At 45.9% G+C, this 281,374-nt stretch overlaps 10 protein-coding genes and 1 long non-coding RNA gene across 26 annotated transcripts in view; 6 read left to right on the top strand and 5 right to left on the bottom strand.

Moving 5' to 3' along the window:
• Positions 1–11,275: 11,275 nt before the first annotated feature.
• SPPL3 (signal peptide peptidase like 3) lies at positions 11,276–72,754 on the bottom strand. Its single transcript, XM_081122678.1, has 11 exons — positions 72,148–72,754; positions 40,078–40,155; positions 30,986–31,074; positions 26,712–26,831; positions 25,903–25,981; positions 24,449–24,561; positions 18,676–18,782; positions 18,155–18,318; positions 17,276–17,475; positions 16,177–16,286; positions 11,276–13,037 (listed from the first exon to the last, which is right to left on the bottom strand). Exons 1-11 carry the CDS (start codon positions 72,168–72,170, stop codon positions 12,966–12,968), a joined length of 1,155 nt encoding a protein of 384 aa, XP_080978804.1. The 5' UTR covers positions 72,171–72,754; the 3' UTR covers positions 11,276–12,965.
• A 23,229-nt stretch (positions 72,755–95,983) lies between these two features.
• Positions 95,984–110,589, top strand: HNF1A (HNF1 homeobox A). Its single transcript, XM_081122591.1, has 10 exons — positions 95,984–97,273; positions 103,298–103,497; positions 105,007–105,193; positions 105,367–105,608; positions 106,458–106,609; positions 106,731–106,932; positions 107,591–107,782; positions 108,070–108,185; positions 108,272–108,416; positions 109,583–110,589. Exons 1-10 carry the CDS (start codon positions 96,951–96,953, stop codon positions 109,708–109,710), a joined length of 1,887 nt encoding a protein of 628 aa, XP_080978717.1. The 5' UTR covers positions 95,984–96,950; the 3' UTR covers positions 109,711–110,589.
• Positions 110,590–111,288: 699 nt separating this feature from the next.
• LOC308549656 (protein CUSTOS) lies at positions 111,289–117,561 on the bottom strand. Of its 2 annotated transcripts, none has more exons than XM_081122592.1 (6): positions 117,385–117,561; positions 115,834–115,876; positions 115,558–115,656; positions 113,370–113,443; positions 112,692–112,782; positions 111,289–112,241 (listed from the first exon to the last, which is right to left on the bottom strand). In XM_081122592.1, the coding sequence occupies exons 1-6, from the start codon at positions 117,527–117,529 to the stop codon at positions 111,887–111,889; spliced, it is 807 nt and encodes a 268-aa protein (XP_080978718.1). In that variant the 5' UTR covers positions 117,530–117,561; the 3' UTR covers positions 111,289–111,886. The 2 variants fall into 2 exon arrangements, with proteins under 2 accessions (XP_080978718.1, XP_080978719.1); XM_081122593.1 differs by having other exon boundaries at positions 111,289–112,238; positions 117,385–117,534.
• A 1,286-nt stretch (positions 117,562–118,847) lies between these two features.
• On the bottom strand, positions 118,848–130,286 carry OASL (2'-5'-oligoadenylate synthetase like). The gene is made up of 6 exons (XM_081123024.1): positions 129,822–130,286; positions 126,378–126,660; positions 125,425–125,600; positions 121,997–122,238; positions 121,333–121,477; positions 118,848–119,950 (listed from the first exon to the last, which is right to left on the bottom strand). The coding sequence occupies exons 1-6, from the start codon at positions 130,017–130,019 to the stop codon at positions 119,450–119,452; spliced, it is 1,545 nt and encodes a 514-aa protein (XP_080979150.1). The 5' UTR covers positions 130,020–130,286; the 3' UTR covers positions 118,848–119,449.
• A 2,122-nt stretch (positions 130,287–132,408) lies between these two features.
• On the top strand, positions 132,409–135,248 carry LOC308549888 (uncharacterized protein C12orf76 homolog). Its single transcript, XM_081123018.1, has 2 exons — positions 132,409–132,590; positions 133,957–135,248. Exons 1-2 carry the CDS (start codon positions 132,455–132,457, stop codon positions 134,040–134,042), a joined length of 222 nt encoding a protein of 73 aa, XP_080979144.1. The 5' UTR covers positions 132,409–132,454; the 3' UTR covers positions 134,043–135,248.
• A 4,106-nt stretch (positions 135,249–139,354) lies between these two features.
• On the bottom strand, positions 139,355–168,481 carry ANKRD13A (ankyrin repeat domain 13A). Of its 2 annotated transcripts, XM_081123444.1 has the most exons (15): positions 168,309–168,481; positions 158,119–158,251; positions 157,154–157,278; positions 154,898–154,943; positions 153,600–153,743; positions 152,797–152,986; positions 149,607–149,673; positions 148,232–148,313; positions 147,291–147,352; positions 146,434–146,564; positions 145,784–145,941; positions 144,988–145,095; positions 143,855–144,015; positions 142,103–142,170; positions 139,355–141,419 (listed from the first exon to the last, which is right to left on the bottom strand). In XM_081123444.1, exons 1-15 carry the CDS (start codon positions 168,402–168,404, stop codon positions 141,224–141,226), a joined length of 1,767 nt encoding a protein of 588 aa, XP_080979570.1. In that variant the 5' UTR covers positions 168,405–168,481; the 3' UTR covers positions 139,355–141,223. The 2 variants fall into 2 exon arrangements, with proteins under 2 accessions (XP_080979570.1, XP_080979571.1); XM_081123445.1 differs by lacking the exons at positions 158,119–158,251; positions 168,309–168,481 and having other exon boundaries at positions 157,151–157,274.
• A 2,568-nt stretch (positions 168,482–171,049) lies between these two features.
• On the top strand, positions 171,050–213,669 carry GIT2 (GIT ArfGAP 2). 13 transcript variants are annotated; one of them, XM_081122977.1, is made up of 21 exons: positions 171,050–171,260; positions 175,104–175,237; positions 176,666–176,778; positions 177,868–177,973; positions 179,677–179,763; positions 179,889–180,019; positions 181,998–182,092; positions 186,578–186,623; positions 187,713–187,764; positions 191,073–191,145; positions 191,396–191,493; positions 192,525–192,636; positions 193,397–193,539; positions 195,468–195,617; positions 199,296–199,544; positions 201,141–201,230; positions 205,270–205,352; positions 205,893–206,081; positions 209,919–209,982; positions 210,465–210,683; positions 211,479–211,566. In XM_081122977.1, exons 1-20 carry the CDS (start codon positions 171,209–171,211, stop codon positions 210,675–210,677), a joined length of 2,280 nt encoding a protein of 759 aa, XP_080979103.1. In that variant the 5' UTR covers positions 171,050–171,208; the 3' UTR covers positions 210,678–210,683; positions 211,479–211,566. The 13 variants fall into 13 exon arrangements, with proteins under 13 accessions (XP_080979103.1, XP_080979106.1, XP_080979104.1 ...); XM_081122980.1 differs by having other exon boundaries at positions 187,716–187,764; positions 195,468–195,572; positions 210,465–213,669; XM_081122978.1 differs by having other exon boundaries at positions 187,716–187,764; positions 210,465–213,669.
• A 1,310-nt stretch (positions 213,670–214,979) lies between these two features.
• On the bottom strand, positions 214,980–225,961 carry TCHP (trichoplein keratin filament binding). Of its 2 annotated transcripts, none has more exons than XM_081122676.1 (13): positions 225,809–225,961; positions 224,350–224,543; positions 223,357–223,567; positions 222,715–222,771; positions 221,770–221,838; positions 221,346–221,519; positions 220,322–220,434; positions 220,087–220,153; positions 218,983–219,155; positions 218,112–218,193; positions 217,793–217,978; positions 217,074–217,217; positions 214,980–216,281 (listed from the first exon to the last, which is right to left on the bottom strand). In XM_081122676.1, exons 2-13 carry the CDS (start codon positions 224,541–224,543, stop codon positions 216,249–216,251), a joined length of 1,503 nt encoding a protein of 500 aa, XP_080978802.1. In that variant the 5' UTR covers positions 225,809–225,961; the 3' UTR covers positions 214,980–216,248. The 2 variants fall into 2 exon arrangements, with proteins under 2 accessions (XP_080978802.1, XP_080978803.1); XM_081122677.1 differs by lacking the exon at positions 225,809–225,961 and adding an exon at positions 225,212–225,648.
• Positions 225,962–227,027: 1,066 nt separating this feature from the next.
• LOC308549693 lies at positions 227,028–231,114 on the top strand. Its single transcript, XR_013997778.1, has 3 exons — positions 227,028–227,116; positions 227,251–227,478; positions 228,604–231,114. It is a non-coding gene; the product is annotated as an uncharacterized lncRNA (long non-coding RNA).
• Positions 231,115–233,401: 2,287 nt separating this feature from the next.
• GLTP (glycolipid transfer protein) lies at positions 233,402–252,764 on the top strand. Its single transcript, XM_081123198.1, has 5 exons — positions 233,402–233,693; positions 247,792–247,850; positions 248,787–248,920; positions 250,077–250,227; positions 251,583–252,764. The coding sequence occupies exons 1-5, from the start codon at positions 233,591–233,593 to the stop codon at positions 251,763–251,765; spliced, it is 630 nt and encodes a 209-aa protein (XP_080979324.1). The 5' UTR covers positions 233,402–233,590; the 3' UTR covers positions 251,766–252,764.
• A 21,242-nt stretch (positions 252,765–274,006) lies between these two features.
• TRPV4 (transient receptor potential cation channel subfamily V member 4) overlaps positions 274,007–281,374 on the top strand; it is a 17,702-nt gene continuing 10,334 nt past the window's right edge. Inside the window, exons 1-4 of the mRNA XM_081123345.1 lie at positions 274,007–274,401; positions 276,318–276,490; positions 280,111–280,263; positions 281,015–281,155. Of these exons, the coding sequence (XP_080979471.1) occupies positions 274,013–274,401; positions 276,318–276,490; positions 280,111–280,263; positions 281,015–281,155 (856 nt within the window). The 5' untranslated portion in view covers positions 274,007–274,012. The remainder of the gene's footprint in view (positions 274,402–276,317; positions 276,491–280,110; positions 280,264–281,014; positions 281,156–281,374) is intronic.

The following is a 281,374-nucleotide window of genomic DNA, read 5'->3' as shown; positions in this document are numbered from 1 at the left end:
CTCACTGTTCTCAGGCTGCGTGTGTTCTTTCCTTCTCTGTTTGTATTTAATTAATGAAATTAATCTACTCGTTGTTTTCTCCTGTGTAAAATCAAAATAGCAAGTCTGATTTAAAAAATAATAAAACTAGCAAGGGCAGTCACGCGACAGGTCGGGCCCGGCAGCTGGGAGGCTTCCTGGTGGTGAACGGCCGCCCGCGGGCCTCGCTCGCAACCTGCCAGTTGTCTCAGTGTCTCTCACGGCAACTTTTTTCCACGGTCCAGGATCACATGTTGTGTTTGGCCGAGAGGTCTCTGTCTCCTTCACTCGAGGACAGTTTTGGGGACTGAATTTGTCATGACACTGGAACTCCGAAGCATCAGCCCGTTGTCCCTGTAGCTGTCCCTCAGCCCAGGTTCGTCGGATGGCTTCTGCATGTCTAGGCCCGCGCAGCGTGTTTTGGGCAGCGCTAGTGTCATGAAGTCCCCGTTTCGCTTCCGACTGCAATTATTAGAATTTGACCTTTTTCTTAATCACTGTGAGGTTTGTCAATTTTTCTAAAGAACCACCTTCTGACTTGATTGACTTTCAGCATCGTGTTCTTGTTTTCTCTTGTATTTTGAAAGTGGAGGCATAACTGACGCGCTCTTGGTCTCAGGTGTTCACGGCTTGCTCGCGTGGCTGACTGTGCGGCGCGCCTGCGTGCACTGAGCCTCACAGATGTTGCGTGTTTACAAACTGGAGGCAAGACCCTCCGCGAGCAAAAGACTGCGGCTCGCTGAACTGGGACGGTGCAGTGAAATCACCGCCACGGCTAGCTGACACCCGTCACCGTGCCCAGCTACAGATTCCTACTCGTAGCAGCTTTCAGACGGGCAGGTCGAGTCGCCATGCTGCATGTCACATACCCAGTGCTGTGTCTTTAAAATTAATTTTATTTAAAAGTTGTGTTTCCTTCGACTTTTTCCCTTTAATTCAACTTGCTGTTCTTCTTCCAGCTTCCTGGGATGCATGTTCATTGATTTTTCAGTCTTTTTATCTAAGAAATGAATTTAAAGTGATACATGTCCCTCCCAGCGTGGCTTTAGCTTCATTTAATAATATATTGTATTTTTCATTATCACTCAGTTTTCGGAATTCCACTGTGCGCCTCTCCTTTGTCTTTCAGTTATTTAGAAGAGTATTATTTTATGAACATGGGGTTTCCTCAATATTTTTGGTTGAGTTTTAAAAATTGTAAAATACATATAACATAAAATTTATCATTTTAACCATTTTCAGTGTGCAGCTCAGTGACGATTCAGTACATTGTCGTCCTCTCTCTCGCCTCCCAGCTGGAACCCTCCCGGCTCCGACTCGGACCCTTGGGGGCCTCGTGTGGGGAAAGCCGACGGGGTTTCTCCTTTCGTGGGTGGCGCTCTGCACTTAGCACGGTGTCCTCAGGGTTCACCCGGGCTGTCGCATGCGTCCGAGTTTCCTTCCTTTTTAGGGCTAAATATTTCTTTATATGTATGTAATACATTTTATTAACTCATCCGTTGGATTTTTTGGATCGTTTCTGCGTTTTCGCTGCTGTGAACGTAGAGGGGCAACTGTCTGTGTGACTCGCGCTTTCGATTGCTTTGGGGCGTCGCTGGGTCACAGCGATTCTGTTTTTCACTCTTCGGGAGTCGCCGCCCCGGTTTCCATGGTGGCCGCGCCGTCCCGCGGTCCTCCCAGCACGCGCAGCCTCTCTGCGGCCCTCCCAGCGCTTGGCATTTTCTGTCTGTCTGTCTGTCTAACGGTAACCACCCTCCTGGGTGTGAGGTGGTTGCATCGGCGTCTCCCTAATGACCAAGGGTGCCGAGCACATCTCTTGTGCTTATTGGTCACGCGTGTCTCTGCTTTGGAGAAATGTCTATTCAAAGTATTTTGCTTATTTCTGAATTTGGTTGCTTGGGTTTTTTCTTTCTCAGTTGAGTTGCAGGAGTTACTTATATATTCTGGGTATTAATCCTTTATCAAATATGGGATTTGTAAATCTTTTCTTCCATTCTATGGGTTGCCATTTTGCTCTGTTGACGATTAATTTGTAAATATTTAAGTAGGATTTTTGCATATGTATTCATAAGATTGGTCTATAAAGTTTTTATTTTTTAAAATTCTGTTCTGGTGTCAGGGGCATCGTGACCAATCGTCCCTGCACACCCAGAACAAATTTTTGAATGACCTTTTTTTTTCTCACGCTCTTTTCTGCTGATTTCTTTCAGTATTAAGTATGATACTTGTTTCAGGTTTTTTTGTAGGCGCTCTTTATCCCATTAAGTTCCGTTCTATTGCTCATTTGCTTAAAGTATTTTATGATGAATGAATGTTAGATTTAGTTAAATGCTTTTTCTGCATCTGTTTTTTCTTTTTCAGTCTGTTGATGTGAATGACATTGATGTGTAAATGTTAAGCCAAACTTCTATTCATGAAATAAGTGCCATTTGGTCACGATATATTGTACTTCTTATATGTTGTTGGGTTCAAGTTGCTAAAATTAAAACAAGTTTTCTGTCTGATGTTGTGAGGGATACGGGCCTGGTAGTTTTTTTCTTGTAATGTCTTTCAAGTTTTGGGATCAGAGACATGCTGCCCCATAGAGGAAGTCGTTCCTGCTCACCATTTTTCTGGAAGAAATTTGTAGAATTAGTAATATTTCCTCCTTAAATATTTGGGAGAATTCAACATTGAAGACACCTAGGCTTGGAGTTTTCTTAGTGGGAAGGTTTTCAATTATAAATTCAGTTTAATAGATACAGGACTATTCAGGTTATTACCTCTTCGTTGAGCTTTTGTAGGTTTTGTCTTTCAAGGAATTTCTCCACTTTAATTAAATTCCCAAATTTATTGGCATAAAGCTTTTCATAATATTCTACTAATATCCTTTTAATATATATAGAATCTGTGGCGATGTTCCCACTCTAATTCCTGATATTGATTTGTGTCTTTCCCCTCCTAATCAGTTTGGTTAAATGTTTATGGATTTATTGATCTCAAAGAATCAGCTTTTGCTTTAATTTTTCTCTGTCATATTTCTACATATGATTTCATTGATATTGCTGCTTTTATATTTATTTACTCTTGTGCTTACTTTTTATTTGGTCTTTCTATTCTAGTTTATTAAGGTAGAAACTTAGGTAATTTATTTGAGACTTTTCTTCATTTCAAATGTGAGCATTTATTGTTATAAATCCCTCTAAGCGCTGTCACGATGTCAAAATGTTTTGGGTGTTTTCTTCTAATTTTTTTCTGATTCCCCCTCCCTTTTAATCCATGGGTTATTTAGAAGTCAGTTGTTTAGTTTCTAAATGCTTGAGGATTTTCTCGATCTTTGTTATTGGTTTTAAGACCCTTTCATTGCGGTAGAGGACATACTTTGTATTACCTCAGCCCTTTTTCATTTACTGACTTATTTTATGGCTCAGAATGTGGTCTATCTTGGTAAATGCTCCTTGTGCACTTAGGAATATGTATCCTGTTGCTGGAGTTTTCGATAGATATGAGGTCTGGGTGGTTGATTGTGGTGTTGAAATCTTCTATGCTCTAGCTTTTTTCTACTGACTTGATCTGAGTTAGTGAGAGGATATTGCACCCTCAACTGTAACTGTGGATTAGATGATTTACCTCTTATCAGGTTTTGCTTCATGTATTTTGAAATTTACCATTAGCTACATAAACATTTAGGATTAATATGTATTTCTGATAAATTATCCAATTTATTATTATGGAGTGATCTGTTTTATTCTTGGTAATAATCTTTGTTCTGAAATCTATTTTGATATTAACATGGCCACTCCAGTTTTCTTATGATTGGTGTTAGCATGATAGATATATTTTCCATCCTTTTACTTTTAATCTATGTCTTTATACTTACAGTTGGTTTCTCATAATTGGGCTTTCATTTTAAAATCCCATCTGAGAATCTCTGCTTTTTAATTGGGGTGTTTGGAACATTTAAATTTAATGTGATTATTTACGTTTGGTTTTAACTGTACCAATTTGTTTTCTACTTGTCTCATCTCTTCTTTTGAATTATTTTTATGATTCCAGTTTATCTCCTTCCTGACTTATTTTGTTTCTTTGGAGAAATGTCATTTATACAGTTGATTAAAGCAATACTTAGGGGCCCTGGCTGGTGTGGCTCAGTTATAGTCGTCATAATGGGAGTGAAGTGGTATCTCATTGTGATTTTCATTTACATTTCCCTGATGGCTAATGGTGTTGAGCCTCTTCTCATGTACTTATTGACCATTCACATATCTTCTTTGGAAAAATATTCAAATATTTTGCCTATTTAAATAAGTGAATTATTGAGTTGTAAGAGTTCTTTATATATTCTGGATACCAAATCCTTACCAGATACACGATTTACAAATAATTTCTCCCACTCTTTTGGGCTATCTTTTCACTTTCTTGTGTCCTTTAAATCACAAATGTTTTCAATTTTGATGACGTCTAGTTATCTATTTTTTTCTTTGGTTGCTTGTGCCTTAAGAAACTTTTGCATAATCCAAGGTTGTGAAGATTTCACACCTATGGCAATGTCTCTTATAACCTGGCCTTGGAAATCACACACTCTCACTTCATATTCTGACAGTCACACAGACCAGTCCTGATGCAGCGTGGGAGGGGACTGCATGCAGAGATTGCTGGGGCTGCTTTGAAATTACTATACTGGTTGTCTCATAACTTCCTGTAAATCTGAGTTCCCATCCGACGTCAACTCCCTTGAGCCTGAAGAACTTTTGGTAATTCTTGTCATGCGGGTCTGTGGGTGATGAATCCTCTTAATTATAGTTTATGTGAAAATGGCATCATTTCACCACTTTTCACTGGATGTAGAATTCTGGGTTGACATGTTTTACTTTCATGCCTTTGAAGGTGTCATTACATTGTCTTCTAGTCTTTCTGCTGTCTGATGAGAAGTTTCCAGTATTTCACACAATTGTATTGTCGTCCTATGTAACGTGTCATTTTTTCCTTGCTGCTTTCAAGATTCTCTATTTTTAGTTTCCAGCAGTTTGACTATGAAGTTCCCGGGTGTGTTTTTTCTTTGTATTTCTTCTGCTTGGGGTTTGCTGTGATTCTTAAACTTTTCCCAGATTTGGAAAAATGGGGCCATTACTTTTTCCAAAAAGTTTCTGCCTAATTCTTCCTCTCATCCTGGGGCTACAATTACGTGCGTTAGACTGTCTAATATTGTCCCACAAATCAGTGAGGCTCTAATCAATTTTTTCAATTGTTTTTCTCTTTCCATTCTTCACATTAGATGTCCGTTGCTCTGTCTCAGGACTTGGGGAGCTGTGGTCAGCCCCAGGCCGAATCAGCTCATCCCATGCACTTGCTGTGGCTGCTTCGGCGCTGCAATGGCGAGTCTTGACCCATAAAGCGAAAAGTATTTACTATCTGATTCTTGACAGAGAAGGTTTACACCCCCACTTTTGCAAGTTTAATCATCCATTAATCTGTCACCTTCAATGCGCTATTTACCCCATCTATTGGATTTACTTCAGGTATTTTTCAGTTCTAGAATTTTTATTTGGTTCTTTCTGTTACCATTTCTCTGCTGACAGTTCCTATTCGTTCATTCATTATAAGCATTTTTCCTTTACATTCTTGGGCAGAATATAATCGTTGCTTTAAAAATCTTGAGTGTTAATCCTAACATCCGGATCACTTCAAAGGCGGTTTCCTTTCATTGCCTTTTCTTCTGAGTATGGATCACATTTCCTCGCAAGCGGTTAATTTGACTGAACTCAGACTTAAATCGGATTCCCCGTGGCGGGCAGCAGCTGAGATTTCTCTTTGGCCCTTTCAGCTGGTTGGAGTCTGGCACCTGCATTTAGGGGTCCCAGTCTGGAGCAGCGCACACACAGGAGGGGTTCCCTGTCTCCCTCCTGGGGCTCACTCCCTCGCCTTTAGGTCTGGGGCCATTCTGAGCCCTTTCCTTTGTTACTGAAGCCAGTGCTTGCGGGTTTCTGTTGAAGTTCTCCGCGTGGTGCCAGGTGGGGCTGTGCTTGTCCTCGGGCAACTCGCCGCCTCCACTCCCTTCCAGCTGTCAACTGTGGGCTGAGTTTCTCAGGGATTCGGTTGCGCTTCGCTGCCTGAACATGTTTGTTGTATATATTTTGTTGAGAAGTTGTGGCTGCGGAAGGGTTGGTGACAGGTCCCTCCACAGTGAGCGGCAGGACCCTCTCCGTGGCTTTTCAAAAGATTTTATCCACGAAGTTATTCTTAGCAGGAGGATTTTGTGACTCACAGCCCACCTCTGCTGGAGATCAGAACAGCAGTTGTTTTCATGTTTCATTGTTTATTTTAAAAATATTTTTATCGATTTTAGAGAGAGGAAGGGAGAGAGAAACACCGATCCATTGCCTCCCGCATGTATCCCGACTGGGGGTTGAACCCGCAACCTGGACATATGCCCTGGCCGGGAACTGAACAGGCGACCTTTTGGTGCACAGGATAACACGCAAGCAACTGAGCCACACGGGCCAGGGTCGTGGGTCGTGGTTCTATGGCAGCAGCGGGGGGATTCACAATTTTAACACTGAAGTCTGGTTGCTGCGGGTACCGCGGAGGTTGCGTTTGTTGGGTCCCGGTCCCGGGTCCCTAACCGGTGCGAGGCGGCGCCTCTTGCAGCGAGTGGCACGTTGTGCGGATCGTGGCCCCTGGGCAGCCGGGTGCGCAGCTCCTGCCCCCTACAGGGTGGCGGTCCCCACCCCCACGAGAGGCCTGGACGCAGCCTCCCGGTCACAGGGGCTCCCCCCTTGTGTAAGCGTCGAGTCGAGTTTAGCAGCCCCGCAGCCCCGTGTGATTAGCTTCTGGTAACCTGGGCAGTAAGCTGGGGTCTGGAGGCAGGAAGCCCGGGCCAGTGAGCTGACCTGGAAACCTGGGCTTCTGGTCTGTCGAATGGGTCCTACAATCTGCCTCCTGCAGCACGTCACGAAGCCTCACTGAGAACCCCAGAGGACCGGCCATTTGGCCCCCAACGCGGGACACGCTGGCTCGGGGAAGACCAGGCAGCGGCTGTTGCAACAGTCATTTGCTGTGGCCAGCAGCTGGATTTGAAATGTTCTGGAGCCCTAACCGGGGTGCTGAGTGGTTAGAGCGTCGGCTTGCGGACTGCAGGGGCCCGGGTTCAGTTCCAGCCAAGGGCACGTACCCCGGCTGCAGGCTCCATCCCTGGCCCCGGTCGGGGCTTGTGCAGGAGGCGACCCATCATTGACTCTCCCACATCGATGTTTCTCTCTCCCCCTTCCACTCTCCGAAAAGCAAAGGAAAAAATATCCTCAGGTGAGGATTTTAAACAAAAACACCACCAAAAAAAGTTTCAGAGCCAATTGCGGAGTGTGTCGGGACGCGTGCTTCCTGGGGCGAGGCGGCCGGCGTGTGGAGCTTATCCTGTCGCCAGCTGATCTGCGGGCCTGGTGCGCTCTGTGAAACTGACCGCGGTGGTGGCGCCGTGCCAGGTGTTCTGATGGCCGTCACTGGCTGAGGCGCGCTCCATCCAGTGTCCCCGGGCCCGCTTGGCCCGCCCGGCCCTCCGAGCGTCCTGAGCGGGGCTCTGCTCCTCCCGCCCGCCCCGCACTCGCCCGGTGTGCGGGGCCTGGCGCTCCTGTCCTCAGCCGCGTTCTCCAGGGGGGTGTCCTGGCGGCTGTGCGCGGAGGCCAGGGCCGCCCTTCCCAGGTCCTAGCAGGCCATCCCTCTGCTCACGTGGGATGACAGGGCCATTCGGGCAGGTGTCAGTCCACTTCCTCAGTGACACCTCGGTGCTGATTTCCCCACCGTGGCCCAGAGCTGGGAGAGCCCTTGAATGCTACGCTCAAGCCGGCGCTTGCCCTCTGCCTGCCCTGGCTCCTGTCCCTCCTGTCTTGGGGACTGACCTGAGCCAAGAGGCTGGGGAACGACACTGCTCTTTATTTTGAAATAGGCTGGGAGTTCGGCCCATCGAGTCTTTTGATCCAAGGGTGTTTAAGCAAAACCTTGAGCTTGAGAGTGCAGGCCCTCAAATGGCTGGCGGGGGCTTTTCCCTCAGAACGAGCAGCCGGCCTCTGAGGTGCACTGAAGGAAAAGAGGGCAGAGGTGGCATTGATCATGGAAAAAATCAAAAGTGTCAGAAAAAAGGCCATCGTTTTGTTTGCAGAATTCGGTTAGAGGTTGGTACTGGTGTTGCGCAACCAAACTGTTAAGGACTCACAGGACCAATGGCCTGGGCCTCTGCCCTGTGCCGGGGTCACCCTGTGCTGCTGTTGTGAGCATCCTGCTCAGACCAGTTGCGACACAACCATCACTGGCCTAAGCTGACCTACGCTGACCTGTTAACAATGGTTCCAGGAAGGCCCTCAGGACTCTGGGAGGTGGCTCCTTACATCCGACCAGGGCTGCTCCTCCCTGTACGAGCAAGGCCTCGGCCTCCTTACTGAAAGCAGGTTTCTGCTTCAACTACCAACGCCAAGACTTGGTGCACGTGTTGTCCCCCAGACAACCCAGGCAGGCTGAGCAAACTCTCATGAGAAGGCTGATGGGCGACGGGTCTGTGGGCAAGGCAGAGGAGCTGGCACCCAGATCCCGAGGATGGAATGCTGGCAAGTGGCCACCTTGCTGCCCTCTCTCCACCACTTTGTCCTCTGGTCACCCACTTCCTGTCTTGCATTCCTCATGAGGCAGAGAAGCCCACGGCCCACAGCTTGGCAGATTTCCCGGCCCCCAGTCTCAAGTTTATTCCCTCTCCCTCGCTGGGTCCCACTCCTCTTTGTCTTGGGTCTAGTGAGAGTCCCAGGACTCGGTGGGGGCTGGAGCCAGCGCTGCCTCCTCTCTCTCAGGCCTCTGTCCACTTGCAAACCAGTGACAAGTGTTCCAGGTTCTACCTAACGGGAGACTTATTGGAACTTAGGGAACTGACTAGGAAGAATCCAAGTTAAAGGAACCATAAACTGAGGCTGAGCGTGCCACATGACTTTTTCACACCGCAAGTGTCTAAGACCTCAACAGCACACCGACATAACCACAGCTACAAAGTGCCTGCAAACTGCCCAGCTGGTGTGGCTCCATGGCTGAGTGTTAACCTATGAACCCGGAGGTCACGGTTTGATTTTCAGTTAGGGCACATGCCCCGGTTGTGGGCTTGATCCCCAGTAGGGAGCCAATCAGTGCCTCATCGCTGGTATTTCTCTTTCCCTTTCTCTCTGAAATAAAAACATATTAAAAAAATAAAATAAAAAAGGCGCCCACTAACTCCTGGCTCTAAGTAGTAAGAATTCCAGCCCGAGTTATGTAGAGATCAGTGTATGTTGTCCAACACTGGCTCTCAAGCTTCTCTTCATCGGGCGCACCCAGTCCTGGGAAAGAGCATTTGCGGCTCTGCTACCCAAGGCCCAGAGTCATGGGAACAAAGCTCTGGACACACTCTCAGTGTTGTGTCACCCAGTAAGCTGGTGTGTGGGGACAGCTGCCACCTCCCCCCGCACGCAGTGCTGCAGCATCCCCAGGCGCGCTGGCGGAGGGATCAGGGCGGCATTGCTGACTGGGGCACTGGTGCCCGACACAGCTTAAGCTGAAACAGGGCTGCCTGCCCTCGAGAGGATGGAGAAGGGCTTCGAACCCCAAGGGGAAGGCTGAGGAGGAAAAGGATGGCTGATCCATCAGAAGACTTGGGAGAAGTGCTGTCCTGGGAGAGGCTCCCCACTCACGGGAAGTCAAGAGTTCAGTCTCACTAAAAGAAAGCAGCCCATGAATTGCACAGAAATGGAAATGACTTATAGATCGAAAGCTCTTACCTGGCGCGTCCCCCCCCCCCCCCCAGAGGAGGGAAGCGGCCCGCGTTGCATGATTAGACTCGCATTTCAGGACCGACGCCTGCGTGAGGGGCCACTGTGCTTGAAGTGAGTTCCCTGTTGGAAGCTGCCAAAGAAACGGACTTCGTGGAGGCAGGAGGCTGTGCAGGCCAGCACGCACTGAAGGGCAGAGGCGGGCGGGCTGGTCGCCTGGGCCCGGGCCCGGCCTGCTTCTGGGAGAGCCGCGCACATCCTGGGGAGCGCGCGGCGTGTACAGACAGACTGCCACGTTCCCACCCCGACGCCAGCGGCAGCTTCACGGAGCGCAGTGGCTACGGGCAGCACTGGATCGCGAGCGCGGCTATGCAGACACAGCAGATTCTATTTTTAACACTTTATTGGCAAAACAGAACTCCCTTCCCTCCCCCTTTCAGAGAACTAGTCTTTGTTTGTGTGGTTCACCTAACTCACCTGCTTAGCCAAGGCTACGAAGGCGACTGAGAGCGCAGCCCCCCAGCGCTGCCAATCTGACCTGTTCCCACAGGTCATCCGGAGGCGGCAGTAACGGGAATGGGACATGCTAGGCTTTAGAGAAACTTGGCCGTCTTATCTGCATTAGCTCAGGTTAGAAAGAAGAGTCACTATGAGCGCGGGCAAGTTCCAACATGCAGCCTCTGGCCGAAGCACCTCAGGCTGGTGAGGGAGGGGGCCCGTCCTGGACTCTGTAAACGCGCCTTGCCTAACGCACGCTTCTGACACACAAACCCCCGACTCAGGAGTATCCGAGAAACGGGGGAAAAATAAGAGGACGTGGTTCATGGGGGGGGAGGGGGGGGCATGTAAGGAGCTACTAAAGTACGTGCTTTAACAGCACCCCCACCCCTATCCCCATCCAAAGGGTGCTACATCCAGGACGGGGGGGGGGGGGGGGGGGGAGAGTCTAGTGTCTACTGTGGTTAATTTAAAACAAAAGGAATCTGCAGTTCCTCTGCACAAGTTTTAAGGACTTTGAAGACTAGCAAATGGAATCGAAATCACATTCAGGAGTCCTGGTGTGGGTATTTCCCCCCCCCCCAAACCTGCAGAAGTGAGAACATAAAATTATGTAACTTCTGTCTGGAATTTAATTTTTGTATGAGAAGTTAGAAAAATTAAAATGACCAACTGCCAGGATATTTCTAACCGTTATTGGCACTTGCCTTTAATCAGTCATTTTGGAAGCCTCCCCTGCCCCCGCCCTGACTAGCAAGTGGCATCCCGGAGGGCCAAGGAAGTAGCGCGGACAGGCAGTGAGCACTTCAAATCCAGAGGCAGTTTCAGGTTCTGTGGACAACAGGAGCTTCAGTTCTGACATCTCTAGGACTGAACCAGAGCTGCAGGTGACCCTGTCTGGAGAGAGACGGGGTCTTCCCATTAGTCTCTGGTACAGACAGAGCAGGTAGGAGGGTGACAGGAGCTCTGGTACCAACAACCAAAGTGAAGATGAGGTGACAAAGTCTAGAAAGGAGTCATTTATTTAAAAAAAACCAAAACAACAAAACAACAAACAAAACAGCCCTCAGCAGGATTTGAAGACACACAGAGGAATGCACCACCCTGCCCGCTTCACGCTCCCGACAAGCACAAGCACTGCCTGTGCGCGCCACCCGCTGAGCTCTATCCTCCGTCCACTGTGCCTCAGGCAACAGGAACCACGTATTACACAGGTCAAGACGGGCGGGTCACCTGCTTACGGGAGAAATCACGGCCCAAGCCCTTCCCCAGCCTCCGCTGTCAGGTACGCAGGCAGCTCCAGGCCTCTCTCTGCTGCTGAGCTCTGGGCACTTACTCATCCGGCCGGCTGCTCAGGCAGAGGCGAGCGGACGCGCTCACGTTACCGCGGGAACGCGGCTCTCCAGCACAGCCCACAGCCCAGGGTCAGATCCTTCCACGATTCCTGGAATGTCGGGCGCATCTCAGAGGGGCACTTGACATTTGTCCCCACAGGTAAACCAAGACTATAATCACAACAGCAAGGACAGGATTGTGTTTTTTTCCTTTTTTTTCTTAAAGGAGTGAGGGCATGGAAAATACAGCACACCAATGAAACAAAATGCCAAAAAAAATTACAAAAAAATAGAAAATAGAAAAATGTATTTACAAGTAGTACATTACTATGATCAGAGAGCACAGACACCTGCTGCTATAATACATGCATCGGCTCCAGAAGAAAGGACTAAAACCCTGCAAGGGAGAAGCCTGGAGAAACAAAATAAAGGGCCAGAAAGGTTTGTCTTTTCATCCCTAATTTGCTACACTGATCAAAACCAAATGAGCGTCCCCTAAAGTCCATGAGTATATCAGTACAAATACTAGACTGGTTTTTTAACTGCACGTTCAGTCGTGGAGGGAAGGACAGCAGCTTATCCATATACAAGGAAGCCCGAGTCAAGGGCTCTACATGCTAACAATTACAGCAAGCCCCCGTCTGCTACACAGCATGACCTTAGCAGGTTTGGAGTTTTCTTTATTCATATATACCTATGTGCGTGTGTGTATGTATAAAAACCGTGCCCTCATTCACTGCCAACACAACATCTGGGTGGACATGAACTCTTTACAACAGTTCTTATGTGTATGTTGTAAGAAGTCACTCAATGTCTGTGGATTTAATAAGTCACTTCACACCACAGAAAATATTTAATAAATCCAAAAAAAGGAAAGAAGAATATAACGACAGAAGAGCTTCTGTCTCAGTTCTCTGAAACTGAATCCCCCACAGGAAACTGGTCCCAAAGTTCTTGAGGGTTCACTGAAGAAACTTCGGTTTGCTAACGTTTTTCATCCTTTTAGTGTTTAAAAGGTATAGAACGACTCCTTGCCGTTGTCAGTTTTAAAGAGTCACATCTCCATCCCCCACAGGTAACAGTCTAGTGCAGATCCATAAAAATGGGGAAGGAGGAGCGCTGGGGAGGGCCTGTCACTTGAGGAGGGGCTCCACCTCTACAACGGCAGGAAGAAAGGATCCGAGCAGGGCTCCAGCACCGCGCTCCTGCAAACAAGCTCCCTGCAAACGCAAAATCCAATCACACGTCAGTTCCTTAAACAGGTACGTCTCCGAGTACCAGGCCAACTCTAAGAGGAAACAAAACCACGCGTTGACAGAAAGGGACTAAGATGGCCATTCTGGTCACTCTCTGTGATCCATCATACTTCCAGGAACCGGGAGCTGCTGGACTTGGAGTGGAACGGCTCAGACCACATCCGCCGTAGGTCACCCTGGGAAAGAAGGAACTGGACTAAGTTACAGGTTTAAACACAAGGCACATATCAACACGTCTTTTCTGATTCTTGATCTCAGGCTGCTTCTGTGGAGAATCAAAGAACATTCACATTTTACTCACTGAACAGTAACCCACCATTCTTGGAAGGACTCACCAGAAGAGCTCTAAGGCCCCTTGAGCAGGGTGGGGCTTTTACCAACGCTATCCTGGTACAAGTTCTATTGCTTATGAGTCAGATGATCTAGGGAAGTTAGTTAATTTACCTCTGTGTCTGTTTCCTCATCTGTAAAATGGAGTTAAAAACAGAAGTCCTGTAAATAAGGTAATGTTCTAAGTCTAGTTTTTTATCATTTCCTATTTCCAAACTTTATTCATTCAGAGTTTTGTTTTTTTTAGATTCCATGTATGAGTGAGATTATATGGTATTTGTCTTTGTCTTATTTCACTTAACACAACACCCTCTAGGTTCATCTATGTTGTTGCAGATGGCAAGATTTCATTCTTTATTGCTTAATAATATTATGCAGACTTATGTATATTGACATACATCTTTTTTATCTATTCATCTATTGATGGGCATGTAGGTTGCTTCCATATCTTGGCTGCAATGAACACAGTGGTGCATAGATCTTTTTGATTTAGGGATTTTGTTTTCTTCAGATAAATAAATAGAAGTGGAATTACTAGATGACAGGCCTGTAGAACTATGAACTTCCTCTTAGAACTGCTTTTGGTGCATCCCAATTGAAAAGTTGTGTTTTTATTTTCATTTGTTTCTGTAGTTAATTTCTAGCTTCATGCCACTGTGGTCAGAAAAGATGCTTGCTACGATTTCAGTCTTCTTGTACTGAGGGAGGCTTGATTTGTGGCCGAATGTGTGATCTATCCTGGAGAATGTTCCATGCGCACTTGAAAGAAAGGATGAAATGTTCTATAAATGTCTATTAAGTCGAGCTCATCTACTATGACATTTAAGGTCATTATTTCACTATTTTCTGTCTGGAAGATCTGTCCATTGATGTGAATGGGACATTAAAATCACCTACTGATTATACCCTATTCTTGGATTGCTCCCGTATAATTATGAAACGTTCTTTGCCTTTTCACATTTTTTTGTTTTAAAATCTATTTAGTTTGATATAAATTGTTACTCTAGCTCCCTCTTCATTTCTATTTGCATGGAGTATCTTTTTCCATCCCTTTACTTTCAGCCTGTCTTCCAATGTGAAGGGAGTCTCTGGGAGCAGCACAGAGCTAGGTCATGGTTTTGTTACTTTTAACCCATGCAGCCGCCCTCTCCTCACTGGAGCACTTATTCCCTTTTCATTTACAGTGGTCGCCGACATGTACTCGCTGCCATTCTGTTCGCTGTTCTTACAGTTGTCCTCTCTTCCTTTCTTCGTCTCTTCTCTTCCCTCCTGTCTGGCTGGTTTTTTAATGTTCTGTTTAGGTTCCTTTCTCTTTGTTCTTCGTATCCTTTGTAGGTTTTTGGTTACCGGGACGTTCATGCGTAGCCTTCTTTACCTAGAGCAGTCTGTTTTAAACTGATAGGGGTTTAAGTGAAAATACAGGGTGGGGCAAGAGTAGGTTTACAGTTGTGAGTACATGAAGCACAGAGTTTATTCTTGTACTATTTATTAATTACTGTATTTTTTTATACGAAGAACTGTAAACCTACTTTTGCCCCACCCTGCACATTCTATAAGGAGTACGTTTTTACTCCCTCTCCATGCTTTATGTTCTTGATGTTGTATTTTAGATTTTTTTGTGTTGTGTAGCTCCAAACTACTTATTGTAGTTTAATACTTTTTCTTTTAACCTCTGTAGTAGCTTTTGTCTAACTTGCTGTATTTACTGAATATCTGGCTATGAGGCTTTGGTGTTTGGTATTTCTGGTTATGGCCTTTCCTTTTCTACTTAAAGAAGACCCTTTAACATTTCTTGTAAAGCTGGTTTAAAGAAATACTTTTGTTTTTGTTTGTCTAGGAAACTTTTATCTCCTTCAATTCTCAATAACCTTGCTGGGTAATTATTCCAGGTTCCCTTCTTGTTTTTCTCTTGCTTCCTTCAAAACTGTCTCTATAACTTTTGTCATTTTAACTACAATATGTCTTTGTGTGGGTCTCTTTGGGTTCAACTTGTTTGGAACCCTCTGTGCTTCCTGGGCCTGGATGTCTATTTCCTTTTCCGGGTTAGGAAAGTTTTCAGCCATTACTTCTTTCTAGGATCCCTATATCTTGCAAATATTTGAACATTTGATGTTATCACGGAGGTCCCTTTAAACTATCCTTAATTATTTTCTCTTTTGTCTTTTTGTTTTGTCTTTCTATGTTTGCTTCTATGAATTAGAGAAAATAGCTGTCTCTTCCAATCCTGGAGAAGTGGCTTTATGCAGCAGTACACTCTGTGGAGACTGTGGGTGCAGGGTGATTTTGGCAGGTTGGTAGGAGCTGAGCGGGTGCTTAAGGTGTCTGGGGCAGTGGCCTACTGAGCTGGAGCGGCTCCAGTGATGTGTCCAGGAATACACTGCAGAGGCCTTGCAGGCAGGCCAGAGCCCCTGCCCACCCTACGGAGGAGGAGAGGAAATGTAAATAATGGTGCTCACCAGAGAACTCATGCTGCTCTTTAGTCTTCTCTATACAGCCTATCTGGTTTGCTGTACTGAAAGTGGTCCCCTGCAGGAGAGAACTCTGTGCAGACTTTATGTGTCCAGTTTTGGAAAGCCTAGGGCACTAAGCCTGCCTGGCAGAGCAGCTCACTGGAGGAAGGTCAGGTGGGTGTGCTGACCCTGTTGTTTCTGCTTGCTCCTCCTGCCAAACTTTAACACAGAGTATTAAAAGAGCTGTTAGGGACAATGGGGTGCTGCTTTTAAGAGAAGCAGGAAGTCTCTGCCACTGAGCTCTAGGGATTTCAGTTAATTATCCATGAGCAGGTGGTGTAGTGGTCTAACTCACTAGCATTTTCTGCCAGTGGCTGCCAGAATCTGGAAGATGTTGTTAATATCAGGTTAGGAAAACAAAAGAACAAAACCCCACTGTCAAGATCAAGAGCTCAGGGGTTAAACAGAACCATTTCCAGCAAGAATACATACCCAAGTCCAGGATCAATGCCAAGTTTATAACTGCTTCTCTCACCTTTAAATAGGCCATCGTGAGGAGTGGCAATAAGGTAAATGGCACCAAATAGAGAAGGGCAGGTTGGGCTGCTCGGTGAATACGAGATGCCACAGTAGCAGTGAGCAGACCTATGAGGACAGAGAAGCATTTGTGAATAACTCCAAGGGGCCAGCCCTGAGAGAGGAGACAATCTGTTACCTGGATGTGTCTTAGCATCTCGAGACTGTGTAAATCTAATGTGACATTTCCATCCAATGGGTAGGGTATAAAATACCTACCTCGAGCAGTTAAAGAGACACAGAATAGCAGTTTAAAAAAAACCTAGAATTCCAAAGACCTGTGACTGGCCCACTCTGTGCCCTGGTTCAAGCCCTCACTTCAGCCCTCAGTGTGCCTGCTCTCCGTCTGCTGTGGTATGTGACTTTAGACTTGGAGGCAAAAGACCTGGGTTTAAGTTTCAACTCTGCTACTTACAAGGCTATGTAAAACCTTGGTTTAAGGCATTTCATCTTTTGGAGCCTCCATTTGTCTGATGGCTTAATACCATTTGCTCTGCCCCCTTGGAGTTTCTCGAATGAAACAAACTCATGTCTATGAAAGTGCAATGGAATTAGTGAGGTGCTGCTGTAGGCAAAAGAGGTGCTCCTTTCCCCTATCCTAGCCCACTTACAATGTCTCTTCCCATCTGCCCATAAGTGAGCTGGCTAGAGGAAAACTAGCCTAGGAAGCATCCGAGGTGACAGAACAAATGAAGGGAAATATGTTTAATGAAGTAGGAAGTAGGAAATACATATGACATTCATTAAACTCAAGCTGAAGACTTTAAATTAAGCATATAGACTGGCCCATGATCATTATGTGGCAGGTGTTCTTGACTTTGAGGCCAAACCATACTCTTACTACAATGCTCTTCAGACAGGGAACTGGCCTGGCCAGTACAGTCAGCATCTATCACCTCATGGGCTCGTGGGTGTTTTCCTTTGTGGTTGTCTAGTAACAGCAACCAGTTACTGCTCTCCTTCTATCCAGGGTCTGCAGCTAGAAGACCTGATTTAATTCCAGGTGGAGGAGGACAGCCAGAAAGGGGATCCAAATGCAGGTTCTGGTTCTCTCTTACCTACAAAGTATCCAATGAGGGTGCAGTGAAAGTAGGAGACCTTCTGCATGCGTCCAGAGATGTTGGCGGGTCCAGAGGCACCACAGGAGTCACCGCTGGCTTGTTTTTTGTAGTTGTCATAACGAAGGACAAAGCACAACAGGAGTCCAGGCATCACAATGTCTCCAATGCCCAACATAGAGAAATGACTGCCAGTGGAGCTGGAAGGCAGTATCACATGTCAGGGATGCCACACTGTAAAATCCTAGTCTCTTCTCCTATGCAACATCTATCAGCTCTTTAAGAAGTGAAAGAACTTATCTGAATGGTAGATGGAAATCTCTACTGGTTGCACACTAGTTTCTAAGAGTTTAGAGATTAAAAACCACAAGAGTACTGCCAATAGAGGTCTTCGACCCAGCCCCTTGTAGATGACTACAAGTGATCTGCTTAAGTACTGCCATCTCTAGAAATGTCAAGCAAGTCACTATTTGTCACACATTCACTGCTAAGACTTCAAATAAGTACCTATTACCAGACACAGGAGATTAAAGCAGCATATTAATTTTTCCAGGACTGTATTACCAGGAACTATATAATTTACCCATTGACATATTTTTACAAATGTCTTAGACATAAAAAGATCCAGAATCTCCTGTTAACAGTAGTAACATATGGTTGTTTGATAACATTAATCAATAATAAAAAGCAGCACCTGTATCACTTAGTGATAAATCTTTGCAAGTTCAAGTCAATATTCTCTTCCTCATTTGTAAGATGGAGATGCTGACTCACAAACCCTTTCCAGTCTAGGATTAGAATGTTGATGACAAAGATGCATCAAGGAAGAGGAAGGCATGTATTCACTGTCATGAGGCCCGGGATGTCTGTCAGTCCTACCTTGGGAAAACCAGTTTTCCAGGCAGAGACAGGCGAGGAACATCGCGCCCCACATTGGGCCCCAAGTGCAGCTTCCGGGAAAGAACATCAAGAGGATTGTCAGCCGGCTGGGTGGCCACCTTCACCATGACGTTGCTATTGAAGATGTAGGCGGAGAAAAACACCTGCCGAGTGGAGAGTCACCTTTAACAGAGGAGCTGGAAGTGACCTGATTTCAGCACCAGCCCTCTTTGTTCTTAAGAGCAGGGTCTCAGAACACTTCGATATCAAGCGAGCTTTGAGGCATAGCACCTTGTCTTTTTACTCCCTCTCCCACCCTAACTATCACACACAGGTTATCTATTGCAACACATCTCAAGAAACAAAGGCTCAACTAGCTGCCTCCTTACCTTTTAACACATACAGTTCAGGACTGGAGGGAGTGGTCTTAGATGGGAGGTACCCTGGCCAGCCAGACTTCAGTGCTTAAGACTCCAATCAAACGCAAAGGAGAGCAGCAGCTTCAGGAAAATGACACTTACCCAAAAGACATCGTAGATTAGGAGCCCTGAGAGAAGCAGGCAGGAGACCTTGAGGCTGGGTAGGCGGACGAAGGCGATCATGGCGACACAGAGACCCATGGCCAGGGCTGGGGAAGAGACAGCACAGTGTGCAGTACAGGCTCATCCCCTTCCCACAGCTACTCAGCTTATAAACCTTACAAAGTTGTAAATGCCCTCAGCTCCAGTCTAAGAATTTAGCTCATTTTGACCTGCTAGTAATTGGGGAAATCCTTTTTATCGCACTATAGATAGTGCTCAACTGTGTAAGGCCCAGGAGATTCTCTATCATGATAAAGTTCCAAGTTCAGTTCTGGACCTCCTGGCCTCAGTTTCCTGCCTCCCCCCATTACTGCAGATTCATCATCCTTGCTCCTTAAAGTTAACTCACCCTATGTGGCATCCCCTTTCATTCACTCTGGGACACTGTTTCAGCAATTCATTCCTCTATCCTTGCCCCTCTCAAAATCTGGTACATGATGTATCCTTTTAAAAAAATTCTCTCACAACTAAAATGTAAGGTCCTCAAGGGCATGGTTCCCATCAGTATTCCTGGAGTCTCTAACACGCCTGGCAGGTGAATGGGAACTATGACCAGAGAACAGATCAAACACATGTTGGGGTAGAAATGCTGGCTGGGGTGGTGCTGTAGGGTAGCAAGAGGTGATGTGTTCAGGAGCTTACAGGTGAGTACAAGGAGTGCAAAGCATCAAGGGAACGAAGGAAAAAAGGAAGACGTGAGGTAGATAAGAGGAGTGTGTGGGCAATGGGATCAGAGGACTGACTGATAATAACTGAAAGGGGTATGGAAACCCACTGGGCAGACAAGCAAAAGGGCGGGCTCCCAAGGTTAAATGTACATGCCTCTAACACATGCAGGTGGCCGGTCCATCCCAGAACTTTTCTATTCAATATACCATTCAATTACTTAATCCTAAACCAGCAGGAAACTTTACAGGTCTTATGGTCTAAGCATCCACTCATTGCTTTCACTCATCTTATGCTAATCCTACCCACTTAGCTTGAAGTCAAACATGGACAATACAACTGCTCAGTGACAGAATTTTTCATGACTCTAAACCAGCAATCTCAAACTTTTTCACCTCATGGCACACATAAGCTAATTACTAAGATTATGCAGCACACCAAAAACATATTTTTTGCCAATCTGCTAAGAAAAATAGGTATAATTTTGATTCACTCACACCTGACAGCTATTGTTATGTTGTTGGCTGTTGTCATTTTTTAATTTGACAATCTAAGGGAAAAGAGGTCAGTGCCCCTGACTAAACAGTCAGGTACCAGCCCAGTCGGGCGTGGCTCAGCCGTTGAACACCGACCTAGGATCCAGGAGATCACGGTTAGATTCCCGGTCAGGGCACGTGCCCGGGTTGCAGGCTCGATCCCCAGTTGGGGGTGTTTAGGAGGCAGCTGATCAATGACTCATCATTGATGTTTCTCTCTCTCTCCCTTCCTCTCTCTGAAATCAATAGATACATTTAAAAAAACAAAACAGTCAGGTACTTCATATTTTGAAAACTGCTCTAGACAATGTTATTCTATCCCTAAGCTTCCAAACATGAAACTCTGGATTCATTTTCAGTTTATCGCAGTCTTTCATTTATGTATGCTCAATTTGCAGCCACTGTGGGTGTTAATCCTTTTTGTTACTGCAAACCTTGGTCTGCTTCGCCCCACTTCCCCCCTCCCCTTACTCTTTACTGCCATCACACAATTTCCTGCTTTAGGGTCACTTGGTTCCCTACTCTGACAGGATCAAGTCTAAGATAAAGCCACACACCCTCAAGCACGACTCACACAGAACAGGGCTGGGCCACTGTCCCTCTCCCTCTCCCTTGCTCCTCCTCCCCCGTTCCCCCTCCACTCCCAATCCTCTCCCTCTTCCTCCTCTCCGAGTTAAGCAAAAAATAACCTGTTTCCATACCAACCGAGTCTCCCAACTGTACTTGAAGTCCCATGTCTGAGAGGCAGAAAGCATCCCTTTGGACCACTCAGAGAAAGTTCTTAATGTAAGTCTTTTGAATGAGTATCACTCCTACACCCAAATGAACATTGCCAAAGCTAGGTACTCACACAAGCTACATCTTATCCCCAAAACACAGTCAACTACTCATCTAGTTTGCCTCTCTTTCTTCATTCCTTCATTCAAGGAACCCTGAAAAATCTTACCTTCTCTTAAGGGCTTTTCCAAACCAAAATGAAGAACTTTCCCTTGCTCCATGACACTTGAGAAACTGCGAGACTCTCCCTAGCAGCTTTACGAACAAACTTGCCTTTTGGTTAAATGTAAATTAAGCTATGGTGTTAAGGAAGTAAATTATTAATCTTAGCTACTTAGCTATAATTACTTTCAATTTATTATTGATATAATCTCTGCATCACCTTCTCTTCCACAACCAGCAGGCCAAGGACAAAGACAGTGACACCAAACTGAGCTTAAATGTTCTTGAAAAGGATTATGTGACATGTAAGGTCTTAAGCAGTCTTGCTTCTAAGATTTCTAGATAGCTAAGCCCTATGTGGACTAGGCGCCAGAGTCTAGTATTTTAAAACAAAAAACCTAGTTGTTAGATTTCTGGCATGAAACATTTTCTTTTCTTTTTTTAAAATATATCTTTATTGATTTCAGAGAGAGGAAAGGAGAGGGAGAGAGAGAGACAGGAGTATCAATGATAAGAGAGTCATTGATCAAGCCGGCAACTCGGGCATGTGCCTTGACCGGGAATCGAACCCTGATCGCCTGGATCCCAGGTCGACGCTCAACCGCTGAGCCATGCCCGGCCGGGCTAAACATTTTCTAATCATAGCTTAGTAGCAAGTGCTGTAGAGTGAGGGGCTGGAGCAAGACAAGACTCTTCCAGTCTCTGAACTGGTCCGAGGATACAGACTGTGAAGCTGGTTGAATGATCCTTGAACACTAGGTATGTGTGCACAAGGTTCATCAGCTTTTAGCTAACATACCACACCACCTACTGGTCAAATCCTTAAAAGCTCTCCCAAATTTAAAAGGTTAACTTACCAGATGAAACAAAGTAGATAAAAAAGAGCTCTAGATTTAGTTCAAGAAGACTGAAGTTCCTTCTTAATATTAATGCTCCTTAGTATAACCCTGAAAATATACTTCATGCCTAGCCCTAAAACAACCACAAATGATGAATTCTAAATTAACTTCAAAGAATAGGCTTTAATTAAGAAACACTCATTTAAAATAACTCTACCAACAAATCACTTCCTACAAGATGACCTCTGATTCTGCAGAGAAGTCTGGAAAGATAATTTCTACGTCAGAGAAAAACATATTTCAGAATGTTAAAGACCATAGCTAGAAAGCTACATTTTCTATAATTAGCAGAAAACAAGTCAAACACACATCAATCACTAATCTGAAAAACAAAAAGCTCAAAGGCTCTCCTTTCTTTTGAGGGAAAACTCTGTACTTGTTCACAAGGGTAGTTTAACCAGTGCAAACTGGTAGGAAGAAGGTATCTTTGGACGAGTAAATATTGGGAAACAGCAATGATGATAGAAAATGATGCAAAAGGCTCCTATTTAGGGCCAGTTAGGGCCTATGGGAGCCTCATGAGCAGTCAAATTTCAATTATAAGGTGCACTTCACAGTGGCAATGGTCACTGGGCACAGTTTGTCCCTTACTGCCAGTTTTCCATCAACTCTATCGTCTAGAGGAGAACGCTGCAGCAGAATGCACCCTTCAGCGTCTTACAAAGAGCTGCTTCTCCCGTTTTTCCTTTAGCGAGTCTAATAAGCACATTCCCACTCGTACCTGCAGAAGTGCAATGGTGAAAATTTGGCTGACTTGCTCTAAAATGTTTCAGATGGTGGTGTAAATCAGTTTATCTTGAAAAGAATGTCATCTTCCATCATGCCAACCTTTTTTTATTGACACATTACTAGTAAATAGGTATTTTTCTGTTCTATGCAATGCTCAGGTAGGGTAGAGATGAGAGTATAAAGAACACACTGCTTGCTGTTTTGAGAGATCTGATCTTTTCTGGGTCAGCAGCTTAGGAAACTTAAAAAAACACCCTGTAAATAATATCGTGTGTCTGGACACATGATAAAGAGTTTCATGAAAGCAGAGCCACCAAAAGTTAGTAGTGGGATTAGAGACCCTCAGAGCACCCAGGGAACTTTAAGTACCATCTGTCATCATACGAACTCTGAGTGTGCATGGAGACTAGTCCTGCCTAGGTGATTCTTGCTTTATGTATTTACTCTAGTTGAGAAATAGCACCTGGAGTTTTCATTGCCTCATGTCACATAACATCTGTGTAGGTGGGGTTAAATGTGCTCAATTTATATCTGTGCTATTATTCGTTCCATCATTCTGCTGCAGAAACCAAGAGTTAATCTTAGGGAAAGTCAAACACACATACCTGCCACTTCATCACTCTCAACACCCAGTATGTGTAGAACAGGCATTGCCTTTCACCACAAGCTGGGAAGCAACCTGTGTGGCTTTGGATGTAATGTCTGTTTCTCAACATACTCTTTATCAAATACTAGTTCCTAAGACTACTGACAGCACTGATACTTGATTTGGAAAATTTAGCAGTTCTGTCAGCCACCTGAACATTTTAAACACTGTACTTCAGAATGCTTATATGCACAGTGGGCACTCAAGTACTGAAGCAAATGATCGCAGTAAATGTTTTTTATAAGGCAACGTATGATGCTAAAATAAGACTAAAGCTGTGCACCAGTGATTTTACGGGGCCTGCTCGTTCCTTAGATGTATAGTCCTATGAATTCTAACAGATCTGTGGAGCCACCACCACACTCTGTATGGAACAGCTGTATCACCCCACTAAAATCCCTGTTATTTCTTACAATCAAACCCTCCTCCCCACATAACCACTGATTTTTCTCCATCACTGTAATTTTATCCTAAGCAAGAAATATATTTAAAAATAAGTATATCATATGTTTTGCATGTTTTTTTAAAAAGTGCTTTTTCTGTAGTTATCACTTTTCATTAAAATAACGTCTGTGGTTTAAATATAATTTTACAGAGCTTGCAATCCACTCAATGGTTTGTTTCCTAATAATATGCAGCTTCTTAGAGTTTTTTCACTAATTTGGTATATATAAAGTTCAAATCCTTGCACTTGTTAAAGTAACTTAAAGAGAGAAAAAAATCTCTTGAAACAGAAGGATAAGATTTTAGTTTCCTTTAAGGTTTAAAATTCCTTCTTTATTAAGACTATGTTATTGATTCCAGATTACAGGGGGGAAAATACAGTTTAAAATCCTTTTTGTTAAATTCTACCAATGTGAACATGAGCAGAACATCCTTGGTTTTGAACTGTCCAGGAGAGGTAAATTCAGAGACAAAGTAGATTAGTGGGTGACCAGGCCTGGGTGGGGGGACATGACTGCTAATGGGTTTGTGTTTTAGAGGCGAGGTGATAAAAATGCATGCACTAAAACTGATGTAGTGATGTTTGTACAACTCTGAGTGTACTAAAAACCAACGAATTGTACACTTTACGTATATTGTATGTGAATTATATCTCAAAAAAAGCTCTTATTAAAAAAATCCTTAAAATGCGGGTAAAAATAAAAAACTCAATGATACATAACACCATCTTCAGATACCTAATATTCATGGTAATCAAAAGTAGTATGACTAAAACACAGCAGAGCAAGAGGGGACAAATTTAAGTATCTATAAACTATATCAGAATTTTAACCTGTCACATGGTAGTTACTCACCATCCATGAGAAGCCAATGGCCAGTGAGAACCCAGATGAGGACGAGCATGACAGACAGAGAGAACGATAGCAGCTCAGCAGCAGTGAAGCGCCCACAGCAACCAAAGGAAATCCTGGAAAACACGTGACACATTCTATTCAATAACCAAACTCTCTTTTGGTGGTTCATAATCAGAGTTCATCAGGGCCAGATTAGAGTAGTAGGCAAGTATCTAGATACCCAGATATGAAACATACCCAAACCTCTTTGGAGCAAATTACAGAGAGCTCAGAGAATTATATTTCTGAACCCAATTGATAATGTACTTTTTATACCAAATTATCAACATGGGTGTTTAGAAGTTTAAAGTGACAATATCAATCTTTGGAGATTCTAAGTACAGTGGAAATTCTATTCTTATGAGGAAAACACTGAGGAAAGTTAATAATTCAATTCATTTAGCAAAGATGAATAAATACTTATAAGATAGTAAATCTATTTGGTTATCACTAATTCCTGGGAATATCAGCTGCCCCCACGTGATGGTTTCCTAAGTGCATACACCATCTCCATTAGCAACAGACTCTTGTTTCCACGGAGCAAGAGCTTTAGGAGTTAAGGTGTTTCGAACATTGGGATTAAACCTAAGTGATTCTAGGTCACCAAAGATAAAAGGCAAAGAATGTATGAGTCAACAACTATTTTCATATTCCATTAACTCATCAGTAAAAGAAAGAAAGCATTGCTTTAAAAGGAAAATTCTCATCTTTCAATAAGCTAAGCAGGAAGCGTATTACAATGACTCTGACTTCCTAGGATTTGTTTATATTTCCTCTACTATGAAAAGGTGCAGCCCAGCCAGGCGTGGCTCAGTGGTTGAGCATCGAACTAGGATCCAGGAGATCAAGGTTCGATTCCTGGTCAGGGCACATGCCCGGGTTGCAGGTTCGATCCCCAGTCAGGAGAATGCAGGAAGCAGCCGATCAATGACGACTCTCTCATCATTGATGTTTCCCTCTCCCTTCCTCTCTCTGAAATCAATAAAGATATATTTTAAAAAATAAAATAAAATGCACAATGTCCTCCATTTCCTACTGTTTCCTCAGGGCAACTCCTTCTCTGAAATTTACTGGGGGGGAAAAAAGGTGCAAAAGAAAGTACTACTGTCTTCTAGTTTTAAAAATCAAACATCTCACTTCCCAGTTTTCTAGCATGTGTGAACTCCAGTCAGTACAAGAAATTTAGACTCAGCCCTGGCCAGGTAGTGTCGTCCCGATACGCAAAGGTTGCACGTTTGATCCCCAGTCAGGGCACATCCAAGAAGCAACCAATGATGCATAAGTGGAACAACAAATCGATCTGCCTCAAATCAACCAGTAAAAATTAAAAAAAAAAATTCAGACTCCTAATAATGCTAACAAGTGTGAAAGAAACACACAAGTTTATGCTTTTGAGGGAACTCCCAGCTCCTTACTTGTTCTGAGGCGAGCAAGGTCTTGTTAAATACTGGCACATCGGGAGCAGGAGGAAAGCAAAGGCTATCGTTGCAAGAACTGCAGAGAAAACGTAGGGTTACATTTTGTTGTGTGTGAGTTTTTCACATTATTAAAAAAAGGCATGACTTATGGAAACTTAATCATTTCCCAGAATACTTTTCTCGACAAGTGGATAGAATCAAATTAGCCAGAGAAGAAAAGTATCTTCCTTTCCCATTGCACACATAACCCATCTCTTAAAAAACAATGAACAGGACCTGCCATGCGGTGGCGGAAGCGCAGGTAGGTTTCCTCCTTATCTTCCCTCTCAACAAGGAAAGATACACAGCGGCCCAGGGGATTATCTCCTAACAAGTCTAGCATTCTGTTCATGTATTACACATTTCCATCAGTGCTCAGCTTAAAAACTCATCAGAGAGCTGTCAGTGGAATTCCCTTAATTAGACATCAATGTTTCTAGCTGTGGAATCATCAGTAAGGATTGCCAATGATGAGTCTGCCAAACTGGACTTTCTAGAAACCTACCAGACCAGGAGCCACAGCCAAAGTGATCCTGCTCCGGTGTCATAAAGCTCCCTGGCCTTTTGTTCAGATTATGTTGGTAGGTTTGAACTGATATGTGCGTCAAAAGGTTCAAGGAGGGGTGAGGGGAGGAAAAGCCAGACTGAGGAAGAAAAGCTTGATGAGTGGAATAGTCTATAAATCTTAACTTTTGAATGATAATAAAACAAGGTGAACACATTTCCTTTTAGGTTAATGCAAAGAATAGGGAGAGAAATTAATTTACCTGCTGTACATATTGTAAAAACTACTTGAACTGAGTCAAAGAAGAAGAACATAACTAGGAGAGAGACAGATGCTCCAATTGGGAGGAACAGGGCCTGGGTAGAGTCAATAGTTTGGATACCTGAAAAAGAGAAAGGGACATATTAATGTGCACTGTGCCATGTACTTTAGATACATTAACATATTAGAATGCAGACAGTCCTAGGGATTAGCAGATAAGACAGATTATCTCGACCCCCTAAATCTTTCTTTCCCAATGGGATTATGAATTCCTTGCTCTCCTCAGAGTGCCTTCATTAAAGTAGCTGCTCAAAAAATACTTGTTGAAGTGCTAACCATCTGGATGACAGGGTGCCAAGAACAAAAACAAACGAAATCAAGAACATTCAAAGGTAGTAAAAATCCAGATTTGTTAATTTGAGTACATTTGGGGTCTTGTATATAGGTTTGGTAAAAGAGGTAGTTTAAACCCACTGACTAAAATTATTTATCATCTTTGGGTTTATTGTACTCATGCTCCCTCTTCCCCACTGATGCTAATAGTTGAGGACTGACTTTGCGGGTGGGGAAACGGAGAGAACAAAACATCTGAAAACAGCAAATCAGAAAAATTATGAGAACATTTTTAAGGAACAAATAGGATTTAGCACAGTGGCTCTCTGTTCTTGACTCATCATCAGAATCACCTGGGGGAGTTTAAAAAAAATGACAATGCCCAGGCCCAGCACCAGATTAATTAAACTGAAATCTCGGGGGATTAGTAGCCCCAGCTAAAAACTCCACACAAAATTTTATTTTGCATTTAGTGTTGAGAAACATTAATAGGATATTTGGTGGAAAAGGTAAATATGACAACCACTGAGTGAAAAGAAAAAATTACTCATTTTATCTTATGTGTGATCTACTTCCAAATTAACCCTGCCGAGCTGTAAGTGCATGAGAGGAACTAAAAAAGAAATTTTCATTAGCTGTGTGTCTATTTTTTTGTCAATACCATACTGTTTTGATTACTGTAGCTTTCTAGAATAATGTGAAGTCAGCAAGTATGATACTTCTGGTTTTGTTCTTTTTTCTCTGGGTTGCTTTGGCTATTTGGGGTCTTTTGACACACAGACCAATGGAACAGAATGGACAGCCCAGAAATAAAGCCACACATACCACGGGCAACTAATTTTTGACAAAGGAGCCAAAAACATACAACGGAGAAAGGAAAGCCTCATGCAAAATAAAAAAACTAGACTGCTATCTGACACCATAACATAAAAATTAACTCAAAATGGATTAAAGACTTGAATATAAGACCCAAAATAAAATACATAGAAAACATAAGCACTAAACTTATGAACCTTAGTCTCAGAGAGGTTTTTGTGAATTTGACCCCAAAGGCAAGGGGAGTAAAGGCAAACATAAATGAATGGCACTACATCAAACTAAAAGGCTTATGCCCAGCAAAAGAAACCATCAACAAAACAAAAAGGCAACCAACCAAATGGAAGAAGATACTTGCAAATGATACCTACAATATTCAAAATATATAAAGAACTCAATAAAACAAAGCAAACTCCGATTAAAATATGTGCAGTCTGGCTGGCGTGGCTCAGGGGTTGAGCATTGACCTAGGATCCAGGAGGTCGAGGTTTGATTCCCGGTCAGGGCACATGCCCGGGTTTCGGGCTCGATCCCCAGCAGGGGGCATGCAGGAGGCAGCCAATCAATGACGAATACATCATTATGTTTCTATCTCTCTCTCCCCACCCTCCCTTCCTCTCTCTGAAATCAATAAAAATGAAAAAAAAAGTGCAGAGGACCTGGACAGGTGCTTTTCCCAAGGAAGGTATAAAGATAACCAACTGAGATATGAAAAGACGCTCAACTTCACTAGTTACAAGGGAAACACAAGTCAAAACCACAATGAGATCCCACCTCACACCTGTCAGAATGGCTGTTATCAGTAAGAGAAGAAATAGTGAGTGCTGGAGAGGATGCGGAGAAAAAGGAGCCTCCTTCATGGCTGGTGGCAATATAGACAGTGCAGCCACTATGGGAACAGTCCAGAGGCTCCTCCAAAATGAAGAACAGAGCTACCATATGCCCCAGCAACCCCTCTTCTGGGTATCTGTCTGAAGAATCTGAAAACACGTATTTCTAAAGATGTATGCATCCTACGCTCACTGGAGTATTATTATTCACAGTAGCCGATACACGGAAACGAGGATTGGATAAAGACGCGCACCAACATACAGGCGTAAGGAAGGACTAACTACTGCCATCTGCGACATGGCTAGATCCTGAGAGTACATGCCAAGTGAAGTAAGTCAGGCAGGAAAAGACAAGAACCGTATTATTTCACCCACATGTGGGACATAAAACAGAAAGCAGCAAGCTAACTCCTAGACACAGACAACAGCATGGTGGTTACCAGGGGGGAAGAGTGGAGGGGAGAGGAGAGGAAAGGGGGTCAAATACATGGTGGTGAGCGCACAATGCAATATACCGAAGATGTGTCATAGAACTGGACCCCTGAAACTCATTAGTTATTAACCAATGTTACCCTAATAAATTTAAGAAATTTTCATATGATCTTTAATAAAAAATATTAGTAAGAGCCTCTCTTAATTAAGACTGTAAATAAAATATGCGACCAGGATGAACATAAATAAACACAAAGGGTTGTAATCATCAACCAACATTTAAAAATTCCTCCTGGTAAATTTACCTGGCCCACTGTTGCTCTCCCTTACTTGCCTTTCTCTTTACACTCTTTGTACATAAATGTCAAAATGACTTCATCTCTAGTGCTTACTCTGATTTACTGATAGTAAATGCTTGTTCAGAACGATTCTGAGGCTATGCTAAGAGCCAAAAGTACTTGCTCTAGGTATAGGATGGGAAGCGGTATTTGCTAGGTCTGTCTGAGCATTTTATTAACACCTTGGAAACTATTTTGGCCTCACTGCCCATGAGACAGCTTGGGGACCAGCTCTTATACTTTTGCATCCTTCAATATATCTAACAGAATGCTGAGTGCATGGTAGGTATCCAATACCAATCTCTCAATGTTATCAAACCAATCCTCTATTTCTAATTCAATTCTTTTTACAATAAGCATTATCAGTTTTCTATAACTATACTGAGGTACAATTTATAAAATTCACCTGTTTTAAGTGTATGATTAAATAATTGTTTTGTGGTAAATGTACCAAGTGTGAAGCCATCACCATAATCTAGTTTTAGAACATTTTCACCACCTCAAAGATGCCCTCATGCCAGTTAATACTTAATTCTTCCCGTCCCTCCGCCCAGGCCACCACTGACCTACTTACTATGTCTCTGCATTTGCCTTCTGGAACTTTCATATAAATGTACTCATACAATATACAGTCTTCCCTGCCCGGCTGCTGCTTTTTTTGGTTAATCCTCACCCAAGGATATTTTTTCCGTTGATTGTTTTGGAGGGAGGAAGGGAAGGAGAGAAACAGCTATGTGAGAAAGACACAGCAACTGGCTGCCTCCTGCATAAGCCCCAACTTGGGTGGGAATCAAACCTGCAACCCAGGTATGTGCCCTTGACTGGGAATTAAATCGAAGGCCCTTTGGTGTGAGGGCCACTGCTCTAACCACTGGGAACACGGGCCCGGGCTTTTGTCTGTTTTTTTTTACTTAACACAATGTTTTGAGATTCATCTTTGTTGTAGCATGTACTTCATTCTTTTCAATGCTGAATAGCATTCCATGTATAGATAGACCACATTTTGTTTATCCATTCATTAACTTAAGGATCTTTGAGTTGTTTCTACTTTTTGGCTATTATGAATAATGCTGCCGAACATTTGCCATATAGCACACTTCTGTGTGTTTTTTAAAAACAAATATTCTTATAAAATCTTAAATATCAGAAAAGATAGTCACAGTACTTAGTTTTACAAGTACTTCAAGTAGCTGTCTCTGTCACTGAATGAATTTATGATCAACACCTACAAAATGACCAGCCTCAACAAAATATTTAAATGTAGTCATAAACAGGCAGCTATTGATCTATCTTGCTTATCTTTAAGACGATAAAGAACCTCAGCAGCCAGCTTTTAGGCATGAGTTAAAAGCAGTACACAAGAAATCAATAGTTTAGATTCAAAACATAATTTAACAAATTATTACCATACAGATTAGATTTTGTTATACCTAACATAAATCTTGAACCCAGTTAATTAAGTGGGGTTATAGAAAGAATCAAATTAAAACTGCATGTATGAAAGATAATTGACATAAATGCCTTACTATTATTGCTGCTGTTGCCATTGAAAGACCCAGAAGAACTGTTACTGTCTTTCTCTTTATCTTGATTTTCAAAGTCCATATTAAGGGACCTGTGGGAAAAAGTGTATAGGTAAGTTTTAGTTTTGCTTAAGAAAGAAGTAGGTTTAAAAAAGTCAGTAACAAAACAGTATTTTAAAATGCTAAGGTATCAGGAGAGAAAGGAAGGTCTCCTGACCAACTCTGCAAAACAGTTCTTGCCACATTTCAAAAACAATCTACATTCCTTCCCATATGTCAGAGTTCAAGAGTTTTAAAAGCATTCCACTGTGGCTGAATCTTCCAGCACATCCTTAATTACTTCCTTATGTGATAAATACCTAGAGGGAAAAATGTGGGATCAAAGGTCAAGCACAATTTTGAGACTTTTTAACATACTACACAACTACTTCCAGAATGGCTGGACCGATTTACTCTGATAGCAGCATATGACAGTACTTATTTCTCTATACTTTGTCAACTTTTATTCAACAACAGATATCTGAGTTTCTGCTATATCTGGGACTGTTCCAGGTACTGGAGGGACAATAAATAGTAAAACAGGCTTTACATTGAAAGAGGGGAGAGACTGACAATAAACAAGTTAGTTAAACATATGGTATATTAATGGTAAGAGCTAAGGGAAAGTGCAGGAAATGGAGACGTTAGGTTTGAAATTTTAAATAGGGTGGGCAGGGAAGGCCTCATTAATGTGACCTCTGAGTCAAGACCTGAAGGAAGTTTGTAAATATGAGGGACGAAAAAATGCTATCTCTGTTTTAACGCAGACTTCTTTAAACTCTGAACAACTTTATGTACATGAGTTTGCCCATTTCTTTCTTTCTTTGAAAACTACCTGATCAAGAGTTTAGCTCATTTTATATGTTCCTTTAAAGAAGGGATTTGTGGGTATTTGTGTGTCCAAAAGAACTTCCTGTGATGACGGAAATGTTCTGTATCTACACTGACCAATGTGGTAGACATCAGCCACATAAGCACTTGAAACGCGGGAGTGCAACTGAGGTACTGAATTCTGCATGTTATTTAATTTTAATAATTTGAGAGCTGAAACTATAGAAGTCTTAGATGAAAACATAGGGGGTAAATCTTTGTGACCTTGGATTTGTTCAAGCCATTTGTTCTATTACTTATTGAAGGTGGCGGTGGGGTGGGGGGTGATCTTCAACTACATTTGTGGATTTATTTCTCTTTGCAGTTCTATTAGCTTTTGCTTCATGTATTTTTTATTTTATTTTTAAAATATATCTTTATTGATTTCAGAGAGGAAGGGAGAGGCACAGGGAGAGATAGAAACATCAATGATGAGAGAGTTGTCACTGATTAGCTGCCTCCTGCAGGTGAACTGGGGATCGTGCCCAGAACCCGGGCATGTGCCCTGACCAGGATTTGAACTGCGATCTCCTGGATCCTAGGTCGATGCTCAACCGCTGAGCCACGCGGGCTGCTTCATGTATTTTAAGGTCTTTTAATAGGTTCATAAACATTTAGAATAATTATATCCTGTTGCTTAATTGATCCCTTTATCATTATTAAACCACCTTCTTTGTAGTAATATTCCTTGCTCTGAGAGTTGCTTTGTCTGATATTTATATAGCCACTCCAGCTTTCTTTTGATGAGTATAATCAAGATTGTCTTTTCCTAATCTTTCACTTTAAGTATTTTTTTCTGGCTTTATATCTAATAGCATGTAATTGGATCTTGCTTTTTAATTCAATCTGATGATTCCTACCTTTTAATTGGGGGGTGTTTAGGCCAATTTCATTTAATGTGATTATTGCTATGATTAGGTTTTCATATTATCATATTGCTATTTCTTTTCTATTTGTCCTATCTTTGGGGGGGGTCCCCTTTACCTGCCTTCTTTTGGATTAATACAGTATTTTTTATGATTGTTTTATTTTCTTTGTTGTCTTATTAGCTATAACTCTTTGTTCTTTTATTTTAGTAGCTGCTGTAAAATTTACAGTATACATTTCTGAGCCACACTGTCTACCTTCAAATTATAGTATACTACTTCATGTACAGTATATCAATCTTACAGTGGTTACATTTATTTTTCCTCTCTCAACCTTTGTACTATTACTGCCATGTATTTTGCATGTTACACTATAAATTCCACAATATATTTTTGTTTATATAGTCAATTATCTTTTAAACAATTTTAGATAAGAAAAAACCCTGTATGTTTATCAATGTAATTACCATTTCCTGATCTTCATTCCTTTGTATAGCTCCAGATTTCCAACTGATACCATTTTTAATCTGCTTCAAGTACATCCTTTAACATTTCTTGTAGTGCAAGTCAGTTGTGATGAATTCTTCCAGGTTTTGTGTGTCTGAAAACATCTTTACCTTGTCTCCACTTTTGGAAGATATTTTGCCATAGAATTGTTTTGACAGTTTTTCTTTCTGTACATTAAAGCTGATGTTCCACTGTCTTCTCGCACTATTTTCAACGAGAAATCAGATGTCCACCCTTATCTTTGTTCCTGTGTATGGAGCATATCTGCCCCTGCCCCTTCTTTCCCTGGCTGCTTTCTAGTTTTCAGTTTTATCACTGGTTTTGAGCAATTTGATTATGATGTGCTCTGGTGTAGTTTTCTTCATGTTTCTTGTGCCTGGAGGTTTTAGAGTTTCTTAGATCTATGGGTTGTCGTTTTTTTCAAGTGTGAAAAAATTTTGGCCATTCTTTCTTTTTTTAAAATGTTTTTTAATTGACCAGAGAAAGAGAGAGAGAAACATCATTTAGTTGCCTCCTGTACACACCCTGACCGGGGATGAAACCCGAAACCTAGGCATGTGCCCTGAACAGGAATCGAACCCACAACATTTTTGGTGCATGAGACGACACTCCAACCAACTGAGCCACTCAGCCAGGGCTGGGCTATTCCTTTAAGTATTTTCTGTCCCTCCCTTTCTTCTCTCTCTGAGATTACAGTTACTCATACATTAGGCCATTGGAGGTGGCTATTGGATAGCCAATGATAGCTCAAGGATATTCTTTTCATTAACAATTTTTCCCCTCTTTTCTCTATTTCATTTTGTATAGTTTTTATTGCTGTGCCTTCAACTTCACAAATCTTTTTTTCTGCGATGTCTAATTGATGTTAATCCTATCCAGTGTATTTTTGATCTCAGACATTATTTTCATCTCCAGAAGTTTGATTTGGGTAGTTTAAAATATCTACCTACCTTTTTGTACATATGTAATACAATTTATACTATCTGTTTTGATGTACTTCTCTTGTTAATTCTAACATCTGTCAGCTCTGGGTTGATTCTGATTATTCTCATCATTGGTTAGGTTTCCTTCCTCTTTGCTACCTGGTAATCTTTGCTTGTATGCCAGACACTGTGAATTTTACCTTGTCTCAATATTTTTATATTCCTATAAATCTTCTTGAGCTTTGTTCTGGGATGCTGTTAGTTACCTGAAAATAGTTTAATCTGTTCAGGTCCTGTTTTTACAATTTATGAGGCAGGTCTGAAGCAGTGCTCACTCTAGGGTAATTCCCTACCACTGAAACAGCACCTTTCTGAGGGCCTCACCCAACACCACATGAATCATACATTTTTTCCAGTCCTGCTGGTGGGAACAGGTACTTTTCCCTTTAATCCTTTCCCATTATTCTTTACTCAGCCTTAGGTCATTCCTTCCACGCATGCACTGATCCACACTCATGAATACTCAAAGGGTCTATCTGCAGATCTCTGGAGTTTTCTCTTTGTAAGCTTTCTTCTTTTTTGTATTTGGACTTATTAACTCTAGCTGCCTCAGTCTCTCTGGACCCTCAGGTCTGCCTCCTCGACTTAGGGAATCTTTCTCCTTGTACCACAACCTGGAAACTATCTTTAATTTTTGTCTAAAGTTTATTTTTGACAAAAAAATTGTATACAGATGATTTCTGAACTTATCGTGGTTCAACAGAATTTTTCTTTTCTTTTTTTTAAACATATCTTTATTGATTTCAGAGGGAGGAAGGGGGGGGAGAGAGAGAGAGAGAAACATCAATGATGAGAGAGTCATTGATCGACTGCCTAGCCCGCAACCCGGGCATGTGTCCTGACCGGGAATCGAACCCCGATCTCCTGGATCCTAGGTCGATGCTCAACCGCTGAGCCACGCCCGGCCTGGCTCAACAGAATTTTTCAACTTGACAACAGTGCAAAAGTAAAACACATTCAGTAGAAACCAGCTATTCTCCAGCCTCATGAGAAGAGAAAGATACTGATGACCCTGTTACTGTCATATCCCCATCATCCAGCAATTTAAATTATTTAATGCTACAGCCATTCTTTAGGCCTAGTGTATTTTCAACTATGTGTGTTAATGGTGAAAACCCACACAACCATTCTGTTTTCACTGTCAGTACAGTATTCAATTACATGAGATATTCAATGCTTTATTATAAAACAGGCTTTGTGTGTTAGATGATTTTGCCTAACTGTAGGCTAAGTAAGTGTTCTGAGCACATTTAAGGTAGGCTAGGTAAGCTATGATGTTTGGTAGGTTAGGTGTACTCAATTCATTTTTTACTTACAATATTTTCAACTTATGATGGGTTTATCAGGACATACCCCATCATAAGTCAAGGAGCATCTGTATATTTAAGGTATACAACACGATGTCTTTATATACGTATACACTGTGAAATAATTACCACAATCAAATTAATTAACATATCTATTAACTCCCACAGTTGTCTTTTTGTTTGTGGTCAGAACACAAGATTTCCTCTCTTGGCAAATTTCAAGTATATGATACATTATTATTAACTACAGTCACCATGATGTATGTCTCCAGAACTTATTCATCTTATCATTGAAAGTTTGTACCCTTTGATCAATCCCCCCCCCCCAGCCTTTGGTAACCACCATTCTATTTGCTGTTGTTATAAAGCTGACTTGGGGTGGGGGTGGAGGAGGCATCTTAAGACAGTGTGGAAAATTGTCCATCATTTCTCAGGATTCTGTCCTTAGTTGTCTGATGAACGGTGTCTTGAAAATCACTGTTTCAGGTGGGGTGGTAAATCTAGTTTCTGTTATTCCATCTGCCCCTCCCTCCCTCCAGAATTTAAGTGTCTTGCCAATAATAAGCTGCCTAAGAAATTCTAGCCCAGCCTCACATTGTAATTCCTGGGTCTCCCTGCTCATCAGAACAGCCCCTTTTGTGGCTTTCATATTTTGCTCCAGTTACTGTTCTCTTCCTCTCCCTCTGGATCATAAGGGAACAATAAGAACTGATGCCAACAAATGAGACAATTTAGAGGAAATAGACAAATCCTAGAAAGACACAAATTACCAAAACTGACTCAAGAGAAACGGAATATCCAGGTAGATAGTAATATTCAAGAAGTAAAGAAATAGGATTAGTAATTTAAAATCGTCCACATGTAACTATAAGAGAGCTGGAATGGCTACACTAGCATCAGATCAAGTAAGTCTTTTAAGACAAAATTGTTACTGAAGACAAAGAGGGACATTTTATCTCAGTCAATCCATCAGGAAAATATAAGTTATAAACATACAGAAAGTGAAGAGAGAAACCCACAGGCTGGAAGAAACTCTTTGCAAGCATTTATCTGATAAAGGACTTGTATCCACAACACATAAAGAACTCTCAAAAGTCAACAATAAAAAAACAACCTAATTTTAAAATGGGCAAAAGATCTGAACAGACACTTCACCAAAGAAGACACCCAGATGGTAAACAAACACACAAAAAGATGCTCAACATAATTAAGAAAATGCAAATCAAACCCACAATGAGATATCAGAATAGTAGAATAGCTATAATAAAAAGATAACAAGAGAAACTGGAACTCACATACATTGCTGGTAGGAATGTAAAATGGTATGGCTACTTGTGAAAACCAGTGACTGTTTCTCAAAATGTTAAAGAGTTACAATATGAGCCACTCCTAGGTATCTACTCAAAGGATAGGAAAACATTCATCCACACAAAACTTGTACATGAATGTTCAAAGCAGCCAAAATGTGGAAACAACCTAAATGTCTTTAAACCAGTGCACGCATAAACAAGAGAGGAAATGTAATGCTGATGGGTGTTACGATATAGGTGAACTTTTAAAAAATTATGCCAAGTGAAAGCAGCCAGTCACAAAAGGCCACATATTTTATGATTCCACTTATATGAAATGTCCAGAACAGGCAAATCTATAGAGACAGAAAGTTAAAGATTAGTGGTTACCTCAGGCAGGGGGGAGAGGGAAGGGAATGACTGCTGATGGGTACAAGGTTTCTTTGGGGATAATAAATGTCCTAAAATTGGACTATGGTGATGGTTATACCCCTTAGTACGTACACTAAAACCACTGAATTATACACTTTAGGTGGAAGAACTTGCTGGTATATACATTCTATCTCCATAAACCTATTGTTTCTTAAAAACAAAACAAAACCCTTAATACTTTTGGGGGTGGGGTGGTAAAAGCAGCTGTAAAAAACAAAACCAAACAGAATTATTTGCAAATCATATGATTGAAAGAATTTGTATCTAGAATACTTAAAGAAGTTACAATTCCATGTAAGACAAACAACCCAATTTTAAAATGGGCAAAATGGGTTTGAACAGACATTTCACCAAAGAAAAATCATGTGGCCAATAATCACATGAAAAGATGCTTAATAGTTTTCAACATCCTATTCCGTTATCAGGGAAATGCAGTCAAAGCGCCGACAAAGCATTTCACACCCGTCCCAGAATGGTTATAATAAAGACAGTTAATAACGTGTTTTAAAAAGCTCGTACCTGCTACTGAGCTGTATTCTTAAAAAGTATTAAAATGGTAAATTTCATTTTATGTATATTTTACCACAAAAAATGTACTTACCAGTAGTTATAAGAAAAAAAAAAGGGAACAAAGCATGAAAAAAACCAACAAAAAATTTTCCCATAAAGAAAAGCCAGACTTTAGAAGACTTCACTGGTGAATTCTACCATATATTTATATAAACTTGTGATATTTCTTCTTTAATTGTTTTCAGAAAACAGGCGAAAACATTTCCAAACTTATTCAATGAGGGCAATTTAAATGTATCATTTAAGTCATCACAATTTACTTTTCTGCAGAAAATGTATTAATTATTAAAGTATAAAAGACATAAGGCACTGGACCAAAGCCCTAACAACTGGGTTCCAATCCTGAATTTGTTACCAATGAGTTGTGTAATCTTTATCAGGTTACCTCATCTTGTTGAGCTTCAATTTCCTCATTTGTAAAATAAGGAAGTTCACCAGAGAAATCTTTTCCATTGACAGAATTCTATTATACATTTATAGCATAAAATTTTGTTTAAAACCTGCATGATCCTAAATTGGTATAACCTGTCTGCAAAACAACATAGCAATATGTAGTAAAAGCCAGTTCACATACTCTGGCGAAGTATTTCAAGTTCTGGATATTTAACTTGTATAATTCAACCAAAGCAAAAGAACACATAAAAAGATGGTTACTTTAAACAATCCACATGTCCAACAAGAGTGGAATACCAAATTACTAAACGTTAGTATGAAGATGATTGTGGAAAAAAAATTTTTGTTAGATGAATATAATCAGAATATAAATGATTTAAACTATGAAAATGTACACAGCATATAAATATATGCCAAACAAAAGGTCATACATACTAATTAAAGTACAAATAACGCTTTTTAGTTTTAATGTTGACAGGATGCTACAGGAACTTAACTCTTGTTTACATCATTAGCGTATGGTAAACCTGGCTTCGTTACACGTCATTTCACTTAAAGTTGCAAAACTTATTGACATTAAATGAGGACTTACTGTACTATTAGGGTTGTAGGTCTAAAGATTTTTTAAAAATTACCAAGTCTTGCCCGGCTGGGCGTGGCTCAGCAGTTGAGCATCGACCTAGGATCCGGGAGATTGGGGTTCGATTCCTGGTCAGGGCACATGCCCCGGTTGCGGGCGAGGCAGTCGATCAATGACTCTCTCATCATTGATGTTTCTCTCTCTCTCCCCCCCTCTTTTCCTCCCTCTGAAATCAATAAAGATATGTTTAAAAAAAAAAAAAATTACCAAGTCTTTGGAAATGCTAATATATAGGCAAAGAGAAAAAATTCAAAACTTGTCCAAAGGATAGCAATACAAAATATCAAGATTATGTGATAAGGTTCTAAGTTGCTCTGACTTAAATTAATGCTTCCCAAGAGTCATTATGAATGCAGGAAGTGTCAGTGACTGGAACTTTGATCCGCTGATACTGGAATTACCAACAGTGCTGCACTTGCTCTGCTCAGCGCTGAGATAAGCCTGTGACTCTGCTAAGTTCCTATTAAAATCCAGATACAATACTGACTAGTTCAAATTCCTTATGCCTATTTCATTTCTCACCATCACTGCCTTTCAAATTCTCAATCCAGAAGTTCTTACGTGACCCTTATTTTTAAGTGTGTCAGCCACCAAACTATTTGAGTCATACAACCACTAAAGCCCCTTTCAAGGAAGGGCAGTGGAAAGGGGGAGTAAGCGTCCAGCTTCCTATTTCCGTGGCTGCCTGCTAGGATGGATTTCAAGGGGATCCAGGCTCAGCATTCCCAAGGTCAGCAGAGGAAATACTCGGTCAATGCTAATGCCCATAATTCTAATAACAGGCTGAGCCATAAATTATTTCTACAGGTCAAAAAAGGTGACTACAGGCAATTTCATATGGCTCAACCTATAGCCAATGCTTCTATATGAAGAAAAACTTTGTTGCTTTTGAGACTGTAGAATCACTGTCAAGGATTCTCCCCTTAGCCTTCCCTATGAGTGTGCTTGTACAAGTCATTATTTTCAGAACCAGAATTTAAGCAATTTGTGTTTGCATTAAAATTCCAAAGTCATATAAGCAAAACCAAGGTGTGATTTAACAGCAGCCAAGTTAAAGAAGTATCAGAATAACCCATTCTAACTCAATTCCTGTCCATCATGTTTCTCTTTACAGAGCAGTAAGCTTTGGTGCTAACACTTTCAGAGCAGCGCTTCTTCTGCCTCCCACTGAAATTAGTCCCATCTTGACAGCATCTTACCTGAAACTTCCATAGACTATCAGTAGAATGGAAATCAGAAATGTAGACACTTGACTGGAATCCACCAGGGAATAGGCCCTAGAGAAATAAGAGGGAAAAAATTAAATCACATGGCTGCAAGTCCTCACGGAATTTACAGTCTAATGAAGATCCACAAACCCCACTAAGTTTTTATTTCATCTTGAATATTAAAAAAGGTATAAATTAGCATTAACAAAATAACATAATTAAAATGAGATATGCTAGTTTTCAGTTATTAATAGTTAATATTCACAAGACATTGAATTATATTAATGTAAAAATCCGATTGTTGTATGACATACAATACATGCTTATAACATCCATACCCAATTTAAAAAGTACCATAATATCTACCTACTCTGTACCAATGATAAAAAGTCTCAGTGATTAAAATTTTTATCAGTTTACACTTGGATTACCAATAGTATTTTACTGGTTTTACTTAGTGGTAAGGTAAAGCCTGTATCTCTCTCCTAAATTCTATTTCCATTTTTATAACTGTTTACTGGTTCTATCTGGGGGTCCCACAGGGAGTTCTTCAAAGTCAACGGGTCCAAAACTAAAGTCATTGTTCTTTCTTTCATACCTTGTCCTCTCAAGGAATGGTATCACAATCCCCTCAGTTGTCAAAGCTAGAAAGCTGTTGCACTTTTGACACTCCTTCTCTTATCTCCCACATGTAACGACAGTGAGTTGTGCAACTTCCACACCTCCAACTCCCCTACTTCTCTCAGTCCTACTGCCAATTCCTTAGCTTCCTACCATGGCTTGAGTATCAGAAATCTTGTTTGCAAGTCTGTATCCAGGAGTTCACCCTCCACACTACCCATTCTTGTTTTGTTAGGAATTTTCCTAAATAAATTTGTTCCTTTTTTCATTTCAGCAAATATTTAATGATGCCTCTGTGCCAACACTCTGCTAACCACTAGGGATATAACAACAAATAAGATTGTCTTGGTTCCACCCTGAATGTCTTTTCTAAAGAAATAAAAAGATAAATTTCATTCTAAGGAATTAAAAAACAAAAAGTTAACCTAAGCAAGTAAATATAATCATGGGAAATGTTTTAAAGGGGAGAAAGACAAGTACAGGATACTATGAGAAAGTATAAGTAGACCCTATCCAAGAACTGGGGGGAGGGGGGTGCTTTCCTTAAGGAAGCAGATGAATGAGAGACACAGTAAGTAGGACTTGGTGACTGTCAGTGGGAGCTAGGAGAGGATTCCCCAGCTTCTGCTTAACAGCTCATGGATGGCTGTACCATTTAGCAAAAAAGGCGACACAGGAGGAGCAGGTTATAAATGAGGTTTTAGATGGGTGAGACAGTTGGATACCTGGGCCTAGAGACCAGAAGCAGCTCAGAGCTGTACGCTACATGCTGGGCGCTCCCCACCTTCTCCGTGCTAACCGAAGCCACAGGTGCAGGGAAGACTGCCCAGCAGCAAGGTGAGAAGAGGATCCAGGATAAAGCCCTAAGAAACCTCCAGAACTTAAAAGTCAGGCAGAAGGAGGAGCTGCAAAGAAAACCAGTGAAACAGAGAAAGAGGAGGAAAGCCAGGGACGGCAGGGCGAGTGAGAGGGTCAGGGCAGTGGGGTTGGACAGAGTCTACGTTTCAACCCTGACCTCACCTGTAGCTGGAACCAGCGGCCCAGCAGCTCTAAGCGCCAGCTTCAGCTGTAAGATGGGGGTAATGACACCTAGTCCAAGAGCTGCCGGGAGAAGGAAATGAAATAATTCACAGAATGAGCCGAGCACTGTGCGCTCAGCACCCACTGCTCGTGGGCAGGCGAGGTCACCATGCTGGAGACTGCTGAGAGGTCAAGTGAGAGGAGGACTAGTGTCCCCTGATTTATTCACTGTGCACGTCCCTGGCAACCTGAGCAAAAGCAGTCTTAGTGAAGGGGTGGGGGTGGGGTGGGAGTCAGACTGGAACTGGCTGGGGGGTTAAAGCTAAGGAAATGGAGACAGACAGGTGTTTGAAAAGTACAGGGAATGGAATCACAGTTGGAGGGGAATGTATGGACGAGGGAGGGCTTCCATTTTTTGAAACACAGGAGATAACCCCTTTTTTGTATGCTGACCAAAAATTATCCCAGTGAAGTGGGAAAAACTAATGAATAGAGAGAGAGGTTTCCTTTAATCTGTCTAAAAAACAGGACACATAAGAAGGTGTTGTGGACTATAATGTCATTTTTTAATCTTTAGTAATTGGAGATATACAACAAGTATTTATGGGTGAAATGATATAATTTAAAGTTTGCCTTAAAATATTCTGAGAGGGAGGGAGGAGGGACAGATGTAAATTTTTAAAAAAGGCAAAATTGTTTTTAATTACTAAATCTGGAAATACAGGTGCATGGGAGTTCATTATACTCCTCTCTCTCTTTGTATTTTGAAAACTTACATATAAAAAGGTTTTAAAAAGGCAAAAACTCACCCGAGTTTTTGTTGTTTTTTAAATTTTTATTTTAGAGAGAGAGAAACATCAATTGGTTGCCTGGGGATCAAACTGGCAACCTAGGCATGTGCCCTGAGCAGGAATGGAACCACAACCTTTCAGTGCATGGGACACCTCCAACCAACTGAGCCACGCTGGCCAGGGCAAAACATTTCTTAAATTAAAAGAACAAACAAACTGGAATAAGTCATATATTCACACGGTACAAAAATCAATAGTATATTAAAAGGTACACATTGAGAAGTCTCACCGCCCCCGTCGTCTTTAGATAATCACCACTTTTATTAGTTTCTTTATAGCCTTCTGGAATAAATATATGATCTAAATATATAATTTCTCACCACTTCTTATACAAACGGTAAAGTATTAAATACACAACTCTGTACTCCCCCACCTGTCTTTTACAGTACAGCCTAGACACCTTCCTGTACCAATATGTGGATAACTCTTCTTTAAACATATGCATAATATTCCATTGTGTGGATACACCATGTGTTGTTTTTTTAAAACAAATTCCTTTCAGATGGACTCTGTGATAATTTGCAAAAATTCTATTACAAAAAATTTTGTAATAAAGATGTAAATTTACCTGCATTGCACACACAATAAAATGCCCCATCTGTGTAGAATCAAGTTCCTAAAATTGAGATTGCTAGATTGAAGAGGAAATGCACTTGCAATTTGACCGATGTTGCCCAACCACCCTCCAGAAAGGTTAAATCATTTTGCACTCTCACCAGTAATGGATCAGAGTTCTAGTTTTCCAAAGTCTTGTCAACAGTGAGCACTGTCTAACTTTTGAATTTTTACCAACCTGACAGATGAAAATTGGTATCTCAATATGGTTTTCATTTGCATTAATTAATTTTCTGATGTAATTAAATTTTTATATTAATTAAAGATTGAGCAGCTTTTCATATGATTAAGGGCTAGTAGGCATTTTGAAAAGCAATTAAAATTTTTTTCCAGACACCAGAGCTATAAAAAATATAAGCAGCTTTTTTCCCCCAAGGAACTTTTGCTGGTGTTTTACTTGAATGACTTGACTTTTTTGTACCTTTTGTATTCTGAAGCACATTGTCATTACCTTCCCAAACTCAGTGTCTTAAGGTCTGATACTAGTATTTACTCCTTTTGTAACATCTCTCAAATTAACGGAGACTCATCGCTTAAGACCTCTAAAAGCCTGGGCTGAACTGCTGTGGAACCAGCTCTCCCTCCCTCACAGAGCCGCGTGCTGTGCTCCAGTCTGTGGCTGACCGTCTGTTTTTCAAGGTGAGGGCCTGACTATGTGCAAAGCACCTTACGAAGAGGCGGACTGGTGCTACCTGTCTCTTCCTCATGTCCTGGCAGTAAGCATGTCACCCACTGCATACATAACTAAACGCATGGTTTCAGAAAAAAATGTTCTGATGTTTCATGGTTTCTTCTAAACAATTTTTTGTTTTTGCTTTCTTTTTCAAATAAATCTATACAAGAAACTCTGGTTAAAGCTGACTCCTGATGTGAACTGTACCAAGCATCACATAATTAGGAGTTAGACCTTATTTTCATGGTATTTGAAACTTCGTGTTATTTTCAATTCTAACTACCATTAATTACAGAAGCTTTACAAAAAGCCTTTTAACAAAAAAGACTTCTTAGAAGATACAGAACATGGATTAAAATTAATTTTAATATGCTATCAATTTTCTTTTTTAAAAATTCCAAAAATAATTAATGTTCATTGTAAAAAATTCAAATACCAGTAAATATACAAAGCCAAAGTACGAGGGACTCCTCTCTCCTCTCTATGCACTCCAATTCCCTGGTGCAGACACTGCTTACAATTGCATATATGCATCCTTCCATATAAATTGTGTGTACAGAATGTATACACACCATAAAAACAAAAACACACCTGTTCTTCCATAACTTGCTCTTTTTAAAAACTCAACTATGTATCAGGAGCTATTCTTTTCTATTGCCTTACATAGCTGGCCTTTTGCTATAAAATTAAGGCTTGGAAAACTTAACAATATAAAGCACACTCTTTAAAAAAAAAAATCTAGGTTCAATGAACGCAACTTTTAACCAAATGAACATTGTCTAGTAATTCCCATTTCTGTATTAATGACAGCAGTATCTACCAATGTTTCACACCTTTTCATCTACCTTAACCTTCTGAATTAGGAGGGCTGATTATGCTTTCTAACCTCAACAGAAACAAATGGATGCCTTTGCCCATGCCTCTCTTTTTAGTCAATTTAAGACTAGTGAAGAAGAACGGCATCCTGTACTTTGGCAGATGTACTCTAACAACCCCTTTCTAGCCTACAAGGATTATAAAAACATTGATCTTGTTTGTATATAATATTACACTTTAAATGTGTATAAAAATTACTTCTGGAAAATAACATCTGCTTAACACATATTAGCACATTTGTTACTAACATCAAACAGGTTAGAATATTTTGTTATCCTAAAATAAACTTTATAATGTAGTTTCTCTTGGGGGAAAATTTACCAGGGAACCTTCTGCCACTTAAAATTTTCTAAGTTTTAGGAACTTCTTGGCACAGATGCATTATATTTTATGAATCACTTAAGTTGATTTCATTAGAGGTTGTCTGTGTCAAGTTAAAGTAGAAATACACACACTTCACTATTAAGTCTTTAAAAAGCCCTGGAGACAGAAGGAACTATTTATTATAAGCTGATGATAAGCCTAGGATGTACCGAGAAACACAAGTTCTTCTCACACTAGCTGTCTTAATTAGCCAATAAATAATCTTCTGGATCATGTTGTGTATTTAATCAGTAGAAAGAGATAATTACAAAAAGAGCAAAGTTAAGTTTGAATGGAGCATGAATTCAAATGACTTACAGAGCTAAGCAGCCCAACATGGCAGCCACTAGCCCCATGTGCTTATTTAAATGAACTAAAATTTAAAATTCAGTTCCTCAGTTGCACTAGCTGAATTTCAAGTGTTCATCAGCTGGTGGCTACTGCATTAGATGGTCAGATAAAGAACACTTCCATCACTGCTTAAAGTTCTAGTGATTGCACTGACATACACCTATATGCAGCAGACCTTGAACAACACAGGTTTGAACTATGCATGTCCACTTATACACAGATATTTTTCAGTAAATAGACAGTCAACCATCTGTATCTATGGATTGCAAATCTGTGGATTCAACCAACCACAGATAAAAAATAGTATATATTTTCAATCCATGGTTGGAAACCCACCATGTTTTGTACGTATGCATTGCTCTGCGCTATGTTATATAAGGGACTTGAGCATCTGTAGGTTCTGGTGTCTGTAGGGGGTCCTGGAACCAATCCCCTACGGTTACTGAGGGATGACTGAAGTCACTCGCTAATTTTCCACTGCATGCATGGCAGGGTGGGGGTGGGGGGAGGGGGAGACCGGCCCCCCAAGCCCTGTGTTGTTCACAGGTCAACTGTAGATAGATACCCATGTTGCATTTCAAAAACTGGAGTACTAGGTTTTTATTGGTGGCAACAGCAACAACATCTAACATTTGACTGAGCATTTAGTATTTACAACCATTCCAAGAGGTTAAAAGTCCTACATGTCCACAACCCCTTATCCAAAAATATCCCTTGAGAATAGGCATTTCAGAATTCAGAATATTCTGAATTTTACAGAGAAAAACACCCCTATTGTGGTCTGGAGCAGTACTTTATAATCAAATAGTAGTATTTCTATAGTGAAACATATGAATAGTCCCACTAAGGAAGACAAATAAAGATTATAAATAAATAGCCACATCTCAGTGTACGTCAAGCTTGCTTCCAAATGAGTAACAAGTTGCAGAGCTGCTGGTTTGGGGAATTGTGGACTTATGTGATTATCACCATTTTTGAGAGGAGGAGCCAGGGACGGTTCTGAACATATGCAGCCCAACTCCAGAGTCTCCCTACAAGATTTCATCATCTGCCCCAAACTGGATGACAAACCTGGAGTCAGGAGGCTCTGGTTCCTATCTTTAATTATAGTATAACCAGCCAGTTGATCTTCGTTGGGCAGGTCTTTCCATCTTTCTGGTCTCTGGAAAATCCTCTGCTGGCCTAGATGAACATGAAGGCCCAACTAACTTTTATCTTCTAGGTTTTTACATTGTTTTTCTTCCAAAAATAGAGGTGTTGCCAGAAATATCCTTTCACAGATAACTGTCTTTCATTTAGCTGATCCCTGGCATGTCATTAGCACTGACAAAGATGACACGGTTCCCAGGCTACTGAAACTGTAATTAATTTTCTTCTTTTAATCACCCAATATTTACAGACTTAAAGTGATTTATGCAAAACCTACATTATACCAGCAGAGACAGATAAAGCTAAGCCATTATAGGGACAGCATCTGTGGTTGGTTTAATCAACCCAGGGGAAATTTTTCTCCTGGGTTACTTTCTAAAAAATTTAGCCAGTCCTAGGGTCCAACCCACAAATTTTTTTTTTCCCTTTGCCAAATAGATTGATTTGTCCTATATTTGTTTATGCCCTTGGTCTCCCGAAGTAGGCTCACTTTTTAACTACAAGCCCATAAAAACAAGCATACAGCTATTTCAAAAATGTCTAAAGGTTTTCACTGCTAATAATGATGGTGAAGAAGAGGGCCCTGCACCTAACTCTCTCTCTCCTTCTCTTTGCGCACACAAAAAATTGAAGATTCATCAACACTTCAGAAGTAAACAGAGATCCTAGCATTCTACTACAGAAATTAGGGTGTGGGCTCTAAGGTAACACCAGAATAAGGTAGGCAGGAAGGGAAAGGTATTCTGACTAAAAAGGATGGACAGTCTGGCCAATTTTAGAAAATCAAAGCCCAGCGATCTTATTTATTTCACAGCCTCTACCTACCTACACTTCTGACTCAAAGCATCAACAGAAATGTGTCTTCTCTCAGGCTCTCCTACTGAAGTGTTTGTTTCCAGATACTCTAAATGTACATTAAAAATAGGAACACTACACTCTGAAATAAAGGAACTCTTACTAAAATGCAAAAAGAAACTAAATACGTGCATTTGAGACATGCCAAAATCAGGTTAGCCAAATGTACTAAAACAGACTTGAAGACTTTGCTAAGTGATGTATTAGTACAGGTCAGCTGTTCAGTATTTTATGTGGTCATTACAAAAACCACTAAGTCTTTAACTCCATTCCCCCAAGCCTTAATAGAACAAAGACAAAGCTACCAGAAATTTCTCACATATATAAGATTATATTCTACACCCTAAGACTTTGAGAACCATGCTGGATTTTAGTAACTGCTCTAAAATCAAATATCTATTTCTAGCTGCTTTACCAGCAAGTGCTTATAACACATATCCTGCTAAAAATCATGCCAAACTGAGACACAGAGAGTACTGTTCTATAACGTGTTCTATGTGTCAGCCTTCCAGCTATACAATGAAAGCATTCTTGTCCACCCCACTAACCAAGCAACTGCTATTCCAACCCTGCACAGACACTGCCCTAGACCAGCACTCTGCAAACATTTTGGTCTTGAGACCATTTAAACCTTCAAATAGAGGACCCCTAAGAGCTTTTGTTCCTTTGGGTTAGAGGTATGATATTTATCATATTCGAAATCAAACTATTTATTCACAAATTCATTTAAACATAATAAAACCATTATATGTGAACATAACTATTTTATAGGAAAGTAACTATTTTCCAAATGACTAACAGAAATACTCTGATATGAAGTGTTCCTTTACATTTTTTGCAAACCTCTCTAACATCTGTCTTAAATAGAAGATGGCCTGCATTTCTTCTTCTGCATTCAATCTGTTGCCATATGTTGTTTTATTTTGGTTGAACTGTGGTTGGGGCTGGGGGGGGGGATCAGCCTCACACAAATGGCAGTTGGAAAAGGGAGGGGTAGTTTAGTAACCTTTTCAGATAACTGAGGATATTCTTCTTTGATACTCCACTAAAATTCAACAAGTGGTTAATTTCTTAAAGATTAGTTGCAACATGGAATCTGAAACCATACTGGTGATTTTTATTTTTTATTTTAATATATCTTTATTGATTTCAGAGAGAGGAAGGGAGAGGGGGAGAGAGAGAGAGAGAGACAGAAACATCAGTGATGAGAGAGTCATTGATCGGCTGCAGCCCGCAACCCGGGCATGTGCCCTGACCGGGAATCAAACCCTGATCGCTGGATCCTAGGTCGATGCTCAACCGCTGAGCCACGCCCAGCCGGGCAATACTGGTGATTTTTAAAAACTCTATTACATTAAAATCCAATAGACTATGTTGTACTTTGAATGGGTCTTTTACCTATGGATGATTTTGTGAACTCACACACTGGTCATTTGGAAGATACTGGTTCACTGAGTTATGCAACTATTCCAGATGTTGTCACATTTCATTATACAGTATCTGAAAAAAACCACACTTATTATATCATTCCTGAGGCTTTTGATAATGAATCCAAATTTTCCAAAATTATAATTTTCACTTAAAAGCTCAAATTTTATCACTGGCACAGTTTTTTGTATTGAAGTGGCAGGCTCACTTTATTCGTTTCTGAGAAACTGTCAAGTGTGAATAAGTCTAGTTTGTCCACTGTCATTCTTCAAATAAAAATGGTATTCCAAGAAAAAAGTAGCTAGTTCACTAGTTCATCTAGCATCTCAAATGACTACACAAGTGACTTTCTCAAGAAAATCAATGGTACTTTAGCAGTGGAAAGCTTTAAAGGGAACTTTCCATGTTAGCATAAAAATTGTGTGCCCAAGGGTTGAGATTTAATAAAAGTCATTTTCACTGCTTTGCCCTAAGTGAAACTACCTTTTTTTTTTTTTTTTAAACAGGGACTGCATGGTGATGAATACAATGATTACTAGTGCAGTCTGGTGCCACTGCCCTGATTGATGTTACTGCACAGCATGGTTTTACTCACCACTGCTTTCACCATGATAAAGTGTCAAAATGAAAAAGACAACTTCAGTAGCATTATGAAAAGAATTTGACCATGACCCACTGAAAGGGTCTGAGGAACTCCCAGGAATCCACAGGCAACACTTTGAGAACTGCTGTCTTAGACATTTACATATAAGCCCTGGCTACACAAGCTGCTAACATTTTCTCACAATTATATCTTAGCAATTCTATCATATCACAAACACCAAGAGGTGGTTACAATTTTTTTGCTATACAAGATCTTGAGCCTCATATATAATATACAGGAAATGACTTATATTCCAGGCCTAAGAAATGCTACAACTTTTCCCTTTATGGTGAAATAGAAATTTTTTTAATCTAAAATATTTGTCTAACATAATATCCACAATAATTCTCCCATATTTTCCCCTTTTTTAAGGGAAAAACAAACATGTAAGCTTAAAAATGGAATAGGTTATTTGTATGTGCAAGATACAAAAAGTCAATGAGACAGACACTTAAGGTTACACTCTAGTAAGAAACATATCATACAAGGTGGCAGAATGTAATGTTTTAGTAGAGAAATAAAGTGCTATGGAAGTGTTATGAGTTCCACATACCAGGAGTGGGCCAACTATGGCCTGCTGGGATTCCAATGAACACAACTACCCTCATTCATTCAGGAATTGTCTATGGCTACCCCAGCGCTTCAAGGGCAGAGTTGAATAGTGGTCACAGAGACCATAAGGCTCACAAAACCCAAAATATTTACTATCTGGCCCTATACAGAAAAGGCTTGTGTCCTAGGGGATGGATGCACTCACCTAGTGGGAGGCACATCCTTTCCTTTCATGAAGGTGATGTTTATGAGCCTGAGCCCACCTGGCCAGGGAGGCACAATTTCTTATTTTGCACAAAGGAGTTTGTGTGTGTATAGCCTAGCAATAGTCATGAACATCTCTGAGTCACACCCTGGCACATCGGGACAAAGCTCCAACCAACTGAAGCTCTCAGCCAGGCTATCTGCTAGAATTTTAATCTCACCTAGAAACACTATTTTTATCAGTGGAATAAAATCATAAAAACAATACAATATTTTTGATAAATCAATCAAGTAGACCTATTCAGTGTAGATGGAAGATGCAGGAGAGACTAGAATCGCGGAGCCCAAACAGTACTCTTACGGGCATGGGGTGATCAAGCCCAGGCTAATTAAGAAGTGGAAGGAGAGAAGATAATAGTTAACAAACTAAATTTTGAAAGAAAGACCAATGAAACCTGATGACACATTGGGCAAAGGGAATGAAGGAAGGACAAGAGTCAAAATCTCTGAGTATGACAAATGGTGACCTGACCACTGAGCCTGATAACAGGAGTGGGCACCGGACAAGACACCAAAACCCCAATTCAGGTACCTCATATATGCAGCAAAGCCAGCTGGAAGCCACATCCCATGGCAGAATCCTCTGGACACAGACCACCTCCGCACAGCCCAGTGCTTACCTAAGCAACAAGCCCCAAAGCACCAGCAATCAGCAAAATCCAGACACTTCACCTTCCTAAAAATGGAACTGAGACGCTCTACTGACTTGACTTTAAAAGGCCCTATCCCACTTTCCCTTCCTTCAAATTCATCTCCCAGAACCTACACTCTATGCTGGACTGGCTTCACCTTGACAGTAAAAAAAACGTTTCTACACTGAGCATTTACTGTTTGGTTTCCTTTTTCCTGAACAGCTGGCACACTGGAAATTGGAGTTACTACAGGGAAAGCATAGAACTGAGAAAAAGGGTCATTTTGGGATGCAACAAAGAAGTGTTAAATGCTGAGTACATATGCTGAGAGAGCTGGGGCAGTGAGATGCTAAGAAATATGTCCCAAGTTACACACACAAAGTGTCTGAAACAGAATGTGAACATAGTGTGGCTCCAAAGTTTCTAGCCTTCTAACGCTTCTAACCATTGCACTGTTTGCACTGTATTACCTCTCAACATAAGCAGAAGCACATGAGGATTGAGAGTAGGCCACTTGAGAGAGATTACAGGTGATTTTCTAGAACAGTTTCGGTAGAATGGTAGGTAGAAAGTGGAAGTAGTGAGTTCCCATTATTGCCTGAGGAAATCTAGCACCAGAAGATAGAAATGAAATTGAATAGTGATGTGAAAAATAAACAGGGTAACTCTGTTTATATTTTTTTAAGTTAGGGAAGACCTATGTCACTTGAAATACAAGAAAAATAGAAGTTCTTAGAAGATTAAGGATAACCAGAGGAGGGAAATGATTATGTGGGCACAATTTTAGAGAAAACAGGAAAGAAGGGATTCGCTTTAGAGAGGAGAAATAACACCTCTACTGAGACCAGAAAGGTCAGATAAAAAATAATGGGCTGAAGTAGAGATGAGGGTTTATAAACATACTCATGCTAGAAAGTCTCAATCGCATCCATAAAACAGGATGTGTACAGGGTGGGTCACTCAGTGTGCAGTGAAGAAGCTACAACAGCCTGGCCGGTCTGGCTGTGGTTAAGCGTCATCCCGTGGACTGAAGGGTCCTGGGTTCGATCCCGGCCAAGGGCATGTACCTCGGTGCAGGCTCGGGCCCTGGACCTGGTCAGGGCACGTATGGGGGCCAACCAGTTGATGTGTCTCTCTCACATCCATGTTTCTCTCTCTCTCTCCCTTCCACTCTCTCTGAAGAGCAATGGAAGAAATATCCTTGGGTGAGGATTAAAAAAAGAACAGGTTCAAAGAAAAGAGGGGGCCCAGCCAGCGTGGCTCAGCAGCTGAGCAATGACCTAAGATCCAGGGGATCACGGTTCGAATTCCCATCAGGGCACATGCCCGGGTTCTGGGCTCGATCCCCAGCAGGGGGCGTGCAGGAGGCAGCCGATCAATGACTCTCTCATCATTGACGTTTCTATCTCTCTCCCTCTCCCTTCCTCTCTCTGAAACCAATAAAGATTTTTTTTTTTAAAAGAAAAGGAGCGGGTTAATAAGTATCTTAAGCTGAAATTCCCTTAAATTCAAAGGTTGGTTTCGTAAGATAAATCAATCACCTGCTTTTATAAAATTTATGTTAGAAATTCTTTATATTGTATGAATACATAAAAAGGGACATTTGAATTCCCTTCAAAGAATAATGAGTATCTAAGTGCTATGGAAATCAGCCAGGTAAATATGCCAAAGATATTAAGAGTTGGGTGAGGCGAATGAACTGGGGATGGGGAAGGTTTTCCAGAAGATTGGCTGAAACGGGGAGGTATTTTAAGCGGAAGAGATGGCATACATGATAGTAAGATGATGAAAATGCACCGAGTTCGAGCGACTTACAGAGGATAAACACCTAATGAAATCATGGGAACCCGGTTTAGGAGACATGTGAAGTGCCTTGTGAGTGGTATAGGAGTTAAGAAGATAGGTTCTGCAGTTAGACATCCTGGGTTCAAATCCTGGCTATCCTTTGCCATCTGTGTGACCTTGTGCAAGTTGCTTAACCAATGAAGTTATCTGGTAGATGGAGTGTTAATAACATGCCCTGGCCACTTTTGCTGAGTGGTTAGAGCGCTGGACTGCAGACTGAAGGGTCCTGGGTTTGATTCCAGCCAAGGGCATGTACCTTGGCTGCGGGCTCGATCCCTGGCCCTGGTCAGGAAATGTGCAGGAGGCGACCATTCAATGTCTCTCTCTGACATCGGTGTTTTTTTCCCCACACCCCCCTTCCACTCTCTCTGAAAAGCAATGGAAAAAATACCCTCGGGTGAGAATTAAAATAATGACATAAGTTTACCGCTCATGGGAATCATTACAAATTCTTCAGCTGGGGGTGATGAAATGAGAAGAGTAAGAACAATTATTTTCATAGTTCTATAGGGGTAATAACTAGTATTTACTAAAGATTGGGATTTTTCTGAATAATTTTGTTATTTAAACCTCATTAACCACCCTAGGAAGTGCTTAACTTTTATTATCCCTAATTTACATATACGGACACTAAGGAAGAGAGAGGTGAAATATCTTGCTTAACTTTACAAAGTGATAAAACCGGGATTCAAATCCATTCAGTCTGAGTCAAGAAGCTCTCGAGTTCTCTGTTTACTCTGAAAAGCTGCCACTTTGGATTTCCCAAGTAAAGGCTTCCTAGCTATTAGTGACAATTATTTGTCATTTTCCAGCAGACAAATCAAGGCCAGCTCCCCGAGCCCCCCCCCCCCCCCCCCCCGCAGAGACCCGAAGCCACACAGAGTGACCGGTGACCGAGGGCAGGTTGCAGCAGGGAGGTGGGAGAAAAAACGGGAACCCCTGCTGAGGTTAAACTCCTTACCTCCCACTGGGAAGTGCACTCCCACGGGACTGCTTAATCCCACCTGTACTTCACCGCTGCCTGTGCCACTGCTACACTTTCCAGTGCTAATGTTCTGTTTCAATTTCATTGCCCCCATTTATTCAACTGGATTTTACCTGAATTAGATACTACAAGAGTATGAGGAAAAGGCACACCTACCCTATATAAACATTGGTAAACTTCACTGTCACTCAAAACAAAAACAGAAACAAAAATCACCTCTTAGTTAGTGTTTCCCAAAGCAGAGTCTATGGGACAAAAGTTTCTTAGGCAATTTAATTTATTTGCATGACTAAAAGCAGCGCCAAACAGATTTGGTGGTAAATGCCGAGTTAAAGAGAATTAACTTGACTACTGGGTTTTTCTTTTCTTTTTTTGTTAATCCTCACCCCAGGATATTTTTTCCATTGATTTATTTAAAGAGAGTGGAGGGGGATGGAGGGGAGAGGGGGAAGGAAGAGAGAGAGAGAGAGAGAGAGAGAGAGAGAGAGACACACACACACACACACACACACACACACTGACTGGCTGCCTCCGATAAGTGTCCTGACCAGGGCCTGGGATCAAGCCTGCAACTGAGGTACATGCCCTTGACCAGAACTGAACCCGAGACCCTTCAGTCCAGGAGGCCAACACTCTACCCACTGAGCCAAACCGGCCAGGGTCAGGATTTTTATTTCTAACTCTCCAGGGACATATCAAGAACTCCTATGTCGGACAAAATACACTGAGATTTTCATCTGTCCAAAGGAAATAACTTACTCATTCAGATGTTACATGAACAAACACCTGACACCAAACATCAAAAAAATAGTATTTTCACTAACATTAAAAATGTACACAATGTAGCAAAGTAAAAAACTGTAATGCAAATCATATTTCCTGATTCTTTTGATATTGTTTTAAGACTAAGGGAAGAAGATACAAATCAAGCACATAGAGAGAAAGTTGCCATTAGTCCAAAATGCTGCAAATTCATAGATCTAGGTCAATCATTCTCAAAGTCCACAGTGCATCAGAATTCCTGAAGGGCTTGTTAAAATACAGACAATGAGCCTCACTCCAAAGTTTCTCATTCAGAAGATCTGTGGCAGAACCAAAAATCTACATTTCTAAAAAGTTCTCAAGTGGTGTGGCCTCTGATAGTACAGGGACCATACTAAAAACCACTGTTTGATCTCTGGCAGGGTGGCCCAGTTGGCTGGAGTGTCATCCCAATGCATCAGGGTTGTGGGATCGATCCCCGGTCAGGACGCATACAGGAGTCAACCAGTGGGTGCATGGATGGGTGGGATTGCGGAGCAATGTTTTTTCCCTCCCTCCCTCCCTCTCTAAAATTAGTCAATAAATAAAAAAATTTTAAGCTGTTTTAGATAAAATGCGCCTTTTCATGGCAATTCAGAAAAGCTACAGAGTACATTATGAGAGCTGGTGAGGGGATAAATTTTTATCTGAAACAACAAAACAACAACATAACCCCCACCACCAGCAGCAACAAAAAACAAAACAGTTACAGCTTAACCCTTCCTCAAACAGAAGAAAACTGAGCTAACTGAGCTACTCAAATTGAGCTCCTTGAGGTTTGTGCAAGTTACCAATTTACTCTTCACTGACAGCTCTGCTAAGACTGTATGTGATAATACCTGTAACAGCCTCCTGTGAGGGGGCAGAGGAAACTAACGCTTGGAAAAACTCAAGAGTTCACTATCAAGTACCAGAATAATTGCCAACATTCAGTGGGGAGATAGTAAATTATTTTTATAAACATGGCCCATCCACCCCTGAGCTTTAGACGACTGAAGAAACTAATGAGTTTTGGTAGTGCTTGTCAAATTACACACTTAAGAGTTAAATAACTAAATCTAGTCCTGCTGACATAAAATAGAAGTATACAAGCAGACAGCACAGTTTTTAAAAAAGATCAGGTGTGATGTGCTATGTGGTCACCTCTCTCTTATAGCAACAACACATATAATTCAGTAAAAGTAACCGATGGGCAAGTGTCTGAAGCCCTATCACAGCCTTGACAGTCAAATAAATATTAAATTGCATTCAGTATGTTTTATTAAGGCACAAAAGTATCCAATTATTACTAGAAAGATTTTCTAAAAGACTCAAACAAAAATGGCTCTTAATTGAGTCAACCTAAATTTTAGCCACCCTGAAATCCCCAAAGTCTAAGCCTCATTATACTACAGAACTTCGAAAAGGTTATGAACAATGGAAAGCTCAACTTCCTGTTTTTCCTATTCCTTTTAAATAACAGACATTGTCAAATGTTTCCAAAGCAAGATTTTTTGTGTGTTTTTTTGGTATAACCAAAACCTGCTCAACTGAGAGAAACAGTGCGGTAACAACAGAATTCTTACAGTGACGACATTCATGCTACTTATCTGGACCTAATATCAAGCCAGGACTTTCAGGACATGCACGTAACTCGTGATGACTCTCCGGCAAGGGGAAGTGAGAGAGAGCGCGAGCGAGAGACGAAGCGTGCAGAGCTTGTCTGACCCTACCCTTAACATGCAGGGGAGAGGAGAGGAAAATCAGGAGCCTTCCCGCCAGTTTCTGCTCTTTGAGTGGAATGATCGCAAACCCCAGAAGTGCAAGAATGACTGGGACGTAAAGGAGACTATCAATGGTTATGTCTTTTCCTGCCGCCGTGACGAGCAACAGCAAAGCACAAATGATGCTCAGGTGATGGAAAGCACCAAAACCGTTCAATCCACATTCAGAGTTGTAATAAACTAATGATGCAGAGCCCCATTATAATCCGGACAGCACAAAAAATGAACAGAAATAACAGTTTATTGGCATTTTTCAACTACCTAACTAGAAGCTGACAAATATATATAAACTAATTTTTGTCAAGTAAAGCATAGGTCCCCGCTATTTAGCATTATGACTTCAAAGCTTAATTTTCAAATAAAATTACTGGTCTCAAGTAAAACAACACTTGCTTCAGAAATGTGTTCAGTCCTCTTTTAGGCAGTAAAACCGCCATACTCTTTGGCTGGGTAGTTTGGTTGGTTAGGGCATCATCCTAATACGCCAAGGTTACAGGTTCTATCCCCGGTCAGGGCCCAGACAAGAAGCAACCAATGAATGCATAAATAAGTGGAACAACAAATCAATGTTTCTGTCTGTCTTTGTCTGTCTGTCTCTTCCTCCCTCCCTCCCTTCCTCTCTCTCTCTCTCAAAAAAAAAAAATCAATAAAAAATTAAATTAAGAAAAAGACTGGAATACAATAAAGGCTGAGCGTAACTCTGAAAGGCCCAGAGAGTGAATCATGATTAATGTAAGCCAGTGCTGTCCAAGGAAATTTTCTGTAGTAATGAAAACGTTGTCACTTGCAAATGAGGATGATGGGACCTGTGCTTCCAAATGCTGTGAAGGTACAACCCACATAGTGTTTGACGTGGGGCCTAACACACAGAGAAGTACTTAGAAAATGTTAGCAATATTCTAGAGATTACTTATAACTAGGCAGTAGATGTATCCTATTTTGTAGCAAAGAAGCTGTGTACAGCAGTCAAAATGAGGCAGCACCTCCAGGAAGGAGCCCAGGCTCTAGAGCAGTATTTCCCCAGTTAGCCTGAAGGAATTACCTATTGGGCCTACCAATCTAGAGTCCTGGGCTCCACCCTAGACTTAGTAGATCAGAAACATCAGGAAAGGGCCTAGGAGAGGGGGGAATTAACCATAAGGAGGCACAACAAAATTATTTGGAGTGATGGAAAGAAATGTGATGGTGATTTCACAACACATGTATTTATCAAAAAAATAACTGAATTAAACAGTTGAAGTGGGGGGATTTTACTGTAGGCGATTAGACCTCAGAAAGCTGATTAAAAACTTAAAAAATTAAATGGGAAATGAAAAATCTCAAAATTAGAAATGAGAATCATACAAGCCAAAATAAAAGGGATCAGATTAGCGAATATCATGCATATTTACACACTAGGAATTTTTAAAATGTAAGTTTGATGGATAATACGCTGTTTAAATACTAAATACTAAAACTGACACAAGAAAACACGAGTAAACAAATCTATCACAGAAGAGTCTAAGATAAAAAGTTACCCAACCACAGCTTTTCTTTACCCCTACAAGAACAGGAACACCAACAGCTTTACACCAGTTAAAGCTTTCTAACAAAAATGTGCCATACTGACCTCAAAGTGCTGTGGAGGAAACACTGGTCAGGTCTTAAAACTGTAAGATCAAATTTAGAAAACTACCGGGCAATCTCGTATATGAACAATGATGTGATACTTAAAACTCAAACAATTAAAGCAATAACTCAAGAGATTTATTAAAAACTACTTAATAGGTTTCGTTTCAAGAATGCAAGGCTTTTAAAACAATAAGTAAAACTGTTACAATTAAAAGATTCATACAAAAAGTCATGATAGCAATAGACTACATTTTATAAAATTCAACCAATCGCCTTTTTGTAAACTGCAATAAAGAACTTTTTTCTCTTTTTTCAACATGATTTTAAAAATCGACATCACAAATTTGATGGTTGAACATTAGTGGTTTTCCACTTAAGAGACCAAGGGGCACCTGACAGGTGTGGCTCATGCCTGGGTTTCGGGCTCAATCCCCAGCAGGGGGCGTGCAGGAGGCAGCCGATCAATGACTCTGCCATCACTGATGTTTTTCTCTCTCTCTCCCGGACTCTCTCTGAAATCAATAAAAATAAAAATTTTTTTTAAACTTTTCTTTCTTTAATCCTCCCCGGAGGATATGTGTTGTTTTTTTGTTAGTTTTTTGAGAAAGAGAAGGAGGGGAGAGAGAGAAACACTGATTGCCTCCCATATGCACGCTGACTGGGGATGGAACCCTCAATCCAGGTACCTGCCCTGACTGGGAATCAAACCTGCAACCTTTTGAGGTACGAGATGAAGCTCCAACCAACCGAGTCACCTGGCCAGGGCAAACCTAAACTTTAATGGGGAAAAATTGGGTTGGTTGCAGAGGACTATACCATGAAGACAATTTTGTCCACGTTAAAAAAAATAGATGTAATATACTTCCAATTAAAACACTAACCAGATATTTTATAGAACTTAAGAACTTAGAAAGTCAAAGAACATTCTGTAAAAGCATAGATAGGATTAACCCTGAATAATACTAAAAGCAATGCCTAATCAATGGACTGGGTCTCAAGTTGATAAAGGGCTTCCCCTTGCAAAATAAAAACAAATAAGCTGCTGATTCATTCATTTGCTGACCATCTCCGACGCCAAGTTTCTGTTCAGTGTTTAAATGGTACACTCATGATAGAGACAATCTTTTATTTTCTAAATCATAGTTTATGTTATCTGAGGTACAGCTAAAATGAACACTTCATGACTAAGAATCCATAACTCAACGCTCATATATATGAAGTATTGCAGGTTAAATGTTATTTTCTTAAATATCTCTAAATGAATGTCTTAAATCTTTCTGTTGTATGTATAATTTTATCATATAATACACACTGAAATAAAACTAGAGCTTAATATTTACTTGTCCTGTGGACAAAGTAAGTGTAGTCACCTCTGGAAAAGCACCTGTATTACGTACCTGTATTACCTCCCAGTAAACTTAGGTGTGTAAGCTGACCCTCACTCTCCAAAAAGCTACACACCCGGTCTGTTAGGTAATTCTATAGGCTGTGTCTTTTCTTCAACAAGTTAGGATTTAATTTCCTGTCCTTATCATTGCTTGAGATTTGATACAAGAAAGAACACAACCTTAAGCGGCACTTCCCAAAATAGTGTTGAGAGAGAAATGTTCCAGGTATTGTAAAGATGCCAAGCAAACTCTTCCCTTGAGCAAGTGTCTTAACATTTAAAGAAAATTAAACAGGTTTCTTTTTTACTGCCCGATTTCTCAGAGCTCATAATATGCTAATTCAGACTATGAATTTCCAAGAGAGGGATTTAATATGCATCCTTTCTCAAGCTTACTTGATTAAAGGTTCCCTTTATTCTTAGAGAACCATTAATGGCAAAGAGCCCTGGCTTTGGAGTCAAAAATACCAGTGTTCAAACTCTAGCTCTGCCACTCATTAACTATATAATCTTGGATGAGTAATCAGTTTTTCAGCTGTATATGGGGAAAACATTATTACCCACACTTCAGAGGACTGACTGAAGGGTGAATAATAATAAACAGTGTTAACTACGTGCTTGATCAACTTTAAACAATTGCAATTTTCCTCTGGAGAGTGAAAGCTGATGATACTTATTCCCATACACTCCGCCTTCCCTTTCCCTTCCTTTTCTTTTTTCTTCCAGTTTTCATTCCTGGAATTAATATTCCTATCTGTCTTTTAATTTAACTGTTAATTAGGTAGCCATATTCAAAAACTCTCCTACATATTGACTTGCATCATTCATCTGAATACTGGGACAGAATGAAAAAAAAATAAGTTAGTGGGGTCAAGATATATTAAGTGAAAAAAGCAAGACATAGGATCATAGTATGTATATAGTACACTATCATCCTATTAAAAAGGGATTACACAAAAGAATGAAATTGATGCTTACCATACACAAAAATGGACCCAAAACAGACCAAAGTCATAAATGTAAGAGTTAAAATTATATACCTTGGCCGGTGTGGCTCATTTGGTTAAGCGTTGTCCTGTGTACAGAAAGGCTGAGGGCTAGATTCCTGGTCAGGGCACATGCCTGGGTTGCCAGCAGGAAGCGTGAAGGAGGCAGCTCATCGATGTCTCTCTCATATGTGTTTCTCTCTCTCCCTCTCCCTTCATCTCTCTAAAATCATATTTTTAAAACATAAATAAAAAAATGTATTTTTTAAAAAGATGGTAACATAAAATGTTACTATAAATTTTACAGATTAAGTAAAATTTTAGGGAATTGTAATTACTCATTGAGGGTCTCTGATTTTCAACGATGAATTTTTGTGTAATTTTTTATAAAAAATCAAGTCACAAATATATATATTTTTTTAATATTTGGGAATGGTCTTTATATATGTGTATTTTTTAAAGAATTGAAAGGTATGTAACAAATTTACTGAAAAATCTCTGAGTTGGTGGGACTGTGGGTGGTTTTCTTTTCTTTCTGTGTTTATCTGCATTTCCCAAAATTGCACCAATAAAATATGTATTACAGTACCATAATCTTTTGGCCAGAGATGTTTCAGAATCCTGATTTTTTTTTTTCTTCCTTTTAAAAAGGCAACACAGGCCCTGGACGAGTAGCTCTGATGGTTAGCATGTCATCCCGATACACCAAGGTTGGGGGTTCAATCCCCAATCAGGGCTCATACAAGAATCAACCAATGAATGCATCAATAAATGGAACAACAAAAAATCAATGTTTCTCTTTCACACTTGCTCTCTCTCCTTTCCTCTCTCTCTCTATAAAATCAATATAAAGGGAAGGAGAGAGGAGGGAAGGAGGAAGGAAACACAGTACCTTTAGGTACTGTTATGATTACCTAACATTCCTGCAGGGTCTGGGGCAGTAATCCATAAATGAACATAAATATTTCTGCAGCAAAGTGAAGAGTCACACTAAGAAGGATAAATGGGTGCTATAAATAACTTCACATCAGTTAAGGTTTTCTGTTTTTGCTACCAGAAAAAAATCTAAATTACATTTTATCACCAAAGGAGTGGAATTATTTAGTTCACAAGACCAGAGAACAGGTAAAGCTTCCAATTCTGTCCCCACTGGTTCAACCAACGTGGAGTTTAGTCAGTGCAAACTGTGCACTCAGTTGAAAACAGGTAAAATAGCCCTTAAATTAGTATTTCATAATACCCCAAATTCAAAAAGACAATGTTTCTCTTAGGAAGGTTAAGGCTTTCAAGCACATTTCAAAAATGAAGAAGTTGATGAACAAGTGTCAAAATATAATGTATCTGGAAATTATCAAAATCACATGTATATAAAAAACTCAACATAGCCAGCAAATAAGCTGTTGACCCAAAAGGCAGTATTACTCACTATATTCTACAATTCCATAATTGTGCACTGAAGACCTATAACACATAAGGATCTCACGTGGCCTTCAAATTCAAATCCATGAACTCGCAAATGGGCCCTGGGCCCACACTATCACAAATGCCAAAACTCAAAGGCGAATGCTGTAGGATGAACAATGTAAATTAAGTACTGACCCTTGTTCTCTTGGTCAGAGAATTCCATTTATAAACCCCCAATCCAACAGCACATGAATTCCACTTATAATAGCTGCACGTCAACACTCAGAAAACCAGAATAAGCTGATGAAACACTTATTAGACTATTACGGCATCTAAGTCAGTGATACTTAATACGACAGTCGAATCTGGTGAAAGTATTTGTGCTAAACGTGCAGGTGCCCACACCCAGTGTCACTGAAGTGCTGGTCAGTGTGCTCCTCATCCCTAACACATGCTTCAGGCAGTGACCCAGAACTGATCACAGACATCAAGGACTCACAGTTCAATTGCCTTCAGGGGCTACGTAAATAATACAAACTAGTGCTGCAGAGGTTCATTGTACAGCAATAGAAAGTGGTGGGGGCTTAGGCAAATTAGAAAATACATGCTATGAGTAAAGGTACTCAAATAGTAAGACACTTTTAACCAAATTCAGTCCCTCTAGTAATCAAATGATTGACTGGGATACAGTCTATACTATACAATGGCCCGCTGAAATCTTCAAATTGTCTTAATTACATTTGCTAGCATCTGACACAGCAAATGCCGTAAGTCTCTAACAACACTATATCCTCCTGGAAGAGACAGGATCCTGTTTATTCTGCTTTAGTTACTATAGTGAAACCCCAACAGGCATAAAGTCATTCATTAATTAGAGAGATCAAATCTACAACCTCATCCTGTCTGACCAAGTAAGCTACGTGGTTAAACAGTGCAAGTAGCATATAACTGATAAAGTACAGGCCAAAACAGATCCTGAACCTCTAGAACAATCAGAGTAAGGACCAAACAGCAGCAGCAGTTCCAAGAGATTTCTTTCATTTGCTAAAGAACTACAACCTGGCACATCCTTAACGAGGGAGAGCCATTTTTTTTCTTTCTCCTAATCCCTACTCACAAACAAAAATCTGAGCTGAAAGGAGCTTGCTTCTCTATATCCCTCTAAAGACCCTCTTCCATTAAAAAAAAAAAAAAGCAATAACAATATAAAATTAAAGAACCAGTAATACAAGCTGATCAAGCACTTGTCTGCTTTTACTAAAGATACACAAATCATACATATATGTGAGCAGAAGCTCTTAGACCTCCAGGACTGTTGTTCAATATGGTAACTGCTAGTCTAAACTGAGACTGTGTACTAAAAAAATCATGTAAAATTTTAACAATTTTCGTATTGATTACATGCAATCAATGACACAATAAATATTTTTGATATACTAGGCTAAATAAACTATATTATTAAAATTTCACGTTTCTTTTTACTTTTTAATGTGGCTACTAGAAAACTTTAAATTACGTATGTACCTTACATTATATTGCTATTAGACAACAATGGCCCAGAAAAGGTCACATTTTACAGCTAATTCCTCTAGTGATTACCTTCTTGGCAAGGAAGATATATGGAGGACTTCCTCCGCACTCCCAACCCCCACAAAAACTTCAGTCATTAAACCAGTTCCAGTCCCAGGAATCATGATGATGCAGTAGGTTGCCAGAGTAATTTGGTCACTCACACATCAAACATTCATTCCCGATTAAGTTCTCTTCACAACTCATGACAAATCCATCATTTAAAAAAAAAAAAAAAAAAAACTCTCTCAACTTAAAACTACAGATAAAAGAATATCTTTCCAAGATCAGTTTCTCCTTCTCTCTGCCTTTAAATACACAATTCTCTCCCTCACTAAGAAAGAAAACAAACAGCGTGGCTCAGCGGTTGAGCATCCACCTAGGATTCAGGAGATGGCGGTTCAATTCCGGTCAGGGCACGGTCAGGGCACATGCCCAGGTTGCGGGCTGGATCCCCGGTCAGGGGCATGCAGGAGGCAGCTGATCAATGATGACACTCTCATCACTGATGTTTCTCTCTCTCTCCTTCTCTCCCCCCTTCTTCCTCTCTCTGAAATCAATAAAGACATATTTTTTAAAAGAAAGAAAACAAAGGACCCTTATTATGACCCTGTGGTCAATATCAACCATCCTCTTTCCTTTTGTCTTTCACACCTACCTTCTCAAACAAATGGCGCATACCCAAAGGGTGCCTTTATTTCTTCATTACCCATCCCTAATTTGGCTTTCACCCTCACAACTCTGATCTTTATTAGTGCACTTTCAATAATTACTTCCTTTGTAAGTTTAATAGCCTGTTTTTTCTTGTCTTTGAGCTCTGCAGCTTTTACACTCCTGCCCCTAAAAATTCTCTGCCTTTTCTTTCATCACCATTGCACTTTCCTAATTCTCCTACCTCTGGGAGCTTCCTCTGACTCTTCTTTCTGTGGTTTCTCAATTGCTAGTTTCCCAAGTCTCAACTTCTGGTCTTCCATTCCCTCTCTATGCACTCCCTCTCGGTTAACTGACCTAGCTCAAATCTTTAACTACCTCTAGTTAGCCTAGCTGTGGCCCCATGTGGCATTTCTGTAATAAGACTAGATTGAGCATCTATGAAAAAGTTATGTTTGAAATATTAAGGTATTAGATCTTAATATTTTCAAGATATCAGTGCTTGCAATAATCAATGGCATAGATAAAAGAATTCGTTCTCTAAAACTTTTACTTCTAACAGTATTCTTTTGCAAGCATTTTTGAGAAATGAATGTAAATTTCTAGAAGTTTATAAAGTCAAAGCATATAATCAAGGCAAGTCTTGAATATTTAGTCAAATCTAAAAGGTCAAACTAGCCCGGCTGGGAGTGGCTCGGCAGTTGAGCGTCGACCTAGGATCCAGGCGATCTGGGTTCAATTCCCAGTCAGGGCACATGCCCAGGTTGTGGGCTCGATCCCCAGTCGGGGGCGTGCAGGAGGCGGCTGATCAGTGACACTCTCATCATTGATGTTTCTATCTCTCTCTCTCCCTCTCCCTTCCTCTCTCTGAAATCAATAAAGATATATTTTTTAAAAATAAATAAAATAAAATAAAATAAAATAAAAGGTCAAACTAGACAACTCTGGGCAAAAATTAAGACAAGGAAACTACAATACAAAGTTAAGCAACGTACTTAGGTCAAAATGTCTATATAACCAGGTACTTTGCTACACATGCCTAGTTAGTTCAAAAGTGAAGTCCAAGCCTGAAGCCCTCAGATGAAGGGAAGTGGGTGTGCCTGGCAGACTTGGTGTGGAGTAAGAAAACAGATAAGAAACTGCTAAAGGCTCCTCCTTAAGCCTCTTAGGGTAGAAAAAGTTCCTGTGCATTCTAAAGGAAACCAAGAAAAAACTAGGATTTTGTATACCACTGCTTCTCATTTAAGTAACTTTTGAGGGAAACTGCCTTCAAAAGATAAAACAAAAGTATTTTATGAAAGCCCTAGCCGGGGTTTCTCAGTGGCTAGAGCATCACCCAATGGTCCTGGGTTCGATTCCTGCCTAGGGCATGTACCTTGGTTGCAGGCTCAATCCCCAGCCCGGGCAGGGGTGCATGAGGGAGGCAACCAATCAATGTGTCTCTCTCACATTGATGGTTCTCCCCCCACTCCCTCTCTCCCTTTCACTCTCTCTGAAAAGCAATGGAAAAAATATCCTCGAGTGAAGATTAAAATTTTTCTTTTAAAGTACCTTATAAAAAAAAAAAAAATAGCCTTTATTCAGTTCACAATATTTCTTCATTTTATGAAATGTAGCAATGGACAATGAAACCTGTGACTAAGAGGAAATTACTTTAGAAAACATTTCACAAACAACAATATAACTCTATGACAATTTGCAAACTTATTTATATTTCTCTTTATATGACATTATTTGAACATATTAATAGAATTCTCACTAGAATGGACATGTCATGTTTAAATGCTGGTTAAATTGTGAAACAAGAAAAATCACTGCTGTAGTGAGGAACTCTATCTAGAACCTATCTGGATCTAACAATGTAGAGAACAAATAACTTGCTTTTATATTGCACTTAGCAATGCACAAAACATTTTCTATACATTATCCACTGAATCCTCACAACCCATACAAAATAAAACACTGGGGGACTATGACAAGAGTAGGTCACAATCAGAGATGACAATCATCCTCAAACTAACTCATTGAGGATTAGAAAATACGATACAACTCCAAGTTGCAAATGTCCCTTCCACCAAAAAGTTACGGGTTCAATTCTGGTGAGGGATTTATACACAAAACAAATAAAACCAATTCTTTTCCTTTACTCCAAAGAAGGGACCATTTAACTTCAAAGAACATATTACAGAATTTTAAAAATCAAACTATCCTTATGGCTCTACTGCCAGGGATATATCAATCACATAAAGTTTCAGATGCCAAATGTAGCCAACTAAAAAACAGCATTTGGTTAGATACTCTTTTTAGGGCATTTCCTGATTTTCCATGAGATGGTCTGATGAAACAGGTAAGAATGGAGAAAACTAAGTAAGTTATTAATGTTGAAGTAAAATGCAATTATATAGTAAATACCACCTCACAATTCAGTGGCATTGTTATCTCTAACATAAATGATCACATAAATATATATTTTTAAAAATGCATGGCCCTGGCTGGATGGCTCGACTAGTTGGAGCATTGTCCCCTACACCAAAAGGTCAAGGGTTCGATTCCCAGTGAGGGCACATATCTAGGTTGTGGGTTCAATCCCAACCAATCCATGCCCCCCCCTTTCTCTTCCTCTCTCCCTTCCTCTCTAAAATCAATAAACATATCCTCAGGTGAGGATTTTTTTAAAAAAGAATATTTAAAAATAAATAATAAAATTTAAAAAGCTCGAACATTGAGCATTTTAATTCACAGTACTACTTGATTAATTACAGGCCAATATGGTTACAAGCACTACAGCTATTTTTCCCCAAAGGCTTTGTAAGAAACAGTGAGGAAAATTATTTCAATACAAATTCATGCTCTTAAGCTCTGGCTAATTTTAGTTTGAATCACACATCGCCAAAACATTATCATAGCACTTTAACTATAGGCAAAACATGTTTTTAAAAAAATGAGCAAATCTAAAGTCTATGATACTAGACACACATTTTCCACTAAAGTTTTTCTCTGAATAACTTTCATCAAATGCAACGATCACACAATCACTGTGATTACGACAGACATAATGCAATGATATACAACAGTCTGAAAGTAGAAGTGACTTCCATTAGTTCTAGACATCGGAATTATTTTGAGTTTCAGGTTCAGCACTACTTGCAAATACCTGACAGGGTAGTACCCATTTTCACAATATATCACCTCCACCTGTTTTTATAACCCAGGCACTGGAAAAAGTACTAAAACAGAATCTTATTCTCATGTAACTTTATTCTCGTGTAACTTTCAGTTTGTTTACTGTCTGTCACAGACACACAGGAGATCAGACCATGAAGAGCCTTACCAAGGAGTCTGGATTTTATTCTAAGTATGGCCAAAGGCCACTGAAGAGTTTTAAGCAAAGTGACATGATCTACCCGGAATGGTTTGGAGGCCACTGAGAATGGCCATTGTGTGGAGAATGGAGGGAACCCAGTGAGGAGGTTAATAGGAAACTCAAGTGAAAGAGGGTAACGTAGTGATTGTGGAAATGGAAGGAGACAGATTCAATGCCACTCTTGTCATCAAACAGTCTTGGCTTTGAACCCCTTTACTGTTTACATCCATGGGTAAGTTACTTAAACTCTTTGAGCCTCAGTTTCCTTACTTAACAATGTTTGCAAAGCCCTAGCACACAGAAAACACAATAAACTATTAAACTACTTTGGTAACAAAATTCATCTGCAGGAGGTTCACATGTACTGACTTCGTTTTTCCTCCTAAACCAACATTAAGCCTACCATTAGTAATGTTTAGCAAGGTTCAAGTGCAGTTATATATAAGTACTACACTGACTCCATCAAGCGACAAACTCCTGATTCTCACAGGAAGTTACACTAAAAGTGCTGCTCACAGATATACATGGAGCAGAGAGTCTTCTCCAATTGATCAGTCTAGTCTGCACCTTCAATTTGTATTTTCACATGCTTTCATTTCCTCAATATTTAAGAGTAAAAAGACTATGAGCAGAATCTTGTGGGTAAATGATAAAGATTGTGCTGTCACTACCAATTATTTTAATTTCTTCTGTTAATAGCTTTTATTTAAAATTTTATCAAGGGATGGCATTCCTCGTTCTTACAGTACTGAGGACACCAGAAAACTAAGTTACCAGAAGCTCTCTAAGTACATGGATTATAAAATCTATCTGCAGCTTCCCTTATGTTTAATTCATTCAACAAAGGATGAGCCACCCTAAAATCATATTCAACCACTCAGTATGTATTAAGCAGGGGTTATGGGTAAGACAATATGCCAGGCACTATGAGAGCACAAAGGTCAGTGTAATAAAGCCTTACCCTCGAGGAGTTTACAAACCAGTGAGGAGACTAGGTACTCACAGTTGAAAAGGAAGGAGTGATACAGACAGAACTACAAGAATTAAAAATAAAGAGATCGCTTTCTGTTGAGGTGGTGAGAAAATGCTTCACAGCTAGGTGGAATGCGAGCCAGAGCCTTGGGTAACAGGATTTTGATAAAATTTACTAGGAAGAAAGCAACCACAAGAAACCAGAAAACAGCATGAATTTATATATAGGAGCTTTTTTCAATGAAAAAATTAAATCTGTAAAAGTATACAGAATAAAACCATGAACCTACATGTACTCATCACTGAGCTTCAACAATTATCAACTCATGGCCAATCTTGTTTTATAATTTGCATGTCTTATACAAAAATCCTAAAGGCAGCTATTTTTTTTTTCTTTTTTCTTTTTTTAAATATATCTTTATTGTTTTCAGAGAGAGGAAAGGAGAGGGGGAGATAGAAACATCAATGATGAGAGAGTAATTGATCGGCTGCCTAGCCCGCAACCTGGGCATGTGCCCTGATCGGGAATCAAACCCCAATCGCCTGGATCCTAGGTCAATGCTCAACCACTGAGCCACACCCAGCTGGGCAAGGCAGCTATTTTCATATGCTGCTACGTTCTTCACTGACTCCATCTCAGACAAATCTATACAGCCACACTACTCTCAACAGGTTGCTTCTACTGAAGGCTACATACAAATAAAGTGCAAGAGTCTATTTTAAACAAAACAATCAATTCCCGATTGTTTGCACAAACCAAGGGAACGGTAACAAAGATATTGCAAAATGACAGATAACCCAAAACTCAGTTTACATGTAATTTTGGAATACCTTTTCCATACTTATATTTCAATAAGAATGAATAAAATGGGAGAATTCATGTCAAACAAAATAGAGCATCAAAGCTGAAGTATCTTGGGCAAATCACTTGGTCTCCTTGTCCATAAAACATAAAAAAATCACCTACCTCAGGGACTTATAAGAATTAAATGAATTAACACTGTCCACAAATTCTGCACCTTTAAGCTAAACAACATGTAACAAAACCTATTTTACCATAGGCTAATTGATATAAACAAGAGCTAAGTTCCTGTGGCATCTCATGGTTATAACAAAACGACACTGAGCGAAAGGGCATTATTTGAAGACCTGGCTATATTAAATGCCACATGGTAGTTCCCTATGCTGTTACCCAGTTGACAGAAAGACCTACAAAGCTTCCTGGTTTCCTAATCCTCTCCCCTCATACACCACCCTCTCAAGATGATTTAAGAACTTTCATCCCAAAACACACTAAATGTGAGGGGCTAAGCATTATGAGTTCAAGGAGCTTTGCCTGTGAAACAAAAAAGGAGCTGAAACTGAAGAAAGTATTTTAGTAGGGTAATTCTTGTAAACTGTCGAACTTCACAATATAATCCCTTAATCACTAGAGAGAGCCGTCCAACATCACAGAGGTGGTGTGTGGCCAACCTACGTAGTAAAACACTCTCATTTTCCCCATTTCTTGGCTGCTGGGTTTACTCTCTCAATCAACCACAGCCTCTGTACAGCACAGTAAAAACAGGAGGGCAGCCATCACCACTCTTAGCTATGCCAGAGTGCTAAGAAGTTCAAGATGAGTTAATTACAAGACAAGACAGGAGCATCTTACCTTCATTTCTTACTCTGTCCATAAAAAAGCTCAAACTGTAGGCACTCTCTCCTTGAAGCACGCCCATACCCCTCCTTTTCTCTGGCATATATATTTGCCCTTTCTCCTAAACTCTAAGGGTCTCCACAAGACTTGCAACTGGGGGAGCAGCGGGCAGTAGCAGCTTGTCCCGGGCTAGCCCCCTGAACCAATCTCCAAGGCCTCCTTTTCTCTGACTGTGCAGTGAGCTAAAAGCAGCCCCCGCTCGGCCCACTTCTGTTACTGACTGACTTCTCAGAGTCCACATAGCCCTGCGTGGCTCACTTCTTTCCTATAACGTTTCTAGAGGGCCAAAGCAGCCTTGCCTAGTCCCTCTCTAACCTAAGGACTTCCTTTGTTTCACTGTCCCCAGCTTTAATAAATAAACGTACTCTCAAAATAAAAAAAGCTCGAATTATAATATTGTGTTCCATATCACCTGCTACTGAGAGACACTGCTCACTGTTGCTCAAAACTATCAAATTAGTTTACACATTAAAAAAAAATACAAATGCTGTCACAACTGTTCACCAAGGTTTTAATTATTCTCTTAGCATTACTTTATCAATCTCTCAGTTATCTTCTTGAGATTGTATAGACATCACTGAAGTTCCTTTTTGATTTATCACCATCAGTCACCAATCCTCTTTCCCTATGTGAAGACAGGAGATCTTATCATTAACCCCCACACACACCACAAATCACCCAGTCAATTAAAACCTTCTACCTCAAACCATTTATTTTCAGATATGACCCATTTCTTTGCTGTTTCCCTAAGATAATTATAATGTAGTAAAATACAGCACTTTACAGTTTGCTGGGTGCTTTGTACTCATATAATCCTTACAGCCTATGAAAAAGGTAATTTCCCTATTTTATCCACAATGAAAAAGAAATGGGGAACCTACTGTCTTGTCTAGTTATAAAGTAAGTTAGTAGCTGTCTAGTTATAAAGCAAGTCTTCCAACTCCAAACACCAGGCACTTTCTTACTTTATTATGCTCTTCTCTAGGAAGGGACAGCCTACAGTTCGGCCCCAAACCATTTGCTTCAAAGAGTAAACCACCTTCGGACAACCTCTCTCCACTGCAACCAGATCTCCCATCCCCACACCCACAATCACCCCTTTTCCTGTTTCCTCACCCTCCAGCGATTACTTTCTCCCCATCATCCAATCTCCACTCTTCATGAGTAGATCATCAATCACCCCTTTAACCCCTCCTGCAAATATTCCACCTCTGCATGTTAAAGACGGGCCTCTCATCTCCCTTTCCCCCAAACTTTGGTACTCCCTACTCAGGGTAAGTATGCTCTCACTTCATAAGCTACATAATACGCTTCTCAGTCCTTAACAAGCTACTTAATAACTTTAAAAGTCCCCTAAAAATAGACGTAACTTGCAGATTCTCCATCTCCAGGGTGCCACGCCACTTTGAATTCTAAAGAACAGCCCTTACAAAGATTCTGCCCATGCCCCAATGTCGCCGACTTCTTTCCACAAGTTGGTTAGCCAAAGTGGCTCCCCCCCTCCGACCTCTTCACCAGAGACTCCTCTCCCTGGTTCCCAAGAGGCTCTCCTTCCGCGGGCTTCCTTCCCTCACACCTGGGCCTCCGCCCAACCCACCGACCCTCCCTTCACTCCCCATTCCACTGCTAAGCAGCAGCAGCCCCAGGTGAGGCGGCGGCTCCCCGTTCACAACTTCCAAGTTGAGCCTCTTGTCACCTGTCCTCGCTCAGCCCAGTGGCCCACCTTAGCTCCTATCCGCCTCGCTCCACCCTTCCCATTCCTCCTGCCCAGGAGCCATCCCCTCAAGTCAGTTCCAGGTGCCCGTGGGATTCAACTTCCCACCCGTGGGCGTCCCACCCCTGGGGTCAAGCTCCCCTCCTCTATCAGCTGCTCCGCCCAAGACCAGATGACATCCGCCGCGGCCCCCGCCGCCGCCTCCATCCCCTCTCTCGGACGCCGGGTCCCCGGCTGCTCCGCCTGCCCCGAGCACCACCCACCCCCTCTGGTGGGAACGAGGGGGGCGTGCACCCCAACACGCGCCCCCCCTCCCAACACGCACCTGTTCCTCCTCCTCTTCCCCCCGGGCCCGCCGCGCCGGCGCCCCGACCCCCACCCTCGCCGCGCCCCGGCCTTCCGCGACCCCGCACTCACCACGAGTAGGTCTGCTCCGCCATGGCGCTGACTCGCAGGGGCTCCGCTCCGCTGCAGGCTCTGGCCGGGCCCGGCGGCGGGGGAACGGACGGGCGACGGGCTCGCTCGGGCCGCGAGCGGAAGGCGCGGCCGCGGCCCGGCGCTCGCTCCCTCGCTCGCACGGCGGGCGGGCGGGGAAGGAGGCTGGCAGGAGAGGCCGCGCTCCGAGGCGGCCCCGCTCCCTGGACCCCGGGGCGGGGCGGGCTCTGCTCTCGGCCTCCCTCACCGGCGGCGGCGGCGGCGGCTCCGCTGCGGCTCTAAACCCAACATGGCGGCGGCGGCGGCGGCGGCGCTAAGAACAAGGGGGCCCCGGGACGCGCAGACGGCAAGTGGGCCCCGCGCTCACTGCGCGCTGGGCCGCAGGAGCGCCGTGCTCGGGCGGCGGCGGCGGCGGCCAGGGGACATGGCAGGCGGGCGGAGGTGACGGCGGCGGCAGCGGCTGAGGGGGGCGCTAGGCGGTGAGGCGAGGCCGCTCGGCTCACACCCGCGGAGAGGCGGAGAGGAGGGGGCGGGGGCGAGGCCTGGCCCCGCGCGTGTCACGTGCCCAAAACACGCTCACGTGACGCGCGCGCCCCGCCCTCGCGCCGGGCCCATGCGCGGAGACGTCGGTTCGAGGCGACTGTTGCTCGCCAGGCTCCTGAGATTGGGCAGTCCCCCTCCTCCCCGCCTCCCCCCGCCTGGTGCCGCCCCCTCTCCGGGCGGAGCGGTCGCCTCGTTTCCCCCATCCCCTTTCCCTTGCCGAGGGGCTGCCGCAGCCAGCCAATCAGGAGCCGCAAAGCGCGTCCGTTGGCTGTCAATCAGCTGTCAGAAGTTAATCAACAGCCTGCCGGCCAAGGGTTCCCAACTGTCAGTCAACTTGTCAGTCCTCAGGCAAAACGCTGCATCTCTTGTTCGTTTGTTCTTGGTTCCATTCATGCGTTTAGCAAATATTCTATGCAACAAACCTTTATTGCGCCCAGGCTCTATGCCAAGTCCTCTAGGGGCCAAGTTGAATGCACACACTTGCCTTCGCTTAATCAATCAGCGGATATTTATTGGGTGCCAACTATCAACTCATTCTGCTGGATCTCTGCCTTCTGAGGGCTTACATTCTGGAGGAAGAGACATAGACAGTCTAAGCCGACAAATAAAACAAGTGAAGATAGTTTCAGACGCTGCTAAATTTTATGAAGATGATAACACAGGGTAATGGGACAGAGAGTGTGTAGGGGTGAGGGCTACTTTTGATGGGGTGGTCAAGAAAGGCCTCTTGCCCAGGAGGTGACATGTGAGCTGACACCTGAAGGATGAAAAGGAGCTGGCCTTGCAAGAGGAAAAGGCTCAGGGAAACCACCCATCTGGAGTACTGGAGGTAGGCACAGAAGTAAACATAATAGAGCTAGACCAGAGACCAACAGAGTGAATCTGGGGCTTAGGGGGAGAGAGCAGGGAGGGATGAATTGCACCCCAGGGCATTGAGGAATGCCTCTCCAGGAATGAATGAGGCCAAGGCTTACCAGGAGAAAAGGTATTCTAGGAAGACAATAAATGAAAATGATCAGTGCGGCTCCAGGTTTCAGAAACGCTTGGGCAATAGACACACTAGCCCCCCTGGACCCCCAGGCTCCACATGGAGCAGAACCCGCACACCTGAAACCAGCATACCCAAGCTCCTCTGCAGCTTGCCCAATTTCAGGCCAGGATCTAGCTCTGCTCCAGTTTCCCAGGGCCTTCCCAGGCTTATGGGGAACACCACACCCTGAATCTATCTCCAAATGGATCAGCTGGCCATTGCTCATACATCTGCCGCTTGCCTGTTCCCCTAGGGAAACCCTTTAATGAGAAAGCCAAGTACACTTTTCCTTCAGAAGCAATCTCTCCTTCCTCCTTCCCCCACTGCCAGGTGCCAGGACCAGTCAAGTTCAACGTGTTTCCTGAAGCTCTACAAGAGAGTCCTGGGAAAGAGCCAGCTGATAAGATCACTGTCCCGGAGACGGTTGAGGCAGGGCCCCCAAATATTACCAAAGCACCAAAGACTCTCCCCTGACCATTCACAGAAAGATACCAGCCTGCAAATACCTGCCTAGCCATAAATGCCACTAGATCTGGGGATAGCATGGGGAAACGGGAAGGCAAGGAGCCTAAATTCTTGTGTTTTTTTTTAATGCTAACACTTTTTAAAAAATTGATTTTAGAGAGAAACAGAAACATTGATTTATCGCTCCACTTATTTATGCATTTGTTGGTTGATTCTTGTATATGCCCTAACGAGGGATTAAACCCACAACCTTGGCATATTAGGACAATGCTCTAACCAACTGAGCTACTTGGCCAGGACAAGGAGCCTAAATTGTTGACATTAACTTAGCTCTTAGAACTTTGCCAGGTGCTTTCACAGAATTCCAGCTGTACCCCTGAACATGACCCACAGTCATTCTGTGTCTCAAAGGGTATGGCTTCAGCCCCATGGAAAAAGCCATAAGCCATTGGCACAAGTGGCTTTGGGAGGTGCTGAAGCTCCTTCCCTGGAGAGCTAAGAACAAAACAGACCAGACAGGTTGATAATGAAGAAAAAGGCACAGTGAGCCCCTGGGCAATTCACTTGGGCTTTAGTTCCCAGTGAGTCATAGAAGGCAAAGCCAAGTGAAAAGTTGGTATTAGAGGGATGGAACAGTCGAGATACTGGGGAAAGTCAAGGCCTTTCCAGGGGCAAAGGAACCACTCTGCACTGAAAAAAATCTGGTGAAAGTGAGGAAGGAGAGGGGGTCTAGGTGAAGGTATGGGGTCAGAGATGAGAAGAAAGGTTTTCTTTTCATTTAACTCTAAACCATAGGGTCTCCAAGTGTCACTTGGGAAAACACGTGAGTACAGACCATATAAGAAGCCAAACAGCATTTGTCAGGGCTGAGAGAGTGGCCAGGCCACGGAAATCCTGTGTCCGTGGTCACAGGAAGACGGAGTGTGAGCCCAGAGACTGGTGGCTTGAGCATCTAGGGCCAAGGTTGCCCACATGTAGAAGGCACCTCCAGGGCCTGGTCAGGATCTCTGCAGGCTTCTGAAGTTCCCCAGAAGGCCAGGCTGAAACAAATCTGCAGCCTGAGGTTTGACTGGAGGCTGCCCAGCCTGGGGCACTCGGGGTGGCTTTCAGTTCCTCTGCCAGCAGCACTCAGCTCCGAGCTAGAGCAGTCCCCTGGTGTATCTATGGCACCTCTGGGCCTCAGCTGGGGAGTTAGGTGTGCTTGGCAGGAGATGAAGGCCTTGCCTCCCCCCAGCCCCACAGGTGAGAGGGCCACAGCTTGTGCAATGTTTGTTGAAAGAGGCAATGGAAGTTCCTCTAATTATCACCAAGATAATTATAGGATCTCTCCTTCCACTAAGTGTGTCCAAGAGACTTGGTGTGTCTCCCCAGGTCGCGTCATCTGCCTTAGGCACAGACTCGGGGGAGCAGGCATTGCCACGTCTGGCCCGGTGCCTAAGCACTGCTCCTGAGAGAGTCAAAGGCTCAGGTCTGACAGGGCCCCACCTGTCCCTCCAGCCCTTTTCTCACATCTGTCCTCCACTCCCCCGACCCCCGCACACTCATACACACACACACACACACACACACACACACACACACACACACGCATGCACTCTCCGGTGAACTGCTTGCAGCTTCCCAATGGGCTCATGTTCTTTTTTTGCATCCAGACCTCAGACCAAGCCCAGGAGGCATCCCGATTGCCTTTCATTGCGGCTCATCATTTGGAGGCACGGTGTCCAGGCTGCCTAGGTGCTCCTCCCCTCTACTCCCGCGGACCCCTGGACTTCCCCGCATAGTCACACTTAGCGCGATGAACTGTCACCGCCTGTTTCCTTGTCATTCTCTCCCGCTGGATTGTGAATGCCTCGTGGGAAGGGACTGTGGCTTGTTGCCAATTACATCTTCAGTGCCCAGCGCAGAACTCAGCTCCGAGCAGAAGCTCAAAGATTGTGGAGTGAATGCTCGAGTGAGCGAGAAGAACAACTGGTTTCTCCTGATATTCCCATCATCACCTCCCTCATCTCATATTCCGCTTCCTCTCCCATCCCCTATAACTCCCTCCCCATTGAGAAAGAAAAATCTTTAAGGGCAGAGAAATTTCAACATTATGGGAAGACAGATGAGAAGGCAGGGATATGGTGATTTTTATTTTTTATTTTTATTTATTGATTTTAGGAAGGGGAGGAGAGAGAGAAATCGAGTCGTTGTTTCACTTATTTATGCATTCATTGCTTGATTCTTGTATGTGCCCTGACAAGGGATTGAACCCGAAACCTTGGCATATGATGATCATGCTCTAACCAACTGAGCTACTGGGCCAGGGCATATGGTGAGCTTCCTAGGCATCAGGTCATTTATAGACTTTCGTCATGGGTTTTTTTTAAAAAAATACTTTATTTTTTTAGCGCAATTTTAGGTTTACCGGAAAAATTGATGGGAAAGTACAAAGAATTCCCACATACTTCCTCTTCCCCAGCACACAGTTTACCTTGTTATTTACATCTTGTGTTCGTGTGGTACGTTTGTTATAATTGATGAGCCAATGATAGCACATTATTATTAACTAAAATCCATAATTTGCATTAGATTTGACTTTGTCGGACAGTTCTGTGAGCTCTGACAAATGATATGTGTCCACCATTACAGTGTCATACAGGGTAGTTTCAATTCCCCAAAAATCCCCTGTGCTCCACTACTCATCCCTCCCTTCCCCCAGCCCCTGGTAACCATTGGTCTTTATACCGTCTCCATAGTTTTGCCTTTTCCAGAATGTTGCATAGTTGAAATCATATAGGGTATCTAGCCTTTCCAAATTGGCTTTTTTCACTTAACAATATGCTTCTAATTTTCTCCATGTGTTTTCGTGGCTTGAGAGCTTCTTGTTGTTCGTGGGTTTCTTTCCCCATTACTTTTCAGAGAGAGTGGAAGAGAGAGAGACAGACAGACAGACATCTATGTGAGAGACACATCGATTGGCTGCCTCCCACATGCGCCCTGGCCAGGGCGGGGATGGAGCCTGCAGAGGAGCTACGTTGGCCGATGCTCTAACCACTGAACAAACCAGTTAGGGCGAGAGCTTGTTTCTTTTCTTTTTATCACTGACTATTCTCTTTATCTTTGGATTTCAGCAGTCTGACTAAGCTGTACTAGGTGTGGTTTTCTTTGCATTTATCCTGCTTGGGCTTCACTGAACTTTGCGAGTCTGTAAATTTAGCTTTCACTAAATTTGACAAATCAGCAAATATTTCTTCAAATATTTTTATGCCCCATGCTCCCTCCTTTCTTTTACTAAACTTTGAATTACGTATGATATGTAGATCTATGAATGTCGTCCCAACAGGTCTATGAGGTTCTGCCTAATTTTTTCAGTTATTTTTTTTCTCTCTGGTCTTCAGAATGAGTAATTTCTATTGATCTGTCTTCAAATTCACTGGCTTTTCCTTTGTCATCTTTGTTCTATTGAACATATCAAGTTTATTTCACATTTCAGTTATTGTATTTTTAGTTCTTTAATTTCCATTTGTGTGTGTGTGTTTTTATAGTTTCAATTTCTCTGCTGAGAAATTGATCCTGCTCCTTCATTTTGACTATATTTTCCTTTAAGGCCTTGAAAATATTTATTGAGTTGCTTTAAAACCCTTGATGCTAATTCCAACATCTCAGTCATCATCACTTCTTTGAGAATGAGTTTTGAGTATGAGTCAGTTATCTGTTTCTTCGTGTCTAACACTCGTTTTTTGTGTGTGTGCTAGACTTTATCAATGATACCCTGGAGTGACCTTGAATTCCATTATGTTCCTCTCAAGAGTATTAATCTTGTTCTAGTAGGCAATTAACTTGGCTGGACTCAAACTCTAAACTTTATTTCTCTTATAAAGAGCAGCCCCTGGAATTTTTCACTCAGGTCTTTGAATTTCCAGCTGCTGATTTCACTGGGACCCCTGGAGCCTCCGGTGCATATATGTAATTCAGTGGAGAGCCAAGGATTTGGACATAGTTTATATACAAAATTTGGAACTCATATCCTCTACAGCTAATTTCTTTCTGGGATCACCTTAAAATTCCAGAAGTTTGCTTGGAATTCTGAACTCTTGACCAGTAAAACCAGCATTTTCTGCACACCCCACCTCACACACAGATTAGAGAGTGCCTCAGGCAAAAAGACAAAAATGCTAATCTCATCTAGTGCAACTCCGGTCTTTCTTTTTTTCCCCCACCAGAGTTTAGGACTTTTAATTTGTTCCAAAGTTGCTGAAGCAAAATCATGATAAGACATTTTGAGTTCCTTTATACCCCGACACACACACAGAAAAACTATTTGTAGGGAAAAAAATGGTTTCTACATGGGAGAAACTATATAAATTCAAAATTTACAGATGAGGGTTAGCTCTATCACTTTAGCAGCTCCTGTCTTTCAAGTGCTGATTTCCCTCACAGTTCTGCTGGCCATTAGATGTTCTCCAGTGTCATCAATAATTGTTGTTTTGCTGGGGTTTTTTGGTATATATTTTGTTCAGATTTTATAATTCTTTTAAAAAAATATATGTTTTTATTGATTTCAGAGAGGAAGGGAGAGGGAGAGAGAGAGAGAAACATCAATGATGAGAGTCATTGATCAGCTGCCTCCTGCACCCCCCTACTGGGGACTGACCCCGCAACCCGGGCATGTGCCCTGACATGGAATCGAACCTTGACCTCCTGATTCATGGGTGGACACTCAACCACTGAACCACACAGGCCAGGCTAGATTTTATAATTCTAATCTGAGGGAGTGTTATTCTCCCCAAACTGCTCTGCTATTACTTCCTCTTACATCCTTTAACCCTATTATTCCTCAGAGCACCCCCTTAAAGTCACCATCGTTAGCCCCCGTTTTAAGCAGAGGAAACTGAGGCTTTGAGAAGTGAAGCCACTTGCCCAAGGTCACACACCTGATTCATGGCTGAGCCAGGACTTGAAACCAGCCGGATGACATAATCCTATCCTTGCTCTATTTGACAACCAGCCATTCCTAAACATCTTCAGGGTGGTTTGGACTGCAGCCTAGAGCCCACTGGAAAATACTCAAGGACAGGAAAAGGTGAGATCCCTCAAAAGCTTATTCAGCTAGGGCAGTAATTTTCAACCCACAGCATCAGAGTCATTTGAGAAACTATGAAAAAATAGTTTCTGGATTAGTATTTCTAGTGTCAGGGACCAGGAATCTACATTTCATACAGTTTCCTGATGATTCTAATGCCCAGTCAGGATTGAAAACCACCAGTATCCCTCTATCATGTGGAGCTGAGGATTCTCGCTTTTCCATCACGCTTCACCTAGGAAGCAATATCAGTGCTGAGGGTAAGACTGTGGGCTCTGGAGTCACTCCTCTTAGCACGTCTTGGCTCTGTGACTGGTTAGCTGTGTGGCCTTGGGCAGGTGGCCCCGCCTCTCTGAGCCTCCTGCTTTGCCCTTTCGCAGATGGATATAACCAGCAAGCACATCGACCTCACAGGGGTGTTGTCAAGATAACATGAGGTAACACCTGGTAAGCCCTCAGCAGATAGTAGCTATCCTCGTGAACACACCCTGTCTCAGCATTTCTGTGGTCACCGACTCTCCTGTATCTCCTGTCTAAATCTTCCACTCCTGTGGAATCTAACGAACAAACAGAACTAATGCAAAATAGAGACAGACTCATAGGTAGAGAGCAGGCTGACGGCTGCGGGAGGGGAGAGGAGCTGCAGGTAGAGGGATTGAGAAAGAAAAAAAAGAGAGAAAACTCACCGACACAGATAACAGTGTGGTGATTGGGGAGGAGAGCGTGGGTGGAGGCGAAGGAGGATATGGGGGGGGGAATGGTAATGGGAAAATAAATAAATACATAAATAAATCTAGCTAGCCTGTAAAGTTAAACTATACCATGTCGTCTAAGGTATTTCAAAATGCCCCTCTCTCAAAAGTTAGTGCAACCTCTATCCTGGCAACCAACCCATCCCCGCCTGAGTCCCTCTGTCCTAGAGCAGGAAGCATTTATTTTTTTTAAATCTTCACCTAGGGACATGCTTAAAAGAAGAAGGGGAGGAGAGAGAGAGAGAGAAACATCGATCGGTTGCTTTCTGTGAAACCCCTAACCTCGGGCATGTGCACTGACCTTTCGGTGCACGGTGCACGGGACAACTCTCAAGCGACCGAGCCACCTGGGCCGGGCCAGGAAGCATTTTCAGTTGAGCTCAGTGCCTGGAAGAACTTCTTAAGAGTGACTAAAATGCCCTCAGCGTCAGGTTGTGCCACTTCTTGCCCATGAGTTAGACTTTATAGGCCACACTTCGAGCAAAGCCCTGAGTGGCAACTTTGAAATAACCAGAATGGGGTGTGAAAATCACAAGACTAGACTCAGATTGTTAAAACTAATGTTTCTGAGAGTCAGGCCTGAGTCAGAGTATCCGAAGGGAAAGCCAGGCCTGACCGAGAGCACCCAAGAAAGGCAAGCTCCTATCAACCCATTTCTAGACCCTGGTGAGCAGCTTGGGGGAAGCTTGGCCCCCTGTCTGGAGGATTTCTCTCCAGGGCTGCTCCCCAGGAACCTTTCCTCGGGGCAGAAGGCACACCTCGAGTAGACACTTCTGGGCTCTTCTGCCAGCCAGAGTATCACTCAGCCTCCACCCTGTGTCAGATCTCAGATCTCTGGGTTTCGGTGAACACTGAGGACCAGAGGGGCTCTCAGAGCTGGGACATGCTCCTGGGAAGGAATGGAGGAGGACCCCCTATTTCCTGGGGACCCTCTGTGTGCCAGGTGCTGCCCACTGCTTAACTTACCTCCTCCACTGTAATGCTGTCTGTTGTCCTCACCGCGGAATCCCCAATGACTAGCACAAAAGACACTCGGTAAATATTTAATCATGATAATAGTAAAATAGCTACCATTTATTGAGTGCTTATTACATGCCAGGCACTATTCAAAGTGCTTTCTATTTCTTAACTCAGACCCCTTCTGGATTTAAAAATCTGATACCCCTATGAGGCTAGAGTCTTTATTCCGATTTTATGGAAGAGGAAATTGAAACTCAGGGAAGGGAAAGAGGTGGGCAGAGGGCAGATGGGCAATAAGTGGACAGTGGGGCCAGGCGAGCCCAGGGAAACTCGAAGCCCCGGGAAGCGGAAGGGGGGGCTGGGCTTGAGTGACCGAGCTGGGGGTACAAAGGAAGGACTCCAGTGGACTTTGCAGGGGCGCTTCTGAGGAAGAGGGAGCAGAGGCTGGTGACTGGTGGCAGCCACTGCCAGCTGGCTGCCTCTTAAAGCAAGTGTTTCAAATGCTGCAAGACAGTCCCAGGCCACTCCCCAGAGAACTGCTGACAGCAGGTCCTCAAGGGCCACACCCCCTCCTCACAGGAAGAAGCCAAAGGAACATTAAATTTCACCACGGCCACCGTGGGGTGTGCAGGTTTGAGGGGTATGGCCGCTGTCCCATCATCACAGGCCCTGATCCCTGTGAGCGTCTCTGGAGGCCTAGCGTAGGGGCAGTGTGTGTGTGTGTGTAGGGGGGGGTGCCAGGTGGCTCCCCAGTGCAGCCTGCAATGAATGAGTCACAGGGGACGCTCCCAGCCCGGAGCCTGGCCCTACCGGGCAGGTAAGAGCACATCACAGACCCACGCACTCAGCCCCATTCCAAGGTGGGACCGCTGGGGTTGCCTCACTGAGGGGGCTGCGAAGCTGACCTGTCCTCCTAGGCCAGCCATTCGGTGGGCCTGACCTCTCAGGTGGGACCGGGGACCCCAACAAGGCAAGGCCTGGGAGTGGTGCCTAAGAAAACAGCTGGGGCCCCTCTGCCCCTGTGACACGAATGACCAAGTCTGCCCTGGTCACCTCAGCCACTCTGTCACATCACCTGACACCCCCTCTGTCAGGTGTCTTCCTTCTGTGATTTTCTCCAAGGCCTCTTTTCTCCCTTCAACCAGCTTCTGCTGCCCCCGCCAAGCTTGCTTGGGCTGGTTTGAACCTGTTCGAATCCCAAGTTCAGACACTTTGGACAGGGCGGCAGGTCTTTCCCAAGAAGCCCACGGGTCCCATGCAAATCAGAGGCTGCAGCTGGACACATTTCATGAGGCGTCACCCCCACCCCCTCATACCTGATGCTTCGTGGGTATTTGGGGACCTTTCTATTTCTAGCCCACGGAGGGCACCGTGGCCTGATTGCTCAGCTCTGGCTCAGCCAAAACATCCTTCCCCAGGAAGTCTGTCCAGCAATCAACAAGCTGGGGAACGAGAAAGCACATTCTCTAAGAGCCTGCCATGAGCCAGGCATCCTGCTAGGCCCTTCCAAATTTAAGATCCCAGAATCACCTAAATCTTTAGTAAACCTAGTGAACACCTACTCTATGCCATGCTTTGCCCACCTCATACACTCTTGTGAGTGCTGCAAACTCAGAGTTCAGGAGACTGAGGGTCAGAGCAGTTAAGGGACTTTCCCGGGGTTATACAGCTAGGAAATGACTCCAAATTCTGTGCTCATCTCCTCCTGCCACATTCTATCCCCAGTTGTGGCCTTAAAAGACACATGCACCAGGAAAACAGGCAGGAACTACAACTTTCTACTCATCTAAACAAGGGGTGCAAACTCCAGTGAGTCCTGGACCCAAAGAGATGATTTCAGTGATTAAAGCTGTCCAAGTGTAACACAACAGGAATGAGTGGAGACTGGGTAACTGGAGCATCTACAGCAGGGCCTGTAGCCAGTAGGTCCTTAACAAATGATTTTGGAATTAATATGTCATATGGTACGTATCAAATGTTACATAAAAATGAATTTTAATATTTTTATTGATTCTTTTAGAGAGAGAGGAAGGGACAGGGAGAGATAAACATCAATGTGAGAGCGAAACATGGATCAGCTGGCTCCTGCATGTCCCCTACTGGGGATGGAGGCCCCAACCCTGGTACGTGCCCTGACTGGGAATCAAACCTGCAACCTTTTGGTGTTCAGGACAATGCCCAACCAACTAACCTACACAGACCAGGGCAAAAAAAGTGACTTTTAAAACAAAACAATAAAACATACCTAACAATTATTGGGGGTTGCTCTGTGCCAAGTCCTAGGATGAGCACTTTATGTGCCGTAAGATCTCATTGAATCCTCACAAATCCTCATTATACAGGTGAGGAAACTGAGGCTCAGAGAGCATGTCACATGCCCAGGGTCACAGCTAGAACGTGGCAGAAGCAAGATTTGAACTTAGCAAAGACATGAGGCTGGAATAATCCTGGAAGTAAACTAGGAACAAAGTTGGGCTCAAGAAGCAGTAGAGCTACCCAGCCGGTGTGGCTCAGTGACTGAGCATCGACCTAGGATCCAGGCGATTGCAGTTCGATTCCCAGTCAGGGCACATGCCTGGGTTGTGGGCTCGATCCCCAGCAGGGGGCATGCAGGAGGCAGCCGATCAATGACTCTCTCATCATTGATGTTTTTCTCTCTCTCTCTCCCTCTCCCTTCCTCTCTCTAAAATCAATAAAAATGTATTTTAAAAAAAGAAAGCAGTAGAACTGAGGTGAGGTCATGGGGGGGACGCTATGCTAACGCAGGGCTGTGCTGTTTAAGAGCTGGGGTTGGCCGGGCGGGTCAGGTTTTCACCTCGGCCTCTGAAGCCACGCGGAGGCTGCACGCTACGGCATGTGGACTTGTCATGATGCACTCAGGTTACATTGCCCGAAAAATGCTGAGATGGCAGCTCAGAGCCACACAGACTCGCCTCCCCCAGTCCATCCAGAGGCCCAGAGGGCAAGCTACTTGCAGAAGGACGCACAGCCAATAAGCCTTTAAGTGGAGGCTTCAGAACTTGAGACTCTCTGAGTCCCAGCGCTGCACAGGCTCCCCATGCTCTGGGAAGTTCAGACGGGGAGCCGGCAGCTCCTTGATTTGGGCTCCACGGCTGTTACTGACTGCTCTTCTCCCAATAATATGTTTGAGGGAAGCAGGGACTCATACAGGGCCAATCCCTGCCCCTCTCTGCCTAAAAAAAAGTGGATGCCCTCCTGAAAAGTTTTGTGTAAATTGAACAAAGATGCTTATGCTCAGCGGGGGAATCGGGTGCATAGATTAGAAGGCAGGGTGTCCATTGGAAGGAGCCTTGGAGAAGAGATCATTCCTTCCACCTCTCCACCCTCATCTCACTCAGATAACCCTCCAAAAAGACATAAGTCTGACCATGCTTCTCTCCCACTTAAAGCCTTCAGTGGCTCCCCACTGCCTTATGGGCCAAGTCTAAACTTCCCAACCCTGCAGGGTATGTCCCCAGCTTGTCTATTGGGCCACCTCTCTCACCACCCCCTCCTGGCATTCGGTACAAGGCCCACACTTCGGTTTCCAGAATCCCCCTTGCTCCTGCCTGCCTCCAGGTGTCCCACACTGCCTTCCCCTCCGCACCCCTCCGCTCGGCCAGGGCGTCCTTAGGATCTCTGGCTCTGGCTCCCCAGTCCAGACTGGGTTCCACAGCTCTACGTTCGCGTGACTCTCCCTGCTGTTCATCCAAATTGGTGATCAAGTTTTGTAATTTAGCATCAATGTCTCCCACCAGATTGTAAACTCAGGAGGGCTGGGGTAGTGTCTATTTTGATCACCACTGTGCCCAGGGCAGTAAAATGGGAACAACTGCTATGGACTGAATGCCTGTGCCCCCCCCCCGGCGCCCCACGTTCACATGTTGACACCCTAATGTATGGTATTTGGAGACAGGGCCTTTATGGAAGTAATTAAGGTTAAATGAGGTTATGAAGGTGGGGCTCTAATCCAGTAGGAGTGGTGTCCTTACAAGAAAAGACACCAGAGAGCTTTCCCTCCCCCCCTTTCCCTCCCCTTCCGTCCCCTCCCCTCCCGTCCCCTCCCCCTTCGCTCCCCCAGAGCAGAGGGAGGTCATATGAGCCCACAGTGAGACGACAGCTACTTACAAGCCAAAAATAGAGGCCTCAGAATGAACCTACCTTGCTGGTACCTTGACCTTGGACTTCCAGCCTCCAGAACTATGAGAAGTAAAATTTCTGTTGTTTAAGCCACTCCGTCTACAGTATTTGCTATGGCAGCCGGAATGGATTAAAGACATAACAGAACTCACCTAAATTGTTTCTTCAGGACTTCTTGTTAATGCCCATAAAGCACTTTAAGCGGTGCCTGGCATGCGCTATTGACTGTTAAGATTGTCACATACCAGATAGAAGTATTTGTGGAATGGATAAACAAATCTACCTTGCAAGCCTAAGTTCTTACATACTGGTTTTCTTAAGGTAAATTTACCTGCGTTATTAACCCAGGATATTCAGACACAGATGAACCCCTTAAAAGCGGAACTTATAAAAACAAAAGCATGGAGTTCTAACAGGCAGGTTGTGTGTCTCTAACTCTTTGCTGGCATGTCCACCGGAGGGCTCCTTGGGCTCTTTCTCCATCTAAAACATGGCTGGGGCCTGGAAGTCACGGCTGCCGGAAGAAAGTTGAGTTTCCTCCATGGGTGTAAACAAAGCTAATACAATCAGAGCTGTAGCTGTGTTGGGGAAAAGCTCAGGCTGGGGGTGAGGAGCAGCAAGTTGCCATCTTAGCTTCACTGGCCTTCGGCTAAGAGTCTTGGTGACATCTCTGAACCTCAGTTTCCTCATCTGGAAAATGGAGATATTCCTATCGGGCAGACGAAGTTGTTGGGAGGGCCAAATAAAAGCATTATTTATTTACTTACTGAATTTTAATACAAGTTTATTTGAGCCAAACTAATGACATATGTGGGAAGCAAGATCTCAAATGCTCCCCAAAAGCATTTAAAACAATTTTTATTGATTGATTGATTTTTAGAGAGAGAGAGAGAGAGATTTGTTGTTCCACTTATTTATGCACTCACTGGTTGATTCTTGTATGTGCCCTGACTGGGGATCGAACCCACAACCTTGGCGTATCGGGATGATGCTCCAACCAACTGAGCTACCCAGCCAGGGCCCAAAAGCATTTTTTAAAATGATAGTTTTTTGCTATCGAATAGTGCAGCGGACCCCACCCCCACGCCCAGACGTTGCCCCCAATGTCTGTTGTTTAGGGCTCAGGATTTTATGCATTTAGGCTGCACATAAACTCTTTTCGCTACAGTCCCCGCTACTACCTGTTGCACACGCTGGCCTCTCTTCGCTTGCTTTGCTTCACCTGCCTGGCCCCTAAAGGCCTCTGAGTTCGCAACTTCTGGTCTAAATAGAGTTCTGTGCCAGTCAGATGGCATCTGGGGCGCTTCATTAATAATCACAATCACTGCTATTTATTGTACCAGGCAACAAGCTCTATACATAACAAATGTAAGCCGAATATAACCAGGGCTTCTGATTGCCTGGTCTCTGCATGGTGACTTATTGGCAGAAAAATGTAATTAGAGGTAATTAAAATCTTTTCCCATTCTCTCAAAAAATCCAAGGGATGAGTCTATTTCAAAACAGCCTTGTTGAGGTATAACTGACATGCAACAAACAGCACATATTTAAAGTGTATAATTTGATAAGTTTTGACATAAGTAGACACCTGTGAAACCATCGCCACAGTCAAGGTCATGAATATGGCTGCAGCCCCCAAAAGTCTTCTTTTGCTCTTTGTAATCCTTTCCTCCGGCTATCCTCCCCCACACCCTAGTAACCACCAGTCTGCTTTCCATTACTGTAGATTCATTTGCATCTTCTAGACCTTTATATAGGTGACATCATACGGCATGTTTCATTTTTGCCTGGTTTCTTTCCCTCGGCATAACTGAGACTCATTCATGTAGTCGTGTGTCTGAATAATTCATTCTGTTTTGTGCAATTGTGTGGATCGACCACACTGGCTGATCCATTCACTGGCTGATGGTCATCTGGTTTGCTTCCAATCTTTGGCTACTATAAATAAAGCTGCCGTGAACATCTGCGGTCCCCGCTGACCTGTGGGCGTGTTTCCACTTCTCATGGGTAAATACCTGGAGGCGGCACGGCGCGATCATGTAATAGTTATATATTTAACTTTTAGGTGTGGCTTTGGAGTCAGCTCATTTTCTTTTTCCTTTATTATTTAGTTTTAATTAATTTTTTAAAATTTCCCTTTTTATTGCATTTATTTGGGTGATGCTGCTTAACAAAATTATACGAGTTTCAGGCACACAATTCTGCAATGCATCATCTGCACGCTGTATTGTGAGTTCGCCACCCCATAGAGGAAGCCCCTTTTCAATGCAGAGTAAAATGTCTTTAAAACACTCCTTAAAAAAACACACCAAATAAATGAAAAAGAAAAAGAAAGAAAGAAAAAAAGCCCTACAAAATAAAACACTCCTTCCCTCACAGAGATCTCCCCTTTAGACTTATACTCGGATCTGGAACTTCCTGACCCCAAACTTGTGGCTGAAGTGAAGGGAATTTGTACAAGACTGGGCCCTTCACCTCGGGTAGGCAAACTCATTGCAGAAGGGGCCTGCTCACCTGCCTCTAATATTACACCCCAGTTTCCTTGCAATGTGGTATACATTTCTACCACAGGAGCTAGGAACATCGCTTAATTTTTCTGAAATCATCGTTCCTCACCTAAGACTTCCATATGGGGTGGCATTCAGGGCTTCCTATATCTAGTCCTGGACAAAGGTTGTAGGATTCCTTCAGGCACAAATGTTTGAAGGGGGAGTCTCCTGGCCTTTGATTCACCCTGATATGTCCTCTATTCAAGCCTGTGGAACCCCCAAAGGCTGGCAAGACCACTATCTCCATGCCAAGCTTTGGTGCAGGGGTCTTTGTTCAGACTGGCTACTCCATACCCGGGACCCAATCTCCCCAAGTTTTGCCTCAGTCACCGATCCTTAGGACCCCCAAACCATGTCTCCAGTCTTGGGGCATCTCCCACTTCCCAGAGGAGGGCCCCTGGCTCTGCTTCCACCCCTCCAAGCTTCTTGCACCAAAGCCCAGGGAGGGGCCCGTGTAATCTCGGTTCAATGGGCCTTTGGAAACAGGTGGCCTCTCTTCTCTGGGGTGGGCGTGATGGGTTGGGCGCTGCGCTCCCCCCACCTCTGCACCGCCTACTCCTCTCTCCTACCTCCCCACAGCTGTCCTGCCCCACTCCCGCCACCCTCACCCATCTCTGTAAAAATGTCAAAGTCCCTTCTGAAGCCCCTTTTTGGAAACTGCTAAGTACACAGTTCCCGGGGCCTGCTGACTGTCAAAAGTCTTTCTTCTCCGAGTTTCTGCTGACTCACAGAGGGACTTTGGTCTCCCATTTGTTGACTCCTCTGGGGGCAGGAGTGGCGAGGATGGGGTTGGTTGGACCAGTGGCTGGGTTTCTCTCAATGTATATTCAAAATCAAACACGTCTCGAACCACAAGGATTCATTTCCTTCTGAAAACACCCCCAGCCCTGTCTTCTGCATGGGAAATTCCTATTCCTCGTACTTACAGCATTTTGGTTTAATTTTATGAGAACCAGCCACCTTGACCTTAGTATGGGAACATTACCCCTCCTTGCTTGGGGTCACATTACAAAGGCTTCTCACATCAGCAATTCACAGTGAAGAAGCTATGCTCACATGGCTCCACTGTGTGTGTGTGTGTGTGTGTGTGTGTGTGTGTGTTTCCCTGGCTATAGGAGGGTCAGAGGGCACTCTTGCTTAGCACTGTGTCTGGCACCTAGCAAGTGCTCAATAAACGGGGATGCTGTTGTTCTCTGTAGCTAGTTACATACCTACCATACTGTACATTCTCCTTAGTAACAGAATCCTGATCCTGTGGCTCAGAATAAAGACATTTCCCAGCCTCTCTCGCATCTAAGTGTGGCCATGTGACTGCGTTTTGTTCAGTGAACTTGTTAACCTAAAAATAAAAAGACAAAGTGAGAGGCAACAAGCATTTATTTGAGATCCAAAAGAAGAGCTATTTTTTTAAAAAGTTTTTATTGATCTCAGAGAGAGGAAGGGAGAGGGAAAGAGAGAGAGAGAAACATCAATGATGAGAGTTGTTGATCTGCACACCCCCTGCTGGGGATCAAACCCAAAATTAGGGCATGTGGCCTGATGGGGAATCAAACCCCAATCTCCTGGATCCTAGGTCAATGCTCAACCGCTGAGCCACGCCTGGCAGGGCTATTGATTGATTTTAGAGAGAGAAAGACAGACAGACAGACAGACAAATCGACTTGTTGTTCCACTCATTCACGATTCATTGGTTGATTCTTGTATGCGCTCTGGCCGGTGCCCCACCACCTTTTGGTGCACGGGATCACGCTCCAACCAACTAAGCCACACTGGCCAGGGCTCAAATAAACTCTTGTAAAAATTCTCTACAGGTTTGGACATTTGTTAAGTTGACACATCAAACCACAAGCTCTCCCAACCCCTTCATTTAGGATTTTCATGGCGGTTTCATTACGTGGGCACCACTGATTAAGTCATTGGCCTTTGGTGATTGACTCAGCCTCTAGCCCCTCTCTCCAGCTGTGGGTGCTTGGGGCTGAGACTTCTAACCTTCCAAGCATGCTGTGGCCTTTCCGGTGACCACCTCCCAGCCTCCCAGCCATTAGTCATCTCAACACATGAAAGATACCCGTATCTCTCTGGGGATTCCGAAGGTATTAGAAACTCATGTTAGAATCAGGACGAAGATGAAGGAGTATGACAGGAGATGCTCCTGTCAAGCCCTGTCACTCAGTTTGACAAGGGTTTAGGGGCTCTGTGTCAGGAACCAGGGGCGAAGGCCAAATATACGTTTCATATCCTGTCACCGTATTGCGGTCACCATGTCTACGGTGTGGTCGTCTGCCGAGGGGCTCCCCGCATCTCCACCCTGCTCTGTGCCCCGCTGGGTTTGGCAAATGCAGAGGCCAGCAGGAGACAGGGCAGGACCAGAGGGAGGTGGAGGGGGGTATTTACTGCCCCCCCCCCCAGGCTTTGGGCCTCCTGGCTCTGTCTTCCCAGGGCAGCCCTTTTCTTTTTAAAAATGTTTTTTATTGATTTTAGAGAGAGAAGAAGGGAGAGGGAGAGAGAAAGAAACATCGGTCAGTTGCCTCCCCTACGCACCCTAACCGGGACCAACCCCGCAACCTGGGCATGTGCCCTGACCGGGAATCGAACTGGCGACCTTTCGGTGTACAGGATGATTCCCAGCCAGCTGAACCACATGGGCCAGGGCAGCCCTTTTCAAGGCACTGGGGCCTGTTCCCACCCCTCGCTCACCCAGACCCAGGCCTGCCAACAGCTCCCCACTCTTACCAGCCCCAACGTGCCACCCTTGGGTCTCCCTACGTCTGCTCCCACCTTGGTAAAGAGCCCCTTTATGAAAGCCTTCTGAGTCATTCAAGGAGAGATGCCAGCTCTCTCCTCCAGGACCCTGACCAGGTTGCTCAGGGTGTGAAACTAAAGTAGCACCAAAGGGAAGCCTGAGTCCTCCCTGTCCTCAGCCTCGGGCCTCCTCCAGTGGTCCACGGTTTTTGTTTGTTTGGGATGGTCAGTAACTCCCAGCCAGGAACGTGATGGATGCGAATGGAATACCAGGTCCTGAGAACCCCGGTCCAGCCTAAGGTCCCTCTTGTCACTTTGTGTCTTCACAAAGGGTTTTGTCGTCAGTGGGCAGAGCCCAGAAACGTGTTTTTCTGGGATTGCTGATGTGCTAAGTTGAGGCTGTGGTGACTAATTAACATTTGCCCATCAATGGGATGTCTGCCAGCAATGACTGGCTTTTGCAAGACCAAGGCGCCGGCACTCCCTGGTCCCAGGAATTCAGGTGTGTGGAAGTCGATCCGAGAAAACTCAGCAGGGTCAAGGATCTCAGCCTGCACCTGGGTTCTGCCCCTCAGCTACTTTTTGGACTCACTCAGCCGGGTGGCCTACTTTTTCCCCCAAACAGGAGGCAAGTTTCATGATTCCTGAAAGATGTTGAAGTTTTGTTCCCATGAGGCTACTTCAGCCTGAGGCTTGGAGCCAGGTTTCTGGGTTCCAATCCCAGTTCTGCCACTTCCTTGCTGGGAGACCTTGGGCAAGTTGCTTAACCTCTCTGTGCCTCGGTTTCCTCATCTGTAAAGAGCTTTACATAAACAATGAATGGAGGGCTTGGCACGTGGTAGGTGTTCAAAAATGGTAGCTCTTTTTTTTTAATTTTTAAAAATTTGTTCTAATGGTAGCTCTTTCTATTAGGATGAAAATTAACATTTAATTGAACGCCTGCTTGCTATACAGATACAACTGAAGCTTAGCTCACTGAATTCTCACATCCACCCTGTTAGGGCCACATTACCCCCACTTTCCAGATGAGGAAACTGAGGTTCAAAGTGGTTATGGGACTTGCTCAGTCACACAACTAGGCCAGCTCTGGTCGGTGCCACCACCTAGTCCTGGGGCTAAAGTGTGAAGTGCGGCTAATGTATTTGTTTGCTCACTTGGATCCATATCTTTGCATTCTAGTATGTCTCTGGATCCAAGTTATCTGTCCTGTACACACCTGGAGGGCAGAAGCCCCAGGTGAGACACCCAAATTGTTGTGACTTGACTTGTTTGATCCTGAGAAAACTGCCAGAGGTGTTTGTTCAAAGAAGAGATTCTCTGGCATTTCTGCTACAGTCTGATTCAGGAACACGGAGGGGCGGAGTTTGGAACTGGGTTATTTGTTTGTTTATTTATTTATGTATTTATTTCTTAAAATATACACCGTGACTGGGAACTCTTAGGAAAGGCCGGCTGGGAATCCCTCGCTGCATGGAATGAGATTTCCCTCTGCTGGCGGCCCAGGGGATGACAGACAGACACACTCCCGGGCTCCATCTGGACCCTTCTTCCTACGGGTGTTTTTTCGCCTTGTGGCCAAAAGGGGTTCTAGAAAAAGTAACCTCACAGGGTGATCTGGGAATAAAATCCTAACTGGGCAGGTCATGGGGAGTAGGCACGCCCCAGGCATATCACCTTTTTAGTGAAAGGTTTGTCTTCACCCTGAGCCAGCCCTGTCCGTTGCTCCCCTGCGTCTAGGTTAACGCGCCTTTGCAAAAGGAAAACCACCCCCAAGAGAGCACGTGATCTTGTTAATTCTCCCGTAATCCAACCCCTACCTTGCTTTCTCCCACCTTCACGTCATCTTCAATTCAAAATGCAAAAAGAAGCTGCGAACTGCCCTTCTAGGAGCACGTGGACAGACAGCCTCGAGTCTTTGTTCCGCCCTGAGGGTCGCTATCTGCCCAGGTCAGAGCTGGGCAGGGGCAAGGCGGGGAAAATGAAGGTCCAAGTTTAAAATCGAATTGGATTCACAAGACCCGTGCAGGAAATCATGAGAAAGGGGAGGGTGGTGGGGCTGGGGGGGAGAAGAGGGGTGAGCCCTGAGGTTGGGGCCGGGGTAAATGAACTCCAGGAGCGCTGAGACTGGCGGACAGCACCCCTCCGGTGCTGCCTCCTGGGGCCCGGGAGAAGCCCTAGGCCTTGGCCGGAGTTCGCCCAGTGAGAGAGATGGTGCTAAAGCTCAGAGCCACAGTGTCCAAAGCGATCTGCTCTGCGGTTCCCAAACTCCGCGCAGGGAGGATTTCTGAAAGGAACACAGCGACCCCTGTCGGCCACCACCTTGGAAACTACCAGCTCAAGGCAATTCACGTTTGAATGTCAGATGTAGCTTAGCTGATGTCACAACTTCGTGAAACTGGGTTTATGGCAGTTGTTCTGATAAAAAGCAAGTATCAGCAAAGATGAGTGCGGAACAGTCAAGGAAGGTGGCGACGTCCAATCTAATTCCAAGATCTGAGCAGCTGTCTAGAGCCTACTCACCCCATTAGTATTTATGATTATTTAAGAAGGAACTCCCTGGCTGAGTAGCTCAGTTGGTTAAGAGCACCGTCCTGATACACCAAGGTTGGGGAACAACAAATCAATGTTTCTCTCTTTCTCTCTAATCAATTTTTAAAAAGGAACGAAAATATTTTTTCTTTCAATCTCTGTGCATTTTTCAAGCAGCTGCTAGGTTGTTAGGACATACACGCTTATTAGTTGTTTTGACCCAACTATTTATTTATATATATATTTTTATTATTATTTATTTATTTATTTACTATTTTTTAAAATTTTATTTTTGTTTAAAATATTACAGATGTGACCCAACTGTTTAGTAAATATAACTGTTAGGTGTCTTTTGTGGGGGGTGGGTTGGGGTGGTGGGAGGGGCCATGAAAAATTACTGAGACACTGAAAGTCACCTTGAACCAAGGTTTGGGATCTCTGCATTATGCTCTTTTCAGCTTTACAAAGTTGTCTTAAACAAGTCTAGGAGATCCATACCTCTATGTTATAGGTGAGTCAAAAACGACTAACTCACTTGCCTGAAGCCACCCAGTGTGGAGCTGGGGTGTGTGTGGGGACAGTGAAATGCAAACGCTTCCAACTAGGTCCTGTGTGGTTCTCAAAAAGGCAAACTGCCACTCCCCACTTCCAGTCAATTCAAATTCGTCCCGTGATGGGGGAAGGGCAGGCTGGGGGTTGGAACCAGCTCTTTCTGTTTGTTGTATCTCACCATTTGCTGAGAAGCAGGGTCAGGTTCCTGAGGTTCCCTTTCATTCATCACAGGGCCCTACTGTGTGTGTATTGGGGCTGGGGGGAGCTCTCCCCTTAGACCCCCTGGAGGCTCTTTCCCCACCCACAGCTAGTCCCCCACCCAACAAAATCCACTTTCAGTCCCAGAGTCACCTCACCAGTCAGCCACCTGGCTGCACGAGTTAATGAGTCCAAAAGTTGTGCAAAGGATCCAGGCCCCACCCTTCCCGCTCTCTAGGTTTAAAGTCACTGAGGGGCCGCTGCGGGCAACAAGCAGCCTCCTGGCAGGAGATACCAAGCCGAGTCCCACGAAACCACAAAGGGACAGCACTCAGCATCCTGCCTGGACTGGAGAATTCTGTCCCGGTAGTGAGCTGCCTGGCCCCAAAGCTACTTGCCTTGGAGGGCAAAGAAGGCCTTGGAGGGAAGGAAGGGTTCCCGCCTTCCCAGGGGGCAACTGCCAGCGTCATCCCTCAAAGTCAGACTCAGGGGAACTCCGAGCAAGCCATTTAACTCCTCTGAGCCTCTGTGTCCCCCTCTGCAGAATGGAAATAATAACAGTTCCTACTTCCTAGAGCCAGTGTGAGAATTTTAATGCCTTACTAAAGCTTAGCGCATAGCTCTGCAACGGTGGTCTGTGTGCAATGACATCGTTAGTCATTCAACAAATATTTATTGAGCATCTATCATGTATGCATGAGGCACTATTCTGGGCGATGGGAATACAGCAGTGAACAAGACAGACAAAAGCCCTGCCTTCGGGGGCCTATGCTCTAGCAGAAGACAGACCATAAGTAACACAGTGCATAGGAAATTATACAGCCACGCTGTCCAATAGAAGTGTAATGTGAGCCACATATATAATTTAAAAGTTTTCAGTAGCCCGTTTCCAAAGTAAAAAGAAGCAGGTGAAATGAATTTTTCTAATTTTTAATTTTAAAATGTTTTTAAAATTAAAAATTGCACCTCATATAGCCAAACTACTATCATTTCAACCAGTGGCATTAGCCACATTTCCAGGGCTCAGTGGCTACCGTATTGGGCAGCACCGTTGCCCAGCATGTTAGGTGAGTGAGTGCAAAACGGAAGATGAAATTCAGGGTGAGGGGACTGGAGCACCAGGTATGACTGGACAGGCTGAGAAGGCAGACTGGAGCTGACTTGAGGAAAGGAGCTCTGTTATCACCAGCCCCCTGACCTCTCTGACCTCCCCCGGCTGCAGGGGCCAATGGCACCTTCTCCCCCCTCCGCTGTCAAGCAGGAATCAGGTTCTGAAGATCCCTGAGATAAGTAGACCCCTTGGAAATGCCCCAGCCTGGGGGCCGAGATAAGTAGACCCTGCCTACTCCTGTGTGCACCCCTTGCTCTGGGGGCTTAGGGCCACCCCAGGGAACACATCGCAGGAATTTGGTCAGGCCTTTGACTGGAAGAGGGAACAGGTGGGTGGGGGGGGGGTGTGTGCAGATGAGTTCTTGCTCAGGGCTAGGACTGGGGGGAAATGAGTGAAAGTGGAAGCCTGTCTTGACTTAAAATTTTGCGATTTTGTTCATGGCAGATTTTTTGCATTAATTAAAAATCTATTTTTAATGATTTATGTGTCATAAAATTCACCCCTTTAAGGTACACAATTCGTCGGGCTGGCGTGGCTCAGGGGCTGAGCATCGGCCTATGATAAAGGAGATGGCGGTTCGATGCCCAGTCAGGGCACATGCCCGGGTTGTGGGCTCGATCCCCAGTCGGGGGCCTGCAGGAGGCAGCTGATCCATGACTCTCCCATCATTGATGTTTCTCTCTCTCTCTCTCCCTCTCCTTTCCTCTCTCTGAAATCAATAAAGATATATATTTTTTAAAAGTACACAATTCAGTGGTTTTTAGTATATTCAGAGTTGTGTAATATCACCCAATTGATTCTAGAACATTTCCATCATACCCAAGGAAACCCCTTACCCATTAAGCAGCTACTCCCAGTTCCCTGCACCCCTGCCCTGGGCAACCACGCATCTACTTTCTGTCCCTATGGATTTGCCTGCACTGGACATTTCATGTAAATGGAATCACACGATATGCAACCGGCGTCTTTCACTTAGCATCACGTCTTCAGTGGCCCACCCGTGCTGTGTCAGCACTTCTTTTTCACGGGCACAGATGGACCACATCTCATTCATCCACTTATACATTGATGGATATTTATGTCTTTTCCTCTTTTTGGCTACTAGGAATAATGCTGCTGTGAACACTCACATGTAAGCTGTTGTGTGTACTCATGTTTTTCATGCTTTTCTGTTTTGCATTCATTTCAATTTTTAAATACATTGTATAAAACTATTATTTTTCTTGATTGCTGACATTTTTGGCACCCCCCCCCCTAAAATATGCGCCTGAGTCAAGTGCTTGACTGGCTTCACCATAGTCCCACTCCAAAAGTCTTGTCCCTTGTTAGCCGTGTGACTTTGGATATCCTCTCGGAGCCTTGTGCCTCAGTTTCCTCCTCTGTAGAATGGGGATAATTCCTGTATCTCCTCACAGCTCATAGGGGGACACAATGAAGCAAGGACGCATGTTACAGACCCTGGCACAGTCCCTGGCACGCAGTAGACTTAACAGCTTTTTCTCTGGGGAGGCCGGGTGTCAGGCCTGCGGGGGTAGGTCCAATATGGATGTGACCTTGCCCTGCCCTTGAGGAGAGCTGGCCCACCTGCCTAAAACTCCCTGCTGCTTCTGTTTCCAAGGGGAACCTGCTGTTTTGGCTCCCCTGCCTCAGTCTGACCCCCCTACAACAAGGTCCTTGGGGGTGGGACCCGATGCTGCTCGCCTGAGGCCTCCTCTGTGGCTCCCAGCACCTTCCATCCCCGCTGCCCCAGGCCCCCGGCGCCGCCTCCCCCACCCTCCGCTCTGCCCACTCCCACTGAAGGCCGCAGCTCGCTGTCCCTCTGCGCTGCCATGAGGCCTGCACTTTGCAGGGCTGAAGTCCAAAGTTCAGTCCCTTCGCTAAGCACACGGATAAATATGAACCTTGGAGAATTTCCCCAGCTCCAATGTAAACAGAGCGGGCAGGGGCCCTGATTCACCGGCCGCTGGGGCCAGGGTTGGGGGTTGGGGGTACCCACAGGACTTGGCTAGTGGGGTTCGGGGGGACCGGTGGGTGCAAGGAGCCTGGTTTGTGCCTGCCTGCTAGCTGACTGGTGAGGAGACAGCCCACGCGGTAGGGGAGGCGGCCAGCTTGGTGGCCCCAGGCCGCGTGGCCCAGTGGTAGTGGAGCCATGGTGGCTAAACTGAGCCAGCTGCAGACGGAGCTCCTGGCGGCCCTGCTCGAGTCGGGCCTGAGCAAAGAGGCGCTGATCCAGGCATTGGACGAGCCGGGGCCCTACCTGCTGGCTGGAGACGGCTCCCTGGACAAGGGGGAGTCCTGCAGCGGTCGAGGGGAGCTGGCCGAGCTGCCCAATGGGCTGGGGGAGACCAGAGGCTCTGAGGATGAGACTGACGACGATGGGGAAGACTTCACGCCGCCCATCCTCAAAGAGCTGGAGAACCTCAGCCCCGAGGAGGCGGCCCATCAGAAAGCCGTGGTGGAGAGCCTGCTGCAGTAAGAACCCCCTCCCTGTCCCCAGCTCCACGGAGCCCAGAGAAGCCCACCCTCAGCTCCCCACCAGCCCGCCGAGTCCAGAGCGCCATGAGCTGAGGCCTTTAGTCTAGTTGTCGGGAAGGGGGACAGGGCCCATGAGCTCAGGTCCTCTGCAGAGTCCCTTGTCCCCATGAGCCAAGGTTTTCAGCCCAGTGCTGGGGAAGTGGCCATAGGGGAGCCCCGAGAGGGGGAAAAAGCAGGAGACTTTACAAATCAAGTGCCTGGAGAAGCAGAAGGTGGTGGGAAGCTTTAGCCCCGAACTCTCACTTCCCTGGTAAGCATTCAGATTTCAAGCTCCAGGGCCAGTTAGCACCGCTGGGGAGGGGGGAGGGCAAACTGGGGTTCTGGGGGCTCCCCTGGTTGCCTGGGGACTCAAGCATTTAGCAAGATCTTTCTTACCTGAGGGAGGTGAAGCCTTAAGGCAGGGGTTTCTCTCCTTTCCAGCACAGCCTCAGGTCCCCACCTCACCAGCAGGCGCCATTAGAGGCCTCCCTGCTGTGTACCCCCATCCACTGGCTGGCTCCCCATCTCCCAGAGAACTGAGTGGGTCTGAGCCGATGCCTCCCCTCTCCTCAGCAGAGCTAACCTGGTTACTAATTACCCACAGGCTTTATTATTTCTCTTTTGTTTTATAAATTTATAAACGGCAAAAGGCCCTGATAAGGCCTGTGATCATTAACTTGTAGGGATGGTGGCCTGGGGAGGCCTGGGCCAATGAACCTCCCACCCGGCTGGGGGTGGGGGATGGGGAGTGCAGGGGTGGGAGTGGGGAAAGGGGGGCTAGGGGCTGCAAGGACTGCCAGTTCCCAAAGCCTCTTTAACCTCCATCCTAAGAGCTGGGCACTAGGCTGAGGTTCACACGTAAAAATTTGATAATGTTGAGATGAATCCTAGGAGAAAGCTAAGGGTAAGTCTGCTTCACAGATGAGGAAACAGGCCCAGAGAAGGAAAGTAGCTTGATTAAGGCCACCCAGCTGGGACTTCACACCCACTCTGTTTAGTGCTCTTAATCACCAGGACTGGGGGCCAGGGGCCAGCTAGGGGTGAGTAGGGGCTCTAAGAAAGAGTCCCAGAGACACTCCCCAGGGGACCATCCCTTTTCTGTCCAAGGTCCTGATCCCAGCTTGGGTGGGGGAGGGATGGATTCCCCGCCTGGGGAATCCTCAGGGTCTGCCAGGCCTCCTGAGGGCCTAGGCAGGGGGCAGGGGAGCAGATAGGCCCCCTGACTTGGCAGGAAGTGGAGGGCAAAGGGCCCCGCTGGGCTGCAGGGGAGGGGCAAAGAGGCAGGCCCGGCAGACCCAGGGTGAGGGCGACTAGGACTGGGGCTGGGCCACACCTGCTCAGGACCCCAGACAGGAATGGGGGCTTTCAGGTGGAAGTGGGAGACCGGGGGTGCCAAGGGCCTTTCTTACCTGGCTGGGTGGGGCCTCTTGCTCAGCAGCCCCTTTGGTGGGATGGTGGGTGGGGGAGGCTTGATCCACAGCACTTGAGGGGGGAGCAGAGGTCAAAGTGCTCCCTGGGGACCAGCAGAGGTCTGGAAGCTGAGGGAGAGAGGGGAAGACATGGAGGAAGAGAGAAGGCTTCAGGGGAGATGGAGAGAGGCCTGGAGAAGCAGAGTTGAGCTGAGGAGAGGGAGGAAAGAGGGGCTCACACCCAGCTTGGAGAAGGGGCTGGGGAGAGAGTGCAGTGCCCCAAGCTGAGAGGAGGCTGGAGTGCTCCCCGCCCGCCCCGATTGGGTTTTCTTTAATGCTAACAGCATGCTATTTACTTTCCATTTAAATTTGAGATGTTGCTATAAATTATCAACCAGCTCCTTGTTCCTGCGGAGTTTATAACTAACTACCTGGGTTACTTATTGTTCAGGTAACAAAAGGGATCTGAACCCGCCCTGAGGGGAGAAGTGAGGCCTGTGGTCTCTGGGCACAGGAAGGAGAGGGGTGGGGGACCCCAGATGAAGGCCTGGGCGGTGGGGGAGTTTGAAGCTGGAAAGGATGGTGCTGAAGCAGGACTTGCAGTGGGAGCCACTGCTCTGGAGAAGACAGCAAATGGGAAGAGGCAGGGCGGGTCCTGGGTCCCAGGTCTCACCAGGTGCCCCGTGCTTGAGGCCACAGCAGATCTCCACCCTTAGTTCACTGTGTGACCTTGGGCAAGTCTCTCTCTGCCCTACCTGGGCAATGAATAAAATTCAGACTCGCTGCCCCAGTTTCCTGACATCTTCCTGAGGAACTGCCCTCGCTTTCCTCCAGTTACACTCACTTTGCTGATTCCCACCTCAGGGCCTTTGCACACGCTGTTCCTTCTGCCTGGAATCCTCTTTCCAGGTCTTCCCATGGCTGATTCCTTCTCCTCTTTTTGCTCAAATATCACCTCCTCAGGGAGGCCCTCCCTGACTGCCTCTAAAAGTAGGCTCCACCCCAGCCACTCTCTTCAACTACCTTCTTTTCCTTTCTCCTTTACCTGTCCCTTATGATTACTTTGTTTTTCATCTCCCGCCATGAAAATAGAAGCTCTTCAAGGACAGGGTCCCTGTGGTCTAGGTCACCACTCTTACCCTTACTATGCATCCCAGTGACTGACAAACAGCATGAATGAATGAGTGACGAGGGTTCTCTGAGGTCCTGGGGACACCTGCTGCTATGGCCAAAGGAGGAACCTATACCTGGCGCTCCTTCCTGGGTGTCCTCTGAGGTCCTCCCGGTCCCTGAGCAACTCAAACCTCAACCTTGAAGGTCTCTGATCCCCTCCATTGGGCAGTACCAGAGCACAGGCCCAGGAAGACAGTGGCCAAGGTGGGACAATCTGACATCCCTGACAAGCCAGCCTGCCTTGGTTCAACTCCCAGCCCCCCAGCTCTAGCACGGGCAGGTGACTTCACTTTTCTGAGCCCCTGTTTCCCCTGCAAGGAGGGGGTGATAATAGCAGGGCTAAGCAGCATGGTAACATGTATGTGCACATGGAGTCAGTACAGTGAACGCGGCTATTATGAGTGGTCCCGTTTTACGGATGAGCAAATGAAGGCTCAGAGAGGCAAAGTGACTTGCCCAAGCTAATTCTTGCAAAGCAGTCAGTCCAGGACTTGGACCCCGGTCCTTCCGACCCCACACTCTGCGCAGCACCCTCGGGGATGCACGCCTGTCCCTGATAAGTTTATGTCCTTCTTACCCTCCCCAGTCGTTCTGGCTGTTCAGCTTCACCATAGCTCACTTCCATGCAGTACTCCAGAGGCCACAGGGCCTAACAAATGCATTCAACTCGTTTTCTCCTCCTGTGAAATATTTAATGTTAGCTCCATATCACAGTTGAGGAAACTGAGGCACAAGGAGGCTAAGCAACTTCCCAAGGCCCACCGGGAGAGTAGTGGCAGAGCTGAGGTTCAAACTGAGATCGAAGGGCCCCCACTGAGAACTCAGTTCCCCTTCACGAGTGGCCCTTCAGGGTGGTCTCCCAGCTCCACAACCTTGAACCCCCAGGGCTCAGCGAGCTGAAGGCCCAAAGCCCTGAACATCTGATTGACCCCAGGATGGGTAGGAGGCGGGAGGTGGGAGATGTGGGCAGGTCTTCCCCTCTCCGGGACCCTCTTCACCCTGCTGAGGAGCTGGGGGCGGGCAGGACTGTGTTGATGATGATCGTACCGATGGCATTCCATTTACTGAGCACCTACTGTGTGCCAGGCCCTGTAAGCGTTTCACTCCTCTTTGAAACTCATTCAGTTCTCCCGGGAGCTCTGAGGTGGCCGTGGGTTTCCCGCCGCGTTACAGGAGGTGTGGGCCGTGCACACTCGCTAGGGCGCAGCGGTGGGACTGGAACCCAGGCAGGTGTGACTTTCGAGCCTATGAGCCTGCAAGTGGGGATGCCTGGAGGCTTGGCCTCTTAGTTCTGAGTTGGGGAAACTGTCCTGAAAAGTCAGGTCCCTGGAGACTGAGTCTGTGTGTGTGTGTTGGGTGGGATGGGGTGGGGTGGGGACACAGAGCGAACAGAGAGACACAAGAGACAGGAGAGGGAGGGAGGGAGGGAGGGAGGAAGAGACAGACAGACACGAACACAGGGAGACAGACACATGGAGTCAGATGGACAGTGACAGTAAATCTTTAGCGTGAGCCAGGAGAGGCCCTGTTGGGAGCAAGACTGAGCTCATTCTCTCCGGAGAAGAGGGAAGGAGGGGGGGAAGGTGGGAGGGAGGATTGCTCAGGAGGGTGATGACTGCCCTGGGGGGGAGGGAAGCCATCCGGCGGCCCAGCTCCGGAATCAGATAAACATGTTTGCCAGGGAGCACAGGGCTGGACTTTGTACTGCCCTTCCCTCCTAGCTCTGACTGGCGCCCGGCTGTGGGGGAGGTGGGGAAGACAGGCTCCTAGGAGCCCCTGGAAGCAGGGAGACAGGAGCTTGGGGAGAGGTCTGGGGGGTCTGGGCAAAGGGAAATATTCTTGAGTCCCTGCTAAGTCACCTTTGACAAGTGAGCTTCCCCTGTCTGAGCCTCAGTTTTCTCACCTGTGAAATGGCCATAAGAGTAGCACTGACTTCCTAAGGTAACCGTAAGATCTAAATGACCGGCTCTTGGTACAGCGCCTTAGCTCACAGTAAATACTCAACAAACGCTCATTCTCACGGCTATTATTTTCACACAGATGGGAATGCGCTGTACTGGCTGCTGACCAATTGAAATTTATCTGTCCCTACCTTCCTTTCCTCCCCGCCTGTGTGGGAGCTGCTGATAAAAATGGAGACGGTCAGAGGGCCAAAGCTGAGGAGAGGCTCTGTGCCCCTGAGTGTCCTTAGGGCATTGTCAAGGGGACAGGCGTGGCCGGTCCTCTGAGGACAGAGAGAGGGGGTGGGGAGAAGGCAGCGTGGGGGCCTTCAGAGCACAGGGGGTTTGTTTGCTTTTAGATTTTTAGAATTCAGTTTTAAATATTATATATGCATGTTGAATGTTATATAACATGTTACATAATTTTAGAAGTATGAGAAGACCAACAGAAAACTGCCCCTGTCCCTGTCCCCAGGACTCCACCGGCGTCGCCAGTTCCTTCTGTGTTCTTCTATGTCTTCCCGCTATGTCACGCAAACACAAACAAATATGTAGAGATCTTTTATCCCACTTTACATCTGACACAAGCAGCAGCCGCGAACCTGCCGGGCAGACTCTGTTCCGTCCGGGCATTTACGGAGCTTCCTCGGTGGCTTTTCCCAGGTGCTCGGCCCGAGGCTCTGCAATTTAGTTAATCAGCGTCCTGTCCGCTGGACACTTAGGTGGTTTTCAATCTTCCGCTGTGGCCAAGCCACACGGTGACGCATCGCCTCCTGCACATGCCATTTGCCACACCTGCATAAATCAGGAGTCTCGGGTTCCAGAACAAACTGCTGAGTCAAGGGTGTGAGCAGGCAGGCTCCGGAGTCTGGCAGGCCTGGGTTCAAATCCCAGTTCTGTTTCGGTGCTGGTGTAGCGAGCTACTTTGTTTTTTAAATCCTCAGCCGAGGATATTTTTTCCATCGCTTTTCCAAAAGCATAATATATGTCAGGCCTATTTCGGGAGCTGAAAACCAGACAGTTCCTGCCCTCAAGGTGTTTAGTCTCTCTCAGTGGGTAAGACACAGCCACAGATAACATTTCCAGGTGGAAGAGGGAGCTTTAAAGGGGGCACACAGGCGAGGGCCCTCCCCATCGGACTTGTGCTGCTTCCCGAGGGAGTCTGTTCATATGTTTATGTCCGTGTGTCTGTGTGACCATTTCTAAATTTTTATCTGTTTTGTTTCTGTGTGGGGCTGGCTGGGACCTGGGACCACGCTTCTTCCATGTCTGGTCTGCATGTCCTGTCCCTGTGTCCTGGAATGTGTGCCCTTACCTCCCTGTCCCTGAGTCAGGGTGCAGGCCCGGGCCCCACACCTGCTCTCACCCACAATTCCTACAGCCAGGTGGACCGGGATCCTAGCACCAGGACCCCCCCCCCCTCCACCTCTGAGCTGACCCTGCCCTTACCCTCCTCCCAGGGAGGACCCGTGGCGTGTGGCAAAGATGGTCAAGTCCTACCTGCAGCAGCACAACATCCCGCAGCGAGAGGTGGTTGACACCACCGGCCTCAACCAGTCACACCTGTCCCAGCACCTCAACAAGGGCACCCCCATGAAAACGCAGAAGCGAGCTGCGCTGTACACCTGGTACGTCCGCAAGCAGCGAGAGGTGGCCCAGCGTAAGTAACGACCGACTGCAGGCCTGTCTTCCTGGCAGGCCCGGGGCTCTGCAGCTCGAGGGTGGGGGCTGGAAGCTTCACCCCCGCCCCTCGGACAGGCAGGCTCAGAGGGAGTCGGCGGGACTCAACCAGCATTTATTACCTATTCTGTGCAAGGGACTCTGGGAGAGGGAAGTCGGTTGGTCCTGGGCATCCAAAGATGAATAAACTGGGCCCCTGCCTTCCAAGAGCCGTGTGGGGGGAAGGAGAAAAGGCCATTATGATCTAGTGAGACATGTACTACAGTGGTAACAAGAACAGCAATAGCTATAGTTTCTGGCCCCCTTGCGGTGTGCCTGGCCCCGTGTGGAGTGCTACATAAAGTATATTTTGCAGTGTTGAGCTGGCGGCGGGGGAGAGAGTAATCTACTCTCCCTTGGGGCTTCCTTGGGGATGCAGGGGCATCAGGGAGGTTCCCACTACAAGTATGGCCTTTAAGCCTAAAAGTGTGAGTCAAATTTTGACCCATGGAGACACAGAGAAGGGAAGGGTGTTTTGGGCAGAAGGAACAGCATGTGCAAAGGCTCAGAGGTGAGGTACATGCTCAGGGAATCCTCCACTGCAAACCCGGGACGATCTGGGCACACTCTCACTCAGGGAAGGGTGGACTTCCTCACTCAAGCCTCAAACCCCACCAAATCCCAAGTGCACATCCATACTTTTTGAGCCTATGTATAAAATAATTTCTAATATTTCTTTTCATTAATTATCCAGGTTTTTAAAAGGCAATACATGCTTAGTTAAATAAAAAAAAGAAAAGGAAGATTTTATAATAAAAATTAGGTATCCTACTATAGCAGCCACTGGCGTTCCCGGTCTTGCAAATACCCTTCTGGAGTTATTTTATGCCTGTACTAGCCATATCTATATATCCCTCAGAATCTCCCTTCCTTCTATTTCATAAAACTTCCCTGGCACTTGCCTGTCCCATTCCCTTGGTGGCCTGCTCAGGGGTAATCTGATAGACTAATTTCCATTAAAGTAAAACCAGCTGGCAAGGGCTGGTGGGTCTCTCTCCTGGCGAGCACTGCACTTTAAGCTTGATTTCCAAGTCTGCAATGCTGAACATAGCTCTGAATCTACTCAGGAGTTAGGATTCAATTTTCTGCTCTGCTGAGCGATCCTAGAAAAATATTTAGCCTCCCTGAACCGTATCTGTAAAATGGGATGGAATGTGTCAAATGTGAACAAATGCTGATGCTTACCTGGAGCCTTGTGAGATTGTATCCTGGCTCAGTAGAAAAGTGTGCAGGGGTTGACTAGTGATGTCTGCCTTGGACACGGGTTAAGAAAGTGGGGGAACATGTGCTGTGTATTTCTCATCATTGGATTAGGTGATTTCTAAGTTTTAGCTGTAAGCTCCTCTGGCTCAGCACCCTGGGAATGAGAGAGAATCAGGAGTGTGGTCATAAACTGATGTGGGAAGGTGGACGTGGCTGGGGCCCTGCTCATAGCTCTCTGCACCTACAGAGTTCACCCATGCCGGGCAGGGAGGGCTGATTGAGGAGCCCACGGGAGATGAACTGCCAACCAAGAAGGGGCGGAGGAACCGTTTCAAATGGGGCCCGGCATCCCAGCAGATCCTGTTCCAGGCCTACGAGAGGCAGAAGAACCCCAGCAAGGAGGAGCGAGAGGCACTGGTGGAGGAGTGCAATAGGTAGAAGGGCTGTCAGTCAGCAGGGCTGGTTTGGTCTGGGCAGGGCAAGGCTGAGGAAGGGGAGGGTGGCTCTGGGTCCTGAGGGAGGCTCCCCAGAAACCTAGCTCTATTTCTGACCCCCCAACCCAAGCAACCCTTGAGTGGGTGCCCATCTCATTCATCCTCACTCACAGGGCTGAGTGCATCCAGAGGGGGGTGTCACCATCGCAGGCACAGGGGCTAGGCTCCAACCTTGTCACAGAGGTGCGCGTCTACAACTGGTTTGCCAATCGGCGCAAGGAAGAAGCCTTTCGGCACAAGCTGGCCATGGACACTTACAGCGGGCCGCCATCGGGGCCAGGCCCGGGCCCTGCACTGCCCGCCCACAGCTCCCCTGGCCTGCCCCCATCCGCCCTCTCCCCCGGTAAGGTCCACGGTAAGTGCTACGTGGGCAGAGGGATTGGGACAGTGGGTGGAGGGAAAAGGGGGAAGGTAGGAGAGTTGGGGAGTACCGCCCCAGTGGCAAAAGTCACCTAAACCTCTTAGCACTTTGGTTCCACTCCATTCCGTTTACCCTAGTTTATCCACTCCACTGACCACAACACGTCCGTCATCCACTCCACTGAAATCCATTCACCCCACTCCATTCATTCTGAGTTGGGTTCAATTCATTCATTTCAGATTAAATCAATTCAATTCATTTCAGTTCAATTCCATTCAGTTCTATTCTGTTCAATTCATTATAACCCAATTTGTTCATTTAGGTTTGGTGCAGTTTAATCCAATCCAATTCCCAATCAACTTAGTTTAACTAAATATAATTTAAGAAAATTCAGTTTATTTCATATGGCTCAGTTCAATTTGATCCAATTTGATGATTCAATTCAATTCAACTCAACTCAAGCTCGATTTATTTATTTCAGGTTCATTTCAACTAGATCGTTTCATTCAACTAATCCCAGTTCTTTCTAATCAACTCAGTTTGCTGCAGTTTATTAGCTTCAATTCAGTTCATTTCAATTGTGTTTTATTGAGCACCTACTGCATGTCAGGTATAGCACTAGGCAGTGGGGGCCATGGAGCTGATAAAATGTAGTCCTTGTGTTCAGGAGTTGGAAGCAACCAGCACAGGGCCTGGCAGGAGGTGGACACACAAGCAAAGTTTGCCGGCTGCATAGAGAAAGATGGGGCAAGTGGCCTAAGCAAACCGATGCAGTTTGGAGTGATGAGAGCCCTGAAGGGCAGGAAAGTGGGGTGCTGAGGCTCGACACTGCTCCCACTCCAGGTGTGCGCTATGGACAGGCTGCAACCAGTGAGGGGGCAGAAGTGCCCTCAAGCAGTGGCAGTTCCTTGGTGACAGTATCTACACCCCTGCACCAAGTGTCCCCCCCAGGCCTGGAGCCCAGTCACAGCCTGCTGAGCACTGAAGCCAAGCTGGTGAGTGTCCCCCCAGGTAGGGAAGATCCTTCTAACCTCATCTTCCCTTGATTGGGAGCAGCAGTCCCCAGGGAGGCAGTGGGGGCCCTTGCCTTCACTCAGCTTGGCTTTCCCCTCCAAGGTCTCAGCAACTGGGGGGCCTCTGCCTCCTGTCAGCACCCTGACAGCACTGCACAGCTTGGAGCAGACCTCCCCAGGCCTCAACCAGCAGCCCCAGAACCTCATCATGGCCTCGCTTCCAGGGGTCATGGCCATCGGGCCTGGTGAGCCTGCCTCCCTGGGCTCTACGTTCACCAACACAGGCGCCTCCACCCTGGTCATTGGTAAGGTGGTGGGATGAGGGGCATCTGGGTGGGGGAGGCTCATGTGGCTTCCACAGAATCCAAGAGCTGCAAGAGCCTCCGGGACTCATTCATTCATTCACTCATGTATTTACTGACTGCCTACTCTGCTACTTTAGTGATACACAAGTAAACCAAAGAGACCAAACTCTCAGCGACTCAAGTGGGGAGCAGACAATAAACATAATACATAAATTGTACAGTACCCAGAAGATAAAATGTCCGTGGGAAAAACAGAGCAGCAGAAGGGGTACAACGTTTTCTAGGTTTTAGGTTTCTCTTTAAAGCCCAGAGGACTTGATTTACAGGAATTATTATGCAGAAGCTCAACAGTATATAAGACAGATAGGGAGCTGCTGGGAGAGGACAACAGAGTTAAAGCCCCAGGGCCTTTGCACTGCTGTGGAACTCAGGGCTCCAGGGAACCTAGTTAGGCCCGTCTCCTGCCCATATAATGAGCCAAAGGATCAGAGAAGGGGAGTGACTTGTAGGGCCACACGAGTTAGCGACAGGTCCTAGTGCAAAGGTATTTCCTGTTTGTCACCCCCCCTCCGAGCCCTCAAGGGAGGGGTGGTGCTCCAGGGGCCTGGGGATGTGGTGCGGGTGGTAGTCTGGCTGACTCCTGCCCCTCCCGCTCCAGGTTTGGCCTCCACGCAGGCGCAGAGTGTGCCAGTCATCAACAGCATGGGCAGCAGCCTGACTACGCTGCAGCCTGTCCAGTTCTCCCAGCCGCTGCACCCTTCCTACCAGCAGCCACTCATGTCCCCTGTGCAGAGCCACATGGCCCAGAACCCCTTCATGGCCACCATGGCCCAGCTGCAGAGCCCCCACGGTGAGCACATGGGGAGGGTGACCTAGCAGATACTGGGGCCGCCCTGTGTGCTTGTGATGGAGGGGGCTCTGATGAGCACCTGTGGCCACATGTTTCGTGAATAAGTGTGGCGCTGTGCACACGTGCCTGAGTGGATACACATCTGGGTGTTCATCTGGCCGTTTCCCAGGTCTCACACCCCACTTCCCCTAGAGCACCCAGCCCTGAGGGCCTCCGGGGGGGGGGGGGTCCAGCCCAGTCCAGAGTGCCACGTCTGTACTCTTCTCTATCCACTCCCTTCTGGACAGCCCTTTACAGCCACAAGCCTGAGGTGGCCCAATACACCCACACGGGCCTGCAGACCATGCTCATCACTGACACCACCAACCTGAGTGCCCTGGCCAGCCTCACACCCACCAAGCAGGTAAGGCCCAGGACTGCCCCGGCCCCTCCCACAGCCCCCTCCTCAGAGAACACCCTGGGGGCTCAGAGGGCAGCTCTGTTCCCCAGGTCTTCACCTCAGATGCCGAGGCCTCCAGCGAGTCTGGGCTTCACACGCCGGCATCTCAGGCCACCACCATCCACATCCCCAGCCAGGACCCTGCTGGCATCCAGCACCTGCAGCCTTCCCACAGGCTCAGCGCCAGCCCCACAGGTGAGCAGCCTTCTCCCGCTCCCTCTCTGCTGGGTGTGCAGATGAGGCAAATGGGGGGCGGGGCGCGAGGCAGATCTTAGAGGGCACCCTGTGCTCCCCTGAAGTGAGCCAAGAGGGGTGTGAAACCACAGAAAAATCTTATAGAAACTTCTCTCATTGACTGGGTTGAGGAAAAAGACAAGTCCTGGGAAGAAGAGTAAACTGGGCTGGTTGCAGGCCAGAAGTGGCTCATGGGTGTGTGGGTTTGGTTCAGGGTTTAGCATTCCTTGAATCATTGCCAACGTTTAAAAATCAGGAGCTTTCACACAAAAATCCAGATGTCTGGCTTCTCTTGGAAAATTGGGAGGACTCATGTTTCCACAAAGCAAGAGTGTGGGCTCACACCACCATGTCCTACTCCACCCATTCATTTCCAACCCCCTATGATTCGTCTGCAACCACAGGTCACGGTGAAGAGCAGGTGCTTTAGAGTCAGGCTCCTGGGCTTTGAGGCCTGGAGCAGCCACATGCTAAGTGCGCGACTTTGGGCAAGTTGTTCCCCTTCTCTGAGCCTCAGGTTCCTCCATCCAGCCCTGGTGGCTGCAGTGACAGTTACTGAGGGATTCGTGGTCCAGGCTCCATGCTTTACATGTAAGGCGCATGCCATCACCCCCATTTTACAGGTGAAAAGCAGACACTCAAGGATGTGAGGGACTTGGCCTTGCCTCTGACAGCTACTAGGCAGCAGGGTCAGGACTTGAACCCAGGTCCAACCTCAAAGCTCATTCTCTTAACATCAGAATCAGTCAGGCTTCTCCTGAAACAGAACCAATAGGAATACATACATATTTTAGGATGGCTCACATGATGGTGAGGCTGGCAAATCTGAAGGCTGCAGGGCAGCTCAACAGGCTGGCAATGCAGGCAGGAGTGGATGCTGTAGTCTTGAGGCAGAATTCCTTCTTCTCTGGGAAATCTCAGCTTTTGCTCTTAAGACCTTCAACTGATTAGATGAGGCCCACCCAGACTACAGAAGGGCATTTCTTTTACTAAAGTCAACTAACTGTAGGTGTTAAGGGGGTTAATAAGACAAGGTCCCATCTCCCTGTCCTGAGTGCCTCCAGGGATGAGTAGGAGGGGTCAGGATGGACTTGGTGGCCAGCCAGCAGCTTCATTTGCCTCTGTAGTGTCCTCCAGCAGCCTGGTGTTGTATCAGAGCTCCGAATCCACCAATGGCCACAGCCACCTGCTGCCATCCAACCACAGTGTCATCGAGACCTTCATCTCCACGCAGATGGCCTCTTCTTCCCAGTAACCACGGCAACTGCCTCCCAGGGGCAGGCACTGGAAGCCTGCACAGCCTGCTCGGGGGGTGACCAGAACATCTGAGCCTGCAAAACTTCTGCTACCACGGAGCTGCTGCCCTTCCCTGGAAAACTGGGTCTTGGTTCCACCCAGCGTTAGAGGGGGGCTCTGAGGTGCCCCAACCCAAGGAGGGCTGCTTCAGTGCACAAGGGGGGACTGTGGAAAGCTGGGAAGCAGAGGCTGTTCCTGGCAGGACACAAGAGGGACTGTCCCTGCTGCTCCAGGTACATCTTGTCACTTGGAACAGAAGGAGACAGGCTTTGGACTCTGATATGCTCAGCTGGGCCTGTGGAGAGCCCCAGCACCCCAAAGGGAACTCTGGCAGCCACACTTCTCAGGACACAAGCCTGTATAGCTGACTTACTGAGCTCTGATGCCCTGTCCAGGCTATTCCATCCCAGTCCCCTTTCTGCGATTAACCCACATGCTCATTTCTACCCACCCATCCCCCACTCACATAAGAATGCCGAGGGGCTACTCTGTCCCTCAGGGAGCTTGAGCTAATGGTGAAGGCATGAGGGCTCTCCAGCGTCCTTCGTTCTGAGCCATCCCTCTTTTTGGACTGTCTTCTGGAACATTCGTTCCCCCGAGCACTATGCCTTCTATGCCAGCCTGGTATCTTGCCTCTACTGAAAAGCCCCTCAAGGCTAGGAAGTGGCCCTTGCTCCCGTGGGAACCTTGTGATTCTGTGCCTGGTGCTAAGTTCTTGGGGCAGCAGCTCCTCTGGCCTCTGGAGCCCTGCACACGCTTCCCTGGTTTGGAGAAGCTGCTGAGCTCAAAAGGCAGCAAGGCCTGAGCAGCTGGCAGATGGAGGTGCCCAGGGGGAGAAGAGAGAGGCGAGACCAGAAGAGTGGAGCCACCTGTGTGGACAAGACATGCCTGGAAGCCTGAGGGCCTGGGGGGCTGAGGCATGAGGAGAGGTCCAGGCGGATGCAGCCCCCCAAGGAGCCTCAGCCCATGTATCACCCGAGGGACAAGGCAGCTGTGTAACCAGGGTCCTGTGACCTCATCTCCCTGAGGCTGCTGCAGACAACCTGGCCCTTGTAGAAGACCTCCATCTCGGAATCAGGGACGGCTGCACCCCCTGCAGCCTGCAGCCAGCGAAGGGCGAGCCTGTACATTATTTAACTTTTAGTAAAGTAAACGAGGAACGTATCAGATAATTCGTGCTTGTCCACAGGTCACCCAGATGGGGCTGAGGGAGGCGGAGGTGGGCCAGGGGCCTGTGGAGATGGGTGCAGCACATGTAGATGCTCATACGCCACCTTTCTTGCTCTGCCAAATCTTCGAGGCAAGGTGCTGAAGCTAGGGTTTTACCTTAACCTTGAGCTTCCACTCCTTCTTGCAGAATAGCCCTGGTGCCTGAAACCCAGTCAAATGCTGTGACACTCCCTTAAATCTGGAAGCTGGGGCGCAGGAAGACATCTTGGGGTGTAGGCAGGAGGACCCTGTGTGTGATGCTTATTTAAAATGTCTCATCAAGACTCAGCAGTGACTGGAGGCACCACCTAAATCACTTTGTTACGTGTTGGGTCTGATCATTTATTTTCAATAACCTGGTTGGCACATGATGGTGTGTGGTATGTTCACCAATGTGGAGAAAGTTCTGGAAAACGAAGGGGAAAAGATCGCTCTCCCTCTTTTTCAGACAATGTTACATCCAGTCTATGTGGCACAGAGGGAGAAGTACAAACTCTGGGCTTTGGCACCTCAGGGACCCCCTCTCTAATTTTTTTAAGATTATCTCCCACACCAGGCTGAGGAGCTGGGGGCAGGAAAAGGTCTTCACTCACTCTCCTCAGGCAGCACTGGGGAGATGGAAGCTTCACCACTTGGCCATCAGTCTTAAGTAACTGGAGGGCTCCTTCTTCTCGAGACCACGGAATGTTCTGGTACCACAGGGCTGCCCCAACCCCAATGGGAGCACAGGAGCACAGGCCTTGCTTAGGCTCTGCACTCTACAACCATGGCTTTGCCCCGACTCCCGGGCAAGCCCCAATCACGGGCAGAGTGTGGACTTGCCAGCCAAGTCCTCGATCTTGGAGAGGGAGGCAGAGCTGAAAATGCCTCGTCCCCGAGGGCGCCTCATCACTGGGCCTCGCTGGGCCCCGTGCCTGTGCCCGGGGTCAGTTTGCAGGCGCAGCTGCCGCCCTCTTTGATGGTGGGAATGGGGACGCCCCACTGGCCTTCTGGGCCTTTTTTTTCCTTTTCTTCATTTTGGTCCCGAGTGACAGGTGGTCTCCGTTGAGCTTGGCTGGCTCCGTTTCCTGCTTCCCGACCGCGGCCTTGCTTGTGGTGGTGGCAGCTGTGGTCAAGCCGGTGCTGGCCTCCTCCTTGGCTTTCTTTTTCAACTTCTGTTTATTCTTCTTGGCCTCTGTTTCCACCTTGACAGGGCCATGGATGGTGGACCCCTGGAGAATGTCAGAGGCTGACACAGCTGCCTCCCGGCACCGCTGCCACTCCTCATCACTGTCCTCACTGCTGCAAGGAGAGGACAGTCTGAGTCAGCTGGAGGTGGGACTCAGCCCCAAAGCTGCCACCAGAAAGAGGCCACAGGGGCAGGCAGGTAGAGAGCTCAGGCTCAGGAGTGGGGCAGACCTGGGCACCAATACTGGCTTCTCTGCTTCCTAGCTATGTGATCTCATTAAGTAACCTCTCTGACCCTCAGTGTCCTTGAGCCCAGATCTCACAAGTATGTCCAAGGAATGAGGCGACTGGCACAACATGGGTGCTCAAAAAGCAGCAAATATCCAAAGCCAACCCCCAGCTGAACCTCTTCCCCCTCCCACTGAGGGCACTATTTCTCAAGCTACCTGACAGGGCTCCTTCTTGGCCTGGACCTCACTGGATCTGCTTGGCTATTCTGGGACACTGGCCAACACAGAAAAGGGGGCAAAAACGAGGGAATTTGAGGAGGGTGTGCAATCTCACCTGGAGCTGGAAGGCAATCGCTTTCGGCAGGGCTGCATAGCAGCTTTCTTCTCAGGGCCTTCAGGGACGGAGGTGAAGAAAAGCCGAAAGCCTAAAATCCAAAGGGGTGGAGTCAGCGCTGCCTGGTGCTGACCCCTCCTTCCAGGTACCATGGCTTCCCGGCCTCTGCCCTCAAGCAGCTCCTAGTCCAGAGGTGAAGACCCAGAAATCGCTCCTGTCTAACCACAAAATGATGCCTCATGTGATGAGGGGCATGCTGATGACAGCTGGAGCCAGAAGAAAGGGTGCTGAGGGGACGCCAGCTGCCAAATCAGGCCAGTAAGCCCTCAGTGGCTTTTGGAGGGCATCAGTTGAGCCTCCTGCCTAAGGCAGCTTCCAAAGTGGCAAATGAATCTGACACAGGACAGACAGATTCAGACGGGAGAGGCTGTGCAGTGTGGTGGTAGGAGCTCCTGCTCAGGGCGAGACAGATGTGGTCACCTTAGGCAAGTGCTTTCATTCCTGAGCCTCGGCTTCCCTTACAGTTCCCCTGTAAGTGGGAGCAGCATCATGATACCTGCCTCAGAGCGGGCTGCACGGATGAAAGAGGATAATATGCCAAAACTGTATTTCCCAGCTCCAGGCATACAGTAGGTGCTCACTAAATGACAGCTGACTATTAACAGTGTAACTACTCACCATCATCCTCCGGCGTGACTTTCTGTACCTCAGCCTTTTTTGGCTCCTTCACAACTTCGGAGATGGTAATGGAGCTAAGGGAAGAGGAGATGGTTGATTTAGGATAAGATTTGGGGTACCAGCAAAAATTTTTTGAAAAATTTAAAACAATTTTTTTATAAAGTGGAGGGGGTAGGGCATGTCATCTTAAATGCAAAAGCAGACAGCACACTAGCCTGATAAGAATGCTAATGCTTACAGCCATAACCTGCTGAACAGCCCCTGTCAGCTCAAACTGCAGGATTTCATTTGCCTAAACCCCACCTTATCCCAATAAACAGTGTGGATTTTTAAGATACAGTAAAACAAAATGAATACAATTTCAAATAGGGCAAAGAGAAAATAAATGCAGGAGAGACAGAAAGAGCCAAAGTGTGGTGAGGAAGTCCTATACACTTGCTAGAGGGCACACATTTTGTTCTGAGCTTCCTGGCAGCATGCATGAAAAGGGAAACATGACCAGTTGAAAGAAATGGTTCAGAAGTCAGCTTATAGAGCAGGGTGACCCTGATTTTTTTTTTTAATTTAAATTTCTTTTAAAATTTGAGATAACTGTAGATTGACACGCAGTCCCCAGAAATAATAGAGATTCCATATACTCTTTGCCCAGTTTCTCCCTATGGTAACATTATGCATAACTGCAGTTCAATATCAAAACCAGGAAACTGACATTGATACAATCCATTGGCCTTACTCAGACTTCAGAGACCTGGGTTTTGAATCCTGGCTTTGTCACTTACTAGCTGTGACCCTTTGGCAAGTGACTTCACCTCTCTGAGTCTCTGTTACCCATCTTTACACTGCAAGTCCCTACCTCTTAGGGTTGTCACAGGTGAAGCACTCAGCACAGAGCCTGGCCACAAGCAGGTACTCAGTAAATGGTAGCTACGGTGATGATTACTGTCATCATGATAAGCAGTAAGTTTCACAGGACCTCTAACAAAAATAAACCCTCTCTCCAGAAGCACAGAGCAGGGAGTACTGCTGAGACCAGGAAGCATGTCTCTGGTGAATGCTGACAGAAGTCACTGTGCACTACGCAGAAAAATGCTCTCAACACTGTCCTCACAGCAGACACAGCACTGTGCTGGGTGCTTTCTCCTAACTGCCTTCCACATATGTCAAAGGCATCCCCAAAAGTCCTGGACAGGAAATCAGCCTGGGAAGAGGAAAAGGAGATGATGCGACTCAGGTGCCTGATCCAGTATCTTAACACAATGATTCGATGATGGTCCCTTGGTTATATGTGGCAATGTCTGTAGACATAACTGCTGGGGGGAATGCTGTTAGGATCTAGTGGGTGGAGGCCAGGGATACTGTTAATCGCCCTATAATGCACAAGACAGCCCCACAAGAATTATCCAGTCCAAAACATCAATAGTGCCAAGACTGCCCAGCTGGTGTGGCTCACTACCCTTTCAAAACCTGCTCTGCCATTCAGGAATGGATCTAGACCAGCGCATCCCAAAACATGTCCCATGTTGCACTATCAGTCTTCCATGAAACAAAAGTACTGTAGCCAAATGAGTCTAGAAATTCCTGGGCTGAACAAAGTTACACGGGTCTCTTTACTGCAAGACTTCTCAGAGCCTTAAATATACTATCATGAATCACAATCTCCAAGGGCACATAAGGGTATGCAGACTACAGTGTTTCTCAACTTCTTTGCTATAGACCCTTTTTTTCTAGTCACACTTTGGACTAGCATTCCTTGTGCCTATTTTAGAAATACTGACCTAGATCTTTACAAATTGTATTCTCAAATGTAAGAGAACTAGCACAGTGCCTGACATACAGAAAGCACCCAAAAAGTAATTCCATCTGTCCCTTGCCCTTTTGTGAATGAGCTCTTGCTTCTCAGTCCCCTCTTATCCCTTGGGAGCAGGGCAATACATTGCTTAAGAGCAAGGCCTTACGAGTCAAACACACCTGGGTTTGAGTCCCAGCTCTGTTCCTTCCTCCCTGTGATTTCAAACAAATGCTTCTCACAAAGAGCCTCTGTTTACTCACCTAGAGAAATGACAGGAGCTATGTGGCCAGGTGGTTCTGAATCCAATGAGGTGACATATGCCATGTGACAGTGCCTACTTGAGCATTGTAAGCTCCCAGCTAATGAGGGCAGAAGAAGAGAAGGTATGCTTTTGGTTACCTGTCCAGCAGGGCTCCCAGCTTCTTGGCTACGTAGGCTCGGAATTCGGGGGTGGTCTGAAGCTCATTGCCATCTTGTTCGTGCTCATCCACCTTATGCCTACAACACACAAAGGGACCTCACTTCCTGCCAGGTCAGAAGTTGCCCTATGAGGGCAGGGACTACATGCATCTCGTTCACCCTGATATCCCATGGTTTAACCTAGCATTGACACATAGCAGGGGATCAATATTTGTTGAATGAATGTATGAAACTTGAATGCAAAGTGCACAGTACCTGAGGCTCGCCTGGGTGGTTGGCAACTGATTATTTGCAGCATCTGTGGAAATAATGAAAATTGAGGCATTTATAGAGGAAATGACAATAACAGTATCAGTTATGTGCCAGGCATGACTTTAAGTGATTTACATATATAACTCATTGAATCTTCTCAACAACCCCATTAGAGGGGTCACCACTATCTCCATTTGGCAGAAGAGGAAACTATAGATTAACTTAGCCAGAGTCAAATAGTTAATAAGGGACAGAGCTGAGATGAAGACACAGTCAACTAGCTCCAGAGCCCCTCTCTTAACTACTATGCTGGAGATGCCTGGCCTGAGTCATCAACCTAATGGGGGGGAGGGGGGGTAGTAGTAGCATTATCCCCATTTTACAGACGAGGAAGTTTAGGTACAGCGTGATTTAAGTATCTTGCCCAGATTCTCACTAGTGAGTGATGGAAATGGAAAAGCAGATGTGTGTATAAAACGTGAAGAGAAGCCTGCAGGGTTATGGTCCCCAGAGATAAGGGTATAGTATGCTACCTATGGGAAGTGCAGTGTGGCGGGACAGCAAGAAAGGAGAGGCAGGCAGGGAATGGATTACCAAAGGGCTTGCAAGTCCTTTTAAACAAAAGCAGGGGTTTTTTAACCATGCTTTGCTATGGCCTGCTCTGGCAGCCTGGTAAAGCATGGGCCCCTTCTCAGAATAATGTTTTAAAGGAGTAAAATAAAACACATAGGATTACAAAGAAAACCAATGATGCTGAAATTTAATTACCGTAACAGTAAAAAACCAAATCTGGCATACTAATATATGTGCTTCTTTTTTAATGCATTAAATAAGATCTAGAGATTCTTTAGATCTAGGGTCTAAAAAGTACTGTAATTTTAAAGTAGACATGAGTGTAAGTAATTTTTTCCAACATTTTATGGTGAATAAAATTTTTATATACTTGCAGACTGTCATTGGGATATGAAAACCTGTGATTTTTTGATAGAACAAAAACAACAGGTGTCAAAGTTACTGGTGGCTTGTTGCTCACATGAAAGAGGAGAAGAGATGCTAAATTTCAAAGAGCGGTTAACGAAAGTCAAGATGAAATATTTTTCCCATTCCAAATTCATGCACCTCTGGATTATGATTAGGAACCCCTATGATGAGGAGTTTTGGAATTATTCCCGGGGAACTAGAGAGTCACGGTCGGATGTGTGTTGGACACAGCTCCCTGGCAGCCCCGGGGTATGAAAATGTGTTGCAGGCGGGGAAAGGCTGGATGCGAGAATCCAGAAAGCGGTCTGTCGCCGTCACTTCGGAGAGGCGGAGGGCTGCCCAGCGTGCGGCCAAAGGGAGCTGAGTCAAGAGACATTCCGGTGCCTCAATTTCCCTGCACCAACCGGCGCTTGGACTCCGAACCCCATCCAGGCCCTGGAGCTCTGGAGCTCTCTATCTCTCTCTCTCGAGAAAAGAAGTGGAGTCCCGGTGACTCCTCCACCATCCATCCTCTCAGGCCCCAGGGGAAGATCCTACGCCCCTCGGCCAGGCTGCTCGAACACAGTCCCCTACCAACTCTTTCCTTCCCGGGCCTTCTCGGGGGCTGCTCCAAGCCCCAGGCCGGCATCGCGGCCTCGCGGCACCGCGCCAGCTCCTCCGCATCGCTGCTGCTGCTGCTGCTCTCCAAATCGCTCAGGGAATCTCTGGGCGCCGTCATCTTGAACCACCGCAAAGGATTGTGGGAGCGCCTCCTCTATGGCTTCCCCCCCACGACCCCACGTGAGAGCGGAGACGGGCAGAGCATTGTGGGGATTGTAGTTCTCAGACGCAGGCCGCCAAGGGCCATTGAATTGTCCTGGGAGTTTCCTCAAACGTTAAAGAGTTTAGAAGTACCAAAGAGATCAACTTCTCCATTCTTTTCTGGGTGAGGAAAATGAAACATACAGGGGGGATAAATTGCCTAAAGTCACCCAGGGGTTAATGACAGAACTAGGATTAATTCCCAAGGGTCTGATTCAGTGTAGTTTCAATATTATTCATTTATTCCAGGAATTCTGAAATCCATCTGGGAATCAGAAACCACTTAGACAGCCTGTTAAAATGCAGATTGTTGGGTCTAACCAAAAACTAGCCGAATCAGAATCTCTTGAGAGGTGGGACTCAGGAATCTGTATTTTCTCCAATATACTAGGGCTTTGCTTCTACTCAGAGTATAATCTATGAGCCAGTAGCATCCATAACACTCAGGAGTTTGTTAGAAATGAAGAGTCTTGGTTCAGCATAGACCTACTGAGTCACAACCCACAGTTAAATAAGTTGTCCGAGTGATTCAAATGCACAGTAAAGTTTGAGAGGCACTATCCTAGGTGATTCTGATGCACAGCTGGATTTGGGAAACATTGGCAGTTTTCTAGCTCAGGACTTCTCCATTCTTATCGCACATTGGAAACTTTTAAATACTAACTCCTAGGACCCACCCAAAACCAACGCATTAGAATCTCTATGGTTACACAGAACACTCCACTATGATTTTGTTCATAGAAGGATGAACAAAATCACTTTTGTCTTTGGAATGCTTTTCTTCATGTTTTATCTTTAAAGCTGAGTGCCAAAATTTTTAATAAAATAAACTTTCTGGCCTTGGGCTTTTCTATTATGAAAGAGAGGAAGGTGACTTATGCATTCAAACAAACAAACAAACAAAAACAAGAATATACCCATTACCTACAATGTGAAGAAAATAAAGCTGAGGGCAGGTCTAACCTGTCTACCCCATGGAAAGAAGGCACACTTTCTACCCCTGAAGGCAAAAAGAGGTGGGAATTAGGCAGATTACTAAGGAAAGTTGCCCAGAGGCTTTGAGAACCAATCATAAGGTGTATTTTATATTCTATTGAAAGTGAGTAGGGCAAAAAGCACCAGGACGCAGAGTATGGCCCCAGCCCCCCACAGGTTGCAGACAATGTCGATGACCACTCTGAGGCTCAAATGATTAAGCAATCACCACCACTAGGACAGAAATGAAGACCATCCAAAAGAGAATAAACCACGGTTATTTATTCCCAACTTGCTATAGCAAGGGAGTCACGCAACATCCCCTACATTTAGCAGAGACTCCAAGACAGGGAATGGGAAAGTTGTATAGTGAAAAAGAGAGAAGGCCCCAGGTGTGCCCTGATTGAGGTTGGTGGCATGGGGAGGCTGGAGCAGGCTATCTAGAGGCAGGACATCATCCTATGTGATTTTTAGAGCGCTTACTTGGTTTTCGCTGGTTGGTCTTGTGTTGGAAGGCAAGGTGGGGAGGAGTTGTGTGTGGGGGGAGAGATTAAGGAAACTGGCAGATATCGCTCAAGTCCTGATGATTCTGTGTTCATTGCTGCACATGCTGTGGTTTCGCTTCCTAAAGGGGTGGCTGCAGAGGTTGTGGGTCAGAATTCTATTGTCATATATGGTCTGGTCATTTGTATATCTAACCTCTCACACCCCTCCTCATTCCTACACTGAGAGGGATGGCTAGGATAACTCTTGACATAGCTGGTGAAGACATGGGACCTCCCCAGCAGAGAGCTGGAAGGAGTGATTAAGATGAGCCCTGGGTTAGATGGCAGAACCGCACAGAGAGGTTTCCCAGAGGAAACTAGCTGGATAGAAATGGAAAATTCGTGTCTTTCTTCTTGGAGAGGATGAGGGTGTCGCTGTCCTCAATACCATAGTTCTCAAACAATGACCAATCCTGCAGGATCTGGCCTTGGAACTGCAGCTCTTGCTGTTTTCTGAGCAGCCCCTGCTTGTCTTCTATCTGCTGCTTCAGGCTCAGGACTAAGCTGTTGGGGTCAATGGCATAGGCGTGGCTCCCACCATCAGGATTCCTCACAAAGATCTGGATCTCGGGGGGAGTGGTCTCCAGCAGACAAATGCGAGTGTTGGAGAAGATCCCAAAATTGGCCAGGGAGCTGCGGCTGCTGAGGAGCTTCCGCTCGCCGCTGGGCATCTGGAAGGACAGACGCTGCAGGCCGGAGCAGCCCTGTCTTTGCCGGATCTTCTCTTTAACCTTCCTTAGGGTCTCATAAGGGTTCACTGTGAGGATCAAATCTGGGCAACCCCACTGCTCCACAGTCACCTGGATGTCTCGTGCCCTCTGCAAGGGAGAGAAGAGAGAGGGGCTGAGTCCACATTCCCCTGTCTGACACGCCAAAGTTCCCTTCACCTGTCTTCATAGCAGCAGCAAATATTTAGGTGCCAACCACCTTCCGTGCCCCATGCTGGGTACCTTTTATACTCTTCTTAATGCATTTTATTCTCACAGCAGCCCTATAAGGGGTTGGTTCTCCTATTATCCCATTTTACAGATGGGGAAATTGTGGTCAAGAAGGGTGAAGTGGTTCACTGACCATCACAGAGGTAGTAGGGAGTAGAGCAGGTATTTGAACCTGTTCCAACATTTGTACTTCACCATCAGAGGCCACACTCAAGGGCCCAAGAGTCCCAGGTGGCTGAAGAACACACCTGGAAGGTGATGAGGAGGGCTGGCCCTCTGACTGATCCTTTCTAGAAGGAATAGAGGCCCAGCATGGTCAAATCTTCTGATTTTATCAAGATGAAAATCTTTGCACCGCCCTGCCAGTGTGACTCAGCGGTTAAGCATCGACCTATGATCCAGGAGATAGAGGTTCGATTCCCAGTCAGGGCACATGCCCGGGTTGTGGGCTCGATCCCCTGTAGGGGGTGTGCAGGAGGCAGCTGATCAATGATTCTCTCATTATTGATGTCTCTCTCTCTCCTTCTCCTTTCCTCTCTCTGAAACCAATAAAAATATATTTAAATAAATAAATAATACTCAACATTTCTACTTTACAGAATTATCCCTGGACAGGCACTTTGCAAATTGTAAAGTACAGTGTGAATAAAATAGATTATTACGGCCTTTGCCTGTACTGTAGGTTTGACATCACATTATATTATCTATTATTTAGCATTTTTGTTTGTTTGTTTTCTGAGTATATTCTCTGGTCATTCTTTCTAGCAGTTGTTTTCCCCCAGAGTTTGGAGCAAGGAAAAGTTTATTGATTGAGAAGGCCTAGCTTGAGAACATGAGGGAACTAATTCTTCAATCCATTTTAGGACAACTTAAAATTCAGGTGTCCTCTAGCAGTTTTCTGCAAGTTTATTTCAGAGACTGTTGCCCTCTCCCCCATCCCCCACCTGCCCCAAGCCCAGTGCTGACACAAAACAGCTGACTGAATGGACTTGCCTGGGCTCAGCTCATTCAAGGAATGACTGGAGCTTGGAACTGATTCTCTGGTAGGTATGGAAAGAAGAAAGGAAAGGAGAACATGGATTTGAAGGTAAGAATTCTGAGGCTCAGAAAGTTGAATAATTTCCGCAAGTTCACTGAGCTAGTGGGTGGTGCAGCCAGGCCTCAAACTGTCTGATCGATGCAGAAATAAATAAGTAAACACTATGCATTTATCTCATGCTGGGTTTCAAGCCCCTGGCAGCAGCCCAGAGAGGAGCCATTACCTTCACATTCCAGCTGGGGACTGGGTCGTCCTTGTCATAGCAACAGTCCTGCTTCAGGCACTGGCAAGCCCTCTGAGCAACTATGTCCCATCTATGCCCTTCCGCCACGTTGTAGGTGGGGTCAGCCGGATCCAGGATGATGGGCCTGCAACACAGGGAGAGGGTGCCCAGGCTCTTTGTGGTTTGGAGGTCTGCAAGCCAGAAAGAAGCCTTCTCAGACATCATCTCTTCAAGGCCCTGAGCATCTGCTGTGTCTGGAGCCTCAGACTCTTGGTTCATGAAGGCCCAGAAACATCGCTGGAGAGTAACAGATAGAGACGATTGGATTTCCAAGAATTCATCTTGGGGAGAGTTCCCCCCAAAAGAGACACTCTACCTGGCCAGTGTGGCTCAGTGGTTGAGCGTCAACCCATGAACCAAGAGGTCATCAGTTCAATTCCTGGTCAGAGTACATGCCAGGGGTTGCAGGCTCAGTCCCCAGGAGGGGGCATGCAGGAGGCAGCAGATCTATGTTTCGCTCTTATTGATGTTTCTCTCTCTATCCCTCTCCCTCCCTCTCTCTCTACAATTAATTTAAAAAAAGAAAGAGACACTCAATATCACATTTTTCTCAATTCTCTTTCTTCTCTCTCTCACATGTGATTGGCAAGCAGGGGCCCAGTACCTCTGTCCTTGGAACTGTTTTTTGACAACATCCTCAATGATTGGGCTCTGGAACGTGTAGTACTTGGTCCAGTAGATGCAAAGGGACTTATAGTCTTGGAGTAGTTCCATCACAGTGGTGAGGCCTTCGTCCAACCTGAAACTCTCATTCTCCTGTGTACCCATTTCCCAGGCATAGATGGTCAGTAGCTCAAGAGCATAGAGAGGGGGTAGCATGGCCCTGGGGCATCTGGCTTTCACATACTGTTGAAAGAGGTGGGAAGAGAGAAAGAGACCCCAAGATTCTGTGTCAGGATGGTACAGGACCAGAAACTGGAAAATCCAAGTTCTTGTCTAGTAACAGTGGGAAATTGTTACTAGACAAGAATTGTTTCTGTAAATGCTGACTCTGACCAATATGTAGCTTGTAGATAAACAGCATATTTGTATAAGAATCCTAGGAACTAACTTCAGAATATATAGACTCCGATCTTCAGTCATCCCAGTTCCAGGAGATTTGCTGACCTAATGACCTGGGTGCCGAAGATCAGAATGATGTATACTAGACCATCACTTGACCAGTTTCAAGATCCTTATTGGAATGGACTGTGGTGGCCTGCATGTAGAGAACTTTTCAACCCCCTCTGATTGATTTCTTTGTTCTCCTTTCTTTCTCCCGTCTTATAAAAACCTCTGCCTGCACTGAGATATAGAGATGGGCTTTGTGACAAGAGTCTCCCATCTCCCGATCAACGTTTCGCTCTCACATCAATGTTTCTCTCTCTCTCCCTCTCCCTTCCTCCCTCTCTAAAAATCAATATAAAAATCTTAAAAACAACAATACTGGGGAAAGTTTCATCTTGTTTCCATAACTGCACTGAATACTTCAAAATATAAAAAATAAACATCAGTTTGTTGGTAAACTTTTTAAAAACCAAGGACAACTCTTCATATGTGGAAATGATGCTTATAAAGTCCTTCCTGATACTGACCTGATACTGTCTTAAGGCTTATGAAAGCCAGCATTATAGCTAGGAAAAATTAACACTTTTTGGGCAGGCCGCAAGCATTAACAAACTTGGACATCTTTGAGATCAGTGACATCCTTTACAGTTAAGATTGGACAGATGAAATCTAGAGAAGCTAGATTGCATGTTCCTGTGATGAGAAACACAACTTTTGAAAATCAACTTTCTTTATCTGAGTTGCTACCTCCGCATTTTTTGGTATGATGACCCTGCTCACACCTAGAGCTGGACATTTAGATAGAACTTAAGTTTAGGATTCCCACCGTAAGTTCCTGCTTTTTTTTCCCAGGGCACCTTTTAAAATAAAATAAGTTAATCCTGGAGAAAGTTAGTGACCTCCACCCCAGTTACCTTATAAATAATAAGTGCTTGCTGCCCTGTTAGCTCATGATCTGGGGTAGAGGACAGCCTGTCCCCCTCACCCCACCTCTGGCTTGTTCTGTCCCCTTGCTTCTGGGCTCTCTAAGTAATAAATCTCGTGACTACTGCCTTTGTGTAGGTATATTGAAACTGCACCTTCAATCAACATGACCCTGTGGGTTTCACTTCCCCAGAGTAGGAGCTCAGATGCTGAGGGAACTACCTGCTGACCCCTCATTCAGCAGGTCATAATCTGCATTTTCCTAATTTCAATACACCAGTTCCGGCTTCTCAACACAGTTCTTTGGTCATTGACCCCAGTACATGAACTGATAAGGGCACTAAAATACTACTGAGCCATAAAAGTCAATGATAACACCAGGAACTTTAAAAAACCTGCAGACAAACAGGAGCTATGAGCCTTTTTTTAGCATCATGGGACTCTGGTTTTGTTTAAAATACAGTACAGGCTCTTTATGTCCTTACGTATCGATCAACACATCTTGTAACCCTTAGCTAGATAAAAGTTGTCAAATAAAAGAAAACATCAAATTAATAATACTGAATCAAAAAGCTGTTTCATAAAACCATAGGTAGTCAAATCCCTGAGTTAGGGGCAGAGGTTTGTACAAAAGAGAGGACTATCCAAGTAAAGCTGGTACATTGTCCCTCGGACATTACACATAAACCTGTATATCATGTTCAGGAAGGAAGCACTTTACATTCTGAAACAAACAAATAAACAAACAAACAAAGCAGAGGGATCATTCTATTGAGGTCTAGTTCTCCAGATCCACAAAACCTTGGATCATTTCCTCTAAGTGACTGTCTCACCAGCAAAAACAATTTTATTCTTGGCTTTGGACGTGCTAATGTCTAAAGATATTTCACAACCTTGTTTGATAGGATAATCATGTAAGAAAACTGCTGTTTTCCCACCATAAACAGACTAACTGTAAACTTACTGACCTTGGTAATTTTCTGATTTTTATCTATCAATACATTTATTCTTTTTTAAAAATAATTGATTTTTAGAGAGACAGGAAGGGAGCGGGGGGAGAGAGAGAGACATCGATGTGAGAGAGAAACATTGATCTGCTGCCTCTTGCATGCCCCCTACCAGGGATGGAGCCCACAACTCGGACATGTGCCCTGATGGGGAATCAAATTGGCAACCTTTCCGGGGACAAGATGATGCCCAACCCACTGAGCCACACCGGCCAGGGCAGTACATTTATTCTTTTTTAACTGACTCCTTCTGAAATCTGACTCTCATACCACTTTTAAAAGTTAGACAGTGTCTTTCTATTTTTCTAATTTTTGTGTTTCTGAGCCCTTCTTTCATAATTCTAGATGAGTGTTCATCTGGATTTTTTGTGTCCATAAACCTTATATGAATTTTTATTTAACAACCACCAAGTCAGTAAAACAGACTATAAACTTCATTCTGAATAATCTCTCCGGGAATAAACATACACATCCTGACATATCTTAAAGACATTTACAGTTTCCCTTAACATTTTTTTTTCAATTACAGTTGACGTTCAATATTATATTAGTTTCAGGTGTCATCTGGATATTTTGAAATGTACATGGTCCCGTGCAGACATCGCATGTGAAATCTAAAAAGCAGCTGCTGTGAATCTAGTCACTCAGTAATAGTCATGACACTCAGGGACTCCACCTTTGCAGGGGGAATCGGTGCGGGTGGAATGAAATGAATCTTTCCTGGTTGGCAGCCCTTATGGGTGGAGATTCCCGTGCAGATCTCCCGGTGAACCTGACATCAGTACTATGTGTAACTGGAGCATCTCAAGGACTTGCTTCCTGCGGGTCTATAAATTCCTTAGTTTTCTCTTGTTTTCAGTTTTTCTTTCTCCCCCTTCCTCCCCTTCCTCTAGCTTCTTCATGGTTTCACTTGATAGTTCAAAAGCCTGGCATCTCTCTCCAGCCACCTCCGTCTCTCCTTGAGGCAGTTTCCTGAGATGGCACATCTGGCCTCTGCCTTTTCTTCCCCCGGCTCCTCCATCCCCCCTTCTGCCCCATCCAGGCAGCCCCTCACCTGCAGGTACCAGTGTTTGACCAGCCTCAGGAGGCTCTTCAGCTTGGTTGGCCGATGCTTCACGAAGTCTCTCTGCAGCTCGCAGAAGGAGGGAGAGAAACTCCCAGGGTAGCGGCAGGCCTTGATCAGGCTCACATAGACCTCGGGGTGTGGCTGAGAGTTGGGAGCAGAAGGCCCTGGGGCGAGAGGAAACAAAGGGGGAGGGCAGGGATTTTAGGAAACCTCCTGTTTGCCAAGTGGCCTGTGCCTGGAGAGCCTGCTAATTCATTGGAGTATTTTTCCAGGGAAACCTGAGACCTCTAAGAATAAACACAGACTGTCCTTCCGGAGAAACGAAAGTGGGTTTTCTAATTCTTCGGCTATTGAAGGACTATTGTCTCCTCCCTTGATGTGCTCAACGCTTTCCCTCGATGCCCGCTTGGGATCTCTCGCTCAGATTTGTTTGGACCTCCCGTCACCCTGGGGGAGGCCCAGTTCTGGTGGGAGAGCTGGGCTCTGAGGGTGCATCTGCTGAGGGGTGAGCCGCTGGGCCTGCATCGCGAATGCTTTGCGCTGGTCGCTCTGTGTTGATTGTAATGCGCCTTCCCTCTCTGTCCCACTCCCCTGTTCCCTTCCAGTGTTCCCAGGAACTGCCTGCTCTCAAGCCCTTGTCGCAAGGTCACTTGTGCTAAGTGCTGTAGAAGCGCCTGAGGCTACTCTTCTAACCCCTTCCCTTCGGTGGGTCTTGCCTCCTCTTGCAATCATATATTTATCTGCGTGATTCTTTGAGAAATCTGTTTCCTGAGTTGAGCCACGTGACAGCCAGAGCTGGGTCAGCCCAGTGCATTGTGGCCCCCAGCCCCCAGCAAGTCACGGGTTGAAGGGATGAATGTGGCCATGAATGAGAAATGGGGCGGTTGCAGGCCTCTCAGGAAGGGCAAATGTGTGGGTCAGGTGGCGTCCTCTCTCCTTACCCAGGGCCCTGTAGGCAGGCACGATGGTGACAGTGATGGTCTCCTCGATCTGCCTGGTCTGGATGGTGAAGACGAGAGCATCGGGGACTCCCTGGGCCACCTCCAAGACTTCCAGCCCGAGGGACAGCAGGTCCTGACAAGTCCACAGCTTTCTCCGGATCAGTTTCAGGACAGCTTGGTGGTGCTTGGCCTCCTCCTGGAAGCTGCGGAAACAGCTCAGGAACACCACCAGCTCCACCTCCGTGCTGCCTCTGAGCACTGTGCCGTTCCCAAAGGAGCCCACCTGCAGGACACAGAGCCCTGTCACCCCAGGCCACTGTCTGTGGCAGGCAGCCCCCGGGGCTCTTCACACTTCACACGTTTCAAGCTCATCACAACCCTGAGGATGGGTGGGTGGCGCCAATAGCCCCTCTTTTAAGGGGCGAGAAAGCGGATGTCAAGGGGATAAGCCACTCGCCCAGGGCTGCCTTTGAACAGTTGTCAAAGATCTTATTCAACTCAGGAATTAGCTAGGGATCCAGGCAAAGAGTAAAGCTGGTTCCAAGAAGAAAGACAAACAGTTTACACAGATCATCAGGACTACTCTAAAAGTAGGTAAAAATAAGGTTACTTAGGTTAGACACAAAACTGGTTGATACTCCACAGGGCAAAATAAAAACAAAGCCTTTGGGGATATTGTTTCCACCAGATAATTCTTCAGGTTAACATGTGACATCACAGTATGTGGGTTCTCATCAAATGGTAAATATCAAAGTCACACGCAGGTAAATTTTGTAGAACAGTCAAGTAATCTTTGTGTGTTTGTTAGACAGTGTCCTAGAGCGACACTGAGAGGGGAGGCTGCATTCTCTTTTCCAGGCTTCTTATTTACTACACTGCCTCGCTCTGAGACCGTCTCCTCATCTGCAAAGCCATGCCTGTCCCAAGGTAATAGGAATGCCTACTCCACAGGGTTGTTTGAGAATTCTGGGGGACGGGGGGCCTGAGTAATTTATGACATTAAAGACCGGGGCACAGGATTGCCTAGAGGATAAGAGTCTGGGCTGTGACATGGGGCAGCCTGACTTTGACCTCGACTCCCGACTTTGTTTTCCAGCCATGTGATTATTCTGAACCCTAGGTCTGTAAAATGAGAGAAGTGATGGACCGTGAGTCATTGGGCCACTGGGAGGGGTCAGATGAGGCGTGTGTACCAAAGGCTGGCCCGTAGCTCCGGGCATCTGCCTCTCCGGGTGGGCGAATCGCTGCAGCTGCCGTGGGTTGAGCACTCGCTGTGTCTGGTGCTCCCGAAAGCCCTATACACACAAGACCTTTTCATCTTTATGCCCAGTGATCAAGGTGGGCACCAGCATGGTTCTCTCTGAAGTACAGATGAGGAAACCGAGGCAGAGGGGGGTTAATCAACTTGCCCTGGGATCCTAGCCAGGAGTCATGGTCATAGAATCAGAACACGGGTCTCTGAGCCAGGCCCTGCTTCTGAGAAGGAGGGGTCTGCCATGGTGCCCCCTCCTACATTTTCCTACTTGCATTTAGACTCGGCGTTCCTGCCCCGTGTGAGAGGGTTGGGGGTGGCTCCCGGTGTGTGGACAAGGGCCACACCCCGCTGAAGGCCTTTGATAAGACCCGGGCAGAGAGGAAAGAACATTCCAGGATAGGCTTCATGACTTGCTTCAGTTCAAACCTATTTAAACCCAACTCATCTGAGGACAAGCATTTGCTCATGTGGATCAGCCCAGCTCACCAGATTTTCGGTGGTGGTGGCGGGGTGGGGTGGGGGGGTTAGAGGCCGAATAAAGTACTACTTCTCATTGGCCACAGCTTTCCGGGCATCTCTATGATTTTGTGGTTTTGAGGGGAGAAGTGGGTATGGCCTGCAGGCAGAATCTGAGAACTGGGTAAAGATCATTTCCTGCCCTCAGAACTCATTCTGTCTGTAGCATCCTTCTGTCCGCAGACTTCCCCCCTTCTACCTGCTGTGCGGTTCGTTGTCAGGGTTGCCAGGGGTGTGGTCCGGGAGGGTCTGCCTGACTCACACTGGCACCCCAGACCAAAAAGATAGCTTTTTTCTGAGCACTTACCATGTTCTAATCATTTACCGCCCTCCCCCCACCCGATTTGCCGCCGCCCCAATTACAGATGAGAGAGAATGTGGTAAATCTATGGCCACACCTATGGCCACAGCCAATAAGGGAAGGAACCAAAAATCACACCTACATCTGTCTAGTGTCGAAATGTGCGGTTTCTCACTTCTAAATCACGTGACCTCAAGCTTCAGATGCTGGGGACGGGTAGAAAGAAGAGATGGGGGCCTGAGGCTTCTAAATCTTTCCCTGAGGTGGCTGCCCCTGGAGAGAGGATAGAGCACTGGGCTGGAAACTAGAATTGGGGGGGGGGGGCTTGATTCTAGTCTTGCCTTTGCCACCAGCTTCCTGTGTGACCTTGGGACATCGCTCACCCTCTCTGTGCCTTGGTTTCTTTAATGTTTAAACAAGGGACTGACTGAGACTGTAGGATTCTCTATGGCCTTTCTGGTTTTGACCCTCTTGAATTTTGATCCTAGCAAGGACAGGAGGTGACATGAGGGAGCTGGAAGAAGGACTTCGAGGGGAAATCTCACTGGGGCACCCTTGAGCCTTGGCTGCCGAGTCAGATAGATCCCTGGTTCAAATCCCAGCTCTACCACTAGCTGTGTGACCTTGGGCAAGTCACCTCACCTTCCTGTACTTTCATGAAAAAAAGAAAAGAAAAAACCCACCACCACCTTTTTATTATCAAAAATGTAAAACATAGAAACATAGAAAGAAACTACAATGAACTCATATATCCAATCTAAACTTCTCACCACATTTCCTTCATCTAAACCACATTAAAGTAAATTACAGACACCAAGAAACTTTGTCCTTAAATACTTCAGCATTTGTGTCCAATGAAAGAGGACATTTCCCCCATAACTGCAAAACTGTACACCTAACAGAACTGACAGTAATTCCCTCATATTATCTAATATCCGGGTCATATTAAAATTTCCCCGGCCCTGGCTGGGTGGCTCAGTTGGTTAGAGCATTGCCCTGATAAGCTGAGGCTTCAGGTTTGATCTCTGGTCAGGGCACGTACAAAAATCAACCAAGGAATGCACAAATCCGTGGAACAACAAATCTCTCTCTCTCCCCTCTCTCTAAAATAAATTTAAAATGGGAAAAGAACTGTACCTGCCTCACAAGGTGCACAAGTTAGAGACAATATGTGTTAAGGGATTAAGCTAGTGCACCCCAAAAGTGAACTATTACTAGCTTCCTTACTGGATTGTTCTGCTCAAGCCCGCATTGTGGTGGGGTGCAGACAGCTAAAGTGGGTGTCCTGAGATGTCAGCAGCATGGGCGAGAGATTACGAGGCCAGGGGTCCCCAGCATCCTCAGGGATAAGGACCCCCATGCTGGGTCTCACCTTCACGGTCTTCAGCACCCGCACCTCCTGGTCCAGCCCATACTCTCCCTGCAAGGTCTCCTCCCTCAGCAGCTGCTCCACGGTCCGCACAGCGTCCAGCACCTCTTCTTTCCACTCCCGGCTGGGTTGCAGACACTGGGCCACGAAGGAGTCCAGCCTGGAGGCAGGGGTGCCGTACAGATCCGAGGACAGTGCCATCTCTGTCTGAGAGTACCACTGCTTGACAGATATATAGCCACACACCCCGCTCCTGGCATACACGCCCTTCTTTAAGGCAGCTCCTCCTTAGTTATCTTCTAACAACACCCTGTTGGGCTAAAAGATCATAGCAGAGAGGAAATCAGGACTGACTGGGCCGATCTGGGGCTCCCTTCTTGAGGGCCCCCTGCTGTCGCAGAGGCGCTGAGAACACTGAGCTGAGCCTGGAAGGACTGGGGCCACCTTAATAGGCTTGGCTTCTGGCCCACCTTTCTGCTGCTATTGGTTTCGATTCTCAACTTTTTGAGTTTCCTTTTCATGACGTTTGGAAACTGAAATTGGCTTGAGTTTTGCCCTTAGAGAAGGCAACTCTCCCAGTAGGTCAGAGTTGGATGGTAGGTCAATCCAATCACCCCACCTTGTCATACAAACAGGTGCGGAAAGAGAAGGGACTAGTTCACAGTTGGGATGAGCCACAGGAATGTGAGTCAGACAGAACAGGCTTTATTTATTTTAAATTTATTTATTTTATTTTTTCCAATTACAGTTTACATTCAATATCATTTTGTATTAGTTTCAGGTGAATGGCATAGTGGTTAGATAATCATATACTTTACAAAGTGATCCCCGTGGTATTTCCAGTGCCCACCCGGCCCCATACACAGTTATCACCATATTACTGACTATATTCCCGGTGCTGTACTTACATCCCCGTGACTATTTTGTAACTGCCAGTCTGTCCTTCTCAATCCCTTCACCTTTCTCACCCAGTCCCCCGGCTCCTTCCCCTTCTGGAAACCACCAGTCTGGTCTCCGTATCTGTGAGTCTGTTTCTGTTTTGTTTGTTGGTTTACATTGTTCTTCGGGTTCCACATATAAGTGAAATCATATGGTATTTGTTTTTCTCTGACTTATTCCACTTAGTATAATACCTCCTAGGTCCATCCATGTGGTCACAGATGGTAAGATTTCCATTCTTTTTAAATAAAAAATATTTTTATTGATTTTTTAGAGAGGCAGGGAGGGAGAGGGGGAGAGAGAGAAACATCGATGATAGAGAAACAGCAATTGGCTGCCTCCTGCACGTCCACCTTCAGTGGAGCGGGTGGTGGGGAGACATTTGTGCCTCTACCTGTCATTTGGGCAGATGCCCATTTCCATGCTGCTGAACCACTGCTGAGGATACCAGTAGGTTCTCTTGACCGCAGATGACTTCCTTGTGAATCCTGTGTTTGAATCCCTTATGTTGGAAATACATTCAAAATAGAACTATTGACATGTCGCTGGCAGAAGACCACGGTGAAGTATTAATTTGTTCCCAGGTCACACTTCCCTTCTCCCTGCTCACCAGCTAGCTGCCTAGTGGACCCAACTGGTTCTGGGTTGGACTTAGAAGAGCAATGTTGTTGCAGTGTGGTATGCACTGAAAACACCCAGCACACTGATCGTGTGCGGACAGGACTTTATTTGAATGAGACAATATAGAAAGTCGGCACAGCACAGTGACTAAGCATGGGAGCTGGTGTCTGATGATCTGTGTGAAATCATCCTGAAAGCCACATGAACTTGGGAAAGTGACTTAGCCCCGCTCTATCCTCAGTTCCCTGTTCTGTGACATGTGATATGCTTATTAGTTTAATGAGGCCTGAGTGGGGAACTCCACCCTTCCCTGAATGATAGTGCGCCCAGGTCTTTCCGGGTCTTCAGTGTCTTATAATTTTCCAAATACAGGTCTTTTATCTCCTTGGCTAAATTTATTCCTAGGTATTTTATTTTATTTTTTTATGCAATTGTAGATGGGATTGTTTCTTATTTTCCCTTCCTGCTAGTGCCGGTGTATAAAAATGCAACTGATGGCCTGGCCAGGTGGCTTAGTTGGTTGGCGCAGTGTCTCACCCACCAGAAGGTTGTGGGTTCCGCTCCCGGTTGGGGCACACAGGCTGCAGGCTTCACCCCCGGTAGAGGGCGTGCGGGAGGCAGCCGATCAGTGTTTCTCGCATCGATTATCCTCGGGGAAGGATCAAAATAAAAGAACAAAGTCTTTTTTAAAAAATTCACCTGTGAAGACATCCGGTCCAGGACTCTTGTTTGTTGGGAGTTTCGTTTTTTTAAAATTACTGCTTCGATTTTATCTGCACGGATTCTAAAAAAAAAATATTCGATAGATCCAGCTTGGACCTAAGAGACCTCTGAGGAAAGAGGTCTGGAGTCCAAAGGAAGGGGGAAAGTTGGGCTTGGCGGGACGGAGAGAGGCGCGGGCACTGCCCAAGGGGACAGCGATCCTGCAGAAAGCCGGCCGCTGCTGAAACTGAGCGAAGTGCGGAGGCGGCACTACGGTTACCCTGGCAACGGCGCTCTTGACAGGCGGATGCAGTGACGGAAGGGGAGCCGGGACTTCCGGCGGAAGTGGACGCTGCAGCTACGAGCCCGGGAAGATGCTTGGTGCAGTGTGGTGGTGGCGGCTGTGCCTCGGCCTGTGCAGCCTTCTCGTGGGGCAGGTGAAGGCGCCGAGCCCGATGGAGCCGCTGGAGCAGAGTCGGCCGTTCGCGGTGCTGCGTGGGCAGAATCTGGGTGAGCGGCTGCGGGCTGCGCTTCCGCCTCTCGGGGCACCGGGAGCCTTGGCACGCGCGGGGCGGGCGGCGGGGCATGAGTGAGGGTTGGGGGCTGGGGATGCGGGTGCGACCTCTCCAAAGGCCTGGGGAAGACGGCCTGAGCTTTACCGCTCAGCGCAAGGCCGGGTACACACTCGGCTCTCAGTACGTGCTGGTTGCATGAATGATCTGCGAGGCCCGAGACCTGGGTCTCAATCTGGGTCCCCTCCTCTCTGGCTTTGTGGGCCCAGGCTAGGCAACAGGGCGCATAGTGGTATATACCCCACCCCCTCTTCTTTCCCAGGTGGGGCAATAGTCATAGCAGTAACGGTAATTGATACTGGTTGTGCATTTCCTGTATTACTTCTGTCCTTTTGGAGTTGTGACGCACTGTCTTTGTCACCTTTATCCTTTCTTCTCACTGAAAAAAAGATGTGATTTCTATCTGGTCCGTTTTTAAATAATAACTGGGTTAAGTATGGAGGAATTGGTTGGGGGGTTCACAAATACCCCTAATTTACTGATTTAGATAAAACTATGGCCAAATCTTGGAGTTTTAGAGGAACAGTAACTGGACTGGTAAACAACCATGGTTAGGCCCCAAGCTGGAACCTGGGATGGGCCCACATACACATAAACGTACATTTGCTTGTTAAAAGTAACACCATTTTGAACTCCCACAGTCTCTGAGATAGTCACACAATCGGGAGTGCGTGTCACTCCCGGCAGGTTGCTGGTAATGTTAGTTTAAAGCCCAGGTCCTTATATCTAGTCCTGTACCACAGGTCAACTTGAGTTATCAGTTGTAGGTCCCACTTCTCACCTGAGCACATTGTAAATTTTAGTCGTGAAATTTACTCTCAAAAACATAGTAGATTCGTGAAGCTAATACCTTCCTCTCTGGCTTCATTTCCTGCCTTTCACCTTTACTGTTCCCGCCTCTGCCACACTTGCCATTGGCTTTTTGGCTTGCTCTGGCCTCAAGGCCCTTCATTTGCTGATCCTGGGGCCTGCAGTGCTCATCCTGCAAATCTTCACACAGCCGGCTCCTTCATTTCATTAAGGTCTCAGCTCCTGTGTCCCCACCTTAGATGCTTCCTCCACCACCATATCTACCCCTCCCCCATCACTGTCACATAACTGTAGCTCTTCAGGCTATGTGAAATGCTCTTATTTGTTTACATTCTCTCCCCCAAATACATGGAGACTTCCAGAGAGAGGGTCTGTTCATGGCAGTTTCCCCTCGCACCTGGAACCAAGTGGCATTTGGTAAATCATCGCCAATGAATGAATGACTTACAGAACCTTGAGCTGCCATTAGGAGGTAACCTGTATTCCTTTTGCAGTGTTGATGGGAACCATTTTCAGCATCCTGCTGGTGACCATGATCCTTATGGCATTTTGTGTCTACAAGCCCATTCGGCGTCGATGACGGCCGAGCAAGCAAGTTCTTCCACAAGCCTTTGGGAAAAGAATAAGTTGTGTTGCACACGGGTCAGTGGAGAAGCTGGAACCTGAACTTTCCTGCTTGGAAATGATCTTTGGTCTGGACAGTTGGTAAATTCTGATTTAGAAAAAACACTTAGCAGCTATTTTTTCCCTAACACTGTAATGCAAATAATTGGCCACTGAGTCTGCTTCTAGTATTTCTTTTTATATGTGGCTATACTTGTTAAAAGTAAGACCTAAAGCTCAGTGTAAAGTTTAGTGTTAAGCTGGAGTGCTTATGAAAAAGAAACACGGTAACCTTGTGACATAAAAACCACATTGGAAAGGACTAATTGTTAATGTTTGAAAAGATTAACAGGAATACTTAACATATAGACAGACATGCCCTACTTAAGAACCATCTGGTGACAGTTAGGTTAAGAATCACAAATGTTTTTAATTATACTGAGTTGGCCTAAAGTACTTTGGTTGCAAAGCAGTGTCCGCTGTGGGAAACTTAGGCCATCGCTCATGCAGCATCCAGCTCTGCACTCAGATACCCTCACTGAAGTCAGGGTCACATCAGGTAGGCCTATGATCATGTGTACCCTTAGGCTGGAGGGCTCTGGGGGTGGATTGGAAATGTTTCTAGTTGGCCCATCTGAAAAAGAACTCCTTCCTGCTCAAACATACGATCTCCCTTGTACTGCACTTAAATCTTTCCAGCCCTTGGCCTAAAACTTGTGGTAGCTTTTCAGATTTGGAATCTAGCAGACTCAGCAGGAACTCCTTTCGGCCCTGGGTGAGGAGGACTCACTATACCAGGCAGAGTGGCGGGTGTATATGTGTTTACACAAATTTTATTTCAACGTAGAAAATGCTGCTATTTGTTTGCACTGTTGGTGAACTGGATACCCCCCACCACTGAAATATTTCGTACTTACAAAGTGGTTATCAGTATTTATTTTATTGTAAAGGTGCTAGGTTTAATTTTATTATTAAACTGAAGTGCTTGTCTTGTGCTCCGTTCAAACACAGCACTGTTTTGTTTTGTTTTTTTAAACAACCTGCACTTAATGTGAAATAACTAATGTGGGATTCTGTAACTCTGACTTAAGGATTTCGTTTGTAACCCTAACATTGAGCCATTCAAATGTTAACTGTTCTGTGCTTTTCAGCAAATGTCAATTAAAATTAAAGTAAAATCTTACACTGTTTTACTCCTAATTATGTTCCAACTGTTTAAAATGCAGGTGTGTGTTTGAATCTAATCTCTAAGGAGCACTGTGAAGTGGAATTTTAAATTCATCTGTGAAATAATACTATTTCCCAAAGGCAAGGTACTATTTCAGAAAATTGAGCTAGATTAATCTCTCAGGCTGGGTCAGGGGTCTTGTTTCAGCTCCAGTTAAAAGCAGGCTTAACTTTGCCAGAGCCTCAGTTTCTCATCTGTGAAATGGTGATATACACACTTTATCTTAAGTATTGTGGAGATGAAACGATTTGAAAACTAACAAATGAAGGTGGGATTACTCGTTAGCCTGTCCCATAGAAATCCTTGGTTACTGACTGGAAGGAGGTGTAGGTGGGATTCTGAGACTGGCATTGACAGAGTTAAGTCCCACCTCATCTGGAATGCCACATTTTGATATGCTGCCAAAAAATTTATTGCCACTTTTAGGATTTTAAAGGGAAACAGTAAAAACTTGCCAGCCCTGTAAATCTTGTAACCTGCTGTTTGTTCAGTAATCGCCAGCCAGGTAGTAGGATCATGTTCATTTTCTGAAAAAGCTTTGCAATAGTTATTCCACATACAAATCCAAAACCCAGCCTACATCCTCACTCCAGTGTTACCGTCTGTTTAGTCTAAGATTTCAAGCTAAAGTAAGACAAAATCATCTTTGTAGAAAGAGGCTTGCTACAGAGAGACAAGTAAAGATAAGATCAGTTCTGGAAGAGAGGGAATTATACTGAAAAGCTTTATGTACCAGAGACTAACCAACTAGTATCTTCAGGTAGAATTATTTAATTATATTATTTCCTGACCATCTTAGGGAGTACGGGGAGGGTGGTAGCCAAACCCTAGACCTCATAAACTGAGCTGTACTCAGAATACCTACCAAGTATGCAAATGAATACATATGATTAATTTACCTCAATCATAAAAATGAGTAGTTTTAGCAAACACTGATCTTAACTTTCTTCAAAGTTGAGATTAAGAAGTCTGCAAGTGCTGCTTGAGATTTAGGGGCTCTGGAGTCTTAAGAGTATATTATATTTTTTCCAGCTGGATCTGTTTTATTTTTTAAATTTATCTTTATTGTTGAAAGTATTACAGGTATCCCATTTTTCCCCCCATAGGCCCCCTCCACCTGGCTTCCACCCCCCTCCCCAAGCCTTCACCGCATTATTATCTGTGTCCATGGGTTATGCATATAACTTCTTTGGTTAATTTCTTCCCACCCTCCACCCCTCTTCCCTCTTCCCTCTGATATAGGACCGTCTGTTGTATGTTTCAGTGTCTCTGGATCTATTTAGTTTGTCAGATTCTTTTGTTCATTAGCTTCTTCTTAAAGAAGACCTTTCAGCATTTCATGTAGTGCTGGTCTGGTGGTGGTGAACTCCTTTAGCTTTTTCTTATCTGTGAAGCTCTTTATCTGACCTTCAGTTCTAAATGGTAGCTTTGCTGGGTAGAGTCATCTTGGTTGTAGGTTCTTGTTTTTCATCATTGTGAATATTTCTTGCCACTCCCTTCTGGCCTGCAAGGTTTCTGTTGAGAAATCAGCTGACAGTCGTATGGGTGCTCCCTTGTAGGTAACTAACTGCTTTTCTCTTGCTGCTTTTAAGATTCTCTCTTTGTCTTTAGCCTTTGGCATTTTAATTAATGATGTGTCTTGGTATGGGCCTCTTTGGGTTCCTCTTGTTTGGGACTCTCTGTGCTTCCTGGACTTGTAAGTCTATTTCTTTCCCCAGGTAGGGGAAGTTTTCTGTCATTATTTTTTCAAATAGGTTTTCAATTTCTTGCTCTTTCCTCTCCTGGCACCCCAATAATACGAATGTTGGGCCTCTTGAACTTGTCCCAGAGACTCCCTACACTATCTTCATATTTCTGGATTCTTTTTTCTTTTTGCTCTTCTGGTTGGGTGTTTTGTTTCCTCATGTTCCAAACTGCTGATTTGATTCTCAGCGTCTTCTGCTCTACTGTTGATTCCCTGTAAATTATTCATTTCAGTTCATGTAGCCTTCATTTCTGATTGGTACTTTATTATGTCATTGATGATCTCACTAGTTTCCTTAGTAGTCTTACTAAGATCCTTGAGCATCCTTATGACCATTATTCTGAACTCTGTATCTCGTAGCTTGCTTGGCTCTATTTCATTTAGTTCCTCTTCTAGAGATTTCTTCTGTTCTTTCCTTTGTGACATGTTTCTTTGCCTCCACATTTTGGCTGCTTCCAGGTGTTTGTTTCTATGTATTAGGTAGAGCTGCTATGTCTCCTGGAATTTGTAGAGTGGCTTTGTGTAGTAGGTGTCCTGTAGGGTGCAGTGGCTCAGCCTCCCCAGTCACCTGAGCTGGGCCTTCTAGGTGCTCCCCTGTGTGGGTTGTGTGCACTGTCCTGTTGTACTTGAGCCTTGGTTGCTGTTGGTATCACTGGGAGGAATTGACCTCCAGGCCAATAGGTTGCGAGGGACCAGCTGCAGCTACAGCCGAAGAGCTGCTGTGCTGGAGACACCCCTATGGAGCAGGATTTATTTCAGTGGAGCTTTGGTGTTCACCAAGTGCGCCTCTTGAGTGTCACTCGTGGATATGGTAGGGTTGTAGTCCAGCGTGGTGGAGGCTGACCACCAGGTGCACTGTCTCTGGGGCCTCCAGGGAGGTGCACAGTCAGCTTCTGCCAGTGCCTTGCCCAGGGCCACCCAGCATGAGCTACACAGCAAACCCTAGTTGGCTGCTACTTGTGCCGGGCTTGGAGGTGTCCAGGAGAGGCCAAGCTATGAGCCAGTGCAGGCTGCCGCTAGTGCCAGGCCTGGGGCCGCTTATCAAGAGGTCTGGGGCACGCTGAGGCCAGCTGCTGCTTGTTTGAGAGATTTTAGGAAAGTCCTAAGCATGAGGCTTGAGAGGCCACTTGCATAGAAAGGCCCCTGGAAACGGCCTGGATGAGCTGCAGGTGGGAGGGGCGGGGCCAAAGGTGTGCGTCAGGTGCCGGCAATTCCAATATGGCGCCTGCCTGCCGGCTGTGTGCCGGGAGGACTCGCCACAGGAGCCATGGCCTCCGCCAGCTCTTCTGCCTGGCAGGAAGCCGCCCTCCAGCTCTTGCCCCGACTCCAGGCAGGTTAGTTCCTCCCCGAGTGTCCCGGGTCCTTTCTGGCTGCTGCCCGGCGCTGGGCTCAGAGGGAGCGTCCGAGTGAGTCCGTGCCGGGCCCTTTGGGAGGCGCTGCTGGGGCTCCCGCAGCCTCCGCGACCCTCAGCGACAGTCCCCACTGGTTTCACAGCCCGAGGTTGTGGGAACATCTCTTCCCAGCCTGGAGCCCCGGGCTGAGGGCCTGCTGTGGGGCTGGGATCCCTCACTCCTCCAGGAAACCTCCACCGCCGAGATTCCCTCCCAGATTTAACCCGGAGCACTGGGGGTGGGCCTGCGACCGAGTCTCCAAGATCCAGCCCCGATCCACCCGCGTCTCCGTCCCTCCTCCCGGTCCCGATGCTCCTTCAGTTCCCTGGTTGTAGGGCTTCTGTTCAGCCAGATCTCAGGAGGTTCTGAGTGATGGTGGTTCTGTATTTTAGTTGTCATTTTGATGTGGTTGCGGGAGGCGGCAGGCACAGCGGTTACCTGCGCTGCCATCTTGTTCAGTCTCCTGGATCTCGGTTTTAAATCACACGTATTTCTAGACATGGGCCTAGTTTGGACTTTGAACTCCATCACTTACTGTGCTGCAGTCGTTTAAAGTTGCCACAGTCCAACTTGTCTTAGATATCATCTGCCTTCAGCAGGAGACTGTTTTTTAACTAAATAAGCTGTAGATGTTGCATCTTGATCAGAGTAACAGTTTTCTTTCACAGTCTGTTTCCAAGAGGAGGGCTGAAGAGGTCTCAGAGCAGTCCTGCCACTGGCTTGCTTTTAGTTTCCATTTGAAACAAGGAGCATTGGGCGTGTGGACTGTATGATTGGGCAGGAAGGCTGAGAGGAGCATGTCACCTTGTAATATACAGCTGAGCACTGGGCGGGCATTCTGATGTTCTAGTATCACACGAAACTGGAAGTGTGGGTTCGTTCAGTGATGAGAAAAACAAGGTGAAAGAAAAAGACCAAAGGCTGTCTAGGCTAGTGAATGAGCACCCTCTAAGGAAGCAGTCTTTATTTGCATTTTAAGAGAGTGAAAACATAAACGAAAAACGCTGCAGACAGGTTGACAAAAAGCTCAGTCCCTTTTTAATTGGCTTCCTGGGAGAAAGTCAGAGACATGGGGAAGCAGAACAATGGAATGCCAACGTAAGAGATTACCTATGGTTCACCTCAGTGAGTAAACAATGGGGCCTCACTGCAGCCATTCCCAAGGAGTGTCCTCACGCAAGGTAAATATTAAGTAAACAAAACGCCAGGGTATGTATCTGAAACAAATGTGACGCTGCATATACTGGCCTGGTGTGCAGAGAAGGAATCTTGGTCAGATCATGACAAAAAAGACAGATGTTTATATGGAATCAAAAGCACATTTCTTTGTGACTAGGAACGTTTTACTGGCAATGCTAACTGTATAATACAGACTTTAACTGGACTGGTAGTTTATGTTTCTCTTCCTATCCCAAAAGAAGGCCAACACATAGGAAACTGATGTAAAGCAGAGGAGGATATTATTTACCAGGTAATTTTCAGTGCAGCCTATGGGAATGAATACAGAGCCGGCTGGAGAGGGTACCCTCAGCTGTATTCCCCAGGGTTCTGCATGTTCTGCGATGGTTATTTACAGAAGGGTTAGACAAAATAGTTAACTACTAAAAGTATTCAAAAAAGGCCTGAGAAAATCTGGTTAAAATGTATAACCTTGTATTGCTACTGATGGGAATAGTTTTTATATCTTTTAAAAATAATAAAAAGATTCTGTTAAAAAATATATTTATCCAGAAAGATGTTGATTTGAACTCTAAAAAGCAACGTGGAATCATCACTTTCCCTTTTGCAGAGCCACTGAGTTCCATTTGTAGCTCCCTTTCTAATTTCCACCCCTTCTCAAGTGAGCCAAGGCCATGCAGTGGGAGGAGCTTCCTGGACCTATATGTGGAAGTCCTGCGCTAGGGAAGGCGTGGCGCACACACACACTTGTTTGGTTCTATGCTGTCCGGTGTTTTGGCCAGCCTGCCCACTTCAAGAATAGAGCTCAGGTTCTCCTAGCTGTTCCTTCAGGGCCAAGATTAGCTGCCTTGGGTTTAGCCTGGAGGATCCTACTCTCAAAGGAACTGCCTTTACAAATACAAATCAGATCCCTCAATACGTGAAGTGAGGTGGTTTGAAATTATTAATTTTTAAGGCTAAGGCAACATCCGTGGTCATTAGTATATCTTAATTTGATGCAAATAGTTAACCCTAATCTAAAATAGATCCTGTACACATCTCCTCTTTAACTTTAGCTGGGGGTGGAAGGAATGGAATAAGGTGGAGATGGAGGAACAGTGATGGTGGCCTAGAAACCCTGTATAAAGGTAAAAATAAAAGAGTAGATCGGCACAGATTACCCATTTCTTTGGTGAACTGTAAATAAGTATCATAAATTTTCATAAACCACACTCTACAAAGGCTGCTGCTCTCATATATAAAAGCACCCTGACTGCAATAACTTGTTTTGTTATCACTCCTTGGTAAAAATTAACCTACAGACCTGCGGGGATTGGGGTTTTTGTCTAAAGCTGGTAGTAAAAATGTGACCTGCAAGCCAATGTAGCTCATGGAAAGTGACGATGCTCTCCTCCCCTTAGCCTGGAGATGTGGCCTGACGGTCCCCAGCCCCTTCACCAGGGAGTGTCATGGATGGACCAGGGAGTCCCTGGTCCTGCACCTCTGCGTAAAGAAGGGGGCAGCTGCCGTCTGCTGTGCACATGCGAGGTGCAGTCCCTCAGTCCCAGGGCCCTGGTAACGTAGCACCAGCGTGCAGCCCAGAGCCTCTGCTTTGTGCAGCCTGTGGGCGGAAGGGTCTATTTCTCAGTGAGAGACAGCTGTAAGACTTGCTGGAGCTCCGCCTCCTCCTCCCGAAGCCGGAGCTCTTGCTCCTCCAGCTCTTTGGCAGAGAGCTCCATGGCCAGCTGCAAATCGCTATCAAAACGGCTGGTCTCATTTGAGGCACCAGGGCATAGGCCTTCTGAGCTGGTGAGGAGGCTTTCCTGGATGGCCCTGTGTTGGAAAAGCAGGGGAAAAAAGAAACAGGAATTATCATCGTCATTATGGCAGCAACAGCAATTACATTTCTTAACTTCTTACCAAGTGCACACTGTGCTGGGTACATTATATGCACTTTGTGTACGTGATGCCATTTGATCTCACAAATGGGGCCATATACAGGTGAGAAACGTGCCGAAGATCACCCAGCTACTAAGTGATGGGGCTAGGAATTGAACTTGAATCTATTTTGAAGCAAAACCCAAGTTCTTCAACAGGTATTCATATGCCCAAAGTTTAGGAGAGTGCTTTGTAAAATGAATCTTTCTGGTTTCTTCCATTTAAAAAAAAAGAACTCTAGTTCTTTTCCAAAATGCCATCATCTTTAAAATTATGTAAATGCCCCACTGAGGGTATCTAGATCCTATATGATCACACATTCTTGACAGATCAGACCATCAGAAAACATTTCCTTGGGGCCTGTCTGCCAATGGTACTGGCCTGTGAACAAGTCAGCAATTCTATCGACCATTCTTAGAAACTCAGCCACCAAGAGATTAGAGCTGTTTTAATGAGTAACTGCCACAAGAGGAAGCAGGAGAGCTAACACTTTATCAAGTCTCTCCCACCAGGCACTGTTGTGTGTACAAAGTGCCTGTGCCAACCTCGGTTTAGTCATCAGGAGTTATGTCAATTACCTCTCATATTGGACATCGTAGACATGTGTCTGGCTGATCCCTCCATTCGAAGCTGGTCCTGAAAGGTCCTAAGAAAAACAAATGTGATGGACATGAATACCTCTTAGAAGGAATAGGTGTCATACTGATAAGGAAATGAAAACAGCAAGGACAAAATTAAAAATATTTACATGCCCATTACTGATAGTACTGTGTGAAGAACTAGTGAGGGCTTAGGTTATCTCTAAAATGACATTTCAGTGCCAGGTAGTATATGGTACACTACCCTGCTTAACAGCTTCTCATACGTGACACAAAATCAGTCTACTAAAAGCAGCTAACCTTGGGCAAAGTTCAAATGAACAAAGCAGGTGCTTCTTTTAGAGCAGGATTAGAATATGTAATTCAACAGTCATGCAGCACATAAGGTTTGGGTCAGTGAAGACCGTACATATGATGGTGGTACACCATACAGCCCAGTGTGCAGTAGGCTATACCATCTAGATTTATGTTAAGGGCATTTTATGAAATCACCTGACAACCCACTTCTCAGTATCTCCCCATTGCTCCTCATTAAGCACTGCATACCTGAATCTGTCGTGACTCTGGCCACTCCCCTTTGTAAAACTATGGTCAAGAAGGTTTATGTAGGTATTGGAGGAAAAATAAGCTCACTTATATAGGGAAAGAAGAGGTGTACTGGGCTGACAGGGATGTCCCGGGGCTGGGTTTTCTCCCAGAAGGCCTCTCATAGGGAATACGCCTGCTCTGGGCTCTGGCCCTTGGCCCAGCAGCCTCAGAAAACTGAATGGCTCTAAGAATGGGTCCATGAAGGCGAAGAGAGGGGCTCAGATTACTCAAACTCTGGGACTCAAGAAGAAAAGCAAAATGTCAAAAACCTGAGCCTGAGGAAGCCATAGGAGGGAGGGGACAGGAGTTGACGATGGGGAAGGAGGACCTCATACCTTGGACTGTCCCGTCCCAGGCAGGTGAGGCCTGGAGGAAGAACCATGTAAGAAAACAGAAAGCAACTGTCCCTAATGCTGGTCTGTCCTGTCCTTAGCTCTACTTTTAGCTAGAGACTCAAAGAGTTTGGGATTACACCCCATATAACAGAATAAAATGTCTCAGTAAAAAAAAAAAAAAAAAGTTAACAAAGAATCAACCAACACTTTCATCACACCCTTACTGAGCAGCCAAACACAATGATTGGTCTTCCTGGGGAGGAAGCTGAAATGAAAACCCACATACCTTTTTATGAGACTACTGACACATAGACAATGATCTAGGGAAAATCCGATGGTGTAAGCTAGCATGAATTTACTGTTTCAATACTAGAAAATTCTATAGCACACCCCAAAGATACATAATTATTAGCTATATGGGTGAACATGGGGAGAAGAAGTCTGTCAGGAGACGTCCTGTGATGCTGATGAGGCTATGCAAGTTATCTGAGATATATACAGGGTGTCCCCAAAAATGTGTACACATCTTGAATAATTAATTCCAATGGATTCAATCTGAAAAGAAAGAAACATCAATTGAGCTATCAGGAAAAAGTGTGTATACATGTTTTGGGGACACTCTGTATATCTCATACTATAACCACCTTTTGGAAAAGACCAGATGTATAAAATACAAAACAATCTCTGTAAATACCATAAACACACCAAAGTTGTTATTTAAAGTAAGTCTTTCAGGTTTAGCTACAAACTGTGGCCAAATGGGAGGGTAAAACCTCCCATGCCCTGCCATTTATTCTGATAAACGCACCTGACTCCTGCTAGACTCCAGTAAGCTCTGCTGGATGGCAAACTGCATTATCTCATAGTCTTCGTCCTGCAGATGCATGTTTTTGCCATTGTCTTGAACATGGTAGGATTCGGGAATTTCAAACACAGACTGATCAACCTCAAAGTTTGTGACCGGGGAAGCTGAGACGCAAAAAGTGACAGTCCAGTGCCTGAGTTAGTAAATAAATTTCCACTTCAACTATATACACTTTTTTTAAATTAAAAAAAAAGATATGATTAAAATCAAAGTTTGCTACTATGTGAGAGAGATTTTGAGAAATACTCTTGACAGCAAAAGTACCAGAATACTGCTTTTCTTTCTGCCTTGATTTTTTTTGGGTAATAAAATTAATGCAGTCATAAAAAATTACAGACGACTAAAATGAAAAGTGAAGATCTCTCTCCCTACACGCTTTCTCCTATTTCCACATTCCAGAAATAACCTGTATTTTATTCATGCATCCTTTGAGGACTGTGATGTGTATATACACAGTGAAACCAATGTGTCTTTTTATTTTTTTCCTTCTATTATGAAATACAGTGAACATATAAAAGAGAGTATACATATATACCTGTAAACTTAAAACAAACACCTGTGTATCTTTCAACTAGCCTAAGACACAGAACACTATTTTACCACAATTTTTAAAGACTAAAAAAATTCACTTATATTTCTATATACTAGCAATGAAGAATTGGAAAATAAAAATTAAGAAAATAAATCCATTTACAATAGCATCCAAAATATGAATTGGGTTGATGGCAAAGGAGGCTGAGGGTATTTTGGGGGAGGGGGTGATAGAAATGCTTTTTATCTTACTATGGTGGTGGTTACATTTGTCAAAATGCATTGACCTGTCACACTTAAAAATGAGAGCACTGTATTGTATCTACATTACACCTGAATAAAGTTGTTTTAAAAATATGCTGTTTTTAATGCAAGTAGAGTCATACATACTCTCAATTTTTTCCCCTTAATCTAAACTAAATCGAAAATTTTGATTCAGCACAGAGATCCACTTTATAAGATACTCTAATTTCAAATGGGATAATTAGTATAATGACTAAGTGTATGAATTTAAAAAAAAATCACAAAACCCAACTTTCTTTTACCTGAATCGGCCTGGGTCCCTTCCACATTTTGAGCTTCTTCAGCAGTGCTACAGCCATTAACATTTCCAAATGTAATCCGTGCATTCAAGACATGAAACAAGGGAATTTCTAACAACACAAAAGCTTTTATAAATAACTTTACTGAGAATAATAACAGCCATCATTTAATAGTCAGCTACAAGTGCTTACTATGCTGGTACCATGCCAAGTACTTTTTATAGGTATAACTTCATTTAATCCTCATAACAACCCTTCCCAATATGTAGATAGGAAAACTGAGATTCAGAGAGGTTAAGCAGCTTATCCTAGATCACAGTGAGTAAATGATCGAGCCAGGGTTCAAGTATCATGAATGTACAACTATCCAAAATGTAAATGCCTCACAAGTAATATGCACTGTATATGGTATTATGCGTACTACTTCAGGCCCTAAACATATTTATGTATCAAAGGATCTTGGTGTCAATAGTCTTCCTCAATTAACTACCTAATTTGAAGTTTCACTTAAGGTCTGATACTGAGACAATGGATGTGTCACATTTTTATGCCTTTTTACATCTGTCAGCACCATCAATAAATAGAACTGATGACTAGGGAATCTCCTAATTTTGATATGCAAAATGACCTAGAATCATGACACTTCTTCAAGCCAAATTAAACTAGAGGACTCTGACCTCCTATACTATGTCTCCTGCATGCTACTTTTGACTAAAGTGCTTCAATTCCCTAAAGCACATTCTGTCACATACAAAAAGGGCAGAATCTACAAGTGCTCCTGGGGTTCATTTAACGGTACCTATTTTGACAGGAAATCCAGGTGGGAATTCCAATTTGATGAAATCTCTCAGTCTTGCAAAATGAGCGCTGGTTCTGGCCATCAGGTCAATGATGGGAATGACCTGCTCCACGAGAGAGAGGGGAAATTCCTCACACATCCACAGTGTTGCTTTGAACCTGCAGGATTTGACAGAGAAAAGACTGAGAGCATCGCCACCAGACAGGGAAACGGAATTCTATGCAGTAGGTAGACAATGCCAGCTTTCTTACTCCCCAGTCTTCCCAGTTATCTTACACCTCAATTCGGACCTATACGAGACTAGGCCAACAAGCAATTCAAATCACTCTGAAATCCAGCAACCAGGGAAAGGACCTCCATTCCTGCAAGAGCCTTAGCTGACAGCAAGCATGAAGAAACTGCTAGGTGGTGGAAACCATTTCATTTGATCAGCTTGTTGGCAGCGAAATAAAGAATTCTTATATCCAATCTATATTCTATTTGGAGAAGAGCTAATAAGATGGGCAATCTACTGTTAGCTTTTGTCAAAGTAATTTAAAATTATTTTTAAAGGATAGGGACAGAAGAATGACTAAACAGGACACCATAAAACACACAATTCTGAAACAAATAATCTATTAAGTTGAAAATGGCCATTGACTCTCTCTTACTTTTGTGTTCTAATTGTCAGCTCTTTCGGCCTTCCGATGTCCCTGTCCCTCAGATCAAACTCTTCATTGAAGTACTCGTCGGGTGTGATGGCTGTAGGGTTGTTTGCAGTGGCACATTCTGTGGTGAGGTCCTGCCGAGCCAGAACTCAGGGGAATCAGAAATGCCAAATGATGCTCACAAGTGGAGGCCTATGGCACTCAGTCTCTGAGGTGGACATGTTAACCAGCTACAGATCAGGAAGTGCTAGTCATTAACTTTTTAAAAATTAAGTTACTGCACCAAACAAGAAAATCTACAAAGGTGTTACCAACTACATGGCAAGTCTAATGCATTTCTCCATTTCAAAGTATTTCTCCACTCTCCTTTACATTTTTATCTCCTGATAAGAGAGAGAAATAAAGGAAAGCGCATGAGATATGGAAGACTTGGGGTTTAAGTTCTAGGTCTGTCATTGTGACAGTGGAAAAGTAGTTTCATTTTTCTGACCCTCAATGACATCCATTGTAGCAATTTCCGATAGTTATTGTGAGGATCAAGTGAGGAAATGTTTGCTAAGGTGCTCTGTTAAAATGTAAAGTCCTGAATCCCTTTTCATTTCCACTTGTACAGAGACCCTAGTTTATAACAAGTAAGAGAGAAGGCATCTGCTTTTTATAATCACTACCCTTCCCCTAAAATCTTTATTTTTAAAGACTCACTCATCTAATTCTCTTCCAAGAGTGTCTCGGATTCCAGCTTGGGAGCACTCTTTAGCCTTTGCAAATAGAGCAGCCTGCTGGAGGTTCAGTAAATGCCATCCCAAGCACAGGAAAGTCATCTCCTTTAACTGCGCTGAAAGCTTGTTGCTTCAACTTACCCCTTGAGCACCAAACTGGTGTTCCACAGTTCCCAACAAAGATTCCAGTGGGTTCCTGTCCGCTGTAAAGGGGGGAAAAGTTTAATGTCTAATATCATGCTTTATGTGTGACTATAGAGAAAGCTTCTCATCATATTTTAAAGTTTCTGATCGAAGCTACCTGCATTAGGATATCCATTTACGGATAGACTCATAATATCATCCACAATAACCATCAGCTAATTTGTCCTTTGTAGGACACTTATTAGGGTCTCTAAACTAGATGAACAACAGTAACAAGAATTAAAGCAAAATAGTGGAAAGAGGTTGGATTTGGGAGTGAGCCAGATCTGGATTCCAATCTCATCTTGGATGGTTACTGCCCATGTATCCTGGGCCTCGGTTTCCTCATCTGTCCAACTGCAGTAATAGTATTGTGGTAGTTCTAGTTAATAATACGGTGGTGGTAGTTAACAATTACTGTGTGCTAATCCTTCCAATAACTCAAAGGAAGGTCTAGGAGCACCTCTATTTCATTTTTGAGGAAACTGAGGCACAGAGGGTCGGTAACTTCACAAAGCCACAGAACCAGCCACTGGCAGAGCTGGGAAATGGTGACCATGTATTGGCAATGTTTCAGCTCAGAGCCCAAGTTCTTCCAAATCTTTCACTGTATTGTTTGGAGCAAATCACTTATTTCAGTGGTAAATATTCTCCAACAACTTTATCTACTTTTTTATCCAACAACTGTTCTTCATAACACATAAACAAGCCCTGCGAATGGCTTTAATTATAGCTGAAGCCAACTAAGGAGAAATCTCTCCAAGAATGAGTCAGACTAAGGAAATTTTTATGAAAAGGAAATCAGGGTTAGGATTCTGCACAACCGATCACATTAACCCCCCCAACTTAACAGAGCTAACAAAGGTTCTCTGTAGGCTTAAACAGGGGGTGGAGATTACCTTTATATCTCTTTTTTTCTTCCTCAGTCAGATGTTCTGTCCGTATTTTGGTTATCACACTCACATTATTTACTGTGTAAACCTTAAGAGATGTGTGCAAGAGAAAACAGTGACACAGGGGATCAAAACTCAAAAAAGAAGCACAGCAAGAGCAAGAATGCTGAAGCCAAAAAAACCCAAAAATCCAGCAAAATAAAAATGAGAAATGGTTAACAATCATTAGGATCCTTCAGAGAAAGTACACAAGCGATCAGCTTAGAAATGCATCAGCAGTCACTTTGCATCTTGGAGAGTTTTAAATACTGAGGAGTTAACAGTGACAGGTTGCATCTTCCTACTGGCCCTTCTTGTTGCTAAACACAGAATGTCCTGCAGTTTAGGCCTCCCCACTGGATTTCTATTGTGCGAAGGCATCCAAACCTGTACTGAATACTTCTACTAACTTCTGGTCATCTTATAATAGGACTGGACTGACTTAGACAGTCATCTGCTGGCAGAAGGAAAAAGGAATGAGCACGAGGTTCTCTACACTGATAAGCTTTACAACCAGCAAGTCACCATTTAAAAGCTATGCTGGATATTGACCAAAATTATTATAACTGCCAGAGTAGACGCTCTGTTATCAAGCTTGACTGGGGACTATGGGGGTCTGGAAAATCAAGTATCTTGGTTAACAAAGAATTAACTGTATCTGCCATACGTGCAAAGGTTCAGGAAACACACTCAGCACTGGAAAGACTTTTACTAAATGTATCCTGCTGAGCATGACGTAAGCTTTCTTTGCTGCTCAGAGGTCACCAGAGGATTCTGCAGTGCCTGGCTCCAACCCCCAGAGCTATCAATCCCTGCTGTACTGCAGGGCCCAGGAAGGGCCAGAAAACAGGGCTGTCCAGCGGACCAAATGCCAGCTGTTGTCTCCACTATGACAGCTATGTTCTAAATTCACTGATGTCACGTAAGTGGGCTGTAAGCCAATTGGTTACAACTGGGCTAACTGGAAAAAAAGGAGACTCATAAAAGCTACTTTATGATTTTTTTAAAAACTCACTCAGGTCTTAAAAAAAGATGAACAATCATGGTAAGTCTAATCCTTTCTCTCTCTCTTTTTGGTCATTCTTACCAGGACAACTGGTACCTGTACTCATGTCTCTACAACAGTGTTTCTCTTTGGCATAACTAGAGACCTCCTTGGGACATGCAATCCCATTTTCTGAAAGTCAAATAAGATAAAAATCAAAGTGAGAGACACACTGGACAGTACTTAGTCCCCAGAGTACCTCCATGGCACAGATGCATGACAAAATCCGAACAGACTCCTCATTTGCATAGAAGCTAAATTGCTATATTAAATCTTATTTTAAGAGTTTCCTTTTACCTTTGCTTCGTAACCATTAACAACTTCTGCTTTATCTGTCCTCCAGCCCCAGAATCCGGATTTAGTTCTGATAAAAAGTGAACACCACAAATTTCTACATGTACAATATGCCATTCAGATTTATCCCTGCAGCCTTTATAGTTTTTTCCCCCAGCTTAAGTTAGTGAAGGACACCTGGAAATTACAGTCCAACTATCCACAAAAGGATGTTTCAATGACAGATGGCTTAAGCACCCCCCGCCCCCTCCCAGCTGTTAATTAATTTGCCTCACGCATGGCACAGAAATCCTCCGTTCTTGGCTTCTTTAAAAAAACTGCCAGCATAGGCAACAAAGGCGATGATATTTATTGGACAGCTGTCCCAAAGAAGTGAGCGAAGACGACCAGCGTCCGAGGGCTCACCACAAGGTGGTATCTGGGTCAGAGCATTTATCTGGGTCATCTTAACTTTGGGGACAGATGTTAGTGGCTCTGTCCCCACAAGCAGCCATGTCTCAATCAAGGAATTCTTAGAACAAGGAGGCATAGACCATCTTGCTCCTTGGGACAGTGGGTGGGGCAGGAACTCATCACTGCGGCAAGCTGCTTGGAGAAACCAACAATGCCTGCAAAATGGCTTGGGAGTCGGTCACACATTTTATCAGGCTTGGTGCAGCAGGGGGGAAGGATGTTAAAAGCAGTTTTTTAACCTGGCCGTTGATCCCAGCTCTGTAGAATTGCTTTTAAAGTAGCCCAGCATTCCAGGAGCAGCTGCCGCATTGATAAAGTGCCCAAAAACCCGGTTATTCCACTCAACACACTCCTGGAAAAAATGCATTTAGGAACCGAGAGCAGCCAAGAGGCTGATTCTTTTTCAAAGCATCACGCCCTGGGAAATGCTACCACTCACAGGGGAGCCCTGGCCAGACTGTCCCTTTGTCTAGGACATCACATCCTAGCTCCACTGTGACTGCTGCACTTGGCCTGTGTAGGGCAGCTGCCTGCCTTCTGCTCTGACCCTGGAGTGAAGTGGCACATCGGGCGGCATGTCAGCCAAGTCACAAAGAAGGTATGCGATCATTCACATATTGTGTTTCAAACACTTTGCTTTTCTTCTAATGGGATTTGGTAAATGAAATTAGGCCAGATGGGGTATATGTGTGTATTACAGCCCATCAGAGAAAGAAGGGACTAAAGCTTTAATTTTCCAATTAGTTGTCCACAATTAGTACAACCATGACCCTTGGAGGGAAAGAAAGAAATCCTAAAGGGATTACACAGACTACTAGCTATGTCCAAGAGACATTTCAGAAACAAAATAATCCTGGGGTGCAGGGGGCCAGGGACCACACCTAACTGATTAATAAATCAGAGCCCCTTCTTGGTCACTGATCATTGAAAATCGAGATATTCCTTTTGGTTAAGAAACTCGACCCTCAGTTCCTGTCTGTCACTAAGCCGCATGGTACTTCGGCGCGGGAAACAATCCTCTTCCGGCACAGAGAGGGCCAGAGGCGGCCAGCTCTGCTCTCCACCCTTCACTCACGCAGGGGAAACAGCCGCACTTTTCCTGGGAACCGCCATGCTCCTTGCTCACCTGCATCACCCACAATCCTGGCTAGTCTGCTTTCTCATCCTCACTCTCTGATGGCTTAGTTTTGTTTGTTTTTGAAAAATTAAAGAACTTAATTTGGTATTTCTTCAATAGAGACATGAGACACTGAATTCTACCCAGTAGAGGCATCTCCTTTGGGGTCATCTGAACAAGTACCAACCCAGATAGCAGCATCCACTAATCTGGCACCAATTCCTTCACAAAATCCATCCACTCCGCCACCATCTTGACCGCAAGTCCTCTGACAGTTTAGTTATTAAACTCAATGTTTACATCCTAGTTTAAAACCAAGATTCTAATAACTCCTTGGCACTTGATTAACTTTACATGCAGTTAGTAGCCCTGCTGATGCTGCTCAGTTCTTCCAGGTCTTGTCACTGCTGCGGGGATGTGGCAGTGAGGGTAAGCTCCTCTGTCTTCCAGCTTTACAAACAGAGCCCGAGGCTGAAGGGCCCTCCCTGTCTGCAGAGGCGTGTGCCGAAGACTGGACATGTCTTCCCAAGACCCCCACTGGTAAAGCCACGGTCAGTCCCTAAACTTTGCTGTCCCTGGAAGACAACGGCTGTCATCTGGGCAGGCTGGTGAGAGAAGGCTGGTGATGGGGCACTGACCCTGCCTCAGGGGGGTGCCCCCACCACAGCAGCAGCATACCTGGTGTTTTGGCTTCTCTTCTGCTACAAATACCCTAATTCCACAGCTTGATCTAAACTAACAGAAAAGGGCACTTAGTGAGTCTTCCATTTGACTCAACAGAAAACTGTTTTAGTAATAAATTTTATATTGGAAACGAAGAAAAGAGAGAGACAGTGTATCTGTGAAAAGGAAGCCTAAGTCCAGGATAATGCTGTCCATATTAGCTCACGTTACGCTGCTTTGGTTTACAGAGAGCTGGATGTGACATCCTAGGCAAACACTCAGGGCTCTTACAGACTCCCCCGTTCAGTGTGTTCTACGGTAGAGACACTTAGGTTCACAGCTGTGACAGTGTCTGCCTCCCTGACAAAGGCCCTACACACCTCTGCACAGCCCAGAGGCACGTGACTAGACACAGTGTTCTCATTCGGGTCAACTGAGACACAGAGCTCTCTGAGGTTTCTTCGGGGAGAGGCTGGAATAGAACTGAACCCCTCCAGACTCTTGCTCTAAACTACCATAGGGGGGCCAGGGAGAGAGAACCACACTTAACTATATGAAAGGTATGAGTTAGACTAATATCAGTATAACCACATTCAATACTGGATCAATTCTAGCTTCTGGAAACTCAAAGTTTCATGGTTGGGGACTAGGGAGTCTTGTGGATCCCCAAACACCAAAACAAAAATAAAATTCAAGTAAAATCCATTAGAAAGGGCCCATAAAAGGATATGAAGCCATTTCTCCAAGACTTAACCAATGTGCTATAAAAATGATATATGATGAAGGATGTCAGCTATGGTTTCCATTTGATGAGAGCAGAGATTAACTTTAAAACGCTAGTGCTTAAACTGCCAATTAGAAAAAAATCCCAATCCATCCGTAATTTCCAATCAATAATACATGCCACTAAAGATGGCAGTAAAGGGGTGAGACGTTAAAATGCAGAACCTAAATTCGTACCTTTCAAAAGCAATATTTTTAGTATCGAGGCTGGTGTTAATGACTGGGCTCGTGAGCCGCCTCTCAACTTCCCTGCCTGTTGGCTTCATCAAGTCCAGAGTGAGGCGCTCCATTTCCTGGGAAAGATCAAAGTGTTCAGTGGTGACGACTTTGTCATCATGGTTGACTTCCATCAACTCTGCCCAGTTGTCTGTTAATGGAAACAAGGGTATAACTAAGCACAACGCAAGTAAGATGCAAAAACAAGAAAGTCTCATGTTAAAATGCATCATCTTTCCAACCCCCCCCTCCGCCCACCACCAGTACCATCTGATAAAACCTAAAGACTATTGATTATCGATTACCCACTTGCACAGGAATTACCTGACTCATGGGAGGCTCAGAGCCATCTTCCCCAAAGATGCAGACTTTTAAAATAATTTGCATTCTTTGTTAGCAACACATTTGTCTGTGTACTTTTTAAAATATATGATTACATAATATAAATTATTTACGCACAACACTGGGTAAGCGGTGCCATTTCTCACCCTCCATAAGGGGAGGGGTCATGCCTCATTATGGAGGGAATATAATGAGATACAAGACATAGGCTTGTACTCAAAGGCTCCAGAACAGACAGGCACATGTCAAAAGGGTGAACTATACAGACAAGAAATAAGATACAGGGACTGAGAGGTGAATAATAAAAAAAAATAACAAAAAAGCCCAGAAAGGGTCAGAGAAGGCACACGAATGGAACGCATTTTATGGTTCAAAATCCTCTGTAACTTGTGAGCAGTGATTACTGCAAGGGAATCACTCACCTTCTCCCTTAAATATGAAACTACGCCTCCCTCTTATCCAGCTCATATTCTCAAATCCCAGCAATGTGATATCGACACGCAGCTTGGCACCACTTTTCCAAATGCGACAGACATCGTTCGGGCATATTCTGGAAACCAAGGGCACTGAAGAAGAGAAGCGTACTACTCAGAAAAACCTGACGGCCAAGCAGAACGCCCAGGCTCAGGAAATCACAATTCTGACTGTAATGAAAGGACAGGAGTAGCAAGAGATGGCCGTCACATAGAACTGGACTTGGCTCCCACACTTTGATACAGGAAGTCATTCTTAAACATAAAAATGGACTTTCTGTTCTATAGCTCTTTATAAAAGTGCAGACCTATGTCTTGTCCAGAGAAAGCTCAGAAGGAATGTCCCAAGAGTATTCTCGATCCCCAAACGAGCCCCTCTCATTGACTGCCGTCAGGGCTAGAGCATGTCCATCTGGCCTTTCTCGCTCACATGCCACTCTTGACATCTGGCTGTGGCCTACCATATTGTCATATCCCCCATTCAAATGATCAAATGTCTAGAATGTGCTGCTTTTTAATAAAACCTGAAATTAGAGTGATATCTGCGTTAGAAAAAAACATATTCGTTTCACAGAAGAATCTGAAGTTCTCTTCTATATACTTTTTACTTTCCTTATTTCAATGTTTCATTACAAATATGACTTCTTGCCTGAAGGGGAAGTCTGCAAGTGAAAAGAGCTGAAAACTGGGAATTAGGAACTGTCATTAACTGATCTACAAGAAATAAAAGTAGAACACCTATGAAAATTACTGTCAGTCAATTTGCCTTACGTAAGTTCTGGGAGAAATACACCCATTTTGTATGAACCAAGCTACTTCAGTAGTCACCTTATCTTTGTCCTCAGAATAACAAGTTTAAAAGAATCAAGCTGAACCACATACAGAAATGAATCACTAAGTTATGGTCAATCTTACTAAAATGTTAGCCTTTTCCGAACTAATAATATGGGTAAATATCAGCTAGAAATGACAAAAGAGACAAGACTGTCTATATGTTATATTTAAGGATGCTTGGGAGAAAAAGTCTTACCTATGTGTAGGGAAAAGACTGGAAGGAAAACACCCAAAGCAGTAACACTAGTTGTACTCACATAGGGTTATAGGTGACTATCTTTCCTTATTGTTATCTATGCATTTTCTAGATTAAAAAAACACACACATGTAATTCTTATAAAGGAAAAATAAACCTACATTCAGACTATATAAATTTGGGAATAGAAATAAATTACAAGCCCACAGCCACTTACCCCAGCTGGTGAATTCCCATTTCATCTGCACATAGAAATCCGGAGTCTGAAGGACAAAGGTTTAAGAAATTAGCCTTTGTATATTAACTAAATACAAACATAGTAAGGGTTAACAGTTTTTTTTTTAAAAGTGGGGAAGGGGGGAGAACAGAGACAGTAAGAAACACAAATTGCAAACCTATCAAAATAAAAGCTTATTTTATATTCAGGCTGTGATTTGGTCCTGATATAAAATGTCTAGACAGTTAATAAAGTTAGCTGAAAGCAGTAAGGTTGGAGCGGGACAGAAGTCAAATCTGATTTAGGGGCTCAACCTGCTTCGTAACTAACAGAAGAGGAGCCTGGGAGGGTGGGCTAAGTACTGCCAGGCAATGTGCATAACAGGCTGTTCTGAGCAAAGATAAAGGAACGTCAATTGCATCTATCAGACCGTCAATTCCATCTATCAGACCATCAGTTGCATCTATCAGACTGGGAACTTGATTGTAAAAGGCTTTGTGTTCTGGAAAAGTGCTTCACATTTATTGGACCACTCTGTGAAACCAAAAAGAGGCAGCTGGATATCACTTCTTCAAAAAGTTGATATTTCCTACCAGGTAACCAAAGACTTTTGCCCCCACTTTCCTCTTAAACTCCTAGAATTTGGCTTTTTGAAAGATTACACCACCACGGCAGCCTCATTTAAGATGATTTTCTGACCTACCATGAATTCTTATAGAAGGTTCCTGGAGAGCTACTTAATTTCTTAAGTACCCATCCTACTTAATTTTAATAGTCACCATCCAAGAAGAGAAATGCTAGAAATTTCAGGTGTTTTTCTGTTCCCTCCCACCTCCAAGGTTTTGCCATGGTTTTTACTGAAGCAGAGGGCAGGAAGACCAAGAACCTACACTGGTTTAAAACCAGCCAGGATTCCAGTGATGGGCAATGACACTCTCCAAGGGCAGCGGATAAGAAAGGCAAGCATGTTATGAGACAAAAATGTCAACAGCCTCTGGTGCCAGTAAGCACACAGGTCAGTTATTGGCGGTCTATAACTTCAAGCAGAGAATACAATTTAATGCAGTTCAGTTACGACTCAATACAGGTTAAAAAAAGAAAAAGAAAATCCTTTACATTGAATTTTTAAAATGAGGGATGACTCCATGTTAAATAAGTCATTTTCTGTTTTGCAAATGGACAAATGATGTTTTTAGCTCCTCCTGCAGTAAGTTAGATAAGTGATAAATCCATGTGATCATACACACCTATGTTAAAAACAATGCATATAACTATTTCATATGTTATGAAAGGTTTCTTTGCAGGACACGGAAAAGTAATGTCTTAGGGCAGGATTTACTTCACATGTCACAGAAATATTTTTTGGAAGAGTGCTCAGATGATGAGCTGTGATTGTCTAATTTCTAGCAAAACTGTTCCTTTTCTCAACAGAACTGTTCATTTTTCTCAAGAAATGTGTTTTGACTAATGTGGTAAAGGCGATTTATCAACAAGTATCTTTGGAGATATTTGGGGGAGCTCACTTCTGGGCTTAAATTGAGAATAAATGGCATGAAAATTGAACCACTGGTACTTTCTCATCTCCTGCTGCCCTGGGAATATTGCAATTGGTTGACTGTTAAGATGGTTTTGCAGATAACAAAGATTATCTGAAGAATGGCAACCATCACCCAAAACAATCCGGAGCCTAGAAGTAAAATTTTTTTAAGAAACTTCTCAAGTGTCACAGAGCCCATACACTTTAACTCATAAGACGGGTAAACTTCCCCAAAGCCAAAAACTGTACATCAAATAAGGCAATGGGTTAGAAGTCGCAGAATACTAATGGCTAGAAGTGGCAGGCGTGACAGGGAGAAGCTGCTTACAGACCTCTAAACCACAAAAGACCCTGACAATCCCTGTCCAGTCACTGATGCCCACCACAATCTCCCCACGATGACCTATGCTTAGGATGCTACTTTTAAGAAATCAGGCACCCAGACAAATTAATTGGTTGATATCCATTTGTCTTAGTTCTAATTTTTAAATAGCCTATAAAAGGGTAAGTCTAGTGACCTAGAAACATAATTTGTGGAAGAACTCATACATTTAACATGTTCAAAAGGCAAGAAATAATGCTATTTAGTACTCAATACATCATATTCACGATTCATAAAACTCTTCAGGAAGGCACACAAGAATGGCGTCCAACTGGGTCTCCAGCTATTGTGCCAGCATTTAACTCAAATGATGGCAATGCCATACTTTTACGACTACCTCGAGAATTTTTTGGAGCAGCTCAGGAACTCCTTCGAGGGCCATGGATGTGTTGTGGTAGTCTCGATGTTGAAGAACCGTGTACACCATCTCGGGGTCACCGGTGCTCACAGCCTCATGTAAAACTAGAAAACAGAAAGGTGAAGTTTAATCACCCAGTGTTCTCACACGTTCAGACAAATCCCAAAGCCAGTCTGAAAACTATCTATATAGATCAAAGACCAACATCATCTTGCTGGAGGGAGAGGCTGCAGTTCCACGTTATCACTTATGACCATGACTTCTCACTGCTAGCTCTTAAATAGGTAAAAAGAGAAGAAAATAGAGTGCTCTTAGCCTCTTGGTTAAGCCCTCACGGCCTTGGTCAGACCCATCCTCCCCTCCTCCCCTTTCTCACCACTGGTCATGAAATCCTGACAATGTCTTCAGAGCTGGCTTTACTTATGTGATTGCATGACTGTGTTTACATGTAGGATCAGGTGGGCAGGGCTGTGCTTGTACATATCCTGGCTCAGTCAACATAAAATTACCCTGATCAATAGTAAGGGAATTTGCAATAATAATAATTGAAATGCCAGGATTTCACTGGAAATGGCTCCTTTTAACCATAATGTTTTTTTTATTTTGCCTATCCTGAAGGAGTCACTGTAGTTACCATCACGTTCCTCGGGGGAAATCTGGCCTCCACACGTGTATGGTGGAAGGGTTTGCACTGAGAGCTGCCTTCTAGATGAGGAGTCACCCTCTACCCAGGGCTTTGGGCCTAGGACACAATTCAGGCCACTGTGCTGCAGATCAGCCAGCAGCATCCGAGGCTCTCATTTCCTTGTCCCAGCCCCTAGTCTCAAGAGAGAAAGAGTCTTAAGATAAAGATGACTCTGAGGACAATGATGAGTGAGACTGGACTTTACTCAGGAAGAGAAACTGAAATGAAGGGCTATAAAAGATTTTACAAGCATACTTGCCTGTCCATCCCTCGCGATTTTCTTTTGTAACATCTGCTTTATGCCGAAGCAAGACTCTAGCAGATTCCAAATGTCCCAAAGAAACAGCAAGATGCAACAAGGTTCGACCTCGTGGATCCTGAGCCTCCACATTCTGTAAAGTAAACACTGGCATTTATATAATTGGATAGAGTATACAAAAATGTGGCAATGTGTTTGAGCGAGCATATAAGTACAAAAACAAAACCATATTTATACATTAATTACAGCAATATATGGAAAAATGAATGCTTGCATGTGGGCACAGTTGAAATATGAATTTGGGGGCTATAAGTAAAGATGAGTTCCTTTTTCCATAGAGTTGATGCCTAATAAATAAATGCTGGCTATTGGCCTCAGATCATCAAACACAACTCTAAACTTTGAACCACACTCAACTTAAGTCTAAATAAGGCTTTCATGAAATACCACTACCCTAAGACATGAAATGTAGGGGATTTCTTAGGCACATATCAGCATTCAAGTGTAGAACAGGAAGTGTAGGCCTTTAATCAAAACTGAAAGTACAGAAGAGAATTTGGGTCAGAATGAAATTATATTCTCTAGCTGGATTCCCACCATTCTCATTATTGTGTACTGAGTTTCAAGTGCCCTAAGTAGTCACATCCATGGGCCCTACAGACTGTGCGTGACCTGCTAGGCATGTATGTGTACATATTTATAGATAAATGTAAGAAAACACACACACACAAAAAATCAGTCCATTTCCCTTCGGGGGTTTTCTTTTTCTTAAATATTTCTTTATTGATTTCAGAGAGAGGAAAGGAGAGGGAGAGAGAGAGAAACATCAATGATGAGAGAGTCATGGATCGGCTGCCTCCTGCACGACCCCTGCTGGGGATCGAGCCCGCAACCCGGGCATGTGACCTGACCGGGAATCAAACCCTGATCGCCTGGATCCTAGGTCGAAGCTCAACCCCTGAGCCACGCCTGGCCGGGCTTCCGGGGTTTTCTTGTAGGTGCTAGACACACCCTCCTTCTGGAAACTGTATTGGGTCTCTAGAGCCGAGTGCCTGTTTCTCTAGTGTGAGCTCAGTCTCAATGGCTGGGCCCTGCCTTCCAAAGATGGCTCTGAACTTTCTTCCAAGGACACAATAAACTGCCATGGGACTTTTGGGATATAAAACTTTAAGTGCCATAATACTTCTTAGAAAACGTGCTTTGTCTTGATTTGAGATGCTAGTTGTGTATGCATTAACTGTAGCCTCCAAAGATATCCAGAATGTTCCACTTACTGGCCACAGGGAAGGAAGGTAAGCAGACTATGGGTAAAGTACTATCCAACAGCTATTGAATCTCCCTGTTTTGCTAAGTGTATCCTGGCTATTGTGCAGTGAAGATAGGAACTGTTGTTGAGGAGTAACAGAAGTGGTTGAAGACATTCCACTAAGTGAACACACGTTCTCCTGGACTAATCTCAGGCCTCAGAGTTCTCTCAGGCGCTGAAATACCAACATGTATCTTCAAACAGGGCCCACCCACTTCCCAGGATTCCCTGACTTTTCCCAAGGGTATGGCTTGTCTATCTCACCAAAGAGATCAAGAATGCCAAAGGGTAGGATCCACATCTTATATTTCCTAGCTTCTGCCACTCTAGTCTCTAATTTGCATTAAATCATTGTTCTTTTTTTAAAAAAAAATATGGCTAAAAACTATGAACTTTTCTTACCTAACAAATTCAATCTATATCAAAGGTGCTTGGTTGAGCACAATGCCTGATATACAGGAGATGCTTAACAATATTTATCACACAAAGGGGGAAACTACTTACTGCAGTTCACACCCCACAACAAAACTAACATCTCAGACTCAGGATTAACACTCAAAGCTCCTGGGCAAGCATCAGATACGATGTATAAAATCAAAGCCAAATACATTAAGTTGTTCACTTTTTCCTATTTTGGACCACAGGGGAAACTATATTTATGAGCCATACATAGCAGCACCCTTTGCATGGCTAATTATAACTCTTCCGAGCTCCTGTGCCTCTCTTACTCATTTGAAAGGAGAAAAGGGAGCAAGAATTATGTTTTGGTGACAATGTGATTAAAAACAATTGATAAATAAGGATTAGAGTGGAAATGAGTGAAACAGAGGACTGAAAATCAATAGAGAAAAATCAGCATAACCAAAAGTTGGTTCTTGGAAAATTTCAACAAAACTGACAAACTTTCAGCTAGATTGACTGAGGGAAGAGAGAAGACTCGTTACCAAAGTCAGAAATGAAAGAGAGGTTATTACTACCAACTCCACAGAAATAAAAAGCATTATAAAGGAATACTATAAACTGTACGTCAACAAATTAGAGGATTTAGATAAAATGCACATATTCCTAGACAGAAACAAACTAGCAAAATTTACTTAAGAAAAAATGGAAAATTGGAGTAAGTTTACAACAAAGAGATTGAATCAGAAGTTAAAACTTCCCAGGGAAAAAACTCAGGCCCAGGGCTTCACTGGTGAATTCTACCAGACATTCAAAGAATTAATACCAGTTCTTCACCAAGTCTTCCAAAAAAAAAAAAAGAGGAAGGAAAACCTCTCAATCATTTTGAGTCCAGCATTATCTTGATGAAAAAGAAAAACAGAGGCCACTATCCGTTATGAGTAAGATGCAAAAATAACATATTAGCAACGCAAATTCAGCAACATGTGAGGGGTACCCAAATGAGACTCATCCCATAATGCAAGGGTGGTTTAACATGATAATCAACTAAGTTACTATACCATATCAAGAGAATAAAATACAATTTAAAGACACACGATCACTCAATAGATGTGTGCTGTGGTCTGAATGTTTGTATACCCCCCAAGTTCAGATGGTGAAGTCCTAACCTCCAAAGATGATGGTACTAGGAAGCTGGGCCTGTGGGAGGTGCTAAGTCATGAGGATAGAGCCCTCGTGAATGGAATTAGGAATTAGCGACTTCATAAAAGAGGCCTCCCTGAGGACACAGTGAGAAGGCACCTGCAATGGACCTGGAAGAGAACCCCTACCAGCTACCACACAGAATCTGCTGGCACCATGATCTCAGACTTCCAGCCTCCAGAACTGTGAAAAATAAATTTCTATTGTTTATAAACTACCCAGTCTGTAGTATTTTGTTACAGCAGTCCAAACAGACTAAGACAACACAGAAAAAACATTTGACAAACTCCAACATCCCTTCATGATAAAAAACACTAAACAAACCATGAAGAGAAGGGAGCTTCCTCAAAGGCCTCTGTCTGAAAAACCACAGCTAACACCATACTTGATGGTTAAAGACTAAATGCCCTCCAGACAAAGATGTTCTCTTTCATCACTTCTACCCAACACTGCCCTGGAGGTTCTAATTAGGGCAATAAGGCAAGAAAAAGAAATAAAAGGCATCTAAGGAACGGGAAAAGTAAAACTATCTCTGTTCATAGATAACATCATCTCATATACAGAAAATCCTAAGGAATCCATTTGTATTTTTACATACTGGTAACAAAGATCTCAAAAATGAAATTAAGACACCATTTACAGTAGTATCAAAAAGAATAAAGCACTTAGGAATAAATAACAAAAGAAGTACAAAACTTATAGTCTGAAAATTATAAAGCATTGTTGGAAGAAATGAAGATCTAACTAAATGGCAAAACATCCCATGTTCATGATTCAGAAGACTTAGTATTTAAGATGTCAATACTCCCCAAACTGAGCTCCAGAGTCAACGCAATCCCTATCAAAATTACAGCTCGCTTTTTGCAACTGCCAAACTGATCCTAAAATTCATAAGGAAATGCAAGGAATCCAGGATAGACAAAACCACCTTTAAAAGAAAAGTAACATTTGAGGACTCACACTTCCCAATTTCAAAACTTACTACACAAAGCTTTAGCAAACAAGTCAATGTGGTAGTGGCATAAGGATACAAATATCAATTAATGGAATACAATTAAGAGTCCAGAAGTGAACTTAGACATTTATGGTCAACTGATCTTCAACAAGGGTGCCGTAATAATTCAGTGGGGAAACAATAATCTTCTCAACCAAAGGTGCTTGAACAACTGGACATCCACATGCAAAGGAAGGAAGTTTTGCATATACAACACATGAAAATTAGCTCTAAATTGATCATAAACCCAAGAACTAAGCCAATAAAACCCTTATAAGAAAACATAGTACATCTTTATGACCTTGTGTTAAGCAAAGGCTTCTTAGATACACCAAAAGCATAATAGACAAAAGAAAAATACAGATAAATTGCACTTCACTAAAACTGCAAACTTTTATACTTCAAATGATACCATAAAGAAAGTAAAAAGACAGCCCACAGAATTGGGAGAAAAATTGTGCAGGTCATATATCTGATAAGGGACTAGTATCCAGAATATATGGAGAACTACTCAAGAATTAAAAGACAACCTAATTTAAACTGGCAAAGGATCTGGATAGACATTTCTTCAAAGAAGACACGCAAATGACCACTAAGCACATAGAAAGATGCTCAACATAACTAATGATTAGGGAAATGCAAGTCAAAACCACACTTCACACTCATTAGGATGGCTACAATCAAAAGACAGATAATGACAAGTGTTGACAAGGACGTAAAGAAACTGGAACCTTCAAACGCTGCTGGTGGGAATGTAAAATGGTACAGCCAATTCGAAAAACCAGTTGGCAGTTCCTCAAAGACTTAATCATAGTGACTCTATAACCCCAATTCCTCTCGTAGGTATTTACCCAAGAGAAATAAAAACACGACCATACAAAAACTAGTACATAAATGTGCATAGCATCATTATTCATAAGAGCCAAAAAGTGGGGGGAAAACAAATGTCTGCCAAGTGGTAAATGGATAAGCAAAATATATATACACAATGGGATTTTATTCAGCCATAAAAAGGAATGAAGTACTGATACAGGCCACAACGTGGATGAACCTCAAAAACATCACTTTAAGTTAAAGAAGCCAGACACAAAAGGCCACATGTACAATTCAATTTATATGAAATGTCCAGAATAGGCAAACCTATAGAGATAGCAAGTAGATTAGTGGTTGTCTGGGGCTGAAGGAATTGGGGGAAATGGGGAGTCACTAAGGGTATGGGGTTTCTTTTTGGTGTGATGCAAATGTTCTGGAATTTGATAGTGGTGATGGTTGCCCAACTCGATGAATATACTAAAAACCACTGAATAATACACTCTAATGGATAAATTGCATGATAAGTGAATTATATCTCAATAAAGATATTTAAAAATCAATGTACGTATGAGTTTTATGTAATACATAAAACCAATGTATCACTGATATACTGTTTGATGAACTGCTTAATTTCTCTTGAGTTTCAGTTTGTTCCCTTGTAAAATGAGAACAATAAAAAACTCCTACCTTACCAGGTTCTTACAAGGCACGATGCCTATCCCCATAGTAAGCACTAAGAGCTAGCTCTTATCACACACCCACACTATGTAGTTTTATATAAGCTGTCACTTTCTTCCTAAAACAGATTTGTTCAAATTTTGTTACAGTTGATAGTGAGGCTTAACTAATGACATTAGTTCAGTGAGCAAGAGCTTTCAGAATTTCACTGAAATTCACTTTTGAAGCTGACTGTTTTTTCCTTAGGCTTCTTCGGTCCTGAGCTATACCAAATTAAAAATACCCACCCCCTTTAACTATAATAGTCCCCCCCCGAAAGAAAAGGAATGAGATTTGTGCAGGTCTCCTTCCTATTTGTTAATTTAAGCCCACCCACTTTTCTAGCTCAAAGCCTTCTCTACCATCCTGCTGTCGTCCGGCAGTGAAAGGCCCAGCTTTGAGGGCAGGCAGATGAATTAGACATCAGGGCCCACTTCCAGGTCCTTCCTAGCCTCAGATGAATTACTCAACCCTTCTGTGCCTTGGTACCAGCATGAAGTACGTGCTTTATAAACTATCACTGTTATTTCTTGGGGGGGTGCCTCAGGTAACCACACACATTCCTGGGCAGTCTCAGACTGCCCTGGTCCTCTGAGGCTGTGCCCTCAAGTCGGGGGTGTGTGTGTCCACAAGCCTGGTTCTGTAAGGTAAACCTGAGTTCCTGAGGGTCCAAGGGGAGCACCTGAGGCTCTTGGCTCTTTATCTTGGATGCCTGGCCCCTGGCTCACAGGAGGCCTCCAGCCAACAGGCATTAACTTGAATGTATGCCCAGTGGCCTCACGTAGCCTTGCCACAGGCTGGGGTGAGCACTCTAGAGGGGTTCCCTGTTGGGTTCTGAGTACTGCTGCCGCCTAGACAGCTCTTTTCCTTTTGTCTGAATTTTGTGCTTTCACCTGCGGGTACCTGACTGGGGGCTGGCTTTAGAGTCAGGCCCCATCTGCCACCCTCTTCCCAACTCGGTCCCAGGGTTTACCCTTCCCTGTCTGAGGTGCACTGATTGACCTTTGCATCTGTCCCCTTTCATTCATTCATTTTCCCAGTATCAGTAAGAAGTTTGCATTCATCCTCCCAGCATCGGTAAGAAGGCCGAAGATGTTTAACAGACCTCTCTCACTAAATGACAAATGACATAACCATGGCACAAATCATTTTAACTGCACCAACCAACTTCAAGGCCCCACTGAATATTAAAGACAGTAAAGCTGATGGGTTAAGAGGCACTTAATAAGGTGCCTGAAATGAAGGCACTTAATAAAGTGCCTCTGTTGAGCAAATGTTGAAAGCTTGAAACAATCTCATAGTTGATCAAGTTAGTTCCTAAACAGCCAACTTCAGCTATTAGCAAGATGGTGGGTTGGGGGCTGACTCACACACACTCAGAAGCACATACTTGTCAGCTTCATTGGATAAACTTGATTCTTTCTGTGCTGCTGTTCCTAGAACAAAATCAAATTCTTACAGCTACCAGTGTTCCTGCTTCAAGTCTCACTCATGGAATGGAAGGAATGAAGAAATGGAGAGCAGAAACTTACTGGCGAATACAACATTACGTGAAACAGCTGGTTTTACTGCTGGGGTAGTAGGAATTTTTTGTTTTTAATTATGCAACCAGTATGTGTTCCTTTAGAAAAACTGGCACATACATAAAAGAAGCTAAATACGCAGGATGAGCATCGTAACAGCAGTAACTATGGCAAATGGTATTGTGCCCATTTACTACATGCCTGCATTTTCACATGGGTTCTCTGCCTTATTTTCCACAATCCTGAAATGAAGGCACTTTTGGTCAAAAAAGTATAGCAGAAGGGTTAAGAATACAGGATTAGGGCAGAGTCTGACTCTCTGGGTTCACATCCTGGTTTGGCCACTGGTTAAGCATACAACAGAGCCTCTCCACCTCAATTTCCTAACCTGTAAACTGGGAATCATAATAGCACCCACCCCAGAGGGCTGATGAATTAAATCTAAAACTGCACACAAGCCCGGTTGGGCGTGGCTTAGTGGTTGACCATCGACCTAGGATCCAGGAGATGGTGGTTCAATTGCCGTTCATGGCACATGCCCAGGTTTCCGGCTGGATCCCCAGTCGGGGTGTGCAGGAGGCAACCAATCAATGACTCATCATTGATGTCTCTATCTCTCCCCCTCTCCCTTCTCTCTGAAATCAATAAAGATATAATAAATAAATAAATAAAACTGCACACAAAACATTTCAGCACAGCACCTGGCAAAACACTAAGCTTTCAGTGTTACTCTCCCCATTTTTACAGGTGATAAAACAATTCAGCAAGGGTAAATAACTAACCCATTCTCACAACTTAATCAGCATTAGTATTAGCCATTAACTCAACTGCCCTAGGTAGCTGGTTCATAATCAACAGAGGATCTCAATAAATATAAAAGTAATAAAGTATTTCCTGCCTCGTATTTTAATATCAATGATCAACTTCTTGACCTGCAACCAGTTACATAATTTGCAGGTTCCACTAAAAATGAAAATGTAAGGCCTCTTATTCAAAAAGTAATTATGAATTTCAGGACAGTAACAGCAGAGCATTAAACCAATCATGAGCCCCTTCTGAGCACAAGGTAGCACACCCCTGAAGCTAGACTGTCTCAACCCTTTCAATGGCCAACTTTCAGGGTTGAAATTGGATTGTGTGCTCATGACAGTCAAGCATCCACGGTCAAGATGTTCTTTATGATTACATCTGAACTATCTCTTCCCCAAAGGGAAAAGGTATACTGTGAAATGATCTACAGTGATAACCAATAACAAAGTCAAAACCAAGTAACTAGCAAGTATGAATAGTCTCCCTTGACCTCCTTGACAGTTGAAGGCATTAAGGACTAATTACTCCAGGAAAATCTGCTGCAAAATGATAATTTTCTAATCACAAATGTCTCTAATGTTTTTCAAGTTAAGAGTCACAGAGAACTTTCAATGAACAGTTTTATCACAGCTTGCAGAAAAAAGAGATAATCCAATTATGTCACATTATAGATTTTAAACCCACACTTTGTTATCAAACAAGTTTTTCTATCAAGGTAAAATGCAGTTTATTTAAACTCTTTTCTTCACCTCCAATGACTAAAAAGCAGGCTATTTTCAGAAATAAGTACTGAAAGAGTGTGGTTTAAGGGGGACATCTGCAATACTTTCAACAATAAAGATAACTTTTTTAAAAAAGTGTGTGGTTTAATGATGATGATAAACCTCTCTATCAAATGGGATGTTAGTTCTGTGTTTTATCTTGATATTTCACAAGACTCTGGACAGCCCTGATACTGAGGAAGTGCAGATGCAAAACGTAGCTGACCTAAAAACCAGAACTGTCCAGTTGTTTTTAAAGCGTCCAAGGTGAGACTCAGAGTTAAGAGCAAAATGATGGCAGGCTCCCTCTGTAACAGAAAGGGAATTAAATCATCAGGTATACTAGGATGCCTAATGGTGAATCATTTACTCTGGGGGCATGATCTAATTAAGACCAGTGACTTACAATAAAGGTTTATTCTCATTGGATGGAGGATTTAAATGAAAAAAAAAAGGGGGGGGGGGGCTTTTGACTTCCAATGGGTGCTCAACAGACTTAAAAGAAATATGGCAGGGTGCAAGAACAGGCTTAGCAGTAACTGTTCATCAAACGAGATGCTGCTGACTTTGCTCAATTTTCACCAACCAAAAGACAGCCAATGCTCCTCTTGTCTAAAATGCCTTGACAATTACAGTGTCGATTACGATCCATTCAAAAACCAGGACTTTCGCACACTGCATAAAATGAAGTCAACAACAACAATTACACCAAAATAACTACAAATCCTTATTTTAACTGCTAAGTTGATTCTCTTGTAACTTGAAGGCATCCACAACTCCCAGAATTGTTCAGATGCCTTTAAAGCAGGGCTTCTCAAGCAAAACGCTAATGACATTTGGGGTCAGATAATTCTTGGTTGTCGTGCACGGTAGGATGCTGAGCAGCATCCCTGGCCTCTGCCACTAGATCCCAGTAGCACCCACCCTCCACGTGTAACAACCAAAAATGCCTACGTGCATTTACCATTTGGAACTACCGCGGTCAAAATCACTTCCAACTGAGAACCACTGCTTTAAAGAGATGGCAAGAAATAAAAGACAAGGAATCAATGCCTTTTAGAACAGGAAGGGATTTTTTTAAGGATCCTGGGCACCAGCGATTCTCAAACTTTGGTAGGTATCAGTCTCCCCGGGCCAGAAAGGAAAAATGCCTTGCCCAAGGTCACAGGGCGAGTTAGAGCCTGGACTCCAAACCCAACCAAGCCCCTCCTTACAAAAAGGGTGGGTGGGTGGGGAGAGGGTGTGCATTGGGCTGGAGGGGCAGCCGAGCCTAACTGGTTAAGGCGGTGCGCTCTGGAACCAGTCGGCCACAGTTAAAATCCCCACTTGGTATCTGAAAGGAGGACGACCTTGCGCAAGGCACATACCTCTGAGTGCCTCAGTTTCCCTTTCTTTCAGATGTAATAATAACAGTACCTACCTCCTAGGGTTGTTGCAAAGTCGAAAAGAGTTAATGAAATAAAGCCCTCGGCACAGGGCCTGGCACATAGTAAGCGCTCAATCCACGTCCTGTTGTTATTATTATTGCCCCACGACTTAAGAATCGAAGGGGTCTGCGGAGCCCCGAGGGCAGAGGGATGGAGATGGGGTCTAGGGGGCTTAAGGACCCCGGATTTCCCCCTCCTCGGGGGCGCACTCCCGCCCCGCCCCGCCCCGCCCCTCACCTGGTCCCGCAGCTCCTTCTCCAGCTGCCGGTAGTCGTTGTTCCAAACCAGGAGGTGCAAAGGGAAGTGGCCGCTGGTGTCGCGGGCCGAGGACATGGCGAGGAGGCCGCGGCCGGGCCCTCCCCGCCCGCTCGCCGAGCCTCAGCCCCCGCGGGGTCTCCGGCGCCCGCCCGCCCGCCCACCCGGCGGCCGGCCAGCGAGCGAGAGATGGGCGAGCGAGTGAGGGGCGCGGTACGCGGCCGAGCGGCCTACTGGGCCAGGCGCGGGGCGCGCGGGAGTCGGGGGTCGGGTCGGGGACCCGGTCGGCCGCGCCCACCCCGCGCCCCGCCGCCGCGCTGCCGCCCGCGCTGACAGCTCCCGAACCGACTTCTGCGGACCGAACTGCCCCAAACCGGGAAGTGCCGGGAGCGAACCACCGCACGCCGCGGCGGGGGGGGCGCGCGGCCAGGCACCCGGCCCGCGGCCCACCCCACCCCACCCACGCCCCGCTCCATACCGGGAGACGCCGTGTACTCCCCAAAAACATGTACAATTCTCTCCGTTAGCCCAGGATCTGGGCGCGGGCAACTCAGTCTCCCCGACACCAGCCCACTCCCCCTGCCCCAGCAACCGCACATGGTTCGGCCCACAACTGGGCTACTTCCAACGACTCTGCGGTCAGGGGGTGACAACAGCGCCCGGGCCAAACCATTCCAGAGACTGACTCCCTTGCAGCCTTTTTGGACCCGGGCAGATGCTTCCATGATCGGTCAGAAGCCATTTTGGAAGCGGGCAGCACCCGACAGCTTCGACGGGGGAGCTGCAAACTCTGGAGAGGCGTCAGTCAGTGGTTGCACCACATGGAGATAGTTCTATCTCCTGGATGCTCAAGGAAAGGCAGGTTTTGAACCAGATAATTCTTTCTGTGGGGCTTGTCTCGTGATTCTTAGGATATTAAGCAGCATCCCTGGCCTTTCTACCCACTGGATGCCAGCAGCACTTCTCCAAAAAAAATCTCCAGACGTTGGCAGTTGTGCCCTGGAGGAGGAAAATCCCCCCCAGTTGGAAACCACTGTTCTACCTGAACTCCAAACTAGGTTATGTTTCAGTTACCTATGGTGGTGGTTTATTCCACATATGAGTGTCATTTATTTTTGAAGCTAGTCATTTGAATTTTGGGTTATGGCTGAAAGAGCTAACAGATCATACCCAGACTTGACCACAGTCTGCAAGTATATAAAGCTCATTCTGTGAGTTTCAACCGAAGACATTATAGCTCCTTGATTCCATAAAGATCCAAATCAATTTACAGCTACTCACCACCCTGAGCTTTCTGCACAGCTGTCTGCAACTAGACCACATAGCTGGGTGAAGTTATTTGCTGCATCCAGAAAGCTTACCCTGTGCCTTCCCTGCTTGTGCACAGCCAGCTTTTCAGATGCCTGCAACAACAGCTGTTCGAGAATCTCGGCCTAATCCATTCTCTACACGTGTTGAGTCCGGAAGATTTGTGAGTCTGCCATCCAAAACAGGATGTAGGAGCATCAGGATGGTACCCAGGGGCTCTAATTGTGGAATGTGTGGGAATTATGTGGTTATACCCACACCACACATTTATCAAAATGGAGAGATGGACCAAATGACCAGAGCTTCTGAGACCTCTTCCAGGACTTCCCATCCTTTCAGAAGGTTTGTGCAACTTCATCTTTTCTCCTCTCCATCCATGTTTATTGAACATCTCTCTTATTCATTAGTTGGAAAACTCCACAGTGGCTGCTTACCAGAGTACCTAAAGTCACAACAGTACCTGGCCCATAGAGGCGTCCAATATTTGCTGAATGGAGCTCATCGCTGAGGAATGAGTGAAGAAAACGAGATCACGTCAGTAAAGCTAAGCTCACTTAAAACGGAGCCTGTGTAGTCACGCTGACAAAAATGGTTCAAACCAAATGAATGGGCTGAAGCATGAGGACTAGAATTTTACTTTAACGAGCTTCAGCTTGAGGTCTTAAAACTTCTTTTTTTTTAAGAGTTTTTATTGAACCCTAGCCAGTTTGGCTCAGTGGTTAGAGTGTTGGCCCTCGGACTGAAGGGTCCTGGGTTCGATTCCAGCCAAGGGCACGTTGGTTGGTTGCAGGCTCCATCCCTGGCCCTGGTTGGAGCATGTGCAGGAGGCAACCAATCAATGTCTCTCTCTTTCTCTCTGTCTCTCTCTTTCCCCTTTCCCTTCCACCCTCTCTGGAGAGCAATGGAAAAAATATCCTTGGGTGAGGATTTAAAAAAAAAAAAAAAAGCAAATAGAAGTTTAAAGGTAGATAACACATTATCTCCATTTTACTTATTTTAAGTCTACTGCAGTAGAACGTAAGCTCCACAAGGACAGGATATTTTGTCTTCTTTGCTCACTGCTGTTTCTTCAGTGCCTGGAACAGTGTGTGGCACATAGTAGGTGCCCAATAAATATTTGTTGAATAATGTAATCAATAAGTGAACTTGGCCAAAGTTCTACTGGTGACTTGACTATTGATTGCCTCAGTAAGGTTGTGGCCACAGAGTTCTGGTCAACAGATTTTTGCTGCTTTCAATGGTATTAGTCAGTGCTGGGACTAAGCGACTCTCTCCCAGGGAGGGAGACCCAAATTGGAGATTTATAAGCAGGACATAAGGCGCTGGAGTACATATCTGCCCTCACTCAAGATGGCGACAGGGCAGCGTGCCCTTTCCTGTCACATGACTGCCCGACGCCGAAGGGCACCTCCCCACGCGTGCGTGCTGCGCCGCGGCTGCGAGGCGCTGAGGGGAGAAGCGCCGCCGCCAGCGCCGCGGTGGGGACCCGTTAGAGCGGAAGCGCTGCTGTCGCCGTCGCCGTCGCCTTCGCTGTCCCGGGGCTTCAGGTTCCTGGCAGGTAGGAGGCGGGAGCCATGTCGAAGCGGCTCCGGAGCAGCGAGGTGTGCGCGGACTGCAGCGGGCCGGGTGAGTCCCATCGGCGGGGCCCGCTCCCCTCAGCTCTCCTGACTGGGACCCTTGCCCCGGGGCCGCCCCCACGGGTCAGGCGGCTCGGGGCGGTGGAGCCCCGCATCCCATGCCGGGGGTCGCGAGTAGGAGGGACTGGGGTAGCCTTGGGGCGGGAGCCGTCCCAGGCCTGTCAGAGCCGGGCGGGCAGGGGGCCGCCGCCCTCCCTTCCCTTTCGTCCCTCTCGTCCCTCTCGTCCCTCCTGTCCCAGGCCTTGCGGAGAGGGGCGGGCTCGAGGCCGGGGCTGCTTCTTCAACAGGAAGGGGCTTGGGCAATCCACAGGAAAACCAATTACAGAAGTAAAAACGCGAACGTCCTCCGAGCTGCGGCCCCCAGAGGCTGCAGGTGTCACCTCCTCTTCCCCCTGCGCCCCCTGCCACCCAGCGCCCCTCCGTTCCGCCAGGGCACCCTGGCCGGAGTGGGCGACCTTCGCCGCCTCCCTCCACCGAGACTGGCCGGCGGACCCCTAGGTGATTTCCCCACGCTGACATTCGGGCTTCCACTCCACTGGGGAGAATCTCCGGGATGTCGGGGATGTCGCAAACGCGACCGGCACTTAGGAGTCAATGCATGTCTCAAGTTTTGGCATCTGAACGGCCTGAGTTCAAACTAGATTTTGCTTCTGGGTGACCTTGGGCTGGTGATTTCGTTTGGCAGAGCCTTGATTTCCTCATTTCTCCGATGGGGATAAATGAGGAGTATCACAGTCAGTGGTTAGGAAGATTCAGTGAATATCCTCACGGTCATCTCATTTAGGTGTGTTTTTTCCTCTTTGTGTTGTGTTCTTTAGTACAGAACCTTTGCAGCCCCTTAAGGCTAGAGTTGAATTTCTAAATCGTACATTAACCAGTTTACAAAACAAATACAGAGTCACGGGGCATTCACGCAGTGTAGGCATTTGAGGGCATTGAAAAGCCAAAACCATTCCTCCCATGCATAATTTTCAGATTTAGAGTTCAGATCCACCTTGGGAATTGGCACTGAATTTGACTGGTCTCTGTTGTTTTCCGTGCTTGGATTTATCTGCTTTGAATTGGAAGTAATTCAAAGGTAAGATGGCTTCCTTGGCACAATAGTGTCCAATAAACAATCTTAATGAAATCATTGAGCAGCAGTGTTTTTGCAACTGTTTCTGAACTTCACGTTGTCATATGGAAGTGGAGATCGATTTTAAATAGTACTGGGATAACTCAAACCTTATGTGGTTATTTCAGAGCTTGTGTAGTGCCAGCGATGTTACCGATTTTTTTTTTTGACGACAGGGAGAGGAGTGTGGAGGAGTTTAAAAAGAGGTGTTCTATAAACCAAGTTAGTGCGGATTATGCAAACTCCATTGTGTTCTCTAAAAATGTTATTTGCTCCACTTCCTTATTTTCTTGCCCGTTTTCAGTTGAACTGTCCGATGTGTTTGATTCACATGAGTCTAGATTCAGACTTCCCTTTGGAATGCGTATTCTGTAGTTCTCAGTGGATGATATGGGGCCAAGGAAAACTGGCTCCATTGCCACCCTCAATACTACCTTGCACTTCTGCAGCATTTTGTGCATTTCAGAACATTTTCTCTCCTGTTGTGTCATTTTAGTTGTCTCATATGCCTAATCTACAGAGACTTGAGTCACTTCCTTCCTGTTTTGAACATAATTAGGCTACCTTGAAATGTTCTGCGAACTTGAGCAGCCAGGAATTCGTGCCTCTTTTTTTTTTTTTTTTTTGCAAAACCCTAGTGAAAGAGTTACCTTATGATTAGGGATCCCTTTCAGATTTTGATGAATGTTAAGGCTTTCTCCTCCCAAAATGCATGCATACTTAATCTTTCATACAGAATTTATGTTAAGGTTTCTTAGTGGGGTCACAGACATTTCTGAAGCCCATTTGTTGTGTTCCTGGAGCCCAAGTTAAGTAGCTCTGGCATTAAGCTTCAGATAAACTGAAAGGGGTTCACCTAGCGTCATTAGTAAAACTCGGATTTTACTGTATTGTTAACTTTCTGATATTCTTTCCGTGGGATTCTGATCTATGATATTAAAGTGATTAATTGAGAACTTTGCTTAATGTGTGTTAAATCCTTGTTGTCTTGTTCCTGTTTAATTTCCATCAAGAACATTGTGAATCTACTGAATAGATAAGTGAAAACAAAAGCTGTGATTCAGAGCAGTCTCTTTTTTGTCACTAGTAGTGGTACCATACTGCAGAAAGCAATGTTATGCATCTTTGTAGGGATCCTTCATCTTGATGTTTCCAGTCTTTGCTTTTTGGAATGGCATAATAGTACTGAATGATTTTATTTCTGTTCTGTTTCATGGCAAACATTTAACCATGATCACATCTTAGTGAATATTTTACTTTTTTTTTTTTTTAATGAATCTAGTTCATTTAAAATATATTCTACTCTGAGTTCAACTGAGACTTTTACTATAGTAATACAGTGTTCACATGAAACATTCTACGTTTTAAGTATTAACTATCAAAAACTTTTTCCAGTGGTCATAAGTTTCAGGGGGCTCTTAAAAATACCTGAATGGTACTTAGAAAATAATTTAGAGAAGTTATAACAGTTAACATTGCTGAGTATTTACGATATGCAAGCAACTTTACTTACTTTTTATATCCTAACTATCCTGAGATGTGTTATTATTCCCATTTGATCCATGGCGAGGCTGCTAAAAAAAAAAAAAAGCTTGCTCAGATCATTGTGTGAGAAGTGGGAGAGTTGGGGTTCAAACCCTGGACTGCTTGTCTCCAGAGGCTGTCCTCTTAACCACCACACTCTCTGACTCCTAGGATTTGTCTTTGATTGAAATCCCATAACTTTTCATTATATGGTTGGAAAGGATTTGAATAAACTGTTAAAAATGGTAAAGATGGCGTACATGCATTTTAGAGATTTTTGTGGACATGGGAGAATTTTTAAGTGTAATCCTTAGACCAGGGAGCTTGAGTGGCACCTATTGTCACTCCTTTGTGAGTCTGATGAAATGTAGGTCTGTCTTTTTTCTTTTTTTTTGGTTTCTAAGTATTCAGTTTACTTGCCCAATGTGAATTATTCCTTGTTTCAATAGATGTCCAATGAAGTTCTGTGGGGCTTCATAGGAGAAAAGTATTACACACACCAAAAATATTACTTGTTTTTATTTTACATCTTTGCTTTTGTGAAGCTGTTGTTATTACAGATCTGTTCTTTCAGATCAGTTGCAAGATTGGACTCAGTAGTTTATTTAAAACAACTAATGGATATCCTAGAAGATCTCCCTAAGTAGAGGAGGCCAGATTTCCCAGTTTGTCCTCAGAACCACAACAGCTGAACAGTTTTATAGTTTTGGCACTTGCAGCTTTCTGCCAAGTAGATTGGCATATAGATTTGTAGCACTTTTTAAACCATTTTCTTCAGATAAAATGCTATGTGGACTATTCACTGTTACAATTATATTATTTTGCTGTTTGAGGAGATGAGTCTAAAATGATTCATCTGTATACTCTGGATTTGCTTCTCATTTGAATGAAAGAGTCATGTATCTGAGATGGTAGATCCCATTAGGGCTTCAGACTGTGGCCCTGAACCAGAAAGGAGATAATTGCTTATATAGAACTTCAACTCATGTCTTTAGTCTCAATTAACATTGTACCCAATCAGCCAAAATAGGTGGTATCATCAGACAAGCTCACCAGCTTGGATGTTGATTAGCATATTAAAACAACAAAAATGTCTTGTGTTTCTGAAAAGCCATACCTTAGTCATCTTTTGCCATCTGGTAGTAAAATGCCCAACTGGTATTCTTGCTGCTGAAAATTCATTTTTCTTTTCAGATCCTTCTTGGGCATCAATAAATAGGGGAACTTTTATATGTGACGAATGCTGCAGTGTCCATCGGAGTCTAGGGCGCCATATCTCTCAAGTAAGGCATCTTAAACACACACCGTGGCCTCCAACATTGCTTCAGGTAAAGGAAGAATTTGTAATTTAAGTTTTTAGGGCTCATTGTTTTAGCAACTAAAATTTCTCTTACTCCTTAAATAATACAAAAATGATTGAATCATAACTGAATAGGGTGCTGTGCCCATCTTAAATTCATCATAAACAGATAGATAATAGTCATTAAAATTTATTGGTATTGTTTCACTGCTGACTTTCTAGAATGTCTCCAGAAATTGTTTTTGAACAGTCTGTCTTTTCCACATACCATAGTGAATATTCCTGAAAGCCACTGCCTTAGAAATTTTTCATTAATGTACTTATCCCTGAGTACCTGCTAATATTTTTAGGATTATCTTTTCCTGCTTTGATAGAAGCACGGACTGGGATTCCTCAGAAATTTCTGAAACATCTGATTTAAAGGTCTTGTTACTAGCTGGAGAACAAATTTAGTTTTGATTGACTGCCTAACAATCTGCTAAGTGTGTGTTGTTTTATTTGTGGTTCAATGTCATGTCACCTGTATTTCTATTTTGGGGTACACATTCTTTAAGTTCTGTTGGAACTAAGAATTAAGCATGTGTTTCCCCTTCATTTGTCTTGAGTACATATTTTACAAAATCTATGGCAGCTGCACAACATGTCCCTTAAACATGCCTGTATAAACCAAGGGACCAGAACAAGTGGGTTTGGGTCTCTAATGTGACAGTATCTCCACTAATGTAAAAAACAGGTGGGGCCATGTTAATAGTCATTCTTTGAAATGAAATTGGGAAATACGGTTTATTAATAACTTTTACTCACAAGTTTCTAACAGCTCGTTCTCATGTGCAAGTGGGTATTTACTACTCTGAGGTCTGTGTTTACAGATTTTATTAGAGGATCTGAATAAAGTCTAAAGATGAGTAGTTTAAAATGCCAGGGTGGACCCTAAAACAATTCCCAAAGTATGGCACATGAACCACCAGTGGTACTCAAGACAGATGTAGATAATACTCCAATATGTATTTTGGCGGTTGCATTATTTTAATGTGTATAAGAAAACTATAATTAGTATATAAAACCATAATGGCTAGTAAAATTTTAAAAAATGAGTGGATTTAAAGAAAAATACTAAGTGGTATAGTCTAGACAGTACATGGTTGTTAAGAATCTTGCAAATAGTATTTGGATAATCACTCTTGAGAAACACTGCCCTAAAGTGTCAAAGTACTCTTCCTTCATCATCTGTTAGAACAATCTAATCATTTAGATACTTAGCTATCTTACTGGTCAAACCTGAATTCTATGTACAGGTTCATCGTTCATGTTCTAAAATCAGAAAATAGTGATGTGTGTGATATGCCAGTTGTGGTAGTTTTTGTAATGGGGCTTTGTTTTCCCTGCTCAGTTACTGATTCCCACTGAATATTTGTGGAAAGAAATTAAAATACGATTTTATACTGCTTTGTTTTAGATGGTTGAAACCTTATATAATAATGGTGCTAATTCTATATGGGAGCATTCTCTGCTGGACCCTGCATCTATTATGAGTGGAAGACGTAAAGCTAATCCACAGGATAAAGTACAGTGAGTGGAATGTTTATAAATACTTTTATTTCTTTATAACACATGGGCCCTCTGAAAGGAGTGTAGCTATTTTTGACCAGCCTTCACAAGGGCAGCATAGGAGGTAGTTACCCCAATTGTTCATTGAGCTCTTTGCTATTAGAAATGCAGAACAAGGGGTCCTGGCCGGGTGGGTAGCTCAGTTGGTTAGTGTCGTCCCGATACACCAACGTTGTGGGTTCGATCCCCAGTCAGGGCACATGCAAGAATCAACCAGTGAATGCATGAATAAGTGGAACAACAAATCGATGTTTCTCTCTCCCTCCTTCTCCCTCCCTCTTTCTCTCCCCGCCCCTCCTGCCTTCCTTCTCCTCTCTTTCTCAAAATCAATAAAAAAGGAAAAAGAATGCAGAACAAGGCCAGGCATGGAACCATCTCTTTGCATGGTTACCCAGCACAAGTCAGTGGTTTCTCCAGTTTTGAGACTAAGGCTGTTGGTGTAATCAGATTTAAGCGTAGGTGCTCAAACAAGAGGCTGTCAGACCAGAAATCTAGGTTCTGGGCTCTAGTATGCCTGATGCCTCACCTATAAGATGGGATGAAATGCTGCTTCCCTACAAGGTTGCTAGGTCAGTTAAGAAAATTACACATGCCCGGCCGGGCGTGGCTCAGCGGTTGAGTGTCGACTTAGGATCCAGGCAATCGGGGTTCGATTCCCGGTCATGGCACGTGCCCAGGTTGCGGGCTCAATCCCCAGTTTGGGGCGTGCAGGAGGCAGAGGATCAGTGACTCTGTCATCATTGATGTTTCTATCTCTCTCTCCCTCTCCTTTCTTCTCTCTGAAATCAATAAAGATATATTTAAAAAAAAAATTACACAGAGAAAAGAGATGCTATAAAAAGTAGGTATTCTGCAGTCCTTATCATTACAATTACTAATATGTTTTTAGACTTCAAGTCTTACCCACTGCTGAAAACTTATTTCAGTATTGTTCATTTTATTCTTGAGTAGGGGATGTGGGTCACTTCCTCTTCTTTTCACAGCCTAAAGAATGGGGAATGTCGTATCTGAACTGCAAGTGAACTGTTTTCTTTTTTGTTTTCCAACCAGTCCTAATAAAGCGGAATTCATCAGAGCCAAGTATCAGATGTTAGCATTTGTCCATCGTTTGCCCTGCCGGGATGACGATAGTGTGACCGCCAAAGATCTTAGCAAGGTGGGTCACATGTTTAAATTCTCTAAAATTGCTAGATGAAACACTGTATTGTTTTATTTAGGGGAAAAAAATCTTAAAAGGAAGCAAAGCAAAGCAAAATAAAACTGCTTTCTAGTCACTAGATAACTAATAACAGCTTTTCATTGCATTTGGTTTCATCTTTATTCTTAACTCAAATGGCAGCCATTCATGTTAGTAAGAAGTAAGGGCAGAGAGGAAAAATAAGTATCTAGAAACTATTTGTGTTTTTCAAATATGGCTTGAAAATTATATTTCTAAAAGTTTTTTGTTTTTTTAATTTTGAAGTAGGAACCTTCTCAATTTCTGGAAGGGACTAGAAAGTTTGTGGGATTTCTTCAGGTCCCTAGGTTGCATACTGAGTAGGATCTTCAGGATGCAGGGTGTGACTCAAAGCTGTAGTACATGTATTATACTTGTAAAATGAGTAGATGGTTTTCTTTATGTGGGCCTTTGCTTGTTTGTGAGAGATGCTACAAGAAACCTGCATCTCTATTTTCAAAGCACTGCTTTTGGCAAATGCTCACACGTAGCACGGGCACTCACAGTTCAGAATTTTAAACTTTGCATAGAAATGATTGTTTCTTGTTACTTCCATTTCTTGATACTTCCTTTTATTAATAAGACTTGCTATGTGTTTCTTACCACAGTTTTTAAAAAAAAAAAAAAAAAAAAGGCTTAGATACAGATGATAAGGGTTTTTGCATTTCGACAATTCAGGGTCAGAATTGAAGACAGCTCATCTTCTGAATGTATAAGCACTTTTCTTCTGTAGTACCGAATTTGGTATACCTGAGGCCCATTTCCCACCCTGAAAGACGTCATTAGAGCATCCTATGCAAGGCCAAGAATAGTGTTGTGGAGAGGGTCCAATAGAAGGCAGGACCCTGCAATATGCACAGTGTAGGATATGAAGCCCTAAAGCCCTAGGTCAAATAACAACAGACAATAATTATTATTATAATAACAGCTGCCCTGGCCAGTGTGGCTCAGTTGGTTGAGTGTCGTCCCATGCACTGAAAGGTCACCGGTTCGATTCCCAGTCAGGGCACATGCCCACGTTGCTGGCTCAATCCCCGGTTGGGGTGCGTGCGGAAGGCAATGTTTCTCTTTCTTTCTCTCCCTCTCTCTTCCTCTCCCCCTAAATAATAATAATAACAATAGTAATAATAACAGCTGTATTCTTTACGTATTTCCTATGTACCAGGTTCTGTGCTAAGCACTTTACTATATCATTGACTCCTTACAGTAACCCTGTGAATAGGTGGCATTATTATCACCATTTTAGAAATGAGGAAACTGAGGTTCAGATGGCTTAATGAACCTCCTCAAAGTCATACAGCTTGAAGGGTGTATGGTTTGAAATTTTGGTCTGTCAGACTTCAGTGCCATGCTCAGCCACCTCTTCATACTACCTCTCACTCAAGGTATAATTGTGCCACTTAAATAGGTCTTGCATTTGGGCAGGTCAGCCTTCTCAGCCCTAGTTTCCTTATCAGTAAAGTGGGCCTGACTCCTCCTTAGCTCCTAGGGCTGTTTATGACCAGCAGGGGAGAGACTGCATCATCTGCCTTACTGAGCTAAGTATGATTAATATAACATATATGGAAATGATCTGCCAGCTGCTCTAGTGTATCACTCTTTACACTTTCAACAGTATTCCTTTTTGTTTGTGTGTTTTTCAGCAACTCCATTCAAGCGTGAGAACAGGGAATCTTGAAACCTGTTTGAGGCTGTTATCTTTAGGAGCACAAGCCAACTTCTTTCACCCTGTAAGAAAGCATGAATTGATCCACATAGTAAATTGAAACTAAGTGGGTTGTGGTCGGGTAGCCTTTTCTTTATTAAATTTGCTTTTTTTTTGTGTGTGTGTCTACTTTTTATTAATGATTCTTAGGAAAAAGGAAACACCCCACTTCATGTTGCCTCCAAAGCAGGACAGATTTTACAGGCGGAATTATTGGCAGTATACGGAGCAGACCCAGGCACACAAGATTCCAGTGGGAAAACTCCTGTTGATTATGCAAGGTTAGAGACCTAGATTCTTGTCACTTCTCTCTGTTTGGGCTTCTTTGTGTTATGTATGATTCATTGTTAAGTTGCTAAATTGTGTATGGTTAATACTTAACACCTTTAAAGATTTACATTCAGTTATTTTTCAGATGACTTTTCAAATCAATGTGAGCTCAGGGCCTGGCAAAGTCAGAGAAAGTAGAACCATAACCAGTCTGCTTAGCTTCCAGCCTTTCGTATGTTCCTTTATAATGCTATGGTATTTAAGCCATAGTTAGAGTCCAAATCAAGTACTAATAATGGCAGAACCCACTCCGCTATATTTAAATATTTTTAGCCATTGCTTAAACTTAAAACAAATGTATATGAGCAGGTAGATATGTGATTAAACAATTATAGTAACATGTCAGTTGTTGGTTTTAGGTAGTAGACATCTATGTGCTCCCTATAAAATTCTTTAAATTTTTCTTTATTTAAAAAATTTGTGAAATATTGGAAAAATGAATAAGTAAATCCATAGGCTAATCTTAAATATCATTTAAATGACAGAGAATGGATCATCTTTCCTTCTTTTTCCGCATTAGCTTTATTAGCTGCAGAGCACTTATACTCTGCTTGACAGAGGGTAAAGTGGGTGAAATGACACAACTCTGCCATCCCAGGACTTACTGTTCCATGGAGGAGGTGACTCATAACTGCACAACAGAGTTAAATGGGGCGAAATACTGTGGAACTCATTGCCAAAATGGATAACTGGTCTTAAAAGGTGTACATAGGACTCTTCATTGTGGCCCAAATCATTAAGAAAATTCTTTTAGTTGGTCTTTGAAGAATAGGTTAGATTTGGGTGTATGAAGGAAAAGCTCAGGCATTCCAGATGAGAAGAAAGATGTGAGTCACGTTTTGGAGGGAGGGATGCGCAGGGCATGGCTGCCATAGCAGGGACCTGACTGCATAGTGCAGTGTGTCTGGGAATATAAGAGCTAAGGATTGAGGAGTACAGTATTTTATCAGGTCTAAGACTCCACTGTTTTTATGGGTCATCATTATTTCATATACCACTAAACAACTCGGCCTATTAAATGATGAGGTACCATCAATTGTAGGATACTTCCTGATTTCACAGATGTTAAAAAAAAACGAGGAAAAAAAGATGTGTGATAGGGAGAATATTTGGTAATGCCTTGAATGGTAGGAAGAGAAACTGACAGAAACTAGACTTCATCTTTTAAGAGGAAGAGAGCCCTCAGTAAATGATACTTATTATCACTTACTTTGAAATTTTTCATGGGTACCTTGCATATAACAGCCTCTCAATGTAATTATTTATATGCCTTGTTACTAAAAGGACTTCAAGGAGCTTATATATTATTTCATGAATGAAGAAAGGCAAACTTAGTATTTTCAATTATGGAACTTGAAAATAAGGAGGTGAAAGTAGCTATACAGGTGTAGATTAGGTTGGTCTGTCTCTCTCTGAATTTAAGACTTCACATGAATACTAAGCTCTCATCCACAGTCAGACTGGCTCCATCAGAAGCACCTAGGGGAAAGGCCTTCTTTAAACTATTGATGTCCACACTAATCCCATCTTTACTGATTCAGAATTTCCAAGGGGAGGGCCTAGATATCTGTATATTTTTTAAAGCACTCTAGTTAATTTTTGAGAATCTTTACCCTAGACCATTTATTAATTTTATTTTCTACTTCATTGGATGAAGTTATTCTTTATCTTACAAGTCCTTGAATTCCTTATTAAGTATTCTGTCTTGTAAATTTAATAAAGGAGAAGGAGTAGTTCAGATTGTGAGAACAGTTTATAAATGTGGGAATCAAAGTAGACCTTGACAACTTACCTCAGACAAAAAGGCTGATTATTCTAAAAAGTCATGTTTGATAAATTGCTCAGGTGTCTCAGATGTTTCTGTACTTTTTTATTATAGAGCCAGTGACTGGTGAGCAATATAAATGGTACTTTGTTTTCTTTTGGTAGGCAAGGAGGTCACCATGAGCTGGCAGAACGCCTTGTAGAAATACAGTATGAGCTGACTGACAGACTAGCCTTTTATCTCTGTGGCAGGAAACCAGGTGAGTGAAAGGACATCAGCCTCTCCACACCTCCAGTTAGTCATTCTCTGGAAAAACAAGTTGGAACACTATTATTTATGACCTCTGCTAATTTTCCTCCAGAAAATTGTGACTAAGGATTTCTATTTGAAATGATAACTACAGCATTTTCAGTTATATGTAAAAGATGTTGGTCAAATCTCCTTGAATTTTAGTTTTTATAACTTTATTTTAGCTCTAGACTAGTGACTGTTTTAAGCATCAAAGAACATAATTAAACCAAAGCTGAATGTGCAGCACAGTTCTTGTGCATAATGGGTCTAGGAACAGAAAAGGAAAGCAATCACTTTTGTAGTTATTTGAAGAATTCTGCTATCTAAGGAATGCAAAAAAGTCCAAAAGTGAATTTTGCTTTTAGCCGCCTTTTTTGTGAGGTAGAACTGAGGTCAGCAAACCATGGTTTGTGGGCCAAATCCAGCCAATGACCTGTTTTTTAAAATAAAGTTTTATTGCAAGATAGCCACGCCAATTCCATATTGTCTATGTCTGCTTTTGCACTATAGCAGCAGAGTTGAGTAGGTTAAATAGTAGTGACAGAGACCATATAGCCACAGAGCCTAAAATATTTATCTGGCCCTTTACAGAGAAAATTTGCCATCCCCTGATGTAGAATATCCACATATATATATGCAGTGGTTCTCCACCCTGGCTGTACTTAGAGTTAGGAGCCCCTGGTGTGGCTCCAGTCTCTGGTGAGATGGAGTAAGCACTCCCCACCCTGTCTCTCCTGAATATAATGAAAAACCCTGGACCAAATGCATGGAGTAGCTATTTAAGGACTCTAGCTTGTGGATTAGGCAACTCATAGTACCATCAAGCTGGTGGTGAGTGCTCTGTTCATTTTACTTCTGATATGGCAGCCTGAAACCTGGAACTGTATAACAGATGCAAAGAAGCCTTCTCGTCTGGTATGTGGAGCAAGAAGGAGGACTCCTACAGGACAGAAGTTGAGGGATTCTCTTGGGATTTTTTCCCCTCTTCCTTTTCCTTCTACCCTAGCCCCAAGGCAATCCTATGGCTACAGTAGTGGCAACAGTCATGGCAGCACCAGTGCCTAAATCTCTGGCCAAGAGTATGAGGGGAATTATGATTATTTTTATTTTTCTCTCTATTCTCTCACCACTTGGCCCAGGAGGCAGAACCTAACCTAGTCAGTTGCCTAGTAAAACAAAAATATTAACATTGTCCATAGAATTTAAGGAAGACTCAGAGTCTTACAACATAATATTCAAAATGTCCAGGATACCCTTCATAATGACAAATGAAGAACCAGGAAAATCCCAAAGACTTGTAAGAGAAAAGATAGTCAACAGATGCCATCCCCAGATGGAACAATTGATGGAATTAGCAGACCAAAATTTTAAAGCAAACAGTAACACCATGTTCTGAAAAGTGTGAACATTTTAAAGCAAATAGAAATGTAAGAAAGTCTCAGCAGAGAAACAGAAGATACAGAAATGAAACAAATAGAAATATTAGAACTGAAAAATACAATTCACTGGATAGGCTTACTAGCAGATTGGAAATGACAAAAGAGTGAGTGAATTGAAAATAGATCACTAGAAATTATCTAGTTTTTGAACAATAGAGAGGAAAAAAAGTGGGAGGAAAATGAAACTAGACAGAGCTTCAGGGACCTATGGGACAATAGCAAAAGGCCACATTTGTGTTATCAGGCTCCCAGAAAGAGATCAGAGTGTGATACAGAAAAAATGTTTGAAGAAATATTGGCTAAAAAGTCTAAATTTGGCAAAAGACACACAAATTCAAGAAGCTCAAAGATTCCCAAAAAGGATGAACTCAAAGAAATTCTCACTCAGATACATCAAAATCAAACTGCTGAAAACTACAGACAACAAAAACATCTTGAAACAGCCAAGGGAAAAAATGATACATAGAAGAATGGTTATTTGAATGACTGGATTTCTCAACAGAAACCATGGATAAGAAAAGGAAGTAGAACAATGTTTTTGCAGTGCTAAAAATAAAAAGAAAAAAAAGAATTGTCAACCCAGGACTCCATTTTCAGTGAAAATAACCTTCAGGAACAAAGGCAAAATAAAGGCATTTTAAGATGAAGGAAAACAAGAGAATTAGTTGCTTTAACAGAAATGCTAAACCAAGTTCTTTGGGTAGAAGGGAAATGATACTAGAAGGAACCTTGGAACTTAAAGAATGAAAGAAGAGCCACGGAAATGATAAGTATCTGGATAAAAATAACAGACTCTTGTTTTCCTTTTAAGTTCTTTAAGATATGTATGATAGTTTAAAGTAAAAGTTATAACATCATCTGGCGGAGTTTTCAGCATATGTCAGTGTAATACACTTGACATCTACAACATAAAAAGGGAGAGAAATATGGAGGTAAGATTGCATTCTTAAAATGGTAAAATGTTATTTCTAAGTAGACTGTAAAAATTTATGTGTATTATAATCCCTAGCACAACCACTAAAAAAAGACTATATACAATGATATATACTCAAAAACTCTAGAGATAAATTAAAATGGAATATTAAAAATTACAACCAAAAGATTAAAAAAAATTTTTTTTATTGATTTCAGAGAGAGGGAGGGAGAGGAAGAAAGACATAGAAACATCAGTGATGAGAGAGAATCATCAATCGGCTGCCTCCTGACCACGCCCTACTGGGGATTCAGCTGGAAACCCTGGCATATGCCCTGAATGGGAATCGAACCATGACCTCCTGGTTCATGGGTTGACACTCAACCACTGAGCAACACCAGCCAGGCTCAAAAGATATTTTGACTCAAAATACTCAAAAGAAAAAGAAAAGGGAGAGAAGGGAACAAAAAGCTGAGGCCCAAGCAGAAACTAATAAAATCATAGACTTAAACCCAAACATATCAACAATGACATTCAGTGTTCATGAGCTAAACATACTAATTAAAAGCAGATATTGTCAGAAGATTTAAAACAAAAAACAAGCCTTATCTATGTGCTGTCTAAGGACACCCACTTTAAATATGATGATATAAGGCCCTGGCCAGGTAGCTCAGTTGGTTGAGTGTTATCCTGATATGCCAAGATTGCAGGCTCGATCCCTGATAGGGGCTGTGCAGGAGGCAGCCAATCAATGTTTTTCTCCCTCTCCCTTTTTCTCTCTCTCAAAATCAATAAAAATATATATATATTTTAAAGAAAGTCTGGCTCTCTACTTGGCTTTTCTAGAGTGACTAGAAATTAGGGCTACAGACTTCAAAATGGATCATAGATTTAACTATAAACATAAAACTAAAACCTAGAAGAAAACACAGGAGAAAATCTTTGTGTTCTTGGACTAGGTAAAGTACTTGGATGTAATACTGAAAGCATAAGCCATAAAAAAATATATTGATAAATTGGACTTCGTCAAAATTTAAAATTTTTGCTCTGCAAAAATTACAGTTAAGATAATGAAAAGACAAGCCACACATTGGGAGAAAGTATTTGGAAATCATGTATCCAACGAAGGACTTGGATCCAGAATATTTATACCTGAATACTTAAAACTCAGCAGTAAGAAAACAACCCAATAAAAACTGGACAGAGACAATATATAGATGACAAATAATCACATGAAGAGAGAACCTTAGGATCATTAGTCATTTAGGAAATGCAAATTAAAACCACAGTGAGATACCACCAGATACTTATTAGAATTACTAAAATAAAATAAAAGCACCTGACAATTCAAGTGCTTGGGAAGATGGGAAACAACTTCAACTCTTATACATTGCTGGACAGAGAACAAAATGATAGAGCTACTCTGGAAAACTCTAGCAGTTACTTACTAAGTTAATAGTACATTTACTTATAACCCAGCAGTCCCACTCCTAGGTATCTACCCAACAAAAATACTTATGTTTACACAAAAACCTATATGTGAATGCTTATAATGGCTTTGTTCACTAGCATATGATCAGTGCTTTTCCAGAAGTTGGATTAGAATGGAGTCAGCTAGCATTGTAAGAAACTGGGCCCCTGCCTGGATCTGCCAGCACCACCTGCCCCAGCCCTGACTATTTTATACTAATTGATTAATTTGAAGGTGAGCCACCAAAGCTCAAGGAAGTGCCACCCATGCCACATGGAGAGCTAATGGAAGCCTGCTCTGAGCTAATTCAGCTCCCTAAACATTCTTTCCACGGTTGAAGATCATCAGTTATCCTGGGGATGCGCAAAGCATAAGGGTTAGGGTGAGCGTCGGCTCCCTGCTTAGCGATGTCTAGGCTTTTGTGCCAGGAGAAAAGGAGGATATGGTCCTTCCTGTTGGCCAGGGCTTTGGGAACTTGTAGCCAGTCTGGCAACTTCTGCTCCCCCACGTAATTCATAATTATGAGAAGATGCTAATTGCAAAACAGAAATTGAGAAAACAATGATGGTATTCCTTTACAGATCTTAGCAGTATTTATATGAACAAAACTTGGCTTGGTTTTTGTTTCAGATCACAAAAATGGACAGCACTTTATAATACCTCAAATGGCAGACAGGTAAGGTCATTTAAATATCAATCAATTTATCTGTCTCAAATATTTCCTTGGTTGTATAGTGTTTAAGTGTATAATATTTTGTGTTTAACAAAGCCCATACATTTTTCTCTTTTATGGCTATACAATTTGGAAATAAGACGGCTGTAAGTAAACCACCATATAAAACTTAAGTTTGAAAGAGCACAAGTAACAAATTTACTAACAAGAAAATTAGAGTCAGTGATAGTGTCACAGTTTTAGCTAGTTGTGACAGTATATTGTGTCTATAGATTATATTCAAAGAATATTTCTTTATTATAAGAGTATATTATTTGTCTATAACAGGGATCAGCAAGTTTTTTTGTTGTTAAAGGCTAGATAGTAAATATTTTGGGCTTTGTGGGCCATACAGCCTCTGTCACAACTACTCAACTCTACCGTTGTAGATGAAAACATCCATGGACAGTGTGTAAATGAAGGGCATGCCTGTTCTGATAAAATTTTATTTTTTATACTGAAATTTGAATTTCATATATAATTTTCACGTATTATGAAATATTGTTCTTCCCTTGTTTTTTCCCAAATATTTAAAAATGTAAACACTATTCTTACCTCATTGGCTAAACAAAAAGTAGACTGTAATCTGCCAACTTCTGGTCTGTAAGGTCAGATGAGTTCAAGGTTGCAGGAATGAACCCTTAATTTAGCCAGTTATCTTTGCACAAATACTGTTAAGAGTTTATGAAATGATTAATTGCTATTCCAAATGTAATCTTCCCATTCTGGTTTTTCACATTCTGCCCTTTTTGTATTTTCTTCTGTCATGTTTTTTTTTACACTTCAGAAATGGTGACTTTTGTGTTTTAGTTAGTGGGTGATTATTTTTCTTTTAACCATGTTCCATGATTATAGTATTTCTAGAAGGAGTTCTTTCACCAAGTTGTTCTGTTCAAAGTTCCCTCACTGACTCTGTTGGGCTATAGAATTTTTGGCTCTGACCATGTCCATGAACTCTAATTAATATATTTATCCCTTGGCTCTCTTTATCTTCTACAGAGTTCACAAAAATGATTTTATTTATTTGCTTATTAGTTTTGTACATTTTCTTAGCAGCCTGGATTTGTCTGAATTGGCAAAAGCTGCTAAGAAGAAACTTCAATCTGTGAGTATCTCTATTTCCTAGTGAACTCCAGTATGGGAGCTGTATTTTAATATCTGTTCTCAGCTCATTACCTATTGCATCAGATAACTGTTTCATACCCTTAGATGTTGTTAAATCAGAAGCAGACCATTGAGTACATAGAAAGTACTGTAAGTTCCAGTATATCCAGTTTATTGGCTGTGCTTCAAATAGTGCCATTTTTCTCATTTTAAATGTGAAGACTGTGCCTTTGCCATTAGGAAGTTGTCTCTCCTTATAAGAGTTTCTTGTTTTTCCCAATGTAAATGAGTAAGTGGGACACACTTCTTGGGATTACTTCCTGTAGCCTTATAGGATGCTAGAGATTGATGAAAGCATGTGCTAGAAAGGTGAGTACCATAGATTCACTTGCTGCCTTTGGAATCCAGCCTCCGTTGTAACTCTCTGGCATATCCCATGCCATTCATCAGAGCTTTATAAATGTATGCTTTAAAATGCTGGTGGTCCTGCCCCGGTTATGTGCTCATAGTTTTCCCAGTTCTGTAGGTCAAACCTCACTTTAATCTGAATATTTCTTTCCAGCCTTCCCACCTCAGGCTTAGTCAGGAAGCTACCTCTTTGGGAATGATTTCTCTTTGTTTAGTCCCCACAAATGAAGCTTCACCAAGGTGCTTCCTGAGCTGTTTTAACCACCAAATTACACTCCTCAGCTGTTCTCATTGCTCTCTGGATGAGAACCAACTTCTTTCATAACTTTAAGGGCATCCAACTCTAACCTTTCCATGCCTGCCCTACTTCCATCTGGTTCCCATTGTGTGTGTGTGCCCGCGCACGTGTGCACGCGTGTTTAAATAATTTGGTGTGGTTTAGCATTCTCTGAAGCCATTAGCTGCTACCTTCAAGTCCTCTTTTAGGAATCCCCTTTTTCTCTCTTTCCTGCAGTGTTCTCCTTTCCCAGCTTCCATTCCTTTCATCATTCAAGCAGCTGAAATCTGACCACCTTCACAATGTAGATAGTAGTTTTTCTAAAGCCCAACTAAAATTGCAGCTCCTCTAATTTATGACTTCCTTTTCATTCCCTTTTTATCAGAATACCCTTTACTAGAATGTGATATAACATTAAGTACTAAATATTACATAAAATGAATTTATCCTTACTAGTATTTAACTGTGATATGAAATAAATGTATTTTATGCAATTTGTTTGGTGTCTCTGTGTTCTATATTTATGGTTTTGTGTGTCTGTGTTTTATTGCCTTTCTTAAATTAAGGAGGTCATATAGTTAAGATAGTAAGTTTTGGAGTCAGATAGCACTAAATATTCTGTGATTTCCTTTTAATTACGTACTATGTAAGCCAATTTTTATTTTAAGTAATTACAGCATTATATATAAAACCCAATTTCCTTTTGACTGTCTTACATTTGCTAGGCTGAAAACTTCATGAAAGCTGGGGTTATATCTGTAATATTTCTAGCTTGCGACAGGCACTAGGTAAATATCTGGAACCAAGTTGATTATAGCTCTCAAGAACTTGGGCTCCAGACTAGCCAGGTACAGATCTCAGCTCTGACAAGCTCCTTAGCCTCTTTATGCCTTTGTGTCCTCTCCTAGAAAGGGAGATAATGATGTAGTAGGGGTTGCAGCTCAGAACTGCCCAGTGAGGGTGAGCAGCTATTGTTGACCCTACGCTGTGGTCTCCTCACGGGTGAGAGGGAGAATATTCTCACAGCATATTATAAGTGCCATTTCAGTGTTTATCCTATGGTATCTCCTTTGCTTCCTCCATCTCTACCTACCTCCTCCTTTCCTTCCTTCCTCCTTCCCTCCATCCCGAAAAGCTAAGAGAAATATAATAAGCCTAATGTATTTCTTGAATGAGCAAATGTTAACATTGTGAGAAACTTAAACTTGGATCTCAGATCTATTATCATTTATTGGCATTGTAACTAGGTTAGTTACTAACTTCTGTGCCTTAATTTCCTTATCTGTAAAGTGGAATTATAGTAGTTCCTATTACATAGAGGTGTTGTGAATATTAAATATGGTGATATTAGCACAGTGCCTTGGATGTAAGTCCTCAATCAGTATTGCTGTCATAGTTATTGTTAATAATAATAACATTAGCTTATAGCTCCTAAGAGGAAAGCGACTAGACATTTACGATGCAAGTTCAAGTTTTTAATCCTTTATCACCTTATCCAGCAAGACTGTCCGAGTTTATTTTGTTATAAATGTAATGTAACCACACTAGAGCACATTTGGAAAATAGAGAAGGGGAATCATCCTTGTCACTATACTCAGTGGATTCGGGCTCAGTATTTTGGTATATTCTAATTCTTGTTTCAGATACATATCTTTTTTTTTAACTGAAACTCAATCATAATTATAGAATTTATTTCCTGCTTTTTTCACCCAACAATGTATTGTACCCATTTTAATGAGTTCCCATGAGGTCTGTGTATAGCCAGCATTTAAAATTGCTGCATAAAATATCTTGTGGTCATTGTGCAATTGGATATGTACTGAGCGCCATCTCAGTGCCAGGTACTGCGTGTGGGTGTGGTGAACACAGTAGAGAATAGGACAGATTCAGTCCACCCTCACAGAATGGGAAGCACCAGGTGTCAAGGTGCATTTATGAGGAAAAAGGCACTGAGAGCTGAGACACCCTGGCAGGGGCTTAGCCTCATCTGGGTTGAGGAAGACCCTGACCATCCTGGTTGCTGCCAGGCAGGCACCTAATTTGTATGGGGAGTATTTTGTTGGCTGACCCTATGCAGAGTACTGATCAGACAGCCTATCCTTTGTTGGGGATGCTCAGTTCTTCTGGGGATTGGCACCACTGCTGAGGAAGATAGCGAAGAGGCTTAACCGAGGTCTGGTGATATTTTGTGCAATTGCATGTTCTGTCCTCTCAAAGTGACATGTTTTGGAATCTTTATCCTGCCAAGGGTCTATAACCCCTTATATTCGGGGGCACTGGCAAACATTCTCAAGAGCAAAAGAGGAGACTTAAAGGGTGCTATCACAGGAAGAGTAGAGAACTGGAACCTGTGTGTGAGATCGGCACTTCAGATGCCTCTTACCTCCTTTATAGCATGGCCCTATCTGCGTACCATAGAGGAATGAGACTGCTATGGGAAGCAGATGTTTCTAGAGGATCTCTACTATTTTGGAAATGTTATTGTCTGTGTTACAGTGGGCATTTACTAAGCACTGGCTTTGGATAAAACGTTGGAGATAAAAGGGTGAATAAATCACAGTCCCCTCTCATTCTGCTAGTGTTAATCCTTGTCCCTTGTGTTCCTGATATTTTTTTACTTTCAGCTAAGTAATCATTTGTTTGAAGAACTTGCCATGGATGTGTACGATGAAGTTGACAGGCGAGAGACTGATGCAGGTGACTTAACATGTGGCTTTATCTAATACGCTTGTTATCAGTGGGTAGTGACAAGCTGCCAGCCTCAGTGTTTTACTTGCCCAATTTCTCCTGTCCTGATAACACGTGTATGGACATTTGCTTTTGTGTATGTTGGCTTCAGAGTGTGCTTCCTTGAGTCTCCCTAGTAAGGCGGGGGCCGCGGCTCTCAGAGGGGCAGTGGCACACCCATGGTGATGAGATTCTATCTCTGGCTCTTTCCTCTGGCTAGTCTGGCTTGCTACGCAAAACCACAGCACCCTGGTGACTGAGACAACCGTCGTCCCCTTCCTTCCTGTCAATCCCGAGTACTCATCAACACGGAACCAGGCAAGTGGCCAAGTGTGAAAAGTAACCAGTAGCGATATTTTGAGAATAGCTGATATCTTGGTATTTTATTTTTCCAGGACAGGTATTTTAAATTTTTTGATTGATTCAAGTGTTGATAGCCTTTATACACATACACAAAATTCACAAATTGATAAGAAAAGTGATAGATATGAATAGATGCCTGGGCAAGAACATAAAAGAATCCACAGAAGAAATATAAATGGCCTTTAAATGTGCAGAAATCTTTAAACTCATCTGTAATCAAAGAAAGCAACCTAAAGGCATTAATGAAAGTTTCATCAATCAAATTAATAAAGTGTATAATAAGCGGTACTCCAAAGTGGTAAGGATCTGACTAGGTGGGCTTCCTCATGCTGCAGATAAGAGTTTAAATTGTTCCAGACTTTAGAAAAGCAATTTGCTAACCTGTTTCAGAAGCCTCAAAATTAAGTGCCCATCCTTTCACATGGGAATTCCTCATTTGGGAGTATGTTCTAATAAAATAAAAATACAGAGATTCATGCGCAATGATTTTCATTCAAAACACTGTGTAATAATAGAGCATTAAAAACAGCCTAAGCACCTATCAGGAGGAGAAAAATTGATTAAATTAGGGAGGCCTTTTAATTTCTCTTGATTAATGGCTATGTGGAGTCCCAGCATCTAGACTATAATTTATCTTGAAATTTTAAAATTTCCCTCCAAATTAATTTTTCATTACTAGGTCTATTTCAGAACTGACTTAATATTAGGAAAATAAAGCTTTAAGTAGAACCATTTTGTTTTTGTTCCCCAAAATAAATATGCATTGTGAGAGCTTAAATGTTACATAGTTCTCTTAAGTAAATGATCTTAAACTGATTGCAAGGAAAATGTTACTGTTTAGTTCAATTATGGCTGTGATTGATGATACCTTGATCATGCTGGAAGGTCTTTGCCAGAGTCTACCAATAGTCTGACTACTTTTACGTGAATATTTATGTGTGTATTGTGACATTTGGGAGTATTTCCAATTATTTTTTCACCCTCAGGGCAGACAGAAATTAGCTCGGTTTAATGCCCATGAGTTTGCCACGCTGGTTATTGACATTCTCAGTGATGCCAAGAGGAGACAGCAAGGCAGTCCTCTCTCTAGTTCAAAAGGTAACTGTTTCAAAACAAATGTTTGCTTCTTTGGCCTTATAAATTTCACACAAGTATTAGATTTACAGTTATAAGGTAATTAGAGCAGTCATCCACAGAATAGCTTAGTTAAAGCCTTATAAGTTTTATTGGTTCCATGTTGTGACAGAAAGTTTACCTCTTTGAGCCTTGGTGAATTATAAATACTCAGCGTTATTAATTACTATTTAGATATATATGTAATTTTTTCCTCTTGGGTCACCTATCTTTATTTCTATAAAGTTACATCCTGAAATTAACCCAGACGTCTGATTTAAATCTTGTTAAAAAGTGTGTTCCTAAACCATCTGATTAATTTGCCCACATTTGGAGAGTAGCTCAGAGAGATGCTTAAATCTCTCTATGCAGTTTATAGTAGGCTATCTGTCTGGTTGATAACTTGCTCTGTTATCCCTATATTGCTGTGGCTATAACATTGCTTTTTCTGTCATTTTCTTTCAGTCTTTTAAATGACTAAACCCAAAAACCTTCCCAATAGTTTTTTTTGGGGAAAAGCTTTTTTTTAAGGCCCTGGCCAAGGAGCTCAGTTAGTTAGAAGGTCGTCCCAGCACTGCAAGGTTGTGGGTTTGTTCCCCAGTCAGGGCACATACAAGAATTAGTAAGTGGCACAACAAATCAATGTTTTTCTCTCTCTCCCCCTTTCTCTCTCTAAAAATCAATAAAAATTTTTAAAAAGCGTTTTTAAAAATCCTGAAGTAAAGTTATTTGCTTCTATTGATAGACAATGTGGAGCTCATACTGAAAACAATCAATAACCAGCACAGTATTGAAAGTCAAGACAATGACCAGCCGGACTATGACAGTGTGGCATCAGATGAAGACACAGATCTGGAAACCACTGCAAGCAAGGCAAACAGGCAGAAGGTGAGGTGACACACAGAAAGGGAGACTGTGTTGTTGTTTTTTAAATCTTTCCTCCTGCAAAACTGCCTTACTTGTAAGTCACTTGAGGGCTAGCCCTGTGAAAGTGCTATGAAGGTAAAGTTGGGTTTACTGATGAGCTTGGGCCAAGCAAAGGTCAAGGAAGGTAAATAGTTTTAAAAGAGGGGGTCCTTTGTCCCTGAATGAATTGCTGAATCACATAGCCCTACTGCAGTTGTGACTTTATAAAATTTTGTGAGGAGGGACTGGCGTGTTTTATTCTTTTAACAAATGTTTAGTGAGTGACTTCTCTGAATGATATGCCCCTGAATGAGGTCTAGTCCCTTTTCTGTGAGGCTGTCACTGCCTGAGAAAAGAAATAGCTGTAATAAAAGGTACTCGATGATATGTATTATAAGAAGCTCAAACAGAAGAGGGTGGGGGTTGAGAGGAGACGACTTGTTACTGAGGAGTATCGTGAGTCTTTGTAAGTGGAATGGCTCTTAACATGTCTTAAAACACGTATAGGTTTGGGCATGTAGAGAGGCAGGGAAGAGTTGTCTAGGCAGAGAGAATGAAATAAGAGGGTGTCTTGCAGGGGAAACTGGTGATGTATAGAGATAGCCTAAACAGAGTGTGACCCAAAGCTGCAGCAGAGGGCAGAGGTTACACCATGGGAGGAACATGGTCAGCCACTTTGGGACCTCTGTTTTGGGAGGAGTGTTCTGGAGGGTCAGAGAGTAGAGGAAAGGAACCCAATTAAGATATTCCTAAAGAGCTGGCCAGGCCACTTCAGGGCTTGGGCTGGGAGGTCCAGATGGGAGAGAGATCACTGTAGCACAGTGTGAGCCAGGGAGAGGGCAGCAGGGGTCTGGCTGGTCCACCCTCTGCTGAATCCCCAGGACGTTCACCTAGACCTGGCCCACAGAGGGGCTCAGCAAACATTTGAGATTGGATGAACAGGAAGATAGAATAGACAGGCCCTCGCAATAAGTTGGATGCTTGAAGGGGAGGAGATAGACTTACAGAAGATGTGTTGAGGATTTCTAGCTCACATGACTGTAGTGCTATTGGCTGGCAGATGCAGAGAATGCAGAGAGGATGGCAAGAGTCACTTGTCTGAAACACCCCTGCCAGGTTTCCCCAGTAGCACTGGGTTCACTCAGTGAAAGCGAAAGTCATGAAAGGGTCCTCTATGCACTGATGGGCCTCCCACTCCTCCCTTCCCTGCACACCCACTCACTCTAGCTCAGCTCTGCCACTGGCTGGAACGTTCTTCCTCCAGACAGCCATGTGACTAATGTCTCACCTCCTTTAGGCTGTGGCTCACATCTCACCCACCTGAATGCTTACCCTGTCTGTCTAATTAAAATTCTCCTACCTTCAGCCCTACTTCGGCTCCCTAGCCCCTTACCCTCCTTCACGTTAGCTATTTTCCACTGCGCTTATCACCTTCTGTCATACTGTATAGTTAATTATTTTTATTTTTCCCCTTCCTCTATTTGATATAAACACCATGGAAATAAGAATTGTTACCTATTTTATTTTCGTATATATCTCAAGCCCCGAGAACACTGTCTGATGCTCAGTAAAAATCTATTGGAATGAATGAATGAATGAAAGACTGAGTAAAAAAGACAAGTGAATAACCATGGAGAGGCCGACAAGACAGGACAAATGCGCTTAGTCATTGTCAGCGCAGGTTATAGCCCCACTGCCTATTCTGTTAGAAAATACTGACTTAAATTTTTTCAAATATTATAGTAACCCCACCTTTATGTTTTATTTTTGCATTATCCTCAGAAGCCTTGATTTATCGTGATTAACTTTGCAATCCAGCTGGCATGGTCAGAATTTGAAATTCTTTAGCTGTTAGTCTTGAATGTTATCATCGTCTCAGATTGTGAACATTTTCCCCAATTTATTTTTAGAGCCTAGATTCAGATTTATCAGATGGACCAGTCACTGTGCAGGAATTTATGGAGGTCAAAAACGCTCTAGTGGCTTCTGAGGCCAAGATACAACAGCTAATGAAGGTGAATAACAACTTGAGTGACGAGCTGAGAATTATGCAGAAAAAGGTAACATGTTAATAAATGCCAGGATGATTGACGCTTTAACTCCATATATAAGGAAGAATCCCAGGCACAATGCTTGTGGTCAGAAGGAAGAAAAGCAGTTATTGTAACAGACCTCAAAAATCTCTGGGCCAAGCTGTCTTTTTGGAAGCAGTGTGTATTTGGATATTTCAGATGAAGTAGCTTTGATAAATAAATCCAGAGTACACTTCTCAATAGAAGAAACACACAACCTACTAAGTGCTTATATCAGTTGTATTAACCTTTGCACTATTCTGTGCTTCCTGGGATCCTGGATGCCACTCCATGGATGTGATTCTTCCTATTGCTCCTTCTGAAAGAATAATTATACCAGAAAGACAGAGCATATGAAAGCCCCGGACAGGTATCTGTGTTTATCAGCATTCCACACGATACCCCACCCTACGCCATGCAAGGGGTGCTGTCCCTGTTCACTCTTATTCTAAGTTGTTATTCACCCCTGCCCTGGCAGCCCTGTCCCACATCCCTGCTTTATTTTCCACCAGTACTTAACCACTAATTTATGATGTCCTCAGAGCCTAGAGCAGGGCCTGCCATAGAGCAGGTTCTCAATGAATATAAGAAAACATTTTCTTTGCACTAGTGAGAGCTGTACACTAGTAAGAAACAATCCCATTTGCTCAGCATTTTCTCGTTCACTGCTTTTTAAGAGAGAGATACATGAATATATTAATCCCTAAAAGAAGTATGGCTAATAATAGCAAGAAATATGCTTCAGATGGTGATTATATGTGTAATTCTTTGTGAGAATTCTAAGCAAAGGAAGTTGAAAAAGTCTAAATTCTGCCCAAGACTTTGTGCGTAACTGATCCCATCTTTCAGTTCTCTACAATATGAGATTTTGTACACTTCCTTTAAACAGAAACCAAACAAAGTCATTTGAAGAGTCATGCTTCAGAATCATTATCAAGAACAGAGGACATGGTGCATTTCATTTGTGGCTAGGCCTAAAGGAAACCAGAACTAACAAGGGGCCTATGGCCCTCTGCTTGTCAGAGAAGTACACTGCAGTGCACCCTGGCCTGGTATTGAGTTCTAGATCATTTGGTATTGAGTTCTAGATCATTTGTTGAGACCTTTTGAGGTAGATGGCTCTACTGCCTATAATAGAAGGGGACAAGAATGCCTGAAGATCAATCATATTTTAACCTAGCACTTGTTCTGTGCCTTGCTGGCCCTGTCTAGGACTGGTGTGCAACTGTGAACAAGACAGACCAAGAGCCATAACACACAGGGCTTGCACTTCCTCTGTCTTTTCTGAAATACCTTTTGTTTACTGAATTATAGCTCGACCCATTAATTGAACTAATAATTTTGTTGAGGTGCCTTTTTCTGAAACATGCTGACTTTGCCACTGTAAATCAACTCACTAAGCATCAGCTTTTTTATTCTCTAATGCTCCTTTTAGTACTTGTAGAAATCTCTAGAGATAACCTATCTCTGAAAGCAAATGTCTTGAGCTTCTTTAAGAAGTGTAGAGTGAAATTATTTGCCATTGCTCATGAATTATTCCCTCAATTCTTAGAAAAGCTTTTGATTTCTGAAAGTATTGAATTATCTGTAACTTATAATTTCCTGTTATACTCCTTACAAACAAAAAAAGTGTGGTCTAGTTCTTACTAAGATATGCATCATTCAAATTTATCCGAGGACATCTCTCTAAATACAGAATACTAAAAATTCTTAAAAATTGAGACCAGGAACTTGTGCTCATTTAAACACATGCAAGCAAGATCCAGACTGGGTGTTTCAGAGACATGAAAGTGTTAAGGTAAAGCTTCAGATTTCAAGGCCTTGTCTAAAAATCTCTAAGAGAAGGTATTTACATAGACAGGCACGTGACCAGACACCCCAGCCCTTCATTGACAGGCATGTGTCAGTTATGCTCCTCACTCTTTGGACCTTGACCGTTTCACTTGAGGATATGGATTCCCTAATACATAGTTTTGACAGGCACCTTATGCCCATCTGTATCCTGGAATGTAGGAATTTTCCGTGGCTGCTTGTCACTTTGCAGCTGTTCCTTCTTTGGAAAGGGAGTTGCAGCTCTTAAGTTATACCCTGAAAGCCTTTGTGGTGGAGAAGCAATCTATCATTCTTTAGTGGATTACTGTTCGAGAAAACTGAGAATGAGGGTATTTCTTTGGCAGAGGCAGTAAGCCAGGCTTTCACAGAAGTTTGGCACTATTAATATAAAGTACGTGGAATATGTTTGTTTAGCAAAGATGTATTGATTTTATTTTACAGTTAGGTAAAGTTTTTATATATATAGTTGACAAAGTAGCTTGATTTGTATCTGATCTTTCACATTTTAACAGTTGCTTGGAAAAGATGCTAATTAATGAAGAGGAGCAGCCACTATTGGTGTATTTTTCACAGATCGGTGCTTTATAAATAAAAATTGAAAGTAACTCCTAACACTGAATGGGTTTGCTATTGAAAAAGTAATGATCTTCTGGTGCAGATACAGTTGCTTGTGGACCTAAGCCTTGGCCCTGGTGGTCAGATTTTACAATCTCTGTCAAAGAGTAGACAGCTGAACTCACACCACACCCAGCTTGTAAAATGTCATGGAAGATGAAGGAGCACCAGAGGGAAAGGACACTGTGCAGACTGGACTCAGTTAATTGTGTTTAAAATGCCAGACGCCAAAGAGTAACATGATTCCTTGCTGATCCCTTAACTAACTCATCAAACACCATGAAGCAGCCTGCATGTGAGAATGGAAAGAGCATTCAGGGTCTCCAAGTGACAGCCTCTAACTAAAATAGGGTGGTGCCAGGCAGATTAGAGTGTTTAAAGCTGACACCACCGTGGTCGTGATTTTGAGTGACAAAGCCAAAGGGGAGAGAGGCCACATATTCCGGCCCTGGCTGAAAGCTGATCAATCACCAAAGGGAAGCGAGTGTGCTGCGTGGAGCATTCAGATGAAGATGTTAACAGGTCAATAGGTCTTCAGTTTTCTTCGTGATATGTTAATATAGCAAACGTACTATGATTTGGTTCCTTCTATTTTTTAAAATGTGCTAAATTGTTTGGAACATCAAGAATATTATGTAATAAAAACTTGTTGATCATGATTTTTCTTGTTGGCTTTTTGGGAAGCAGTAACTGATCTTATTTTTCATAAGCTGAATTTCACCGTCTTTCTTGCTTTGCACAGCAACTCCAGTAACTTTTGTGCTGCTTCTATGGTGTCCGCTGGCATTTTTGGCATTTGCAAATTGCTCAGGGCTCATTTGAAAAGCGAGTTACCTAAGCGATGTCTTAATGATCTCAAGCTCTTGCTACAAACAGCCTTAGGATAATCCAGAGTTCAGCTTGCCTGCAAACATTTGTCAGGTCCACCATGGCCAAATTTTAAGTTGTTAGACATTTTGTTTTTAAAAAGTCCAAACTGCAACTTTTCCACATTCAGAAATTAAGCTATTTAATATGCTTCAGGGATGAAGCAAATTAGTTGCATTTCATTCATTCTAGAAGATAAAGTTCTCATTTATAATTGCCTTTTACTTTCAACCCAGCTAGCTGTTACTGTTTTTAGTGTTTAAAGCTAGTAGTTGTATTCATTTATTTGGTGTTTGCTTTTTTCTGCTTGCTATAGAAAAACACAGTCCCACTACCAAACATTTCTTTCAGCTTCAAACACTCCAGAGTGAAAATTCGAACCTCAGGAAACAGGCCACAACCAATATATATCAGGTGCAAACTGGTTCTGAGTATACAGACACTTCCAGCCACTCTTCCTTAAAGCGACGTCCATCTGCCCGGGGCAGTAGGCCCATGTCCATGTACGAGACGGGATCAGGTCAGAAACCATATCTCCCAATGGGAGAAGTGAACCGCCCTGAAGAGAGCAGGACGAGACTCCAGCCATTTCCCGCACACGTAAGTAACACCACTGGCGCTCCACTGTTCATTCTCTGTCCAGTCTGACTCCTGCATTCCCTCTTCTGAACCTGCCGATGCCCACGTCTCTGCTTTGCCAAACTGGGCTATGAGAGTTGTTGTGTTCGCTGTATTAACATGTTGACGGATGCTTGTGGTAACACTGCAAGCACACAACGCCATTGGCCAAAAGTTTTCCAATAAGGCTGGGGATTCTGGCTCTTGCTCAGCTCCCCTCCCTTTTCTCCCTATTGGAATTTATTTTTTTAATATAACAAACTTTCTTCCCCACTTCTAAAAACAAAAAACAAATAGTTAAGGTCTCCACTAGAAGTAAGTGCCTCCATCTTTGAGGCAGGCCAGACAGGTACATGCCCCTTTATGAACTGGAGCCCTTAGAATTCAAGGGAGCAGGTGGAGCAGGTGGCATCTGTGGTCTGGACACACAGGGTAGGTCTAGAAGCCTCTGGGCCTCCACAGCTTCTGCACTTGTGGTCAGCGTGCCTGCTTAGCTTCTGCATCCCCTTCTCCCCATTGTGGAGAAAGCAGTACTTTGTCATTTCATAAGAATGAGGTGTGAAAACTGTACTTCGATTTTACAAGTGTTGTATTCCAAATATTGTGTTCTGTAACAGGCTGCTAACATCTTTTACAGTGGGATAAGTATTGTGTTTTGAGGGTTTCAAGTAATCTATTTCTTTCAGATTGATTTATTTTTAAAATCTGTTTTGACAAAATGTTACAGATGTTTTGAACTTTTGTGATGTTTTTCTGAGAGTAGTATTTATGTTTTTTAATGTCACAGTTATTTTTCAGTCAAATTTTGTAAGAATTTCCAAAAAATTCTCAGAGTAAATTAAAAGTAAAAGATGTGTATGGTCTGGTAAATTAAACCCTAGTTTAATTTTGTCCAGTTTTAGTGTGGTAAAATTAGTGTTGTTATATTGTAATTGGGAGTCCATTACTTCAACTTTTTAAGTTGTTTGGGTTAAACATCCTAAAGCAGTTGATTTGATACATTTGGTGTAATGGGAATGTCATTGAACTAAGTTTTAAGAACCTTATTTTTTTTATAACTGAAGCCAAAATGTAGGAAAAGCAACCTTTATTAGTTTTCATAGTGTATTTTTAAATTTTAGAAACATTTAGAATGTAAGAATGTCCTATTATTGAAAAAGTTTTATGTCTACTAAAAAGTAGATTGATAACATATACCAACTTTTAATAATTCATGTAGTTTCTCATTTCATATTATCTCGATTAAAAAACAAATACTTGTTTAAGGCTATTTTTTTAAAAACTATCAGCAAATTTGATAAATTATGTTAGGTATTTTTCCTTATAGAAAAATAGTCTTATAAATTCTGAGTAATTTCTGGAAGCCATTTCATTAAGGGATTTAACATAAACATGTCTGAGCATCTGTCATCAGCTAGCATGGCAGTCAGCCCCCTGTCAGAAATTTTAGCACTGATCTTATGCGGTGAGTAGCTCTTTAGGACTCTTACTGGGAAACCGGGGCTGAAGCCAGGGTAGGTGGTAGGTAGGGTTTTTGTTGTTTGTATTTTCCCGAGCGTTTCTTTTTTCCCCTTTCAGATCGGGAGGAGTGCACTTGTGACCTCCTCTTCATCTCTGCCTTCCTTCCCCTCCACACTTTCCTGGTCCAGGGACGAAAGCACCCGAAGGGTTAAGTACACTCTGAATGGTCTGCTCTGTGGAGGAGGGCCAGTGCTCCTGGGCGCTTTGTGTTTCTGGCCCTCCTGTCCCTCTGTTAACTGCCCTTCTTTCCTGCATGAGGCAGCGCTTTCTCTCTGGGTGTGTCACAAGCCCAGCAGCATGCACGGACACACATGCACACACGTCTATAGGATGTGGCCTCCCTTTTGTCTAACCCATGTTACTCTTGTTTCATGTACTATTTAACAAAGCCTGCAGTTCACCCTATAACATTTATTCTGAGCGTACTCTTGTTTTAAACAATCAGAAAATTAGCTGGCTGCTGGTTAAATATTGTAGTAGGGCACATCTATCAAATTTCTTTAGTTATCAGATTAAAACTAGTATATTTGGGCTGACTGAAACACTAGAACTTCATGCTTTTTTATTTTTTTTAACCTTTTAACATACTTTGTCAACACCATACTTGACAAACCAAGGTCTTGCGGTCCCTGCGACTCATGTAAGCATTGCAACACATAGCAGTATTGGAAGGGTTGGTGGCTGTTAGTATGAAGCTGTTCACCTTATTAGTTGGTCAAGTCCAACTTTCTGATGTATAATTTGGGTTCCCAGTAACAGTACATGATTCAGGTAAACTCCTTTTAAAATAGCCAAGGCAATAAGTATTTAATTAAGCACCTTCTCCATACCCAGGCTTTTGGTAAGTCAGTGAAAAGGTCCTAGGGACTTAGGTGACATCTCTGCTCCCAAAGGCCCTGTCAGTTTAATAAATACTTGCATGCCTGAAGAGGACTTGATGGCAAGCTGGGACATACGTAAAAAGAGCATAAGCCTTGAAGACCTCAGGCTGTGGGTGTGGGACTATCTTTGTAGACACGGTGGGATTTGCACTTGGCCTTTGTCCATTCCCTGCACATAAGTAGAAACGATGAGTTGTTCTTTTCCACTGCCAGTGCCTTACAGCACCCCGAGGCCCTTTGGGGTTCTTCTCTGCAGTTTTGAAGCAGTCTATTAAAAAGAATTCTAGATATATGTATGATACCTCAAGTCGTCTGAGCAGTTCTGAAATGGAACTGCAGGATTTTTTATTACAATATTTCAGTTAAACTAGGGGGCGGTTAATAGAAATGAAATATCTCATTTGAAATTTTATTACAAGTCAAGTAAACTTTTGTCCACTGCGAAATAAAAAAAAACACCACACAAAATAAAACTTTTTTTTGGTAGTTTTGAGAATCATTGCAAGGACTGCTTGCTGAAATGGAGTTTTATACAAGATTAACAATTAAGTCATTTAAACTGATAATCCTAAAGCATGATAAACTCAAGCTTTATCATGAATTTAGGTTTTTATGGCATGTCTGTATTAAAAAAAGTTACAAATCTATTAAATAAACTGAACCAGCACCAGCTATACGGTAACTTTTCTATTAACAGCTTTGAGAGAGCAGCACTTTTAACTAATGGATCTTACCTCTGCATGTTTACAATAATTTTCACAAAATTAAATCCTGGCTAACTTGAAATCCTGTACATATGTTTTTGTCAACAATGATGAAGGACTTAATTCGTAAGTAACTGATTTCCTGGATGGTTACTGCTATCCATTGTTTTCAGTACTGGAGAAACATTTCCTGAGTATTTTTATTAGAGATACGAGTTATTACTCTTCTAAAATGTTTAAATGAACCTTAGTATTTTTGATCATTGTGGGACTAGTGCATTTGATTTGTATTTATCAAATCTATGTCAAGGAAGGCAAAAAGATCCATTGTAAAAATGTGGGATTTTCTGGGCTTAATTCTATTTTCTAGATTTTTCCACTGGAGCAGCTCTGGGTGAATTTTCCAGAATAATTATTAAATGCAAGTTTTTTACATTAAATGTACATATATGTATGTGTGTGTGTATAAAAACTGAAGGAAAAATTTAAAGATTGGTCAAATATTCCCTGTGAAAGGTAAGATGGGTTTTTGTTTCTGAGTTCATCTCTCAAAGAGCCTGGTTTTGCTGTTCCCTGCACTGGACAGTGCCTGCCTTTGGTTTTCCATCTAGACTTCCAGTAGCCAGTAACTTACTGATTGGTTCATAAAATAAGGCAGCAAGTGAAATGAACTGCTTGCTTATAGGAGACATAAACAAAGGAATCTTAAAAGTTATAGTCAGTTTTACAGAACTTAAACTTTCCATATAGCTCCAAGCTAACACTTTTCATCATCAGATGCCAGATGAATCTGAGTGGGTAAAGGATGAATTTTAGGAGCCCAGCACAAGTGTCTTATATTAAGGTAGCTAGGACCAAGTAGAACATTTGGGGAGAATGTGAAATACCTCAGCAGACAGAGAAAGAGAGGCCATGAGGACAGTAACAAAATGTGATGTGAATAAGGAGTCTGCCCACCTGGGGGCTGGCTGCCTTGCCTGCCCACATAAGGGCCTTCAGAGGGCCTGGCAGCAATACCAATAAGGAGCAAATAATTCGATTTTATGTAGATTGTTCTTAAACTGACTTTATTTTTAATCCTTACCTGAGGATATTTTTTCCATTGCTTTTCAGAGAGAGTGGAAGGGAGAGAGAGAGAGAAACATTGATGTGAGAGAGACACATCCATTGGTTGCCTCCCACTCGAGCCTCCACCCGGGCTGGGGATCAAGCCTGCAACCGAGGTACGTGCCCTTGGCGAGAATCAAACCCAGGACCCTTCGGTCTGCAGGCCAATGCTGTAGCCACTGACCCAAACTGGCTAGGGCTAAACTGACTTACTCTAAAGTAGCCACTCTTGTATGAAACTTTAGTGTCTCCAGATATTTAAACAAGGCTCTTAATTTTCAGTTGACCCTTGAACAACATGGGGGTTAGGGGCACCAACCAGCCCTGCATTCAAAAATCCACTTATAACTTAAGTTGGCCCTTTGCACATGCAGACGTCCAACCACTGGTTAACCCTTGAACAATGTGGGTTTGAACTGTGTGGGTCCTTTGAATTGTGCAGGTCATTTGAAATAAAAATTGCGTGGCCCTGGCCTGGTAGCTCAGTTGGTTGGAGCATTGTCCCCATATGCCAAGGTTGCAGGTTCGATCCTTGGTCAGGGTATGTACAAGAATCAACCAATGAATGCATGAATCATTGGAACAACAAATTGATGTTTCTTTCTCTCTCAAAAAAAAAAAAAAATCAGTAAATTAAAAAAATATATATATACTGAGGGAAACCCATTTTTATTAGACACTCCAGAACTAACATAGTTCCCTTCAAGGGAATATGGTCCCCTTCAAGTTTTGTCACCCTGGAAGACCCTATGCTTAGCAGTGCTGCCATTTGTTCAACACATTTTTAGCATTCCTCTTTTAATCTGTGTCCCATTTTTGAATCTCCACAGTTACCTCAAATCTTTATATTTTAAGGGTTAGGTGTTTTGGGAAACAGATAAAGAGTTGGAAACCAAGTGTCACACTGGGTTAATCCATTTTGGTTCACAAACAACATGTGGCAATAAATTAACAATACTGGTTTTTTGGTGTGGCTCATACAAACCATCGCTGAGGTAGTTCTTGGAGAGCCATATGTGTTTTGAGCAGTGGGGATCTTCAGAACCCCAGGCATGGAATATTGGAAGTAGCAGGAGACCTGGATTCTCGGTCCTGTTTTTCTACCGACTCTGTGGCCTTGGGTGTATAATTTTCTCATGGGCCCTTCATTTTCTCATCTGGTGTTAGACTAGGTCATCTGCAGGCAGTTTCCAGTGCTGAAGGTCTATGGGTGTTTGTGGGTGTGTTGCCTTGTATGTCTGTGTTAGTTCGTACTAAGGATCTGTTTATGGAGTAGCCACTGAGCTAAGAAGAAATGGTGCAAAAGAGGAAAGAAAGCATTTCTGGATCCACTATTCATCTTTTACTAAATTTTCAATAAAGGATTGGCTCCTGTCCCAAATGAGATCTGGGCCATGAAGGCCATGTAGCCTAACAGGTAATGATTCCTGGGGAAGGCTCCCAAGAAGTGTCTTGTGCTCTAAACCAATGGGGGTCACCTTTCCTCTCTTGTAGGCGTCCAGACTGGAGAAGCAGAACAGCACACCTGAAAGTGACTATGACAACACTCCCAACGACACGGACCCAGATGACCTGGGGTACAGCTGCAGGAAGGATGTACTGGGGGTTGGGCTCTTAAATCAGAGATCTAGCAGGCTGTAGTTCACCATCTGCACCCCTTTTCTCTGTTTTCAGCCCCATAAATTCTTAAAATATTGTGTTATAAGTTCATAGTTCAACATCTCATCTCATTGCCATAGGGGCCTTTTTTTCTCTTTTACCAGCACATTATTTGTCTCTGAGTCTCTGTAATGTGCTTCAAATCAGTACTTTAAGTCGCTATTGGGCGTGTTCTGCATTTTTACCCCATGGGACTGGCTCAATTAGGGATGGCTTTATAACAACACATCCTCCCCATTCCAGTTATTCCAGCCCCGTGGTAAATGAAATAGCCTCCAATGTGAGCTGCGGCTGCCTGTTGATGGAACAGCCTTACCGTGGGTCTCCTGCCAGACAGGATGAAGGAAACCACAGAAGCAGCCTGCTCTTGTGTTCAGCAAGTGCACATGCAGTGGCTTCAAGAAGCGGAGAAGAAGGGGATAAGCACCTGCTGCATTTAGCCTCTTTAATGTTCACAGGTCAAGCAGGAAGGGAAGGCAGAGGAGTATGGTGTGGCAAGGTGATGGCTCAGTACCAGATATGGCAGAACCCCCCACGGCCCCAAGCCCAATTCTCCCCAGCACCGAAGACGTCATCCGGAAAACTGAGCAGATCACCAAAAACATCCAGGAACTCTTAAGAGCAGCCCAAGAAAATAAACATGACAGGTAAGGGGGCTTGACAGTCCTCCCTGGGAGAATGTACATGCTCTGGAAGAGCTGCTGCTGCAGTTAGGAACAGGGATGTTTGCAATGTCTTGATTTTAAAGGTTTTTGAAAATTTCAGGTTTACGTAACAGGCTTAAGAACAAATTTGTAAATTGAGTGTGTGTTTTTTTAACATGGTATTTTCAATCTTCTGATGAAATACTCTGAAAATACATGTCTCTAGGAATAGAATTGCTGTATAGTTGGGGCAGCAATATTCCTCGTTCTAGATGGAGAAGGGAGAGAAGCTACCTGAGAACTTTTTTCTTCCTGGCACTGCTGCTCCCTGTGACCTCCTTAGCTAGGGAAAAGTTTGCTGACATAAAAGGCATTCTGAAATGAATCTGATTTCTTATGTCTCCCACGTGTGCATGTGCTTGTGTGTATATGTGTGTAAACGTCTAAGAAACAAGCAGTTTACCAATAAAAGTTGATCAGATCACCATTCGAATAACTGCTCACTGTGAGCAGAGCCACATAAGCAGTCACTTCTTAGCAGAGGAAGGGACTGGCTCACGTTCTCACTCGTCCTTTTCTCCTCAGAGAGCTTCAGGCAAGTTGTTAGCTGTCCTGGGAGACATCCTAGCTTCACGTGGCTGGCCTGGTCTAGACACTCATGAAACATGGTTTAATGTCATCCCATTGAGTTTGGTCAGAGAAAGCAACAGTTCGGTCAAAACCCAAGAACAATCTCATTATTTTCATTAGGTCAGCAAACTTTAGGGCCCTGAGTGACGAAATGCTCTTTTTGCACAAACAAAAATTGCTCACAGTACTGCCCCTTCTTTCTCCTCTGTTCTTCCATATAAAGATGCCCTTGGCTTTGGCGTTCTCTGTGTTCCTTGCGCTATCGTGCTGACCTTCCCTTTTCCTGCCTTTCCCTTTTTTATACAGTGCAGACTTCTCCCAGTGTCATTTCCCACTCGGTAAGAGAGGAAGAGTCAGTGTTTGTTGAAGGATAAGAGTTAGTCTTCATGGCTGGACTGCTGGAGGATCCTTAGAGAAAAAGGGGAACCTGCATAATTTCTCAGCCTCCTTCCACGAAAATTACATGCTGTTACCGTCCTCCTTCCGCAGGCATCCTCTTGATCACATGCTTTCATCATGCCTTATGTGCAGCAGGTGTTTGGTTCCCCTTCTCAGCACACCATAGGCATGGCAACAAGCAACTTCGTTATCTTATTACTAAAGCAAAATGTTGCGCAGTCTTTAAGTAATCTTGATACCAAATGAACTTCCCTAGTGCTCTCCCTCCGTGTAACAGCATGCTTCACTTTTCATTTCCCCCAGTTCAAAAGTGCCACGCTTGTGTTTTAAACTAAAAAATAAAGTGCTTAGGTTGCCTTGTTCTCTTTGGTAGTTGTCAGAAATACAAATTTCTGCCCTGCAGCCTTTTTTGGTTTCAAAGATTGCAATATGGTGCTTGGTACAATCTCTCTCTTCCTCTCTCTCCCTCTCTCCCTCTCTCTCTCTCTCTCCCCCTCCCCCTCTCCCCCTCTCCCCTTTTCTCTTTCACACACACAAAATTACACAAGCCAGGATTACTACATATGCACAAAAGCTTTTTTTGAGGAAAGATAACAGTTCGGAGTTGTGAGCATAAGCCCTCCTCTGATAAAGGAGGAAGACTTTCTCACTAATCTGTGTGCTTTGTTTTGTGGCTTATTGAGGGCTTTCTAAAATATCTTGTAATGAATGAGGTTTTGAGAGAGGTCCTTAGGAAAAGTTCTCTATGTAGCAGGGGGAAAAGGTGAATTATATTTTTGGATCAACATAGAAACCCTTAACCAGCAAAAGGTAAAACTCTTAGATGGGGTTCTCGGTTAATGTGATATTAACAGACATACTGGTTCCAAGAAACAATTGTGTCTGATACAGGGGTTGCTGTGGACATTGCCTTTTTCTCTGAGTGTCTGTGTGATGAGATGGCTGTTGTCCCTTGAAATGTTTAAGTTAAATAACTCCCTGTGCATTGGCATTTTTGTTACTCCATGGTGTATGGTTCTAACTGCTTACAAAGGTAAAAGTGAGGATTTTCCATTTGAAGGCATTTTGTAATAATATAAACCATTTTCTTGAAATGTGATGGTTTCACTAAAACGTAAGCAGTCATTTTTTTCTGAATAATTTATTTTTCTTTCAATTACAGTTGACGTTCAGTATTAATTTATATGAGTTTCAGGTGTATAGCTTAGTGGTTAGACATTTATACCTGGCATCATACATAGTTATTAAAATGTAGGCAGTCTTGATTAAAATAGTTTTGATACTAGATTTCTTAGAAAGATAAAGTACAGAGGTTGCAGAAGCAAACCTCATGACTTAAAAAATGGGGAAAGAATGTTACTTGAAGGTTTTAAGTGCTAGGATGGATGCTGAAGGGCATTTGGTTTTGTGTCCTAGAAGGGAAATTTTATAGCACAGCCATGTGGGTTCTTGTGTTAGGCCAAACCTTTGTAGACACATCATATTTCGAAACATGCTAAAAACAGGCTCCTCAGTGCTTTTCCCATATCCACTTCCCTCCTTGGCTCTGTGGGTCAGTTCTAGAAGCAAAACCCAGGCCTGGTGGCAATGTGGTATCTAAGAGCTGTCACTTAATACCATCTTAGTTTGTCTTTGTCTCTGTACCTTGTAACACGTACTTCTCAGGGCAGAAATATAACTTTTTTAAGGTGCAGGAAACTAGCCCCGTATGTTGCTTGTCATAATACTAAGAATAAGAGTCCTGAATGAAACCAGAGTCTTAAATCTTCCAATTGTCATCACCTAAGAAGTCAGAATCACCAGTTGTTAGTGGAAAGAGGCTTGCTATTTAAAAAAAAAAAAAAGTGAATTTGTTTGTGGAGTGGCAGTGAGTGTCCCGTGCTTAGAGGTTGAGCTCTGCTCTCTTACCAGCTGTAGGACCTTGGCCAGGTTCTCTGTCTCTCCAGGCCTCAGTTTCCTCATTTGAAAAATGGGTGTGATAGTAGTACCAACCTCATAGTGCTATTGGGAGGATCACACAAGTCTCTGCAAAGCTCTGAGAACGGAGCCTGGTGTGCAGCCCGTGCTCCTGAAGCCTCAGCTCTTGTGCTGTCATCTCAGGGGCTCTTAGGAGGCCAGGCGGCCTGCAAGAAAGGATGAGGGCGGGCAGATGTAATGTGCTTTGTCTCCTTTGAGCTTGTCCACAAGCAAAGTACTACCTGTGCTCGTGGCATTTTATTACAAAGTCATGGCAGCTTTACAAGAAAGTGGGTAAGTGATTGAACAAGTATATGAAGCTGATCTCTCCTCTTTATCCAAAGTAAAGCTTTAGACACCCCAACAATTCAGATGCATTGAATGGGAAGAATTTAGAAGTGTTCATTTCACCCAGGTTGGTTTTTAAGTGTTGAGGTGTAGGCTCCAACTGTAAGGAATTTTTTTTTAGTGCTTTATTTTTAACTTCTGGCCTTTTGCATGGAAATCCTTGTTTCGCTTTCAAGAAATTGGGAAGATGAGAAATAAGTGACCAACTTAAGGAAGTGTGAATATCTTTACAGACTGTTTGTGGCCTCACCTGGCTAGTAGTGTAATGTTGCCTATGTTTCATACCTATAGGCTGTTTTTATCAGATGGAATGAACTTTCAAGAAAGGATAGGGGGACCCTGATCTAGAACCTGATTCCTTCTGTTGGTGTGGGATCCACATTGGGCTAGCCTCGGCCTCAGCCCCTTCATTAAGGGAATATAAATGGAACCTGTGCTAGCCCCTGAGTGTTCTCTGTTTCTGAATTATTTTGCTGTCTTTGAATGACCTCTTCCATGTTCTTGCAGTTACAGCCCCTGCTCAGAGAGGATACATGTGGCTGTTACGGAAATGGCAGCGTTATTCCCCAAAGTAAGTCACTTCCTGCTTGGTTCCTTCTGACCTTGGTATTACATTAACCTTGTTGTAGCACAGAGTGTCTTAAATCTGCAAATAGTCATGTAGGGCACTGAAATAATTTTGTTCTACATGAATATTGGTTTTAATAAGACAAGAATGTCTGTGCCCAGCGCTAAAAAGCAAAGCATCAATAGAATAAAATTTTATCTGAAATATTTCGCTCAAGTGGATTAATATTTTTCAAAAACTACCTCAGAGTAACACATACTACTAAAATGTTACTGCATGCACTTTGACCTTTGAGTTAGAGCACTTTGGCATCTCACATCGTGGGTTGCAAAGCTTGCAGTGTTCTGAGCACCCCCATTGAAAAAGTGCATGGCAAAACTGCTATTCACTATGGAACAGCTGGAGTTGTTTTCAGAAGAATGCTTGTTCCTGCTCTTGGATGTTCACCCTGTACTTCATGGCCAACGGCTGTGTTTTCTGTTTAGAAACCCAAGTCTGATATGGTGAGGACTTCCCTTCGCTTATTGACATCCAGTGCCTACCGACTCCAGTCAGAGTGCAAGAAGACCCTCCCCGGGGACTCTAGCCCACCCACGGACGTCCAGCTGGTCACGCAGCAGGTCATCCAGTGTGCATACGACATCGCTAAGGCCGCCAAACAGCTGGTGACCATCACCACCAAAGAGAATAACAACTGAACAGCGGTGTGCTGACCCTTCTATTTTCTAGGCTTTTCAAAGTCCAGTTACAAATTTAGACATGGAACTCTTCTGATTTTTACCAGAAACAAACATTTAATGAAAGTTTAAAACTTTTTTAAAAAAAACCTCAGTATTATTTTTGCATGTTTTCTAACAAATTTTCAACTATTAATTTAACCCACTTGCCTTATTTTGTGACTGTTTGCCAGTTTACTTTCTGATGTTCTATTGTGCTGTCAGTGACTGTTAGTTAATGATCATGGACTTCCAAAAGCATAGCTTCATTGTTGCAAGTTGGTTACCATTTATTTATCCAGCCCTTAAAACTCCTTGCCTATGGTTAAAACTATAAATGAGATGTTTTAGTAAAACATTTTCTTGAGAGAGTTGGGTTAAAAAAAAAAAAAAAGCAACGTTATCCGTTCCCTACCAAGCATTGTGCAATAAGTGAATTTTCCAACCTGTTGCAAGAATCTCTAAGTTTGGAGTGTCTCCAAGCAAGTATGTAGAGACAGGACTTTGCCACTTTCTAAAAATAGTGTAACAATCTCTCTTGAAGGAAACAACGAATTGCTCCATTTCTTTTAACTGTTCTATCATGAGATGTTTCTTAATTTTTCTATCTTGATCTTCTGTCTCTTTCTATTTTACTGTCATCCTGAAGTCTCCGTGGCTTCAGATAGGCACTCATCCTCCACGTCATGTGTCATTTGGCCACATCCAGGTAGGAGCACTGCCATGTTATCACCCGTAGTCTACTGCTCTGCCTTACCCCAGGAAACCAAACTTTCCTTCCAGACGTGCAGCAAGAAGAGCATCAGCCCCACAGGCCATAACTCATTCTGCACCACCCCATTCCACTGTCACTGCCATGAACTGTGGGAAGATAAATCATCTACTCCCTGACCTTGTATTGTACCTCTCTGTCATCTAAAACCCAGTTACTCCTTTAACCACTTAAAGCCTTCCCACACGACCTGCTTCACATAGCCGATCACCCTTTATGGACTTCTTGTAAGGTAAGATATATACAATCATCTGAGTTTATTTCTTTTCCATGATCTTGCTGGTATTTAAAAATTGGACAAAAACTTTCAAGAATTCCTTAAAGGATATGTTCTGGCCAACTACCAGCGATCCCAAAGCTATGAAAGAGTACAGGTTTCAGTTCTGGAACATGCTGAGATTGTTTTCTAAGTTGCTAAAGAGACCTTTTGTTCTGAATGCTAAAACATATTCCTGTACTTGCTTATTGAAGCAGTTCTGTGTGAGTGTGGCTCAGACCCTGACCTAGACCAGGGAGGCCAGGTGGTAGTGATGAAGGTGAATGAAGTGAGCCCGGTGTAGAGCAGGAGCAGGGACAGCAGGGGGGCCTAGGGTACACTCAGTGGGCACAGAAGCTCCCCAGCTCTACTTAGGCTGCCAGGTGGAAAAGTGGGCCCGGGGTTGCCAGAGCTTTTATTTCTCAAGAGACTCTAGAAATCTGGATTTTTTGGTGCCATCTCTGTTTATAAATGTTAGCAACTGATCTAGACATTTTCACAGCACACATGTGGGTGAGCTGTGGTCTCTAGGCCTGCAGCTCATAGCCTCTGTCCTGGGGTCCTGTAAACTGCAGTGTGAGGGCCTGGCCTCCCTGGTCACACCTGGCTTAGCCTCAGCCTCATCCATCACGTGGCCATCCTGTCCTGTGTTGAGTTGCTGTTAGTCTTTGTTTTACCCACATATTTGGTCCCAGAGTGCGCATTCACACACGTGAAGTCAAAATAATCAAAGTTGCCTAAATTCATGCTAAATAAGCCTGTACTTTCACAGAACTGTTTGATTCACAGTCACCTTTACAGCTTGACCGTAAACTGTCATGAAAGGAGCACCGTGATGGTGTCTGCTTTACTAAGTCACTGTGTGTGGATGCTTTCGCTACACTAAGTAGCTTGGGGAAAAGGTCCACATCTCCAAAAGACTCGTCCACTTGCTTATCTGCACAACCCTAAGTGCCATGCTCCTGTCGGATGCTGAGGGGATGTCTCCTTGAGGATGTCTTCTAACTTAAGTTCAAGCACCATCTGAAACCTTCTCTGCATGCTGCACATACTTAGCTGTCCCTCGTCTTTCTTGCAAACACCTGTGCCCTGGAGAAAGTCAAGGAACGTGGGGACCAGCATTTTCAGTTGTAAGAACTCCGCAGAATTTATTAACCCACAGTGCCAAAACTCCAGAAAGAAGTTCCCAGGCGGCGGGACACGTGTTGATAGGAGGGCTGCAAGGCTTCCTTCTCCTAAGTGCCCCACACACTTCCTCAGCCTCACTGAGATCCCGCGTCGGAGGTTCTCTGGTCCTGTTGGCAAATCACCTTGTCAGAACAGTTTTTTGCACATGGGTTCCATAGCCTTGCACTACCGTCTGCTCTTTGTCACATTTTCACCCTTTATTCTCAAACCGCCCTCACCCCTCCCAAAGCTGGTAGGACAGAGGTGCACTTTACAAGACTGGCACTTGCTGAGGAGGCGACAGCTCCACCTGAGCTCCTTTAACTGAAGTCATCTTCTGCCTCAGAATGCAAATAGTTCTTATTTGCCAAAGAACAGTTGGGCCCAAAGATCAAATACAGCATTTCATGCCATCAGAACTGAAACGCACAATTAGGAGCTGTTGTCCAATTCCTCAGGTGACGTAAGCTGCAGAACAAGAGGGAGGCTAGCCCGAGTTCTTTCACAGCAGCTGCGAGCTTCCGAAACATCGAATTTTCCTTCTTTCTGTGTCCTGGTTGAAGGTCACCCTTGTTTTTACAGAAGAAAATGCTGCATAGGAGACTGAAATGCCTTTTACTCAAGTCTGTTTTAACCATGCCATCCTTTAGTCTGTACTTATTTTTTCATTTTTATTGTACATTCTATTCCTGTAATTATTGTACAACCCTTTAAGCGTTGTAAAATTGTTTTGAAATTTGTGCCTGCTAGTTATGCAATAAACAGGCTCTATAACTGTCCTCGTGGTAGTAATTCTGTTTCCCATAAGTTAGTTGGTGCTTCCACATACTCTGTCAGAGTTCCGAGGAAGTTCTCACATCACCCCATCTTTAATGAGACGGTATTGAATATGCCTTCACCCTGGGCATTCTCTGTTTCCTCCTCTGTACTTAGCAAATAACTTTATTAAAAAAATTCTACATCGGGATATCAGTATGTATCCACTCATGGTTTTTAAATTCAGGGTAAGCCGGCTAAGCACAGGTGCCCTCACCTTGTCTTCCCAAGTGATCTGGTCGTGGGGTTAGTTCAGTCTCTTAAGGCCATCGGTCTCTTTTTAACTTTCAGAGAAAGGCCCATGTGGAATATAGATTTATACCTGGGTTCATCAGGGCCACCCTCAGTCCCCAACAGTTGTCCTCTGGAGAGGTGATTTGGGGCTCTTCTCCCAAACAGAAGAAGGGGTGGGGCAGGACCTGGTCGTCACAGGTCCCTTCCAAATGAGAGATCTAGGGAAGATGGAGTGTCATCTAGCTTGTCTGAGGTCCCAGAACCAGTAGGTCAGACCCATCAGCTCCCACCCAGAAGCACCTCCTAGGCAGGGCTTCTCAGATAAGCCAGCTTCCAGCCCCTGGAGGGCTCGCAGCAACAGCCCCCAGTTCATCTCTGATCCAACAGCTGTGGGGTGGGGCCTAGGAGTTTACACTCTTAGCAGCACTGCTGTAGTCCCATTTTCAGGGCCCCCTTCCCCACCAGGCAGCTCCTTGCCTTTCTGCTTTCAAATATGCTTTTATAATAATTATAGTTACAACTAACACTTACCAATTACTCTGCCGCAGGCACTGTGCTGGGTTTTTTATGTGTGTGGATTAACTCCTTTAATCCTCACAACCCTGTGAAGCAGTACAGGTGAGGAAGTTCACACTCAAGGAGTTGAAGTCCCACGTCGAGGGAAGAGGGGAGCATGTGAGTTATTGTTAGTCAAGTTTGTCTTTTTTGTTGTTGTTAATACTCACCTGAGCATATTTTTCCATTGATTTTTTTTTTTTTTTTTTTAGAGTAGAAGGGAGAGAGAAACATTGATGTGAGAGAGACACGTCAATTGGTTGCCTCCTGCATGTGCCCCGGCTGGAGCCAGGGATCGATCCTGCAACTGAGGTACACGCCCTTGGCTGGAATCAAACCCCAGATCCTTTAGTATTCAGGCCGATACTCTAACCACGGAGCCAAATTGGCTAGGGCTGTGGATTAAATAACTAAAAATCTATCATTCTACACAACCCACTTTGCAGCAATTAATAAAAGCAACAGTAACAAAGCCTGGAAGTGATGCAGTCAAACCAGAACTTTATTTCACAAGTAATGAACATCTGAAACAGGAATAAATATGAGCATGCACAATGAAAATGGAGCTCAGTGGATCATATCCAAAGAAATTCAAGATAAGAAAATGAAAAACAGATTAAGGATATAGTTTGCAGGTTAATTTGTTTTAATAACACAATGGAAGTGAAAGGCAACACAGCCCTTAGACTCAGGATTTTTAAATAAACTCTGGTTTTTAATAACCTGGAACAGTATTTAGCTGTAATTTACTGAGATACGGATTCTTGAACACAATGTAACAAAAACTTTACAGAAAGAATATGAAAAAAAAGTCATAAAAATATTGCTGCTGCAAGGAACTTCTTGTAGAGATTAATCTAGGTCTATGTCACATTGATATAACAGTGGGAAGAGAAACGTTTGGCTAATTTGTGGCTGAGTCTGATCTAGTTTCTTCAGGGTCAATGTCCCGCCTCTGGGTACATAAGTCCTAGAAGGCTGTATGTAGCTTAGACCTTCCTGAGACACCAGAGATCCAAAGTGTCATACCAAAAGGTTAGCTATCCAGGCGACCTTCTGAAGTCCCCTTTCGAGGCTCAGTAACATAGATGTTGGGATCACACTCCCCCCCTCCCCAGTGCTCTATGGAAATTCTACCAAGTGCTTCCTAAAGGAGGGAAGACTCATTTTTCACTACCTTTCCAGAAAGCACCCAAGGACCACATCAGCCTGTCTCAGGGTTCATAGTTCTTTTCTTCAGAAACCAAGATGTGATCCTTTTGGGACCACTAAATTAATAAATCTTACACGTCTGTCTGCAATAGAATAGTTAAATTTAAATGGCAACTTAAAAAATGAAAAACCTCCCCTCATATCTGGCTGGAGGCTTCACTGGAGGTTGACAATTAAGGGTGAGACAACAGGAGATCATGAGTCCTGTCATGGAACACAACTTGTAACTCCTAGCACGGACTTAGAATCTTACATTATTTATGAATATAGTGCAAGACTGTGACAGCACTATCAGTGCGTGACTATAAAAGCCCCTTTCTTGAATAAGAAAGGCATGGAAGGGCCTCCTACTGGGTGTTGCATATTCACAACACCTTAAAGTTTGGCCAGACCCTTGATCCATTTTATCATGGACCTGACAGGCTCACTGACCTATTTTCCAGTGACCCTAACACTAGAGCAGAACATTGTAAAACTGTCTGGCGGTTGCATATCAAAGGCCTCAGCACCCTTGTTCTCTGTGCTTCCAGTACCAAGGAAGTCAGTTCCAAGCAATTTTGGGATGTCCATAAGGCTGAAAAAAGAATGAAAACATAAGACTGATTAGATCAGCACTCTCTGGAGCACTGGGAATTAATCCATTGTAAGTAAGAGCTAAAAAGCACAGTATAAATGGCTGTTTTCATTTATAGCCAAAGCAGCTTTGACCCTAAGCCACAAATGAGGCACTTGATGACTTTTTTTAAAGCACCAGCCCTATGTAAGAACATTTTCACATGTGTTCTGTGACACCCTAATCCTGAGACACTCACTGATCCATGGCCAAGAAAGTTTAAAATGGTGTCCCCTGCACCTCAAGAGCCTTAGCCAGTTAGGACATTAATGTTCTGCAGCCGGTGTAGTACTTGCTCTGAATGTTTCATCAGCTTCCCAGAGTTATCTGACCACAGAGGAGCCGGCCTTTGTTTTGCAGCACTTTAGAGCACCTGGGTGGCCCTGGTAAAGGAGGGGCAGGGGCTCTGATGTCTGGATAGTTAGGGCCTAGAACCACTGCCTTCACCTCTCACCAGCTGTGGCCAACGCTCTTAGATTGCTATTTGTCCCCAAACAGGGTAACAGGCACACAGCTTAACAGTCAGGACCTCAACCCTTGGTTGCAGCCACAGGAGCCAAGTCAGAATCACGTCAAGGGCTGTAAGAGGCCCCACCAAAGATGAAACAGACCCAGTGTCAAGGTTCCCCACTAGTAGAGAAAAGAAATACAACAGGAGAGCAAGGAAGTATCTGAGCTGGCAGGGAGCAGAGCGGGGCACAGGGCTGTGAACAGTCCTGGGAGAGCAGTGGCTGTCACCTGCAGGCTCCCTACCTTGGGCCGGTATCCCTGCTTGGCCATCATCTTTGCCTCCTGCTCTAACAGGGCATCGGTGAGCTGCTCTGCCTGCTTTGCCGCCTCCTCTTCCTCTGCTTCCTGCTGGTCTGCTTCCCACGCCTGCAACTGGCGCTCTGCAACCTGGACACAGAGTAAGTCATCCTGAGACAAGGCCTACAGGGCAGAGTGCTGCCTCTGACCAAGAGGGAAAGCCTGTGGATCTACCTGAGCTGGAGAATCAGAGGGAAGTGCCAACAGTGGGAAGGGCATTTATGGTATTGGAGACGTTATGTGCGTGGTAATATGTACCTTGTATGAAACTCTGGATGTGGTCATGTGTTTGGAAGATTATTTTGTGTTACCTATTAGGTACAGAACTGAATAAGTAGAAAATTGTGGCCAGTGAACAAAATGCTTTCAGATGCAGACAGGAATGAGAGGTGGTGGGCAGTAATGACAGCCTTGCTCCACAGGAGGATGTGGAGTGGAGCTTGAGCTACAACCAGCAGGGTCAGGGTTTCAGGTGGGACAAAAAGGAATGCACTGAGCTCTCAAATGCGGGCTTCTCAGACAAGGCCAGTGGTGCCAGGAGTGGAAATAAGCCCAGGGCCTCTGACTCCTGGGCCACCATGATGCAGGCACCACTGCAGGCCCTGCTGCCGCAGCTCTCATCCCCCTTGCTAGGCTGCCTCCTGCCCGGGGACTTTCGGCCCTACCTGGGCTTCCAGCTCCCGTTTCCTGGCTGATTTCAGTTCTTCACTCTCCTCTTTCTCACGACGAGCTGACTCTCTTGCCTCCTCAAGGTTTTGAATAAGCTGCTCCCTGTGTCTTAGGGATTCCTCTTGGGCCCTTCGGTTTTGTTCAATCTTTTCTTGTATTTGTTGTTGTCTCCCTGTCAGGACCTAGCCTCAGCAGAAAAGAAAAGGAAAGGTTTTAGTTCGACTCTAACAAATACCAGTTCTGCAAGCTGTGGCCAGGCTGCAGCTCCACCTGCCCAGGCACCGACCAGCCCACATCCATCACAGCGGGGATTACCTCGGTCATGAGTCTATCTCGTGCGCTCCTCTCTCGGGCCCACTCTGCCTCTCTCTTTTCCCACATCTCCTTGGCTTCCTCCCTAGGGAAACACAAGACAGTGACAGCAGGCTCCTTACCAATGGCAGACAGGAACTAAAGGTCCAAAGCATCAGGTGGCACACACCTGTGGGGCCAGCCTTCAAATAAATCTCTCCACACAAACTTTGAACAGATTAAGGACACGTTCACAAGAAGCGTTCCTATAGTAAGTACTTTAAGTGACCTTCTTACGACTCCATCTCTTTATAAAAAACACTTCGATGCCTTATACCTGGGCCATTTAAACACTGAAGTGAATGAAACCGTCAAGGCTCTAGAGGAGGGGCACTGTCAGTGCCTGAGCTCTGTTGCCACGCTCCTGGGGTCCCTGCTAGCTCACCCTGTGGCCTGATGCAAATGAGTGAGTGACTTCCCCCAGTCCCCATGACCCCAGTACCAACCACTTGGCTGGAGTATCTGGCATACAAGTGCTCAATAAATGTTACCTGTTATTTATTTCAATCTACTATGTTCATTTTTAGGATCCATTTATATAGACCTAAGAAGCATGCAACATCTCCATAATGTATAACAATTTCCTTTCAAACTTTTAAGATTTTAGATGAACAGATCCTTACTCTAAACCCTAGTGATTTCCATCTTAAATAACCTAACCTAAAGGAAACACCCTCACAAGCCAGGTCCTAACAAAGATGTGCTCCTCGTGAAAGACGGATACATCACCAAGGACAGGTGTTTCAAGAACAGACCACCCTCAGAGGCCTGCGGGGCTCCCAGGTCCCAGAGCAGAGGCCAAGAGTGTCCAGCTTACGTAGCTGCCGTCTCTCACCTCAACAGCATCTGCAGCTCTGCCTCCCGCTCCCTCTCCAGCTGCAGTTGCTCCTCGAGGACCTGCCTCATCCAGGCCACGTCAGCCAGGGCCTGCTCCCGCCGCGCCGAGTGCACAAGCCGGGTCTCCTCCTCCTCCTCCAGGAGCGCCTGCAGGATACGCTTATCGGCCTCCTAGAGGAAGGGGGGGGAAGCACAGTGGGTGAGGGGCGGAGCCCTGTGGCAGCCCCTCTCGTCTCTGGACCCAGCTCTGAAAGCAGACACTCGTGATGATGCCAAATGTTCTCCACATAGAGATGGGAAGATGTTGGGATGGTTTAAAACGACATCAAAGAGGCCCAGGAGCTGTTCTGTGCCTAAAGGGAGACCCCTCTGCCACCACACCCATGTCCCTGCTCTCAGACACATCTGGTAGCACAGCTTTTTAGAACACAATTTGACAGCAATTCCACTTCTGAAAACATAGACTCCAGACACACAAATGCAGAGGTAAGCACAAAATACTCACTGTAGCCGCTATGTAAGAGGGAAAACTCAGAAACAACCCAAACACCCATTGCTAGGGAATAGCTATTCTGTACATCTGTGCAGTGGAATGCCGTGCAAGAGGGCGGGAGCTCCGCAGGCCTGAGACAGGAAAGACGCCCTTGGGAAAAGCCACATGGTGCTGCCACGAGGACCCTGCCTGCAGCAGGCAGGGATGGGAGCAAACGGGTTTGCTCACTCATGCCCCTTGTCCGCCTCTCAGGGAGGGCGCCCATCAAAATACTGGACAGGGATCCTGAGCAGCCAGTAAAAAAGAACAAGCTCAATCTAAATAGACTGATCATAAAGTGTGAGATTTATCGTTAGGTAAATATGCTCAGGAGTACAACTTCAAGTACATTTTTTTAAAAACCACCACTTCCCTATGTGTGTAAATATATCTAGAAGGAGACATGCCGAAGAGACTGCTCTGGGGAGGGGCGCAGACTGCAGGGGCTGGGCCAGGGGGAATCTGACTTTGTGTTTTACTTCGTACAAGGATGCAGTCATTCCTGAGCAATGGAAAACATGTTTTTCAAAAGAGGGTGAAAGAAACGCCAGGTTTTCTCTTATAACTTACCAGTTCCTCTTGGATCTGCTGTGCACGTCTATTGAGTTGCACGTTATACTGATGTCTCAAAAAGCGTCTAAAAATGAACAAAACATAGGTTGCCCTTAGCGTCTTACAAAGAATTAAACGCAGGTTAGACAGCTACGTACTATAGGGTGTATCCTTTCTGGTTTCAGGAATACGAAGGCAAGTGTGAGAAAAGAGAGATCTGAGAGCAGGGCGGACGCAACCCTTTTCCACGCACCCCAGCTCCGCCTTCCGCCGCAGTGCTGCCATCTGCTTCCTCTCCTCCTCCAGCCTCTCCAGCTCCCACCGCTGCTTCAACAGATTCTCCTGTTCCTTCTTCAGTTTGGTGGCCTGTGGTTACAATGATGGTAACCCCCATTAAGATCATGAGAATCAGAGCTCCCTTCATTCCTCATCTCTGTTTTCAGCAGACCTATGTGACAAGGGCTGGCCTGGCCACCTGGTGATCGTAATCCCCTCCCACCTCTGGGCTCTGAGCCCTTTGCCCCAGATTAACTCACTCATTCATCCCAGCCCAGATGGGCCATTTCTTGCAAGAGCCTTTCCCAACCCTGTGGACCAGAAAGAGCCCCATGCTCTGTGCTCCCAAAGGACCCTGTATTGTCCATGTTTTACTGTGACTTACCATCTGCCTCCTCCACCTGCCACTGCTTCCGCCATGAGGGCAAGGTCTGTGGGCCTTGCTCACAGCTGTATCTCTAGCTCCTAGCCCAGTGCTTAGCACCCAGAATAGGTAGTGGGCACTAAGACCTAGTTCTTGAATCACTCAGGCCTGGGGAAGGGGGTGCTTCCCTCCTCTGAATGGGGAGATCCCTCCTCTCAGGGAAACTGCACAGTATTCTCAAACTAGCCTCTTGGACCAAAGACCTTCACGGTTTGTGCCTTGAGACCAAAAACCTGCTAGCCAGGGATAGCTGTGTGCTAGATCATCAGACTAAGTCAAGTGTACATAGCGCTGGAAACTCCAAGTTCTAAGAAGGCTCTCAGACAGCAGGTCCCGAAACACGTTGGAGAGAACAGGCATTGTCTCCATATGGCTAACATTCTAGAATGTGGGCACACAAGACAACCCAGGAGTATGGAAAAGCTGTAGATGGCTATAAATGTCAGGAGGGAGAACCCAGCATTGCTGCATTTCTTAGAATCACCTCCCCCATATGATCTCTTTAGAACAGCTTTTGAAATGCCCATTTTATAACAGACAGCTAAGAGGAGGCCATGTGGCCGTGGCGTGGCCTCACCTCCATCTCCTTCACCCTCAACTCCTCCATCTGCTGCTGCAGCGCCGCAGCCTGGAGCGTATCCTCCAGCCGCCTCCTCTCCTCTTCTGCTCTCATCCGATCCAGCGCTTCCCTCCGGGCCGCTGCACATTCATTTTCATACTGGGTGTTCTCTTCCTCCTCTGTGGCTTCTTGCTACATGGGGCCACATGAGCTGAGATCAGTAACTGTCACACGCAGCCAGCAAAGACCCAGCTCCCGCAGCGTTCAGCTCCTCCCGAAGCATCTGTGCCAGAGCAGGCCAGTGCTCGGCTGCGCCCCTGCGCCCGGCGCTCACTGTGGGAACCGCGGGACTGAGATGCGGAGCTGGGGGACCACGCAGCACAGTGCCAGGCACCGAGGGGGGGCTCAAGCACATGGGACCATTTCCAGAGTCAGACCACACCTGCTTTTTCTCTTCTTTCTGCGTTTCCCAGGAATTTATCACATGCTTCTTGTGAAGGTCCGATTCTATCTGAGGATGAGAAGGAGATGATTCATTTCCTCTCTGGTTCATCTAACAGACATTCGCTGGGAGCCCAGGGACATGCACTGAAATGTGACCATGACTTCCTTCTGTGAGGACTCAGAGTGGCCCAGGTATCTGGTAAGGGAGCACGCGATGACCCCGATTCAAGTCAATTAGAAAACCAAAGGACCAGGGTTCTAAACTCGAGTTGGAACAAAGTAACAGAAACTTTTCTCCCACTGCACCCCTGCTTAAAACCATCCAGGCGCTCCCCATGCTTCCAGGGAAAGCACACAAGGCTGCCCGAGGTCTGGCCCCATCTGCCTTACCAGCCTCAGCTCTTGGGGCTTTCCCTCCCTGACATCCAGCCTCCCGGCCACTCATAGCTCCCTGGACTTGCGCTGCTCTCCTGACTCAGGCCCCATTCTCACACAGCTGCCTCAGTCCAGAATGTTCTCACCTCACCTCTACACCATCAAATTGATGCTCATGTCCGTCTAAACTCCTCCACCCCAGCAACTCCTCTGGGACGCCTGCCTGATCTCCACTGAACTGGGGGCACTGTCCTGATGCCCATCTTCCCAATCTGCCCAGCAGCCTGCATCCTACACTGTAATGAGCTGCCCACTGTTTCCCCTACTAGACTGGGAGCTCCCTAGGAGTGGTGGACCACCCCTAGTCTGCACAGCCACACAGGTGGACATTAACAGTGTTCAAGAAACAGTGTTAAACAAATGAACTAGATCTGCATGATGCTCTTTTCAGGTGGCTGGAGTGTTCCCCTCTGTCTCAACCCAGCACAAAATGCAAGTCTAAAACAAGTAAGGAAACTCAGTTTCATCTACTTAGGCAAATCAACGGAAGGATCTCCTTGGTTTTCACCTCTCGAAGTTTGGGGTCATTCTTTTTCCAGTGTTCGTACAAAAGCTGTTCAGCAATCTGTCAAGAAAACAAAGAAAGCCTAATGTCGCTTTTCAAATCTATTGGCATTTCAGATAACCCACAATGGAAGTCACTCAGACTAACAGTGCCACCACTGGCATGCTGTCACCACACCGCCCTTCAAACCTGGCCTTGCACCCATGGCTCCAGGAGCCAGACACCTGAGTGGAACCAGATGGCGCTGACAAATGACTCTTACAATGGTGACGGAAGGTGCCAAAATCCAATGTTACATATGGGTCCTAGATGCTACAGATCTCCTTCAAAATATACAGCAGGCTTAGAAACACAGATTGGGGCTCACCATTCCACACAACTACTTTGGAAGATAAAATACACAAGTCCCAGGCCTTGGGGGGCCACAGAACTGGAATAAAGAAAAAAGAACCTGGATGTAATGATTTAAAGGGCCAACGACAACAAAGACGACTCATGCAAAACACACAAGGACAACTTAGAGTAAACACCTTCCCAGCTGGCTCTGGAGTTAACTGCCATCTCATCAGACCAGAACACACAGGGGTGACCCACATGCACATCCCTGACAGGCTGGGGACGTGCCTAAGGGTGATGAGAATTTACCAGTTTCCTTTGCTCTTCCCGGGCTGACTTGAGATTCCTGTGTTGCTCCCGGATTCTTTTTTCCCGCAAGTTCATGCTCAGCCTCAGCTCCTCCAGTTCTCTGGCCAGCAGGTCCTGTTCCTCTAGCAGAAGCTGCTGAAGTCTCTCCCGTCTGGCCTCCAGATGCCTCCTCTTCTCCTCCTTCATCTTCTCACGCTGGTAGGCGTGCATGCTGGGTGAGAAGTTGCCCACCGTAAACCAGTTGTGCTACAGCCATAGGGTCACTCTGCTGCATGGGTAGAGAGGCTGAGGTACGTACAACACGGTGACATGAAAAGGGGTCCTCCAGCCAAAGTTAACAGAGCAGGTCCCAGAACACTATGCATGACAGAATCTTGTTTTTGCAATAAGAAAACATAAATACGCTTATATACGCACATGATAATAGTGCTAGCAAATATTATTTGAGCAATTAACGTGTACCAGGTAAAACCATGGATGGTTCATCACGTAAACCTAAGAAGTAGGTTCTGTTTCAGCCCCACTTCACTGATGAGGAAACTGAGGCTCACTCAAGCAGCAACACGGTCAGGATTTCTGTCTAAGACTGTCTGACTCCAAAGCCTCTGCTTTTTAACTTCCATATTTTTACAGGTGTTTTTATAAAAATGGATGTAGGTGTGTGTATATATTTTATACACAAACACAAATGGGAAAATGTATGGGAGGACATGCACTCAGGCTGGGGACATGAGGTCACAAGGAAACTTCCAGATTCTACATAAGTTTCATATCATTTTGTTTTTTTTTCAATGCAAATGTATTACTTTGCTGATTATCTGTTTTCCAATTTCCAGTTAGAAAAACATCACCAGGCAGGCAATCCATGCTGTCCAGCAACTCCCTTGAGAAAACATGCTATCAAGCCATATTCTCCCAGGTTAAGGCTACATCTCCTGACGAGCAAGTGTCCGCCCGCCTGCCTCCATCCAGTGTCGGTCACCGCACAGTTACCTCCGCTGATAGGAGGTCTTGGAGCTCCATTCTGCCTGTTTGGAGCTGCAGACGTTAGACATCTTGAAGTAGCGGCTGTTCTCATCCCACTGCTGTCGAAGCCGGGCCTCCTGCTCTCGGTGTCGCTGCCGCGCTAGCTGCTCATCCAGGGGCCTCCGGCTACACCAGTAGGAGGGCAGTGTGGGGAGTGCCATCTAAGAACAGCAGTGTAGGAAAATGAGCTTGCTGCCACCCCCAGGAACCCTCTCAAGCTTGGCCTCACCCCTTGGCTGCACACTGGAATGGAGATGGAGCCTAGGCCCCACTCCGGACCAATTAAATCCAAAAAGTCATAGTGTAGGCCCCAGGCATCTGCATTTTTTAAATCATTTGCCATCAGGGCTGCAAATCATAGACTTAAATAAGCCTGAACTGCACCCAGCTGTGGTACAGACATCATCAAGGGCACTGCAGAGAGACAGGGAACCAGTCCTAGCAACGCTGGACCAGGCACACTGGGGGGACTTTCATGCTCCACGTAAAGTAACGGATAATCTAAGGAACATGTCAATGGGCCAAGTTCTTGAAATACATGATCTTTTTCATTACTGTCACCCCATTACTTGACAGGGGAGGACACTTAAGTCCAAAGAGGTAAAGTGACTTGCGCACGATCACAAAGCAAAGAAGAGGAAATAAGAGAGCGGGGATCCTAATTCCTGTCGGTCTGAGGCCAGGGCCCGGGCTCTGTCAGCCCCCAAAGTGTCACATCTGGAAGTGCTCTGCGTATAGCATGGAGGACCGGTCCCTCACCATACTGATGGAGACACTGCGACCGGTCACCGAGCAGTCTGGGGGCCCAAATAGAGACTTGAAAGGATACCGTTTCCTCTGACCCCAAAGCTGCCCCGTGTGCAGGTCCAAAAGCGCTTGGCGGGCTATGACAGTGCTTAAGGGACGTCTGTTGAATAAGCAAAAGGCCTGGGTCCGCGCCAAGCCTCAAATTCCGAGGCCACCAGACGGGGGGAGGGGTGTAATCTGCACCCACGGGCCGAGTCTACCCTCGGCTGCCCGGGTATAACCTCCGTCTCGGGACCGGCAGGCTCGACACGCTTTTTCCCTCGCCCTTGGATGCTGCCGACCGATAAATCTTCGCGCCGGGCGCCGAGAAACTTAAGGTTCCGGTTCCGGTTCCGGTTCCAGATCGGCCAACAAGTTGGGCTGCTGCCCTGAACCGGTCGATGCGCACCCCTCTCTCGGCCTCAACATACACACGTGACAAAAAGGGTCAAAAAAGCGGCGGACCCAGAGCGCGGCGGGAGCAGGGTGAGCACGGACGCGGGGCCCGGTGCGCCCTGCGCTCGCGTCGGGGCCGCCCGCCGGGGTTCCCGCCAGCGCGAAGCCCCCGCGGCCGGGCTCCGCGGGTGCCGACCCCCCAACGCCGGCTCCCGGCCGAGCCCAAGCCCAAGCCCCGACTCACGTTTCTTTGTGCCCCGCAGTTTCCGAAGAGTCCACTGGTCGGAGATCCCGAGCGTCCCGAGCAACCGCGCTAATCCCGAGGCGGACCGTTTCCCAGCGCGTTCCCCGGCGACGGAGCGCCGCGAGGGCCAAGCCCCTCCAGCGCGACCCGCGCCGCGCGGAGGCGGGAGGCTGTCTTATCTCTGGCGCCGCCTCGTGGTGGGAGGGAGATCGATCGCCAGCAGCGCTAGTTCCCGAAACAAGAATCGGTTCACTACACAAAATTCAGGATGGTTACCGAGGGAGTAAAGGTGAGGGTGGGGGGGAAATCGGAGGGATGCTATAGGGGAGGAGAATATAAGCCAGTGGTTCTCAAACCTGACTGCACATGAGAATCAGCTGGGTAGGTCTTAAAAATGCAGATGCCCAGACCAAACTCCAGGCAAATCCCACCCGGTTCTCTGAGGGCATCAGTGGCTGCCTAAGCTCCCCAGCTGTGTTCACTGTACAACCAGCTGGGGGAATCACTGGTGCAAGTAGATATAAGTTACTAGTAGCTTTCTGCTGCCTTAGATTGGTTGTAGGTTCAAGGGGGTTCATTCTATTAGTCTATTTTATGACTCACATGTGCTATACGTGTTATTTTATGTATCAACTATTCCATTTCAAAGACAATGAAACATGGCCACAAGTTCGTTTTCTCTTCTTTTGTTTTCCCATTCTCTTCATTTTTTCCTTCCCTTTATTCATCCGTTCCTTTATTCCTTTCTGTTTTTCCTGAATGCAGTATAGTATCCTGTTGAATATCGTGGCCTGTGCATTCCAACCTACACCACGCTGGTTGTGGGGTCTTGGGCAGGTCACCTCATCTCTCAGCATCCTCATCTGTGAAGTAAGAATGTTAAAATAATTGAAAGGTGGCCATTAGATGGGGATGGCTCTCATGCCTCAGTAGCCTGTGCAAGCAAACCAAAACCTAAGCCAGAATCAATGCCCCAGAATCCGAGAAAATTTAACTTAAGAGCCACCAATCACAAACGGCGAACTCACCTTTCCCAAATAAGGTGACTGCTTAATCTGTAGCCAATCAAATAATTTTCCTTGCTTTGATACCTTGTCTTCTCTATAAAAGCCTCTCCCCCACCTTTGGTTTGCCACAGCCCAGTTTGAATTGATGTATGCTCAAATAAACTCTTGAAAAATGTTAATGTGCCTTAGTTTGCCTTTTAACAAGACTACCAACAGAGCTGCTTTCTAGGGCTGCTTTTGTGAGAGGAAATGGAGATTTAAGCTGCGAGCACCCAGGAGTAGAGCACCTGGTACATCTCAGGTAGGCACGCTTTCTTTCACATATCCCTCTGGGCCTCCTCTGCCCAATGGCCATTGTCACCAGCCCTCTTCTAACCTCATGATCACACATCTGCCTGTAGCTCATCAAGCATCTTTACTCATATCTTTTCCTAGCATGGGAGGAGAAAACAGGAATGGGGAGATGACACAGACGCAGCTCCCCACTGGCTGAAATGTGACGGTGCTGGAGGCCATGCCATGCCCTCACTTAATTAGCAGGTGGCATTGCCAAGGCACACGTATCTACCCTGGGTTTTAAGCATTTCAACATCAGCCACTCCAGCTTCTCACCTGGGCGAGGCTCCCACCCACTCTGACGACAAAGGATGCAGAAGTAGACAGGTGAGCTCAAAGACCCTGGGGCCATGGGGCTGCCTCTCAGAGCCCCAGTTTCATGTTTCAATAGTAATAACAACAGGAATAATAATAAATCTGGGTATTCCATGAAAAAAAAAAAGTGGGTAAAAAATGAACAGTGGGTTTCACTAGAGGACAGGATTAGGGGCAATTTTAATTATTATTTCTCTCTAGGTTTTTTATTGTACAGTGGTCACTGTTATTTGTGTAATTTTTTAAAAAACAGTGCCTTGGTTGGTTCATCATAACCACCTGCATTTCCATCGTGCTTTGTACTTTCTGAGGTGCTTTCAATGCATGGGTGGCTCTCAGCCCTGGCTGCAGGTCTGAATCATCTAGAGAGAATTTTGAAATCCTGACGCTTGATCCCTGAGACAGAAGTTCTGATTTAAATAGTCAGGGATGGGGCCTGGGCACCTGTATTTTGAAATAAACTTTTAATATGAGAATAGCTTTTAGATTGACAGAAAAAATCACAAAGGTAGTACAGAGAGTTCCCTGATACTTTGCACCCAGTTTCCCATGTTATTAACATCCTGGGTACATTACATACTTCTCAACATTTTGAAGAAGAGGCTACCCGGACCCCCGTTTTACAGATGAGGAAACTGAGGCACACAGTATGTCATTTGCCCAAGGTCACACAACTACTAGAAGTAGCAGAGCTAGGCTTTGATCCCGTGTCTGTATGTCAGACGCCAGAGTCCGTGCTCCTATCTGCTCCTTTGTGTCCTCATTTTGGATGCTCTGATTCTGTATATGATTCACCCCTGTTAACAGCATGGGGCCTGCCCTGGCCGGGTAGCTCAGTTGGTTAGAGCGTCATCCTGATACACCAAGGCTGTGGGTTCTATCTCGGGTCAGGGCACATACAAGAATCAACCAATGAGTGTATCAATAAGTAGAACAGCCCTGGCCGGTTTTGCTCAGTGGTTAGAGCATTGGCCCGCAGACTAATGGGTCCTGGGTTCAGTTCTAGCCAAGGGCATGTACCTCGGTTGCAGGCTCAGCCCCAGTTGGGGCATGTGCATTGGAGGCAACCAATTGATGTGTCTCACACCAATGTTTCTCTCTCTCCCTCTCTGTCCCCTTTCTACGCTGTCTGAAAAGCAATGGAAAAAATATCCTCAGGTCAGGATTTAAAAAAAGAAAGTGGAACAACAAATTGATGTTTCTCTCTCTCTCCATCTCCCCCACCCCCCTCTCAAGTCAATGTCTAAAAGTCTGGTCTGAGGAAGCTCAGTAAGTGATCATGGAACTGAATGGACTAAAGGAAGCCACCTTTCTACTTTCATATTCTCCAATTTACTAAGAAGGGTAGTTGGCTGTGACAATGCCAGTGACACGGTTGGGTTTCCTCAGAGCGTTTTTCCCGAGGCTGTCCACGTGGGCCCGAGGATGAGGCGAAGTTTCTCCCTAGTCTCTACTCTGTGCTGTTTAAATGCCCAAAGTACTATTTTCACCCAGGAACTGAAAAAAAAAGGTTCCAATATTTAGCTGTAGCGTGCTGCTCTGTTTTCCCGGGACAGCCTGCTGGCGGATGTCGCCGTTTCCTCAACCAGGGAGCTGCAGCAGACGGGCCGGCCGGGGGCGCTTCGCACCCGGGGGAGCTGGCGCAACAAGGCCCATTTGGCACGTTTAATCCTGCTGAAAGCCTGGCAGTTGGAGAGGTGACATCATTGGAGTCAATTACCCCCACAATTGCCAGGACTGGGTAGAAATAACTCAGGAAATCACTGCATAATCACCGCACCATCCATCCAGGGCTGCCTGCCTGCCAGCCAGCGCGCCAACTGCCTGATTCACATTAACGCGCTGAGACCTCGCAGCAGCCCCGAGAGCAGTTAGCATTGTTACCATCCGCTTGTACAGACGAGACAACTGAGGCTCGGAGAGGCGCGGTGTGGTAGGCTGAGCAATGGTCTCCGAAGAGATCAGGTCCTAATCCCTGGAAACTCAGTGTGACCTTATTTGGAAAAAAGGGTCTTCGCAGGCGTGATTAAGGGAAGGATCTTGAGATGGAGAAATTATCCTGTATTATTTGGGGCAGCCCTAAATGCCATCACAAGTGTCCTCCTAAGAGAGAAACAGAGGGAGACTTCACACACAGAGGAGAAGACCAGGTGAAGACAATACAGAGACTGGAGTGGTGCAGCCACAAGCCAAGAACACCTGCAGCCACCGGAAGCCAGGGGAGCAATGAAGAGATTTTCCTCCAGAGCCTTCCAAGGGCGTGCAGCTCTGCGGACACCTCTGTTTTGCTCCAGGGAAACAGATTTGGGTTTCTGGCCTCCAGAACTGCGAGAGAACAAATTTTAGTTGTTTTAACCCATCAAGTCTGTTGTCACTGTTACGGCAGCCACAGGAAACTCATAGGAAGTGGCTCGCCCATGGCCACACAGCTAGCAAGTGGAGGCTTTGGGCTTTAAACACAGTCAGTGCTCCATAAATGTTACCTGTTGTTATATTATTACTATGTTGCACGTGGGGAGGCTGAGTTATAGGATGAAATGGCAGAAGGATCATGAACCCGACCTTCTTTGTTGGGGACACTGTTGGGGAGAGACAGTCTGAGTAACCAGAATTAGATGATTCAGTTTGGGAAGAAGCTGTTAACAGCGGGTGGAGCTGGTTCAGGAAAATGACGCAACTTTGCAGGGCAAACGCCTCACCCCCACGGAGTCAATGCCAACCAGTGGAATTAACGCTACTGGCCAAGCTGGTCCTGCTCATTGGAGGGGGGGCTTGCAACTGATGGAGCAAGTATGATGCCCAACAATCCAAAGAGATGAGGTGGCTCCTCTGTGCCTGGCAGTATTTCCACCCACAACACTTTATTTCTTGTCTAACCCTTTGTCTTTCTCGGTGCAGAGTAAACACTCATAAATATTGGTTGACTGTGTGACTGTCTGCCCCACTGCAGTAAGCTGAAGGTAGGGACTGATGGCCCATAGCTAAAGCCAGCTTGCCAAAAGTTTGTGTTTCTCCCCTCCCTCCCCTCCCTTCCCCTTCCCGAATAACCGAAAAATTCAATCCAAGACCCATTAGGTGGGTCCCAGCGAGGTAAGCATCAGCAATGGGGGGGGGGGGTACATTCTGGTCCACAGAGGGCGTCATAGCCTAAATGGGATAAGAAGAGTGACGAGGGTGGCCTAGGTGCGTGGCCAGAGCTCATGTGAGTGAGGAAGGCAACCTCATGGGAAAGCAGCCTGGTATTGGGGGGGGATGTCAGAGCCTGAGTGGGGCGTAAAGGGCATCCTTGTTGGGGAGAAGGGAGCGTCTATAGAAATTGTTACATATTGGGGATTGGTCAGATGAGTGAGCAGGTTAAAATCAATGGGACTACTAGGTTTCTCACTGTCAGAGAAGGGAGTTATTAACACAGAAAGGGAGAAAACTAGAATTAACCCTGCGACTCAGGTTGAAATTGGATCTATTAGGGTGAACTCATACTTTTCAATATAGATGACTATAGGAACAAATACTGTATCTATGGAGGTAAACGTGTGTGTGTGTGCGCGCACACGTGTGTACCTCTGTCCACCGAGAGGCTCTAGGGCAGTGACACCCGATGACAAGCACATAAAATATCGGGGCATTGTGTCAGCAGTGTATGCTAAATGGTTCAGGAATAAAAAGTTATTTGACTTGTCCTCGTAATTTCTCTGTAAATTTGAGATTGTGTCAAAAGAAAAATAAAAGGAAATAAATGTTTTTGTGTGGCTTACCTAGTGGTTTTTAAAAAAATTTGAATTAGTTGCCAACATCTAAAAATCAAGAGATTTTCCCCCTCAAGTCTAGGTTCCTTATGTGTCTTGAGAAACCTGAAACGCTCACAACTCTGGGCAATGAGTGGCCCGCTGAACAGCCACAGGACCCTTTAGATGGGTCATGTGATCCCCAGTACTCCACAGTCTCCACCACTCCTTACTGTATAACACCCAGCTCACAGCATCCATTTATACTACCAGCCTGGCCCCTGGTACTAGTTCAATCCTTATCATAAACTATGAGAAAGCAAGAATGGACGGATTTTAAAGACAATCCATTAACCCAGAGCAGTGACCTATCTCAGCCTATCAGTGTTCTATGGCAAGAGAATTCTTCTTGACTTGAATTTCTTCTACCAGCCATGGCCTGGTGATTTGGCTGGGAGGGTGCACGTTGAGAAATCAGGGTGTCGTCTGATGCTGGAGGTCCCAATGTGGGTTGTGATCTCCGCGGAATTGATGGAGGTATCTGAAAAGTGGGTGGAGTTCCCGCACTAGTCAGGGTGCTGGGCGGGCTGGTGATACTTCAAGGAGATGGTATCTCAGGATGCCTGAGGTGGTGAGGTTGGGTGTGGTGGGAACAAGCCAACGTTGATGACTTGGGTGCCTATCAGTGGGAGGGCTGCTTGACGGGGCATGTCAGGGTTTGGGTAATGGGCAAAAAGAGATGATAGCTTTGCCTCCCCCAGACCTTCTCACCTCCTGACTCCACTTGGGTCATGCCCTTGATTTGGAACAACTTCTCTCATCTGCCCCTGAAAGAATACATTGAAACTATTTAGTAAGGTTTGGCCACGTTTTTCTGGCGCTAGGGATTTCTCATTGCCCTTAGGGTAAAACCCGAACTCTATGCCACCCTCTACCGAATCCAACATACTCCAGTCCCCGCTCAGTTCTCTGAGCTCAACTCCTGCCCCTCGGCTCCCTCCCCCGGGCTCCCTGGCTGCCTGCACACACCCAGCTCTTTTTAACCTTAAGGGTTTTGCACAGGCTCCAGCCACCCTGGCTGTCTCCTGCTTATTTAGGTCTCAGCTTAACCGTAGTCACCTCTTCAAAGGTACTTACTGCCCCTCACCCCCTACATCCTATCTCAGCCATGCCCTCAGTCATCCACTGTCACTTCACTGTTTTATTTTTTTCATCTATATTTAGCAATGTCCGAAACTGTCTTATTGATTTCTGTGTCGTGCTCTCTCCCCAATTAGAATGTCGGCTCCACGAGAGCAGGGACTCTGCTGTACTGTCATCCCTTTATTGCCAATGCCCAGCGCACCTCGTGGGGCCACAGTGAATATTTATTCTGGAATGAATGAGAAGCTCTCGACACCCGTGTGCCAGCTGGGGTTTTGGAGAAGGTGGGCATTGGGCTTTAGGACCCAAGCGTCTAGGTGGGTTGCGGCTGAGATGAATTGCGCTGCACCTATCCTGGGAGGTTGGGGTGAGCTTAGGTTTGGGGAACATGTGCCCAGTCAGGTGGTTGGATCGTTAACTGGGCTGTTGAGGTCAGACTGGACCCAAGATTTCAGGAAACGGGAGTCCTAGTGAGTCCTGAGGTGGCCTGTGACTTGAGCCCTGAGCGGATCCTTGACGGAGAAGAATCGTTTCCCCGCTGGTTGTAGCTAAAAAGAACCGCGCGACCCGATAAAGCGTCCAGCAGGTCACTCGCAGCTGCTGGAGCGAGGACAGGCTGTTGCGGGGAACAGGCGCCCGGAGGGGCTCTGGCTGGGTTGGGCTGTGACCTGGGCTGGCGTGTGGGTGGTGAGCTATGACCTGGGCAGCGCCGCGCCCCCATCGAGCTCTAGGACCCAGCCCAAGCCGGCCAGCCCGGGTTGGAGTTGGGGAGACCGCGCCGGGGGCGGCAGGAAACGCACCTGGGAGCGGCCCCCCTGGGAGCGGCGCACCTGGGAGCGGCCCCCCTGGGAGCGGCGCACCTGGGCGGACTTGGGACCGCCAGTTCGCGCGCTTCCTCGGCGGAGGCTGACCGGTCCCGCCCCCCGACCAATGGAGGCGCAGAGATCCGCAGAGGCGGGCGCGGATTGGGCGCGGGCGGGCGGGGGCGGGGCGGCGCGGCGGGCCCCTTAGATGCCCGGCCGGCGGGCGGCGCTGAGCGCTCGCTCGGCTACGCGGGCGCGGCGCGGGCGGAAGTGGCGACGCTGGCGTCCCGGGAGTCGGCGGCGGGCGGCAGTGACGGCCCCGGCGCTGGCGGCAGTGACGGCCCCGGCGCTGGCGGCAGTGACCGCCCCGGCGCGGACAGCGGCGGCCGGGGGGGCGGCGGCGTGGACGCCCGCGGCGCCGGCTGGGGCATCACCGCCGGCCTCGACCCCGAAATGGCGCTGCTGGCCGAGCACCTGCTGAAGCCGCTGCCCGCGGACAAGCAGATCGAGACGGGGCCCTTCCTGGAGGCGGTGTCCCACCTGCCGCCCTTCTTTGGTGAGCCGGGGCCCGGGGGGCGGCCCTGCCCCGCCGCGCGCGAACCCTCCTCCTCCCGAGCATCCCACGCCGCCTCGGCCGCAGACGCCCCCAAACCCGGCTTCCCCAGGCGCCCGAGACCCCTTTTCTTCTCCACGCGCCCCACACGCGCCGCGTTCCGACCGCTCCCAAATCCTCCATCTCTCCCCAGACTCTCCGGTCTCCCCTCCGGGCAACTCCACCCCCCCCCCCCCCCGACACCTCCCATCCCACCGTAGCCATCAGGGGACCCCCAGCCCTCCGCTCCCCTGGGCTCCCCGGTTGTTCATTTCCCCCAGACACCCCTTACTCTTCCAAACCCCCGATTTTCCCGGAAAGCATCCGGCCGCTTCTCCCTCAAATCCTTTATCCCTCGCGGGGTGCGCCCCCCCTTGTCGAATGGCTCTCACCTCCCTTTCCACCAGTTCTCCCGGTTCGTGGGCCCCCCTTTCCTTAAACCCTCCCGGCCTCCCGCCTGGGACCTGTGAACTCGCAGGACGGCCCGCTCCAGGCCAGAGACACCCCGGCACACTCACACACACTCACGCACACACACACTCACATGCACACTCACGCTCACGCACACTCACACACGCTCACACACACACTGACACACACTGACACGCACACTCACACACACGGACACACTCACACACTGACACGCACACACACACACACTGACACTCTCACACACACACACTGACACTCTCACACACACTCACACACACACACTCTGTCCAAGGGCAGGCAGCCTGGCAGGGTCAGGAGGGGGATTTTGAAAACGAGTCACAAAACTCTAGGGCCCCTTTCCATGGGGAAACCACCTAAAGTTTTCCGTCCATTTAGAACAGAGGTCAGGACTGGGGGGTGGGGGCTGCTTTGTGGGGTGATGTCAGACACAGGGTGCTCTCCAGGGTTGTAAAAGACGGCCCCTCCCCCATGTGTCATATCCAGAAAGGCCTTGGAGCGCCGGGAAGGCGGTCCCTCAGTGAGTCCCAACCCCCCCCCCCCCCCAGCCCATGCCCAGGATGGAAAGTGGGAAACAGAAGACAGTGCCGTCGGCCCTGCCCTTGGCCCTTCCTGGTCCTGGGTAAAGGGTGCAACCTGAGCCTCTGCTTTCTTCTCCTTGCCCTGTGCCCTGACCTCTGAGTTCGCTTGGTGGCCTGGTAGGAAGATACCAGTGCCCAGGGCAGGGTCCAGCTGAAACCTATCAGCCGACAGAGCCTTAACCACTGACTGAGACTGAAGAGATTTGGCTCCCAGGGCGGTCACTCACTTCATCCCTAGTGGGGGATCAGGGCTCATTGTGGGCAGTACTTCCTGCAGTGCTGTGACCTCTGGGGCGGTTGTGGTTACCTGGAGCCGTTATCTTCCACCTCTTGGGCCTCAGTGTCCCCATCTGTGAAATGGGGATGCTGACCTCCAGGGCCAGCTGCAAGGAGTAAGTGAAGTGGTGTATGTGAAGGTGTGTGGCCTTCGTGCCAAGTAACTCTTAGCTGGGGTGGGTGGTGGGGGGGGGTGTTAATGATATTTAAGTCCCTGGGTCCAGTTTTGGTTCCTTCATATAGTAGATGGTTAATCAATGTTTGAACGAGTGCAATTGCCTGGTTCATATGATTGTCAGACCTGCGTAAGCAACCTGAGAGCAGGATCTTGGTCATTTTTGTCCACTGCTACGTCCCCAGTACCAGAACAGTGCCTGGCACATAGTAGGTGCTCAGTTGGTACTTGCTTTTGCTAAATGTACAAAACATTCTTATTGTCGGTATCCCAGTGTTGAGCTAACACTGCATCTCCAGGCAGGGTCTTGGGAGCTAACTGGCTTTAACGTTAAGGAGTTGTTCATTTTTGGGACAGTCTCCCCCGCTCTTTGGTTCTATGAATATTTGCAGGACAGCCAGCTTGCCCTGGACAAGAATTCAGAATCTGTTTAAGCTAGTGGGTCTCCACTGAGGGCAGGGCGTAAGGGTGCAACGAGATGCTACTGGCATCTAGTGGGTAGAGGCCAGGGATGGTGCAAAACATCCTACAGTGCACAGGTCGGCCCCCACCACAAAGAATTGATCCAGCCCCACATGTGAGCAGTGCCAAGGTGGAGAAACCTTGAGTTAAGCTCTGTGGCCTTTTTCTTCCGTATCTTCTGCAAGGTTGCCCATCAGTTCTGCACTTGAAGGTATCTTCACTGAATGCAATTATCTGGCTGGTTTTAGAGGAAAGGGATGGTGGCAGCTGGAGCCAGCAGTGCTCTGGTGCCAGGGCCGAAGAGCATCCCCTCCTCCCTTTCCCTGATCTCAAAGGACCCTTGTCTTTGCTGCGAGTCACGTGCTGTGGGCCATCACATCTGTTGACAGAAGCGCCATTTATACAGAAACCTCAGTGGGTTGGCCCACAGAGGATAATTCTTAGGATTCTAAAAAAAAAAAAAAAGTGATAATCCATTCGGAACCATTATGTTCTTCTCGGGGGAGAGTTTCTGCTGAGGGTTTAAGTTTTAAGAGGATGCTCCCAGCAGTGGCTTTTCTCTGGGACTCAGGGCCGAGTGAGATCTGCTGTTCGCTCTAACACAGGGGCTTTGTCTGGATCTTGGGCGTATCTGGTCACCTGGATGACCTGGGTGGTGAGCGTGTCTCCTGAATGGAGGAGGTCTGGGATAATGGATGCAAGAAGCCTGAAGGCATTGAAGTGACAGCCCCCTCGCTGTCAGCGTTTCCATACTGTGGCACTGCCCGCATTTGGGGCTGGATCATTCTTTGTGATGGGGGCTGACCTGTGCTTTGTAAGATGTTTAGCAGCATCCCTGGCCTCCGTATGCTAGATGCCAGTAGTACCTCTTCTCCCCGGGTTGTGACAAACAAAAAAACATCTGTAAGGGGACAAAAATCACCCCTGAGTGAGAACCACTGCTCTTGATATAAATATGGCAATGGGCTGAAAGCTGTGTTTTTAAAAAGTGTTTAATTTTGCAAGGAAGATCTGTTTTTCGAAGGAAAATTGAGCAAGAAAAATGAGAAATGGAAATCTCCTTGTCATTTATTGAACACTTACTATGTGCTAAGTATTAGGTGGAGCAGTTCATCTAATCCTCTCACAGCCTTTTGAGGCAGGGCTTTTTTAAAGAGAAAATCTCTGCTGACATTTCAGAGTGGTTTTCTTTTCAGACTCATTTTGATCAGTCTTCAAGGGAGACTGTATAAGCTGCTTTTTCCACTTAACAATGTAACGTGACCATCTTTCCGTGTCAACCACCTTTTTTCATAGCTGCTGAGAATTCCATTCTTTGAATGTGGCCATAATTCATTTGTTCTAGTAAACAACACTGTAATGAACATCCTTGTATTTATTTCTTGACATGCTTCTTTTGTTATTTCTAATTTTTAGAAGTAAAATCGTTGGAACAGCCACATTTCCTAAAACTCCGTCGGGTGCGGTTTGTGATGGAGTGGGTTGGGCCGGATGGGTGCTGATTCTTTGGGCCCAGGTCAGGTGTGACTTAGAGCACCCACATCTTGGGCTAGCGCTTCCTCCCTGTCGCCAGCCTGTATCGCTCGCGTTGTGCAGGCTTCACTGTGGCCACTTAGAGGCCAGCCCTTTATTCATCTTCTCTCTCCACCTTGACCCCGTAATCGGATCTCACCTCTGACTGATCAGCTTGCGGCTGACTTCTGTGAGGCCTCCTCTCACCTTTTAGGTCAATTTTCCAGCTGTTCCAGAGCATTGCCAATTGGAGGGCAGAGGGAGGGGGAGAGAGGGAGGGAGAGACTTAGATGTCATTTCGTCTTCTCACTCCCTGCCTAGAAGCCTCAGTGGCTTCCTATTACCCCAGCTTAAAATCTGTGTTGCGGCCTTTCCGAAGCCCCGCAAATGGTACCAGGCCATCATTTGCCTCTGGAGCTTTCCCCGTGTCAGTCTCTCTGCCTGGCTCACCACGTCTCTCCAGCCCCCCACCTTTCTTTGGCTTGCTTGGGCTCCCCTCACGCTTAAGGAATCAGCTTAGGGGTCACCTCACCCAGAAAGTCTTTCCTGTCTCCCTTAGACTCTCAGGGAGCCTATCCCATTCTAGACTTGGAGTTATTTTAGCACCTGGTTTGCCGAATGAATGCTTTTGGTTCCATTCCTATTTTTTTCTGAGTTCTTTCTAAAACTGATTTGCATTTCTCTTTCTTTCTTTCTAAATTACAGTATGTCACCAAATTACAATACATAATTCATATCCTGTACCCATGGCAGACATTATTAATCAATCATGATACTGCGGGCCCCTTCAGGTCTAGATACAGCCTCGGTGTCCTTCTTAGCTTAATTAAACGGATGTCCATTGAATTGGGCCGTACAGATTTCTGGCACTCAATTATAGAATAAACCCCCCAAAGAGTGGTTTTCCATCACTTTGGTTCAGTGCTTGTTCTGTTTTGGGGGACCAATGGCATCCCAGAAGCACAGAATCATCTTCTTGTTTTACAACCAAGAAACAGAGGCCAGAGAGGTTAGGTGACTTGCCCAGGGTCACATAGCCAGTGAGTGAAGAGCCAGACTACACACACCTCAGGCCTCTGGCCTCCTTATGAGTGCTTTTGCCCTTGAGCCTGCCTGCTGCCCTGCCCGGTCTGGCAGAGGAGGAGACCCCTAGTGGAGCCAGCCTGCTTGGTGACTGCAGACTTGTGCTGGCACCATGGTGACTTGTCCAACATGCTGAGAGAAGAGACCAGATATGCAGGTTTCCTCTGGGGCGTGTGCTTCATAACTGGCCTGCCAAGCTGGGCCCATAACTCCTGCTTATTGGAATGCAAATTTGAGTAAGTGGGGTGTGGAAGTCATCAGTGAGTGGGTAGGCCCCAAACAGGTCAGTTTTTCATTTAATTGGGACATTGCATTAACTACCTGGGAACCAGCCCCAGCAGCATCCCCTGGTTTGTGAGTAAGAAGTTCTGCTTGCTTAAGATAATTGTCTTCCCTGTTTCAACAAGCACCTTCCAGGACACAGGGACCACCAATTACATCTTTGCAATATTTTTGTTTTTCAGTTTATACAAATGTATGTTTATTTTGATTTTGTATAGAATATCTTAAGAAAGAGAAACCAGAAACTGTATTAGCCCTCTCCCTATAGCAGGTCAGGTATCTTTCTTTTTTAAAAAAATATTTTTAATTATTTCAGAAAGAGGAAGGGAGAGAGAGAGACAGAGGTAGAAACATCAATGATGAGAGAGTCATTGATCGGCTGCCTCCTGCATACCCCCCGCTGGGGATCGAGCCCACAACCTGGGCATGTGCCCTGACCAGGAATCTAACTGCGATCTCCTGGATCCTAGGTCAATACTCAACCACTGAGCCATACCGGGCATTAGGTATCATTTTGGTTGGGTGTTTGTTGAGAGCTGGAGTCTGTAGGAGCAGGAGATAGACTATGTGCCTGGGAGGGATACTTCTAGGAGGAGGAAACAGTGTCCTGTGGGGCAAAGAAGCTAAATATGCACTTTCTGCACTGGATTCTGCAATTTTGAAACTGCCTGCAGACTCCTTTCGTCAGTTGGAGGTGCATTTGCAAGTAGTGAGGACTCATTAGCTTTTAGGAGCACCTACTGTGTGCCTGATGCCTCCTTGGTGCTTCACGCTCATGATCTCACGTGGCCTGAGCAAGATCTGAGTGACAGCTGATGAGAGAGCTGCTCCAGGTCCTGTTGTGCTGGCCTGTCTGTCTGCATGTGTAACAGCCCATGAGTGGGCTGTTTTGAGGTCTCAGTGGGGAGAAGTCACTTTGAACCTGGGTCTGCTGTCCGTGGCAGTCCATGCTCGGAACACCATAGGAACAGAAAAAAGCATGGGTGTTGGCATGAAGCTGAGCCAGGCTGAGCTGGAGTCCTGGTTCTGTGGTGCCAAAGCTGTGTGTCTGCGTGCAAGTTCTGCCCTTCCCTGAGCCTTCTGTAAAACAGGGCCTCCCAGGAGGGCTGATGGAGGTGATCTGCCAAATGATTGTGGTGCTCAGTGCCCACAATCACTCCATTTTTGCACAGGCAGGACAGATGGCCCCAGGCCTTTAGAAACTGTCCCTCCATGCCACATAGCTCTTGGGAAAGAAGGATCTTCCAAGAAGTTGCCTCTGGGCCTTAGTGACCAACTTCCAGCTGAGCTGCCTGGCTGCTGAAGTCTGAGGCCTGCTCCATCCAGCACCCTATTTATAATATCCAAAGGCCAGTGCAAGAGTACAGACCGATATCACAGAGCTGCTTGGAGGAAGTGCCCCCCATGTGAATCCCTTAGAGGCAGAAGTCAGGCCCCCTTAGGGTGCAGCAGTGTGCCTGGCAGAGAGGGCATAGATGCCCAGCCAGTGTCGAACTGAAAGGGAATGGGAAGAATGCGTGACAAAGGGCTTTGTAAAACATAATGCGTGACCCCTGTCATAACTTGTATAATCTCTGTTTAGAGTGGTTCCATATGTCAGACATGAACCAGCTGATATCTCATTTCCAATCCATATAACGACCTTATGAATTAGAAGGAATTGGCACCATTCTATAGACGAAGAAACTGAGGTTCAGAGTGGTGAAGGGATTTGACCAGGTCACGCAGCTAGAAAGTGGCCCACGGGCTTGGAAGCAGGCTGGCCCTGCAACCAGGGAGATGTTGGAAGTCACCTTCCAAGGCAGAAAAGCCCCTTTGGTGCATCTGGCACGACATAAGCTGATTTCATTGAGCATATTAGAATGGAAATGTTGGGCTGCAATCGAGGGTTTCATTGTTTCAGTTTTAAAATGGCTTGGGTGGATGTTAACTCCTTTGTTACATTCTTCCAGTGTTACTTGTATAGGGCCTTTTTAAAACTTTTAATTATAGTGTAAACTGTATCAGAGCTTTTAAAAGTCATTACAGCGGATCGGTCCTCTCCAGAGTCCTATAAAAAACCTGCTTTCTGCCTCTGCGGTTAGGCAGCCAACTCATGCTTCCCCGTGTTGAGAAATGATTTATTTTCTGCCTTGATGTTCCCCCAACTTCCTTGTTTCACTCCCTTTTGAGATCTCTTTTTTAATGGTCTGGAATACGTCTGAAGTCATCATTTTGAGACTGGATCATTCCTGCTAATTCTATTCATACCAGCCAATCAGTTAATACCATTCTCTTCCTACCTCTCTCTCCTCCCTTCTGAAGTTTTCCCTTTGATTTTGCTAGATTTCCTCTCTGAAGAATAGCTTTGCCTGTTGAGAAAGATGGAAATGATGATAAAATTTGTAATACTACTACTACTAAGCATAAAGAACACCCCCTTTTTTATTGAGCATTCACTAGGTGCCAGCAACTGCTCAGCCTCTTATTTATAGATTCTCACTTAAGCCTCACAACCCTCTGGGGTGGGGTCCATTTTTAGCCTCTTTTTACACATGAGGACGTTGGGGCTCAGAGAGGTTAATTTCTCCCAGGCCACAACAAGTAAGAGATGTCATTTTCCCACCGCATTCCCAGGTCAAGGCTGGTTTTTGCCAAAAGTGGGGATTGTGGACAGAGTTGGCATGTCCTGGGGGACGATTTTTAAAAGCAACATTTTGGATGGTTCTTTGCTCTTTAGATAGTAGAAGTTCGAGGAGGAATTCGTGTTAGGAAGGTGGTGGGTGTCCTCCAGGCTCTTATCCTTCAAAACAGGCCCCGTCGCAAACTGGGCCATGCCCTGTGCACGTGCCCACGCGCACATGCGCACCCCCAGCACCCCAGCACCCCTGCACCCCTGCATACGCGCAGATAATAAATGATTCATCTCCATCAGCTGTAATTTGAGTGCCTCCCATTATGATCCCTGTAACCCAGGCCCGTAAAGATAACCTGCGCCCATGTGTCTACCAATGGAACCTTATTAGCCAGCTATTGAAAAACAAAACAAAACTGAATTTGAGCTAGAACCTCCCCGAACCAGACCCCTGGCACGGCGACGCAGGCATCCCCCGTCTTCTTTTGGGGCTGAGTGTTTGTGGGGTGGGGCAGGCGTTCCCATTCTGAGCCTCACGGGCTGAAAGTGGAGCCGAGCATCTCAGAAACACAATGCTTTGTGCTCTGGAATGAAAACTGTTCCGGAGATGAAACGAGAGGGTGGGTGGCGAGTCACCTGGGTAGTTGGCCAGTGTCGGGAGCAGCCCTTCCGAGGGGCGGCGTGGAGGGGCAGCTCCCGTGGAATTGACCCGCCTGTGCCGTGGTCTGGGTGGGGCGCGGGGCCGGGGCTCGCCAGCTGCGGCGAAGCCAGAAAAAGAGGAAGCGAGTGATTCCGTGTGGCGTGTGGCGCCCGAATGAGGGGGAATTCTGCTCTCTCCGCCATCTCGCCCGTCTGCTGTGGCAGAGACCCGGGCAGGAAATACTAGGTGTCCCTTGTCCGGCCAGAAGTGTCACAGAGGCATGCGCAAAATGCTTGCTTGGTGCCTGCCTCCTTTTATTTTGCGGGTGATGCTGACACAGTCGGCTATTTGTTCTCCAAGTATCTAGCAGAATCCAAGCAGGAGAAGGTGATCATTAACTGTCAAGAGTTTTTATTTTATTTTATTTTATTTTATTTTATTATTTTATTTTATTTATTTTATTTTATTTTATTATTTTATTTTATTTATTTTATTATTTTATTTTATTTTATTTTATTTTATTTATATTAAATTTATTGGGGTGACATTGGTTAACAGGGTCATATAGGTTTCAATTGTACATTTCTAAGGAGGAGTTTTTAAAAAATTACGTAGCCTGGCCAGGGTGGTCAGTTGGTTGAGCGACGGCCCATGCACCAAGAGGTCACGGGTTCGATTCCTGGTCACAGCACAGGCCCCGGTTGCAGGCTCAATCCCCAGTAGGGGGCGTGCAGGAGGCAGCTGATCGATGTTTCTCTCTCATGGATATTTCTATATCTCTCTCTCCCTCTCCCTTCCTCTCTCTGAAATCAATAAAAACATATTTTAAAAAAATAAAGGTGATATTACCTTTAAAAACATTATGTAAAGCTTTACCAAAACCCTGAAGACACGCCATGTGAAACCATTTAGCGAACGGGGGGCCTGTGACATCACTGGGTCACACCTTTATCGTAATTCATATTTTCGGTGACGACCCTGTTTAGAAAACCGCAAATGGCTTGCTGTACAAAAACAGGGACGTTTTTGTTCTATTCCGACGAATTCCATCCAGAGAGGTTGTGCCTGAGAAGGCTGGTGCACTGATAAAATTTGGTAGATGGAAACTATTTCTGTTTTAATCTTATTTTCCTTTCAGCACCGAGATCAAGTGTCTTCATTTCTTCTGTGAATTGCCCATTTTTTCTACAAGGTGGTTTCCTTACTGATGTCAGAGCTCTTCGCAGTGGGCGGGTCTTAGTCTGTGGTGTTGGCTGCATAGATCCGCCCCTCCCCCCTTGAGTTTGTGGCTTGGCTTTGATTGGTGATCAGACCCGGTTTTGTAATCAGACTTATTGATCTTTTTCTTAGGCCTTCTGGGTGGAATAAACGTGCTTAGGAAAACCTCCTGCTCTAAACCAGCCCGCTGCACATCACAGCGCTTGGCTGGAGGTGGTTCTGTGAAAGATGGTAGGATCGTATCTGGTTTTTCTTTTGTTTTCTGTTTTTACTTTGTTTTCAACACACCTTCCTTTTTTCCTGGACGGAGGATGGGGAACTAGTGTACCACCCACGCCGAGCCCCCTCCCTCCCTCCTGGCAGGTTCAGGGTGGCATTTTAAAGAGCCTGTTTTGCTCACAATAAAAAAACAAGTTTGGGGAAACTGTAAAACTGGTAAAACTAGAAGGGCAGTGGTGGGGCAGGGCTGCTGTCCTGTGGGAAAGGGAAGGCTGGGTAACCTGCTGGAGACTGTCAGGCTCCAAGTTGCATCCGCAGCAGGGCCCAGCTTGAGCTTAAACTATGAAAATCATCTTCCAGTTTTCCCATCAAGAGTCCCCTTGCTTTTGTTGAACTCACACAAACAGAAACCTTCTGGCAAGAAAGGCGAGAGAGCCTTGGCTTTTGCTCTGTGACCCCTGGCAGGTCACTTGGCTTTTCCAGGCCTGGTGGCCTTGGACAGCACCAAAGACAAAACCGGAGACCAGAACCTGCGGCGGGTCGTGTTGAAACAGGCGTCAGCCCAGCTGCACCCGGGGCACCTCCTGTTTGCACAGCGCCTTTGGGCTGTGGAAAGCGAGAGACCTGAGCCCAGTGCAGTTAAGTTGCTGTCCAAAGTCACATCAGAGTAGAGATTCGAACCCAGGACTCGCTGACTTACAGCACTACGTGGCTTCGCCCTAATCACAAGCGGACTGTTTACAGATGCTCCCAAACTGACGTCAGCGTGCACATTTATGTGTCCAGAGAGGTCCCTTTCCTGCTGGCGCTTCCTCTGGGGACAGCATGGAGGTGACTTCCTGTGTCACCCCCCACCCCCCGCCACCTCCCCCTCTCTGCTTCTGCTCCGCCCCCAGCTCTGGAAGTTACACTTTAGTCCCCACATTCCTACCCCTTCTGTCCCTATATAATGGCCACGACACCTAATAATAACAGCGCTGTCAGGCCAGCTTCTGCTGACCACGGTGGCCTTGTGACCCGAATAGCACACTGTCAGGAAAATGAAAAACAAAAAGCCTTTCTTCCCATCACCTGGGCAGGGCTGCTCAGAACTGCAGAAGAGCTGTCTTCAGAGCCAAGAAAGCCAAGTCACATTTTTTTCTGCATCTTGTCTTCTCCATCAAACGGCTTCATTGAAAATCAGCAGTAAAAATTGTGGCCAGAGCTGTGAGCGCTCATGCTGCACATACGATGTCTCTCCCCTCACAGCAGCCCTCCGGGAGTCAGTCCTACTAGTGCTCTCGTTCACGGACAGGGAAACTGAGGTGCCAGCCCCTTCCCATAGCTTCGGCCACCTTGCTTGTACGGATGGTTGGAACCAGTGCGTCGGGTCAGTCTTAACTGTGAGGAAGTGGAGAGAGAAACTGCCTGGCAGGAGATATGCCTCTAGATTCATGTTTTTCACAATCTATTCACTCCTTCATGCCACAGATATCATCTAAGCGCCCACGGGGCCCAGCTCTGGGCCAGAAACTGGGGATACAGTGGGGCACTGAGGCAACCTGGTCCCTGTCCTCTCACAGCTCAAGCTCATGGGCCACGTGGACAGAAAACAGAGTAGCACATGTGACTACAACCGCTGTAACACCGAATGGACTTGGAGAAAAAGTGGAAGAAAGAAGTATGACTTTTATGAGCAGGAAAAAAATCCTTATTTTCCCCCCAACATTTCATATGAAAATTTTCAATATACAACCAAGTTGAAAGAATTTTACAGTGACTATTCATACACCTGCCACCTAGATTCTACCATTAACATCTTACCGAACCTATACATCCCTATGGCCTTCCATCCATTCGCTTTTTCTCTAAGGACATTGTACATTTTTGAAAGGTAAGGATGTAACGTCACTGGCTGGAGCTAAGAGCAGCCATCCCTTTGGAAGGGTTTGGCCATTCCCCATGCAGTCCGTCACAACACCTGCCTGGTCCCTGGGAGGGTTGGAATTGATGGCTGCACAGTCAAGAGGGGAATAATCACTGGGGGAGGAGATCTTGGCTGCCTGGCATTTTTACTGAATTCTAGAACGTGCTGTCCTTAGGGGGAGCCAGCAGTAAGTGTCTGGGAGAGAACACATTCCAGGGCCGGCGAATTGCATGACCTCCCAAGGTTGGCCTCTGCAGGATGGGTCAGTGACACATCAGGCAAGATTCAAGGGTGAGAGTAATCACAATATGAAAGCACTTGGCAGGCCCGTCTAGGAGGCCAGAGGTTAGGTGGCTCAGGCCACCTGTAGCCCCGGCCCAGCACCTCAGGGCAGCTCCTCGTGGCCATCCTAGGGGAGGCTCCAGCGTGGTCTCGTGGAGGGAAAGTTGCTCCCACAGGCCTGGGAGACAGGCCCAGTTGCTGAGGGGAGAGGGCTCCCTGCTCAGCCTGAGGATTCTGTACCAGGAGCCCTGGTCCCGATGAGGGGCCTCAGGAAGGAGGAGAATAGAAGTGTCAGGGGGCGCAGGCTGAGTGTGTTCCCACTCCGTGGAAATGCTGGGGGACTTGGGGGTTTCTACACACATCTTGGTTATGCCTGGGTGATATTTGCTATACCATGGAACCTGACCCTAGTTATAATACGAAGTCACAAACATGATCAAAGTCCATTCACTGAGTGTGCATGCCCTGGGCACTCTGCTAAGTCCATTCACTGAGTGTGCATGCCCTGGGCACTCTGCTAAGTCCATTCACTGAGTGTGCACGCCCTGGGCACTCTGCTAAGCACATTCAATGCACGATGTTTAATTCCTACAATAAGCCTATGAAATAAGTCTGATGACTGCCCCATTTGCCATGTGAGGAAACTGAGGCACACAGGTGAGGAGACTTGCTCAGCTGGGGAGTGGTCAGGCCAGGAGTCAAGCTTAGTCTGTCTGGATTCCTGACCCACCTTCTTTCCATTCGGTTATGGGGTATTTCATTTACAGTATCTAACGCTGTTCTCCAATATACCTCTTTTAATAGCTGTGGTTAGAATGTTCCAGATGGCCGGCCAGGTGTGCTGGGTCACCTTGGATAGCATTCGGCCTGCAGATGTCCCTCCCCCAGTCCTCCACTCCCATGCAGTTGGTGTGCACACCAAGGCCCCTGCCTGGCCTGCGGGCAAGGGGAAGCGGGCTCTGGCATTTTCCTCCTGTGGGTTTGGTACCTGCTGTGGCCTGCTTGGCATGTTTGTCCCCTGGGCTCTGGACAGTTCTTCTGTGCTGAGCCCTTAGCAAGGAGCTCTGACCTGTGGGGTGTCTCTGGTCCCCATGACAGCCTGCCAAATGGGTCACAAAGGAGGGAAAGGAGCAGGGCCAGGCCACAGGCTGCTCACGTTTCATGTGGAGCCCAGAGTTCCAGGCCTACATCTCATTAACTCAAAGGAGTCATCTATTTTAAGATGCTCTATTGTTTTATGAGCTGTCAAGAAATGAAAGATGCCTTCATTTAAGAACAAAATATAGCCCTGGCAAGTTTGGCTCAGTGGCTAGAGTGTCGGTCTGTGGACTGAAGGGACTTGGATTTGATTCTGGCCAAGGGCACATACCTGGGTTGCAGGCTTGACCCCTGGCTTCGGTAGGGGCCTGTGCGGGAGGCAACCAATCGATGTGTCTCTCTCACATCAATGTTTCTCTCTCCCTCCTTCCCTTCCACTCTCTCTGAAAAAGCAATGGAAAAAATATCCTCAGGTGATTAAAAACCTAAAACCAAACAAAAAACCCCCCCAAAATATGTGTCTTGGAAGTGTCTTGGAAGTGGATATGTGTCTCGGAGCACCTCTGTGATCGGTTGGTTCGGTTGCCCCATTTGCCAGATGGGAAAGTCGAGGCTCAGAGTGAAGGGAAACACACCTGAGCCCACATGCCCAGAGCGTGCAGAGCGGAGTGTCAAGGCCAAGTTTCTGCTCTGTTAAGTGACTGATGCCCTTGCTGGTGTGTTCTCCTGGGCTTTTACACGGTTTCGGGGTCGTCAGCTTGTTTCTCCCCTATAAGCTGGTGCATGGGGAGGTCATCTCTAACACATCTGGTCCCTCTTCTCCCACCTTCTCCCTCCTGGCCAGCTGATTAATGAGCAGTGACCCGCCTCGTTGGCCGAGATGGGCTGTTCAGATCATTAGCTCTGCAAGACACTGCACAGCTGTGCTGTACAGTACCGTAGCCACTGGCCACATGTGGCTATTTAAATTCAAATGAATGAGAGTTAAATAAAATTACAAATTCAGTGCCTCCATCTCACCACATTTCAAGTGCTCAGGGCCCCGTGTGGCCTGCGTTGCAGATATAAAACGTTTCCATCATTGGGATAGCGCTGTTCTAGTGTGGAGAGGTACCGTGGACAAAAGGATTTGCCCCTCCCCCAGGTATTCCAGTTGCATTTTAAAGGCTCTGAGAAGTCCTGCAGTAAGAAACTGGTCTCACCTTTTTAACACCTATAAACAGCTCTGCCTTTCCCTCAACACGTCAAGTGACACCCCCTCCTGTCCGCAGGCCTCCTGGGTCCTTATTGGGAATCTGAATCTCTCTTCTCGTTTTCTCCCCAGATTGCCTTGGGTCCCCAGTGTTTACACCCATCAAGGCGGACATAAGTGGCAACATCACGGTACGTACTTGGCCCGGCAGCTGCAACCCCGGTCCTGCTTACCGCAGCGGGAATCTAAACCTGCCCCCGTTACGAAGAGCCTGCTCCCTGCCTCAAGCTCCCCGGACTGAGGGATAGGAAGGAGACATGGAAAACGGCTTGGCCACTAGCTCATCGGAATTGGGACTTGAGGCTCTTGGTCCTAAGCAGTCGTGGCATCTAGTTATAGCCTGACTGGGACCACAGTCTGAGGGTTGACCTGAGAAGGAACCTACTGGTTCTTGTATCCACTCCACCAAATAACTAAACTCTGAAGTCCATGGTGCATTAGCCCAGCGCTTCCCTTCCTCAGCCCTGGCAGCTCCTGGTGCCGCCCCCAGCTGCTGAGCCTCTCTGCCTGGGAGGGTCCTCTTAGGGCCCTGCCTGGGGCTTGGCCGCACTACATTATCTCATTTCTACATCCCAGCAGCCTTTGAGGCTGGTTCTGTTGAGGAAGCTCAGAGAGGCTGAAGGACTCACCTGAGGTCACACAGCAAGGACGTGGCAGAGGTGGGATTCAGACCCAATTTGAAAGTCCTGGGAGTTACTATTACAACCAGCTCTATTGCTGTGGTTGGTCCCCCCCCGCCAAAGATTTTTTAAAATTGATTTTTAGAGAGGAAAGGAAAGGGAGAGAGAGAAACATTGATGAGAGAGAAACATCACGGATCGCTGCCTCCTGCACGCCCCCTACTGGGGATCAAGCCTGCAACCAGAGCACGTGCCCTGACCAGGAATTGGACCGGCCACCCTTCAGTGCACAGGCGATGCTCCAACCAACCTAGCCACACGGGCCAGGGCCCTATCGCCATTCTTGGCACTGGTGGGAAGGCGAGGGGGGCCCTCCACCCAGCGTGCCGGCTGCTTGTCTGTGGGGACAGCCTTTCCAACGAGAACACCTCGTGTGCTCCATTTCAGAAAATCAAAGCCGTGTATGACACCGACCCGGCCAAGTTCCGGACCCTGCAGAACATCCTGGAGGCGGAGAAGGAAATGTATGGAGCAGAGTGGCCCAAAGTGGGGGCCACGCTGGCGTTGATGTGGCTGAAAAGGTGATGAGCTTGGGTGGCAGGCTGTGTGGCTGTCAGTCCTGGGGTCCACGCTGCCCAGGAGAGCCGTCCGTCCCTGCCACCGCCCTGCCCAGTCTGTTCTGATGGGGAAGGAAGGTCACACAGGTGTCCCAATGTTGCCTCTCTCTGGGTCCTGGAGCCGGGGTGGGGTGTGTGTGTGTGTGTGCTCTTCCTTGTGTCTGCCTCCACCCCCCACAAGCTAACTCCCTCTATCCCCTAAACATGCACTTTGGTAAAATGGAGCAGGGAGAGTCTGCTCCCTGGAGGGTGTGGCCATGTGGACTTTGGGGTAGGCAGCCTGCAATTAACATCCTCATGTCCCGTTTTAGGAATTGCTCCACCCAGTTACTCACCTTTGTCAGGGAGAGAGTCATGATCCTGGAATAAGGAATGCCCTCGGGTCCATCCATCCCAGGATCTGTGGGTTTCTCAGGAGGAGCCAAGCAGATGGTGGCGTTCAGATCAGTTAGATTGTTCGGGGCCACATCACGTGTGGGCCGAGTCAGGCTGCTGGGAGGGGAGGGCAGTGCAGGTGGATGCCAACAAGTGGGGCACTTAATGAGCACCTGCTGTGTGCTGTCATGGTGCGGGGTGATTAGAATGCCATAATAAATGAGGCACAGACCCTCTTAGGGGTACCGTGGTCTGGGCAGGGTGTCAGGCTGGTGGGTGGATCCTGACAGCAGGATATCAGAGCTGGAGGAGTGAGGTCAGGGAGGGCTTCCTGGAGGAGGTTGCCCCATCAGAGTCTCCAAGACTGAGCAGGAGAGTCCCAGGTAGAGGAGGCCTTGCAGAGGTGGGAGGGCAGGAGAGGCCTGGTGTGTCTGCAGCTCCACGAGGAAACGGACAAGCCAGACCCAGACCCTTGCGTTGTATGTTCTGGGGCTTCCCCAGGCCTAATGTAGACAAGGTGCCTGGGAGATGCTGTTTTGAGCCAGTGGTCACAGTACATGGAAGCCAGGTGTAAAAGAGTTGGGGAGTAAATAGCCACCCCCTTTTGTGTGTACACATTTCCCGTCTCACAGTAGGTGCTTAATTCAGAGTAGCTGGGGTCTGCCATGCGCAGGGGGTGCTGGCTGTCCACAGGCAGGAGTGGGCAGCGTCCTAAAGAGCCTTCTGTCTCCTTCCCGGGGTGCAGAGGCCTCCGCTTCATCCAGGTCTTCCTCCAGAGCATCTGCGACGGCGAGCGAGACGAGAACCACCCCAACCACATCCGCGTCAATGCCACCAAGGCCTACGAGATGGCCCTCAAGAAGTACCACGGCTGGATTGTGCAGAAGATCTTCCAGGTGAGCCCGGGGAGCCCGCTCTGTCCCCAGGCCCCAGGGGCTCACCAGCTTGTGGGGTCCATCCCCCGCTCTGCCACTCCTTAGCTGTGGCCCCTGAAGCCTGCGTTTGCGCCCCTGGGCTCAGGAAGGGCTCCCCTGTCTATGGGAGGGGGTTGGCTCACATGGGCAGGAAGAGCCAATCACCAGGTGGGAAATATGGACACCTTTGGGCCACCCACCCTGGCAGGGCTGGGGACAGGGCCCATCCCAGTGGGAGCCTCCCCCTGTCCCCAAGGACCCCCAACCACCACCTCAGTAATAACGGCATGTCCTGTGTGGCTGGCCTAGGGCGGGCCGCCCATGGTTTACAATCTTCACCAGTGCACCATGAGGTGGGAACCATCCTTACCCCCATTTCACAGATGAAGAGACTGATGCTCAGAGAGGCTAAGTATCTTGCTCAAGGTCACAGGAAGAAGATGGGAGCTGAGATTCTATGACCCCGGGCCTCAGTGTCCTCATCTTTCAGATGGGTGTAAAGTAGGCCCTGCCTCAGAGGGTCATTGCGAAAATGAAACATGTTCATCTGTGTCAAGTGCTTGGTTTACACTCAGTATTATGGAAACTACTACCATTCCTTCTCATAATTACAATATTATTATTTGTAATTTCCTCACCCCATCAAACTCGCAGCCTTTCTACCTGGCTGCATCTTTTCCCTCTGGCTCTGAAATTCTGTAAATTTCTGATTCTCTGGACTTTTCCAGTTGTCAGGGAGGCCCTGAAATTTAGGCGAGTGTCGCCTCCTATAGGACAAAAGAGGTCACAGATTAGCGGTCCTCTCTCCAACTCAGAAAGTGGGTTTTCCAAAGAAGTAGTTCACCTTTAGAGCAGGCTAACCCAGAGGAAAGAGGCTTATCCATGCCAAGCACCTACTGTGTGCCCGGCACTGTGCTGAGCACCTACTGTGTGCCGGCGCGATGCTGAGCACTTTGCACAACCTTCTTAATCCCCGCAACAGCCACCCAATTAGATGGGTGCCATGATCATCCCCATTTTACAGATGAGGAAACTGAGGCTCAGAGAGGCCAAGTAACTTGCTCAAGGCTCACAGCTAGTCTGCGGCACAAGCTGAAATCTGAACCCAGGCCTGTCTGTCCCCAAAGCTGGAGTATTTCCTGCTGTCCCTCATGGGGGTAGATGACAATACACATCTCCCTTTGCCTTTGCCTTTCCCTTTCCCTTCCAACACCTCAAATAGTGCAGACCCCTGCCCAACCCGCACCTCAGGGAAGTCCCCTCCCAGAACCCCACCGTGCCTGGCCTGGCGGGTGGGTCCCCTCTAACACCGCCACCTCTCCTCTCGCCGTCTCAAGGCAGCGCTGTACGCGGCACCCTATAAGTCCGATTTCCTGAAAGCGCTCTCCAAGGGCCAGAACGTGACCGAGGAGGAGTGCCTGGAGAAGGTCCGCCTCTTCCTGGTCAACTACACGGCCACCATCGATGTCATCTATGAGATGTACACCAAGATGAACGCCGATCTCAACTACAAGGTGTAGGCGCACCCAGCGGCGGGCACACCGGGCCGCCCGCCGCCCCGTGCGGCCACGCGCAGAAACAAACCAGAATCACTGTGAATCAAGCTGGCAGGCCGCCCTTGGCCTGCTTCCCCCAGAGCCGCCCGGAGCCTGGCTGAGGTCTGCAGGGGACGGCCCTGGTTTCTGAAGTCATTTTTGGGATCTGTCATAATGGAGCAATAAATAACCATCCTACTTCTGAATCACCCTTGAATTTCACAGCAGCACAAACTGACTATACCTTCATTTCCGTGTGTAAAAATCCATTAATGTTGCTAATACATCGAGTCCTAGGGTTTTTTGGTTTCTCCCTCCCAACCCCCTGTAGTGCATGACTCTGGGGGAGCCCTGTCATACACCTCACTTTAAAAATGAGGATCTGGTGCAGTGATATTTCAGGTAGTTTAAGGACCATGAGGAGTTTGATTTGAAATTATGCAGAACCCCTATTGTGGGTTTGTTTCTTGTTTGTTTTTTTAAAGCAACCCCGTGAGTGTTCTCATGTGGTTGCCCAGCCCAGCCCAGCCTCTCAGCACTGTCATTATAGACTCTGCTCTTTCCTACTGTCTTCTTCCAGATAATTTTTTATAGTTGAAAACAACCAGCAAGCCTTTGATGACCGTGACCAAGGAGATTTTATTTTAAAGCTATCAGGTACAAATAATTGACGTGAATTTGCATGATTCTTCTACATAATTATTTTCTTCAGGGACAGCCTTTCCAACCTAAGAAACTACCTACATGTATATTCTCTCAGGGGGGACACTGAGCCCTCCAAATACTGAGACCCAAGGACACACCTTGCTGCCTTAACTGTCTTTCCTGGCTCTAACAAGAGCTGTATTTTTGAAAGTGTTGGAGTAAATAGAGGACCCCCCCCAAAGAATTGATGTGTGTTAAAAACTCAATGAGGAACAATTGGTGATTTTTATGCAGACGCTAAATAATTCTTAATAAATAAATCTCTATTTTGGAATCACATCTGTGTGCCGTTTTAGTTCTTGTCTCTCTCTTCCTGGATTAGCAGTTACCGCTGGGGACCAGCCAAAGACCTGTCTCCTAGGGTTCGTGGTTTTAAAAAAATAGAAGTGGTTGCCACATTGCGAAATTGGGGACATTTAACACGAAAGTCTTGGTTTCTAGCTTCTTTGGAAAAATCAGACTGCCTGGCACGACCTGAGAGATGACTGCCACCCTGTCTGGACAGGGTAAGTGGGCGGATGTATTCTCCACTTTGCCTCAGTCCCCACCAATCCCTGTTGCATCCCCAATCCTGTGATCCATTGTTATTATGGGCTGAAGCTTTTTGTGATACTAGGGTTAAATGTAGAGGGCATATTCATTTGACTTCATTGAGGTTTCTCTCTCTTTCCCTCTCCCTTCCTCTCTCTGAAATCAATAAAACATATTAAAAAGAGAAGAAGAGGAAACTGAACCCCCCAGGGGTAGGGCAAGAGGACTCAGCCAGGGCGACCCAGCCAGGACTGAGGGACTGACTGCATCCCTCCCTCAGCCATGTCCACTTCTGTGCCAGAGGACAGGCTGAGCCGCCCTCCAGCCCTCCTTCCTGCCAGGACAGTCTCACTGAGCCAGGTGAATCAGATCGTGCCCAGAAACCGAAAGAGCCCTCCACCTTGACAAGGGCTGACTCATTTATTGACTCGTTGACTCATTCAGTTAAACCTCAGTGAGCAACTGTTGAAAAACGTTGCAATCATCTCTACCATAGACAAGGGACTGAAGCTCCAGTCACTGTAAAAAAGGCTCAGTTTCCTTTTTTGTGACACGGGGGTCTTGCTGATACCCACCATAAAGGTTATGAGCCTTAAATGTTACTATTTGTAAAGCAATTAGGAATGTCTGCAGCATAGGACACTATCTCAGTGTTAAATAAAAACTGCACGGATATATTCGCGTGATGTGGGGTGCATGGTGCTGCGATCGAGTCTGGAGGCTCTGCCGCTCAGTAGCTGAGTGGCCTTGGACACATCATCTCACCTCTGACCCTGTTCCCTCCTCTGTGCACCGGGGATCCTAATCTTTCCAGCTCATCCAGAGTCAGTGAAACTGCCTAGGCCAGGCGCTGGGCGTAATCGTTCAGTGTCGGCCCAATAATCATCATTTTCAGGGGCTGGGGGACGGGAGAATAGAGGAGGAGCAGATCCTTGGGTTTGTGGGTTGGTTGATGAGTTCCCCTGGTTCACTCCGCCCCGCTTCGGGCTTCGAACCCCTCGGCACCCTCCCCTCCCCCCCAGCCTGCACGCTGACCGCCTGCAGCTCCCGCAGAGCCCGGTAGGTGGCGCTGTCGGCATTGCTCGGCCGCGGCGGCTGGGCTGGGCCGCTCCTCCCAGCACCCCCACCTCCTGCCCGCCCTAAAATGTGCTTGCTCTGGGGGGATGGGGGGGCAGGGGCGTTACCCACCCTAAAGTGTCCGGGGTGGTTTTCCAAAGGCTAAATGAGGAGCCCATCTGAGCCCTGCTGGGGAGATTTGAAGCCTCTCCAATGGGTGCTCTGGAGTTCTGACTTCAGGCCAGCGTCTGTGTGCAGGTCAAAGGTGTGTCCTGTTTCACTATTACTGTTAATTAAGGCTACTATTTAATTACCGTTACTATTACTACCACCAGCAACTAGCATCACCGGCACAGCCGAACAATTTTTAGGTTCAAGGGCAGGTTCTATGACTTTGCAGCCGAGTGACCCAGGGCAGGTCAAGTCACCACTCTGAGCCCGTTTCCACACCTGTAAAACCGGACAGGGCCTGACACATGGATGTTCGAGAAATGGCTTTTATGAATATTTTTATTTATTATGATGCTACGGCCTGCCAGGGGCTTCTGAAGCGGCAACCCGGCCCCAAATGTGGTTAAACCATAGCTAATGCCAAGGCCCTGAGTGAGGCAGGAGAGAAACCAGCAGCTCTAAGGACAGAGAGAGGGCCAAGTGGATGGAGCCTGGAGATGGGGCGGGGGGCAGCGAGGGAGAAACCTAGAGATGCTGAGGCCAGTGTGAGTTAGGTTTTTGTTCTAAGAGCAGGGGAAGTCATAGCCTCTATGAACAGAGGACCACAAAGCCAATTCACAGTTTAAAAAGCTGTTAGCTGCCTGACTCGCGTGGCTCAGTGGTTGAGAGTCAACCTAGGATCCAGGAGGTCACGGTTCGATTCCTAGTCAGGGCACATACCCAGGTTGGGGGCTCGATCCCCAGTGGGGACGTGCAGGAGGCAGCTGATCAATGACTCTCTTGTCATTGATGTTTCTTTCTCTCTGCCTCTCCCTTCCTCTCTCTGAAGTCAATAAAGATATATTTTTTAAAAAGCTGTTAGCTAGGATCCTGGACTCAGAAAAGGGGCTGTCTCCATCCTGACCCTCTTACATTTTCACTCACCATTCTAGGGGCCTCCATGGGCCCCCAGTAGCCCACCCAGGAAGCCCTGAATTACTGGGACCCTGCTGGCACCAAAGCCTAGATGCCCCCCTTTCTCTCTACGCCACAACTTCAGATGAAGGCTGTCTTTGAAATGCCCATGGCCAGCTGTGGCCCGGCCACACCCACAGGCCACCAGGCCTGCTGCCCAGAGACTGGAATCACAGCCCATGGCTGAGCAGCTGAGAGTGGCTGTGCCCATGGCAACAGTCATCTGAGGGGATGGGTTTCCTCTCTACCTGGCCTCAGGTTTCTGCCCCAGGGAGAATTCCAGAAGAGCCTCATTGAAGGTCCCTGGCAAGACGGGGCCTCCAATCTCTGGGCCCAGGTCAGCTATTTGCAGGACCAAGATATACAAACCAGCTGATTGTCTGCAGCCTCTTTGTATCTCGTCTCCATGGCTTCTCGGTAAATGTGGGGAGATGTGATTTCAGGGATCCCAGAGGAAGACTATCAGACCCCTCGCCCTCCTGACTGTGTGACCTTAGGCAGGTCCCTCACCTCTCTGGATGTGCTTCCTCTCCTGTAGCTGGAAGGAATACTTGAGGATAGAGCCCTACACAGCGCCTGGCACACAGCAGGTGCTGCATAAATGCATAATGCTAGCCCTGGTACCTCCCCTGCCCTCTTTCCCCAGTTGTCTCCTCTGCTTTTATTCTCATCATGACTTGAGCCTGCCTGTGGTACTCACTGGAGAGAGAGCAATGTGGCCAAGTGGGATTTCTCACCCCATCACCCCACACTCCTGATCTCATCCCGGTGGGTGCCAGCAGGGCTTCCGAGTCAGAGGTGAGGGGACTGAGGCACATGGCTGCCATAGGGGCTGAAAGGTGCCATCTAACTCAGATGGTCCTGGGCTCAAATCCTGACTGGACCACCAGGAGGTACCTTGGGCAAAGGGCTATCATTGTGCACAACCTCAGTTTGTCCATCTGCAAAAGGGGCTGGAGGAGACCACCCCTCTGAGGGCTGTGGGGAGGAGGGGATGAGATGCTGGTACATGAGGGGCTGAGAGGCTCGGGACCCAGTCCCACATGGTGGTTTTGGCTGCATCCACAACTTAGAGACCCACTCCAGGCCCCCAGGGACCTGGACACCAGTTCTTGGCCTAAACCAAGTTCTGGAGCTGTGAGGCCACCAGCCGGGCTAAGGGGGTGCCCATGGAAGAGAAAGAGAGACGAGAGCAGAGGCAGAACACTGCCTGGGAGTGTGGGGGAGCCGTGCCGGGATGCCTGCTGTCTTCTGGACTCAGTGGTTCTCATCTGTAAAATGGAGACAATGAAATGGGGGCACCAATGCCAACCTCACAAGACGACTGGGAAGAAAGATGTTACATGGGGTAAACGAGAGCGCTCCAGAGGGGATGTTAGGGAGTCTTGGTTGCGGAAGTGTGGGGGCCACATGGGACAATTTACTGAGCAGTGACTGTCGCAGCACAGCTCAGTGCTCGTGAGCACCAATAGTGCTTAACCCTGCCAACGACGTGAGGTAGGGGCCGTTGCTAGCCCCATTTTATAGATGAAGAAGTGAGGCTCGGAGCCCTGGCTGCTGTGGCTCAGTGGTTAGAGTGTTGGCCCAGGCACTGGGTTCGATTGCTGGTCAAGGGCACATCACTGGGTTGCAGGCTTAATCCCCCGCCCCAGTCAGGGCCTGCGTGGGAGGCAACCAATCCATGTGTCTCTCTCCATCGATGTTTCTCTCTTTCTCTCCCTTCCTCCCCCCTTTCCACTCTATCTAAAATCAATGGAAAAATATCCTCGGGGAGGGTTAACAAAAAATACACACAAACAAACAAAAGAAAAGAAGTGAGGCTCAGAAAAGCAGAGTCACCTGCCCAGGGCCACACAGCTTAGACATGTGATAGAGCCACACCCACATCCTCTTGATTCCACAGAGACCATGCTTTTAAAAAAAATCTTTTGTAATAGCTCTATTGAAATATAATTCACATACCATACAACTTACCCATTTAAAGTATGCCATTCAGCCCGGCCGGGTTGAGCATCAACCTAGGACCCAGGAGATCGCGGTTCGATTCCCGGTCAGGGCACATACCCGGGTTGCGGGTTCGATCCCCAGGTGGGGGCTTGCAGGAGGCAGCCGATCACTGATGCCTCTCTCATCATTGATGTTTCTCTCTCTCTCTCCCTCTCCCTCTCTCTGACGTCAATAAAGATATATTTAAAAAATAATAATAAAGTATGCGATTCGATGGTTTTTAGTATACTCACAGATATGTGCAATGATCACCACAGTGAATTTTAGAACACTGTCATCACCCTAAAAAGAAACCCCGAACCCTTTAACTACCACCCTTCTAAACTTCCCCATCCCCAGCCCCTGGCAACCATTAATCTACTCTCTGCCTCTGGAGCTTTGCGTTTCCTGGACATTTCATATAAGTGGGATCACACAGGATTTGGCCTGTGATGTCTGGCTTCTTTCACTCAGCGTATTGTTTTCAGGGCTCCTCCACGCTGTAGCCTGAGTCAGTCCTTCCTTCCTTTTAGGGCCGAGTACTGTTCCACGGTATGAATCTGCCACAGTGCGCTTATCCATTCGCCACTGGAGTTGTTTCTATTTTTCCTATTCTGAATAACGCTGCTCTGGACATTCATGTACAAGTTCCTGTGTGGTCATATGTTTTCATTTCTCTTGGCTGTGTCCCTGGGGGCGGTGTTGCTGGGGTGGCTTTGTGATTATATTTAACATTTGGAGGAACTGCCAGATTGTTTTCCAAAAACACTGCTCCACTGCACGTTCCTACCAGCAGTGCATGAGGGCTCTGACTTCGCCACCTCCTTGCTAACACTTGTTATTGTCTTGTTTTTTTGAGACCCTCTTACTATGCTACAATGTAGTCTGCTGGGCTTGGGTTCAAATCCTACCAGCTTGTGGGCTCTCAGGCAAGTGGCCTCTGTGTGCCCTTTTCTAGAAAATAGCATACGGATCCTTGCCTTCCTGGCTGTCAGGAGATGACATGGGTCGGTGGCAGTCTCAGGGCTGTGCCAAGTGCCAAGTGAGGTACATTTGTCTTGTTTATATAACTGGATGTCGGGCGGGGTGGGGGCAGGTGCACCAGGTGCAAAGGCCCTGACAGGCTGACCCGTCTGGCTCACCATCTCTCCCCAGCTCCTGCCACTGAGTCTGGCATACAGTAGGCGCTTGCTAAGTGCAGGCTGTAGGTGTGGCCCAGGAGCCCCTTTTAGTGGAAATAGCTGAGCCCCCTGCGGCACCCTGGGCCCTGTGTGGGCCCAAGGCCTGGGCTGCTCGCAGCCTCCACAGGACTCGTAGCCTGTGCTGAAATGTTTTCCTTCCCTAAGAGGTAAAGTTTTCGGTCAAGAGTCTCTTGTCCTTCCAGTCCAAAGGCTGGAGAGTTTCACCAGCGACAAAAACAGTCCGTAATCGCAGTCACATCCTAGCGGCGGCCCTTGTCACATTCAGTAAAAACAGCGAGTGTTTGCTGGGTGGCCTGAGCCCACTTTCTCTTCCGTTTCACCTCTTCATGCTTTTAATCAACCAGTATTTTCCCCCATTTTTAAAAAAATTGTGGTAAAATACACATATCAAAATTTGCCATCTTAAACCATTCTGGAGTGTACAGTTCAGCGGCATTAAGTACATTCACACTGTTGTGCAAACATTACCACCCTCCATCCCCATAACTCTTTTCATTTTGTAAAACTGAACCTCCGTACCCATTAAACACCTATTTCCCTCTCCTTCCAGCTCAATCAACCTACTAAGTTTCATTTTTAAAACACCTACTGAGTGCCAGGAGCTGGTCCTGCAGCTGCAAACATGACAGTTATGGTCCTTGCTTCTTAGAAACAGATGCCCATTTTTCAGAGGAGGAGACTGAGGCTCCCACCTAATCGGCGGCAGGGCAGAGTTTGAACCCAGGCGTCTGGAACAGAGGCCAAGAGCCAGGCACCTGGCCCACGATGAGTTACTTCCTCCCATGGGGTCCTCAGTTGCCCAGTCTGTGAAGTGGGTGTCAGGAAGGAGCGGGGTTAACTACGGTGATGCTGAGGGCTCACACCTCATCTCCCTGACCTTGGAGTAGAGTAACCGCCACCCCCAGCCCCATCTCCTCCGTTAGCCTCCTGTGAGCCTGGATCACCCTTGTCACATTTTTTTTTTTTTTTCATTTGAGACGGCCCTTTCTGCAGAAATGGGCCCAGACTAGTTCTGCCCATTACTCCTCTGCTTCCCAAACTGGCCCAGCCCCAGCCCAGCCTGGAAGGCCTCCAGCAGATAGGCTGTCAGAGGTCAGGAAGGCGGAGACAGGAGGGACCCTGTCTACATTCCGCCTCACCTGTGGAGGTAATCAAGTGGCCAGGGCAGAAGATGAGTGCGTGGGGGGCACCACCATCCAGTAAAAAAACCTACTTGGTGCCCGGTCCCCTTAAGATAGCTTCGGGTTTGCTCTGTTTCCTGTCCTGGAATCCCAGGGGGGAAAAGATCCTCTTTCCACCCCCTCATAGAGGGAGCAGCTTCTGGAGAGGCCACGTCCTCTCCAAGCCTCAGTTTTCCGTCTGTAAAGTGGACACAGCAATCTCTGGTTCTCTCTTTCTCTCCAACAAGTCTAAAATCCCACTGTCGCATTAGCAATGGGACCGTCAGCTCAGTGGAATAAAAACAATAGCGACAAAAAAGACTGAAAATGTTCCTAGGGCTCGGCACCTTCCTCGTGACTGCGAGAGTTATGGGAGGAGTGAGCCGCCCGATCTGTGGGGGTAATCAAGTGGCCGGGGTAGAAGATGAGCGCGTAGTGCGCATCACCATTTAATAATAATAATAATAAAAAAACAGACATCGGTCACCTACTTGCCAGGCTCCATGCTAAGCGCCTGTACTAAGGACCTCGCGTTTATTGCGCCCCAGAGGGACCCACACAGACGCGTCCCTGAACCGTCTGCTGAATGAACGAGCGAGCATTCCTGGATCTGCTAACGGAGGAGCAAGCAGCGCCGAGGTGGCGGCGACTGGAGCGCGAGGTCGCAGGGTCCCGGCCCGAGCCCCCTCCACGAGGCGCCCGCCCTCCTATCCAGGGGCCAAGGTGCCCATTTCCCAGGCGAGAAGCCTGAGGCTCGCGGGCAGGAGGCGGCGGTCCGACGGCGGGCGGGGGGCGCGGGGCGCGTCTCCGCCTGGGGCGCTGCGCGGGCGCGCGCGGGGAGGGGTGCGGCCCGGGGGCGGCGCGTGGCCGGGTAACCTGAGCCGGGGGAGGGGAGACGCGCGCGCGGGCGCCGGGCCCGCGGGATTCAGGAAGCGCCGCGCTCCCGGCCGCCGGCGCCGCGCCGTCCGAGGCGGAGGTGAGTGCGCCCGAGCCCTCGGGGCCGGACCCGGGACCGGGGACGCGGGGACGCGGGGACGCGGGGACCCGGGGACCCGGGGAGGGACTGCGCCGCCCAGGTCCTCTCGCGCCCCTGCCTGGGGACGTCGCGGAGGCGCCGCGGGTTCTCCGGGGGGCGCGGGAAGCGCGGGGCCCCGTTGGGTTCCCTTGATCAGGGGGCACCGCTTCCCTGGGGGTCAGTTTTATCACCTGTGAAATGGGCTCCGACGTGCGCCCTGGGGGAGGGAGGGCCCGGGCCCCGAGGAGGCCCCGCAGCCCACCGTGGGGGACATCCCCACCGGGGAGCGCCTGGAGGAGGGGGCTGGAGGGCCTGAGGTTGGCCCTGGACCCGGAGCAAGCTGCGGGGAATTGGGAGTCTGCGACTTCAAAGGCCGCTTCTGGTTACTGAGTCCCAGAGAGATGGCTCTTCTCCTGGGAGGCAGGGAAATCTTTAACCTGCAGCTCTGCGTGGGGACTGGGGGGGTCGGGAGGTCCGGGAGGACCGGGACAGACCTCCCCGCACTCCCCCCTTGTCTGGATGCCGACCACAGACTCGCTGGTTGAGCTGCTTACACCACCCGTTTTGCAGATGAGGAAACTGAGGTTCGGGTCAGGATGTAGCCAAGTGGAATTGAAACCCAGGGCTGTCTGGCCCCAAAGCCCTCCTGCTTGGCACCCAGAGGTGCCCTGGAAGGGATGGGGGTGGGATGGGCCCATGGCTCCTCTGGCTCAGCTTCTAAAGCGAGGGCCTTGGGTTGTGGTCATGGTGGTGGTGGCCGCGTGAACCCGGGAATCCTAAGGAGACTTCGTGAGTGAGCTTGGTTCTGGGATGCTGATAACTACTCCAGGATTTCAGTTTTGCCACTTTTGCTCTGGCTCCGGGCAGGGACAGGGGTCCAGCTTCCTGACTGCTTCATGAGGAAGGTGAAGAGGTGACCTCCTTAGAGAGGTGAGGTAGAAGGGTCAGGCCCCTAACATATGTGAGGTTGAAAGTGGGGCCTGTGTAGAGCCTGTGTGGGCCCTAGTCTCATCTCTGCCACCGCACTGCTGTGTGACCTCGAGCTAGTCCCTTAGCTGTCTTCTGTAAAATGGGGGGAGCAGGAGGGCAACCCCCAGGGCTGTGGCGAGGACAGGCGAGCTGCCATGAGCCGTGTGCAGTGCCTGGCGCACACTCAGCGCAGCCTCAGCCGTTACTGTTTGTGCTGGTGGTTGTTGCCACCAACACCTTAATCAAAAGGGGTAAAAAAGGTAATTGACCATGTCCACATTTCTCCAGTTCATTCGGTTTGAGTAACAGTGGGAACCAGAAAGGCTAGGGATCCCTCTTTCCCACCTTTATTGGTAAATCGGGGGTGAGGGGTTTCCCAAACACCGAACACGTGGCAGGTGGCACTCATGGGCCACTCAGGGTCATGTTTCAAATGGAGCAAGGTGAATGGAGTGTGTGACATGAACAGGAAGGGGAAGGGATCAGATAGGCAGTGACTAGGTTAGACCCAGGAGCCCAAAAGTCCAGGCTGAGAGGGGCATGCCAGACGTGTGGTCTGGAAAGGTCCCTCTGGCTACAGAGTGGGGGCCAGGCAGGGAGGCCAGTTTCCAGCCTGGGGAAGTTGTCCAGGTAAGAGATGTGAGGCCCTAGGTGGGGACTGGAGAAGGGCCACTGGAAGGAGATGTTGGCAGGAGAGAAATGCACAAGGTTGAGCTCACTGTGCCTGGCACATAGTAGGTGCTCAGTAAACCTCTGTGGCCCAGCTGAGCAACTGAACACATCATTTTGAGAGACAGGAGTCCTTTGAGCTCCTTCGTTTGTTCCTGGAAGGGAGTCCACATGAAATGGGCATCTCTACCCCTCACAGGCCCCTGACCTGCTGTCTGCCTTAGTTTCCCCCCACTTGATTCTGGGAAAGACATTCCAGGTTCCTCCCCAAATCCTAGGGACCGAGGGAACAGCTCTGCGTCTTGTCACACATAGGATCTGGGGAGCCAAGAGGACATTTCATGCCAGCCGGCCCTCTGGAATGTTCTGCATCGCTAATTTGGAGAGGAATTCACCTGTTAAAGATTAATTCCGATCTCTTGAGATATCTGTGATCTTGCGCCCCACAGTTGCTGCTCTGAACTCTGGGTACAAGGTTCTGCCTGGCTTTCTCCAAGTCTGGGCTGCGTCAGTGGTCATGATGACGATAGTGAGCATTTATTGAGCACTTGCTATGTGCCAGGCACTGAGCCAAATACCCTTAGCACATGTGGATACAAAACTATGATTGTACCCATTTTTGAGAGAGAGGAAATGAGGTCTGAGCAGTGAAATCGCTTACCCAGGGTCTCTTAGCTGGGAAGGGGCAGAGCTGGGATCAGAACTCCATTTGTCTCATTTCAAAATCCCTGCCCTTTACTTCCAAGGTGGCTTGTCCTGGTTAGTCTGGGCCAAAAGTTGTTGGGAAGATGCTCTGTAGTATAGAGATAAGAACCGGACTGATACTAGGGGAGCTCAGGCTAGTCACCTGGTCTCTCTGAGCCTCAGTTTTCTCATCTGTCAAATGGGCTCTCAGCTCCCACTTTGCAAGGACAGTCAAGGCATGCGGATGGGGCTCCAAAACACCATCTTCTTTCTCATCCTGTCCCCGGGCCTGTTCCAGGCCATGTTTTCCTCCATGTCATCACTCGGGTGCCCCCTCAGAGCCCCTCTGTGCTGGGCAGGTGGGTGGGAGGTAGCAGGGGCAAAGCTAGACTTGTGTTTGGACGAAGGACGATGCCTTTTCAGCCGTGAAATATTTACAGTTGTCACCTAAGTGCCAGGGGCCGTTGATGTTTCCTACTTTCCAGATTTAATGCTTAAAAACTAGGTCTGGAGCCTGGCTACCTGGTTCAAATCCGGCTCCCAGTAAATCCCCTTTCTCCCGGGACCTCGGTTTCTTCATCTGTAAAATGGGAATGATGGTGCCAGCTTCATGGGGTGGTAGTGGACTGTCTTTAGCGCAACATTGACTGTTTAATTTATAACCAATGTCTAGTGCCCCATGTTCACTTCGATGATGTCATAGCCTCACCTCCACTGGAGGTGGGCAGGGGCAGGGGCAGGAAGGCTGCCTCTCATTTTACAGCTGAGAAAACAGACTCTGAGAGAAGCAGTTTGCCCAGGATGCCCTGCTGGCTCATGGCAGAGCTGGACTGGAAGCCAGATATGAATGACTCTCGTCCCCTTGGGTCCCTGAAAAGCCCAGTGACCGCCCTAGCTTCCTTCCTGGAAAACCACCTTGGACTCACCCTTCTTGGAGTCTGAGCCACCTCGGTTTACATCTCAGCTCTGCCACGCACTGCTGTGTGACCTCAGGAAGTGGCTTAACCTCTCTGTTTCTGGGGCTGCCACCTGGGGTTTGCTGGAAGTCAGAGTTTTGCCAGTGTGAGGGGTATTTGGGGTATTCCACTCCTGCCCCTGCCTTGGGTGTCCTTGGGTTCCATGAGCTGGCACCCTGACTGTAGGAACAAGGAAAAGGCCAGGCCCTGATTTGTATTGTGACTCCGACTTCCTGCCTCTGAGCTCCTTCCTGAGAATCAGTTTCTCTTCTCTGCCCCAAGCCCTGGTCACTGCTGGCTGTGTGACCCCAAGGAGGTGACCCCACCTCTCTGAGCAGGTTTCCTCATCAGTGAGGGTGGGTCACAAAGACCATGCCAGGGGCATAGGAGGCCCTCCGTCCACACTCACAAGTCTGCCCCAGATGAGCTCAGGGGACAGGAAAGGCCACAGAAGGAGGTGATGCAGGAGGGGGGAATGACAGTGGGCCATTGACCAAACGGGAACCTTCTTCTTTTTCCCCAGTGGTGGGTAAGAAGCAACGGCCGCCCTGCCCGCCCTGCCAGCCCCCCACACAAAGGGCTGCTCAGTCTCCCCAGGCGCCTGTTTTTCCTGAGGGTGGAGTGGCCTGGGTTACACCCGGCTGACCAGGAGGGCTGACCACCTTCTGGAACAGCTCCTCGTGTGTGTGTGTGTGTGTGTGTGTGTGTGTGTGTATGTAGGGAGGCACTTCCCACATACACCCCAGATGGGCCCCATGGACTCAGAGGAGGCCCAGCGGGATAGGGGCCAACTGATCTCAGGTGGGTACCTGTTGGCCCGGTTCTCTCCTGTCTTCCCTTGGCACAGAGGAGAGGCTTAGAAATACATAGACGGAGTGAATGAATGAATGAATGAATGAGTGATTGAACAGACAGATCAACAAGGCAGGGGTGTCAGAAAAACCACCTGCTCAGATTCAAGCTCCGGCTCGGAGACTGAATGAGCTTGGGCAAGTGTCCTGGCCTCTCTGAGCTCCAGTTTCCTCATCTGCAAAAATGCACTCATGATAGCTGCCTCCCTCATAGGAGGACACTGGGTTTCATAGTAGGTGCTCAGTAAATTACCTGTGAAAGGGTGAGAGGGAGGAATAGCTGGTTCGTGGGGTAGAGGTTCAGCTTTGGAGACCTGCCTGCCCCTGTCTGGTGAGAAAGACTAAGTTTGCCTTTTCATGTGTACCCATGAGTTCATTTGTTCATTCACTGAATCCCTGATTTGTTCATTCAGCAAGTATATCTTGAGCAGCTGCTATGTGCCAGGCCTTGTTCTAAGCTCTGGGGACTCAGTGGTGACGGGAGAAGAAGAGGGTCCTGCCCTCCTGGAGCTTGCACCCGAGTTCCCATCATTCCACACGCAGTCCTTTGGGGCCGACATCCACCAGGGACCAGGCAGCCCAGGGGTGGGTGCTTCAATTCACTCCCTTTTTGAAACAAGGAAACAGGCTCAGAGAGGTGAAGTGCCATGCCTGGGGTCACACAGCTACTAAATGGCAAAGCCAAGATTCAAACTCCCAAGACTGTCTGCCTGTGGCATCCCAGCTCCTCACCACTGTGCCAGCTGTCCTGTAACTTCCACGGAGTGTGGCATTTAGAAGGGTGGCCCCAGAGATGGCTTCATAGACCCCGAAGGGGTAAACTGAAATGGATTTATTAATTATTATTATTATAATTCTTACCCTGTTTCAAAAATTTTATTTATTTCGGAGAGAGAGAGAGGATAAGAGAGAGAGAGAGAGAGACACTGACTTGTTGCATTCATTGGTTGCTGCTTGTCTGTGCCCTGACCCAGGATTGAACCCCAAACTTTGGTGTATCGGATGATGCTCTAACCAACTGATACCCGGCCAGGGCTCAGATGGGTTTAAAAGCAGGTGGTTGGAATCCTAGCCACATGCCCTTCCTGCTGAGTCATGGTCTCTCCAAGCCTCAGTTTGCTCATCTGTGAAACGGGGTAACAGGAATGCCTACCTCAGGTGGTCAGCGTGAAAGTGCCCGGAGCATGGCAGGGGTTGGATAAATGTCAGCCCAGCCTCCATGCTTCTGGGACTTAGTTTATTCACGTGGGACTGAAGCCGATAATGTCTGACTTCCAGAGTTATTTGGGTTAAAGCAGGTAGAAGGTGCTGTGTGGATGCACCAGTGCGGGCAGGCACTGCTGCTGGTGGGGCTCGGGCCCTGGCCTCAGCCCTAATTCTAGGCGGTTAACCAGCCTGCTGTTGGCATAGGCTGGCGGTGAGGCAGGTTGGGGCGGAGGGGGGACCTCAGATTGGTTTTCTGTTGCCTCAGGCTCCCTTCCCCGGCTCCCGCCCAACCCAGTCATTCCAGTGTCTGCTGTCTCCTGTGGGGTTTTTGCAGGTGTGAGTAAGGTGGAGGGGTGTTTGGAGGGATGGGTGGGTGTCCTTCCCCCTCTGGGCCTCAGTCTCCCGGGTGGGAAGTGGGCCAGTGCCTTGGCAATAGATGGAAATGAGGTGAGAAAACCCTTTCTCCCAGCACAGCCGTGAGCCGGCCTTGGAGCCAGGAAGTCTGGGTCCCAGCGCCCGCTCTGCCCTGCCCTCGCTGGGCCTCCAGCTGTACATCGAGGGAACATTAACAACAATAAAAAAGCAGCTGCCATTTGTTGAGCGCTTGCTATATACCAGGCACTGTCCTAAACTCTTGAATTATTACATTTAAGCCTCACAACAGTTCTTTGGTGTAGGAGCTATCCTGTTAATTTTTTAACTTCGAGCACAAATGTGCAGTCCAGCAAATAATTACAAAGCAAATCCAGGCTCACCCCTCCTGGGTGGCAGTATGCCCCCATTTTACAGATGAGGAAACTGAGGCCCAGAGAGGAGACGTGACTTGCTCAAGGGCACCCAGCCTGTGAGTGGCAGGTGGGGAACAGAACAGGTGGTCACGTGGTTCCTGAGGCTACACAATCCACTCTGGGGGGCCTGTGAGACTGCGGCTGTTCCAGGAGAGGGGCTGGGCCAGGGAGAAGGGGCTCCTAAGGTTCTAAGACCTCCCTTCTCCTGGGCTGGAGCTGAGCAGCATCATGCTCTGAGCAGGGTGGTCTCTTGGGCTGTGCTCTGACCGGAGCGGATGAGACATGGGAAGGAGTGGGTGCCTCCTGAGGAAGGGACAGCATGTCCTTGAGCCCCTGCTGTGTGCCACACCCCTATATGTCACCGAAGAACTGAGGCTCAGGGAGGGGAAGCCACTTGTCCAAGATCACTGAGCTGAGAAGGATTATTGAGGTGTAATTTACATACCATAAAACGTATTCTTTCTAAGTGTACAATTCGGTGGTTTTTTAGTGTATTCAGAGTTGCACAGACTTCACACTATTTAATTCCAGAACTTTTCATCGCCCCAGAGAGGAACCCCGTACCCATTAGCAGTCACTGTCCCCCACTCCTCCCAGTCCCTGGCAACCACACATCTGCTTTTGGTCTCTGTGGGTTTGCGTATGCTGGACATTTCGTGTAAATGGAGTCCTGTCATGTGCGGCCTTTGTGTTTGTTGTATGGCGCGGACCCTTAAACCACTGAGCCACACTGCCTCCAGTGGCTCCCACCGTAGGCTGGGGACCCTTGGACGTGCATGGGGGGCGGGGCATTTGTGCACACTGTTGGAATCCCTCCAGCCAGAGGCCTGCAGAATGACCGCGTCTTGGCCATGGCCACACTGACACTGCCCTCTGTGGGCCCAGTGAGTCACCCCAGCGCTGCCCAGCCTGGGTGGTGTGAGCCTGAGGGGGCGCCCTCCCGGGTGGGGGACCTGACAGGACACTGGGGCTCTGTCTACCCTGGACAGGCGGCCACTGTGCAGCAAACAGGAAGCGGGCTGGGCCCTCCTAGGTAAATACAGGCGGGCCGGGAAGGTGCCCAGCGTGGCGTGATGCCCCCCGCCACTGCAGCCGGCCAGGGCGCCTGGCAAGCGGGAGGTTTCATTTGGCCAAGGCCCTGAGGTCCCGGCCGGCTGCTCCCAGCGGCGGCTGCTCTGAGGTGGCTGCCGGGTCCGGGCTCCGGGCCCAGCCACTCTGTCCTTTCTGGCAGTCATTCCTTTCTGGGTCCTCAGCCGGTTCACCCACCCTTTCACAGTAACAGAACAACACCCATCCTTTTCGGGGCTCTGCTGGGCCCTGGGCTCGGTGATTTACACACGATCTCATTTAACCCTCTCAACAGTCCACTGGGGTGGGAACCAGGATTATCACCATTTACAGGTGAGGAAACCGAGGCACAGCAAGGCCAGATGACTTCTCCCGGGTCACACAGCTGGTGAGTCAGCAGGCAGTCTGCCCCCGGGCTGTGGTCCCCACCACCCACCCTGCACTTCTTCCACCCCTCCCACCTTCCACCCTCCCTTCTCATATCCCCCCTGATCCTTGTAAAGTGTCCATTGAAGGCACATGTCCTGGGGCCACATGGGTTTTAATCTTGCTTCCCCCACTCAGGAGCTGGGCAACACTGGACGAGTGGCTGTACCTCTCTGAGCCTCAGTTTCTTTACCTGGAAGGTGGGGGTTGGGTAGGGCTGGGGTCTTCTGTCCAGCACCAGCAAAACTTAGGGTCCTGTCCTCCTAGTCCCTTCCCCCATTCACACCACCCCTCCCAGACTCATCTGGAATGACAGGTGCTCACAGTACTGTTTATTCCAGGGTGCTACAGGAAGCGGGGAAGGGGGGCAAGGAGCCCCAGGATAGGGCAGGAGGAAGTGCCCTTGGTCTGTCTGGGAGCCCCAAACCTTCCCCCTGGTCTGCCTGCCTCCTCCCCACCCATCACCCATCTTCCTACCTTTCACCTCCCAATGCCGCAGGCCGCACCATTCCTCAATGCCCCCTGCACTTTCTCGCCTCTGCACTCTGACCTTGCTGTCTCCTGTGCCCTTTTACCCCATTCACCTTGTCAAGCCCCAGGCCAAATACCCCTCCTCCTTGCAGCCTTTCCCGTCCCCATCAAGACAAATGCCTCTTTCCTCCGCCTGCACTCTACCTGAACATCAGGGGCCCCTTGTCTTATGAGAAAGCAAGCGCCTGGGCACAGAGCTCAGTGCTGGGGGGCAGCAGACATGAAACAGCCCCTACCTCATGGAACGAAAGCCAGAGAAGAGTTGGATAAAAGGGTGATACGTGTGAATGTAGATGTTTAATCACGAGAAGTGCTGTAAAGGGGAGACACATGTTGCTCCGAGAGCGAGCTTTAGACTGGGGCCCAGGAAGGCTCTTCAGGGGCAGTGCTGGGTCAGATGGGACCTGAGGAAGGGGAGCTGGGCAGGCAGGACAGGACAGGCAAAGGCCTGGAGGGGGAAAGCCACCCTTCTTGATTCTTTCGGGAGGCTCCACTCTTTTATGCTTGCCCCGGGTGCCCTGCAAACAGGTGGCACTCAACAGATGCCTTTTGGAGTGAAAGGATCCTGGAGGGAGGGAGCTAGGAAGAACCAGCTCCCTGAAATTCTTCGCCCCGGGGTGGAGCAGCCCCACATGCCCAAACTTGCCTCCAGGTTTAAGCAGCTTTCCTTGATCACGTAATCAGGAGGATGGGATTTGTCAAATTCGTGCCAGGGTTTCCATGAGATCAGGGGTACGGAGGAGGTGAGGATGGGCCCCTGCTTCCACCTTCTGCGGGCCTGCTGGGTTGGGGGGGGGATGGAGCAGGAGACCTCCCCCACCTCCCGTTGAGCTCAGGATTCTCAGAGAGATGGCACTTTGCTGTTTATTGAGGGCTTTCTCTGTGCCAGGGGTTTGACTCAACTCGCGTAATTCTCGCAATAACCCAGTTAAGAGGAACGCGAGACTCAGAAAGGCCAAGAAACTTGCTTGAGCTCGCCCAGCTAATGAGAGGTGGGCCTGCCTGGGAGCCACCCCCTGGTCTGTATGACGTCAAGATGCATGCTCTTTCCATGCTCCACCCGCTCCCACCGGGTGAGGAGTGGATTTGGCTGCCCCCGTGAGTCCTCAGGGGCCATCAGAGCAGAATGTGTGACCTTTCAGATGGCCCTGTGCCCAGAGAGTCCGGAGCCTCTGTCCAGGGTGGAGAGGAAGGCTTGGGGACCCTGGCTCAGGCCTGAGTCTCCTCACCCTGCTTAGGACCCCTTAACTCGGCCACTCCTGAGCTCTCCTGGTCTGCACAGCACTTAACACGACCCGACTCTGCGGCCTGCTTTGTCTAGCTGTGTACTCTGTTTCCCCACCACAATGTCAACCCCAGGAGGGCAGGGCTTTCTCTCTGTTTTCCTCACATCTGTGTCCCCAGTACCTGGCACACAGTAGGTGCCCAATAAATATTTGTGGAATGAATGAATAGGTAAGTGGCTTCTAACCCTGCTCCTTAGGCTCTGAGATTCAGATCCCCCCTTCTGTCCATCCTGCCACAGCTACCATCTGTGTCTGGACGACAATCTAGTATTTATATTCAAACAAAGCGTTTGGATGCTTACAACAAAAACATTTGAAATCTGTTGCTTAAAATGAACGCGGTGCTGACGCTGTGTGGGCATGTTCACGCTCATGCACGAATGTCCTCGGTTGGGCCCCTGATGCCACGAGTAAGCATACGGGACATTCACAGGCGGAGGGGGCGCCCACGAGGACTCGCAGCCTCTCCCCCGCCTGCACCCCTCCTTCCCTCGGAGTCTGGCACGGGTTTGGAATGTGTAATTACAGCCCACAGGGCAAATTAGAACAGGGAGTGAACTCTTTCCCGGACCACAGAGAACAGGGTAGTGTTTGGGGAGGGAACTGCCACAGAGCAGCAGAGTTGGCTGTGTGTGTGTGTGTACACGTGTGTGTATGCGTGTGCATTGGTGTGTACACATGCCGGATGGTGTGGTGTGGAAGGAATCCAGGGTTGGGATCCGGAGGCCATTTGCTCCCTGGGTGGCCTCTCAGAGCCTCAGTTTCCTCAGCTCTAAAATGGAGCAGTAGCCCGGCTTTGCTCGCCAGGCTCTGCGGATTAACCGGGGGCGAGGCTTTAAGGGTCTTGGTGAGTTTTAACGCGGGCCGTGAACGCCAGTCTGCACTACTCCCGGGGTGTGCACGGGAGGGTCGAGGAGGACAGGGAAACTGGGACCTAATGGTGATGATGATGATGAAAGCAGTTTCCAAATACCTGATAGGTGCCCAAGGGACAGCCAACCTGCCTCATGTCATAGCAGCCCCGTGGGATAGACACTGATTGCAACCCTCATTTTACAGGTGGGAAACTGAGGCTCAGAGAGATTCGCCTGAGCTGTAGCAAGAATCCTTACCTCCCGGGGCTGTTTTGCAACTTAAACAAGGTACTGTGAAGGGCTCGGTGTGGCACCTGGATGCTCCCATTCAACGGAGGGAGGCCCGGGCTCTGCAGCCAGCTGCCCAGTTTTGATAACCTGCTCGGTGGCCTCAGGCACTTAACTTCTCTGAGCCTCAGTTTCCTTCTCCGTAAAACGGGAATTACTGCAGTGCCTACCTGCAGCCTCAGCACTGTAGACCTTTTGTTCTGGATCATTCCTTGTGGTGGGGACTGTCTTTGCATTGTAGGATGTTTAACAACGTTCCTGGCCTTGACCCACTAAATGCCAGTAGCCCTCTCTTCCCTGCACATGTGGCATTGTCCGCAGACATTGCTAGGTGTCACTGGGGAGTAGAATGGGCCCCACTGGGAGCCACTGGACTGGGGTTGTGGTGAGGATCCAGTGAGCATGCGCCTGGGAGGCACGTAGGCTGGTGCCTGGCACAGGGTGAGAGCAACAGAATCTGGACAATGCTGGAGGTTTATTTCATAATTATGATTTCGTCATAATTAAAATGCTAATAATGGACACTGTGCCTTGCCCAAGGCAATGGGGCAGCCAGTGAGTGGCTGGGAGGGGATTTGAACCTGGGGCTGGCTGACTTCAGACCCGCAGCTGTGGAGCCTCTAGAAACCCCAGATGCTGTCTTGGTTGGGGTTCCTTAGGGAAGGGGGTGCTCGCATGGTGGGGGGTTGGAGGGACCCTCGTAGCTGCCTGCTCTGGCCTTGGGAACTCCCTGAGAGAGGGGTGTCCATGGGGCCCTGCCCCAGTGGGGGAAGGGTTGCCTTGGGACAGGGTGCGGTAATTAAGAGGGTGTTGACAGCAGACAGGGCTGTTCCTGGGGGAGTCTGATTCCCCCCTCAATGCTTAGATCCCCAACAGACACTTCTTCCTGCCTCAGCATGTGGTGTTTGTTCCTGCAAAACAAAGCCCAAAGTCATGCAGCAGCCGCTAGGGGGCAAGGATCCAGGTCTCCCTCTCCCACCTGGCGGGGGAACAGAAACTACTGTCTCCTGAGGTCCTACTAGGTGCCAGCGCTGAGTGGGTGCTTCAAATTCCTGAGGTCACTGGCATCTCCCAAGAACTCTAGGAGGAGACGTGGTCGCCCAGTTTTACATGTGGGGAAAACCGAGGCCTGGAGAGAGGAAGTGGTTTTCCTAAGCTCACCTATGAAAAACCTGCAATTGTACCCACTTTACAGGCGAGGAAACCGAGGCTCAGGTAGCTAAAGTGATAGGTAAATAGCAGGGCTGGGGTTAGAGCCCAGACCTGAATGACTCTAAAGTCCTCGCTCTCCTTCCACACTGGTGCCCAGAGAGGGGCCAGTCCCCGACAGGAGCTCTGACATCTGTGCCCGCTGTGCCCCCAAGAGAGGCCTCTGGCAGTCCCCCGCGTCTCTGGCCCAAGCTTTCCTCCTTGCAGCCGCAGAACAAACAAGGTGGGAACCAGTCTTTATTTGCTTCTCTGCTAATGTGTTGGGCGGGAGGGGAGACAGAAAAGAGGACTTTTCAGACATCTCCCTGCTGCCTGGGTGGGATGGTGGGAGTTCCAGGAAACTCGCCCTCGGTGCCCAGCCCCGTCTGCCCAGGGGAGTGCTGCCAAGGGCAGGGGGCTGCCAGCCAGCCAGCAGGGCCTTGCCCCTCCCTGCTCTTGCTCCTGGCTAAACGTTGGACTTGGAGCCAGAGAGACCTGAGTTCAAGTCCAACTCTTCTCCCTCTAAGCTGTGACGGCCCCTCTTTTGTTTATTTATATTTTTAAAATAACTTTTCATTTTTAAATTACAGTTGGCATACAATATTATATTAGTTTCAGGTATACAACCCAGCGATTAGACATTTATGTAACTTACAAAATGATCACCCCGATAGAACTAGTACCCATCGAATACCATACATGGTTGTTACAACATTCAATAATATTGACTATATTCCCCGTGCTGTACAATATATTGACTATATTCCCCATGACTATTCTGTAACTACCAATTTGTACCTCTCAATCCCTTCACCTTGCCCCCCCCCGTCCCCCCACCCTCCCATCTGGCAACTCCCAAAATGTTCTCTGCATCTGTGAGTGTGGCTTCCCCTCTTGAAGCTCCAGTTTCCTCATCTGAGAAGTGGGAACCAATAATACCTGTGTCACAAGGTCATTTGTCCATAGGGAGGGCTTCCCAGAGGAAGGGCCAGTTGAGCTGGGAACACGGGCGGGATGGGGGTTAACCAGGCGAGGGGGGGGGGGATCGGCACTTGGCCCTGGGAGGGGCGGGGATCAGCTGCAGCCTCGGAACCTTGCTTCCAATCCTGGAAAGTGGGGGTCAGAATGATGGTGCCGGGCGAGGAAATCGAGGACGCCTGGGCTCGTGCTGAGGACACAGTGGGCTCCCAGGGATTTCCTGAGCACCTCCTGTGCCCGCAGCACGGGGTTCATGGTTGCGTCAGGCACTGCGCCTGGACGTCCCCATTTTGCAGGTGACAAAACCAAGGCTGTGGAATGTGGCCTTGTCCATGGTCACGCCGTTGCTGAGTGCGGAGCCTGGCTCGCAGCCTGCTCTGTGGGGCTCAAAGCGGGCAGGGTTGGTCAGGAGTAAGCCTCAGCTCCGGGGTTGGGGTCCCAGGGTGTCCCTGAGCCCTTCCTCCTCCAGCTCCCACCCAGGGCAGCCGGACCCGCGGCGACTCCCGCTTCCAGGTCCCTGAAAGAGGCTCCTGTTGCAGCTCCTGCCCGGGGCGGCTGCCAACCACATCTGGGAGTGGCCGCCCCGCACCCCTGTCATTACAAGGGTGGCTTTGAAGCGGCTGTTTGCCCACGTGGGAGGGGGCTTCCTGAGCCCCGCTCTGGCCTGACTCTCCTGCTCCCCTGCAGGCCCAGCTGCGGGTCGGGTCAGCATGGCAGACCCCGGCGAAGGCCCCCGCCCGGGGCCCGGGGAGGCGGCCGAGCCCCCCGGGGACGAGAGCGGCACCCCGGGTGGCGAGGCCTTCCCCCTGTCGTCGCTGGCCAACCTGTTTGAGGGAGAGGACGGGTCCCCCTTGCCCTCGCCGCCCGACGCTGGTCGCCCTGCCGCGGGCTCGGGCGATGGGCGACCAAACCTGCGCATGAAGTTCCAGGGCGCCTTCCGCAAGGGGGTGCCCAACCCCATTGACCTGCTGGAGTCCACCCTGTACGAGTCCTCGGTGGTGCCGGGGCCCAAGAAGGCCCCCATGGATTCGCTCTTTGACTACGGCACCTATCGCCACCACCCCAGCGACAACAAACGGTGGAGGAGGAAGGTCTTGGAGTGAGTATCGCCGGTGCCTGGCTGGTGGTCTCCATCTCTGACTGAATCCACCACCCCCCCCCCCCCGTCCATCCCTCCACATACTTGTCTGTCCGTCCATCCATCCGTCCATTCACTCATCCGTCCCTCCTCACTCATTCACCCAGCCACCTGTCTTCTCACATGTCCATCCACTTGTCCAGTCCATCTGTCCCTCCTGATTCTGATATCTGTTTACCCGTCTATTTGTCTGTCACCTCCTTGCCCAGCCCCCCACTCATACAGTCCCCCTTCCGTCCATCACTGCTCACTCATCCATCCACTTTCATTGTCTCATCTCCCCGCTGCTTCTGTTCATCCAACCGGTCAGTTATCTGTCGAACTATATTCATAATCCATTCATTTCATTTCTAATATTTTTCTAATTTTCCTCTCCCCTCCTTCCTTCCTTCCTCCCTCCTTCCCTCCCTCCCTTCCTTTCATCAACTCATTTACCCAACTATCTGTCCACTCATTTGTTCATTCACTCATTCATGTTTTCATTCATTTTCTCATCTGTCCGTCCATCCATCCATCCGTCCATCCGTCTACCTTCTGCTGACACTCTCCCCCAGCTGCCCCTCCTAGGTCTTCTCCAAGTGTCACCTCCATTCCTGGGCATTAGCCTGGCGTCTCCCTGTGGTTGGTGTGGCATTCTGCAAACCTGGGCTCCCAGGGTTCTGTTTGCAGCATGCCCCTGGTGTCTGTCACCTGCAGAGCCACTGCCTCAGGAGGCTGAGCCCTCATTCCCGGTCCTTTAGGAAGTCCAGGGAGTTCCCCAAGCTTTTGGCAATTGGTGGGGGGAGTGGGGCCTCTGCTCCTGCAGTTCCTTCCTAGGTCTGGACCCTGCTGCTTCTAATGTGCCCTGAATGACCTTCACTTGGAAACCAGCCGCTTTCTTTCCTTGACTCTTTCCTTCGTCAGCTGCTCACCCATTCACCCAGCTACCCATCTTTCTGCCTGTCCATCCATTTATCCAGTCCACCTGTCCATCAGCACTTACTCAAATATCTATCTACACACCCATTCATCTGTCATCTATTGTCCAGCCTTCCACCCATGAAAATCCTTAGACACCCCTCTCAGTAAGGTCTGGGGGCAAGGGTGTTTTTTCCATTTCATATTTGGGCTCAAAGGCCAAAGTTCAGGAGCAGATAAAATGGGGGCTGCACAGGTGCCATGAGAGGCTGTGCTAGTCTCTGTGCCCCATCATCAGAAGAACATCTCCTTCCCCTTCCCTGCCACCCACCACCGGAGGGCTGTCCGGCCAGGACTCTCCCTGCCCCATGGCCACTGCCCACTGCCACTGCCCACAGCCTGCCCAGGCCTCGGTCTCCCCTCCCGGTCTGGTCTGCTCCCCTCCTCCCTCCTCTTCTCCCTCCAAGTCTCTGCCTGCCTTTCTTACTGCGCCTCTGTATGCACCAGGCGCTAAATAATAACAGTAGTATTAGCTAATATTTACTGCGTGGTGGGCCTCAAACGAGGCACCTATGTGCGCGGCCTCATTTGTCTCAAATGTTCATTGAATGAGTAAGCTAATGAGGGAGGGCTTGAATAAATGAATGAGCTGCTTTTCTTTTAGTCTGGTGTTCCTCTATTTTCTCACTGTCTTTGTCTCCTTCAGTCTCCGTTTGGCTTAGGAAGTATTCAGTCAATGACATAGAAGGAAGGATGGATGGATGGACAGATGGATAGGCAGGCTTGTGTGTTTCTGTCTTTCTCCACCCAAAACATAGTAGGTACTGGGTAGAGTGTGTTGGATAAAACATTCCTTTGTGTCTCCAGCTGTCCCTCCCCTCTCAGTCTGGTCTGTCCCTGGGGCTCTTGCTGCCCCCCCCCAGGGATGGTGGGGTGGACGGGGGACAAGCCCTCCCATCACCCTGCCTTCCCCACTCTAGGAAGCAGCCGCAGAGCCCCAAAGCTCCTGCACCCCAGCCGCCCCCCATCCTCAAAGTCTTCAACCGGCCCATCCTCTTCGACATCGTGTCCCGGGGCTCTACTGCCGACCTGGACGGGCTGCTCCCCTACCTGCTGACCCACAAGAAGCGCTTGACTGACGAGGAGTTCCGGGGTGAGCCACCCGGGTGGGGGTGTCGGGCAGGCCAGCCAGAAATGGGGGGAGGCCTGGCCTAGGGGGCCCCCTTTCCCCTTAGCATCTTCCCCTGGGTCAGCGGGCTGCACTGCCTGGAAAGAGCACTGGACAGGGCGTCTGGTCCTGTGTGCCCTTCACCATATTACTTCTCTGGGCCTTTGCTATCTTTATTCCTTCATTTATTCAGCTTTTTAAAATCAAAAGGTCAGCATAGGAGGTAAACAGAGTCCACCTACCTGGGTTCAAATCTCCCCTCCATCACTAAAGGGATGTGTGGCCTCCCTGAACCTCAGTTTCCTCATCTGTAAACTGGGGAGTGATAATGGCATAGTCCTGGCCTCTGAGCAGGGAGAATTCCAAAGTGCTGGGAGCCCCTGCTGCTTCTGAGGGGAGCTCTGGGGTGGGGCAGGGCATGACCAGTCTCTGCCCCACCCACCCAGCTTCCCTCCCCAGGCTGAAGGCCCAGTCATCCCTGCCTCAGGACTCCCCCAGCCCAAAGAGCTCGCCCCCCAGTCTTGTCCAGGCTCCAAAACCTCAGGGCGCCATCTCGCTCTGCTGCTCCAGGCCTTCCCTGTAAATCCAGGAAGATGGCCTGTGAGCCCCTCCACCCAAGTCAGCCACCTGCTATGTGCCCAGTACCAGGCAAGCCGCTATTCCCTGGCCCAGCGATCCCACCAATCGGTATAAAATGTCAAGAATTGTGTTACCTGCTACAAAGGAGGGTCTGTCTCAGGAAGGTGGGCCATGGCCTACAGCTTGGGGCTGTTGAAGCTTCCCGGAGGTCAGAAGGGGCCATTTTTTGAGTCTCAGACACTTTAAATAAATTAAGTGCCAGAGGAGAGTGACCGAACCTTCGCTATATTTTTTTACATATACCTTTATCTTCCTGATTCTCTGGACGCCAAAACAATACAGTGGAGTGTCATTGCGTCTGTCAGAAATGCAAAAATTTAAGATTTATAAATGACTACATTTATAAAAAATAATCATTCATGGTGCCGACCAGATGATGTCGCCTCGTTTGGGGCACATGCTTAGAGTTGTGGCAGGATGGGGGCTGCCATCTGCCCTCAGAGGGTCTCAGTCACAGTGCAGATAATCCCGCTGGAGATCCCCGCATAGAAGCCCGGCCAAATGGCCTCTCCTGCCTTCCCAAGTTCATTAAGCAAACGAGTTCATTAGGTAATAGTGGGGAGCCTTGGGGTAGAGCAAACCCCTGTGAAATGGGGACCATGGAGGGCTTGCCAAGGCTTCTTTCTGGCTTCTCCTGAGTGGGGGGGCCTTTAGCGTAGGCCGGGAACCCACAGGCCAGCGTGTCTGTGCATGAGCGTGGGTGGGGGACTCTAAGTAGGCTGGGGGTGGGGGTCCCTGAAATTGTAGGGAATAGAGCATGTATAGAGGGGCACTTACCGTGAGGCCCATTCATTACGCTTCAGGGCCCCTCGCTCTGGCCCCTTCTAAGGCTCTGGACCTAATTTTGACTTCATAATTGTGTGTTTGTTTTCATAAACAAGACCCCCAAGTTGTGCAAGCCTCAGTCCCCACAAAGCCTAGGTCTAGCCGGAGGCTCCTGAGCTCCCCTTTGACCGCGCCCCCTCCAACCGCCACCAAAGTGTGACAACCTTTAATTAGGGCGCCCGCTCCCCAGCCCTGTGGGCGGAGCCACCTCGCCACCTGGCGGTCAACTCGTGGAACTGCGCGTTCCTCCCTTTTCGGGGTAGGGCACTGTTCTTGGCATCTCATCCAAGGACCCAGGCTGGCAGTCCCCCCACCCCGCTATAGCCTAGGTCCCGGGGTGTGGAAGTCCAAACCCAGGGTCCAGTTCCATGCCTCACACTTCAGGTTTCCTGTGGTTTGGAATTGCCTGTGATGCCCCAGCTTGCCTGTCACTGAACGTTTGCTAATTTACTGCTCACCTACCATGTGTGAGGTGCTGCATTCGGCACGCGGTGAACAGTGCTGAGCGAAGCAGACGTGCGTGGCCCTGTCCTCAGGTTGCTCGCAGATGATGAGGTCAGCATGGAGGGTTGTGAATCGCCTGACAATTAGAAAACAATTAGCAAATGGACTGTGGCCACCTCGAGGTTAGAACTGAGTGTGGACGGGTCTGGACAGAATTCGCAGGGGCCTTGGCCAGCATTGGGGCAGCCCCTCCCCCACTTATGCAGATGGGGAACTGGAGTCTGTTATTCATTCAAGAAATAGTTACCTGAGCCAGCGTGGCTCAGCGGTTGAACAGTGACCTAGGATCCAGGAGATCAAGGTTCGATTCCCGGTCAGGGCACAGGCCCGGGTTGCGGGCTCGATCCCTAGCAGGGGGCCTGCAGGAGGCAGCCGATCAATGACTCTCTCATCATTGATGTTTCTCTCTCTCTCTCTCTCTCCCTTCTTCTCTCTGAAATCAATAATATATTTAAAAAAAAGAAAAAGAAAGAAATAGTTACCTGGTGTTGACTCTGGGCAAATCTCAGCTCAGAATGAGACTTGTCCAAGTAACCTCACTCCTGGGGGCGCTGGGACTGGAATTCAGGCCCCTGTGAGTCTTTCACGTTCTTGCCACTGATTCCTGGCATCCAGGGCGAGGTTCCTAAGCACCTCCCTCGGGATAAAACTGCAGCAGTAATATTTATTGAGGATTCCTATCTGCCTGGTGCTGGGTTCATCCACAGACATCTGTCGATTTTCCTGTGTGGCCTCAATTTAGCTAGAAAGGAAACTGAAGTGGAGGAAAGTTTGCACAGAAGTTGGGGGCAAAGCCAGATGGGAACCCTAAGGCTCCTGGTTCCAGAATGGGCACCTAATCCCCACCTGCATCTCCCACCCCCGATCCCATTCCTGCATCGGGCTGTTCCCGAGCCCCGGGCACAATTTTGCCGTGTGCCTGATTCACAGGGTAGCTCTCTTTTCATGGACTCTTTTAAGCTATAAATCAACTCATAACCATAAAAATTAATACACGGGAAAGAAAATTGCAAAGGGACATTAGCAAGTGTTAGTGGCAGGTGTTAAGGACCCATTAGTACCAGAGACTGACTTCATGAGGGAGATTTGACAATGGGATGAAACCTCGCTTATGGTGTTGTTATTGCTGAATCTGTGGAACCCGCAAAGTCCTCTCCCTTCCCTCCTAAGGTAATTCACATCCACTATGGCAAACTGTCCACACTTTGGGGAACCCTGCACCTCTTCTGCTCCCCTCTAGTGTAAGTGATTCGTGGGAAAGTAATTTATGTTCAAATAGATGCGCAAAGGCTGCTGTGTCTGGCTTTTAGAGTTTCATAGCCCTCATTAGCATCTTAAAGGCTCTGAGAAATCCTGTAGTAAAGAAATATGGTTGGCTGTGCTTAACCCAGCATTTCCCCCATCTATCTGATTTAAAAAATTCCCTCCAAATCTGTTTTGGTAAATACCAATCTCTCTTCAGCCCCTCTGAGTTTATTTGACTCCCCTCAGCTCCATAGGGGGGCAGATAGGGAACAGCCTCAGGAGGCACGACCGAGGCAGGAACTCTGGCCCCCTGCCCAGTGCCTGGTTCCTTGCTGCCAGCAGTTCTGGGCCACAGGCCCAGCACCCCTCATGCTGTACATCTGTCCCCCCAGAGCCGTCCACTGGGAAGACCTGCCTGCCCAAGGCCCTGCTGAACTTGAACAACGGCCGTAATGACACCATCCCCTTGCTTCTGGACATCGCTGAGCGCACCGGCAACATGCGCGAGTTCATCAACTCGCCCTTCCGAGACATCTACTACCGAGGTGGGGCCCTGGGCGGGGTGGGAGTGACACGGGGGTGGGGCACCATCCCCACTTGTCTGACCTCCAAGAGCTTCAGACTGGGCCCCAAGTGCCAGCATGTACCTAGAAACCGATTGTTGAATGAATGAATGAATGAATGAGCTCTGATATCCTGCATTTCGGAATCAAAGGTGCCAAGGTTCTGCGAAGCACTGAGCCTGAGCCTAGTGGCCCCTGAACTTGGAATTCTGGACCTAAGATGCTGTGGTTCCGGACACACTGAGGCTCTACGATAAATGTTCGATGAGCCAACAGCTCTAAGAGGCAAAAGTGTCGCGAGTCCCAGCTCCTGGCTCTAAATTCTGAGACTCTGTGACTCAGGCTTGACCTTTCAGATTCCTGGATGTGAGGATTCAAATTCCGTGAATTCTGTATCCCGAGTCCAGAATTCTGTGAGACCACGATGCCCTTGTTTCCTCTAGAATTAAAGCCTCTCATGAGCCTGAAAGTTTCCCATATCTGGGACCCTAGATGTTGTATGTCCTTTGAGTCTAAAATTCTGCTTGCACGAGATCTAGGACTTTGTGCATCTGAGGTGCCACATCCAGGGGACGTCTGTCCGAAGGTCCATCGCTTCCCTTGGGTGCAGCCAGCCAAGGCTGTGGCCTGCAGCCCCGACCCGATTTCCACACTCTGCACCCCTCCCTCTCCAAGACAGGTCTGGTCTCTGCTGTGCCGGAGCCCTGGGTGACTGTCCCCCGTTCCTCTCCAGGTCAGACCGCCCTGCACATTGCCATCGAGCGTCGCTGCAAACACTACGTGGAGCTCCTCGTGGCCCAGGGAGCCGATGTCCACGCCCAGGCCCGGGGGCGCTTCTTCCAGCCCAAGGATGAGGGAGGCTACTTCTACTTCGGTGAGGAGGCTGGGTGGGGGCTGGGAGGTACATGATAGTCTCCACAGCCTGACCTCTCCCCAAACACCCACGGCTCAGAGGCGCCCTATACACAGGCCATGTGTTGGTTTTGATCATTGAGTCCTTGCCTTTGAGGGGTAGAGCGCCGCCTCAGTTCCCTGAGCCTCGGCTTCCCCATCTGTACAATGGGGATCATGGTGGGCGTCAGCACCCCATACC

Source organism: Miniopterus schreibersii (genome assembly GCF_964146895.1).
Source record: "Miniopterus schreibersii genome assembly, chromosome: 20".
In the NCBI taxonomy this organism is placed as follows: Eukaryota; Metazoa; Chordata; class Mammalia; order Chiroptera; family Miniopteridae; genus Miniopterus; species Miniopterus schreibersii.
The sequence above is the reverse complement of the archived record's forward strand: the minus strand, read 5'-3'. Positions and strand labels throughout refer to the sequence as shown.

What these genes read in the sequence shown, in the direction of transcription:
- SPPL3 (XM_081122678.1), bottom strand. Translation starts at nt 72,170, where the DNA reads ATGGCGGAGCAGACCTACTCGTG. An exon ending in TTTTACAATATGTACAGCAG is followed by an intron (nt 25,982 to 26,711) that starts GTAAATTAATTT and finishes TTTTCTCTGCAG; the next exon opens with TTCTTGCAACGATAGCCTTT. An exon ending in CCTCATTGGATACTTTGTAG is followed by an intron (nt 16,287 to 17,275) that starts GTAAGAGAGAAC and finishes CTGTCCTCATAG; the next exon opens with GTCTGCTCACTGCTACTGTG.
- HNF1A (XM_081122591.1), top strand. Translation starts at nt 96,951, where the DNA reads ATGGTGGCTAAACTGAGCCAGCTGCAGACGGAGCTCCTGGCGGCCCTG. An exon ending in GTGGTGGAGAGCCTGCTGCA is followed by an intron (nt 97,274 to 103,297) that starts GTAAGAACCCCC and finishes CCCTCCTCCCAG; the next exon opens with GGAGGACCCGTGGCGTGTGG. An exon ending in CTGGTGGAGGAGTGCAATAG is followed by an intron (nt 105,194 to 105,366) that starts GTAGAAGGGCTG and finishes CCTCACTCACAG; the next exon opens with GGCTGAGTGCATCCAGAGGG.
- LOC308549656 (XM_081122592.1), bottom strand. Translation starts at nt 117,529, where the DNA reads ATGACGGCGCCCAGAGATTCCCTGAGCGATTTGGAGAGCAGCAGCAGC. An exon ending in CTGGGAGCCCTGCTGGACAG is followed by an intron (nt 113,444 to 115,557) that starts GTAACCAAAAGC and finishes CTCTTCCCTTAG; the next exon opens with CTCCATTACCATCTCCGAAG. An exon ending in CGATTGCCTTCCAGCTCCAG is followed by an intron (nt 112,242 to 112,691) that starts GTGAGATTGCAC and finishes CTCTCCTTGCAG; the next exon opens with CAGTGAGGACAGTGATGAGG.
- OASL (XM_081123024.1), bottom strand. Translation starts at nt 130,019, where the DNA reads ATGGCACTGTCCTCGGATCTGTACGGCACCCCTGCCTCCAGGCTGGAC. An exon ending in AAACAGTTCCAAGGACAGAG is followed by an intron (nt 121,478 to 121,996) that starts GTACTGGGCCCC and finishes CCTGTGTTGCAG; the next exon opens with GCCCATCATCCTGGATCCGG. An exon ending in TCCCCAGCTGGAATGTGAAG is followed by an intron (nt 119,951 to 121,332) that starts GTAATGGCTCCT and finishes TCTCCCTTGCAG; the next exon opens with AGGGCACGAGACATCCAGGT.
- LOC308549888 (XM_081123018.1), top strand. Translation starts at nt 132,455, where the DNA reads ATGCTTGGTGCAGTGTGGTGGTGGCGGCTGTGCCTCGGCCTGTGCAGC. An exon ending in GCTGCGTGGGCAGAATCTGG is followed by an intron (nt 132,591 to 133,956) that starts GTGAGCGGCTGC and finishes TTCCTTTTGCAG; the next exon opens with TGTTGATGGGAACCATTTTC.
- ANKRD13A (XM_081123444.1), bottom strand. Translation starts at nt 168,404, where the DNA reads ATGTCCTCGGCCCGCGACACCAGCGGCCACTTCCCTTTGCACCTCCTG. An exon ending in ATGGGAATTCACCAGCTGGG is followed by an intron (nt 153,744 to 154,897) that starts GTAAGTGGCTGT and finishes TCTCTTCTTCAG; the next exon opens with TGCCCTTGGTTTCCAGAATA. An exon ending in TTTCATATTTAAGGGAGAAG is followed by an intron (nt 152,987 to 153,599) that starts GTGAGTGATTCC and finishes TTCCATTAACAG; the next exon opens with ACAACTGGGCAGAGTTGATG.
- GIT2 (XM_081122972.1), top strand. Translation starts at nt 171,209, where the DNA reads ATGTCGAAGCGGCTCCGGAGCAGCGAGGTGTGCGCGGACTGCAGCGGG. An exon ending in GCAAGGCAAACAGGCAGAAG is followed by an intron (nt 193,540 to 195,467) that starts GTGAGGTGACAC and finishes ATTTATTTTTAG; the next exon opens with AGCCTAGATTCAGATTTATC. An exon ending in TGAGAATTATGCAGAAAAAG is followed by an intron (nt 195,618 to 199,295) that starts GTAACATGTTAA and finishes CATTTCTTTCAG; the next exon opens with CTTCAAACACTCCAGAGTGA.
- TCHP (XM_081122676.1), bottom strand. Translation starts at nt 224,543, where the DNA reads ATGGCACTCCCCACACTGCCCTCCTACTGGTGTAGCCGGAGGCCCCTG. An exon ending in ATGACCCCAAACTTCGAGAG is followed by an intron (nt 221,839 to 222,714) that starts GTGAAAACCAAG and finishes TCTCATCCTCAG; the next exon opens with ATAGAATCGGACCTTCACAA. An exon ending in CGGCGGAAGGCGGAGCTGGG is followed by an intron (nt 220,154 to 220,321) that starts GTGCGTGGAAAA and finishes GTTCATTTTTAG; the next exon opens with ACGCTTTTTGAGACATCAGT.
- GLTP (XM_081123198.1), top strand. Translation starts at nt 233,591, where the DNA reads ATGGCGCTGCTGGCCGAGCACCTGCTGAAGCCGCTGCCCGCGGACAAG. An exon ending in ACATAAGTGGCAACATCACG is followed by an intron (nt 247,851 to 248,786) that starts GTACGTACTTGG and finishes GCTCCATTTCAG; the next exon opens with AAAATCAAAGCCGTGTATGA. An exon ending in GCGTTGATGTGGCTGAAAAG is followed by an intron (nt 248,921 to 250,076) that starts GTGATGAGCTTG and finishes CCCGGGGTGCAG; the next exon opens with AGGCCTCCGCTTCATCCAGG.